Source organism: Chrysoperla carnea, chromosome 5, assembly GCF_905475395.1.
Source record: "Chrysoperla carnea chromosome 5, inChrCarn1.1, whole genome shotgun sequence".
NCBI classification, from domain to species: Eukaryota; Metazoa; Arthropoda; class Insecta; order Neuroptera; family Chrysopidae; genus Chrysoperla; species Chrysoperla carnea.
Genome location: NC_058341.1, coordinates 13,373,670 through 13,662,027, shown reverse-complemented (window position 1 = coordinate 13,662,027; position 288,358 = coordinate 13,373,670). Strand labels below are relative to the sequence as shown.

General features: G+C 28.6%; 15 protein-coding genes across 20 annotated transcripts in view; 7 read left to right on the top strand and 8 right to left on the bottom strand.

Annotated features, from left to right (window-relative positions):
* The window catches only part of LOC123301871 (ATP-dependent zinc metalloprotease YME1L), a 7,950-nt gene extending 5,725 nt beyond the window's left edge, over positions 1-2,225 (top strand). The window contains exons 4-6 of the mRNA XM_044884814.1: positions 558-874; positions 1,012-1,904; positions 1,972-2,225. Of these exons, the coding sequence (XP_044740749.1) occupies positions 558-874; positions 1,012-1,904; positions 1,972-2,166 (1,405 nt within the window). The 3' untranslated portion in view covers positions 2,167-2,225. The remainder of the gene's footprint in view (positions 1-557; positions 875-1,011; positions 1,905-1,971) is intronic.
* A 153-nt stretch (positions 2,226-2,378) lies between these two features.
* Positions 2,379-5,007, bottom strand: LOC123300261 (glucose-6-phosphatase catalytic subunit 1). The gene is made up of 6 exons (XM_044882802.1): positions 4,809-5,007; positions 4,564-4,728; positions 3,270-3,571; positions 3,042-3,211; positions 2,654-2,772; positions 2,379-2,595 (listed from the first exon to the last, which is right to left on the bottom strand). Exons 1-6 carry the CDS (start codon positions 4,868-4,870, stop codon positions 2,382-2,384), a joined length of 1,032 nt encoding a protein of 343 aa, XP_044738737.1. The 5' UTR covers positions 4,871-5,007; the 3' UTR covers positions 2,379-2,381.
* Positions 5,008-13,668: 8,661 nt separating this feature from the next.
* LOC123300538 (segmentation protein even-skipped) lies at positions 13,669-19,907 on the top strand. The gene is made up of 3 exons (XM_044883122.1): positions 13,669-13,976; positions 16,759-16,985; positions 19,176-19,907. Exons 1-3 carry the CDS (start codon positions 13,790-13,792, stop codon positions 19,869-19,871), a joined length of 1,110 nt encoding a protein of 369 aa, XP_044739057.1. The 5' UTR covers positions 13,669-13,789; the 3' UTR covers positions 19,872-19,907.
* Positions 19,908-65,801: 45,894 nt separating this feature from the next.
* Positions 65,802-92,874, top strand: LOC123299808 (acyl-CoA-binding domain-containing protein 5). Of its 2 annotated transcripts, none has more exons than XM_044882174.1 (4): positions 65,802-66,051; positions 85,186-85,415; positions 89,093-89,323; positions 89,859-92,874. In XM_044882174.1, exons 1-4 carry the CDS (start codon positions 65,991-65,993, stop codon positions 90,315-90,317), a joined length of 981 nt encoding a protein of 326 aa, XP_044738109.1. In that variant the 5' UTR covers positions 65,802-65,990; the 3' UTR covers positions 90,318-92,874. The 2 variants fall into 2 exon arrangements, with proteins under 2 accessions (XP_044738109.1, XP_044738108.1); XM_044882173.1 differs by having other exon boundaries at positions 85,186-85,433.
* Positions 92,875-94,886: 2,012 nt separating this feature from the next.
* On the bottom strand, positions 94,887-95,594 carry LOC123300531 (uncharacterized protein DDB_G0274171-like). Its single transcript, XM_044883116.1, has one exon. The coding sequence runs from the start codon at positions 95,592-95,594 to the stop codon at positions 94,887-94,889; it is 708 nt and encodes a 235-aa protein (XP_044739051.1).
* Positions 95,595-97,367: 1,773 nt separating this feature from the next.
* Positions 97,368-101,619, bottom strand: LOC123300301 (uncharacterized protein DDB_G0274171-like). Its single transcript, XM_044882856.1, has 3 exons — positions 101,515-101,619; positions 101,256-101,478; positions 97,368-97,786 (listed from the first exon to the last, which is right to left on the bottom strand). Exons 2-3 carry the CDS (start codon positions 101,449-101,451, stop codon positions 97,494-97,496), a joined length of 489 nt encoding a protein of 162 aa, XP_044738791.1. The 5' UTR covers positions 101,452-101,478; positions 101,515-101,619; the 3' UTR covers positions 97,368-97,493.
* A 2,473-nt stretch (positions 101,620-104,092) lies between these two features.
* Positions 104,093-107,176, bottom strand: LOC123300422. The gene is made up of 4 exons (XM_044882995.1): positions 106,925-107,176; positions 105,484-105,717; positions 104,835-105,029; positions 104,093-104,384 (listed from the first exon to the last, which is right to left on the bottom strand). Exons 1-4 carry the CDS (start codon positions 107,130-107,132, stop codon positions 104,176-104,178), a joined length of 846 nt encoding a protein of 281 aa, XP_044738930.1. The 5' UTR covers positions 107,133-107,176; the 3' UTR covers positions 104,093-104,175.
* Positions 107,177-112,302: 5,126 nt separating this feature from the next.
* LOC123300719 (prion-like-(Q/N-rich) domain-bearing protein 25) lies at positions 112,303-114,174 on the bottom strand. The gene is made up of 5 exons (XM_044883346.1): positions 113,988-114,174; positions 113,697-113,918; positions 113,437-113,631; positions 112,528-112,734; positions 112,303-112,422 (listed from the first exon to the last, which is right to left on the bottom strand). Exons 1-5 carry the CDS (start codon positions 114,172-114,174, stop codon positions 112,325-112,327), a joined length of 909 nt encoding a protein of 302 aa, XP_044739281.1. The 3' UTR covers positions 112,303-112,324.
* A 6,379-nt stretch (positions 114,175-120,553) lies between these two features.
* LOC123300954 (protein lozenge-like) lies at positions 120,554-219,216 on the bottom strand. Its single transcript, XM_044883638.1, has 5 exons — positions 218,628-219,216; positions 184,237-184,350; positions 151,916-152,170; positions 121,582-121,767; positions 120,554-121,151 (listed from the first exon to the last, which is right to left on the bottom strand). Exons 1-5 carry the CDS (start codon positions 219,133-219,135, stop codon positions 120,604-120,606), a joined length of 1,611 nt encoding a protein of 536 aa, XP_044739573.1. The 5' UTR covers positions 219,136-219,216; the 3' UTR covers positions 120,554-120,603.
* On the bottom strand, positions 127,344-128,220 carry LOC123300956 (nucleoporin NUP42-like). Of its 2 annotated transcripts, none has more exons than XM_044883640.1 (2): positions 128,137-128,220; positions 127,344-128,064 (listed from the first exon to the last, which is right to left on the bottom strand). In XM_044883640.1, the coding sequence occupies exon 2, from the start codon at positions 128,058-128,060 to the stop codon at positions 127,392-127,394; it is 669 nt and encodes a 222-aa protein (XP_044739575.1). In that variant the 5' UTR covers positions 128,061-128,064; positions 128,137-128,220; the 3' UTR covers positions 127,344-127,391. The 2 variants fall into 2 exon arrangements, with proteins under 2 accessions (XP_044739575.1, XP_044739576.1); XM_044883641.1 differs by having other exon boundaries at positions 127,344-128,066; positions 128,144-128,176.
* Positions 129,108-129,909, top strand: LOC123300958 (nucleoporin NUP42-like). Its single transcript, XM_044883645.1, has 2 exons — positions 129,108-129,170; positions 129,234-129,909. Exon 2 carries the CDS (start codon positions 129,238-129,240, stop codon positions 129,826-129,828), a length of 591 nt encoding a protein of 196 aa, XP_044739580.1. The 5' UTR covers positions 129,108-129,170; positions 129,234-129,237; the 3' UTR covers positions 129,829-129,909.
* LOC123300957 lies at positions 146,995-147,845 on the top strand. Of its 2 annotated transcripts, none has more exons than XM_044883642.1 (2): positions 146,995-147,102; positions 147,211-147,845. In XM_044883642.1, exon 2 carries the CDS (start codon positions 147,215-147,217, stop codon positions 147,809-147,811), a length of 597 nt encoding a protein of 198 aa, XP_044739577.1. In that variant the 5' UTR covers positions 146,995-147,102; positions 147,211-147,214; the 3' UTR covers positions 147,812-147,845. The 2 variants fall into 2 exon arrangements, with proteins under 2 accessions (XP_044739577.1, XP_044739578.1); XM_044883643.1 differs by having other exon boundaries at positions 147,040-147,102; positions 147,205-147,845.
* LOC123300955 lies at positions 149,257-167,137 on the top strand. The gene is made up of 3 exons (XM_044883639.1): positions 149,257-149,354; positions 149,422-150,132; positions 167,125-167,137. The coding sequence occupies exon 2, from the start codon at positions 149,423-149,425 to the stop codon at positions 150,113-150,115; it is 693 nt and encodes a 230-aa protein (XP_044739574.1). The 5' UTR covers positions 149,257-149,354; position 149,422; the 3' UTR covers positions 150,116-150,132; positions 167,125-167,137.
* On the top strand, positions 172,942-173,850 carry LOC123300960. The gene is made up of 2 exons (XM_044883649.1): positions 172,942-172,971; positions 173,061-173,850. The coding sequence occupies exons 1-2, from the start codon at positions 172,967-172,969 to the stop codon at positions 173,578-173,580; spliced, it is 525 nt and encodes a 174-aa protein (XP_044739584.1). The 5' UTR covers positions 172,942-172,966; the 3' UTR covers positions 173,581-173,850.
* Positions 174,798-179,953, bottom strand: LOC123300959 (nucleoporin NUP49/NSP49-like). Of its 3 annotated transcripts, XM_044883647.1 has the most exons (4): positions 179,857-179,953; positions 179,358-179,792; positions 175,105-175,106; positions 174,798-174,957 (listed from the first exon to the last, which is right to left on the bottom strand). In XM_044883647.1, exons 2-4 carry the CDS (start codon positions 179,789-179,791, stop codon positions 174,827-174,829), a joined length of 567 nt encoding a protein of 188 aa, XP_044739582.1. In that variant the 5' UTR covers position 179,792; positions 179,857-179,953; the 3' UTR covers positions 174,798-174,826. The 3 variants fall into 3 exon arrangements, with proteins under 3 accessions (XP_044739582.1, XP_044739583.1, XP_044739581.1); XM_044883648.1 differs by lacking the exons at positions 175,105-175,106; positions 179,857-179,953 and having other exon boundaries at positions 174,798-174,972; positions 179,371-179,772; XM_044883646.1 differs by lacking the exons at positions 179,358-179,792; positions 179,857-179,953 and adding an exon at positions 175,459-175,540 and having other exon boundaries at positions 174,798-175,394.
* Positions 219,217-288,358: the final 69,142 nt, after the last annotated feature.

The window sequence follows — 288,358 nt, the reverse complement described above, 5'->3', positions numbered from 1 at the left end:
TCCCTTTAACGCCAGAGTGGTCCGGTACCCAGATCAGTCTGTTATTCAGTTCCAGGCGTTATATTTTATTTAGTAAATATTATGTATTACAATTATAAATTTTTTTTTAATATTAATTTATTTTTATTTTATAAATAGATGACACGATCCAGGGGCGGCCTTAGCAAGTTTTAAAGATGATGTGAGATTTCATTATGGAGCTCCCGTTCCATAATGTACACCGATTTATTCGTAATTATGCTTATTAGTTCTTGTTGTATTAACAGTAAGGCGCTATTGTTAATGACAACCAAAAAAATTGTTAAATACTTGCGGGACAATACTCGCATCATCCTAAGGCCGCCACTGCACATAATAGTTAGGCTACCTAACAATTTATGATGAAATATTTTATTATAAAGTGCTTAAAATAAAAAGATATTTGACTTTATCACAAATTTTGTTTTTAATTGTTACTAGCGAACATTAATCTGCCCCAAATATGTTTCATTTCCTCTTATCCGTTTGTTCTTCCTTACCGATAAAATTGAATATTCACTTTTTTTTCAATTTTAAAGCAGGATTCAATTAGGGAATCAAGTTGAAGTTGATCCTGAAGAAATTCATGTGACTTTTGATGATGTTAAAGGTGCCGATGAAGCGAAACAAGAATTGAGAGAAGTTGTTGAGTTTTTAAAAAATCCAGAAAAGTTTTCAAGTTTAGGTGGTAAATTACCAAAGGGTGTGTTATTAGTAGGACCACCTGGAACGGGTAAAACATTACTTGCTAGAGCGGTAGCTGGTGAAGCTGGTGTACCTTTTTTTCATGCTGCTGGGCCTGAATTTGATGAAATATTAGTTGGCCAAGGTGCTCGACGAGTTCGTGATCTGTTTAGTAAGTTCCAAAATTTCTATTGATAATGGTTTACAAATTAAAATTAGATTTTTACTTTGGCTTGATTAAAATAGTTATATTTTTGAATATATTAAAGCAAACTAAAATAATTAAACTTCACTTGTTTTTTTGAATAGAGGCGGCCAAAGAACGAGCCCCTTGTGTCGTATTTATCGATGAAATAGACAGTGTCGGTGCAAAACGTACCAACAGTGTACTCCATCCATACGCTAACCAAACAATTAATCAATTGCTAAGTGAAATGGATGGGTTTCATCAAAATGAAGGTGTCATAGTACTTGGTGCAACAAACAGACGTGATGATTTAGATCAAGCATTACTACGACCTGGTCGATTTGACGTTGAAGTATCAGTTCCTACACCTGATTATACTGGTCGTAAAGAAATTTTAGAGTTATATTTAGGAAAAATCTTGTGTAAAAATGTTGATATTGATTTATTAGCACGCGGTACGACCGGATTCACTGGTGCTGACTTAGAAAATATGGTGAACCAAGCAGCATTAAAGGCAGCGATTGATTGTTGTGATACAGTTTCCATGAAACACTTAGAAAATGCACGCGATAAAATTTTAATGGGACCTGAACGTAAATCAAGAATACCAGACGAAGAAACAAATTTAATAACGGCATACCATGAAGGTGGTCACGCAATTGTTGCTTACTACACAAAAGATTCTAATCCATTACATAAAGTAACAATAATACCTCGTGGACTCAGTCTGGGACATACAGCTTCTATACCAGCTAAAGAGAATTATCACATAACAAAGTCACAATTACTTGCTACAATCGATACAATGATGGGTGGCCGTGCCGCCGAGGAACTTATATTTGGTCCAGAAAAAATCACATCAGGTGCCAGTAGTGATTTAAAACAAGCAACATCAATTGCATCGCATATGGTGAAAGATTGGGGCATGAGTGAAAAAGTTGGTTTACGGACATTAAATGAAAGTTCAAAGTTTTTTGGAGAAAGAGAGGTTCTTTCTGCTACCACAACTGAGCAGGTGAAAAAAATTCCATCATGAGGGTGTTAATCAGAGAAATAATAAAATTTAATTTTTTTTATAACAGGTTGATTCCGAAATAAAGAAAATAATGTCTGAAAGTTATGAAAGGGCAAAAGCAATATTAAAAGCCCATGCTCGTGAACATAAAGCACTTGCCGAAGCATTATTAAAATATGAAACTTTAGATGCAGAAGATATTAAAGCTATTATGAATGATAAGTCAGCAACAAATTCCAACAGACCAGCATTCGAAACGTAGATTTAAAATCTTTTAATTGTGTTAACTAATTAAATTGGCTAATGTATATCTTTCAATTTCTAATTAATGTAATTAAAATAATTGATTTTTTAATTAAGAGAAAACTAAATTGATCCATTTTCAATTATTTATTCATAAAAATTATATAAATGCAAAATAACAGAATTTAAAATTTCATAAATTAAACTAAATTAAAAATTTAAATACGAACATCTTCACTGTCTCTTTGGTTTCTTAGATTTTACAGCGGCAACTTTTGGTATTAACGCTAATAAACATATTGGGTACATCATTGCAATCACAAAATGGCATACATAAAATTGTACAACCGATTGTGAGGGTATCAATTGTTCAATGTATCGTAAAACTCCACAACAGAAGAGTGTTACTGCAATACCAATTGTTGGTGAGATTCCTTCCGGGCGAATTCTAATAGAGGGTAATCCAAATTAATTGAAATACAATCTTTTCGGCCTTCTAAACTTACCGGATATTAATTGGTGATACCATTGCGATTCCATACGCTGAACCTAAGAGTCTTACCAGAGAATATATTGGTGTCGAACTAACATGAATATTTTCTGGTTTTTGGCACCATTTAAATGCCTAAAAATAAATTTTTACATTTGCACAATAAATCTATGTAATTCGATGCATGAAAAATATAAACGTCCGATCAAACAGAAAGCGATGGAATTACTACGCGAAGAAACTTTCTTGTCTTAAAAGAAGGGAATATATAACAGCTAAACATTCCAGATACAAGAGAGAAAACTAAAGAAGGAAAAAAATGTTATAAAACTCACAACGAGGTGTGGTTTTCTTTTACGTCGGTAGTTAGCTTTCTATTTGCACAGATCCTTTTAATGTCTTACCAATTTTACTGACCACTGTGGATCAAATCCTAATCCTTTTTGTGCCCAATAAACCCCAAAAGTAATTCCTAACATAGTACTTGTAATTGCTAACATTTTTATACGAGAACATTGTTTCCATTTTGAAAAATATCCACCACAATCTGACAATGACCGAGCAACTATGTAACCTAACAAACAATTGCATAATCAAATAGTTTTCTGAAACATTTTGCACGAATATTTTACCTAGAAATGCGCCAACTACACATTGATGTGGAAAATGTGCAGCCACAAACATTCTAGACAATGAAACCGCAATTAATGCAACTAAATATAAGGTCCATAGTATATAACTAAGTCGTGGTTTCTTTTTGGCTGAAAAAAGTGTTATTGCAAAAAGTACCGATGCTGTACTCATTAAATGTCCTGATGGAAAACCAGGACCTGTTTCACATGTTACTGATGTTTGTTTAATTTCTGGTCTTGTTAATTTACCGTAAACGTCTGTTTCATGTACCCACCAATATGGTCTATCTTCCATGAATATCCTAAAAATTGGTTAATTTGTAATAATTCTATAAAAAATTAAACAGTTTTGTCTAATTACCCAAAAATTTCCGGCAGAAACTTTTTGATAGATGTATTCCCTCTCAGTGGGGGATTTGTATTTTTCTAGGGAAAAATTATTTAAATGGGACAGTCCTCACATAAAATTACAAGAAATTTAATAAATATAATTTCTGTAAAATCAAAAGCTAAGTAGCGCAATTATTTGCATGCAAATTTTATTTCACTTTCATTCGATTACCACTTTAAAGAAGAAAAGAAGAAAGCAAGTACCATAGTTAAAAGAAAAAAACCCATTTTAACTTTAAATATAAAACGGCGTGGACAGTACCGGAAAATTATTAATATTTATTTTCCATTTTGAAATATCTAAAAATTTCTGCAAAATGAAAATGACTGTGCAGGGTTAGTTACATAATAAAGAAAGAAACCCCAATTTAACTTCCTAGACGATATGAGATTTAGATTTAGTTTCCAAGAGTACCTCGAAGATATTAATAGAAAATAGGAAAATGAAAAAAAAAATAACATATACGTACGGCCTTTGGAAATCCTCTTGAAAGAAAATAAATTAGGGAACATAAAATGAAGATGAAACTAATGATTCCTACGATATGAAATTTTTCCAAAAGTAAAAAAATATGAAATATGAAACTATAAAACAAAAAAATTATACAAAACATTCGAATAATTCTAAAAAACTGAATAATAGACTTGGAGAAATTGACTCAAAATTTCTAACCATTCGTTACAATACAGCGCTAGTCTTCCGGGCGTAAAAGAAGGAAACTTTTTTAAAAAATAATCATATCGAAGGCGGTATGAGAGCAATTCGAAACCGTTAGAAAAGTGTAGAATGATTAGTTTTGTGTCATCAGCATCTCCAAGTCTAGTATTTTCAATTTAAAAACAAATTGTTGGGATTCTATTAATTGATTTTTTTTTTAAATCCCTACAAGGATGATAAAAATACCATTTTAAAATTGCATTAATCCAATCGGCGACAATACCACTGAAGAAAACTTCTCCAGCTAACTTTGTATCAAATGCAGCTAAAATTGGAAAAAGTATACTCAAAGCATAATCGGGATGTCCAAGGTGTGAAGCGGAAAGTATAGATTCCTCATGATTTGCAAATCTAAAACAAGTTTTTTTGATTACTTTCGGGAAATAATATTTTTATGAGTTTCAGATTTTAAAATATTTTTGATTACTCACGTGGTTTGGACACTTTGTATAGCGGTTATCCCACTTTTAAGAAGGGTATTATGAAATTCCATTTTACATAGATTCAAAACTTTCGGTAGTTAATTTATTTTGGATACTGAGTTTGATTTAATTTAAAATAACAATGGTTTGAGCGTAGCCAGTTTTCAAAAATTGAAAACTGTCATAAAATTTATTAATAGATAATGGTATTCGGCATTACCAACATACAAAGTTTGATTTGAAAGTCACTAGAATTACGTGCGAGTGTGTGCCAGCTTCATGGACAATATGGAAAACACTACGTGTGCTTTAAGGATTTGGTTTTATCCTTTTGCAGTTCACTTAAACTGTAATAGATGTCTCGTAAATCGATCTTATGTTTTTAAATATAGGCAACTTGTATTTCATTACTGTAAATATATATAAATTGGATTAGAAACTTATTTGGATCCGACGAAAAGTATGGCATTGGACACAAATTGTTCTTGATATCTTAGAATGTGTAGAATGTATGTTAAAATAAACCTTATTTTCGTAAGTTTTTTTGTTAAAATTATCTTACGAAATGATCTTCATATAATTTTTTAGCTTAGGGAGATTTAAGTTTGAAACATTTTCTTGATTTATCAACATAATCGCCGCATTTGACTAGGCCGTAAATAGATTAATTACGGATTAACCAAAAAGTTGACTGGCTCTTCGTCTAATGACTCTGTACAGAGTCGAGCGAATGTTGATAGACAATTCTTCAAGTATTTTTTTTTTTAGTGTGATTTGTAACATTTCTTGGTTAATATCGATTTCGAATAAAGTATCATACTGATAGCAGGACTCCTAAATCAATGTACATATTTTGGTGTTGGCGCAAGGAAGCGACATTATTTATACAATCTAAACCATCATGAAAATTTATGGGCCTAAGTTCAGACAGTTTAAAAATGAATAGAACCTGCGTTACAAATCGTTAATAATAAAGAAACTACTTAATACTATTAAAACTGTATATCCACTAACGACTCACTCTGTCTACAAACAATATGATTCGCAAGTTGATAAAATGTAATATTCGTGATGTGTGAATATATTAATTAATTAATTTTGCTGGGAGGTTCTCTTATACACACGCGCGGATCCACCACCGCGGTTTAAAAGTGGGGAATTTTCAAGAGTCTGTTTTGAGCTGATTCTGATTTTTTTAAGTTTAATTTACGGCTATTCCTTATTCCATGACTGTTTTTTTGTGGATAAGGATTATTGATAATATGTTTAGAAATGATTCCTTTAGTTTTTAGAGGTGGAATTGTCCCAATTGCCCGCTATTGGATCCACGCTTGTCTTATCAGTGGCGGATTTACCAGCAGGCTGAGTAGGCTGGAGCCTAGGGCGGCAAATTTTAAGGGGCGGCAAATTTAGTTCATAAATTTTTTATTTCGATTGACAAAATTTAGAAAAAATTATAATACACACACAAAATACGAATTTCAAAAATTATAGAGGAATTAAAATATTCAACAAAAACCGAAATATAGTCCTATATACAGTGCTAAATAATAAATATCTCAAAATCTCTGCATAAAAAATTGTTCAGGTAAAAGAAGCTTCTCTTGCTTGAAGAGAGTAAAGAACTACCTCCGATCGACTTTAAGTCAAGAAAAGCTAAACGCTTTAGCTCTCTTGTGCATAGAGTCAGAGCTAATAAGCAAGATTTCGTACGACGATATAATAAATGATTTTGCGAATTCAAAGTGTCGCAAAATAGTATTGTAATGCTTTTATAATTTGACTTGAATTATAATACTAACAAATAATTAAGAAAGGATATATTTATTGTGTTGTTTTGTAACTGTAAGTGTAATAATAAATATTTATCAACGTTCGGTCGTTCGCCAAATCTAGATTTTTTGTGTAAGCTTTATTCCTATTACATAAGTATTGTATAGTTTTAACACATACTTTAACTTACTTTAAAATTGGTACATGTTTGAGATATTTTTTGCATAAAATATTGTTTTTTGATAATTCTTTGCTGTAAAAATAATCAAGGATCTAACACGGTACCATAGTTCTCGATGATACTAACCATACGGGAAAAGTTGATGTAATGAGGATAATGGAGCACAAATCATAAAGTTGCAATTTTATTGATAGATAATTGATATGATTGTGAAGTAAGATATCAAAATTTAGAGGCAGCAAAAATTGATTAGCCTACGGGCGGCAAATCTCTAAATCCGCCACTGTGTCTTATACTATAATAGCTATATAGTAGCTTACAGAGCTTTAATATTATCTACACCTTATGAGAACGAACATGAATTAAATGATAATAAGTTGACGTATCCATCTCTTTTTATTTATATAAGTTAAAATGAATAAAAAATAAAATAAAATATACAACAATCTGTATGCTTGCTATCTACTTCATTTCTTCTTTTATTATTAGTTCGTATAGTAGAGTAAATGAAAGTTTATAGGTCGATAAACTGTAAACAACTTTTGTACGATTCTATTTCGTTTTCCATGACTAGATGAGTAGTTCTCGAAATGACCGCAGGTTTGATATCTTTGGTCTATCGAAATATTTGATCAATCGTAAATTAAACTCGCTATTTTGTAGGTAGGTATACAGTGTTTCATCGAATTCTGGGACAATGAGTTGCTCATCAATTCAATTGAATTTTTCGATTTTTCACAGGGATAATATCATTTCCGAAAATTGCAGACTCTATAGAAAATTGTTTCTAATTTCATTTAAATATCATTCCATAAGACTTTGACCCAAAAAATACAAAAAATGGATCAACTTATTACTTGGTTGCATACATTTTGAACCGCCCAAAATTACAAACGAAGAACGATTTCGAGGATCGATTTTAGATATTACCTTAGAAAATATTATAAAATTACAGGAAAAATCGTATTCGAAGAACAATTTCCTTGAATTCCTTGAAAATATTTGCTAATGATCATCCATCCTTTTAATCTTTCTATCAATTCAATTCCTTTGGAATTAAAACAGAAGATTATATTTTAATAATAAATTTCTTAATTATTGGAAACTCAAGTTTTTCAAATGCATTTTCACTATTTGAATAATGTTCCAACATAATTATTCTAGAATCGTACAAAAACGGAACATATACCATGAACCCATATCAACGTGGAATGAAAAGGGTGTGACCAAAATAATAACAGGATTGGTCTACAACATCGCCAGCCTCTGATTGGTGTTGATTACAAATAGTTTGAACATGACCTGTATTGAATGTAGACATAAAGGTGAGAATCGTTGAACAAATGGTTATGAAATTCATTATCTAGTTAGTAGTGTAGACACAATTTACAATACATTCATATATACTGTTGTTCACACTTTAACATTATACAGTCTGTCTGTCAGTCAGTCAGTCAGTTTTAGATGTATTATTAGGTAGATTTAGTTCATGTTGTTGGCAACACTGATGGATAAAACCATAAGCAAGACAAAGCTATCTATATTATATAATTCTACCTTCTACCTTCTACCTTCTACCTAGAATATGATTATATGTATATTATAATAACATTGTTCATATAGTCTGTTAGGTCTGCTATAGTAGCCGTGTACGTCCCATCATCCAGATTCAAAATAATACATAATACTAATTTGATCTTTATGTGCTTATTGAATACGGATCATTTCATTTGAATATGTAATTATGAACTGTCAGTATTGTTAACTGTTATAGTGTTATAGAGCTTTAACAACAACACTATGAGCTTTATAATAATATATAAAGCCCTCAACATCATACACATAGCTTACAAACATACACAAACAAAGCTTTATATATTCATATGATCAAGCTCACTCTTCATTTAGTTGGTTGTGTATATGTTTAGGTATTTAAAGTTGGTAATATTGTTTTATAATGGTGGAAGTGTTGGGTAGGTACCCAGGCCCATAACTTATTGGAATGGGTCACAAACATGATATACCTATCTATAAAGTTCATGATATTTTGTTTTATTTAATAATTTATTTATTTACTGAGTGGCCAGATTTAACATTTCCTAGAGTATAATTAGGACTAAAAAATCATTCAAATCCAGTTGATTTCATTATAAGATATATATTTTCTAAAAAATGGTATCAAATCTATCCATAGAATCGTTCTTTGAGTGGCTATTTTGTACAATATCCCTAAAACAATGCACCTAGCCTTCAAATAAACTCGATTTTTCTATTTTTTGGGTCTAAATAACTATATGTACAGTGTTTTATCAAAATCTAAGACGAAAAATTTTTCTCGATTTTTCGCAATTTTATTTAGGGGTACCCCTTAGAAAAAATTGAAAAAAACCAACAAATTTTTTTCTTTTAGAGTTTGATAAAATTCAGTATATAGAGGAACTTTGACCCAGAAAAAACAAAAATCGAATTCATTTAACGATTAGTTGAGTATTTTTTTTGGGTATTGCCCAAAATCTTATACAAAGCTTGAATATTTTGTCGAAATTTTCGGCGGTATCCACAGAAGTACTTTTTTAATCATAAAATGAATTGTATTTTTGATTTTTATATATTTCTAACGATGGATATGTTCAAAAAAAATAGAAACATAAAAATTTTTGAATTTGTTGGATTATATTTGCACCAATAAAATCAAAAAGCCAAATATATTTACACCAAATTTCAATTCTCTTATTCCCGTTCAATGGTCATATTCCTTGATAATTCAATACTTGATCTCTACTCTTCCCTATATTTGAACAAATTCAATAGTGACTTGCTTATAAAAGTCATCTTAATAAATATGGTGGAAGTGCAAATAAATACATATACCATGAAGAATTAATATATCTTACATAGTTTAATTGCGCTTCCACCATTTATTTACTTATCAAAATTAAAAATCAAAATCTCGAATATTCTGAACGAATAATTTTATTAGGGAACTAACTAATAGATATTTTATAAAATTCTTCAGTACAAAAAAATTTTGTCGAATGGAAATTATTGATTTCCTAATTTCAATACGTAAATATATTTAAGTAATATAACTCTGATGAAATTAAAAATTTTACAAAAACTGTGGGAATCAAAGCCCCTTCTACATACATACTAGAAGTGAAATGGGAATTCAATAATAAAACAAGTGAAAACAAACAATTCACTGAGTTAATTGTTGAAATACCCTGTATAGAAAGCGTTTAATATCAGTGCTTGTATTATTTTTTTTATAAATTAAAAAAGTTTAAAATACCAACTCAATTTTGGTTGCCTTTCAACTCCCTAACCAATTGAGTGGCTCATTTACGAACTCAAACTCACTTTTTACGTCCTGAGCTCGTTATATAAACTTCAACCTGATATCTTTTTTCGTTTTTGAGTTAGCGTGTTCATAGACAGACGGATAACCGGACATAAATGGACTAATTAGGTGATTTTATGAACACCTATACCAAAATTTTGTCCGTAGCATCAATATTTTTAAGCGTTACAAACAAACTTGGGACTAAACTTAGTATACCTTGATATATATTACATATAGACAGGGTATAAAAATGCGTATATTTTATGTAATAAAATATATGAGTAAAATTTTTTAATGAAATAGGCAATTAAAATTTTAACCAACAAACTAAACAGACGCAAATAATATAAAAGCGAGCGTTATTAAACCGTTTATTCCACTTTATTACATTTAGTATAGATAGAGATATCCCATCTGATTCACCTGCGATGATGTTGTATAATATGCTTGATGTAGACAACCTCAAACCTAAGAGCTACCAACCTCATCACCCATCTCATTGTAGTTATCCAACGTGCTAAATAAATAAAACAAAATATCATGAACTTTATAGATAGGTATATCATGTTTGTGACCCATTCCAATAAGTTATGGGCCTGGATACCTACCCAACACTTCCACCATTATAAAACAATATTACCAACTTTAAATACCTAAACATATACACAACAAACTAAATGAACAGCGAGCTTGATCATATGAATATATAGAGCTTTGTTTGTGTATGTTTGTAAGCTATGTGTATGATGTTGAGGGCTTTATATATTATTATAAAGCTCATAGTGTTGTTGTTAAAGCTCTATAACACTAACAGTTAACAATACTGACAGTTCATAATTACATATTCAAATGAAATGATCCGTATTCAATAAGCACATAAAGATCAAATTAGTATTATGTATTATTTTGAATCTGGATGATGGGACGTACACTGCTACTATAGCAGACCTAACAGATTATATGAACAATGATATTATAATATACATATAATCATATTCTAGGTAGAAGGTAGAAGGTAGAATTATATAATATAGATAGCTTTGTCTTGCTTATGGTTTTATCCATCAGTGTTGCCAACAACATGAACTAAATCTACCTAATAATACATCTAAAACTGACTGACTGACTGACAGACAGACTGTATAATGTTTAAGTGTGAACAACAGTATGTATGAATGTATTGTAAATTGTGTCTACACTACTAACTAGATAATGAATTTCATAACCATTTGTTCAACGATTCTCACCTTTATGTCTACATTCAATACAGGCCATGTTCAAACTATTTGTAATCAACACCAATCAGAGGCTGGCGATGTTGTAGACCAATCCTGTTATTATTTTGGTCACACCCTTTTCATTCCATGTTATAACATAATATGTTATGTATACGGTTTTGTTCATGTTATGTTGTACGATTCATGTACGATTCTGAATATACAGAGAGACAATCAATCTGTTTGAATAATAAATAAATATCTTATTCAAAATGAAAATTTTCTAGCCTCGCTTCACTTTTCTTCTATTTGTCCACTTTTCCTTATTGTAGTCTTCATAAAGCTACTAGAAAGGTCCCTCCGCGAGGTCTGTAGTGTTTTCTATTCTTGCTACTCTTGAGAAGTGGCACTGTAATTTTAACATTTCTCTATTTCGTAGTTCTTATTATTTTGCAGCAATTTAATTTTGCGAAAGTGTATTTAACATTTATTACACAAAGTCGACGAAAAATTTTTGATAGGATAGGAATTACAAATTTGCGTGTATAATTTAGTAATTTGTCCAAAAATACTTACAAGATTTATTAATTAAGTCAATGACAAAGTCAAACTACTGAAACTGAATATTTCAAATCAAACAAACTATGGTTTTTCAATAAAGTCAGAGTAAAATATTAAATATTAATTAATAAAGCAAATATATGAATTAAAACAATTATTAATTTTTTAATTATAAAGAAAAAAAAAACAAATTGAATTCTTAAATGAATTTTTTAATTTTTAAGTTTCGAAAATATCATACCAAAATTTAACTATCATCAAAGCTAACAAATTTTTCATTAAAAAAATACTATTTTTTGAAGCTTTATATAGGTACGTATTACAATAACATAAATTATGAAAAATAAGCATAGCTTTTATAGCTTCTTTGGAAAGTTCCAAAAAGAAAAAATTATTCAAATTTGTAATAAGGAAATTCAATTTTTTATTTAGGAAATTTCCAAACATTTCTTATATTGGTCAAATTATCCATTTCACTCTTTTAATTGGCTCAGTAGATATACGTTTAAAATTGAATAGTAAGTAGATATTTGTAAAATCAAGTTTTTGAAATTTGTAAAGTTTATTAAAAACAACTCACAATTTATACAAAATCCAAAAAAAAGCCAAGGAATATCCTCCTTTCATGAAGTTTTTGGCTAAAAGTGTTATTGAAACATGCAAAATAAGAATTATTTCGTATTTTGATGAAATTCTCTTTGAAGTTTACTCTCCAAATATCTTTACGGATGCAAAAACGGTGTTTATACCGTTTCTGAGTTATTTGAATTTTCTCAGAATAAAAAGGTTTGGAAATTAGTATGAAAATCCGATTGATGTTCGAAAATTCTCATGAAAATTTATAATAAATGTACGAAATAGCACGTAATTAACGATAGTTCACATTATCACTTATTTTATAGTCTTCTTCCGCGAGACCATGAAAATCATTCATTTCGTAAATTGCGCAAAATTTTTACCATAAAATTTTAAATGTAGCCAAATTCTAATGTCCATTTTAAATTTACCGATTTTTTTAAATGTATTTTTGGAAAATAATAGAAACATCTGTGCTAGTAAATTAAGTCGTATATTTCTTTAAATTAAGTCATTATTTAAGTATAATTAAGTTTTAACTTAACAAGACACAAAGAAAACAATTTCGTATATACAGAAGCCCAGAAATGATTGAGAATTCTTTTGTAAACGAAATTTTATTCAATATTTTAATAATTAAGGCTACCGAAAATTTCAAAAAAAAAAAATTATATATCACCGTTGGTGGCACAAACAAAAAGTTAAAAAGCCTCTATCAACTAAGTGGAAAAAATCATTTTTGATAAAAAGAAATAAATTATTTCTCAAATACAGACACCTAATTGCCACAATAAAAAAATTTTGGATTCGGAGAATTCAATACATTTTTTGTTGGGAACGGTGCAACAAAATTTTTAGCTGTATATAGTTTAACATGTAATCATTGTTCCAAACCTGAAAAGAACAATTCCCTAATTTAATACCATCTCCCTCAAAATACGTACATCCAATAAGGATGAAAATAGTTTATATACCATGAAATATTTATACATAGCCTGTACTTTCTCTAAACGTATATGTTAAAGTGAAATAAAAAATAATCATTACACCCACAATAAAATTGGATTTTTTTTTCCTAGTCAAGGGAGGGGCTAGCTCTTTTGTTATAGAAATGGTTAATATTGCCAATAAGTGTTGTGGACATTCGCTAAGTATTTTCAGTAGCAAGTTATCACTTGTTTAGGACAGTTTAACTAAACTTTAATCATTATCAAAAAATATTTATCGATTTTTTTTTGCTTCCAAAATATTTGTGTTTACGAGAAAGTTTTTGTATCAAAAATTTTTAAGTGTTTTTCATTATTAAGAGTGTAACCGAAAAAAAAATTAAGTGAAAATCATGCAAGGTTATAGAAATTCATATTCAAATGTGGATCATCATGGATCTGGAACAAATGGATCAACAATTGTTGTGGATTTAGTTCCTCCAGGATATCATCCATTACAACATCATTCCCATCAAGAATCACCACCACGATCTCCGGAAAGTACGGGAATGATGTATGAAAAATCTGTTAATATTAAAGGTAAGGAAAAACAAATTTTTAAACAATTTTGGATGTCTAAAAAATTTTGAAATATTCATTTTATTATATTTGTGGGCGAATTATAGGTATTAGCCATCCAAAAGTAAGCCGTCGGGAATTCTTGTAATCAAAATATTTACTCCAAAGATAAACAAATTTTATGTAATCATTAAAATAATGTGTTTACAATAATTTGCTAAATTTATTTGTAAACAACTTTTTTGGAATAAAATTTAGTTTTGGAAGAATTTGGTTAATCTTATTAAAAATACAAAAAGGATTAATTTTAATTTAGTTCAAAATATATAAATTTTAAGGAGTTAAGCCTACTTTAAAGTTAAGCCCTCAAAGGACAAGAAATCTTACGGTACTTGGATCAAAAGAAAGTTTGACAATTTTGGGTTTTATAAGGGGGCCATATAAAATTTTTGAAAGATATGTTGTTTGATATGATACCTAATAAAATAATTTTAAGGGATTTTTTTCGTCAAAATCTCCTGCTGTTTTTAAAATTAAATTATTCTACCGACAAACGTAATTTCGATTTTAATGTTTTTATAACTTTTTACGGAGGTATCTATTCTAGTCTGCTGCTTCTAAAGTTAACAACAAATTTTTCTAGAAATTTGTATCAAACTGTAATTTTATAAAAAGTTGACTGATTATTTACTCTCATGTTTAGTCAAGACTGATTATCTCGGAAAGTCTTGGTGTTGATTGGTAGATTACCTATATCATAATTTCGCGTCTGGTTATTTGAGAAAATTTGTGAGAAAGATATTTAAGGTAGTTCCTCCGCGACCGTCCAGTCAAAAAGTTTTGGACTAATACTATCATTCAGCGCATTAACTGTGCTATGACTATTATACATATACCATATATTATTTTCAAAAGACTGTAGTTCCTCACTACTGATTCTAGTATACATATAAACACACACACTATGACATATGCCTTTAACATTAGTCTTCATATCTTTTCCACAAAAATTATCGCTAAAACGAGTTATTTATTTAAGTTTTTTATCGAAACTATATGGTAAATAATTTTTATTTTTATTTATATATTTTCTAAATATAGTATTCTACATTATATTAGTTTTTCATAGAGATGGTGGACGTCATTCATTGGTAAATAAATATAATATTTGTAAATTTGTGTATTTTTATACACTTCTCCCATGTACACGTACAAATTGCGTCACTTTTAATTGCTAATATCTCATGTATGGCATGGTAAATCACCTTCTAATTTTAACAGCAAGTGTATTATGAATTAAATATTTTATATTCTGAGTTTTGAGAAATTCTTGGAATATCACTTTCGTGTAGGTACTACCTTAAGAGAAAAACAAACATTTACCATATTACTAATTAATTTGTAGTAAATAGAACTAGGAGAATAAATGAATAAATTTAAATAAATTGAACGTTTCGTCATGTATTTATAACTTTCTCAGGAACCTTAATTTAAACCAATAACAACTAAGGCATAAAATTAGGATAAATTATACACCATATTATTCTTAGTCCTTATATTTCCTACGAATTACGGTCATCGCTGAATCATTTGTTCTACTTAGAATATCGACATTAGAATCAGAAAACTAACTAGCGAAATTTATAGTATTTAAAAAGAACCGATTTTGAGGATCATGGCCTATTTTTAGTTGTTTCAGGTACGGAACTCTAAACTCGCACTTGAAACGTAGCTATAATTACCTTTCAAACAAAAAAAAAAATCAAAATCGGTTCATAAGTTTAGGCGCTACAATGTCGCAGACAGGCACACAAATAGCGGTCAAATTTCCCTTGTTTTTGGTTTGGGGGTTAAAAACGGGACACTTGAACTCCATAATTAAAAGCATGATTACCGCCCATTAAAAATAAAAGTAAATTTTTTTATCATAAGTAATATTACATTTAAGTACGGTATAATTTAAGTAATAATACTTGATAATCAATTTTTAAAAGCTTTTCTTATTAGATACATCCGACAACGACGCCATAATAGTATATTTTAAAATTAGAGACACTGATTTAAATTAAATCACAGTATTTATAATAATAAAAGGGGACGAAGAACGCGCCCACACGCCGCCAATATACACGTACGATGTTAGAGAATCGTAAGAGGTTGTTTCTGGTTCCCTGATTTTGTGTGTATGTTATACCGACGAACTATTATACGGCGACGAGATAATTTCAATCTTTGTTTTACTAATTTGTACTTTTAATATTTTTGAAGTATTACGGAAATCACTTAGATGTGACATACTCACATACACACACAGGCAGACTTCTGGAATTAGAGAATTGTGATGTGTGATTTCAAAAAAAGACAATTTACAAGTGTTTTTGTCGCCAATAAATTTCCTGTCTAGACTTTCTTTCATTTGTACTTACGGGTTATTGTGTTAAATGTTTTTTTTATTCCCTTTTTTTCTGATTTTTAATCGGTTTTATTTAATTTCTTACAAAATTATCTAAAAATTTGTAATCTACCAAGAAAAGTAGGTACACGGGACAGCACCCTTACCAACATTTTCAAAAAATACATTCAAAGACAGCTTTGTTACATTTTGCAAAATGATTTGGGTTTAAGCTTGTGGCATAGTTAAAAATTTGCCAATCTTAACTTGTCGAGCCAATCTCAATTAAAGAGAATTGGCAAATAAACTCTCGAACTAGGATTCGAACCCGGGCCTTCTGCTGGCTTTATATCTATAACTTATAATTTACATTTACATTTAAAATTTAATAAAAATTTTCTTTTTTTCCAGGTGAAACATGCCTTAGTTCCGATTTATCATCGAACAACAGCGCTAACTCCAACAATAATAACAATAATAACGATGCCAATAATGCAGCAATCCGTCGGTATCGAACAGCTTTCACACGTGAACAACTTGCTCGCTTAGAGAAGGAATTCTTTAAAGAGAATTATGTAAGCCGTCCACGACGATGTGAACTTGCCGCACAACTTGGTTTACCAGAATCTACCATCAAGGTAATTATCACCCATAATAATATCTTTTTTCATGGTTATTAAAAAAAAATAATGCCCCTTTTTTGTGACTGACTACCGGTCATCATCAATATTATGTGTTTTTAAAATAAACAACTTCATTTATTTACGTAGTTAAGTTTTACAAAAAAACATCGGTTAAATGTGTAAAATGATTTTACGTTAAGGGTATCGTAGTATAGATAAAAAGTATCTTAATTGCTTAATTGTCCGATTAAATCTCAAAAAACTGTCTCTAGGTATGATTTTAATGCTTCAAACTTGAGGAATATTGGTAAAAGTTTTTTTATGTAAATGGTAAAATGTTTTTAAAAGCACTTATTGGCTAAAAAACCAACATTTATTACGACTTTTTCTGCCATTTTTCATTTATTTTATCCAATTCATAAATGATATAAAAATTGTATGCTCTGAAACAACGCTAAGCTATTTAAACTTAATTATCTTCTTAGCTTTTCATTTTCTGTTCAGTTTTCTAACATATTTTAAGTTTTCTTACTTAGTGAACATTTTGTTTTTGAACCCTTGTTTGAAAAAACAAAAAAACAAAGAGAAAATTTTATTTAACTAAATAATTAAAATTTGGTTGATAATTAATAAATTTTTTAACAAAATTTTAATTTGAATAATGATTATTGAAGGTTATTTTATTGTGATGATGAGTCGAGTTTTTTGACAAAAAAAAAACATACAAATGAATCTTAGACATGTCCGTTTGTATTTGAACAAAAAAAAACGAAAAATATAAATATTAATAGTTTGGAAAAAGATAGATAAATATATGTATCTTCTTATATTTTTAATATACATAATGGATACATTAAGCTGAGCAATTAGCACATTACTATTAAATAAAAAGATATACCGCCATATAACTGGTTAGTGCTAATGAAGTGATTGCTAACACTAATACTTCCTTCACTCTTTTTCTGTATATTTATCATGTATTATTTGTGTGTGGATTTAGAAAGAGAGATGAAAAACTATATCCAGAAGATACCACACCAAAAAATGCATTTTAATATGTTTTTGTGATCATTGAGTACTTTACTTAAAATCTAGAAAAGCTTGTTTCATTTTCTCAGATATCGCTTTCTTATCTGTCTATTTTTGCTTGTTTGTTCGGTAAAAATTATGTATTTTAAAGTCAAAATACTCTTCGATGAGATAGGCAGTTGAAAATCACTGCGTGGGTGACAAACTAGTGAAAAAACAATATTTTTTTTTCTTCTATGCGCTTCCACCATATGTCGATAATGTTTACGCGTTTTATAGTATTAAGTTATTTCGATACCAAAGAAAAGAGAATCTAAAATATTTGAAATTTTATTAATCAATTAATCATCCTTTTATACATCTTTTGGGGGCAATTCATATCGATTCTCTGTTCGGTTTAGGAGAAATTAACTGTCAAAGTCAATGTTTTTACCAAAAAAAGTTTTTCATTTTTATGCACAGTTCTTAATGTTTGTATGATTTTAAAGCATAAAACTTGAGGAATATTGATAAAAGTTTTCGTTTTGGTATCGAAACACCTTAATTAAAAATTGGAAGTAATATCTCATTACTATTATTACAGAAGACATTTTTCAAGCAGTGTTTTATCTGCTTTTGATTATTTGCAATTATTTATATCGTTTTTTCCGTAAATCACCAAAATTCGGGGCCTTTAGAATTTGTTAGAAAAGATTGGTTTTTCACCGTGTTAAATATCGCGTTAAAAATATACTCGAACACAACTTACATTTGATGATGACATAAGATACGTAATAAATCTTAAAGTAATATGATGTATGCTCACTCTATATTTAATTTTAAATATTCAAAGATTTATATTTAATATTTTCTAATATTAAAAGTACACACATTAAAAATAATTATCATATTATTCCGCATTGGAGATGGTCTATGTATGAGCACACTAAGTGCTTAATTATCATTCATCAAACTTAAATACAAATACATTAATTCATTTCAAATTTCATTCATTAATTTATTTTAATTTTAAATAATTGTATAGACTGGCCATTCTCTCGTGCTACATATATGAACATGAACATGAAAATAGGAACGACATTTCAATAGTTTATTTTGTCTTTTTCAAGCTCGTTCAAATTCCATTAAGAACTTTTTTGAACTATTAACTAAATTATTATTTCTTTTTAATTCCAGGTTTGGTTCCAAAACCGTCGTATGAAAGATAAGCGTCAACGCATGGCATTAGCATGGCCTTATGCAGCTGTATACACTGATCCAGCATTTGCAGCTTCATTATTACATGCTGCAGCCGCAGCTTTACCTCCTGCACCACATCCAGCTATGTATCATCCAGCAACGTATCCACGTTACACAACATATCCAGGTGCAGGCGCAACAGTACCTGGATTTGGCCCATCATCATATTTACCAGCATTCCCTGGTTTACATCAAGATGCAATGCATCCTGGATTCTTCCATAAAGATTCAGCGAATGCAGCTGCACAAAATCAACAAACAGCTAATTCAAATGCCGCTGTTCAAGCTATGTTACAACAACAGTTTAATTTACCATTAACACCAGGACATCATAAAACAATGAATGCATTTAGCTCCGCGTCGTCGGGTCAATTACCTGGTGCTGCTATGTTATTACATCATAATACAACAACACCTCCACCATATACCACGACCAGTTCACCTGACTTATCCGATTCAAATCCAAGTCCACCAGCACCTGGTGTAATGGCGCAACAACAATCTGCTGGACATCATCATCAAGGTTTATTAGTGCCTGCTACATCAATTTCACCTGCATCTCCTGTACATTGTACAAATTTATCACAAAGTGATAAACCGAAATTATTTAAACCGTATAAAACCGAAGTGTAAATAGAAAAATTTGCTCATTTCTTGTATTATTGTTGATTTTCGAATTCGAGTTATTCAAATAACAAAACTTTACCACAAAATTTTATTGAAAAAAAAGTATAAAGTTTTGCCTAATTTTTTTGGTGAATTTGCTCGAAATTCCCTACTAATATTCGAGCAAAGTTTTTTATTTTAAAAATTGTGAGTTTTTGATATTTTAATAATTCGATTTAATAGTTTTACAATTTTGATTATTCGATGCACAAATCAATAATTAGTTCATTTATATTTAAAATACCAAAAATTTTTGGATTAATTTTTTACCAAAGAAAAAATTTGACAAAGATGAGATACCTCGCAATTAATTCAATTATGTTTTTGTTATTTTAAATAATTAAATCTCGTGCGTTAATTAAGAAAATGTCGTACTTTAAAGCGGTTAAATAATTTTTTATATTGTATATAAATTTTAAAATTGTAAATTTTGAAAAAAAAATTGTAAAATATTTATTTAAAAAATTCTTTTTCGGGCATTATTAATGCTACATATAATTGTAAAAAGTTCAAAAAAAAAAAGTATTATTAATTAATTGTAAATAATTCTATTAAAAATTTGTTAATATTAGTTAATTTTTTTTTTTTGTAATTATTACTTAATCGATATTAATTATAATTGATTGTATGAATGTGGTATTTAAAAAATTGATTTAAGAAAAAAAATTAAAATAATTAATAAAAAAATTATATAAATAAATGAACTCGTATTATTCATTTGCTTAAAAAATTTTTATTACAGACTTATTTTCGTAAAAAGTGAGAAGTTACAGTAAAAACACTTCAGAAGGTAAGTGGATAAAGAAAATTTTAAACACTCATATGAATTGTTTATACCCTGTATATATATGATATATATCAAGGTATACTAAGTTTAGTCCCAAGTTTGTAACGCTTGAAAATATTGATGCTACGAACAAAAATTTGGTATAAGTGTTCATAAAATCACCTAAAGAGTCCATTTCCTGTTGTCTGTCTGATCACTCAAAAAAGAAAAGTGATATCAAATTGAATTCGTAAATGAGCAAACATAATTCTAGGTTAACTGGGTGTTTGGTCTCATGTAGGACCCATCTTATAAACCGTTCAAGATAGAACAAAAGTTTAAATGTAAAAAATGTTTCTTATAAAATAATTAACAACTTTTGTTTGAAACATTTTTCATAAACATCACTGGGTACCCGTGAGGATGCAAATTAGGACAAAACTTTGGTGTCTAGTTTCTCCAAAACTATAAAAGATAGACAGAGACTTTATTTTGAATTTTTTTGAATTTTGTGAAACCTGCTTTACGCTGGCAACTTAAATAATAGGTTTTCTTTTAACAATAAAACTTATGTAAGTTTACAATACCTTGTAAAATTGCAAAATACTTCATGTAATTTGCATATGAAATAAAATCTATTATATCAGTTAAGTAAAGATAGATTATTTAATTTTACAACTACTTAGATGACTTTTTTTTAACTTTTTTTTAATGTTAATTATTACCTCGCATTTATTAACCTGATTTCTTGTTTATCTGCCTGTCTCTTTGGTTGTTGAGTATCCAATTTTAAGTTGGGAAATTCGAACAGGTATTTTCTAATCAGATAGAGGGTGGAAAATCCCATGACATGTGTAAATCGGAATAACAGATGATAATTCAATATTATGTCATCAAAAATACTAAGAAATTTGCTGCAAGTGCTTGTAATACTACCAAATAAATTACGCTTTCTTCCCACTACCTTAAAGGCATTTAAGGTAGCTAAAAGTTATTAAATTCTTTATAGTTTTTAGGAAATTTTTGCGAAATTGAATAGGCGTTATTCAAGATCAACTCTTTAAAACAAAAAAAGAAAATTAGGGTTTCCACCTTTCCAGAATAAATTCTACAGGCATGTTCCGATTATTTGTTTCATATTGAGGTAAATTGGATAGTTTTGAGCTTTTTAATGTAATCAATTTCACTATCTTTCGATTTTCTTTTTTATCTCCCCACTTCCTGGAACTTTGAGGTGCTAACCATAGTGAGGATTGTAGTGATGAATCGGGGATTAATTCAATTTTTCCCCAAAAATAGTTTCAACAATTATTTTTTCGTAGCATGTCTTTTTGAGAACTGTATTTTGATTTATCAATAAAAGATGAAAAACGAAAATGGGGTTTCCTCAAACTACTCTGCGGAAAATTAGAGAGAATAAAGTAGAATTTCTGGTAGTAGGTAGTGTTTATATTTACTTATCCATCATCAGTAGTATTCAGTAAAGGTAATAATATAATAGGTGGTGTAATTATTAAAATTTTAAAAAAGTAACATATAACATTATAAAAACACAGTAGCAACTAATTTATTATGTAAATAACAAATATATAATATATAATAATTCTATCTTTATCTATATAATAGTTAATGGTGTCTTTGTATATGATAATGATATTTAAAAATTTTATTTTTATGATCGCTAAAATCATTTTTTAATCATAAATTTATAATTTCAATGTAAATATTTATTTAAAAAAAATAACAGGGCTCCGTTACTATCAGTACCGTGGTGCAGATCCCCATAGAGATTTATAGATACAAAGCATGTTTTTTAGAGGTTCACAGCCTTGAGTTCTGCTCCATAAACCTCCAAAAAAACCGCCCGTTATTATACATACCACCTTTAGAAATTCTCGTTCCCGATTATTTAGCTTTACAACTATTTCTTCTAAGATAATTTCTCTCTGGTGTGATTATTAAATTGAAAATTATAAATAGTGTGCTACAGAATGCACTCTCTTAAGTTTGAAATAGTGAAAATGGTGAATACAAAATAGTGATTTGTTACACTTTTCGGGAAAATTTTATTGTCTACTTTATAGATCATTGATGCGGATTAGAAACGTTGTAGGTACAAAGCATAAATGTGCTTTTTGAAAAACCATTTGGTACTTAGCATTTTTAAAGACTATTTTCCTAAGTTACCACCAAAATTTCACTTTTTACGATTTTACTTTTAAAAAACTATACAAATATGTTATTTTATATGACAACAAAAGCTAAACGGAACCTTTTAAGTAAAAGATACGTTCATAATTGACGATAGTGTTTAATAATTGTCACTAATGTTTTGTGAGAATCTTTTAATATTCTTGTAATTTTATTTGACTACTGAATTGTGAGATTTTTTTATAACCAGAACTCTAAAATCTGAACAACATCAACTCCTGCTTCTTTTAACAATAAGCTATTATTTCCAATAAAGGCTGTTCAACATTTTATAGCTGGTATTTGAGCCACTGAGAAATTTGGAAGAACAATTGATCAAGGTCGAATACATACTATCGGTGCCAAATTTCAAAAGTAATTAAAATTAATTTATTGATTATTGGTCATATATTTAAACCGCACAAAAGTGTCAAGAAACAATTTAAAAACCAAAATCAATTAAACATTTTGAAAAGTTAAAAATACCCCTAAAACTATATCAATTACAAATCAATAATATCCATATAGGTGATAAAATAATTACAATAATAATATTAATTGAGCCGAAATTAAATGGATGAACTGATTTAATAAATGAAATAAATACAGTCATTAATACTGGAAAACAGTCATACAACATACACAGTCAGTCAATATGCAGGTTCAAAATAACAGTAGAGAGAAGGGCATATGGTTTAAATTTCACTGTTACCATATAATACCAATAATCCAATTGACAGATGCGCACTTAATTGCGGCAACGTATTCAATACAACGGAATGATGGCATTGTAATTGTATAGATGAGATAGATGGACAAGGGAAACACCTCATATTAAACCTCGATATAGTGTGTATATTGATGATATATTGGATTCAATAATATTGACCATTGGTCACTATCATTTATTTATTATAGATGTGATACTCAAACAAAGCCGTTACCCATTCGTTTTTCCTTGTAAAGAAGAAATATATGGATGTAACTAACTATAAAACAAACTCCTTTTGGTTCTATATATTCCCATCTGACTTCCAGGGAGGTCTTGGAGCTAATTTATTGGAAATATAGTATGGTTATATACATATATAACTCCTTACTCCCAAAAATAAGGTCATAGGAATTGTCGACGAAAGTGAAAACTTAAATCTCGCATAAAGCTCTAATAAACACCTATTCACAATTCCTGAATAATAATAAATAATACCTCAAATACCATTCAAATACCTGTTCACAATTCTAGATAAATATGGTGGGAGCGCAAATAAATACATTTGAATAGTAAGATGTAATGTTATATATAATTTATATGCGTTTCCACCATTTATTTCATGGGTTTTATAAATATCTCCAAATATTTCGTTTCAAAGCATAAAGTTATATTCGTTTCTGAAATCCTAGACACCATTTAAAGAAAAAATGTTACAAAAAATTGTTTTGGTACTACTGTGTTATATTGAGTATTGGTTTCGTCCATTAGTTTTAGTTTAACATGTATGTAACGTGTTTAATATGTGTGGGCTATACATACATACATGTTATACTGCCAACACAAATAAAATACATGATGTTTACATAAAATTTTTCGAAATTCTTCGAGCTTACACAATATGTCTCGAATAAAAAAGAATTTTTTGAATTTATTTAGAGAGATGGTGATCGAATACTGAAATATTCATGTAATGGTTAAGGTTGTTGACGGAAAATATGATAAGAGCCCGTTTTAAAACAGGCTCTTTTTTCCTACTAAGCAATCTGGGCAAGTGCTCAAGGCCCCGTGATCGACAGGATCCAGGGGTGTCCTTAAAAAAAATCTTTCTTTGCAGCTGTCGTTTCATTCTAAGTAAATTAAATGACAAAATAATTGATTTGTGATGCGATTTTCGATGTTTCTGTTTCTGTATGAAAATTATTTTTCTTTTTATTGATTATTCAACTATCAAAATACTTATGTGCGTAGAGTTTCCAAAAGGCCGTTAAAGACCGTAATCTCGCAAATGTCGTTTCTAATTTTACACTTAAAAATGGAAGCCTTAATGAATTTATCAGTTTTTTCTTTTTATTAATTGGTTGAATCCTGAAAGGTATCAAATTCCGTCTCGATATTTGGCAATATTTGGAAATCCGAAACGTGAGAGTACATTCACATACAAATATTTCTTTACAATTCAAGTAATCCGAACAAATCTAGTAATTTGATAAATTCTGCTTTTTATTGAGTCCCGATCAAGATTCTACTGTTGTTGAAAATAATGCTAAATTTGCATATCTTTCTTTATATCATATCTTTAGCTTCGAGTCATCAGCAGTCAATTTGTTATTTTTTCTAAGAAAATTCATCAATATAAAGTCTGAGGTACGTATTTCGCCATTGAACAACTATTTTTTCAATAAACACACTGTATATTCTCTATACCTAATCAATAAGTATATATAAACACAAATACATCAAAAGGTGTAATTTAATTGCAAACCACAAATTTAGGTAATAAATAGTCAATATATATATCTATAAAAGCAAACAAAAGCAAGTTTAACTGATTCAGTTTAATGTTGTTGTATTGTATTGTATTGGTATAATGTTATTAACAATGTTTAAATTTATTAATCTAAATAAATAGTGTATTGATTTCTATATTAACTAGCTAACCAAACCATATATAGTTCTATATTACACGCAGTTTTAGTTAAATGTTTAATAACATTTAGTATAATTGTTATAATATAAATTATATGATTTTATCTAGCATGTTTATATCAAATTGTGTGGAAAACACAACATGTTCCAAAAAGAAAAGTCCTTGTTTTTCTTTTTGGGTTTCTGAAGTTGGTAAAAATCATTTTATAAGGTAATTTTGACCCAAAAATAACGAAAATCCGGTTTATTTAAACGTTCGGCCTTTTCCTATTAAGATATTAGGTTCCTAAGTTCTATATGTTTTATATATACGCTAAAATGAACTTTAATTTTAAGATCAAAATTGGTGTAGAATATGATTTAATTCAAATCGGATACAAACTTTTTAAGGTTTAACTTTCTTTGAGTTTTGAAGGTTTTTGTTGGAGGAAAGTAAGATTTAAGATGCGTCAAAACGTAAAAACTTCACACTTATTCTTCAATCTTTTTGGCTCTTTTAAAAGAATCATAAATATTTGATACAAGTTTGTTGTATCGAATTTTTGTGTAAACTTTATTCTAAGCAAATTTTAATCGAAAAAAAAAATGGATCTGGGCTCTTAATATTCGTTCAACTGTGTCAACTTAATATCTTTAGACTCTTAATATTCGCTCAACTGAGCAAAAATTTAATATCCATATGTTTTAACTTAGTATCTTTAAAAATGCACAAAGAAGTACATCCTTATTTGGAGACTCCGTGAACTTGTTTTCCAATTTAAGAAAATTGGTTAAATTTTACTATTAAATGAAATATAACAGTTTAAAATGAAATATACATTATATTGTCTGATATTAACAATATTGTCTATCTAAGCTTAATTACGAATAATATTATATTGGGTAGGGTCTGGGAACTCTAGAAAATGTCACACTAACCAAAAACTTCAGGATAATAAATTTGTAATTCGTATTGGCATAGTCCTACTATATTGCAGTAGGTATTTGGCAAAAACCGAACTATTATAGTGACAAATATTATCCTATTACACTCTGTAAAACAAAATATAATGTACTTGTATAATACAATTTATTTATTTATTACAATTTTATCAGATATTCATTCTATTTCAATTAATTTACAAATACCGCATAATTTTATTACTCATTATAATGGAAGTATGAGATTGTCTTTCTATTAATAGAGTCCGCCCACTAATTATTCAAGAAAACTCTATGAAATTTTGCTACATTACTTATCTCGCATGTCATATAGAAAAAAAATTGGTGGAAGCGACGGGAAGAAGGAAGAAAGAAATTATAGCACAAACTAACATAGTTATAGATTAAATTTTATTTACAATTAAAACGTTTAAAATATTCTAAAAAACTCTATGAAGTTAACTGTGTTAGTTCGTACTTTAATTGCTTTGTTCTTGTCGCTGCCAAGCGCAAGTAATCTAGAAACAGACATGGATAAACATACATGATAACGTTAGTACTATTTTCATCTATTTAGTAAAAACTTCTGAGCTATAAGCTGGTTTTAATTTTGTCATGAAAACTAATATTGTGTATAAATACTTTAAAATTCTAGCCCAATTAATCGACATTTCACTGCAAGACTCGATTTAAATTTAGTAATAAAGTTAAATAAAAGACGAAATACATACGTTACAAAATTAAATCAAATACATATAAAAACATTCGATTTAATGGTCAGTTTCAATTAGTTGTCGGCTTATAAATATACACAAATACAAAATAATAATCATTAATGTTAAATGATGTGCGAATAATTAAAATTAAATGATAATTTTTCAAACAAATTAATCATGTCTTAAATACACTACACTTAAAAACCAAATGTTAGTTATTTATAAATATATATTATGTATATCAATAAAAATATCACCACACGCATAGCCTTAACTTTGAAGCTATAAAATACTTCAGAATTGAATCTGTAATAAAATTTAGTACAGTTTATTATTAATTTAATTAAATTTATGTATTTAATTATTGTCAATAAATTGTAACATGTTTTTTAATTTTCACAAAGTTATTGAATAATTGTCGCCCTATTAGCTCGGTTGGTTAAGGCAAAACCAATTCCGCCCGCGGTATGCATAGGGTAGCGGGTTCGAATCCCGCCGTCGCAACAAAATTAATTTAATTAATAGTTGTGATGGGTTGGTGTAGTTCATGGTATATGCATGCAGGAGGTGCACTCAGCCTCTGAAATTGAGCAGCTGATAAATGAAATTATCAGCAGAAAGGTGATAAAACACATATATGGTACCACAATGGGCTCTATAAACTAAGTGTGCCCTTCGTGGAAAGCCAATATAACCTAACCAGAGTATCGATGGACTGTGGATGATTTTTTTGCAAAATACCATTATCAATATAAAAGCTTCATTGCCTTAAGCAGGAAAATCGCTAAATAATTATCAAAAATAAATTTTTATTTTTTGGATAAATCTACGAATTAACATTTCTTGAATCATTTTTTTTATATAACTATTTAAATTCTGTTCAAAGGGTAATATTTATCAGTTTTGCAAAATATTTTGATAATTGCTATCACATGGTTCACTCAAAAACATCACAATATCTTAAATTGTTTAATATAGCATTCTCCTTTCGACGACTGATAATTGTAAACCCATTATAATGTCGACCTTTAAAAACACATTAACCTTCCCGAAAATTACCTAAATGTGGTTAAATTTCTTATGAAAAATATGGTTACCTTATGGACAACCATATTTCTATCTAATAAAAATTTTGTAAAAGCGAAATATTTTACATTTTTACAAACATTTTTTGGTTAATAGTTTTACAATACTCCGTAATAAAATGATTTAGAAGTAAAAATTAGTGCAATTAGTACCAACTTTAGTGAAAAATTATTGCAGTTATAAAATCATCATATTTTTAAAATTCATATAATTTTTTTTTCTCGTAAAAGTTAACTGTTGTAGTCAAAAAAATTTTTATATGGCGGTATATTTATTTGTTGCAAAGTTGAAACTTAGGGGGGTAATACTTTGACTTTAACCGACTCAGTAGCTAAATAGAGTCTTTTTTTTCACTTTTATTTGGGTAGTTTATGTAAGGACCCATGATTTTTATAACTATATATATTGGTCTATGACGTATTTAAAGATAATTTAATTTTTGATAATAAAACTTTCTAAAGAAATGTTCAGTTTTTTTAAAAAGACATATTGTTTAGGTAATTGGAAAAGGGTTTTAAGAGACATTTTTGTTGCACGAAGTCGGCATAGTTTTTGTAGATTAAACACTTTGGGCTAGGATAAGTCGAAATGTTCGGTCAGGAGTCCAGAGTCTAAATACAATTATTTGAAATATCGGCGAAAAAATACCTTTTTCTTATCTTTATGGACGTAAATCCGGTTTATTCTAACGTCTCACCTTTTCCTGTTAAGATATTAGGATTTTAATTTCCCGAATTTTTTAATTTTCCCGATTTTTTTAAGGGGTACCCCTTTGAAAAAATTCGAAAAAACGAAAAAAAATTTGGGTTTCTGATGTTGGTAAAAATCAGTTTATAAGGTAATTTTGACCCAAAAATAACGAAAATCCGGTTTATTCTAACGTCCCACCTTTTCCTGTTAAGGTATTAGGAATTTAAACTCCATGAATTTTCAATTCTAGCGCTGTGGGGCCGGTATCTTGAGAATCATAATTCAGATCGTATTTTAAATCGTCAGATCGTTTTCGCGGTACCAAAATTAGTAAAAATTGATGTTTTTAACAAAATATGAGATAATTTAATTTTCTCGAATTTTTTCGATTTTTTTAAGGGGTACCCCTTTAAAAAAATTCGAAAAAACGAAAAAAATTTTGGGTGTCTGATGTTGGTGAAAATCATTTTATAAGGTAATTTTGACCCAAAAATAACGAAAATCCGGTTTATTTAAACGTTCGGTCTTTTCCTATTAAGATATTAGGATTTTAAGTTCCATGAATTTTCAATTCTAGCGCTGTGGGGCCGGTATCTTGAGAATCATAATTCAGATCGTATTTTAAATGGTCAGATCGTTTTCGCGGTACCAAAATTAGTAAAAATTGATGTTTTTAACAAAATATGAGAAAATTTAATTTTCTCGAATTTTTTCGATTTTTTTAAGGGGTACCCCTTTGAAAAATTTCGAAAAATCGAAAACAATTTTGGGTTTCTGATGTTGGTAAAAATCATTTTATAAGGTAATTTTGACCCAAAAATAACGAAAATCCGGTTTATTTAAACGTCCGGTCTTTTCCAATTAAGATATTAGGTTCCTAAGTTCTATATGAGTTTTTATTCTAGCGCTTTCTGTCATCAAAATTATATCAACAAATATCATGGAAAACCCAAGTGAAAATCTCCGCTCAGTAAAAATATATACATGACATGAAATTATAATCAGGTGAACTAAATTCGACCACTTTCCAATACAAATAACATGGATAAAAAAGAAACGAATTTATGACGGTTAACATATATAGACACAAAACGGAAAAATCCAGGTGAAAAAGTTGATCAGATTGTACCCAATACTCCTACGGGAATACAAATCCACCTGTGATCTTGGTGTGAATTGATGTGAAATCATTATAAAATAAAATACAATTAACGAAAAAAAAAACCTAACTTATTTTTTTCATGGTAATAAAAAATCCAACCGAATCGAACCTGAAAATCCTTGTATATATAAAACATAGTATCAATTTTAATTTTTATGGAGTTCAGATCAAATTTGTGAAAGAATGTATATGTGTGTGTGTGTATATGCCCAAGTAATAAAAATTGTAAGTTATTTAAATAATTAATTATATTATTTATAACTTGGATACACATTCAGTGACAATTTGACAGAGAAGACAAATTGTATCATTCTTAGGATTATACATATATCATAGATATACTAAGAATATAGAGCGAAAGGAAAATTGAATCGTTTTTGTGAAAATATGAATGCATATTCCTTCTGCTCCTGGCCAGGCTATTCGGTAGATCTCGCTTTTGCCTCGGAGAGGTAAAAGTATTTCAATGTTGTCTTAAGATGTTTCGTTACCAAAACGAAACATCTTAAGACAACATTGAAATAAAGTGTAAAACTGAAACTTTAAAGTAAAACTTTTCTGTGTCAATTAAAGAGCATTTAATTCGCCTTCTGTATAACTTTCATTATCTGTACGGTTCACGATAAATTAATTATTAAAAACAGCCTTTTTATATGATGGTATATCAAGAAGCTGTAAATTCGATCTGAATTATGATTCTCAAGATACCGGCCCCACAGCGCTAGAATTGAAAATATAAATGATGGTTTTTTTTAGTCAATAAGTGCTTTTAAAAATGTTTTACCATATTCATAAAATTTTTTTTATCAATATTCCTCAAATTTTAAGCTTTAAAATCATACCAAAATTAAGAACTGTGCATAAAAATGAAAGAATTTTTTGGGTAAAAACACTGACTTTGATAGATAAGTCTGAAATAAATACCTCTCACCAGGGTTTCTGGATCATATTCTTGAAAAATACCACCTAAGTAAAACGGGAAATTCGGTAAAAGATCGATAGAGTTGTAGTTTTATCCCTTTTTACATTCATAGTTATTATTCCAACAGTATTTTATTTATGAGTTTCTTTGTAGAACATGGAAGAAGTCTAGAAGACGTAGATTTTGACCAGTTTCAAACCATTGAAGATAGAAATTTGAATTTTTTAACCAATTTCTGAAGCAAATACAGTATATATTTTTGATACAGAATTAGTAATAGTTAAAATACTTAAAAAATTTTTTCTTTCCTATCATGGATACGCATGTTCTTCCTATTCATAACAATCAAATATTTCCAAATATACCCAAGTGGTGGGGGATCAAATAAAAGAGCATGACGTGTAGGTACATTACAGAACTGTTATCCCGACGAAAGAAAATATGGAGGAAGGGTCAAAGTAAGGAAAAATGACAGAATTTTTTCAAATATACCCGAGTCTGGTATAAAATAAAAAGGCATGATGTACATTTAAAAAATGTGAGTTACATGAAAATCCATTCAGTCGTTTAAAAGTTATGAACTCTATTTTCGGGGTTTTTTCAAATTTCATAAAATTTACTAGATACTTCTCAACTATTTCCATGCAACCAGTCCCACAGCCCACAGCGATGTGTGGCGGGATGTACCTATCATCTATAAATCTCTTAAATCTATGACTATTTAAAATATTACATGTTTGACTAAAAAAAAAACATCCATAGATATACTCTCTACAAAGTGGCACCATCTCAAGAGAATCTATAAACACATACTAACATACATACATTCGTATACATACACATGAACTGGTATCATAGTATTGTGACCATGATATGATGATTTCCCAAAGGCAGTGTAACTTGTATATGTGTTATATATTGTAAACTAATCCTTTATTCATGATTGAACGCTTATTATTCAACACTTAGCTTCTTTTTTTGGGAACAACGGGAATACAATATATGTGGAGACAATGTCAACACATAGGAATAAACAATAAAATTTATATTGCTTTAAAACTTACCTACCAAATCATAGGAGCGATAAAAATGATGTAATTTGATTTATTTTTAAGAAAATTTAGGTAGTTTCGAAAATATAGATAGTTTTGTGTTAAAAATTATAGTTTAATGATATAATGAAAAATTCAAAGCGTGGGGTGCTCTCTACATTATTTTTCTTTTTATTTAGCTAATTTGACAGATATCGACAAACCCACGATTTGAATTTTACATTTCCTTTCAATTTTCGTAAAATATTCCGGACTCTGGATATATGTAATTTTGGTATATTATTAAAATAAAAAATTAATTTTTAATTATCAAAATTTTAAAATCAATGGAATTATTAGATTTTTGAAATTAGATCTATCTTTGAAAGAATTAAAAAAAATATTTTCAAAATCCTAAAGTTAGTTTATTACAGAAAAGTTAAATATACAAAAATTATCTCTATAAAATTGAATATTATTTTTGACTTGAGAGTAATAATTAAAGTTATAATATTTAAAAAAAAAAATAAAAATTATTTTAGGACTTTAGGTACCAAATATTTTATTACTTATATTTATTATGGCAATAATTATATGTATTGAAGGCCTTATTGCACGATGATACCTTTAAAAATAGTCAAAAACTCAAAATCAAAACTATATTTGAAAGGTACAAATAAATTTAAAAATACCTAGGTACATATAAATATATTACTAACCCAAAAATTAACAGTTAGTCTAGGTAAACTTAAATTCAAAAAAATTGAAGTAACGTAGGTACTTGAAATAATTTGTTATCGTTCAGCTGATTAGTCTATAATTATGTATAAAAAATTGGTCATGACTGGAGACGAAAAATTCGATAAAAACCCATAACCTGCTTTCATTTTGCTTTGAATTTTGTTTTATAAAATTCCAACTCACAAGCCAAATAAAATTTATTATATGTGAAACATTCTCTTTTACGGGGCCCAAGAAATTTTTGATTCCACGAATAATCTTAAAATTGATATGGGTTTTTTTTTTTTAATAAAGTTTCTTCATTATATCCCTCTTCTGATGGATATGTCTTTTTTATTCTCTCAAAAAGATAGAAGAATATTTTGTACATTTTTATTAAATCTGAGTCGGCCAGTCTCATATTTATCACCTCGACTTTTTTTGGGTTTTGACTATCGAAATTGTTTTAGGATTTTATTTTGTCAGAAAGTCATTTTATTTAGGAAGTCTTAAAATTTGGTACGGTTGTGACTGAAAATGAAGTATTTTTGATCTCTCAAATTTTTATGTTTTTTTTTTTCAGTACACTGAAAAAAATCAGAAACAATATTTTTCATACTTTGTTCAATAATTTTTGTCGATACTGTACTTTAAGGTAGACTAGATAATATAATTTTTAACTTTAAAATATAATAAAACCTCCTTAAAAATATAATAATAATTATATTTTAATTTTTATTAACTTATTTAAAATTGTATACAATAAAATTATTTAATACAATATTATGGTAAAATATTATAGATATCGGTATTTTGTACCTTTGATGGGATTAAAAACTATGACCATATAGTTTTGTCAACAAAAAAAAAGAAATGTTGGTAATATTTTGTTTGCAAAAGGGGTGTAACTATTTGTGGATATATATGGATAATTTTAATTAATATTTTGGGATAAAGTTAATTTTAAAATTGGATTATCGAGAATTAGACTATTCAAAAAAATATTAATACTATTTCATCTTTTTTGGTTAATCCCAGTATTTATTTTTCTTGTAAAAAAGTCTTATGTTTGGAGTAGTTAAAACTTTATAAAATTCGAATAATAATTTAGTAAAACAACATAATGTACGAATGAACTATTAGTTATTTCACAACTAGTAGTTAAAGCTACCTTCAAAATTCTGTGTCTTTTTTGGAGAAAATGGACACCAAAGTGTTGTGCTAATTTGCCCCATCACGAGTAAACAAAGATGTTTACGAAAAAAAAATTGTTTCAAACAAAAATTGTTTTTTTTTTTTAAGGAATATTTTTTACATTTAAACTATTGTTCTATCTTTCAAACCGTTTATAAGATAGTCCCTACGAATCCAAGACCCAATTGACTTATGTTGCCCATTTACGAAGAACTCACTTTTCATGCCCAGAGCTCGAAATTAAAATTTCAGTTTGATATCTTTTTTCGTTTTTGAGTTATCGCGATGGCAGACTACCAGACAGACAGACAGAACATCTATACCAAAATTTTGTTCGTATCCACAATATTTCTAAGCGTTACAAACTTGGGACTCAAATTAGTATAACTTGATATATACAGGGTGTAAAAATAACTCACTCATTCCATTAATCCATTCCTTTAAGTCTTCTTATAACTGCCATATTGGCTGTTGGACTTTATTAGAGGTTTTTCCTCCATACGTAGGTTTTTACGAGTTTCTAAATGAAAAAATCTAAATGAATTTTTATAGAGATTCCAAATAATCCAGCTACGCGTATAGTTTCGGTTTAAGAGAAATATTGAATTAATATTTCAAATTCAATTTTCTTGTTTGTATAAAAAATTACACTAATTTTCATTTTGATAAAGTATTTTCTACTATATACAGTATATTGTATAAAACATATACGGTAAAATTAATAACCATAAAGTTTGTATGATTATGTAATAATCATATGAATTTATTTTTGGTAAAACTGTACTGATAAATATTAAATTAGTAAAATATACATTCATTTTACTTTTACACTGAAGTGGAGCTGGATAGAGGTGTGATGCAATGTTATTATATTATCTATGTTGAGTTGAAGAGAGCTAGAGCTCTTCTATACATTCGAGTTCTTCTAGCAACGATGTAGTATCATGTATAAAAGATACTAAACGGGCCCGAAATATAATTGATGTTCAAAATGAGATTCTGTACAGCTAGTAATATAACATTAATTCAATATATTTCGAATCGAATTCATTAAACAATTAGGTTAAAATTTTTTGATATATCACCTAAAATCCCTTACGAAACGGTTTTAGTTCGGAGCGGTATTGGAGCTATCTCAAAAAATATTCAAATAAGGTGGATTTATATGTTTTTTCTGACTTTTAGCCATATAAATCATAATTTGTTTGATTCTGTGACTAAGCAATCAATTTCTGGGCTATAAGGATAAAGAAATTGCTCCGGAATATGAATTCTTGTATACAATTGTCGTTAATATTTCAACAACTACTCAACGAATTATCAAAGTGATCCGATTTTTGTTTTTTATGGATTAAAATTATTCTGGTAAATGATTTGTATCCAAAGCGGATAGAAAACTGTTTATGATTTTTTGCAATTTTCTTAAGAACAAAATTTATTTTCGAAAAATCGTAAAACTTGGTTTGTAAAGAAAATTTTTTGCACTGCTCTATCTATGAACATCATTGTAAAACATAAATTTAATATTTCTGTAAAATTGGTGAACGAGATACAATTTATGGACATCTGCTCATTGAGGGTTTTCTGATGTACTCAATGCATAGCGACTATTTTATTTAAAAAAAAACAATCTGTGTAAAACAATCTCTATCGATATTTAGAGTATTATGGAAGAGGAATAAATGAGAGTAGGGGCACCAGCGAAGCGAGTAGATATCATGCTAGCAAACAAATAATCGTTAAATTATGTGCATTTCGCTGTTTTAATTACAACTTTCCACTGACACGAAAATTTGCGATTTCCGCGTTTGTGAAGGTTGTTGTATCTTATATTCCCATATGTTTTGAAGGGTTTCGTACATTTAACGCTAATAAAATTTGACTTCCAAATTCGGGTTGGGTTTGCTACAAACCGGTACAACATCGAACAAGGCGAAAGTATATAAAAGAGTTGATGTTAAACGTATATAAGAGAGTGTGTCTTTATATAATATACCTAATAACATGTATATATAACGTGAAGGAAGAAGGGTTCATGGTTCTCGTAATGATTTTGTTAGACCTTTGGGAAATCATTGTTTTGAATCATTATATGCGATGCAAAAGTAGATGATATGTTCACTCAGTGCGAGTTAATTCATTTGAATTGTTATTATGTATATTGAATACGTTATAATAGAAGTGTTTTGATCAACAAAATATCTACATAGAATCTAGAAACTTTTCTATCTTTATTATTATAAAAATATTATTTCGATTATGATTTGATTATTAAATTATATGTTATGTTGTTTGAAAACTTCCTTTCTAGATTATTTTTTTTTAGAGATTCACAACTTTAAATTAAAATAAAACAAAGGAAAATAGAGTGCAACCTTAATATAACGAACCTCAATATAACGAATTCCTCGATTTAACAAATTTTTCGTAATCCCCTTGAATTGTCCATAAGAGTCAATATAAAATATACCTCTACATTACGAATATTTTTTGCGAACAGTCTCTTTATAACGAATTTTCAACTATAATAAAATATTTAAATACCTCTAAATAACGAAATTCGTCAATTCAAAACCTTTATATAACGTATAAAGTCCCACCAATATATGACAGTTAGTATGCTCCATAGTATGTAATTCATGTCGCGAGAGGTTCCGACACTTTTTTCCTCTTTATAACGAATTTTAGACCAACTTAACCTCAATATTACAAACCTCGGTTTAATGAATTACTTGATATAACGATTATTTACTGGTTCCCTTCAGATTTGTTATATCGAGGTTGCACTGTATGTTTAATATCAATGAAAATGTTTCTTTTAGAAAAATAATTTTATGCAATTAATGTTTGAATATGATTTCAGTCATCTGACTTTAGGCTGGCCTTAGTCGCTTTCAGTCATCTGTCTTTAGTCGCTGTATTCTTTATTATCTTTTGTCTCACGATGTCTGTATTACTTACCTATTATTTCACTTGAAATGAACCTTTAAGGCCCCCTTTGTCGCATGAAAAATAGTTTTTCCAATAGTAAACTTTTATCTATTAAAATGCTTCAAGTTCGTTACATCGTTTTTTTTGGAAGGTCTAAACTTTTTGTTAAAAATTGTAATCATAAATCTTTATTTAATTTAATTTAAATTAAATAATGCCAATTATATCAATGGTATAAAGTTTATAACAGAGCTTTATTATCATCGAATTAAAAAAAAAAGGGTCAACATATACACTTGTTTAAATTTTCACCATTGATATTGAATAACATATGAAAGATCCATCAATTTATTTACACATAATAATTGTTTATATATATTAACATATATTATATACATGGGGCACCTTATATCATTTTTATACATAGGGTGTGAATTTAAGCGTTTTATAATCCCACTTGTCACAACATTATAAATTAAGATTACTTTTTATGTAATTTCATTTGAATCTATAAACTAGAAGCCAGATGTGCCAAATTGTGATCCGACGTTGAATCTGCATAGCTAAATTTTCCTTCAAAAAAGCATTCATTGTAGGTAATTATGACCCGAGTAAAAGTTGTTGATACTATTCTACGAAGGTAATAAATTTGAAAATCGAATGTAAAAATCACTCCAAATATGTTTTTGGGACCAACTACGGCCAACTTAAAATTAACAAATTAAAAATTTCTTTATTTTCAATTTTTTAATTTTTTTCATTTCATTTCTGCCAAATTTATTAGTTTTAGGAAACAATGTTTTTAACAAAATTTGCGTTTTGTTTTATAAATGATACAGCCACACTTTTCCATCAGCAATTCTGAATAAAGTAATATTTTAAAGGTCTAGCTCCTGGTTTAATCGTTTTAATTGAATCATGTAACTAGTTTTAAAGCATCGATGATTTATATGTAATTCATGCTGTAATCCCATGCTCTATCAAATAGTGTTGTCATAACAGATGCTAGTTTAAAGTTTGTAGGCTGAATTACAATGTATTTATAAAAATTAATAATAATTCGAGGATTATCTGTTGTTAATACTTTTTAACATTTGCAATTCAATGACAGAAAAAATACACCAGCTTAGTTAAATACTACACTTGTTATTTAATTGTTTAGTAAGAAGATTAAATTGAACGAGGGACCGAATAGTATTTAGAATTATATTGGGAGTCAGGTGATTATAACTGCGAAATGGTCACTGCTCTATCAAATATTTAAAAAATAGTTCTTTGTTTCTCTTTTAGAATTTCACAGTTAAAAAATAATAGTAGTTGCAAGAAAATATACACTTAACATATGGTGGCAAGAAAATAATTCCTTAGTTCAAGAAAACATTTACTTGTTATACTTTTTAAAGCAGTCAAATACTTGATTTCTTGAATTAAGTATTGAGATAATTAACTCAAAGAGTATTTACTTGTTATAGAACATCAATAGTTAAGAAAAAAAGGTTACTTCAATCCAGTAATTGTTTTTGCTGTCCAAAATTGATGCTAAAATCATTAGCGCCCAAAGAATACTTCCGCAATTTAGCGGATATAGAAATATATTTCTTAAAATGCTAAAATTGGGCTGTTAGCAGATTCTACAACCTCTGTAGGTGGTACCCTAGTATGGAAACGATAGAAATTATCGTTGTAATCAAAATCGTTCTATCAATACGATAAGAAAATGACCGAAGAAATATATTACATCTACATACATCACTGTATAACATATTATCACAAATTTAGCGAAGTTTATTGCCATAGCAAATTTTTCTTATCTATAATAAGTTCTATTTAAATAAAAACCATATAAATTTCTAATCAAAATATTTTATATCATTTAAAAAACAATAAAAATTTTGAGAACATTTCTAAGTAGAAAAATCCATCAGAAAATAAATTATGTATATATGTATGAATTGTGTACTACATCATATATGTATATAAACATAATATAATTTTGATAAAAATCTATTTAGAACACAATTTCTCGTATTTTGGGGGGATGGATACAATTATATTTGCTCGATGTGCTTAGGATTCAGTACACAAGTTTGAAGTTAATAGCTAAACGATAGCTTTTTTTTATAAAAATGTTTTAGGTATAGAAGAATCTCATTAAAACAAAAATATTTTTTTGGTAAACTGCCCGTCCCGAATGGAATATGTTTCAAATATAAAAATTTCGTGTCACTAAAGTCAGTTTTTTTGACGATATTCAAATATGTCGCTACGGATAAAATGATTCCCTTTATATACGTACGAATGATCCCTATTTTTTTTTGTTTTAAATTATAATAGGTAAAATGATCCCCCCCCCATTATGTGGCGGGTCTTGATATGTTTTGATTTAAATAATTTTACCAGTGATTTTTGTTTTCATACTAATCCTTGATGCTGTGTAAGGGAACAATTTCTATTTTATGTGAACTGTTTGGTAAAAAAATGCAATGGGATCATCTTACCCTCCTATTCTTACAAGGTCAGTAAAATGATCCTTTTTGAGAAATATTGAATAGTTCTAAATGTTTGAGCAAATCAAAAGAAATTGACATGGCAATATTTGAATAAAGAAACGAAAAATATTTCAACCCAATACATATTTCGAATAGTTTGGCTATAAATTACATTTTTTTTGAGGGATCATTATAGGATCTTCCTCTATGATTATCTGTGACCCGGACTACTGGGAGAAATTTACAGTCCATATAAAAATGTCTTTTGAAATAATTTAACAAAAATTTCCTATGAAATAAAATTATTTCTTTTTTTAGCAGGTGAAAAATTGCAAACTTTCCGGCTTTAATTTTTATAATAATTGCTCATAAAGTAAAGGGATCTCATATCACTTACACACTTAACTTGAAAACTTGAATTTTTTTTTTTTTTGCTCGTATAATAAATATATTTTTATTGTTTTGATACAAAGATGTGAACATTGTATATCCTTTACAAGGATGGATAGATATCATATCAAACATAACCCTGCGTACACAACTAAATCAAATTATAATGTTGATAAATGATGAATGTAAACTATGGTAAATAAAATAATATAAAGAGAGGAGCACAAAGTGTGTAATAAATAGTTAGGAGTATAAAGTAGGTAAACACAAAGACATGAAAAACTGAAGGGTGGCAAAGAATATCGAACCAATTTTATGGAAATTGAAGCGTGAACAAATTTGGTCATATTGGAGGATTTTGTACATTTTGGTATCCTAACCAAAATTTACATACGCACGCCTCCATATGAAAAGTTTACATACACGTGATGGACATATCTGATTACATTTTCTTTAGCCAACTATGGAAAAAGAGTTCTTTTGTGAATAGAAGAAGGTTCTTCAACTTAGTTGTTACAGCTCGAGAAACTTTCCGCGATTGAATAATATTTTTCTAAGAAGTTATTTCAGCGCAAGATACTTTTCATTCCAGTAAACTGAGCATAAATTTTTAATGAAAGTTTAAAAAAATATTGCACTTGTTTTATAATAATATAATATAAATATAGTAATAAATATGGTGGGAGCGCAAATAACTGTATGTACTATGATGATAAACGATATCCTATTTGATTTATTTGCGTTTCCACCATTAATTTACTGAACCTTTCTCATATATGATTAAGGAATTTGAACACCTTAAATATAGTAATAAATATGGTGGGAGCGCAAATAACTGTATGTACTATGATGATAAACGATATCCTATTTGATTTATTTGCGTTTCCACCATTAATTTACTGAACCTTTCTCATATATGATTAAGGAATTTGAACACCTTAAGCTCGAACTGTAATTATAGTTTTTCTTTCTGAAATTATAATAAGGCACAAATATAAGCAGCGGAGTCGCGGACAATAAAATAATCGAATAAACACTTGTAATTTGTGATTTAACTAAAAAATCTGTCAAGAAAGACTTTTTTTGAGGTTCTTTAGTTTCACTTTTTTATTTCTTAGGGGGCGTCCATAAATTACGTGAGATGATTAAGGGGGGGAGGGGGTCGAGTCAAATATCATCTAATCTCACGTTGGGGAGAGGGGGGGGGTCTCGACAAATATCACGCAATTTTTTTTTCTGATTGAAACAAAAAAATATTATACTATTTTGTTGAATTTAATCCAAATTTAAAATTTAATCTTAAGCGTTAACGTAATATGATTACGATTATTCACTAATTCTGAGTTACTGTGCGCAAGCGTCAACGGCTTGGAGTGGCTAAATCAGAACGAAGTTGAAGGAGCGGATGATTTTACTGAAAATCATATGGACATGTTGGTTTCAATAGTCTCTCTTGAGACCGCGCATAATTCTCCATGGACTGAATTAGAGTAATTCTTTTTTTTAATCACAGTAGACATAATTTAAGTATTCTATTCTTAACTTTTTATTACATTTATAACTCTCAGCAATATTGATTGGTAGTCTTAACTAGTCGTAAATAAAAGCACAAACCAAATTGTTTTTTTCTTTTTACAATAAACAATCTAACGCGTTTACGTAATAAACCCACATTCTGAAAAATCTCACGTGAGATTAGGGGACGGGGGAGGGGGTTGACTAAAACCTCACGACATCTCACCAAGGGGAGAGGGAGGGACAGAAAATTTAAAAAAACACCTCACGTAATTTATGGACGCCCCCTTAGAATCTGTAAAATCGCGTTGGCTTTTCGGGGAAGTTCTCTGGCTCAAGCTACCATTGTTAAATATGAACGTAGATACATTCATCAAAAAAAACACTTTTCTAAATCCTAAGAATTTGCTCTATTTTGACCATCTTCTGTGTTCTAATTGACCAAAATACTTTCTCTTTCGCATCCTCTTTGTGTTCTTTTTACATTCTTTGACAATTGAGAGTTCCAAGGCATGCAGTTCATTCTTATTAAGATATTCCCTTTCTACAAAAATTATATGAATTAGAGTGCCATTCATTAGAATAACCGTACAAATGTCAATACGGACTTAAGTTTCTGCATACTTACTTATACACAATTAATTCTATGTTTGCTTAAAAATTTTAAAATGCCGGCCTTTTTGTATCCTCGCGCCTGTAGGCACAAGCTCGATTTAACTATCGCTTGTAAAATTATGTGTAACTTGCAATCAAATGAACCTGGATTGAGTTGGTTGTTTTTCTCTTTGATTACTTTTAGAAATCATAATAAGCAATTTTTTTTATATCTTAACAACTTTAACATAGATAAAAGTAACTGATACCGACTTTTTGTTAGTATTCCCTCTCTAAATGCATACTTTTCATATGATACTTAATAGTTTTTTTTTTTGTGTACGCGTCTGTTTATGTTTATAATGTAATTGACTGTAGACAGATTTTCGGGATTTGCGTGGTATAATACAATAATACTATGTAACACATATTTTCCATACAGTGAATACATGTATATGTGTATAACACATACAATCAATGACTGACTGAGTTAAAATAATAATATAAGGGGAGATTATACGTTTGTTTTTGTATGTATATCCCAAAATATGTTATAACATTGTCCATTACTATCTATTATATAGACAAAACATACTGTATATGGATCTGATCTATGGATGTATCAATGCGTGTATTAGGATATATTTATATATAAATGCCGTGAAATTGAATGTTATATTTTATTATTATATTATACATGTATAAAAAATATATTATTATTTGATATTAATATACAGAATGATTATTAAAATAATTGCTGCGCGATTGCAATATATTAAGAAATTTATAAAACTTGGAAAATAGGTAATTAAATGTACAATACATACCATGTTATAATTTGAAAAGAATTTAAAATACCGCTTATGAGATAAAAAATTGATATATTTTACACGTACAGTATGAGAGAAGCGTTGGAAAATAAATATGGTTGTTTTTGCTCAGTCTAAATATCACCATCTTATCATCAATATATATAATATTATCATCAATATCAATACATAGTATAAAACAAAGTCGCTTTCTCTGTTCCTATGTCCCTATGTCCCTTTGTATGCTTAAATCTTTGAAACTATGCAACGGATTTTGATGCGGTTTTTTTAATAGATAGAGTGATTCAAGAGGAAGGTTTTTATGTATAATACATCCATATTATAGTAGAGTAAGGGGTTGAAATAGGGGTTGAAAGGGATATGCTTCAAAAACTAAAAAAGTTGTGCAACGATTAAGATCAAATATTGACACGATATACAACCAGCTTCAAAGATCTATTGTTTTTATCTACTTTTAACCTTCGGAGGGTAGAAAGGTGTAGCGAGAAAGTGGGAAGGAATTATCGAATATTTACAAATATACCTAAGTGGGGTATCAAATAAAAGAGCATGACGTGTACATTACAAAACTGTTATCCCACGCAAGGAAATGTGGAGGGAGGGGTGCAAGTGGGGATGTTGCCCAGCAAAGCGGGTAGTTCACAGCTAGTATAGTATAAAACAAAGTCACTTCTCACTATCTGTCTCTATATCCTTATGTACGCTTAGATCTTTAAAGCTACGCAACGGATTCTGATGCGGTTTTTCTAATAGATAGAGTGATTCAAAAGGAAGGTTTTTATGTGCAATACATGCATAATATAGTAGAAAAACACTGATAATTTCAGAGGTTAAACGAAATTGTGAACAAAAGGAGGATAATTGACAGCATATGAAGAGAAGGTTATAACACAATAATCTTTGTATTTAAAATTGAAGTTGCCCAGCGATGCGGGTAGTTCATAATATATTAAAATAATCCATCCTGTATAATTCATATTTATAAGTCATAATATAGTGTTTAGATCGATTACATTTATTCATTCATGTTGCCGGCATCAACATCAGCATATGAATGGATTTTATTGATATATTCATATAAATAAAAGATATGAAGAGATGATACATTATATAATTTATATATGGGATAACACATCTGACAAATTGTTTAACAATTATTCTTTATACACATCCTGAACTATTAGCGCCCCTCTATGTATTTATTCACGCTCTGCTATAGCAGTAAGTTCTACTGGTATCATCTAAAGCTATTTAAATGATATTATTTATTATTTATATATAAATTACTTTGATACTTTATATTTATAAACATTTCTTAGTTTTTTTCTAGATGTTCGAGTTGGTAAAAGTAATGAACTTTTAAATTGAGAAGTATAAAAAATTGTTTGAAAATATAATTGATATTAATTTTAGTTGTTTAAGTCTCTTATCATTATTCAATTTTTATTTTATTTGAGCGTTTATTTTAGACCGATTCAAGATTAGAGTAAATTTTTGTTGTTGTAGTTTCTCAAGAAACATTACTTTGAATAGTTTTGATTCCAAAATTATTAGGGAATATGAAAAAAAATCTACGACTGATTGAAAACCTAAATTAATGTGTTCAGTTTATTTAACTATTAGACAAGTATTTTTCAATGTAAGTTTCTGAAATCGACCCAGGAAATTGATGATTGTATGGAATTTTGGACGATATTTCAGAAACTACGTACTCCATGATCAAATAAACCCGATTTTTGTATTTTTTGGGTCAAAATTACTTCAATTTCTGAGTTTTATCGAATTTAGAAACAACAAATTTTTCTCGATTTTTTACAAAGATTTACCCCTTAAGAAAATTGAAAAAAAATCGAGAAAATTCTTGTATTTTCGATTTCAGTAAAAATCTGTTTAAAAGGTAATTTTGACCCAAAAAATTCAAAAATCGGATTTATTTGATCGTTGGGGGCATAATTTCTGAAATTTTGATCAAAATCTCATACGAAAAGTGATTTCTCATATCGATCTGAGGCACATTTCCTTAAAACAATACTTGTCTAAAGCCTAATAATCAAATAAACTGAACCGAGATAAGTTTACCGTTTACCATAAAAATCACATTGAAGGTAATTAGCACCCAAAAAATACTGTCAATTTTATTCTCGATTAACAAGTGGAGGAAACCAGTTTTATTGTTTTTATCTTCCTTGCGCCACCACCATCAAATTCTAATAAAAGAAATAACAACACCTTTCATGTAAAATCTCAATCAGCCATTTTTACTGTCTTCGTTCTAAAACTTCAATAAATCTTATAATTTATATATTTCTGTAGGTAAATATGCTAAATTTATGTTCCAATTTGATACAGCTAATATGATTATATATGACACCATATTGACAACTATTGTCATTCTTTGTCAAAAGTTTATATAACATAACAACTTTATTTACAAAATATTTTTCTTTAAACATCCAAATTTATTAAAATCGTAAAGCAATTAGTTCGTCATGCTGTATGAATTTATAAAGGTATATTGCTATACTTTGTCTATTTCCAAACAAAAATAGTAACGCCCTTATACCCAGTTCCACACAAATATACATCCATCACAGAAAAAATATATATATCTTTAAAAATTAAGGCATGAAGCAATATTTTGAAATGTTATGGACATAAATATAAAAACATTTATATTTCAAAGAATATATACTGAGACAGAATAAGTGCAAAGCATGTTTGTTTCATCACAAAAACTTAAAATATTGATTTATTTATCGGGTCACAGTAGGATTTGTGGTATATATCAAGCTATTCTTTTTTTTTCATCCAAGGACTTCTGTATATTTTGCCAGTTGAAGACAATTGATGTATCACAACATGAGAAAAATATTTTTGAATAAATTTTTATTCTATCAATTGTGTATGGTGGTTTTTGCCGGATAGCTACTTACAATATTATTTCGTATAATTTGTCACAGTTGTCCGATAATTGTAACATTATTTTTACATTAAAAAAAGTTGCTACCAGAAAAGTGAGTGTTGTTATTCAAATTTATTTTAAGAAGTAAAACGTTTCAGATTTTCGATACTTATCGGATTTTTTTTTGCAAGTAAATAGGAAGAAATCGACAAAACAAAGAATAATATTTTTAATATCAATGGAAAAATAAATTAATGCTGGAAGATAATATTACAGTAAAAGATGTTACAAAAATTGGTTAATATAGGAAAATCAAAGAAACCGTTCGCATTTTGCTAAAATCTCAAAGAATGTGTTTCTTAGGTGTCAAATATCATTAGTAACGCATGAGTAAGTGGCGCAAATGTTTCTATTTGTTAACAGACAATAAATTTTTGATTCAATGAAACAATGTTAAAGTTCACTTAAAAAATTAGTTATTTAATCAACTTGTATGACACAAATGTAAAGTGTTTGTCAAATAATCGAAAACTATTATACTTGTATAACGTATACGTAAATCGAGTTGCCTATTTATTAAATTTGTAAGTCAACTGTAACATTAACAGTTCCATTGAATTATCAATTTATTGTTTATTAACAAATAGAAACATTTGCGCCACTAACTCATGCGTTCCTAATGATATGTGACACCTAAGATTTTCCTTTATTTGTTTCCTTTTGTTCTTTAACTGTATTATAAAGCTTCATTGGAAAGATAAATTGATGCCATTCATGTTTGAATATGATTTCTGCCATGTGACCAAACTTTTGTGCAGTTTTTTGTTGCCTTTTTTGCAAATTTTTGATAAATCTAATGTTTTTTTAGAAATTCACAACTTTAAATCAAAATCAAAATATTTGAAAATGATTTCGGGCATGTGGACGTAGTGACTAACGCGGAAATTGCTCAATGTCCATTTTTTATACACTTTTCGCAGCAGTTGCACCGAATGTTACATTCCAAGTATCCAACCATCTCTGGTTTGTCAGCGTAGGCAAATGACTTTACGTATCCTCAAAGAAAATAATCTTAGATCACATGATTTTGGAGCTCAATTAACAGGTTCCTTACGACAAATTTGTATAATTATATCAAAAAATGAAACTCAAATTTAATTTAATTTCAAAATTTCAACAATTTGCAAGCTCTACTCTAGTGTGAGTTTATTCATATGAAATGGCAAACCAAACTGAACGCTAAGCAATGAGGTGCTGTCAAATCGGTTATCAAATAAAAGAGTTTTTCCTATTCAAAGAGATGTAAAGACTAAAAAAAACACTTTTAACGCCCTGATTGGGAACACTTGGACAATCAGAGAACGGGGTAGGTAATTCTATACATAATAAATTAAATTAAATTAAAAATGGTATTATCTATGTGTATATAACATTAAATTTATGTAATAAATAAATAAAACTAAAACAAAAATAAATAAAAAAAGAAAGATCTCTATACTACTATTAATTTTATATTCTCATAAGAAGTTAATTTATTACGAATTTAATATAAAACATACAACAGCCAGCAGTGAACATAGTGTTTATAAGAAATATTGATGTATTAAGACTTAATTAAGCTACAGGGATAATATGTTGTGTTACATAGAAGACGTGTAGTATAGTACATGGTTGTCGACGAATATAGCTTACTTACAGTCTTGGGATTCTAATATATAAACGTCGTTAATACCAACGGTTTATATACTATATTATATATAGTTTACTTTATATTATTATATGTGTTTTACCTGATTAGGGATGTTACGGATATACGTACTTATGATCCTCACTATAGCATAGAAATATACAGACCTGACTACTTAGCGGCGCTTTAAAACTCTCTTTGTTTCATGATCAATATACATACTTAATGAAACTTCGTGAATGGCTTCATTTTGGACTGTGTACCAAACGTTCTCTCACTATGATCACATTCGTGGTGGTAGACAAGCTCATCGGTGTAGTATTTCATTTGAAGCTGTTCAAACAGAAGAAATTTGACGTCGGCCGATTGAGCTCTAAGAGAACATAAAAAAATCTGAATGCTACTATCAATGATATTAAAACATTGTAAAGGGATAAAAATAGATCTTTCAGGTCGTAGTGTAAACATTTTTTGGTAAATTGAATTATCGTAGTAAATTAAGGAAATTTGTTAACCAATAACTTCAATAGTAATAATTTCTGACAAGGCTAAATACTTTATCGTATCCTATTGTATATGAAAGTATTGGGGACATTTTTATTACAACTAAATATCTAAAATCACAAAAATAGATTCGTCAACCGACGATTGTCTCAAAATCCCATGTCGCAGTTTTTTCTCAGTTGTTTTATAATGAGAATTAACTGAATTGGTAAGCAAGATAACGTAATAATTAGAAGGTTCTACTTTGGAACACAACTAAAGAAACGGTTAATAAACCTTATATTATTAATCTGACAGAGACAAGTCTCACCTTATTCTCCATAGTATTTAACTAATATAATTTCAGTGTTCCTCATATATATTTAACATCAATAAATATATATCACAGTTGTCAGTATCTTAATGCGAGAAATATTATTTGAAATGAATAAATTGTTTTGATTAAAACGAGAGCTAAATTAATTATATCATGATTTTTCAAATTGTCTTGTTAAAATTAAACATTTTATTCCAATTAGACGCAAAAACAAATTTTTTTATTCGGTAGATTTATCAAATAAAGGATGAACACAAGGCCGTGTGAGCGAACAAAACCATTTATTTTGTTTTAAAGTTCCAAAATTTGCAACCGTTGCTTTGTTTGTCTAAGTTTGTTTATTCATTACGAAATGGCAAACCAAACTAAGCACAAAGCAACTGTCTGCTGTCAAATCGGTTATCAAACAAAAGAACGTTGCTAGCTCAAAGATGTGAGCCTTTAAAACAAACAGTCCTTATTTATAATCCTTCGATATCTAACTAAAAATTTTGAATATAGCCAAAATTAATATGATTAATTGGTGGAAACGCAGGGAAATAAAGAGTTGTTCAATAAATCCATAACCGTAAAAAAGTGTTATACTTTTCAAAACTTTATACATTATACTTTTCATATTACAAAATCACATCTTGCTTTCAATATTAAAAGCAATAATTTTTTAAGAACTTCCGGATTATTTAAAATGAAAAATAAAATCAATATTAATCGTGAATGCTAAAAAAAATTACTATTGATACTTATTTTTGAAGTATACATAAAAAATACATTTAATAAAACTATGATTTTTGACAAACAGAAAAAAATATATTTCAAAAGAATTATAAAAATATTCATTTTTTCATTACACAATTTTTAAATATGTATATTAATTTTTTAATAGACTTTTTTGTTATAATTATTTTGTCAAAATTGTCACTTAAAATATAGAATAGATAATAAAATATTTTTATTAACAAGCTATTTTAATTTACAGCACTCCAATATAATATCTATGTATCTTTCTATATATCGGAGAATCGTAAAATATTAACAATATGGTGTGATGAATATGACTTGTATAGATCAGATTCATATATTTGTGATTGAGTAAATTATTGTATTTATTGACAAAAATCTTCTACTTTATGTAAATTCCAGACAAAATTATTTTCTACAGTTTTATATATCTTTTATTTATAGAGCGAGTAATTTGATATTGAGTTTATAAACTCTTAGAACGACGCCCTATGCGTATCAAAAAGAATATCTGTTATCAACCACGATTCCTATGCTATAACAGATTTCTTTTCAAAATTGTTTTTTATGTAAAAATGGGATTAATTTAATATCAATCACCTTTGGTTTGACCATTGAACTATAGTCGTCTTATAAAAGAAACCTTGGTTGAAATCTGAACGATATAATTTAAGATTCATTAACGGCATTGAATCATCTTTCAGTTTAAGTAAATTTAAAACTCAATATCAGATTCTATATCTTGAAAAGTGCACATCAGATCTAAATTTGGTAAAGAGCTTTTTCGTTCGCTTTGATGAGCTTAATTTCGTAGTATAGTTTTATAGGATCAATTAACGACCACCCTGTATACTTAACCATTTCAATATGTTTTAAGGATACCAAAAATAAAAAAGTCTATTGATCGTAGAAGCTTACTTATATAAAAAATGAATGGTTATTTTAATATTATTCTAAAAATGAGGAAGGTACATCCTTTTAAGTACAAAAAAGATACACTAATAAATTCAATTTTTTGTTACAACTTTTTTATCTTCTCTTTGCTGGGCCTGAATTCAACTGGAAATCCACTGGGTATTGAATCATTTTTTCATGAATTGAAGGGCTTTCAAGAAAAATATACTCATAATCAGACGCGCAGTTCCCACAAATATATACATCTACTAGTTTTTTAAAGCATATTAAAACTTTAAAGACACTTCTAAAGGTAAAAATACCAATGATATCGATTTTCAGGATGAAAACAATAACATTCTGTCATCCTGTCATTATTATTCACTCATAAAGTTACTAACTTTTTGAATATATATAAGAGCAATATAAAAATTTTTCTATGAAACTGTTAGGATAAATTGGTGTAACGTTTTTCAAAGATCCCAAAAAAAAAAAATTATTTTATTTATTTAGTAGCTACCAATATAAAAATTAAATTATTATATAGTTTTTAAAAGTCATAAAAAGAAAGTTGTAATAAAACACTAAAATATATTATTTCTATCTTTTTCTAAAACAAACATATAATATTCTATTCTATACAAGAAGTAGAAGGAACTTATTACCAATAATTTCCAACTATTACACAAAATTGCTACCGTTAAAATTATTGTTGAATATTATTCTTACTTGTTCTTTCAAATATTTATATTATTTTATTTGTTACTTCCAATTAAAGCTATCAAGAAGTTATGGCGTCGGCAAGAATCATTGCGTTAGAAGTATTTTATTTTGATTTATATTTCAATTATTCAATAGATCTTCATCAAATTTTCATCAAATATTGCTTAGAGTATCATCCCAAAAGTAACCTTTTCAAATAAAGAATATCACATACTCTTTAGGCAGAGAAACGCTTCATGCTTTTAGCTTTAGATTTTTTCCGGATTTCCAGCCACAGTTTAATCCCTAAACAACCCATAATTGGTTGATATTGAATACATAATCTGTCAGTTCTTCGACTACTTCGATTAGAAATGGAACATGAAGCTAACCCCATGAAAATGAAATGTCAGTGATGAAATGCCCATAACTGACAATATGTTTGTATATCTGTGAGCTTGGTAACACATAATTGATTCTGCTTTCGGTGTTGAAAGGTGACTTTAAATTCGACAAGAGCAAAACATTTTAAATCGTTAAGTTTCATTTAATTATTTATTTATTGATAGCCAACTAACCAAAAATTGAATCGATCTCCAAAAAAAAATTTCCAGAAAACCTAGCCCCTCAGCACTCGCGCTATGAGCATTTTGCTGATGCTTGATTTTAGATGCTTGACTTATTCTATCTTCATATAATTTTATCAATTTTCGAATAATGAATTTTTCTGTTTTTAAAATATAATTTTTTCAAGTTCTTCAGTAAAGATATAAGCAAGAAAATATTAGCTTCGAAAATTGTCGGATCTATTCGTGTCCTTTCGTTAGTTTAATATAAGTCGTACTCAGTAAATTAAAAAAACTTTGATGTAATTAGGGTGAAATTAGCTAAAATGAATTTAATTATTTAGATTATTTCTCTCATCTAGTATTTTCACTCTTAAAAATCATTCAATAATCACTCACTTTATATAAAATTATGTAGAGGTTATGATTTACAAAGTAAAAGTTATCTGACGCATGTGCATGCAAATACTGGCGGGTTGAAAAATGTAAAATATTCTTGGAAATTGGCAGCGATTTTAGAAATATTCAATTTATGTAGTCTTTTTATGTTCTAAAAGCTATATTTTTTTGTTTTTCCTGAACACTTACATTTCCATATAAAAAATTTACGTAAATTCCATGGTATATTTGATCATCAAATATAGAGTATATTGGAAGTAATGTATATTTAAATTACACCAATTTTGGAGCAAATAATAATACATTTATAACATATACATACATCTTTATATACATTATTTTATTTAAATAGGAAACATTAAATTTTCAACTTTCATCTCAGCAGAGTAAATCGTTTCTATACTTACTTCTTTTGCTCTTTCTTTTCTTTGCTCTCTGCTGCTGTAGTTTTAAACTTTTAAAATATATATCTTTCAAAATCATTATTATTTTATTATAGTGACGATTGCTACTATATAATTTAGTCCAATTAGTTACATTCTTCTTACATCATTTTTCCGAGTAAAGATTGATAAATATTATTTTATGACTTATACTGTTTTGTAATGAATTCGTTGTATTTTTTTCTGATCCATTGATGAAGTGTAGTGTTGATAAACTTGATCTTTTAAAGTTTTCGGGTGTTTAGACTTTAAGGCTGGACTTCATACACCCTTCAGAGCTCAAATTCAAAATCCAAGTAGCCTAAATCGACCAAATTTTTGTAATTTTTAATTCAAAAGTATCTTTGAAAATAATTTTCATTCAAATCTGGATCTGACTAGATTTTTTTTATCAGTTCAGGTGAAAATTTCTCACTGGACGTGCAGAAAAGTGCAGTTGGATTTAAAAATCTTTGCTAGTATGTAAGATATGAACGTTTAAAATTCCTAATTAAACAAAAAGAAAGATATCCACTAGTGACTTCATACTTGGGTATCGCCATAGAGATTACATATAAAACTTTGTTTTCCTAAAAGAAGATGGACAACCTTTGAATGTAATCTTTGAATGCTTATAACTTTCAAATTTTGTCAGGTTAACAAGTCTATTTTTACATTTTTATGGGTAATATGGGTAAAATTCTACATCAGAATTATCTTTTATTTGGCTACATTTTTTCAAAAGGGCTATGATTTGAAAAATCGTAATCACACAAATGTCCGGAAACTGAATTTTTTTGTCGAAACTAATTTGGACCAATCGAAAACGATGGCATAAGATACAAATTGATATGATTCACTATACATCATTCATTAAAACGGATACGATTATCTTAATTTAACGATCATTGGAAGTTTCATTTGCTCATAAAAATCCAAAGTCAAGAATGCTTTATTTTACGGAAATCAAGTGTAATTGACTTTCATATTAAATTATTCGAACTCGGATGAATATTGAATCAAATCTGAGAATATATTTTCGTGATTCAATGTTTTAAAATAAATATTAAACAATAAATTTTAAAAAGAAATAAACATTATATAGTATTGATGAAATATAATATTATAATACAAATAATAGACTAATCATAGTTTAATAGACAAATTTTAATAATATAAAATTGTAATATAGGGTGTCACACTAATATTCTAACCAAAAATATAGCAACAAACGTAAATATTGTTAAAAATGTATAATTATATATACTTATAAAGAAATATAAAATTTTTGGGATAACTCAAGTAGACTCACTTAAAATTGAATAAAGTATGAAAAAAAACTTATCTTATTAATCGCCATTAATCAAACTGCGAATTTTTTGTTGCAAATGGTGGAAACGATGGGAAGCCAAGAAAGTGTATGCTATCTTTACTTATTAAAATACTGGTTGAGAGAGAGTCTGTAGTGAAAATATCTTCTCAACACATTCAAGCCTTGAATTTGATAAAAAAAACTTGAATTTTAAAGAGCGAATTAACGTGTAAATAAAATACTTAATGATTCAAAGTAATTATTGAAACCAAATAAAAGTAATTTTGGAAAACTAGTTGGGACTTCCTATATTATTTACAACAAACATATAAAAACTGATATATCTAATGATATATTGTTGGCTCTAGAATAAATGAGAATTATATAGAAAACGTTTATTTTCCATATAAATATACTATTTATACATACAATAAGAAAAGAAAAGAAAATTTAATTGTAGATAAAAGAAGTTGATCTAAGTATTTTCATAATGTTTCCACAATATAATTCGTTTTATATACACCATTATGCAATGTCGAAATGGGAACCGACATCTTTTTCTTATACTATATTATACTTTCATATCATAATCTAAACTACAATGGCTTCAATTTAAGTTTGGAAATATTTTTAATAATTATTTATAAATGACAATTAAGATTTGTTTAAAACAAAAGTAATTAGTTTGATGGGAGTGTCTGACAAGATACTCACAATTAGGAATTTTAAACGTTCATATCTTGTATACTAGCAAAGATTTTTAAAAACCAACCTCTGAAGTAATAAAAACAATTTATTCCGATCCAATATTATAACAAGATTCGGAAAAGCATCTCTTAGAATTCACAATTTTGTGCTTAAAATTCTCTATATTCTTTTGTCATTGGTCGGCGAGGACCTATACCGATAGTGGGATCTTGGGAACTTTTCCACTGTGCAAAGCGGGAAAAAAAAAGCCTGATGATATTATATATTCAAAACAGAAGAAAATGAAAAATTTGATAAAACTTAAAAAGGATAGTAAATGTAAAGGACAGACTGTGTCTGGCTATACAAAAATTAATCCTATGAAGGATTAATGAAGGATTTTTGGAGCCATTTTTTTCGAATTTTTTAATTTCTTTGGTCTTCAGCACTTATCCCTTGGTGACACAAGACTATCGATCTCTTTCATCTCTTAGGAAAAGAGCTACTCTTGAATGAAACGAATCTAAGAAAAGCAAATATTATAAGTATAGAGAGAAATGTTATTGTAGTACCCTACTATAAGACAGAAATGGTTTAAGAATAGTCGAAGGCATTTCGAAGTCATGACTTTAGAGCCCATTTAGCTAACGGTGTGTCACGACTTCAGCAGGAAGTTCCACAATGAAGAATATACGTTGAACTATGCCACTGAGTAGCATTTGGTATGTGCAGACATTTGTTTTGTAAAAATCTTGCCTTGTTCTTGGCCTTCTGTGACAAAAATGGGTCTTACGACCAAGTGTGTCCTTTTGGACAACAATTGTAGGTTAACGTAGTCCATAGAGGTAAGATATCATTTTTACAAGAGTAAAATACTCCCAAATTGGTGTAAATATGCTCAAATGAAGACACAATACAAAAACGACTGGTGGATAAGTAAAGATAATAAAGATGAGATGAAGACATAGCAATATAAACTTGTATACTGTATATCTATGTATATATAATATGAATACTTCTCGGCTCTTCCCTTCCTATCCTCCCCATGTACCCCCCCCCTTTTTGTATAACAATTTTCTAGTTAAAATATGAATCTCATTTAAAACATGTAAGCATCTTGATATAACAATTGCCAATTTCTCATGATAATACTACACCACCCAGAATAACACAGTGAGTAGAAAAGGAAAATTATATTATTATCTGTGCTTGATCTTAATGTCATCTAAATAACAAAGACAGATAATATAATAATTCTATTTGAAGTATATTTCTGTCTTTATTTAAGACACAATATGATGTTATTATATAAGAGATTATATATATTTTTTTCTCTTATAGTATTTGTGTGCACAAATATGTTTATTCGCATGTAATCTGGTTGCGTATAAAATGAATAGCGGTAATAAATCGTTCTGCATGGAAATTCAACGCTTTTCTCTTCATCTGTGTGTTTATGTATACCGTTTTTATAAAAGTCTGGTCGGTTTTACTCGGTATAAATAAAAAATATTTCATTTCTTATGATCTAGAACTGAAAAACCTTCAGCTATTGTCCTTTTTTGTTGTTACGAGAGTGAAGACAAATCAGAAATTATCGGGAACATTATTATCTAGGAAAATCAGCGAAATCTAAGATGTATTATGTATTCTATTTTGGTGGATGATCCAAAAAACACAAATATCCATTTCATTTAACAACGTGAAGAGTACTTTTCGAGTTATAGCCGGAAATCTCTCCAAAATACATAGGATTTTAAGCGATATAATAGAAAATTTTCCACCAAACAACAAATAACCTCGATTTTCGTATTTTCTGGGTTAAAATTACTATGTATTCTGAATTTCATCGAAAACAATTATCTCGATTTTTTTAAATTTTTTATAAGGGATATACATACCCCTTGAGAAAATCGGGAAAATAAATTTATCCCCAATTTCGATAAAACTTTGTATATAAAGTAATTTTGGCCTAAATAATTCAAAAATCAGGTTCATTTGACGATAGGATTGATAGTTTCTGTGGTATTGTCTGAAATCTCGTGAGAGGCATGCTTTCTTGGATCGATTTACGATAGTTTCTTAGAAAACATTTTTGTAATAGTTGGATGTATTATAATTTCGTTATTTTTGTGTACTAATTACAAAAAAAAAATCCAAAACACACAAAAAATCAATTTCGTTGACTATTGGATGAGTAGTTCTCGAATTACCGGTGAAAACGTCTCCGAAATGTAAGGATTTTTAGAATTTTGAACGATATCATAGAAAATACTAGACCAATTGACAATTCAATCCGGTTTTTGTATTTTTTGGGTCCAAATTACTTTATGTACCGAGTTTCATCAAATTTTCAACAAAAAAATTGTTTTTGATTTTTTCCATTTTTTAAAGAAAAATCCGAAAAATCGAGGAAAATTTGTTGTCCCCAATTTAGATATAATTAATCATTCAAGGTAATTTTAACCCCAAAAATTTAAATACCGAGTTTATTTGATGGTTGGTTACTTAATTCTTGTGTGTCGTCCAAAATCCCATACGAATAAGAATTCCTCGAATCGATTTCAGACAATTTCTTAGGAAATATTTGTATCATAGTGGAATGAACTGAATTTTCTTGACTTTTGAGCCGTAATTACCTTTGAAAACCAAAAACCAATTTTGAGGTACCCAATCAAACGTGAATCAGGTGACTTGAATTTGATACGAAATACCATTGTTCATTCGATTAATCGAAAATTTTTCGAAAGAAAATTTTATCCAAAACATAATACAAAAAATGAAAAAGTAAAACAGAATTTATTTGCTATACGAAACAAAATATAAACGAGAGCATCTGCCTTGATTTGATTTTGTTTTTCCCTTCAAGCAATTTAAAGATAACCAATGAGCGTATAGCGTTTCATAGAGACGCGACCAATGAACGGTGGGTGATGATGCACACCGCACTCCGCTCCCGATAAAAATAGGGACCTTACTATTATTATCTACTATGATAGCCGTGTTACAATTCTGTAACGATATGCGATGTTATATTACTTAGACTGTGATAATATATTATTATATTATATTTATTTGATAGTTGCACAGTCTAAGATTTTTTGGTTGTATATATTTTGCGTTATATAACATACCATATAATCAACTTTGAAATGTATCTCTTATGAATATTTCATATGAAAATTGAGTTTCCCTTGTGTGTATGTCGACAATACATAGAAAACAACAAGAGACGAGGGAAACTGGAAAATGTGCAACTCATTGTCTTTTACATCAAAAGAAAGAGAGTCTCCTTACACAAGTAGGAAATGTCAACGAGGTTCGATGTAAACGAGGTTGAGTTAGCATTTTCCCAATACTTACACAAACTTTGACCAAGGTTAAAATTGAGGCTTTGGTTTGTCAACATTAGTAAATCCACTCTTACATTTTTCAATACCACGGCCAAAACAAATTAGTGAAAGATAAAAACCGGATCTACAATAAAAACACCACTAGATAAATTCCTTCAAAACTTCGATATACTTTAATGGTTGATGCGAAGGCACATTTATTATTCCACACAAAATTAATTAAAAATCTGGATTACCAAATATATTTACAACCATTAATATTTAACAATAATTCAACAACTATTCTCAGCATTGTGGTGTAGTACCCACATTGCACAATGACTGTCCGTAGGGAACTCTTCATTTAGATTGTTCATACTGATCTCTCCATGTCATGCTTTTATAAATAAGCGTTTGCATGGTAACCATGTATTATTCGCACCATTTTTATTCGCTCAAACACCTTAGATGTTAGATTTAACTGTAATTTTCTAGAAACGAGCTTGACAGCCCCCCCCCCACAATACTAGTCTCGTTACGATATCTACACACCCACTTTTACTTCATATAGCAACAAAATTTTCGAATTTGATCATGAATAACCTTGTCTTTTAAATTCAATATGACATACTTGATGGGACACCCATTACAAGAAAACGAGCAAGGTAAATATTGTGTCATGGAAAGTGTTCGTCGATAGAATGGATGCTTTTTATACTTGCAAGGTTTTTAAATTGATACTTCCAATATCAAGAAGATAAAATATACAAATTTTTAAACAAATGACTTTTGGGCTTAAAATCAGTGACATTAATCTGTATTTTGCTGATAGCATACTTTGAGCCAAAATTTCTACCATTATCAGTATCAATTTCAGGTTTTGTTATTTTTTACTTCCATTATTTCTTACACTTAGCCCCCCCCCCCCACCCCTTACTCCACTGCTTTACATCGTTTCTCAGATAATGAGGGGCTTCTAAAAACATTTCGTAGCTTCTCATAAGAAATAAATGTGTAAAGAATATATTTTGATATCACACCCCCTTTTCTACGCTTTCAAAATCTCTTCTCCTTCTATCAAGGAAGGCTTTGATTAGCCGTTCTTTTTTAATCTTCGTAAATCTACCTGGGGTCCCAAAGGGAGCTCTTTCACAAAAAATTTGTCTACTTCATTCCACTTTCTTTCTATTTGTCCACTTTTTCTTACTTTTTAGCCCTCTTAAATCTATCCGGGACCCGCACACATTAGCTCTTTCACCAAAAATTTTCTTTAATGTCTAAATTTAAAAAAGTGGTGGAGCCATTTTTTATAGGGGGCCGTTAATTAAAATAGCTCTTTTCCATCATATTCGTGAGCTGGTGCAGTAGAAAATTGAGAAGAAAATTCTAGTCGTCCGTGCAAATATTTTATTATATATCTTGCCATCTTATATAAATGATGCTTTAACCGTAGCACACTAATATCCGATTTATGGAAAGTGAGGTTTCCGTAATAGTATATCGGAAGTACTTATATAATCATATAATATCCAACTGTAATAAGTAGAAGATTTTATTATTGTATATCAAAATGAACTACTACTCAAACAATATTAAATATATTTGTGCAATGAAAAACACAGTGAATTTCAGGAATAGTGAACGAACAGAGTGACTAACTGTGACTGAATGAAAATAACATATACACAAATTTGTGGAACGAATCAGCGTGAATTAGATCTTTAATAATACATATCAGTTATATTATACGAGTCATATTATTTATATGAAAATTCATCACGTAGTAGCTGTGTAAACTAAGCAAATTCCATCTTAAAAATAACTAAAAATAAATCATTCAATCGATTATAATCGGTAGTACGAGCACCAAGGCAATTTTAGATTTGGGGTTGAAATTATTTGTACCTTATTTTCAACTTTGATGATGAATTTTGTTACATCCTTAAGCAAAACTCATGTCGGTAAATGTATACTCATATACCCAGTGTCACAAAAAATGCACGGATTACAAATAGTATTATAAGTAATCCGAGCATTTTTTGTTTTTCAGATGTTAAACGGCAATAAAATTTATAGTCCACACGTCCTGCATTTTAGAATAATTTGAATTTAACTTATATTGGGGCACTTATGCTTTTAATCCATTGATTGTAGCTAGTCTTGTGGTATGAACAAAGTTCTTGGCATACTCCCCCATCACTTTTCGTTCTTTTCTGGGGCTGGTAGATGATCGTGGTTCCCCGGAATGGCTCTTTTTGACATTCCTTCTTTCTCAAGTATAAATCGAATGCAATTAAGTTGCGTTGGTGAATAGCCCATCTTCCTTGAAGAGAAAATTCTCTAAAAGCATTTTCTGCTCATATCTTTTTACTTGAATATAATATCTACAATAATTTTATGATATGAAATCTTGTTTTATCTTTATCTAACAAATGTATAATGAACAAAGATAATAGATATTATATTTTTGTGATATAGGTATGATAATATATATTATTATATTTTATGTGATTTTAATATACGATAAATATATAATTTATTTATTATATATTTATGTATGATTATATACAGATTGGGGCAAGTTTTTTTATATACATTTCATTTTTAATTGGTACCACTTTTGGCTTACATGTACTCTGAAGCAAATCAAATGGAATTTACCCATACATGGGACCTGATTAAATCAAGAACCCGTGAACAAATCGTATTCCGAATTTTAGCTGTATATTTATTTTTATTATTTATTTTTAAAAACTCTTTTTTCCCAAAAGCCAGTGCTGTTAAGAAATGAAATGGCGAATAAAGTATTAGACAGTCCGAGATGTAACAGCTGAAGGAAAATGAAATAAAACCGTTCATGTTTTGCTAAAATCTGGTTGAATCTGTTTGATAGATGTCAAATATCATTCGTAAACCATGGGTTACTTGTGAAAATCATCCTATTTGCTTATAAACAATAAACAGTTAATTAAATGAAATGGTCCATGTTAAAATTGACTTAAAAAATTAATAAAAAGGCAACTTGTATTACGAATATGTTATACATGTATAAAATCTTTTCAATTATATAATAAACACTCACATATACGTAATACAAGTTGCCTATTTATTAATTTTTTAATCAAGGGCAATTTAAGTCTGTTTCTGTGTCAAATATAAGATTATCAGAAAATTTCCTTAGATCCGAGTCTCCAAGTTAAGAAAACGCCCTTTTCTTTTAAGGTTTTCCTTTATTCTGACAGCTCTTTTCTTTAGATCTTAGGGTGGAATCCGATGAAAACATTAATTTTAGCTTACATTATACATTGTATTACCAGATTCATTTTTTTCGTACATATGGGAGCAATCAAAATTTTGCTTCACATATTATATTAACACGAACATCTCATAAAAATAGTTATAAAACACTAAAATTTTATTGATTTTTCCTAATAATTTTATACCCCCTTAAAAAGGAGAACAATATAACAACTACTAAATACATATTTTTAAAATTGCATAAAAATAAAATTTACTTTTTGTCTTGTTCATATACATTTTAGGATAGGTATCTTCATACTAGTAGCAGGGTCATTTAGCTTAAAAAGGACCATAAAGTAATAAAGTCACAATATTTTTATACTGTCGGCATTTCATATACATGTATTCTATGTAAAAAGTGTCATAAACAAACCCTAGGAGAGTTTTACATATAAACCTGTCGTCAATGTTGTCAAAATATACAACCCATTGTGTTACATATATTTTTTTTTTCTGTACATTGTACGATGAAGCGTACTGTTGTAGCCTCAACAAGTAGTCCGTGACGAAATATCAATACGTTATCTCTGCGTGCGACTCAACTAACTGGACATGGAATAGGAGTCCCGGTCAAATTGAAATTTGTTTCACTTGTCGATAGCATAGAGTGCAAGAGACCCATGTTTTGAATAAATAGTTCAAAATATTATATAGAAATTTGAAACAAACAAAAAATTTTTATTTTTATGTAACATGTAACATTTTTCAAACGGTAGTCATAATATTAACTGCAAATTTTTTGGAATAATTTATGAGTGTAATTTTTTATGCATCCCCGGTGGGTCTTCAATCGATGTTCTGTTTTGAATACACGAGTTTGTTATGTTGGCAACTCGCTTGAAATATAAACATTTTTTGGAATCGTAGCCCACAAGACTTGTCTTCGTTATGGATCAATGCTAGATGAAGAAGGGCGGTGCTTAGAGAAAAAAGGGGAACTTCATCCGTCTCTCCATGGCCCACTTTGACTTAAACTTGAGTTTAGAAAAACATTCTTTACCTTTCAATCAAGTTGAGAATTATTATAGACTAGCTGTGAACTACCCGCTTTGCTTGGCAACATCCCCACTTGCACCCCTCCCTCCACATTTCCTTGCGTGGGGTAACAGTTTTGTAATGTACACGTCATGTTCTTTTATTTGATTCCCCACTTAGGTATATTTGTAAATATTCGATAATTCCTTCCCTCTTTCTCGCTTCACCTTTCTACCCTCCGAAGGTTAAAAGTAGACAAAAACAATATATCTTTGAAGCTGGTTGTATATCGTGTCAATATTTGAGCTTAATCGATGCACAACTTTTTTAGTTTTTGAAGCATATCCCTTTCAACCCCTATTTCAACCCCTTAATCTACTAAAATATGGATGTATTATACATAAAAACCTTCCTCTTGAATCACTCTATCTATTAAAAAAAACCGCATCAAAATCCGTTGCGTAGTTTCAAAGATTTAAGCGTACATAGGGACATAGGGACAGAAAAAGCGACTTTGTTTTATAATATGTAGTGATATACCGTTGTGTTTCAACCAGTTTCCTACATGTTTTTTCATTGGAAATATAGTGGTAACAAATATCCAAGACGCTTGGCGCATCGAAAACGCTCGGCGCAAGTATTGAAAGTCTTAAGTTATAAATGAAAAATTATTGTGAGAAGACTCGAGGTTTGCTAGCTTCGGAAGCTGAAGCATCCTTTTTGTTTTAATGCTTAGAAGGTTCTCTGAGCTTTAGGTTCCTAGTGCAGTACACACGTAGCCCTATGATAGCTTCGGTACTGGTCCGATTGTGCTCTAAGTAAAATTCTACTATTATACAAAATAATAGTAGAAAAATCGATTCTAAAATTTGAGATCCACTTTAGCACTCTGTATTATTTAGAGAACTGAATTAACCGATATTTTTCTCTGCTAATATTATATTTATGAAATACCTAAATAGAGTTTATTCCAAACTGAAACCTGGCTTTGAATGTAAGCTTTTAACTAAATCAGGGTTCGTCGAAAATTTTAAGAATTAACTGTTAACGGTAACCAGCTATGGGTACCGTCGCCAGAGGTTCTTTCAATATTTTTTTTAGGCAACTTGTTTAACTACATTTTTTATTAATTGCATATTAGTAATTATTTATTTTTAAAAAAGTATTTTCATTCTATTAAAATAAATTTCTCTTGTTTTAATTTAGCACATACTTTTACAAAATTGTATTTGAACCCTACGAAAAAAAAAACCATTTTTCAAATTAAATATCGAAATGATGAGTTGAAATAACAGTAAATTTCAAATTAAAACATTAGTGGCTTAAATGGATTTTACTAATTTAAATCACTTTAGAATTAGAAGGGTACATTTTGATCTAATTTTAAGCCATATTAAGATATAATTATTTGTACAACATATTTCTTTAATTCATGCGATAATATTTGTTAGATGGAATAAGTTTTATAATACTTCATTCTGGCGGATTTAACAGATGAGCAAAAGAGCATTTGGCCACTGATATCCCCCCCCCCCATAGGATTTAAAAAAATGTGAATATACTGGATATAAAAACAAATGAAACGGATAGTTAAATTCTTCAAACTTACCTTTTACTTTCGATAAAAACTAGTGAGTATAGCAAAAAAATTCGATGGGATCGGGGTTTGAAACTATAGTTTCTGGGCCCCTTGGATGATTTTGCACACTGGTCCTTTTTTCTTGAATCCGCCTAAAGAAGTCTTATGACTATTCTAGGAATTAATTAATACAAAAGGTGGCTCCGATAGAATCGATTAGACGTCCATATTTTGCTGTATTTATAAATTATGGCATTTCTTCAAATGTTTCCTCTATAATAAACTTATACACATCTTTTTATATTCTTGGAGGCATATTTTATTTATATTTTTGGAGTAGAAAAGCGTCCAGCAAAATCTGACATCATCCTACACACACCAGCGTATTGTCCATCTTAACTAGGAAACTTTACTATTAAAATCTTATTATAAAACAGCACGGATTAAACAAATCTACTAGAACTGAATTTGTTTTTTAAAAGACAACATCGTAAAAACAAGTCAATTTAAAAAAAACTGTCAAACATTTTATTGGAAGAGGAAATACATACATACAAACACAAAACACAAAGTAACCAAAATGATTTTTTAAAAGCTTTTCAGTTTATTAACAAAAAAAAATTAAGGAAGTATAAACAAACAAAACCATTTATAAAAATCATTAAGCCGCATAATAGATATGTGGTGATATATAACAAACAAAAACGGGAAGACTTCTTTTAACTTCCTAATCGTAAATTACTAAAACAATTATCATCAAATTCTATTTCTCACATTTAATATAACATCAATGCCTTTGAAGATGGGTTTTTATGTGTATCTTAAATCAATTGACTTTGAAGTACATAAATTAAGTCCAAATTAAAAACAAGTGAAAAAAAACAATTGACTGAGTAAATACCATGTATAGGCAGTGTTGATTACTCTTTCACATTACACATACATACATGTTTTTCGATTTTTTTAAAGGGGTACCCCTTAAAAATATTCCAAAAAATCGAAAAAAATTTATTGGTTCTGATTTGAATGAAACGTAGTATATAAGGTAATTTTGACCCAAAAAATTCAAAAATCGTATTCATTTGATGATTGGAAGCATAGTTTTTAAAATATCACCCATTATCCCATATTTTGGCTCGATATCTACGAAACTAGTTTGCTAATCGTTATATAAATACGATTTTTGTAAATTATGGGTCAAAATTACCTTATAAACAGTTTTAACGAAATCGGAGTCAACATTTTTTTTTCGATTTTTTCGATTTTTGTAAAGGGGTACCCCTTAAAAAAATTCCAAAAAATCGAAAAAAATTTATGGTTTCTGATTTGGATAAAACTTAGTATATAAGGTAATTTTGACCCAAAAAATTCAAAAATCGTATTTATTTGATGATTGGAAGCATAGTTTTTGAAATATCACCCATTATCCCATATTTTGGCTCGATATCTCCGAAACTAGTTTCCTAATCGTTATATAAATACGATTTTTGTAAATTATGGGTCAAAATTACCTTATAAACAGAGTTTTAACGAAATCGGAGTCAACATTTTTTTTTCGATTTTTTCGATTTTTGTAAAGGGGTACCCCTTAAAAAAATTCAAAAAAATCGAAAAAAATTTATGGTTTCTGATTTGGATAAAACTTAGTATATAAGGTAATTTTGACCCAAAAAATTCAAAAATCGTATTCATTTGATGATTGGAAGCATAGTTTTTGAAATATCACCCATTATCCCATATTTTGGCTCGATATCTCCGAAACTAGTTTCCTAATCGTTATATAAATACGATTTTTGTAAATTATGGGTCAAAATTACCTTATAAACAGAGTTTTATCGAAATCGGAGCCAACATTTTTTTTTCGATTTTCTCGATTTTTGTAAAGGGGTCCCTTAAAAAAATTCAAAAAAATCGAAAAAAATTTATGGTTTCTGATTTGGATAAAACTTAGTATATAAGGTAATTTTGACCCAAAAAATTCAAAAATCGTATTCATTTGATGATTGGAAGCATAGTTTTTGAAATATCACCCATTATCCCATATTTTGGCTCGATATCTCCGAAACTAGTTTCCTAATCGTTATATAAATACGATTTTTGTAAATTATGGGTCAAAATTACCTTATAAACAGAGTTTTATCGAAATCGGAGCCAACATTTTTTTTTCGATTTTGTATAAAGGGGTACCCCTTAAAAAAATTCCAAAAAATTGAAAAAATCAATACTTGTAATTTTTTAATAAGTAATAATTTTGAATGGAATACGCAAAGTTAATTTTTGATAAGGAACATTTTTTACATTTAAACTTTTGTTCTATCTCTATCGGTTTACAAGATGGGTCCTACGGACCCAAGACCCAATTGACCTATGATGCTCATTTACGAACTTGACCTCACTTTTTACGTCTTGAGTACGCTGTAAAAATTTCAGCTTGATATCTTTTTTCGTTTTTGAGTTATCGTGTCCACAGACGGACGGACGGCCGGGCGGACGGACGGCCGGACAACATTTAAGGGGGGGAAGTAGGGGTTCATGGGAATCGACTCCCACAAGAACCCAAAAAAACAAAAAAGCTGGAAAAATTTTAACTGGTGTAGTGACACCTTTTGGTAAGAAATACAAAAAACAAATGTATGGATAACACAGAACTGTACACACACAAAACATACAGCTAAGTAACAAACCAATTGAACATAGATTACAAAAAAAATAACTACGTCATAAAATGTCGCTAGCATAGCTTTCACACTGACAGTATATATTTAGTAAAAGTACTCGATAATAAACCTAATGGAAAAATTGTACAACTCGTTCTACATGAAGTAGACGATTCCAAATACAAAAACTGATGACTGGTGTTCAAAGTGCTGTCAAAAAATAATATATTGTGTGTTGTGTGATGTTTCAATACTGTTATGTTTAATTAACACTTGATTATTTTTTAACAAATATTTTTAGTATTTATTTATTTTAATTGAAAGTGAAAATGACAACAGAAGATAAATTCAATGCGGCTGTGAATGTGATACGCAGTCTACCAAAAAATGGTCAGTATTATTATATTCATTTAAACCCATCATCAAATATTTATTTTGAAATTACATCAAAAATATGTCGTAGTATCACAAAATTTTTTCTTCTTTCTTAGTTTATTGCAAAATATCATCATATTTACTACCTTTTCACTTTTTGTATGTGTTCAAGATGCTGATAGGCATATTAATTATGTTTTTGTTATTTTTTTGTTTGATATGTTCTGGAAACTTTCCATACTCAATTTCGCAAAAAAAAATTGAACTTGGGACAATAACATTGTCTTATTTTTTTTTATATAATAGAACTACTTTTATATTATATGGACATGAACTCCATGATAATTGTCTTTATTGAGCCAAGGACAGTAAATATAAGGTAAAAACAGTGTAATTATAACAGATTTTAATATAAATTATTCATTATTACTATTTTATAAATGTAATACAAAGTTCATGTTTAACCATACAAGTACTTAAGTAGTATAGTTTATTTCATATAACTTGGATCTACCAGAAAACCAGAAAAACATTTTAAAATATTTAGGGTAATTATGTTAATATGTTTACAAAGACGCATGCTTTATAAAATAAGTGCAAACTGCAAATAATTTGGATAAAACACACCCAATTTCGTTTTTAAAAGTATTTAAAATCTCTTAATTTGAAGGTTCCCGCATATTTTGAATGCAACTTGGAAAATAAACTAGAATAGGTTTTGTCAGTTAATCAATATTGTTATCTAGTAAAATTATTGCTTACATTGTAGCAATTAGTTTTGATATGAGCATAGAATTTTTGCACAATTTTTCGTGTTTTCAAGGTAAAATCGAGCTATTATGAGATATTAAAATTCTAAACTTCTGTTTACTTCATAAAATATCAGATTTTCTAGAAAATTAGGGAACAATTTTGTGTAAGAAAAATTGAGGGTCTAATTATTGGGAGGTATATATTCTATTTCCAAATAAATATAGAACGTCAATATGACAAAAAAGAAATCCTTTGATAATCTGCATTGAGCAGTCTAGGTTGAATAATATATCTTCATGATTAATGTGTCCTTATATTATTTAGGGTGCGTTCATGAAGATTACTTTATGAAATCTGATGACATTTTGCTCCTTATTAGAGAATTTATATCCCAAATAGGCATAGGGTTTTTATTACATTTGTAATTTTGAAACAATTTGTTAGGGCTATTCGACCACAAGAGCAAAGAATAGATAAAAATATGATTTTTTAATTACCCAATAGAGAAATCGTAAGATAGTGATAGATTTGACTGTTTTTTTGCCTTGCACATGCTTCGATGGCGACTGAAAAGTATTCTGATAAACTTTTCGAGGTTTTCATGAGAATAACATCGAAAAAATCGTTTAACGTTTTTAAGGCATTTAATCTTACATGACTTTAGCAGATCTAATGACAGTATTTGCTGTGGGCATTACAATTTCGATTGACAAATGATAAGATAAGATAAGTAGATTATTTTTTAGATAAATTTGACAGTTTTCAACTTCTTAGAGAGCATGCGCAACTTTTTGACAACCTATCTATTCAAAATCGAATACAAAATTTTACATGACCAAGTCCAATAAATTATTTATTAATTTACCAAAAAATACAACTTATTTGACGTAATTTGTACGGTACATGTAAAATTTATTGTAATAAATTATTCTATATAATTTGAACAATTTATGGTCTGATAAAACATAATAACGGAGGTATTAAAATCAATTAATTAATTTTAATTACGATTACAAAACCCTATCCTATTATTAAATTTATTGTTATGATTCGTTAAATTTAATGATGTTAATAAATAAATAATAATATAATTATTTATATTAATATAAAAATTTATTATTTATATTCTTTTGTTTATAATACGTCAATAAAATTAATTATTATTGATTACATATTTAATTAAACACTTTCAAAGTGTTTAAAATGTTTGTTCAGCTTATCTGAATTGAACTATTAAATAAATTTAAAAATAGTTTTTTTTTGTTTATTTATTTATTTTAAATAATATTTTTATTTATATTGCAATTCTTTTATTTGTTTTTTACGGACCTAATTGCTTAAACATTTTTTTTGATTTGATAAATTAAAAAAATTGCAAAAGATCCAAATTTGTGTCTCAGTTTTGTGAATTTTTTTAGGGTAATTAGAATCAAAATATTACGATAATTAGTTGCCATTTTTACGAATGTGAATCAACCTTACTTCACTAATTCGTATCGAGTATTCTTAACATTTTTATTTTCCTTAACAAATGACGTATTGTTGTTAAATTTATACCATTTTCCTACCGGTTTTGTTTTTATTAAAATTTTTCTTTGAAATACTACGTGCACGAATTTAACACCTACTTTTAAGGTCAAATACATTATTTATAGTTGAGTTGTCTGTAGGTGTTCGATTTTATAAAAAACAAATAGGTTTTCTGAATGCACAGAATTACTTTCATATATAGATTGGAAACAGGGCAGGATTTGATATTTTGATGCCCTAAATAATTTGATCAAAGTTTTCTGGCTGTGTGTTTTTAGTACTACCATAGAAATAAATAATATCATAGAGCCGCAATGTCGCCGCAAAACAGATAAAAAGTAAAGAGAGATGGATAAAGTAGACTCGTGTAAATGTAGAAAGACAGATATAGTAGGCGTATATATGTCTTCGTCTCTCTTATACGCTTGCAATTTTGGTCTCTTTCTACCTCTCTCAATGCATTCATAATTCCACTTCTTATGTTTCGTATGTGTATACAGCTCTATGGTATTATCTTGATGAGTAAGTAATTCTGATGTGAAATTAAAATGTTTTTATATTCTATACAATAATATACACAATTCAATTTAACCGATTATAATAAAATTTAATTTGATATTCAATTTCTGGTTTAAAATTGTTTATATTATTAACAATAATTAACATAAATATTGAATCATGTTGTGATTTTGCTTACTAGTGTTGAATGTTGATAATGAAAATTTAAATTAAAAAATTTGTATTTTAGATATTTTATTATAAAAGAAAGCATTTGCTACTTATTTTTATTTACTCAGTTACTCAAGATAATTTTGCATTCACAGATAATGATTGAATAGAAAAAAATATGTTAAAGAATACATTATTTAGTAATTGAAATTTTTGTAAAATTTGAAACTAGTTAATTTGCAAAATTAGAAAAAAAAAAACGAACGAACTCCCCCTCTTCCCCGTGATTTTCTAGAAACATAGTTAAGAACACTCTCGATCAAACTTATAACACCCCTCTTTTTGTGCCGGGGGTTGAACCGGTTTTGATAAAACATGTCTAAGAAGAACCATCGCTAGAAAACCTGCTTTCAAATTAAAAAAACCGCATTCAAATCGGCTCACCCGTTTAAGAGATACGGTGCCACGAACAGACAGACGCACATAGACAAAGCGGTCAAACTTATAACACCCCTTTTTGTGCCGGAGGTTAAAGAAAGACAAAAATGTAGTGCCCAAAGTCAGATTTCAATACTAATATCAATTTTTACTATCCCTACACCTCAAAGTTTTTTTTACTTCAGCCTAATTCACACCTTTAGAGAACGCCAACACTTTTTAGCGTAACTAATTCGTAATCATTAAAAATTACTAAATATTTCAACACCATAAATAATTATAAGCAAATTAGAAATGAAAATCCATTGACAAACATTTCATGATAAATGAAGAACGGATAAGAAAATGCCATTTTTATTACATATGTAATTTAATTTATTGTTTTTTCTTCATATTTGAAGCGTAAAATTTTTACATAATTCTTCCGTTTATATTTATTATAATATGTTTATTACATTATGTAGGAATTGAAGAATCTCAACATAGGGTGAAAATATAAACAATTAGGTAAATAATGTAAGGTAAAAAGTATTTCAAACTCAGTGATCTGGAATAATAATTACATATGCACATAGCAACGTAGTACATATGATATTTAAATTATTAATTTCAATATTAATACCATATAATTGATATCAATTAATGAACTGTTAATAATATATTAACTATTTGCCGTATACAAGTAGTTTATGAAATGTTGAGGGTAGGTTTACGTAAATGAAAAAGAGTAGATTGAATGAAGCGACCGCTACAAGGAATGATTTTTTTTAGAGCAGGTCGGGGTTTCTGTCAATAGCGGGACCTTAGGCATTTGCTCAGAGTGTCTAATAAAAAAGAGGGACCTGAAAGAAAGGAATCACAGAAACCATTCATAATTTTTTTTCGATATCTCGGGGTTTAGCCCCAAGTATTAAAGTCACAAACTTGTAATTTTTAAATCTTCCAATTCCAATTTTAAAGCAGAAAGTAATTAAAATCAAAAGTGAGATAATCAAAACGACCCTTGAATCGGGACTCTGATGCTGGCTCAATTAAAAAAGTTTCTTTCGCTCGTCCATCAATTTTGTTTCTGGTTTCTATTCATAGCTATTTAACAGTAGGTATTCAGATCCAATTTGCGAATAAAAAAATATTCGTTAAATTTCTAAACCTATTCTACAATTTAAAAAGTATGTAGCTTATCGGCTGTAGGTTGTTGAGCGCAAATGAAATCAAGAGTTTTCTATATAAAAAATTTACTTAAATGTCAAATATTGCTTACTAGCTCGATTCTTGCAGAATTCCGCAGTGCGGTTCTCGTGGCTAAAATCAGGCTGAAGATAAGTGATAAATGATGCCAAATGTCAATATCAATAGTAATTTTTTATTTATTTATAGGCAATTTTATTACAGATATGATATACAAATTATTAAATGAACAAAATTCAATGTTAATATTATTTGTCTAGTCTGCTTTTTCCTAAACGGTACATTTTTTGACCGTGAGTCTATTTTCGTCATTTTATCAGTAATTCAACTTTCAATATTTGCCTAACACTTTGTACATATGTTCATTTAAATTATAATTGAGAATTCATATTTAAAAATTTTTAAATATTATTTAATATGCATGCAATTTTAAATATAGGTAATCTGACTCGACTGTCAATATATTATAATACTACCTACAATGTGATATACTTTCTCTTGCGTTCTTATTATCCGCAAAAGGGCCTTCGTGATTTTACTGTTTTATATACGATAATTATGACCTGGTTCCATCAGGAACTATTAACTTACAGTTGCACGATATCTATACGATTTTTTCTCTTATTTTGCGAAGTAATTAAAAATTTTATTGGCCACTTGATAATAGAAATTTTCCTTCCTTTAAATCTTAGGTTGATGACCGGTCTATGAACTTCATTTACTCACTTCCATTTCGAAGGATAAGACCAAAGACACAGACAAAAGATGCCTTTGGTATTTGGCCCGTTAAATTCGAGCCTATTGCTAGACATTTCTGCTGTGTTAAACGTTGTTGAGTTGTCAACACTCTTTTATTTGACAAACAATTTGACTACAGACAGTTGCTTTATGTTTAGTTTGTTTTGTCATTTCATAATATAAAGACTCTGGCCAAACCAACGCTTGTAAATTGTTAAACCAGAGACGGCTGAAAAGAAGGAATACAACATTCGGTGAGTTATTGACCGAATATGACCGAAATGCTGCGAAAAAAGTGTGCAAATTTGACATAAGATTTTCCTGATTTACATAATAATTCTCGATCAATCATATTCCCTGTTAATTTCCGGTTTGTGGCCTCTCTGTTCAACAAAATTCTGAAGAATAATTATATTTTATTCCGTTGTTTTTACTTAGAATCCGAATAATTACAACCAACGTGGATTTTTTGTATCACCTGTATACATTTAAGATCATTATTAATACATAATTATAAATAAAATACCCCCTTTGGTAGATATTAATAATAAACAACTCTGACGTCATGATCCTATTTTAATATGTTCATTTTCTGTAATCAATTTAGGATATCATCAATTTTAATTTCATAGAAGTAGTATTTGATTGAAAAAATAATTTGCAATATAGTGTATAAATGTCACCGGATTATTTCAAGAATCGTTAAATTATAACTGACGATAAAATTTGCAGTCTAACGCCTTAATTTGGAGGGTAGAGCAGGCATGAGCAAACGGGACTTACAGAAGTACCTCAAACTTCTGTGACTAAAATACGAGTTAGACAGTGACAACCAAAAATACGAGTAAGACAGAGAGTTCATTTTTTTTTCTACCTATCTCATTACTATTAGAGAAACTGAGATAGATAGAAGAGTCGTATACCCGTCTTGCTTCCGCCTCTATGAGCAATGCGGACTTGGATAAAGAGACACACAATAAAGTTTATGGCACACAATAAAGTTATAACAATGGTGACTTTGACTTAAAATAATTCGCTCATGCCTGGCGTAGAGGTAAAGAGCTGTCTAAAATAACAGTTCTAAAATTGACCAGAATGGCGCCTGTGTAGCAAGAGGAGTCTCATGTGAACTTCTCGATCCTTTTCTAACAATTTGTCTAGATCAAGAACATATATATTAAGGATGCAAAACTAGCATGGAGATACGGAATTATAAATTGTTTAAAGGGATAGATTGTAAATTTTAATGTCCTCTCACAATCTAACGTCAGCATACAATCTTACTAGGTTTATTATAAACTAACGATGCTTATGATAAATCCGGTGACATAAATATCAATTTTCAATTTATTATCAGATTTAAATGTGGTTCAATAAATATGTCCTAATTTTCTTCATTTCAAATATAGTTTTAACATTTATATTTTATTAGTTGTGATAAAAATGTATTTTAGATAAATTGTGCTCTAAAATAGAATTGAAATCAGAAATGATTTTACGCTGGAAAAGATGCCTTATAAAGAAAATATTATTTTTGAGCAAAACTTATTCAAAATACATTTTTATCAAATCTAATAGAATACGTGCGACTAGTTACATATTTTCAGTAAAAATACTTTTAGTGTATAAAAATCGATTTGCACCTTGTATTAATAAAAAGAAACGTTCTAATCTCTTAATTCTTATCTAAATTTCTCATAAAAATATTTGTTTTGTTTCTAGTTATAACAATAGAAATTGAAATTTAATGACTACTGATAAAATATAAATATTCAAAATGTATCTGTTTTGTGATAATTGGAAAATTTCACGAAACTTCCATAATCTTATTCTCCAATTTGAACTAACTTTTTGTAGTTAATTTGAAATAACTTTGTGAAGTTTTGGAGCTCTTTACAGATTCTGTACTTACATAAACATATTATGATCAAAGAACCAATGATTTGCCGGACAGATCTGGTTTGCTTTACTCTACGCATTCGTTCTTTTACAACGAATATTATTGTTTGGCAAGACCTCTTTTACGAGGGTATAAAATGATAGAGAATCAAATGCAAAACTTTTAAATCACCCTAAAACTGTATATCGCAATATTTTCTAAGCGTGTAAATTACATGTTAATATTTTGTAACTCTGGGTATCAAATGTCAATAAGTCAATGAGGAAAAGTTGTTTCATATTATAGAATGTATCAGATACTCAACATTACTACTAACCAAACAAGTTGTTATTCTGAATTTAGAAATTTTATTTTTAATAAATAAACAAAAATGTTCATCCATGAAACAGATAAGAAAACAGTATTATTAATTTTACTATCATTTAATTCCAAACAGTTAATTTAGTTAAGCAAAACAAAAAAACACATCTTAAAATTGAATTATATACTGTTGTGATTAATAGTAATCTTGCTACTATTATCTACAATCTACATTTTAAACCTGTTCTGAAATTTCTCAGTCGGTTAAGTGGTGGTATTAAAACCATACCATACGCAACGTAGTAAAGGGTCCCATGAGGAGCGAAATGTTTTTACAGTTAACTAAAACCTGAAATATTTTGTATATACAGTACAATTTACTTTAAGCCGCCCACGCTTTTATATTTATCTTTTGGAACAATGTTCTTTATCGCACGTTTTCGTTCTGATTTGTTTCCATGTTGAAAGGTTAAACCAAAAAAAGTGTAACAAAAAAAGGACACCGAAAACCGACCATTTTCACTTAGGTCACCCAGAAAACTTAAAACTTTTCCACTCAATTCAGCTTGCCATAAATTTGGAGAATATGCAAAAATATGAGGAGTTGTTAAAGTGAGCTATCAGAAGTTAAAGATAATAGAGATAATTTAAACTAAGTACAAGGAAATTGTATGTTATATCATGATAAATATTCTGATCAAACCAAATGTAACTAAAAGTTATTATAAACTTTAATTCTTTAAAGAATAAAACAAGTATTTGACTTCTAAAATGAATACTTTAAATTTTCAGAAAAATATCTTGTAAATTAAATGTAGGCGCTACATTTATAATGTACGAAAGTACGAAATGAACATAGTTGATACCGGGTATCCCGCGACATCTAATTTTTTGTTTTTTTGATCCCAATTAATAATTATTCATCAAAATATGTACATCAAGATATCTATTTAAAGATAAAATATCTTGATTTTATTCTTTTCGAATTTCAACAATTTATTATCTTGGATTCATTTTTTTACTACGGAGAGGAAAAAAAAAATTTATTTATAAAAATTAACTAGGCCCCATTATACCGTTAATTTTTAATGCATTTTATTATTATATTAATAAAATTTTAAATACTGTTTAAGTTTAAATGTATATGAGAAAAAAATATATTTTTCGAATGGCGCCTTTTTATGCATCATAAAAAAAGAATTGCATTTTTTAATTACCTGTATGAATATTACCATTACATTCAGTTTTATTCCATTGGAATTGAATTAAAAAAAACAAGAAATTTTGGGAAAGTTCACTTATTTTAAAACCGAAAATTGGAGCGAACTTACACACCAATTATCACGCAATGAAATTTCAACTATCACACTAACGCCAAAAATATATTAAATAAAATAAATATTTAAAGAAAAAACCAAAAGCCCGATTCCGTTAAATAAATTCTGAAAGAAAGAAACAAGTACAGTCCTATATTTTTTTTGAAAGTCCTCTCGATTTCAGTAGTCATTATGTATGGAGTAATTGAGTGATGTTTTTATCAGATTGTTTTCTATATGATTGATTAATATCCCCAAGCTCATAAATAATTTCACTTATGATAGATATGACAATTATCAATTATATGCACAGTGGGAAAAATATTTAATCTCTAATGCTCTTGAGTGTTGTTTATACTTTGTACGTTGGAAAAAATGTTTCAAAAGAATGATACTCTAAAAGGTTTGAAAAGTTGTTATGTAGCCAAATTTCACCAAAAAATTTGTATAGTCCTATTTCATACTTTTTTTTTTGTCATCGTAATATTATGTTTTTTTGTAACGCTTATTGATGCTGCTATCGTAATATGTTTTTTTGTAACGCCAAGTTTGTAACGCTTATTGATGTTACCAACAAAATTTTGGTATATGTGTTCATAAAATAACCTAATTAGCCCATTTTCGGTTATCCGTCTGAATGACAACATATTAACTCAAAAACGAAAAGAGATATCAAGCTGAAATTTGTTTAGCGTGCTCAAGACGTAAAAAGTGAGACTTAGTTCGTAAATGAGGAACATAGGTCAATTGGGTCTTGGGTCCGTTAGAGATAGAACAAAAGTTCAAAAGTAAAAAATGTTCCTTATAAAAAATAAACAACTTTTGTTTGAAACATTTTTTCGTAAACATCACTGTTTACCTGTGAGAGCGCAAATTTTATAGTATGTATTATATGGGAATATCAGTTATAAATGTGTGGCTATTTAAGAGTGGGTATCTTTCTTTACTTACGTGACGTTAAAAAAACAAACCATTGCGACAGCAACACTGTCTATACATGATATTTTAACAATTAACTCAGTCAATTGTTTGTTTTCACTTGTTTTATTTACATTTATAGTTTTAAACTAAAAATTTGATATAAATGTATGCGAATGCCGATATAACCGTCCTTGGTGCTCAACTTCTGAGCTTATAGAAATTCAACTAAATTACTGATTACGAGGTGAAATATAGTGACCTTTAAAATGATGTACCGATGATTCTTCAACGAGTTTAGTTTAAAAGTTAAATAAATATATGAATAAAAACAATTGTATTTGTTTTCTTTGTTATTATTTTTCATATATTTGTTTTTAAAATGTACATAAATAATAAAAACTGTCATTGAAAACCGCAAACAATAACATTATAATGAAAGTTTTATTATAATAATAATAATGACAATTTTAAATTATGTATTTAATTTTAATTCTATTTATAAACGGTTTTTACATAGAAATTATTATATTTTTTAATTTATGGTTGACTTTTTTAATAGATTTATACAAAATTTTTGATAACATTAACAGTAAAATTTTGGAAATATATGATTTATTAAAATTGACATTTTCTTAGAATTGCCTTTTTGAAACCTGACTTTTTCTCAAAATGCATTTTTCATTTATGTTAGGAGTAACCATTTATTGTGCTTAAAATGTCAAAAAATATTTAAAAATGTCTTTGGAAATTAAGAAACTTTAGAAAATTGTGTTTAAAGCCTTACATTCAATTATAAAACACTGTCACTTCTGACATCTAGCGACGAAAACAAAAATCAGTATAAGTATACAATTTGAAACTCCTTACATTAAATTATAAAGCACAATAAGTTGTGACGATCTTGTGATGAAATTGAAAATCAGTATATGTATACAATTTGAAACTCAGAATCAACGGTAAATTAAAGTTCGAGTTACAGAGTCACTGGGAAGCTTCATAAGGACGAGACTAAGAAATTCCACGCACCATCATCATAAAGGTACCGAGGGGAGACAGGCAAAGATAGCTTACTTTATATTTTGTTGGCTAAGCAAGTGTTTAAACTATGTAAAATGTTGAATTTATAAAGTTTTTGACCAAAAATATGTTTAAGTCTCCCACCACTTTCAACGAAAAAGGGGGGGGGGTACACTGGTAACTCATATGCGTTCATATTTGACATTTTCAAATGATTGGTCCTATATCATATAACTCCTACACCTGCTCTACGCCTGTCATCAACTCGCGGAGTGTTGAAGCTTGAGCTCATAAGGCTTTTATGATATATAATCCATAAAATTTCATCATTCAAGGCCTAAACTAAATAAAAGGCCTCATATTACCGATTTTTAAGCTGTAAAAAAAACTCTTGATAATCGATAATTATGTGTTAATTGTTTTTTCTCAAGGTTATTAAAATAGCAGCTGATAAAATCAATAAAAAAAATTATTTAAAAAAAATATTAAGCAAATATAATTTTGCAATAAAATAATATTATTTTTATAAATTACTGTTTACATAAATTAATCATTTAATATTTACTTTTTTTATATTAATGAATACAATTGCATAATTTTTTTTTAAATTTAAATAAATAATTATTGTTAATTAAATTCGTTTTTAATATCATTTAATTATAAGGATATTTAATATTTATGTTTGAATCATTCATTATTTTTCATATCGGGCAATTTTATGATTGGAAATTGTCTCATTTTAAATAGCAAATAATTATTTTTTATTTTTCCTCGTGGGCTCCACGTGTCTGCTCGATGATCATTGGAGTTTCATAAAACCTCGAGCCAAAATTAATGTCTAAAGACAAATAATTCACGTTTAATGCTATAAACCGACTTGGAGAGAATTTTATGTTAGTTAAAAACTTTTACCACTATTACTATGTGCAAAAAATTTAACGAGTGATTCTTTGAATCATTTCATGGAAAGTTTCAAAAGGTTTTTTGTCGGAAATGGGAGAGATTGAATGTGTCTAAAAAACAACTATTTTCCGGCGATATACAGTCAAACCTGAGTAAGTGAGAACTGGATAAGTGAGAAAACTTTACAAGTGAGAGTAATAGCCAGGACCCGTCATTTTAAGCTCCCAAAACCTCTATTAGCGAGAAACTGAAACCTCTGTAAGAGAGAATCGTCTTTCCCTCATGGACCTCCGTAAGTGAGACTGCTACTTATCTATACCTCTATAAGCGACAGTCGAGCTTTATTTATTTATATTATTTATAGGAGGAAAAATAGCTACAATTTACTACATTCGTACTTGCTGTGACTTGTTATTGCTACGTACATGCACCTGCATTAGCGAGAAACTCGGGTTAGTGAGAAATCTCTATAAGAGAGAATGAGATTGTGCTCCCTTGAACTCTCGCTTTACCAGGTTTGACTGTATATATTAACGATGGTCATTTTTGACATCTAGTTGGTAAGATCGATGAAATTTGAAGAAATTTTTTCCAAAATTCTACCATTAGTACAAAAGCAATAGCTCCATTTCTTTCAGCAATTCGCTAAAAATTGATATTGATCTCATAAACTTTTTTTTTAATTCCAATTTAAAAATCTGACCACTCTTTATTTTATTATTTCAAAACTACTATTTGTGACGTCGTCTAATTTACCTTTTCACTTTGTCATCGGATTATTGATCAGAGCCCTCATCCTAACAGAACAAACTTTTCAAATCACCTGTAATTATAGAAGCAAACAGCAATATCATTTATTTTCAAAGTCAAATTTACAAATAAAATATTCATTTATTAAAATACGAAGTACAAAATAGTATCTATTTTATTGTATGCCAGGAATTTGACCTTATAAAAAAAAAAAATTAATTTTTTTATAATTTACTATAAAAAATAATAGTTAATGACAACTGCATGTTACTATGTAGCTTTTATTATTTCATAATTTTTGTTATGCATTTTACCTGTCGTCTCAAATCGCCGTATTTTTCTTTCGTAATTTAGAGCTTGAAAAAGTATCGAAGTTCACGAAACGTTTGTTAATTAATTAAATTTTAAGTTTCCCTTGACAACAGTTTCGTAAATGTATTACGTTATAGAATCATAGAATAATACCAAAAAGTATTGGTTTATCTAATTTTATTGTTTTAGAGTAACCGAAATTTATTAAGTTTTTTAATTGTTGATATTAAAAAATAAATTTAATTATATTTTTTTTTAAAATTAATTTCATAACTTTTAATATTAATATTTATAATTAACTTTGGTTAGCAAGCAATAAAATAGATAAGCCTAGACTATTTCGGTTTTATTCTTTCCTACGGTTCTATTATTTTATAAATCAATATTTCAAAAGCAATTTCCGAGTAAACTTCCAAACGATATTGTTACTTTTTTAGAGATCATAAACCCATTTATCCAGTTTGGCTATTTTGACTCGGAGAAGATTTAAATTTTCTTCTGGAAATGAATTTAAAATTGTTTCTTTATTGCTGTACTTGTAAGTTTAGTAGTCCTGCCGCCACCCATTTAACTTTGGTCGATTATGGTTTTTTAGGTCCCCTGTTATGTTTGGATTTATCATGTTCAGGACTTTCACCTGATCATTTAGTTTTGAACACAAAGTTAACCAGGGACCTATTAAAAAAAAACCGACCAAAGTTAAATGGATGGCGGCGGGGGTATAGAAACTGTTGAACGACCATGATTGAGCACATTGCTGATTTTTTATTGTGTTATAACAATTTATTTATGGTTTTTCCCTTGCAATTATTTTTATTAATACTACAACTTGTATAACAATTGTGTAATACAAGTTGTGAGACAAACAATGATGGAATAAAGCTTTTGAGTCACACCAATAACTTTCTAATTTATCGACCAATTTCAAAATGAGGTTTAAGCTTCATTAAAAAATATGACCTTCAGTTTTGTGTACTTAAAACCCTTGAGGATCCAAAAACAACATGTTTCTAAATTGGAAATTGCCTCAGTTATTCCTCATTCCTTTTTAGGAATAGTGTTTTACCCTTTCTACGAGGATTACTTATTATCAAATCTACCTAAAAACTTTTTATACATTTAATTTTTGTGACTACTCAAAACTTTGCTATACGCATCGCTTTGATTGCCAATCGGATCATGAAATCTAGATGCCTACGTTTTTCAAAATGTTATTTTCAACGGAGATGCTTTAAAAAGAAAAGAAAATATGGAATTTTCAATTTCGTTTTTCGAGACGACAACAATAACTTTATATCAAAGCATTACAAAGTAATTGTTTGATAAAATATAATTGTTGACATTCTCATACAACTGCATAACTCATACTTCGTGTTGGAATTTGTGATTCCATGTATTTCCCACTATTGTTTATTATGTAATTTGTTTGATTTCGGACAAAGATTTTCTATAAGGTAGTTTCGACGAAAATACATTGTTTGTAATTACTGTTTCGAATATTCGTTGCTGAATTCCATTAGAAATCGGCGAAATTACAACTCAATCAAGATTGGACTATAATAAGAAAAAAATTTAGACGATTTAAAAAAATGGTTGATGTTCAAAGACGGCGATCGTTGAAGAAATCGAAATTATCAAATTATGGAGAAATTGAATTAATTATAAAAAAATTACTTTGCAATAATTTGTTAAAAATGAAATAGATAAAATCACATTTATGCAAACCATCAGAATGCATATCACCGTTGAAAGTTTTACCACATAAACAATCCACGGATGTTTGTCGTAATATTAGGTATTTTATATCGGAAGTACTTGATTATATTAAATTTTATATGTATATCGTAATTGTTTTAAGATATTTGTCCATAAGATTTTAGGATTCCGTAACGTGTTTTTTTTAAAACACGCCAATAATGTTACTCTCTAGTGGATAAAAACAATATATTTTGTTCTGAATGCAAAAATTAGTGTACAAGGCTGTTTTGAGCTTAATTAAATTTTAGGTTTTGTTGTGTTACTATTACAAATGAAGGGAAAACTGTTTTTTTCTCTTAATAATTTTCTCTATGATTTTTAATTTATAAGAAAATAAAATTACAACTTTATAATTACTTCTACGGATTTTGTTAGGGCCTACACAAATGAAATCAACTTTTGGTTACACACTAGTTTTAAACTGGTTGTAAATTAATTTTAGACCATTAATTTGTCAATCAAACTGAAAAAATAATTGCAAATAACTACGCACATCGACTAATTGCTACCTATTCCCAAACTGGTTTTCAACTTAAATGTTTAAAATTATCCAAGCAATTTAGTAAATAGAAAATATTTAATTTTTCAACATGATTTTCCAGTCTTGAAACAGAAGTTTTAATGTTAAATATATAGCGAAATTTATTTGACCGCCACGGCTTTACTAATAATTAGATTGATGTTAAACGCACTTAATCATACTTTTATAATTATATTGTTAATTAATCTGTCATTTTGTAACTTAAATAACTATATAATTAGAACTTAATAGAAAATTTTCATATATCGATGAATTTTTATTATAAATAAATTATAATTATTATTGCAGTTAAATTTCCTATAACGCGAAATATGCATATACATATTATTATATTAATAATATAATTCAATTGCATAAATTTTACATTTCTTTTTAAGGTAGTAGGTCCATATATCCACTTTTCTGTAAAATGTATTAACGTTTTAGATAGATATTAAGAATAATTGTCCCTTAAGAGATATTCGCTATCAAAGTTGGAACTTTTTGTATGGGCTAAATGTACTATTTGACTTAGAGCATAAAGGTAAATTTTACATCATAACGATTTTTTTAAAAACAACTAATTAATAGGCGTAAACAACTTTGAGTCAAAGGGAAAACATAATTTTTTGCCTAGAGGGGAGCACATCAGAAATTTTAACCCTTAAAATACCGTCTCTAACCTGCCTTACTCTCGATAAGTTCATGAACTTATTGATACATGACGAGTTTTTTAGAATAAAAAAACGTGTCTTGCCCGATTTTTTGAAAAGATACTTCCAATATCTGGTTGTACTTATATGTGTCCATACAATGTCTCAATATTTAGTACACTATCACTACTTATATCACATATAATTTTACGTATATATGAACATATTTTTCTAGACTGGACTGTTACGGACTTACTACCTTAATAATGAAAAAAGAAATTGTTCAAGTGTGATGGGTGTTTCATGATATTATCCGGTTACAATAAAAGGTCTTATGGTAATTTATGCTAATTTCTCATAATGCATAAGTAATTAAGCGCAAAGATCGATTAATTATATAATTGTGCACTTTTTATACAATGTAAACAAAAAGGTTTTTTTCTATTCGTAAATTCAGAGGCTAGTCCATTCGCGAGGCTGGTGTTGAATTAGATAAGAACGCTTAAATTTATTTATCTAATGATAATAAGAGATGAAGTTTTATGCAATAACTGAAAGTATATTCATAGTTTAAAGAACTAAATTGCACAAATACAAATCATCTTTCATTTCCGTTCCAAATATGAATATAATATTTTTAACTATATCAACAAACACAATCAACTAAGATTAATTTTTTTTTTAGATTAATAATTTTTTTAAACTATTTAAATGTCGCTATACATTTTATGCTGTCAGGTATTATATCATTACAGTTACTTTCAAAAGTATGTAACTTATTTTGACGTATCTGAATAATTAAAAACTTGTATCATGGTTAGATCCAACGAGAAAATCGATTGCCTTGGAAGAGATCACCCATTTGCTCCGTCTTTGAAGATTTTTCGATGTGCCTCTCGCAAACGCTTAGAACAAAACTTAAAATAGCAAGAATATTACGATTCATTATTGCTTCGGGCAGACAGTAATAAGTTGGACAAAGATACTAGATATTTGTTTTTCATTTCATGACATTAGTTTTTTAACAAACTGTTCGAAACAAAAGGTAATCACTTTTTAAAATGAAAAGGTCTATTCAGTTGTATATTTTCAGTGGAAAAATCCAATTGTCAATAGAAAAATCCATTTTTATTATCTGCGAATCTCAGCAAATAGAAGTTTCATTTCATATTACTTATATGTATATAGATGAATGAGGTGACTTAGTATCAACGTCTCAGATGTGATAATTGAATTACTCAGACAGACAGACTACAATTTTTATAAGCTTTATATCTAAATAATAATAAAATTACACACGGTCGGTTACTAACAGTAACAGGTTAATAATGTGAAAGATAGTCTTTTATGTTCCTTATTATACACACTTAGTAATAGACCGGAAACCCAGAATGAAGCGATTTCTTTGAATATTTTTCTGCCATGTTGAGAACAGTAGAGAAGTAGGAAATGGCTAATAGGGGATAATCCTGATGTCGAATTAGCCATATTACCCATAAAAATGTAAAATTAGACTTGATACCATGACAAAATTTGAAAGTGAAATTACAATATTGATTAAAAAACGAAGAAGTTATAATCAATCAAAGATTCTATTCAAAAGTTGCCCATTAGCAAAACAAAGTTGTATATGTAATCTCTATAGCAATACAAACGCATGACGTCACTAGTGGGTATCTTCTTCTTTGTTAATAAGGAATTTTAAACGTTCATATCTTGCATACTTGTTAAGATTTTTAAAAACCAACTTCACTTTTCTGCAAATCCAGTGCAATTTCTGCAATTCTTCATCTGAAGTGATAAAAAAAATTTAGCCCAATTTCTCACCCATGGAATTTTCGTCCGTGAACCACATCTACTGTATGTTCACCGATTTCTTCGCCAATTTTGGACATATTTTGAAAAAATGTTTGTCTGCAAGGGTATACTCTACAGGTGATCTCGAAAAATGCACCAAAAATAAAAAATAATTTGAAGTCGACGACAATGCATCGATTTTTAGCTAAGGATATGTGTAGCGTCAGCTTCAAAGCATAAATGCTCACAATGTAGAGAAAGCGGAAAATCGAGAAATTTGATTGCTATAAATTCGAAAATCGAACCATGGCTTTCCAAATAAAAAGTAAAAAGTATCGTAACAATTTCGTTTTATCATGGACTCACGGTCTCTAAATAAATACATAAAAAAAATAATCAGTTTATGTAAATATTTATATAATTTGTAATTATATTACAATTAAGTATAGTATGCAATAACATAGCATGTATAATGTGAAATACTAATATTATTAAGGTTGATGTACTATTATCTTGTAATAAAACATTTTTATTGTATGAAAAAAGTATCTTGTAATTGTTAGCAAAGTTGGGTGAGGTTATGTGAAACTAACGTGTACAAAATAGGCTTGTGACGTCAAAAGTATCAATTACATAATTTAAATTTGATAGTCGTGTTATCTTACAATAATCTTATTCAGTACCAGCTTTAGGGAAGGGGCAATGGAGTGCCCCGAGGCAAGTTAAGGAGGCAGGCGCTATATATATTAACTAGGAGAGAAGGGGAATACCATCCATTGCTAACGAATTAAGCTCATGGTATTCATGAAATATAAGGACTATTCTTTAGAAATCCTTACTGATTTTTGTTTTTTTTTTTTTTTTTATTCTCCTTACTAAAGGGTAAAAAATCGAGAAAAGATTTTTATCTCTTAATTTCGATAAAACTCAGATCGTAAGATAATTTTGACCTAAAAAATACAAAAATTGGGTTCATTTAATAATTAAATGCATAGTTATTGAAATATCGTACAAAATCTCATTCGCAGGGCCGTTTTTTTGGATCAATTTGAGACAATTTCTTAGAAAGTGTACGTCTAACAATCAAATGAGTTTAATTTTCGAGAATTTCATCTTTTCTAGAATAAAATAGAACTAAAATTCACGAAAATCCAGTTCATTTGATTAATAGACAAATATGTTCTTAAATCGACCCGAAAAACGACCTTTCTGATGGGGTTTTGGTCGATATCTCTGAAACTATGCACCCAATCGTTAAATAAACACGATTTTTTTATTTTTTGTTTCAAAATTACCTTATATACTGAGTTTTATCTAATTCCAAAACTAAAAAGTTGTTTTTTATTTTTTCGATTTTTTTCTAAGAAAATTGCAAAAAATCGAAAAAAAGTTTTTGTCTTCAATTTCGATAAAAAACACTACATACAGTAATTTTGACCCAAAAAATACAAAAATCGTGTTTATTTAACCATTGGATGCATAATTTCTAAAATATCGTCCAAAATCCGATCAGAAGGGTTATTTTTCGGATCGATTTAAGACAATTTCTTAGAAAATATTAGTCAAATAAAATTTCTAATTACTCTAGGAAAGTTGAAGTTCTCGATAATCTAGTTCATTTAATTTTCAAACATTTTCTAAGAAATTATATTTATCTGGATTTAACAATCTTTTTTTGTTTTACAGGATCATATCAGCCAAGCAATGAGTTAATGTTACGCTTCTACGCATATTATAAACAAGCAACGGAGGGACCATGTTCGGAAGCCGGTAGTAAACCAGCATTTTGGGATGTAATTGGACGTGCAAAACATACAGCATGGGCTCGTTTAAAGAATATGCCAAGAGAGGAAGCAATGCAACGTTATGTGGACGAATTACACAGCATTGTTGAAACAATGAGTTATACAGACAATGTAGCTACTTTTATGCAGGTTATTGGTATCTCCCACACACATTTGTTTAACAAAACTAATAAACAATTTCATTTGTTTTGTTTTTCTTTAATTTTTATTTGCATTTTATTAAATTTTCATATGAACATTTCGGAAAACAGAAAAGTTTATGTGAAAATGTATATCATTTGTCTTCAATGTTAAAATAATTGAATTAAAAAACAATTGATAGTCACGGATGAGTTAGCTTCTTTTTTCTTTATATAAAAATGTCATAGATGTCGACACATATCAAGCAATGTGGTGAAAACTTGTGCCATCTATTGTTTCCAGAAGTAAATAGTCAATTAATAAAAAATACCAGTCCTTTACCAGAAAGGATAAACTGATTTTGTAATCAATGTTTCTACTTCTCCCGAAGAAATGTACAGTTCAAACCTGTTCCAAAATACTAACACAATTTATAAATTCTTACGAAGAATAGCTTGAATAGCTCGTGGATTGTGAAACGAGTTACACAGCTCGGGAATTTCTTGTGAAGACGTATGCAACTTATAATCCACTATCGAAGACTTAACACAGCTGGTAGATTTATTAAGAAGGCCTACAAAGTTCAACCGCGTAGCTCGTGATTATTTGATGAATGAAGATGCCCCTTTTAAGCTCAACATCGTTTGTTTGAAAACTTTTTCTGTATTTTAATTACTTCACAAAATTGTTCGAATTCGGTGTTCGACTTTTTTAGCTAAACATGGCCAAGAAAATTTTCAGCACAATCTTTATTATTGCCTAATATTATTTGAATTTATTCAAGTTAAATTTTTCGATTATTTTGACATTCAAGGACAAATTTTTATAAAATTATTGAACTATTTTCAATAAATTATCATTTAAATTAGCTTATTTTTGTTTTTAAGTTTTTCACTCGTCATTGCATGTATTTATTCAACAAAAGGGTAAATGTACTTTTAAGTGTAAATAAATGGGAAAAATATATTTTTGTTTAAAAAAAAAAAAGGGAAATTTGTCTTGTGAAAACAATAATAACGCTTGAAGTCTAGAATTTTCCATTTTACTATCAAAAACTCTGAATCTGAATCAGAATGATGGTACATTTTATTCATACACACACAAAATAGCAGGCACGCTACCAAAAATATCCCGTTATTTTCCAGTCGAAAAATTTTTGATCTATGCAAGCAAAAAAACACGTCTACTCAGGTTGCTTGATATAGTCCGGGTGACAGCGATAGATTTCAATTAATCATTTCAATTCGGCTGATATTAAAACCTCGTGAAGTATAACGAAGTCATCTGAATTGCTGTTAATAAATTAAAGCACGAAATTTTATGAAGGCAAACAAATTTCCAAGTGGTCATTCCATTTGAAGTTTCGAAAAAAAAAAACCTTTTAAAAGAAGCGTGGGAGAATCCCTCTACGCAACCGTTCAGAACCGTTCCCTTAATTTTTCGTTTTTTAACTTAAATGACAATTTGTCTATTACCAAAATCGTCCGTGGTGCTGCAACTGACGTTAACAAGGTTTTTCTTTACAACGTCATAAGATCTACCTAGCCGGGATGGTTTTGGTCACAAAAATCTATCGCTGGCTCTCAGGCTAATAGATGAAAAATTTTTTTACAACTTAATAAGTTGTGTGTTTAAAAAAATGTCTTCATATTTTTATGGTGCAAAATTTTTGGATTTTATGTGAGACATCTACTGGAATTATTAACTACTATCTTCACAGTTATTATAGAGCGTTCACAACGAGGTAACGTAAACATCAAAATACAAATTTTTTGTTGCCTTTTTTTATGTTTGTTAAAAACATTCTCAATAATATTGTGACACTTGCCCTCCAATTCCCCCGCCCCTCTGTTTCAACCTTAATACAATTTATTCATCCTAGCATGGAGTTTAATTTTGTTCTTTTTGGAATAATTATTCCAGAAAACTGCGAAGAATTTTGTGCATGTTTGTTCCCTTTACATTCATATTAACAAAAAAAAAAAAAAAAGAAGAAATGTTAGGTTAGGCTTAGGTTTCATGACTTTTTTGTGAACGTTCTATTAATGTACGGATTTTTTTTAAATATTCTATAAGCAATGATTTTCTTATATTTTAGAAACGATTTTTACCGGATCCATCTGTTATTGAAAAACTGATAATACATAAATCCGACAATTAAATGAATCTTTAATCTAAAATACAGTTAACTGTCACCTAAACGACGACAGATTGTACCATTGGAGGAAAGCTTGCCGAAATACACTACTTTTGAAAACTGCATCAGAATTTCTCGGAATAATGCCGAAAATCTCTCTAAAATATAGAGCTTCATATACGATTTCGTGTGATATCATAAAAAATACTCGATCAACTTTGGAATGAACTCATTTTGTGTATTCAATCGTGGATAATTTTTAGTCTCCAATTTCGGTAAAACTTAGTTAAATCTATGATATTGACCCAGAAAATTTAATTGTGTTCATTGAATGGTTGCGTTTTTGAACTGGCGTCCAAAATTTCATACGAACAATTATTTCAACAAATTTTTTAGAAAATATTGATCTAGTGATAAAAAAATTGAATTTTCGTGAATTAAAGTTTCTTATTATTCTCAAAAATCCAAAAATCGAAACAAAAATTTACAATCATGCATCTTTTAAGATTATCGATTAAATCACAAAAAAATTTTACAAGTAAAATCGTAGAAATTACAAAGTGGCACCCGAACACACCTAGATAATTTAGGAAAATCATTGCTTTAAGAATTTTGTTGCTTTTACCCCCAAACATTCAGTATAAGTCCTTAAATAGATGCTTTTATTGCCTATATTTGCCAATTTATTCCAGTATATAAATAGTTGGTTCTGAATTTCCTTTTTTCCAAATAAACTTATTTTTGGCTTTATATGGAGCACCATTTAACAATAAATTCCAGTAAAAAAAAAAAATTAAACAATTATTTGAGGCCTCCCAAAAACACACGCTTTTTCAATTGTGAATTGATCATTTGTATTATAAATGTTTTGGATTAATATTTACCGGGTGTGCCACGGAATTTGCTACCGATATTTATCTGAAGCACCAATGGTCTTATAAAAAAAATCATATGGAGTAAGTGCTAGAGCTAAAAGTTACAGAACAGCAGAAAGTTTCGGGAGTGTTTTTAGAAAGAAAAAAAAACTACGCAGAAAACGAATACAAAATAATTCATTTATTTATAAGATCAACGGTTTCTTAAGACGATCATCGGTAACATTTGATGTGACATTCACCCGGTACCAGTGATAATGTATTGTTATTTTTAATAAATTAATAATTTGAAATTTAAATTTGCTGATAATGCATGCGTAGGTTATTTTAAGTCGTTTTCTTTTGAAATAATTTATAAAAATTTACAAGTTAAATTAATAAAAATTTTAACTATTGAAAAATATTATTCTTATCACAATTTTTGATATTATTATTTTATAGGCTAATCATTTCAAATATTTGTTACTTTTGGAAGTTTTTATTTTAAAAGTAAAATAACGAATTTAATCTTCCCCCGTTTTTTCCAAATAATAAAAGGCACGCCATGAAGAAATATCACATTTATCATAAAAATAAACTTTTAATTATTTCTAATTTATTTCCAAAATATTTAGTAATAAAAATTATTGATTGAATTCAATATTGTTTGTTTGTAGGCGGGCGATCAAGAAATTTTAGATCAATTACCAATGGATGATCTTGAATTGATCGCTGGCGATTGTTTAAAGTATGTACGTAGTCAACCTGGTAGTCCACTTGCTTCACGTCCATCTACACCAGTTCCACGGGAAAATGGTGTTTCACGATCACCATCACCAACACCTAACAACGAATCATCAACAGCACAACCTGAATCCGATGATGAAGAGTTCATTGATACTATGGAGGTATTAGTTTTAATACGAATGCAACTTTTACGTCCTCCTATTATCTCTGAGTTAAAAAATTCAAAAAAAAAAAATTCATCGATATTTAACGCCCAGGAAGCAAGTGCGGATTGTTTTTAAGGAGACAATATATTCATATACATTTTATGCCATTACTTTTTTGTTTGTTTCGTTATCAACATACACTGGATCTCAGATATCGACATAACTTGCTTCGGAAAATCGCCCTTCGTATACAATTTTAGTCCATATCTCAGAAGCTACTCGCTTAATCGTTATAGGGACATTTTTCCGAAAAACTCCAAATTAGAGACTACAACCCACCCAGCTGTATTATGTAGTACGATTAAAGACTGGCTATTTTGACTTCCTTACTTTTTGAATTCCCGCTGATAAAGCGCTATACTCTTCTTTTTGCTGATTAGTTTTTAAAAGTTACTCGTCAAGCTACACAATGAACTTACAAAGTATACTAAAGAAACGCTCGAAAACAATTATTGTACCAAATTTAACTAAAACTTTAATAATTTTTCAGAACGACCCTGAAACGATAAAGAACGATACGGAAATTCCATCAAAACCGCTTGTAAATGGTGTCGCACCTGGTACAAAAATTATTGAATATCCAGCTCTAGCAGTTATTGCAAATCCCCAACAAACAACAATCCCAAATGGTGTTATAAACAATTGTGACATAAACAAATCAGATCATACAAAATTAAAATATACATCGATAGATATAAGTTCAGAAATCGCCCGTACAATCGCTGCATTACAAACAGATGTACGTGCATTAGATTCACGCATCACACAATTGGAACAAGCTGCGACAGCTAATGCACAAAAATCATCCAAGTCAACATCAGTTTCTGCAACACCACGTCAAAAAATTACTATTTATCATTTATCACCAACATTATTGGCATTTATATTAATATGGCCGTTTGTTGCGATACGTTTATCAAATCGATTTTTATCGTCACGTAATAAATAGTTAAATCAATTAATTGGAGAATGGTTGCATGCTGGCATGATAATAATTTTTTATTTCTCTCACTCTATATTGTGTTCATTTTTCCAGAGAGATCGATCTGGAAAACCTGGAAATATCAGAGAGTTTTGAGACAATGGAAAAGCTAGTGATTTTTAATATCGGTTAGGTAAAATATAATACAAGTCTCTGGAATAATTCTGAAGATAGTGATATCTCGGAATGTATATACTCTGCTTCAATTTTAACTCTTAATCTTTGTGTTTGGGTTCGATTTACCGTTATTGAATGTTTTTCGCTTGTAGTTCTCTTTAAACTAAACTGATTTTTTTAAAACATAGTTAAGAACATTTTTAATTAAATTACCTTTCAAACAGACTGACAGATAGAAGTCAACCTTAACACACCTCTCTTTTTTGCGCCGGGGGTTAAAAATAGTCAAGGAATTTTTGCTAGAATTGTATTCGTGGCATAATATGGCATTCAAGGACTATAATGAACGATGTTGTCTTGCTACAATATTGTCAAAAAGTTTTGAGTTATATCCGCGGTAAGAGTATATGAACCTATTGTTTTTTTGTTTGTTTTTTTTAATGCCTACGTGCATAATGATAATGGTATCTTCAGTCCCACTGACGGTGCCATTCCCTCTTGTAATCAAAAATACTCGTGAATAAGATATGCGCGTTTAGTGTTGTCGGTTGCTGTCAAAATAGGTGTTTTTCAATTAAACCACAAGCAATAATTTAGATCGAATGCATTTTATCGTTCAAAAGATGTCATGAAACGGAAATTATTATCAGTTTTTCAAAACTGTAAAACTCTGTGGGAGAACCGTGCAAAATTATTATCATCCTAGCAAGCGATTGGACACGGCGTAAATTAATATATTACTAATAAATTCAATTTATATGTATAGTTATTATTATATTTTTACAAATGCTTTGATGATAATGTTGATGAAAATGATAATATCCTTTAGAAACACCCCCCCCCCCTCTCTTATAGTTTTAAATTCCTTCAAATAGTTATTATCAACAATTTTAATATGTCTGACGAAATAGTAGGTTTTCTTTTGAAGTATAAGGTTTTTATAAAAATGATTTTGGGGCTACGAAATAATTCAAAGAGGTTAGAGATCTGAGAATAAACTGTGCATATTTTTAACCGACACCACTTTCGGCTCAATTGAAATGTCCTTTGTCACTTTTGTAAAGAAGGGGCAGTGTGGCCAGTATCCAAAGACCTAAAAAAAAGGAACATGCATAGCAAATGGTGTAGGAAGTTGAGGAACTTCTTGCACCTTTCACAACTACTTTGCAAATTTTTACTTTTAAAGTATGCACTTAAAATTTCTGCTATCCAAAGTTATTTTTTGAAAAACCAGTATGCTTTTTTGTTTTTAATTTTTAGTAATAATAAGATTTTATGGTGTTGTATAAAATATTGTTTTAAAACAAAATTTAATTGGGCAACTTTCGTGTAATGTGGACCCGGTCGACAGTAGTTTTACAGTTTAATATATCTGGATATTTTTAATATAAAACAATGACCAAAATAATTATTTTTCGATTACGAATGACTAAACGACAGAAGGCGTGACCTAAAACTAATGCGACCAATTTTGGTTATTCTTTGTTGTTTCAAGGCGGAAAGTCCCAGAAGTTCCAGTCTATTAACGAACTGTCAAATAAAAAACACGTATGTCATGAATCATAATCAAAATTGGCTGTCAATTAATATCGAAGTCCATAACTTCTATGGAAATTATTCCTAACAAGGTCAAATTATGGTCATACATAAAAGTATTTATTACGTGTAAAAAATAACTTGGTTGTGATGAAACCAAATTTTAAATGCCCTGCGCATTTTTATTAAAAAAGCGTACTAAAATATTGCAGTTTGTAGAATTTTTAAAATAAAAATTATCAAATACGGAAAGAATCCCAATATTAATGGGATGATAAAATATTTAAAAAAAATAGAAAATTTGTAAATAAAACCATTTTATGTGGATAAGTCAAAATTTATTTTTTGGAAGTGGAACTTCCAACAATAACAAAATAGTATTTTAAGAGAAAAATTAATACAACGATTAGTGCTTTAGACTAACAAAAAGCGATTAAAAATACTGGAATTCGGACCATGTGTAACCGGGAATAGAATAAACGCGGTTGCTTAGGGAGATATTTTGTATATATAGATTAGGTAAAGTTGAGTAATGAAATAAATCTAAGCTTTAGAGTCTCAAATGAAGTTTCACATTTATCGACCGTGTGTTTCAGAAAAAGATTTTTTCTTTTAATCACAATTTTTAAAATATTGATTCATAACTGAATCAGCAGTTTTTTGAAAGTTGTCCTATTTAAAAAAAAAGTTTAATCATACGGGATTTTAACGGACGCGGATCTATTAGTTTTTAAAAATTGGTTTAAGAAAAAAATACATATTTTCGCTTCATAATAATTCCAAATATTTTAGTTGCACAAAGAAAAAATGAATTAAAGACTGTTAAGCAAGCTTAGCAAAATTTTTCCCCTGCTTTAAACTTTAAATAATTGTGTACATAAAATTTCACATATTAATTGTTGTTAATTTTTGATGTAAAAAAATTTATAAAATAAAAAGTTTTTTGAAGAATTCCATCATTTTTGTGAAGAAATAGAATAAATATTTTTAAAATTCTCATTATAAAAATATGGTGCTTTAATTTAGGGTTAGTTTAAAGTAATTTTTAAATGGGTGTTTTTGAAAATACTTTCATGTGATAAATGAAAGTTAATGATTTTAATCAAATTTTAATGTATTTCCTTTATAAGTATCCTTTTAATGTGTTTCCTGATAACACAAAAACTTTCTTTGTCTACTTTCATCAAGATTAGATAATCTAAAGCTAAATATACATTTCTCATCATTTCTAGACGATAACTCTAGATTTTTTGTTTGAGACAAGACAAACGGGTTGTTTACCTGATAACACAAAATGTTTGTGTTATCTTGTTTCGCTGCGAGTAATTAACTTGCTTCGAAGTCTCTAAGGTGCAGTAAAGGGTTGTACGTTTCAGGAACAGTTCTATCGTAAAGGCAGTCTTTCGAATCAACCTATCAAACAAATCTTTTAGAAAGAAGACATTATCCAATACTTAGACACTAATGTTTCAATATTGATTAGATTTTTAAATGGTTTTAAGTAATCGGTGCTATTTTGGAATCAAGACAAATGAAATTTATACTACAAAAGCAGATACTTCTTTGAATGGAAATATTTTGAGACAAGCCAAAAAAGGGAGCAAAACACTTATTGCTAAACAAATATAGTCAGAATATAATAGGAAACAACGTAGTGGAAGTGTTTTAGTGGTTGCTAAAACAAGGACTCAGATGATTCATCTTCTGTGTAATTTCCTAACTACTGTGATGAGACTATTCAATATACTGATTTAAAAATTATTGAGATCAATATCTTTAATTCTTCTAGAACTCCAAATAGCTCAATGAATAGTGGCTAAAGTCGTGTCAGCCCTTTTAAGGTATCACAATATATGTTAACGTCTAATGGAAAAATAAATTTAGGTGTAGGTCTATAGGTTATTTTATTGGTTGTCCATCTTAGTTTCTCTATCATATTACGTCTAAAATGACTCCATGATTTTCTTTCCTAATATTTATGAAGCCTTATATCCATCCCCAAAACGAAAACAAACAAAAACTATATGTGGAACACTAATGCGCAAGTTCGAGTTCCTCTTCTCAGGCTTTTTTATGTTTATATTTAGGGCACTGTTCTCTTTCTATATGGAACGTTTTCATGGAAATATTTTAATATTTCAAACTTGATACAGAGAAAGTAATAAGTTTGTGGCCAGATTTGTATCAGGAAATTCCTTCTTTCTAAAGCAGATTTCAATATCCTATGAAGTTTTCCACTAAAATCACTTTTCTGCTTATAAATTTCATAACTTTTGAATGTACCCAAAATAAATATATGTATGTAAAATTTAGTTTATAGAATTTAATTCTTGTTCTTTATATTTTTTTTTGCTGTGGGTGATAAAATTGTTTGATATAATAAAATTAGGACAATTTATAAAATTTTTATTTTTGGTGAATTTGTGGTTAAAAGATAATTATAAAAAGCCCAAATACACTTTTTAATTTGTACATATAATAATTATATTATTACAATTTTTTATATGTAAGAAATATATGAAAATATATTGTTCGTAAAATTTATTATGTTCTTTTTTTAACCGACTTCAAACAAGAAAGGAGGAGGCTATCAATTCGACTGTATTTTTTTTTGTGTTTGTTACCTCAGAACTTTCGACTGGGTGAACCGATTTTGATAATTCTTTATCTATTTGAAAGCTAGTGCTTCCCGTGTGGTCCCATTTTATTTTGATCGAGTTCTAATAACGGTATCCATGTGAAAAATAATAATAAGTACGCTATTAAATTTGAAAATTAGTTTAATTAAAAATTATCTATGGCATACGTTATAATTAAATTAAATATCTTTCACATATTTGAAATGGCTTTAAATACAAGTCCACACTCTAAATGTTAAAATTTTTATCCAAATCTCGCAAATGAGTCTTCGTCTTCTTTGGGTTTGTCACAATAAGGACAACATGAAGTTAATCGGTCATATTTTAGATTTGATCCATTCTCACATTTTGGAGGAGTACATTGAATTTCTCCACAACCTTTGATACAACGGGGGCAACATCCATGTGTTTTATCGACAATTAATTCATCTCCATTCTCACATTTTGGTGGTGTACATTGGATTCCACCACAATCTAATGTATTTTCGATTTTATCACAAAATGGACAACATGCCATTTTTCGATTAAATTTTAAAATATATCCATCCGTACATTTTAATGGGGAACATTGAATTCCATCACAATTTAATAAATTTTCTGGTTTATCACAAAAAGGACAACATGCCAATTTTGTATCATATTTTTGTACTAATCCATTTTCACATTTCGGTGGTGAACATTGAATTCCATCACAATTTAATTCACGTTTACTTCGGCTATTTCCGACATTACCACAATACGGGCAACATGACTTTTTTCGATTAAATACTACATCATATCCAGCTGAACATTTTGGTATAGTACATCGAATTCCATCACAATTTAATTCACGTTTCCTGCGGCTATTTTCGACTTTTTCACAATAGGGGCAGCATGACCTTTTTCGATTGTATACTATTTTAGATCCATCTTGACATTTTGGTTTAGAACATCGAATTAATTTACAATTCATTTTAAACTCCTTACATGTTTGAGAATCAGGATCACAAATCGAATTTGGGCCACATTCCGAGGTTTCATTACATGTTTCATCCACACCTATTAGTAATTTAAAACAAATTATACGCTTTATTTATATAAGATATCATTTTAATCGTTTCAGACATTTTTCTTCTAAGGAGTGCATTCTTTTTAAATCCTAGAAATATCAGCAGAATTAAATCAGAATTTGTTGGTTTTATCATATTAACAAAATTCAAAAAATTAAAGCTGGTGAAAAAGTCTTTCAAGAAAAAACGAATGCGCTAAAAGAAATATGGGTTTGAGTTAGAAACATTAAACTGACCTTCATTTGAGAATTTAATTCTCTACAAAAAGTTGAACCGTTTTGAAATAGAGGTCGCTGAAGATGGAGCGCTCAGCTATAAGTACCTTAGTGCAGGGTCAATCATGAATCTTAGTTTATTATACTTCATCTATAAATTTCTTTCATTGTGTGACGTTTTCGGCTTGGAGAGCCTTTCGTATTGGAGATTTTGTTGGCTTTAAAAAATTGCTGTAGCAAAAGGTGGGATATTTTGCTCTAGAAGCAACCAAGTCATGCTCGTAGGATACCCGATCTTTCACAAGTACTCCCAAAATATCGTTTTGTTCTTCTGCTCTAATTCAAAAACGGTTCAACGTATAAAAAAGATTTCAGGCGAAACTTGTAGACAATTTTATTCTCTACAACTTTTATAAGTTAATGTAAATACGATTGAATGCAAAAGAAACGGAATACTTTCAAAAAAAAGCTTTTTGCAACCTTTGACCTTGAATATCTAGGGATGCTGACACGTGTCCATATGTGACTTTTCAGACAACATTTTTACAATCAAAATAAATTCTGATATCGGGAATGTATTCCATTTTTCCTTCTAAGTAACAAAACTTTTATACGAAATATTTTTTAAGAAAAGGGACCCATTATGATAAAAATGAAACCTGACGTGATTAAAATGAAACAGTTTGTATTAAACAGAGGTTACTTCTTAATCGTATCAAATGACCTGTGTTCGTTGCGTGCAGAACTTGAATTCCTTTTTAATAAACAATTTTCCATGATCTCTTATATTTAATTACTAGTTTAATATGTTGTGCAAAGGTGGTGATTCTTTATGTATCAAAGTGGTATTTTTTCTATATAATTTGGCGTCAAATATTTTGGACTTCGTGATTATTGGGGAAATAATAATACTAAATACTATCAACTCAAAATTCTTTATTTAATACAAAAAAATTGTTCAAAAAAGGATTCTGGGAAATAGGATAATAACGCTTATTTTGAAAATTAGTTCATTTAAAAAAAAATTAAAATAATTGTATCTGTGCCATAGTTGCGTAATTACATTTCAAATATCTATGGCATTGTTCAAATGGCTTATTTCAATGCAGCAAGGCCATACTTTAAATGTTAAAAGTTTTATCCCAACCCAAATCTGGAATTGAATTCTATGGGTTTGTCACAAAAAGGGCAACATGCCTTTTTTCGATTATATACTTTTACAAATCTATTTTCACATTTTGGTGGTGAACATTGAATTCCATCAAAGTCAATTTAAGCTCCTGACATGTTTGAGAATCGGAATCACAAACCAAATTTGGACCACATTGCGAAATGCCATTACATGTTTCATCCACGCCTATTATAGTAATTTAAAAATTTAACAAAAGAGAGCGAATTTCAAAAAAGGATTCTGGGAAATAGGATAAAAAGTACTAATATAAATTTGAAAATTAGTTTATTTAAAAAAAAAATTAAAAAGCAATATTTCTGTGTTGTAATTACATTTCAAATATGTGTGGCATTCAGTTCACTGCAGCAAGAGTTGCTGCACTAGAAAGTGGACCCATACATCAAATGTTAACATTTTTATCCCAATCTGGAAACGACTGAACCTGTATCGGGTACTTTTTCACAAGAAGGGCAACATTGCTTTTCCTTGTTAAATACTTCTACAAATCCATTTTCACATTTTACTGGTGAACACTGAACTCCATCACAATTTAATGCACGTTTTCTTCGGTTATTTGCGACTTTTTCACAATAAGGACAACATGCTTCTTTTCGATTCGGGTAGACTAACTTATACCCATCTCCACATTTTGGCATTGAACACTGAATTCCCTCACAATTCACTTCACGTTTCCTTCGGTTTTCCCCGCCTATTAATAATTTTAAAATAATTTAACAAAAAAAGCAATATACAATATTGAAATCTGAAAAAAGCGTCCAAAGTAGGGGAAAGGAAGGCAAATCGCCTCATTTAAGGAAAAAATCAAGTTTCAGAAACACATTCAACGTCCTTAAAAAGAACTTTTTGAACGACAATTAAATAAGCGGTGATTTTCCGAGGCCGCAAAACGCGATATAAAGCTGCTTTTTGTTATGTTATTTGCACCTCTTGGGAGAATGTGAAACTACATTTTGCAAGCAAAAAAAAGTTGTGCTACCTGCGTAATAAGTGCATAACTGCAAAATTTTTGTTCAATTCAAAAACTATGAGCTTTTGACATTAGTTGCTACTCTACCAAGGTTGCTACTATCATTTTGAAAGTATATTAAATTTGAAACAATTGAAGCCATCATGGTTGTCAGAAATGTTAAAATTTTGAGTTTTGCTTATACTAAACCGTTAGAGATAGAACAAAAGTTTAAATGCTCCTTTATAAAAAAAATAACCAACTTTTGTTTAAAACAAATTTTTCACCTATTACGCAGGTAGCACAACTTTTTTTTTTGGGTTTATGCCGGAAGAATATTCCGAAAAATATTTACCTAGCCGGTTGAAAAGTATAAAAAAATTATAGCTCGATATCTCTTTTCATTTTAGAGTAATTATCATGCTGACAGACAGACGGGAGGACGGACGGAAGTCGGAAATGGACTAATTGGTTGTTTTATGAATACCTATATCAAACTTTTTTTATTCGTACCATCAATATTTCTAGCGTTAGAAAATTGGAACTAAAATTTAATATACTTTGATATAGGTACTCAAAAAAATAAGTTTTATCGATGAAAATGCTTCAAGCCAAATGCTAGGAGTATCGACGCACATCTTATTCAGGCATTAAACTTGATCTAGGTTTTCAAGCTCAATGAAAAACTCACTCTACTGTATAACTGGTAATCGATAGATGAAAATTTTAAATTAGAAAGTTGTTATTGATTAAAACAGTAACATTTTTAGTTCAAAACATTTTTCCGCAAACCGTACAGTCTAGACAAAAACGGACTGACAAGTTTTACTCAAAATTGTTTTTTCCTATCAAAATTGTTATTTCGTATATTTCATATATACAGGGTATAAAAATGATACAATTAGGCAAAAGTAAATAATATGCAAAAAGAAGTAACCTCTGCAAAAAAAATTCAAAAACCTTGAAACAAAAAAAAAAAAAAGTTAGTATATTTTAATTTTATATGTAAAATGAATATGAATTTACCATCAAATTTCAAGCATGCATCACAACAACGTGTTAAACCATCACCTTGTAAAAAATATGTATTATTTGGACAAGTTGAAATAATTGGACATTCTTTTATTTGATTAGCGCAAGCATCTGATTCAACACAAATATTATTTTTACATTTTAACTCTTGTAAACATAGCTGTTTTTCATCACAATAATCGCCGTATATTGCATACGGTACACATTTTTCACAGCATGTATTTTGAGTATAATTATTTGGTATTAGAAAGGTATTTTTCGGGCAACTTTTATATGTTGGACAATATGTTAGATCGCAGATGTTTGGTAGAAAATTAGTTTCCCATGAATATGCGCAAACCGTTGAATTATATGAATCATTTTCGTATGAGCACATTAAATTTGGTAAACACAATGTTGTACCGGGATCTACACCACATTTTTCATCCAATTCTATAAAAATTTGTTAGTTTAATAATGACTCAGGATTCAGGAATTGATTCATATTAACGCTTTTACATAATTTAAAAAAAAAAAAAACTTTTTATTGTACAAAGTAGAAAAGGAAAATTTCCTACATAGGACCGCTGTTCGGTCAAATTTTGGGAAATGATAGTTAGGGTAGTGATAAGCCATTTTAAAGAAAAGTTCCTATACTCAAAAGTCATGAAAATGACAGGATTTCATATTATAGCTAAATTAAAGTTGGAAAATGTACTCATTTATGCTTATGTGTATATAGGCAAATACATATACAGATATGTATAACTACATGCCTACGTATGTTTTTTAATGAAAAGGTGTTGTTTTTTAATTCTTGTTGTAGCAAATTTTATCGAGGGCCTCTTGTTCTGCTGTAGGTTTTTAAGTATAAAGTGGTTAAAAAAAAGAATTCAACCTAAAATTCAATTTGACCGATTATGTAAATAAATAAATGACATCAAAAGTGGAAATATTTAACATTGATTTTATGGTAAAACGGTAGATGGATGATATGTTTTCACAGATTTCTCCAAAATTAGTCAGTGGAAATTAGAAAAAAAAAAAAAAACTATTTAAATTACAGTTAAAACCTTAGTTAATTCCCCACGGTAGTAGGGACACAAATTAAAAAATATATATATTTTAAATTTTGATGGTGAATTATAACTTGACAATATACTTAAGATGAAAAGTAAAAAAAGTATATTTTGTTTTAACTAAGGAAATTGGCTTAAAATATTCACAATAAAAACAACTTCGAAAAAATGATTTTATCATTATTCTATTTATATTTACAAGTTTTGATAACTATAAAAGGGTATCTCACAATGACCTTTTAGGCAAAACAGTGGAAAAAAAACTCAAAAACAAACATATCCTTGACTTGAAAGAGATATGAGAATTAATTATATGCTTATCAAAAGACCACGTCTACATTTCTACAGAAACTTCTTTGTGATAAGAAATGGGGGTATTTAGATAGTGATAACAAATGGGGGTATTTTTGCGTGCACTTTGTTTAGAAATGACACCAATTTGTCGAATTTGTGTTTTAAATGAGTCTAAAGTTTTATTGGGAAAATCACTAATGATATCAAGCAGTCAATATGGCAGTCATAACTAGGCTTAAGCAGTAGTGACAAAGTGAAATTTTTTTCAAATTAAAAAAATAATATTGTCCAAAATATAATTAATTCTACGGTATTTATAAATAAAAATCACTAAAACGACTAAAAAAGTAAAAAATAATCTCACTAATATAGGCACCATCTCACTAATATAGGCATGACATTTCGTTACTTTACAAAAATGGCAACGATTTTAGAACATTTTCTGTTGGAAAACCCATCCTCAGCACACCACTGGGCTTAAGTCCTTAAAAAACTGTAGTAGTTAATGCAATGATTAGCCCATTAAAATAGTCGGCCTTTTTTTAACACTTCATTGATAAATTTAAACAGTACTGTTTTAAGTTACTATGGCTTTATATCCATAGATTCATTCAACGCCTGCTGAAACCTAGTTTAAGCCTGTTATCGTTGTATGGCAAAATGATTTTTCCAATGACTGTTTCACCCTTAAATCTACCAGTGATAGCAATGATTTTATAAGCTTTATGAAAATGAATCAATTTTTGAATCTTTTTATTTATTCAGCTCAGCATTAATTTTTCTTTTTAATGAAAAATGCAAAAAAATGAACAAAAATTTTCACTTACTTGCAGCAGGCACACAAGTATTACAACAATGTCCCTCATCACGATTAGCTACTTGTAAATGTGTACCAATTGGGCAATTTGTAGCGCTAAAACAACGTACTAAATCACATGGATGTACTTTCGATGGAGCATCGTTCGATTGAATGCCATTAAAAAGTTGTATTGTTATAAAAATTATAACAATTGAATATTTCATTTTGAAATTTTATAGTATTCCAATATAATGATAATTATTGTTGTGACTGCGATTAATTAATGATTGTCGATTATTATTAATGAAATTTTTCTAATTACTGACCAATCCGGTTAATATTGATTATGTTTTTATATTCAAATTAATATTTAGTAAAAATTGTACAGCGAAATAATGTAATGACGTAAATTGGATTGAAACGACATATCAGTACATTGGTATTTATTTGATACTGCTACGATCATATTACACCACAGGACCGACTAAAGTTTCAATTGTGATGAAACTTCTTTATGTACAGGGTAGGGTAGAGAAGTGTATGATTTTGAAAATGCTGTAAAATGAAATACTATCAATTTTTCTAAATTATCTTTTTTAAGTACTGGAGAAAATTACTTGTTTTTACATACTAAATCTTAATAACCAAATCGGTGCGGAACGTTTTTAGATCGTTGGTTACCAATTAAATAAACACGTCATATATTTTGAATTTTGGATGAAATTTGATCAAATCGAAACCTCAGTTTTCGATTCATTTTTATTTAATTTAACAGGATGTCCATCTAGGTTTTTTTCGGCAAAAAAATCGAAATATGAAAATGGACATTTTTTCTTTATAAAATGTTTTATAAAGAAAGCTGCCGCCTCTTTTTCACGGTTCCACTTGAAGAGACATATTCAACAAAATAACGTGAATGCTAAGTTAATCACTCAAACTTTAAATATCGTATAATTTTTTCAGGTTTTCAATGAATAAATAATTCATTTGAGGCCTCACAGAGTTCAAATTTTAAATTCCAATTAAATCATAATGTCATTTATTTTTAATTTTGAATGCAATTCAATTGAATCGAAAACATCAGTCTTCGATTAATCCTCATTTATATTGTTAGGATGTCTATCGAGATTTTTTTAGAAATCATTTAATTGTCCTTCACAAATTCATGTTGCTTTATTGCTGAGTTAATTACTCAAATATTGTAAAAAATTTTTCAATAACATAATGTCATCTTGATAGTGTAAGACACAATTTTTTTATATGTTTATATTAAAAGATATATTCGGAGAATTCCCTCTAATATTTTTTTCTTCAAATAATATTTTTTTCGCCTTTTATTTGACTTATAATGTACTTTTGGTTTTACATGCATTGATACATACTTTTGGTTTTGCGCCTTAAATTCTGTAACATCCTAGTTACGACCCTGCCTGATAATGTGTATAGTCACCAGAGCTCCAATATTGGAAAAGATTTAATTTTCAAAGTAACCTGAATGAAGTATTTGACTGTAACTTTTTTGATAACTCAAGATAGTAGATAATTTCGAGTGAAATGGACGCGTTTGCTGAAGTTGTGATCGTTAAAATTAAGTACTATACTGATTTTACCTGGTGAATCAACATTAGAACATTATAAATAATAAATATTTTGTGATAATGCTTCCCGCACTATAAAATTATTTGTGACATATTTTGAAAATATATTTAAAGATTACTCATTGCCGTTTTGTTTACATATTCGAATCAAAATATACTTATACAGGGTGTCACAAGTTGTGACAGCAGGACTTCATCAAATGCTAGAGTTTTTTTTTTATTAATCTTATGTAGTAAAGAAATCATATTGTTTTTATACCATGTACATATGAAATATGTCAAGGTATATTAAGTTTAGTCCCACGTTTGAAACGCTTAAAAATATGGATGCTCCAAAAAAATTTTGTTATAGGTTTTCATAAAATTAAATTAGTCCATTTCTGGTATGTCCGTCTGTCAACACGATAACTAAAAAACGAAAAGAGATATAGAGCTGAAATAGCGTGTTCTGGACGTAAAAAGTGAGATCGAGTTCGTAAATGAGCAACTTAGGTCAACTGGGTCTTGGGTTCGTAAGACTCATCTTGTAAGCCGTTTGAAATAGAACAAAAGTATAAATTTAGAAGACTCGGTTCTCACTACTATTACTGGCTGAATTTTCAATATTTTTTTTTAAAGAAAATGTAGCAAAATATTTCTAGAATAACGCTTAATAATGTACAATAAGTTTAAAAGTAGGCATAAAGAAAAAAAAATGTACTCGCATGAAGTTCTGCTGTTATAACTTGGATCACTCTGTAGATTTGTCGTTTAGGATAGGAAATTATTTTTAAATAAATAAAACAATGACATACTTTATTATATTTACATATTTCTAGCAAAATTTATGTTAATTAATAAATTAAATAATAATTACGTAAGCTTTAAGTATTTATGTTAACAATTAGGTATCTTCCGTTCAATAAAAACCCGACACTAATTGATACCAAAAATCATCAACTTTTCTTTAGCTAACTGTGTACGTTTTCATGAAAAACGCACATTTTTAGAGTCGAAGTGATTTTAACAGATTTATGGAAGTCAACTATGAACCATGGATGTTTACTTGAAAAGTCAAAAAGCTGTATTTATTCGTTTTGGTTTTAGTAGCTTTTTTTCTTTTTGAGTTTTTGTTCAGCTTCCTATCTTTTATAGTTTTGGAGAAAATGGACGCCAAAGTTTTATCATAATTTGCGCCCTCACGGATAAACAGTGATGTTTATGAAAAAATGTTGTTGTAGGTTTTCAAATGAAAACATTATTAGGTTTTCAAGAATTAAAACTTCTGTTTGAATTTGTTATAAATACTTGTTTTTATTAACGAATTGTGACATGTTTCGTCTAATATAGACATTTTTAAGCTATTTAAAATCAATTATCTGCGTCAAGTTTACAATATCCACAACTGCAACTACCTGGTGCTTCGTTTGGTGGTATCCAAACGCCATTTAAACAATCTTTCTCAAACGCTGGAGCACAGCTACATGCAATTTGTGGTTTTGTACACGTATTCGAGTAGCTATCACAGTATGTATTTGTTTCACATCGCTTAGATTCAGGATCACATGCTTCGCCCAATTCTACATAATAAAATATTAAATTAAGTCAATAATACGTAAGACAAAACATGGAGTGTAGGCTAAGAAATTCGTGGAAAGCTGTGCTCGAAAATGTTTGCTGGTATCACAAGTCGAAAAGAGTCCGAAAATTATCCCTCTTCTCATTGAGAACAAATAGTAATTGGTCCAAAGAAATTAAAAGTACGAATTCATTAGCCTACAAAACATATTATTCCCGGCAAAATCCGTCATGGAGCATGCTCAATTTTTTCATGGAAAATTTTTGCAGGTTCCCGATAGGATATTGTTTAAACTAATTTATTTTAAACAAATAAGTAATATTTTACGTTCAAGAGCATGTATAAACGGAATCCTACAAAAATTTTTCTTAAGCATGCTCAATGACGGATTTTACCGGGACTAAATGCAGGTTCGGTCCAGATATAAGGTTTAGAGTTTTCATTAACTTACTTGCATATGATCCACAAGTGTCACAGCAACGATCTAAGCCATTGGGAGGTATTATGTATTCATCTGATCCACAATCTTTTGGAACAACACATAGTTGCTTTTCTTTATTACAGAAATCGGATTCGGTACAAACATTATTTGTACAATGTAATCCATCAAGGCACTGGACTGTATTGTCACAATATTCACCAAATTCTGAAAAAAAAAAAAACGTCTCATGAAATCAAGAGTAGCCAAATTTGTTGTCTTTTATATTTTTTTCTCACTGCCATTTAAAGAAGCGAAATTACTTTAGGTCCTGAGCTCGCTATAAAAATTTCAGCTTGATATCTCTTTTCGTTTTGTATGTGGACAGACGTACAACCGGAAATGGACTAATTAGGTGATTTTATGAACACCTATACCAAAATTTTGTTCGTAGTATCAATATTTTCAGGCGCTACAAACTTGCGACTAAACTTAGTATATCCTGATATAAGTATATAACATATATACAGGGTATAAAAATCTGTATGTGTAAATCAAATTATGGTGGAAGCGATGGTAATTAAAAAATCAATGTAGCTTTACAATGCTTTTGCTATAAAAATATTATTTTACAATAGAAACTTTTTTTACTTGAAAGATTCTAAATTTCCAATGTACTTACTAGCATGGTCGACACATTGATCACAACAGATATTAGCACCATTATGTTTTACTAAAGTGGTTCCATTTGGACAAGTTTCATACGTTGGGCAATATGTTGTATCACATTTTGGTTCCCGATTTTCCCATAAAAATGAACATACACTGTCCGGCGAGTATTCTCCATTTACTAATATTACTGGACATATTAAATTCGGGTGACACCAAACGGTTTCATTACAATAGGCTCCTAATTCTGAAAAATACAACGAAATTAATCAATATTTAATGTAATCGAAATGGTACGAGAGCTTGCAACGTTTTCGAGAGATAGCTTAAATTCGGATATTTATTTCCTTATGGGAACTTATGACGTACGAATAGTACCTGAGAGTGGTTCCGTTAACTAACGCTGGATCCGTGCTAGTAAAGCAATCGAATTTCTGTCTGAAAAATTAAAATACCATTTGTAGTACCAAGATGTATGTCGAAAAATTTCGAAGGTTTTTTTTTTTTGCAATTCTCACTAAAATAATCGGAGACTTTTAGAACATTTGGGAGATAAATCGATGTGATTGTACATCGCATCCAAAACATCATTTTTGGGCATCCTGTATTTAGTATGATGAGTAATTTTTGTACTAATTAGAAAATTGATGATTTTTAAAAGAAATTGTTCTATGATTTAATTATTATCATTTCAAAAGGGAAACCAAGCGTATTACTGACTTTCCAAGGTTTTTTTTTGTTCTTTTTTAAATTACAAATAAACATAGTTATAATTATTTTAATTCCAACGCCCTGACAGAAGAGTGATTAATGATTTAACAAGATGAGATAGATATATTTATGACTATTTTATTTCAAAAGAGATTAACAAAACTGCAATTTTTTTTGTAATTTCAAATTTTCTTTACAGAAATTGAGATATATTTCTGTCTTAGAATCGAAATGTATTTGTAAAAAAAAAATATTGGAAAATCAGTCACTCGCTTTGATCCACTATGAATGATAAGGGTTTCTAATGATTAAGTATGATGTGTATATAACACAAAATTATTTTTAATAAAAAATAAGGATTATTATTATTTTTAGAAATGAATTCTGTAAAGTTAGGCATTCAGTCACGTGACAGCAAACACTAATCAGAAAGTATTACGTCACGCCATGAAGCTCCACACCTGGAGCTTGATTTATTTCTCTTGAGTGACGATTTAAAATGAGTGGACGCTACTGTATATGAATTTGAAATTCTAGGTATTACTACTAAATGAAATCTGAGATGATTTACTTAAAAATAAAAACGCTTTTTAAATTTTAAATCTGTCTATATTTTCAACAAAGATAAAATTAAAAGTATACAAATCATAATAAATTTCATGAATTACACGTTAGGAGGTTTGCCTGTAAAAATTTGAAAATTCAAGAATTATAATTTAATATTTTTTAAGAGTTTCACTTACTTGCATATGACTCACATGTATCACAACAACGTCCTACTGATGGATCTTTCGGTACCAAATACAATCCTGGTGGACATGGTGTCTGGACCGCAGCACATAAAGATATCGAACAAATATCAAAATTTGGCATTTGATCCGAATGAACAAATGTAAATATTGTTGATATTAATACTATACAAATAATCAAGGATGTTGTTAATTTTGCCATTTTGTTTTGGATGCTGTACTTATTATGCACACTTAAAATTTACACAGATTATTAACACAGAATCTAATGTTTTGTAAATATTTATATAGTAAATGTGATTTGTTTAAAATTTTGTACAGTTAAATTTCGGAAGTATGTTATATTGTTGGTAATTCTTAATATTGTAAAAATTTTATATTTACGCAAGTGAGAAATTAGGAAAAAATTAATGAAATTTAAAAATATTTACCCCTTATTTTATGATTAATATAGTCAAATTGGATTCAATATGTAAAGTTAAACTAAAATTTTAAAAATAGGGTTCAAATTTGTTCGTAGCGCATCTGGAGGTCTGTTGAAATGCAAAACATCTCGCTATTATATTGAAATATATGGAATTTTAGTAGTTAGTTATCTTAAAGGGTCTTAAATCTTTAAACTTGATGATATTTAAAATTATAATCAGAACATATGGAAACTAGTATATATATATATATATACTAGTTTCCATATGTTCTGATTATAATTTTAAATATCATCAAGTTTAAAGATTTAAGACCCTTTAAGATAACTACTAACTAAACTAACTACTAAACTATATATTTGGCCGTTTTTCTCGATTTCCTCGAAAATGGCTGAGATATCACAATTTTTATTATACAGTTGATGGTTTCAGAGATATTGGCCAAAAATCGTTTTTTATGTATATTTAGCGTTAATTATCGTAACTCCAGCAACTGCGCGTTAGTAAGGTCTTAAATTAGATATCAAAACCGTCCTTTTTTTGTTTTTTTTTTGCCTTTGAATAAGTTAATGAAATCGCCTTTTTCAGTTATTTTGAGCGGCCTAAGTAAAAGTTGCGTGTGATAATAAAGCATTAATATTTTGTAAATTTGAATGGCGATCGATTTAAAAACATGAATCAAAATGTATAGAGGAAATATTTCCTGCCTCACAAAACCAAAAAGCTTGTATTTTGTGTGCAATGTCACGGACATTACCTAGTATAGAATGTAGTGGTAAGTAATAGTTAACACTCAGAGACTATATCACGATATATTCTCTGTTAACACTTTAGTTAATTGTATAAAGTGCAAAAAATTTATTGTGTTTTTAGACAGCCAAGGTTAAAAAAATCTGATCCATTCCATACAATTATAATAATTAATATTACTTTGTGTTTAGCTATTCATAAGAAGATAAATACAATATATTTATTATTTTGTACAATTATTGATTATATAAACAGTTTATTATTTGGGATTTTTATTTACCTAGTAAGCGTTAAAACTAGTACTTAAAAAATTTGTTCCAGCATCATATGACCTCCTTGTACGCTAATAAATAAAATTAGTCAAAATGCATTCAGAGAAAGTCAAAGGTTAGGGGTCATTCAAAAATTACCACCAGCTTTAGACCGAGATCTACATTTTTTTTAACCTTCAGGCAGGAACTTAATTGTGGCGCTCCATTTCATTGTGGGTGTCATTTATTATGGGAAAATAAAAACCCTTTAATAAGTTAGCATTCCTTATTATTTATTAGCTAATAATTTTAATTTGATTGACAATCAAGACATTTCCTTAATCTTAAGGAACCTTTTTCTTCCCTTGCTATAGAGCTTTACATGGAGTGCTTTCGTCTCTGCGAAAGAATCTACTAGCTCATTAAAGTCCGTCTCAAAGGTAATTTATGTTCAATGGCTAAGATTGCGAGGCCAGATAATGCTTTTATAATGTTAATACCGAGGGGGATAAAGTTTTTTGATTTCTGCGAGAGAATTTTCTCTGTAACTTTAAAATTATCATGAAAAAATACAAAAATAAAAACTCTTTTGCTATAAAACTTATGTATGATTTTTCCATTTTTGTAAAAAAAATTTGGTTCAAAATCTCAATTGATACAGAAATGCTCTAAGCTGTAGGTACAATCGATATAAAAAATTTTCACAAATGCAATACTCCCCTTTACTTTATAGTTAAGGAAGTAATTGCCTCTAATTTTAAACCTGTAAGATATTTTAAATAATTTTTTATCTCATACCTTGAATGAGAATTACTTATGTTGCTTAATTATAACTTTTTATCAATGAAAAAATAAACAATTGGAATTTCCAATTATACATTTTTTATCAATTTACAAAAAAAGAAATGTATTCTTAGAATTTAGAGATTTAATTGTATCTTATCAATTTTACAAACGTAAATTCTAATCAAATATGACGTTAAACATGGGTGTGGTAGAAAATCAAGAAAAAAGAAGAAGAAACAAAAAACCCGAATTGGATTTTCCAATTTTAGTTTTTTTGGATTTTGTCATTCAATAATTGAGGACTTGATATATCTAGATGTTTAATTCTAGAATTGCATTTTTTGCAAGACGTTGATCGTAAGATCATTTAAGCAACATATATACAAAGTGTCAATGGTGATGTAATTAGTATCTAAGTTTTTTGGGTGTTGGATTGCGGATTTGAGCCCTAGTTTAAGCCCTTGTTCTAGTTTAAAAATCTTGTTTATTTATTCAAATATCTCTATTAAAACTTGAGTTATTGCAACGCGAATTCGGATTCAGCGCGTAAAATTAGGTCGAAATACACTCCTTGTTTGATGGGATCTACAAATGCATACGAAACCAATTCACGGCTTATACTATGTAGTAAACGCCATGCATTTCTTACCGTCTAGAAATCACCATGGAATCAATACGTTACATTATATATATTAGAACATAACTAGCATATATTTAATTTGAGTTTAATTTTTACAGAAACGTTTTCTTTTAAACCAAGCCTAAATTTTAATATAGTCAAAGAAAGGAAGAAAAATCGAAATCAAGAGTTATTGAAACGGTAAGTAAAATTAAAGGTTTGACTTAAAATCGAACAGTTTGTCAAGGGCCATACCCGGTACAAATGCACAAATATTTATATTATTTTGTAAAAAATTCATTGTAAAATAAGTATACATAATTAATTAATGGTTGTTTGTTCAAGAGAGAAACGGTGCCGTGGTTAGCACAATTGCTTGCGGACACGTAGTTTCCCAGATCGTATCCTACTGATGTTTTAAATATTTTTTTTTATTAAATTTTTAAAATTTTGTTTAATTTATTCATTATGTTCTCCTAATACAAAGAAGCAAAATTTATGACTTTTTTATTGATTTTGTTGTTTGTTTATAAACAACTGTCAAATTCATTAAATTTTATAACATTTTGTAATAGGAGAATATGTTAAAAATCTAAATATGTCAGGTCGTCACAGAGTCATAAATCACTCCCTGGAAATAGTCATAAATCAATCTTCTGTCAGGGGGTGGGAATAATAAAAACAAAATAAAAAATAAAATTTTGAGCTCTATAATCTTAATTATTTTAAAATTTATTCAGAACCCCAGCAAGGTTCGAACCAACAGACATTCTCTCTAGAGTCGGATATGCTAGACACTGCTCTATATGGGTCATGATATAATTAGCATAAATTTAGTACTTATTTATCCTGTGGGTTTGTGTTTGTTCTAAAATATCATAAGGCGATTACAATGAAATCTCGAACGATTCCTAAAAACTCTCAAAGACCGTCTCTGGATAATCTATTAATGTAATTAAATTTTAAAAATAATAGATCTATTTTCTTAAGAATATTAATAGATCACGTTTTCCACATGTAAGTGTTTACATGTAGGATAGAAATAAATTAAAGTAGTAATTATAAAAACTATAAATTTAAATTAATCATTTCAAAATATATTTATAATCATTAAATTTTATCAATTAATTTAATCAAATTGTATTGTCTTATTTCTTTTTTCCTGTTAATTAATAGTTATGTATCAAACATTACGTCAACATAATACATTTCAATTAAGAAGGTAATTTATGTTTTGTAAACAAACTATAAATAAGAAAACGTCTTCATATTTCCTTCATACAAAACCGAATTTGCTGCCAAAATGTTTACATTTTAGTAAAAACAGTCATTGAGTTAAGTTGACACGGATTTATATATGTAGGTAATTTGAATGGGTAATATTTTCAAAATTTTTCCTTGTACCAGTTTCATGTTTTAAATTATATTCAAATATGGTTGGTTGAAACAAAAAAATATAACTATTCAACTTTTATTGGGAAAAACATTTCGAAATTATACAAAGCAAGTGAAAATAAACAATTGACTTAATTAATTGTTGAAATATTCTAAATAGACAGAAATATCTGTGAATATCTTTTAAATAATTTATTCTAAATTTTTAGTTTAATAATTTTTTATTTGTTAATAATGGTTCTGGTTCATGTAGTGTTCTGCACGGACAAAATTAATAAAATTTTGGTTAGCAATAAATTAATACGCAGTCCAAATTATACGACCTGGTTCCTGATATATAATTTACAAAATTTAACGGCAGTTTTTTTTATAAAAAAGACGAAAAAAGTAAATGTATTTTTTAGCTCATATAAAATAGATTTAATTTTCTTGGCACATATAGGCAAAATCATTACATATGTGTCTTACAAATAGCAAAATTACAAAGTTAATAATTAATTTATGATATCCTTTTCTCACAAAATAAATTTTGTTTTTCAAGCTTTTTCTGGACAAATACCGTTTAGGTAATGTTTCAATGTTAAGAAAAACAATTTTTTTATACAATTGAATTTTGAAGGTGAATGTGCGCCACTAAATTATTTTTTTTCTATTTCATTCAATTTTTTAGCGTATATAAAATAGATTTTTCTCAACACATATAGGCAAAATCATTACAAATGTGTCTTACAAATAGCAAAGTTAATAATAATTATTTTATGGTGTGATTACTCAGAAAATGAAATGTGTAAAGTTTTTTTTTATAAGCTTTTTCTGGAAAATGCAGTTTAGCTAACGTTTCGGTGTTAACAAAATCAATTTGACACAAATTTTTTTATCCAGTTGAACTTCAATACTTCGACATTATTATTATGGAATTTATTCAACATATAGAAAGACCGTGTGTTTATTGAAGTACCAGCAACGAACTTATTTCTGAATGGCGGGTAACCTATAGCCTAGAGTTGCCGATTCTATGAGAAACAAAATATGCCTTCGAGATAGTCAATGGTTTTTGTTCGTTGAATGGATTTTTACCTTGGTAATGATTTGGGATTTAAATATTTTAAAATACGTGACAGGTTTTAATAAAATTTATTTTTATAATTACAATTAAAATTAATTTATTTTAAATACAATTGCATTCATTAGTTAAATCACAGGTATTATTTTTACATACAAATTTTGATATGCAAGGTCTGTCTTCATTACAAAATTCTCCATAATCTGAAAACAAATTTTCGTAATTGAAGTTGATCTATTGCGTTTTCGAAATTTAAGGGTAATAACTATTAAAATAATCACCATGATTATTTGAAAATGGATACTCACTTGCATAAGGTTGACAATATGAACAGCAAACATCTTTACCATTTTTTGGTACCATGTAACTTTTGTTTTTATCACAATTTAATTCATTTTCTGGCGGACAATATGCACTTTCACAATTTACTTCTAATTTGATGCATTCATTTGGACCATAATCACAAAATAATTCTTTATCACAATAAACGCTATCATTACATTTTTCACCCAGTTCTACGAATTAAAATTGGAAAAAAATATAGTTTAACATAAACAGTTTTACCTAAAGATTAATTTGTTCAGCGAAGTAAAAAGTTCATCAAACTGGGCAATTAAATACCAATTAAAATAAGTAAAGAATTAGCATAAATTAACTGTTTATTTTAAAATAAGACCTAATTTAAAGCACATTCACCCTTTCTAAATACCAAGAGCCCATAAGACCGCAAGCCAGAGCCAGATTTAAGAGGGGGCAACAGGGGCTGAAACCCCAAGGCTTCTACAAGAGCTTATTAAAGTTATCTGTACTCAGCATTGAAAGTGACTTACTTCGGGAGCATGGACTTAACCGAAATCTTTAAAATGAAACTCAATTATGCTACCGATTTTTTTTCTCAAAACGGAGTGAAGGTACTATAACATTTTAACTTTATTTGGCATTTGATGAAGTCCTGAAAACCAGGAAAGGAGCACGCTGTATTTTGTATTTTTGGTATTACTTTTAGCCAGGGAGTCAGCACAATTTTTCTTAAATAATCACTACAAACTTGAAACTTCGTGAGTGGTTTACCTTTTGGTGAATCAACCAAACAATCTCTCTACGACTATTCTCTAGTGCTGCGTTTTCAAATGAGCATAATAACGTCATATTTAAACTATCGGTCTGAAAAAACGCAGATAACGAAAAATTACTTTGCTATCATGAAACTGACTTACTAGAATAAGTTTGGCAAACATCACAGCAACGATCTATACCATTAGCTTTAACAAGAAACGTATCACTTGGACAGTCTTTAATAACTTCACAGGTTTCTTTCTTTGAAGCACATTCTTCAGATTCCCAACAAATATTATTCAAACAATTTAATCCAGATTGGCATTGTTGTTTCTCATCACAGTATTCACCATATCCTGAAATAAAACATTCAAAGTATTGGAAAATCCTTTCTAAACTCGTGCAGATTTTGTTTACTCACTGGAATATGGGATACATTGATCACAACACCGTTTTTCACCATCGTTCTTAATTAAAAATGAATTTTTCGGACATTCTTTGTACGTTGGACACAGTGTTGTACCACAACCACGAGATTGAATAGTGTTTTCCCAAATATATGAACATACAGTCACGTTCCCAAAAAATGGACAATGTAATATTGGACTACAGTAATTGGTTCCATTACATGGCTCACCCAATTCTTTCCAGAAAAAATAAATGTTTTTTAAATGCATTTTTTTAGGGAAAATTTTTTTTTTATGTTACTTACTGGCGTATTCTCTACACGTATTACAACAGATTCCCAATTCTGGGCGAGAAAATGATAAAAAGGTTCCAATTGGACAATTTTCAATATTTTCACATTTTTTTGGATCACAGTCTACATTTGCTACATCTGATGAATGGATTTTATTAAATGTTATTGTTAAAATCAATATTGTGGAAAGTTTTAACATTTTAACAATGATTTGTTTACTTTTGTTTAGGAAATCTTGATGATCTTTTGAGAGTCTTTCTATGTGAATTTTGTTATTTATATACAATTTTTTACTAAATATTGTACAGTTAACAATTGTTATGTCTTCATTTTTACCTTATGATTTTTTTTTATATAACCTCGGCAGTAATTAACATGAAATGTAATTTATATGATTGTTAAGGTAGTAGGAGCGCCAAGTCAAGTTTAAACTTGTGGTTGACATTATTTGTACCTTATTTTCAACTTTTGATGAATTTTATTATAACTTGAATGAATATGTAGACGAAAAATAAGAATAAATATTCGCGATATCTAACTTGGTTTTCGAAATATCGAAAGCTAAATAATTAATTTAGAAATGTACTCCAGGTATCGAAAAACTTTTATTCTTACTTTTACGTCTAACGAAAGTTATCACATAATTCACCACCAGAATAGAAAAAAATTTATATTTTTTAAATTTTCATCGCCACTATCGTGCTCATACATTTTTAATTAGTCGGCACAACGGGTTTTTTTTGTTTTAAATAATGTTTTAAGATTTTAACTTTAATTTTAATAGTTTTTTATTTATTTCTACCGACTTGTTTTGGAGAAATCTCTGAAAACATATCATTCATTTATTGCTTTCCAATAAGACCTATGTGCCTACTTTTGGGGTTAATTATTTATTTAAATAATCGGACAATCCCTCCTAAAATTTTCAGAATTGATTTAGACTTAGTCCAACTTCAAGCCTTTTATGCAAAATTGTCCTGGCGCTTGTACATCCTTAACAAAGGTTATCATTATTAATATTTAGAGTTAACTGTACAATCTATAACCAAGTTGTTGCGTTTTAACGCGAAGGTTAGTTAAATCATCAAGTTTATTAAATAATGTTGACTTTGTTTATAAATAAATTATGATTATACTTTTTTTTATTATAATTATTTTTCTGGTTAACAATAATTTAATTTATCTAAATAATCTATTCGATCTTTAATTATTAATTTTTTTACTGTTTTTTTCATAACATTTTATTTTATTTTAAATGTTTATATTGTAGTAGCAAGAGGTGTTAAATGGTTCTAAGAATCGCGCGGAAAACTTGTTAATTATTAGCTGTTACAATTCTTAACATTTATACATTACTTGTATATTAAGTAATATGAACGTAATATTGAACTGTGTTTTTTTATTCGACTCTCCTCATCGATTGAACAAAAATCGTTTTATAAGCCCATTTGGACGCAAAATTACCTAATTACCTGAAACTAATTAATTTCAAGGTGTGAATGGGACGTGCTTAGGCTTAAGAGAAGTAAGAGCATGTGTGCATTTAAGAAGAATCTTCTCAAAAGAAGAATCTCTGTTTTGTTTTATGAAAATGTTCTTTTTTTTTGGTTATAAATAAAGAATACTCGTTATATATTTAAAATTTTTGATAAAAATGTAGGTTCTGTTTGATATTCCTGAAACCAATATAAAGGATAATAGATGAAGGTAGGTATAATATTGAAAAATAATTATAATAATTAAACCTGAAAAATTGATAAAAACTATATTTTATTTTATATATATTTGTACATATTTCACCTAAAATAAAAATGAATGTATAATAATGATTATTTTAAACAGTATATAAAATCAATTTTCTGGAAAACAACCTTTTCATTTTTTCTAAATTAATATAAATAAATAAAAATCTTTATAAAGTTCAAATTTTGTTTTATTTTTTTAATTTTCTATCCCATTTTTTCTTTCAGAACAAAATTATTGACTAATTAATTATTTAGTAAAGGTAAGTTATTATTAAATTATTTAAATTATTTGTATAACCTGAGTAGCTGTGTGGGTATAACACTTACATTTGAAACCAAGGGACGATGGTTCGTACCCTGGTGGAGATAACAATATCTAATTATAAATTTTTTATATTAAATGAATTTTTCGTAATGTTAAAAATTTTCCACTCTTTTTATAGTTAAAATTATCTATATAACCCGCCTTCCTACCATAAATGTCATAAATCATATTCTGTCAGGGGGTGGGAATTTAAATAATCATAAATAAAAGTTATTTTAATTCCCACCCCCTGACAGAAGAGTGATTTATGACATAGGTATAAATTTATTACTTACCTATAAATGAATAATTGTAGCAATATTTTGTTAAAAATGTAGGTTCTGTTTGATATTCCTGAAATCGATGCAAAGGATAAAAGATAAAGGTAGGTATAATATTGAATAATAAAAATTAAACCAGAAAAATTGATAAAAATAATATTTTATTTTATATATTTCACCTAGAATAAATAAATATTAATGAATAATGGTTATTTTATACAGTATTAAATCATTTTTCGGGATAACGATTGCATTTTTTCTAATTCTTTGTTAAGTTTTGTTTTGTATTTTGTTGAACAAGTTTTTCTAATGCATCTATTCAAAAAAATTCCTGGATATAAAGCTAACGTAATTTGGCCCTCACAAAAGAAGAATCTCTGTAAATTTGTTTCATGAAAATGTACATTTTTTTTTTGTTATGAATAAATAAAATCGTTATATTTTTTTAATTTTGTTTTATTTTTTAAATTTTCTATCCTATTTTTTCTTTCAGAAAAAAATTATCAATTAATTAATTATATAATAAAGGTAAGTATTAAAATAATTATATGTTAACAAATAAGCTGGGTGGCAAAATGGGTCTAGCACTTGCTTTTGAAACCATTGTAAAGTGGTTCGTGTCCTGGAGTAGTGAGATTTATTTTTTTAATTTTTGTTTTATTTTTTTATTTTCTATCCCATTTTTTCTTTCAGAACAAAATTATTAACTAATTAATTATTTAGTAAAGGTAAGTTATTATTAAATTATTTATAGTTTTGTATATAACCTGGGTAGCTGTGTGGGTATAACACTAGCCTATGAAAACAAGGGACGATGGTTCGTACCCTAGTGGGGATAACATTTTTACTTTTAAATTAAATGAATTTTTACTTATGTTTAAAATTTTCCACCATTTTTAAAGTTTAAATTATCTATATAACCCGCCTTACTGCCATAAATAATGTCAATTCAATATTCTGTCAGGGGGTGGGAATTTAAATAATCATAAATATAAGTAGTTATTTTAATTCCCACCCCCTGGCAGAAGAGTGATTTATGACATTTAAAGGAAAGTGGGACTAATATTTATTAATTTATTTTTGTGAAATAACATATTCTCCTATTACAAAATCTTAGATATAAATAATTGGTCAGTTTAATTTTATATTAAAAAAATAATATTTCGAAAAAATTTTCAATTTTTTCAACATTTGTACTAGGAGAACATAAGTGGGAATTAGTAGTTCCTGATAAGGAGAAAGGTGAGTAAGTGTTTTCACCCCGAAAGTCTAAAATTTTATTTTGGCAGAAAGTTATTGGTCTGCCCACTAGAGGTCACACTCACCAAACACGGGTGTGTAGACCACTAACTTTCTGACTTACGAGGTGACAACAATTACCTTGCTATCAGGTACTACTAATTCCGTCCGTCCATGATGTTCTCCTAGTAGAAATGTGAAAAAAATTGAAGTTTTTGAACGAACAAAAAACTAAAATTTTTCATCATTTGTACTAGGCAAACATGTTGTGGTGGAAATTTAAAAAAAAAATGAAAATAAAAATCCGAATTTGCTTAAAAAATTATTGAACTTTTATTTTATTATATGTCCTCTCCCAGTTTCGAACCAGGGGATTATTTATTCGAAGTCAGATACGCTAATCATTATACCATAAGGGCTCTGTGATTCTTATTATTAAATAATTATATTCATATATTTGACTTTCTTAAATTATAACAAAAAGTAAAACTCATTTTCGGAAAATTTTGAGTAGTTTTATTAGAAAAAAATGGCAAACGAAGTTTGAAATACTTACTTATCGTGAAGTTCGAAATACTTACCTATTTTTAATTGAAATAATAATGTAGAGAGATGGGGAAAAATAAAAGAAAAACAGGTTTTGAGTTTTCAACTTTATTTAAATAAAATCAAAATACATAAAAACTATTTACGAATTACTTGCACATAATTCCATATAATTATTATATAATTATAAAGTAAAAATATTATCCACACAGGGATAAGAACCAGCGTACCCCGATTTCATAGGCTAGTGCTATATCCACCCTGCCACCCGTCTCATTAATAAAAACATAATTAACTTTATTCCTAAATTTAAGCATCAGGAAAAATTCATTTAATCTAAAACTAAAAATGTTATCCCTACCAGGGTACGAATCATCGTACCTTGGTTTCATAGGCAAGTGTTATAACCACACAGCAACTCACGTTATATATATATAATGATATAATTAACTTAATACTTACCTTAACCAAATAATTATTTAATTGATAATTTTGTTCTGAAAGAAAAAATTGGATAGGAAATTTAAAAAATAAAACAGAATTTAAAATATATAACAATTTTTATTTATTTATAACATAAAGAAAAAAAAATACTTTGAATTTTTATGAAAATCATATGGTACATTTTCATAATACAACAGAGATTTACAGAGATTCTTCTTTTATTATTAAAATTTTTATACAAAATAAGTAAAATTCAATCACTTTTATATAATAATAAAAAAAAATGAAAGGTGTCCCAAGATTAACGTCTAATTCGAACTTTTTGCGTTAATTTTGGAACACTTCTTTATAGTGGAAATCAATAGTATGGGGGGCTAACTTAACAAAAAATTGTTTAGTACATAATAAATAAACAACGATCGAACAAATAATTTTAATGATCAAACAATGAAGAATAAACGACGAAAAATGGATTAAAAAATATTTCTAATTACGTTAGCTAAAACAACGAATACATATATATAATTATGTTATTATGTATTATGTATCTGTATTCTTTGGCTAAAATTTTCAAAGACGTTATCTTTGACTGAAACCTAAATACAGTGTACGCTTTGACAACTAGATGTCACATCGAAATATTTTTAAAACAAATATTAGTAGTGACATCTATTGCAATTCTCATTACTTACCAAGTTTAATTTCATAGATGGTTAATAATTATTACGAGAATAAGTGATACCATCTATGAGATTTCTTTTGAACTAAGCTTAGTAGTTGAAGAGAATGGCAATAGATGTCCCACCATACTACTAATATTTGTTTCCAAGATACTAATAATTATTATTAAGAGAATAAGTGGTACCATCTATAAGATATCTTTTAAACTTGGTAAGTGAAGAGAATTGCAATAGATGTCCCTACGTACTACTAATGTTTGTTTTAAAAATATTTTGATGTGACATCTAGTTAGTCAAAGCGTACACTATGTTTAGGTTTCAGTCAAAGATAAAGTCTTTGATAATTTTAGCCAATGAATACGAATACATAATACTTAATAACGTAATTATGTATATGTATTCTTTGTTTTAGCTAACGTAATTTGGCCCCCAAAAAATTATTTTGTGGGTTTATTAATTATATATATTTTTTAATCCATTGTTCGTTGTTTGTCCTTCATTCGTCTTGGGTCCGTAGGACCCATCTTGTAAACCGTTAGAGATAGAACGAAAGTTTAAATGTAAGAAATGTTCCTTATAAAAAAAATAAACAATTTTTGTTTGAAACATTTTTTCGTAAACATCACTGTTTACCCGTAAGGTCGAAAATGAGGCGTAAATTGTATAGTATGTATTATATGGGAATATCAGTTATGTATGTGTGACATGTATGTATGTGTAATGTGATAGAGTAATCCACACTGTCTATGCATGGTATTTCAACAATTAACTCTGTCAATTGTTTGTTTTCACTTGTTGAAAGTAGGTTTTATTTGGTAAATAATTCAATATTTAAATAGTAATAATGGAATTCATTAAAATTTATTATTTATTTACATTACAATTACATAAATTAAATATATATATTTATTATATAATTTTTCTTAATAAAAGTCTAAATTTTCATTTAATTTTCGTTCAAAATAAAATTAATGAACGAGAAAGGAATATATCTTGTCTTTTTTTCTTCAATTTTGAAATAATACAGACAAAACAAGAATTATTTTTATATTTTTCAGTTCCACAATTTTTCTTCTTAAATATTTACTTTTAAATAGTTTATAAGTCTGCTGGACCTATTCTAATATTTTTCTACTACAAAATAACTCAACTCTAAAGAGAGTTGAGAGTATAATCATTTTGGCGTAGAAAAAATATTAAAGCATTTTTTAACTAAAGTATACTTTTTAAAAGTAAAAATATTTCAACGTAGAATTATTTACAAGTATTTATATTTAAGTAGAAAAATTGTGAAGTGCAAATACTAAAAAGTAGAATTCTTTTTATGCCATAATAAATATACAAAATTTCTAAAAGTTCTTTTTTCTTTTATACATAATAATATTTTTGTCAGTACGGACGCCACACATCGTTCTGTTGAACGCACGACGTTTGATGCTGTTGCCCTCTATCCATATCTTGTAAAGATGTCTGCTCGTTTAAACTATGACCACTCGATGGTAATAAGCTCATCTCATTCACTCGCGCGGTTGTTGGACTAATTGGTAATGGTAAAGAATCATGTGCCGATGTTAAATATGCGGATGAATCTTGTTTATCCGCCGTGGATCCATGATAGTGTACATGAATTTGATTTTGATTGACGGTTGAATATACTTGAGGACAGACAAGAACAGTTTGGACGGCAGGACCCGTTCCATATTGATTTGGATTACTATTTGCAGGTGGATAATATGTATTGTAATTACTGGCATAGACGGCTGGAGTTTGATTCCAATTATTTTGATAGTATGCTGTTGAATCGTATCGTGGACTCGATGATAATGGATCGAATTCGGAACCCGTTGGTGTTATTGATTTGGCATTTGTAGGAAATATGTTGTGATGATTTGGTAATTGCGTTAAAGCGTAGTCATGGCCAGGCGGATCTGGAAGAACTAAAAATTAATATAATTAGTAGGTACGCAAATTTACTGCAACCACATTTTGTTAAAATCAGTTAAAGTTTAGATACGGCAGAGAAAAATCAATTTTCTTAGATTTTGATGACATTACTATAGGTATCAAATGGGTTTTTTGGATTTTGTAACCAAATTAGGCTCATTACATGTAGAATCCACAAAAAATTTAAAAGTAACTACCTAAATTGAGTAGAATTTTACAGTTGGATCGTTAAAATACGATAAAGCTTGAGATTAATAGACTAAAATAATTTTTTATATATTTTGATGACGTCACAAAGTACAAAAAATCGAATTTGCACTCAAATCTGATTGACTACCTAAAATATATCAAAAAATCATCAATTCAATCAATCATCTATTTCCTAAAATTGGGGGGGGGGGAAGTTGCTTGAATCAACAATACCTGTTGGTAAATGAAGGCTAGGATTATGTGATGCTGGAACGACTTCTTGTGGATGCGTTTCATAATAAGTACATCCACTATTTGTACTTTGCAATGGTGACCCATATGGTGAATATGTAGACGTATATCCACCGCTCCAGGTATCTACAGGTTGACTGGATAGTACACTGGAATTTCCACTAGAATCTGTAAATAAAATTTTTTTTATTGATATTAATGTTTCAATGATTTTAAACATTTAATGTACATTTATTAAAAAATAATAATTATTATTGTTTTTATTTGATCTTATAGGTCATTGAAAGAAAATTTCCATGAAAAATCATTAACCAAAGAAAATTTGTAGAATAAATTGAAACGAAAATTAATCTTTCAGTAATTTTTAACATGTATCAGAATATAAATAAATAAAATATAATAAGAAATTGATGGAGGTAATTTTAAAAAATATGCATGCTTTGATCATTAAAACTACGCAACGGATTTTGATGCAGTTTTTTCTAATAGATAGAGTAATTCAAGAGGAAGGCTTTATGTATAATATAGTAGAGTAAGAGGCTGAAATAGGGGTTGAAACAGATGTGCTCCAAAAACTTAAAAATTGTTTCATCGATTAAGCTCAAATATTGACAAGATATACATACAACCAGGGTAATGTGGCAGTGCGAATAGCCTTGGATTATTTGGAAGAGTGTAGATACGTTCCCAATTCTCTAACCACTGCGACGCCTATGTGTATATTCTCGTCAATCTTACTGAATTGTGTTTCTAATTAATTTCTAACACTAAAAATCATTTTATTACCGTCTTGTATAACAGTAAAACTAAAATATTGTTTTTTTGTTTTTATTTTATATATTGTTATTCTCACGAAAATTGAATTAAATGACTTAAATTTTATAATATGTGACTTAAGCGTGATGTTAAGCATAATTAGTAACATAAAAGAACTTAACATATTTATTTAGCCCTATTTACAATTATTAACAAGTGAAGACAACATAGAAAAAATGTATCTTTTATAATATAATATAAGTATCAAAAGAAACCGAAATAAAGGCCCACCCATATCGACAGCGCCATCAATTATTTAAGGAAATAACAGGAAAAAAATAATAGAAATTAACGAAACATATGTATAAAAACACTATTTTTATTCATAAATTTAAGGCCCTTTTATATTATAAGGTATTTGAACAAGGTATCGTAACACAGACAGGTAAAAACATGGTTAATTGTACTATTTTGTTGGTAATAGGTAAGTCTTGATAAAGTTTCAAAAGAAATTTTTATTTTTCTCGAAGTAGAAATTCAAGTTTATTTGAATATGCGTTGAAAAATGATCGATTATCATTACTCAAAGTAAAATTATAATAATAAGCAAAGTTTTAGCAAATACAATTAATTTTAATATATCATTTGAATATTTTTTTAGCCTTAATATTTACAAAAATATTTATTTCCAAAATATAAAATAAAACTAAAATGTACAATTTTTCCCGAATTTTGTATTAAAATAATCGAAGCACAGTGGATAAATATTATCTAATTCTAAAAAAAGTCATGTTTTTCGGTGTGAGGACGAACGGAGCAACGATTTAAATAGTACATTTATTCAAAAAGTCTTGAGTTTTTATTTCCATAAGAAATTAGCAACACTTTTTTTGTATCGCTATTTTGAAGTTCAATACTCGAAATTCGCATTCAGGACGTAAAGATAACCTAAATGGAGCAGGGTACCCCGAACGAAAAAGTTAAATTTGGAGATCCTCAATTTTTGAAGTGGTTACATTTTTTGTACTTTTTTGTTTATCTTTTTATCCGCCTTAATCAAAGCATTTCTAGATAACCCTTGCTGTGTCATTTTAATTAAATAATACAATTCAGATTTGATGAGTAATTCATTAATATTTCTGTATTGTGTTTTTTATTGATTTGAATATTATGAATCTTAAAGAAAATTCCCCTTTTTAAGATAAACAAAAACGGTAAAAGAAAATCCCCTTAAAATAAAGATAAGCTAGATTTTGATAAAAAATTTTGTATAAATATTTCTGCGATTCAAGAGATGACATCAGTTTGAGATCAGTCAATCACTGAAATACTTCAAGTGCGTGAAATATCAGCAATTTGTTATTGTGAACATAAAAATTTTGTAATTCTAAATTTTATTGAATTAAAAATGTTCGGAAAAACAACAATTTTCACTTTGGCTACATTAAGTATGGTACTTTGCCATACAAGACATGACAACGCCCTTTTCAAATTACTAACACGCGGTAAAAGATCATCATTTTTTGGAGCATGCACCAGATACAACAGTGGTGGTGGTGGTGGTGCATTTGGATCTGTAAGTCAATTTCCAGGAGGTGGTTTTTCACAAACAGCTGGAGTTCAAGGTGGACCATTTAGTGCTTCGGTTTCACAAAATTTCAATCAACGAGGTCAAGGTGGTCCACAAACATTTAGTGCCGGTGCTAATTTTGTTAATCCTGATACTGGAAGTGGTGTGAATTTTGGATTAAGTAAAACACCATCAGCTGGTTCAAGTGCTACAGCTGGCGCTTCAGTAAACTTACATCATACACCAACTAGTAATTTAAATGCTGTGGGACAACATACACAAGTTTATGATAAGAATGGGGTTAATCTTGGACAATCAAATTCTGTTGGACTTCAGTATCAAAATAAGGACACTAGTGTTGGTGTGAGTGCTACACGTGTTGATCCAGTGTTTGGGAAAAGTGAAACACAGGTTGGGGTTAATTTTGAGAAGCAATTTTAAAGTACTAATTTATTTTTTAAAAGACTGTCTTATTTATGTTAAATATGTGATGTTATTAAGTTTTACTGTATTTATAAAGAACAATAAATTTTTATACTAAATCTGATATTTGAAAATATCCTAAATTTTTTTGTATCTTCATCTAAAGACTGCTCCAGAAATCTACGCAAAAAGTTTTTTTAGATGGAAAACAAAGGGTTTTATTTAAAAGTTGTAAACAATATGGATTCATAAAGTATACAATGTAGGGCTCTGTATCGAATAGCTAAAATATAGAATATCGGATAAAACTCCATGGAATTGTTGCTTCAAATTGCCACAAGTTGCCACAAATTTTCCTTGATTATTTTATATAAATGTGAGTAAATTATTGAGTGGGTCAAGCAAAAGCTTCGTAACAAAAACGTTGCGGTAAGTGGATCGATGATTAAAGAAAAGGCACAAGATTTTACGCAAAGGCTCGGTATTCATAATGTTTGTAGCAGCAATGGTTGGTTGGAAGAGTTTAAAAAAAGAAACAGTATAGTTTTCAAAGAAATTTGTGGAGAAAGTAACGTAAATTAAAGGAACCTTCTGTAAATGAGACAGATATTTATTTATATCTGGATATCTGAGACACTGGATAAGAGACATACTTCTATAAGTGGGACAAATTTGCACGTCCCTTGATGCCTCCCTTAACAAGATTTCACTGTAATAGTAGACAACACATTCCTCTTAGAATCGTTGATTGTCCTGCGAAATTCTAAATCGTTCTACATTAACGGCTGTCTTTATGTATAAAACTTAATGTATGTTTTAGATACTATCTGTTCCAAAACAATAGTTAACTAAGCAGGCAAATAACAGCTAGTATTACAATAAGAGAGTGTTATGAAGATAAAAAATATTTTATTAAAATAAGTAAAAATCATTGTAATGAATTAATATACCTATAACTAAAGAAAACATATAATTGACTGACATGCATCCATATTATATGTTGATTGAGTAACATAATTTGATAGTATATAAAAATAAAATAATAAATAAATAATATTTATTAAGAAATTCAATAATTATTTATTCTTAAGTTACCTACTAAGTATCCTAGGTAGTATAGTATCTATCGTCTATAAAATATACTATTTTTTATGCTTAACAAATAAACAAGTTGAAATCAAGGGTTTTCCATTAAGAGTGAAAGACGAATAGAATCTAGTGTCTATAGAATTTAATTTACTATGAACAAGTGAAAACATACAATTGACTGAGTTCATTGTAGAAGTACCATGTATCGACTTTGTTGATTAGACAATTGTTTGGCTTTTTACGGCATGTAAGTTAAGAAAGATAGCCACTCTTACACACAAATTAAAAACAGTATCTTTCTTCTCACTTTTTCAGTGAATATATGATTTGCTATAAACAAACTCCTCCTTTACCCTCACGGGTAAACAGTGATGTTTACAAAAAAATGTTTCAAACAAAAGTTTTTTTTTTTTATAAGGAACATTTTTTATATTTAAATTTTTGTTCTATCTCTAACGGTTTACAAGATTGGTTCTACGGACCCAAGACCCAATTGATTTATGTTGCTCATTTACGAACTCGACCTGACTCTTTACGTTCTGAGCGCGCCTTAAAAATTTCAGCTTGATATCTTTTTTCGTTTTCCAGTTATCGTGTTGTCAGACAGACGGCTGGGTGGACGGATAACCATAAATGGACTAATTTAAGGTGATTTTATGAAAACTTATACCAAAATTATGTTCGTAGCATTAATTATTTTAGGGGTTACAAACATGGGACTAAACTTAGTATACCTTGATATATTTCATATATACATGGTATAAAAATTCTATTGCTACTCAGTAATTTTAACCCGAAACAGATATTGATGTTTATTAGACAGCATTCGTATTGAAATGAGTGTATCAGAATGCATATAGGCTGAATACTGGTTGTCAATGTGATTTTGTTTTCGAATAAACTAAAAAAAACATTATTTTGAGAAACAAGTAAACATTTTTGAATCTTCTGACTGTCTATTTAGAAGCAGACTATTGCAAATTGTTTTATAAATTATACTCAACAAAAATTATTGGTTATTGGTGAGCAAATTGTTATTCCATTGATATCAAACAAATTGTCAGAAAGCATTGTGTTTCAAATATAAATAAATTTCACAAACAAAAGTTCTATCACCTTTAATGGAAAACCTTTTATAAAAATATATTAAAAAAAACTTAATAAATAAAATAATATCGTTATATTAAGAAATTTAAAACGGCGTTGTTTGGATTTTGAAACATAAAATAATATATGTTGAGTTTCAATTACAGTATTCAATCAACTGACAAACTTTATACATAAATATTAATATGATATCTGAAAAATCTAATATTTTATATACTTATAGATATTATTTAATATCGTTATTATTGATTAATAAAAATCTATTGATTTTTTTTAAAAGAATAAAATTATTTTATATAAAATATCTTTTATAATATACGCAACTTCAGCCATGCATTAAATTGTAGTAGAGTAGCCTTGTCTTTTATATGCACAAGAATGTTTGTCTTCAAGCGTGGGTCCATAGAGGGGCAACTGCTGGAAAATATTTCCCATTGTGCAACTAGAAAATACCTATTCGTTGTATGCGTAGTCATGGTAGGGACAATAAAATCGATGCCAGCGCTTCCAGTGAAAAGTTTTGGCGATAAAGGACGCTGTTATGACTAATTTGCAGTTCTTTACATGTTAGTGTTATAGAAAATGTACAGAAAGGTAATATCTCAAAAACGATTAAAAGAAGAAAGCGATTTCTTTTTTGAAATAGTGCCTTAACGATCTTTTTGGACCAAAATTCCCATCTTATTGATTTATTGCACAGTAAAAAAAACCAGTTAGGTAGAAAATAGGTTCTATATTTTTTTTAGTTCATATTTATTAAAAATTAATTACAGTGAAAATTAAATAAATATATTTTAGACAAAAAAACTATATTACGAAATAAATAAGTAATCTTTGAAACAATAATTTAGAATTTCTTCTCTACATTGAGTCCATACTGTGTTTCACCTTTCCCAAAAACAGGTTCAATTCGTGTAGCACCCACACCAACACTTGTATCCTTATTTTGGAATTGAAGTCCAGCGAAATTTGATTGTCCAACACGATTCCAATCTTTATCGTAATGTTGAGTATGTTGTCCAACAGCATTTAAATTCCCATTTGGTGTATGGTGTAAATTAATTGAACCTCCAGCGGTAGCACTTCCACCAAAAGATGGTGTTTTACTTAAACCAAAATTCACACCACTTCCAGTATTTGGATTAGCAAAATTAGCTCCAGTATTAAATGTTTGTGGGCCACCAATACCACGATGATTAAAATCTTGTGAAACTGATGCAGAAAATGGACCTTGTCCAAATCCAGCTGTTTGTGAAAAACCACCAGTTGGGAAATTATTTCTTGATCCAAATGCACCGAAGGGTGATCTACGATTACGTGATAATTCTTGTAAATGTTTTAGTGGATGAGTTAAACTCGAAATATCATCAAGTGGAGATGCATTTTCTTGGGTTAATTCGTATGGACTCTCCTCGTAATAACTGTCTGGTTCCATTGCATATTCGAAATTCATTGGATAAGACCATACTGCTACACACAATGTAGCTACAGTGAATATAATTGTTTTTACGGACATTTTTCTATTTCAAAAAAAAAAAAAAATTGAATTAGAAAACTATTCGAAAATGTTTATTAAAAAAAAACTTTCTTACCTGCAGTGACAAATTATTGTAAGTATTTTTTAACAATCGAAATACATTAATTGAAGACTTGTTTTGAACTGATATCGAATCAGTAGAATGGCATAATATTTATACTAAATTATTACTTATGGTTCACCATGATACAACTGTCTTAATTTTAAGGGGATTTTATTTTACCGTTTCTTTATCTTAAAGTGGTTTTTCCAATTTCTTTTTATTTATTTATATTAAAAATAAATATATCACTTTAATTTAAGAATAAAATATAAATGTGATTTTTTCAACGACCCAGTCCAACGGGTTATCTTAAAATTTGTAAATATTATGAATTCATATTAATTATTCTTATTAATAAATTTTATTTATAATTGTAAGATGAATTTATCACACTTTAAATATTTTTAGACAATCCTTGTTAGATCTGCAAAACATTTTAAGTAACGGTAACAATTTGAGAAAAAATATTTTGGTCTAGGTTTAGTGTGGCAAATTTTTTTGACCCTCTTGGAGCTGGTGTATGTGAAAATAAGGTATCATTGCAAAGGTACGCCTTTAGATATTCTTGCTTAATAAAAAATTTTATTTCAGTTGTTCTCTTTTAATCTTCCTCGAAAGATTTTCTAAGATTTATTGAAGAAATCAGCGAGAAATTATTATGTAAAGGCTTGATTTTCTTTATACGAAGTTGGACTAACTCATTACACATTAAATAAATAACATATCAATTTCAGATAACTCTTGCTAGGTTCAGTGCAAATAAATTAAATAATTAAATACTGATTGACCGAATAATTAATATTGATTTCTAATATTATATAAAGTTGAATGAATTCAATTTCTTAAAATGAATCAAAAAATCCCCTGTTGTGATAAAGAAATGGAAAGATAAAATCCCCTTGAAATCAAAACAAACCGTGAAGACACACAATGTCTACAATTTTAGTATAAATATTTTGTGATTAAGATGTTTTGTCATCAGTTCAAGACTAAACATTCACTAAAACATTTCTTTTGTTTAAAAAAACAATTATTTATTACTACAGGTAAATAGGTTTTTCTTTAATTTTTTCGAATAGTTTTTTAATTTAATCTTTTTTCTTTTCTAGAAAAATGTTCGAAAAGACAATTATCTTCACTTTGGCTACAGTATGTGTGGTAGTTTCATCATACCCAATGAATTTCGAAGATGAAGCAGAACTATACAGCGATTACATAACAATCCCAGCCCAACGAGTACGTCGTTCACCTTTCGGTGCCTTCGGATCCAGAAACAATAATCCAGGTGGTGGTTTTTCAAATAATGCTGGATTCCAACATGGACCATTCAGTGCATCTGTTTCACAAGGTTTCAATCGTCATGGTATGGGTGGTCCACAAACATTTAGTGGTGGTGCTAATTTTGCTAATCCAAATACTGGAAGTGGTGTGAATTTTGGCGTGAATAAAACACCATCATTTGGCGGAAGTGCTACCGCAGGAGGTTCAATTAATTTACATCATACACCAAATGGTAACTTGAATGCTGTAGGACAACATACTCAACATTATGATAAAGATTGGAATCGTGTTGGACAATCAAATTTTGCTGGTCTACAATATCAAAATAAGGATACAAGTGTTGGTGTAGGTGCTACACATGTGGATCCTAAATGGGGAAAAGGTGAAACACAATATGGTGTGAATGTTGAAAAGAAATTCTAAAATGTTTACTCGAGGAATGATTATTTATTTTTTGTAATATTAGTTATATTTAAGCTAAATATACGTTTAATTTTCTCATAATATCTTGTACATAATTATGTTGAATGTCATCCTTTCTAATTCCTCTGTCTGGAAAACATTACTTGAAATTGAAGTACCGGAATTGAAATCGGAATAGGTCAGCGAAACGAGTGACAAACGGTCAGTCATTATTAAAGATTACCTTTGCTGGGTTCATTAATTAATTACTTAATACAGTTAAGAAAAAATTCGTAACGCAGAAGGTACGTTAACTAAGCAAGTTCCCTCAGAGATTGAAAAAAGAACACTTTGTTCCAAAAACGTAGCGTCTAGATAAAAAATCACAATAGTACTTTTTCAAAATTCCATCATCAAAAGCAAAAGCTCCATTTCCTTCGGAAATTCGCTAAAATTAAAACATTCCTATAGACTTGTTTACCATTTCCTAGATTTTTCAGGGTATTCCTAGAAATTACTACCATTTTCTAGACTTTTCTTTTAATCTGAATCGATTTTAAAATTATCTATTTAATTTATGAATCTATTCAATTCTAGCTTGGCTGTAAGTAGAGAAAACTGGCCATTTAGTTTATGCAGTACTATTTTTTATCGTGTGGACTCCCTTTTTGTAAATTTAGCATCTTCATACATTGATAATTTTTTGTGTGGAAAAAATACAGAACGGGTGCTAAAATAGAAAGAAAATCGCCTGCTCGTTTTCCTGTTGAAAACAATTGTTTTACATTTTCAACAACTTTGTCAGTGAATAAAAAATAAGCAGTATCAATCTTAAATTAATTATATCTATCATAAATTTTTTTCCACACTTCATCTTAAAATAATATTCTAAAATATTGATAGCCTATCAATAAAGTTACACACTCACTTAGATTATTTTACACAATATATTTTGATTAAATATATTCAACATAGTTTTAATTAATAGCTCACAAAATGTCATTTACAGACACTAAGAAATATTATTATTAAGTCTTTAACAATATTAAAACAACAGGGTGTCCAAACACTTATACACTCTAAAAATAAGCATAGCATGTATATATGTATTAAATATACCACCTCGTCACACCATTTGTGTCTTAATATATCATATACGAAAACTTTTAGACATTTCATTTCGACGCTTGTAAATAATTATAATGTAAAGTGTTGTACCATGTATATAATGCCTTGGAACAGAGGCGGATTACGAAACTATGCACTAGCTGGCAGTATCAAAAATTAGCGGTCCTCGTAATACAAAAGTTATCAATAAAAATCTTATTCTTAGTAATTTAGTTTTAAGTTCTTGTTGGTTTCTCAGGGGAGTTCTCCGACTCGACCTATCGTAGTTAAATAAGAACGCAGATGGATACATTAATCAAAAAAACACTTTTATAAATCAACAAAATACATTTTTGCTCTACTACTAACATTTTTGCTCTATTTAACTTCTTTAGTGTCCAAATTGATCAAATTGGTTAAAAATGAAAATGTACTGTAAAAATTGTTGAAAAATTCTTGCCTCTTTTGGATTTCAACCACAAGTGGGTCTGTTTATCGACCAGATAATGAAGAAGTCATGTCTTTTTAAAAAAAAAAAAGTACAATAAGTGATTCTTAAGGTACGACACTCTCTCCTAATATCTGTTTCTTATGTCGTAAACATTCTTGTAATTATTAGTTAACATATTATATAAGAGGCAATCAAATCTCGTGTTAAGGACTAATCTTAAGTCCTTGTTAATTCTGTAATTATTTTCGACAAAGAACTTATGTTACTTATTTATATAACAGCAAAAACATACCCTACAATACTGAAATGCTAAATTACGAAAAGCTATATGAATAAATAACTATAAATATAATTTCGGAAAAATTATTCTGAAAAAAGGTTTAAAAAATATGTTAAATTTTAAGAATACAGAGAAAATTTACAAATATATAAAAAAAATCCCCTTGTAGTGATTCAATGAAACGGTAAATTAAAAATCCATAAAAAAGAAAACAATACGTGATAATGCATGCATTAAAAATGTAGTATAAATATTCAGCGATTCAAATGGATTGATATAGTTCGAAACTAGCTATTTACTAAAGTAATTCAATTATTAAATATTATTAAGGTAAGAAATTTACTTTTGGCAGATCAAAGGTTCAAAATAAAGAGCGACTGTAAAATGAAAATCATTTTTCAATGCTTTTAGAGAAAAAAGTCGATCAAATAAACGAAAATAAAACAACTCCATAAATTCGATATTCGTGTATCATGATTACCAAACTTACTTTTATCAATACTCAAGAAGGTAGAGAAAAAAATCATGGAAATCTCGCTTCGTTATGTAATCCCGATATTTTATTGTTTGTGGTTTTAATTAGAAATTTTTATATTTTACTGTACCCCTGATATCCATATGTAGTGTATATAATAAAGATGTTTTACTGTATTTGAGTAATAATAAAAATTGTAAGTTATAAAAAAAGGGCTACATATTTTTTGTTTTTTAGTTGTTTTTTTATTTGGATTGATATTTGATTTTATACACTTGTTGAAGTCTGTAATACATGATGGAGGTAACATAATCTGTTAGCATACCTATCTATTTCTGCTTCCATGTAACGTAAGATATCTATATTTGCCGCTTCACTGATTAATTCCACTACCAAACAAATCAATCAAATTGCCTAACACTATATCAATTATACGGATTATTTATTTAATTTTTATGAATTTATGGTTTTATGGATTTAAAATTTGGTTATGGGTTTTTATCAAGAGCTACTGGTTTCTTAGTTATTGGGAAATTCATTTTGCCAAGCGACAATATTTGTAATTTACAATGATAGTAACTTAAAACAATATTGTTCAATAGTATTGTGAACGTTTCCGTTTTAAGTCTACAAACTTAAAGTTTTGATCGTAGTTTTTGGTATTTTTATAGTATTGGGCTGAATCTGATCCTCATAGCTGCTGATTGATCTGTTTTTAATAAGAAATGAATATGACATGATATTGGACGGAGTTTTAGGAATCATGTATGCATCAAATCATGAAATGAACCAAATTTTTGTATTTTTTGAATCGAAATTACCTTATGTATTGAGTTATATCGAAATTGAAGACTTAATAATATAAAGGCTAATTTTGACTCAAAAATATAAAAATTGCGTTCATTTGATGAGTATTTCTCGGTTTTTCTAAAATGGTTACGACCCAAAAGATACAAAAATCATTTATTTTGCCACTTTTGCAAGATTTTTCTGAAATCAATTCTCATTATGTGGAGACCAAAAATTCGCAATTTCTCCAAATTTAAAACTCGGATTTCGGATGAAACTCGGTATTTAGAAAAATTTTTAAAGATTGGTCGAATATTTTTCAAGGCATCTTCCAAAATCTATGGAAAGTTCTGTAACTATATTTAGATAATTTTGACATTGGTTTTTTACTTATTTTAGATAATGTAGTTAATTTTATGTTATAGAAGGGTTGCATATTATTATAAATTTTAACTAAATAATCCGCTACATATTAATTGTGTTATCATATTATTATTTTAAAGTGATACCGAGCGGAACGTAATACAAGTTGTCTATATATTGTAATAATATAATATTATTATATTATATTTATAATATAGGTACATAATATTATATTTATATTTATAAATTGAGACTATACTTTTTTCTTTGTTTTCATAAAAAAATCGTTGTATTATTATTATAATAAACATAAAAAAATATAAAACAATATTATTGATTATGGATTATAGACCTTTATGAGTAATACATCATATAATGGAAAACTGCTGTACCTTAGAATACAACTTATATTTGAATTTTTTAAAGCTATACAGATAAAAACTTGATTTATATCTTAATCTTAATTAATTTATGACTTGACGCACAAGACCATAATATATCTTGGGTTTACCTTGGAGCACTCTCATTGATTTAATTAGAACCGTCCTTTTCAATAGTCCATTTTTCTGAACAAAGTGCTATATGCCAAATGAATTGTAGCAAAGAACAAAATAATTTTAACATTTAGTATCACATGGCTTTGATCCAAGATGAATGATCTCAATTTTATTCACTTCCTAAAACCACAAAACATAATAGGCAAGTTTTTACTTTTTGCACTAGAAAACATCTAAAACAAAAGCATATGGACAACCATTCTTTCGGTTCGGCTTGCATTCTGGTATGTTAACTTGGTCTTCATATAGTTGCTGTCCCATACATAGCAGTATATCCTTAAAAAATGAATGTTGACTTCTGGTATATTACAATCAAGGTACAACATTCTACCCTTCATTTTAAAACAATACGATCAGTAAAAGAAATAAGTAGTATTATCTCATGTTTATAACGCCATGAGAATTATAATTATACTTGGATATTTAATTTTAATTTTTTGTTACATGATTTTTTTAGTAGAAAATTATTTCGTATTCGTAAACTTGACGAGAATGTTAAATAGAATATCATTGATAGTTTTTGAGATGTCAGTCACACAAAGCTTATTGTAAATCCAAAAAATTTTCAGTATATAGATCATACGTAAAAATTTAGCTTATTTTCGTTATTTTAAATCGAAATTTCATTCGAAAATGATTTTAAATACCTAAAAATTATTTTAAATTTTCAAGAATAGATTGATTTAAGGTAATTTGAACTAAAAATATTGTTTATGAAAACAATGCTGTTAAATTAAAAGCTGGTTAAAATAACAAATAAATTATTGTATACTTTTTTACTTATTGCATACAATTCAAGCTTTCGTTATTTTAAGTATAATACTTAGCTTGAAGAAACCAATTTGTGCCGATTTTTCAACAAGTAGCAAAAGATTTTGATCCAAAAATGATTTTGAATTTAATCTAATGAGAATGCAGTCTTTGTTTTTTCACCAGATTAATATAAAATTCAATTAATTGAACAATTGAAATTATTTATAAACCGTTGATCTGTAATTGATGAACAGAAAGATAGATAAATTGAAAAAGTAAATTTATTTATAATTATATAATTATCATCCCTATAATAATTAAAATGCATGAATTACATAATTCATGTATAATATCGGATTTCAACTTCCATAATATGTTTTCAGGATATCCTGAGACAATCTGATCTGTGGTTTTGTAAAATTTTAATTTTGTTTTTTTGCAATTTATGCGTAAAAAATTTACACATTCAGTTGCTATGTAAATTTAACGGGTAGCAACACATTATAGTTAACAGACCATCGATTTTTTTATATTTTATATAAACATAGCGATATATAACAACGTTATACGTTATAAGAGATGCCCTGTAAAAATAACATTTAGACGTTTATCTATAGAGAATATTTTATTAATGATCGTTTTTGATTTTTAAGTTTAAGTTTCAATCTTTCAAGCTATTCAATTTCTAAAGAAACAAAAAAGCAGTACCAATCTATAAATTTTTTATACATCGCTAAAATGACGTATTTTGGAAAAGTTAACTAAAAAATGCTCCAGAATCAAAGAACGTGACACAGAAAAAGGGTGTTAGACTATAGCTCTAATGAAGCCATTCAAGAATTTTCAAGAGAGTGTGTATACATGACATTTTTGCTGATGGGCATTCTAACTATTTAAAATGGTGGAAGCGTCGATAAAAATTAACAAATAATTTTAATACATAAAATTAAAAAAAAATTATTAATAAAAAATAGATGTTTGCTTTGGAAAGCGAATGTTTATTCGAACCAAATAGTTTTCTGTATCACATTTCCTTGAAAGCCCGACGTCTGATGTTGAAAAATGGTCAAATAGGTATTAACTTAAGCATATTCAAAAGCATATACTTTCTTTATGATCAGAAGCCTAGAAGTTATACAATACTCCTCTATGAACTTCACTAGTCAATGCAAAGTAATTAAAAGCTGAAATAACAGTCGTTTAAAATTATTTTCACATCACAGGAAATCAGAAGTTATCTTCCTACAAATCCTTAAATTAGTTAATATACAAAAAAATAATCCTATTTTTTGGTTGTTCAAAAAATCCTAAAAAATACTACCTTTCTTAAATATGTATTAGGTACTTTTAAACTAAATTACTTGAGTGGGGATATCTAGGTTTGCGATAGGATATGTATCTGTGTTGGTTTTTAAAGAAAACGATTAAAATTACTGAAAAAGTTGAATAGAAAGTGTCAATTTGGCTAAGACAAAGCATAACGATAAAAAAAATTGCGTACAAGGGTATTTTAATTAGAAATGAAACAGTTTTTACGTTCTGAATGATTTTGTTGAATTTCTTGTGAAAATATGTTTACATACTGTGTTTACTTTCAGACTTCATAAAAACTTCTTACTTTTACAATTAACAGAAATTACAAGCTTTGAAAATAACTATTGATGACTTTTACTCGCATATTTTCACAACGATAGACTTGGTAAGTTTCGAAAGAATTTAATTCCATCTAGTTCGAATTTTTTTTAACATGAATGTATTGATAAATAAAAGAAATTTTTTTAGGATTTTGGTTTAATATTCCATAAATATTACTTAAAATACATATATAAACGACTACATTAAAATTGTGATGAGAACTATATTGTAAAACCGCACGAAAATCGACCACCAAAACCAATGTTGTTTATTTATTTAATTACATTAATTAACGAAAACGTGGTGATGGTATATTAATATAAAAGCCATATGTTTTTCCATATATATATATCTATCTACATATAATAATTTAAAGTAATTCATTAAATTATCCTTATATTATTTGTAAAACAGCCATTTAATTTTAAAATAATTTTGTATAGTTTATTATTAAATATATTATTATTATATTAGATTCGTAAAATATCTATTTACTAAACGTATAGTCAATATATACAGACTTTGTCAGAATTGTAGGGCATTATTTGAAACAATAGACCAGTTCCTAGCTCGAAAAATGGATCGAAACTCCAATCTCGATTTACTCACATCAATATAGTTAAAATTATTTCCAAAAACATTTAAAAATATTGTTTGATAAATCGTACTTGAGTTATTTATCTAGATTTTCGCTTGCTTGTGTGTTTCATCCTAAAATATGTAAAAATAATGACGGCATTTATCAGATTTCCTCCTGCTTTGCACCTTTTATCGATAGTATAAACGATGTCAAGAATATATTGTTTCTTGTTTGGCAGACGTGATAAAAAGTTCAATATTTTATAAGCATAGAAGGTAGCATAAAGCTCAGTTTTACAGGACAAAACAGGCATAATTTTACCCTATGGGGGGTACAAAGGACAGAAGGGTACACGGTAAGAAGCTTATGGCGTTTAATACAATGCTGGTTTGATATAGAGACACATACATATAGTATCTATGTTAGCTTAAGTAATATTACAGTATTGAATATGGCTATCCACCAGAAGAATTGTGGGTATCGTTTAGTAGTATGAGCCTGACGCTGTAACTATTGCTAATGTTACTATTCCCTCAACGGTCAAATCAGTATAGCATTCAGATAGCATTGGTGATATCCACAAAAAATTTCTTACCGTGTACCAAGTCAAAACGTTTGAATTCATTGAAAAACGTTTTAGAAAATGTGGCAAGAACCTTTCATACGACCTTTGAATATTTTGTGCTGAAGAGCCAAGTATCTAAAATTGTTCTGTGCAATTATGAAACACCCCGTAAAATATGTACCATAAACCATTTTGGATGTAGATAATTATTTTAGTAATTTTATCGATTTTAAATGTTCAATAAAGTATCATGTAAAACAACTACTTAATTGCATTTTAGTTGATAATCAGATGTAAATTATGGACTAGGTTATAAAAGTGTAATGAATGTAATTAGGTTGAGGCAGCAGTGTCATTACTAACATAGAAATTGTGAATTTTATATTTGAGAATATTAAAATCGTACAAATTCTTGTAAATTTAATACTGGCAGAAAAAAAATATCTAGATTTAAAATTCTAGCGCAATTTATTGTGATCTATAATTTTATTTTCGAAGAATAAAACAATCGAGCCAAAGAAAAATAGTGGGAGCACACATTGGACTATTGAGGAATACAAAATTTTTTTTCTATATTTTTATTTTACATATAAAAAAAACATATTTAAATTAAATAAATAAGCAATTGTTAAAATACTCGTAATTTGAAAATTTAGATTTTCTTTTCTAGAGTAATTCCATACTGTGTTTCCCCTTTCCCATAAACAGGTTCAACACGTGTAGCACCTACACCAACACTTGTATCCTTATTTTGATATTGAAGTCCAGCAAAATTTGATTGTCCAACACGAGTCCAATCTTTATCGTAATGTTGAGTATGTTGAGCCACAGCATTTATATTACTAGTTGGTGTATGATGTAAGTTAATTGAACCTCCAGCGGTAGCGGTTCCAGCAAAAGATGGTGTTTTACTTAATCCAAAATTCACACCACTTAATGTATCTGGATTAGCAAAATTAGCTCCAGTATAAAATGTTTGAGGGCCACCGATACCACGACTATTAAAATCTTGTGAAACCGAAGCACTAAATGGTCCTTGTCCAAATCCAGCTGTTTGTGAGTAGCCACCAGTTGGGAAATTATTTCTAAATCCAAATGCACCGAAGGGTGATCTACGATTACGTGATAATTTTTCTAAACGTGGTTGTGTATGTTTACGAGGAGTTTGACGCTCAATTTCTTGGTATTGTTCATCGAAATTCATTGGATATGACCATACTGCTACACATAATGTAGCCAAAGTGAAGATAGCAGTTTTAACAAACATATTTCTAATGTTAAAAAAAAGAAAGAAATTAGAAAACTGTTCGAAAATATTAATTCAAAAATAATTACTTACTTGAAAGTTTTAAATTGTTGCTTTAAACAAATGAAGTGCTTTAGAACTGATGATTGGTTTTGAACTGATATCAAATCATTTGAGTCTCATAATATTTATACTAAATTTTACTACATTTTCTGCTAACTGCTTCAATTTGAAGGGGATTTCATTTTACCATTTCTTTATCTTATAGTGGATTTTCCAAATTCATTTTATACATATAATTTATTTAAATATCACTTTATTTTAAGAATAAAATAAGACAATATCAATTAATAACAGATTAATGTACTTTTTTTTATTGACCCAGCAAGGGGTTATCTTAAAATATTTGAAATAATTAATTAATATTGACGGAAATAAAATAATTGAAGGCTTGTATAATGTATGTGTTCGTTTTGGTGTTTAGTTATGGTAGGGGCAATCAAATCGACACCAGCGCTTCCAGTGGGTAGTTTTGCCGTTGGAAAGTGCTGTTACCATTAATTTTCAATTCTTTACATGTGATATAGTAAATTTCAAATTAAAATCATTGAAAAATTAACATTAAATTAACATAATGTCTTATTTAAATTTGTAAGAAAGTCACCATGGAAAACGTCTCCAATAAAACTCATCCACGGTGCGAATAACAATGTACACCATTAGTAAAGAAATTTTCTAGTTCTGAGCTAGACGGCTTGGATGTAAAAAGTTGTTTATAGACGGATTTGATCGGGATTTGACTTTACTATAATTTGATTACAATAATTTTCTAAACGAAAAGCTTATTGATGTAGAATCTAAGGGTCACATATACCACTTCTTATTTAACAAAATAAAAATATTTTTATACAAACTTAAAAATAATAATAATATTTCATATTTTTAGTTATTATTATTTAAAATATTTATTTTTTTATTTATAAAAAAACTAAATAAAAAATAGTAAATATAGTTATGTAAAATCATAGTTTAAATAAATATTAGTTTTTTTATTTTATTTTTTATTTCATCTTCTTCAAACGAATCATTTATAAAATTCATTAAATTCTTATTAAATTTAATATTTTTCGGCAACATGGCTTGATTATACGGTGGCTTGTCTACATTGACTAGACACAGAAGTCATTGTGCATTAAAATAATAATATAAGTATTTTAATATTACAAATTTTATTATTGTAGGTATAATTTTAATATGTATATCCCTTTGCGTTGTAAATTTTTTGAAAATGAAAATTACAAATATTGTCTCGATTTTTTTTTACTTAGATGATTAAACTTGAAAAATACCAATAATTGTCTAGGTTTTACTATTTTGCACAAAAAATCACGAAAATTCATTTCAATTGACTACTAGACAAACATTTTCCTCAATTACCTGAAATGGATCCGAGAAATGACTCATTAAAATTTTGTCTAATATCTTAAGCAGTACGCATTCAATCATTAAATGAACTGAACTTTTTGCAGGCTACCATAGGTATATACGGAAGAGAAAGTTTTCAACTTATTATAAACACTTCATTTTAATATATCAAACTAATCGAAGTATTGTAAATATAATTTCGAGATCGAGCAGATTTGGAAAATCTGTACACATTGTACCGCAATCTAAATCGAATCATCACTTTACCTATCAAATTTCACATAATAAAGATTATTTTGCGGGAAATTCTGAAGGGAAACGATTCAAATGACACTGCGATATAGCCAATATTTTATTAGGTGACTATACCCTAATAGGAGATCGAACTTTCTTTTTTATCAATTCAGATAAAGAATTCTCACTTCACGAATAGAAAAGTGAAGTTGATTATTAAAATTTTTTTACTAGTATGCAAGATATGAACGTTTAAAATTTCTAATTAAACAAAGAGGAAGAAACTCACTAATGACGTCATTCGTGGGTATCGCCATAGAAATACATATAGTAATTTGTTTTGCTATTAGGAGACGGGTAACCTTTGACTGTAATGTTTGACCGCTTACAACTTCTTCGTTTTTCAATCAATTTTAATCACTTTCAAATTTTGTTGTGGAATTATGTCTACTTTTACATTATTATGGGTAATATGGCCAATTTGACATCGAGATTATTCTCTATTGTATGTAAGACGTGTAAAGGGTATTGATTTTTGAAAATAACTCGAATAAAACAGTTGAAAATATAATGTTGTACGCGCGTTTATTTAAAAACATGTAATTATGTATAATTATTTATCTGTGTAACAAGAAGCAAGAGATTGGGTTGAATCTGAAGAAGATTGTAATATCAAAAAATTGTATATTTACATTTTTTTTTGTATGTTTCAAATGCTTTATTATAATTGAACAATTAGCTAACAAATTCTAAATTTAAGTTTGTTTTAGATATTACCTATTTTACGGCTGAAAATTCTAAATCTTAAAATAGAAAAAGAAATGAATTCAAATCACTTCTTTAGTCAACAATTTTAAGAATTTTATATTGCTTTATTTCAAAATATGACGATATCAGATAATTTAATTTAACATTTAAGTCCTTTGAAACTAATACCTCGAATATAAAAATTTAGAACGCATGTAGAGACATTTTTTTTATCTTTTGGCAAATTTATTAATAAACTTTGAATTCCAATTATTTTTTCAAAAACAAGTATATAAATAATTAAAAATTAATATTTGGCTGTCTCCTTTTGAAATAAAAATGATTATTTCACGGAAATGATTAACATTTCTGGGATTAAAAATTTTTTTTATTTCTTTTGTTTAAATTTACCTCTTTTTCCAAAAAAAAAGTTGTAGTTAGCCTTGAAAGTGTTAAAAACAATTAAATTAAAACATTTAATAGACTTTTAGCAAATTTGTTAATTGTTTTTTTTAGCAATTGTGTTTACATAATGAATGTCAATTTTTAAATGAACGGATTTTCATGTATTTAATCAAGACATAGTAATATAATGGAGTTTAACCTCCGTTACTCTGACTTATACGCCTATAACAGAGGCCACTCATATCATTATTTGTAAATCTTTACTTATTAAACAACATTCATATAGACAATTACATTTATGATGCGGGTGGAGTTGGTTACTTCGTTCTTATCCAAGCGAAGCGATGTGATCAATTCTACCGCGCATTAATTATAATTCCTCACACTTTTGCTGCCTGGATTCAAACCAGCAACCTAAGTCTAAGTAGACAAAAGGCTAAAGACTTTTCCTTTAGACCCTCGGCCACTTAGGTTTAATCAAAACAAAGTAAAAGTTAAACAACAGTTCGATTTCGACAAATCATGGCTATAGCGACCAATATTCACCTTTTTTTATATACCATGTATATGAAATATACCCAGGTATATTAAGTTTAGTCCCAAGTTTGTAACGCTTAAAAATATTGATGCTATGAACAAAATTTTGGTATAGGTGTTCATAAAATCACCTAATTAGTCCATTTCCAATGGTCTGTCATCAAGATTACTCAAAAACGAAAAGAAATATTAAGCTGAAATTTTTATAGCGTGCTTAAGACGTAAAAAGTGAGGTCGAAATCGTAAATGAGCAACATAGGTCAATTGGGTCTTTGCGTCCGTAGGACCCATCTGGTAAACCGTTAGAGATAGAACAAAAGTTTAAATGTAAAATGTTCCTTATAAAAAAATAAACAACTTTTGTTTGAAACATTTTTTCGTAAATATCACTGTTTACCCGTGAGAAATAACAATTTGCGCATATTATGCGCAAATTGTACAGTATGTATTATATGCGTATATTAGTTACATATGTGTGACATGTAAGAATGTGTAATGTGACAGAGTATCAACACAACTGTCTATACATGGTATTTCAACAATTAACTCAGTCAACTATTTGTTTTCACAATTGTTAATGTAATATTTTAATTAATTTAGAGTGTATTGTGATGGAAAACCCAAGCTATCCTAAGGTAAATAAACCATTATAACAAGAATCGATTTACTATTAAAAAATAAAACAAAAATCGTAAATTCACAGTCAAACATACCATTCAACAATAAAACAATAATCTCACACAATTTTTAATCAATTTTTTATTTCATTCAAGAAAAAAACTGATATTAGATATAATCCATTACAGTAGTATCTCGTATGTGGTTTTTAGATATACTTATAGGTATGAAAACAGTTTTTTAATCAGAATATTTATTTATAAGAAAGAAATAAAAATCATTTTTATGAATGAAATTTTTGTTTTTTTGATTACCTATACGATTCATCATCTTTACCTATGATGCATGCTTACACATAGGTAATAGTATTACGAAATATTATAGACTTATTATGAATATTATTCACATATCTATCTATCAAGAGCTACTTTTTAAATATATTACATCAAATTATTTTTATGTTTAAACCATTCATAGTAATTTTTTTCATACTATCATGTATCAAAGTAATTTACAGGTTGATTTAAGGTAGTTCACCAGTGAAATAAAGAGAAATAAGATTAATAAAAGTATTCTGTATTGAAACACTTTTAATAAAAGAATTTGTTCACCGTCTGTGGAATATATATACTTTTTTTTCTACATATCTCGAAAACACTTCTATTCTAACAACCTATTGAAGCCTTAATTTATGAATTTTTTGGTAAAAAGAAAGTAGATCTTCCTGGTTTGTAGAAAAGATATTCCAAAAAAGTCGACGTTCGCGGCTCAGTTGGCTACAGCGTAATCAACTTCGTACGGTGCACACATAGGGTAGCGGGTTAAATTTCCGACGCCACACTAAAAATTAATTTAATTAACAGTTGTGATGGGCTGGTGTAGTGCATAGTTTATGCATGGAGGAGGTATACCCAAGGTCTGAAAATAATTGAGAAGCTAATAAATGAAATTATCAGCGGAAAGGTGGCAAAACATAATGGGCCCTATGACCTAGGTTTGTCCCTCTTGAACAGCTAATAAAACCTAACCTAAGCAAAAAAAAAAAAAAACACTAATAAGTTTTCAGTTGTGTGTATGTATTGAGCATATGTATACATACAATGTCTTAGTATTCTACACTGTTGGTATTAATAATGCACGAATATATGAGCATGTTTTTATGTAGTTGGCTATATATACCAGTAAATTACCTTAATAGTTTTATGGAAATCTTTGACCTTTAAGTTCAAAACTATTTTTGTTAGTAAGAAGTAAGCATAGTAAGCGGTTTTGTTACGTATTTATCAATACGTTTCCATATAAAATGTTTCGTCACAATAAAAACATTATATATTTTTGCATTGTATCAATTATCAAATTTGTTTTACGAAAAGAGTTTTGCTATTACAAATATATTATACAGAAAAAAGTAAGCCGGCAACATTTTGATACCATGTTCTTATTTTAATCTATCACAGCCAACAGCCAATAAGCTCACTTTAATTTAATTTCTGATGAAAAATGAATGACCTTATTTGAAATCTTCCTACTTTGCTCATTTTTCTAACAAATCAATAATAGTATTTTATTTCTACCGGATTTTCAACAATTTTAATTTTTTTTAATAAAATGTACCAAACTTTCTATTTTAAAATTAAAATAAATTTTATAAATGTATTAAAATAATTTATTTTAACAAATTTAATAATAATTATATTAATTAAAAAATATATTTTTAATTTACAAAAAAAAGGAACACATGTTTCGATTTTTAATGTAATATTTAGATTGCTAATTTGTCAATGATTTCACGACTGCACGCTTGTTTAAATGTGTTTTATAAGCTAGGTCCATGGGAATAGTTCCCGGTTTGTATTTTGAATAAATAATGTTTGTTTGGTAGATGATTTTAGTGACCAGCGAAATCAATTTTAGACAATGTAGCTATTGGTTTTGTACTTAAATCATCTTTAATCGTTAAAATTAATGCACATGGATATAATAGAATCTTAATAATCGGCCACTATTACAAATCGGAGGGTGTTGGTTAAATAAATATTATCACAGGTACGAAAATAATCTTTTTTGTAATGAGATTATTCTGTGTCCATATACAAACGGGCTCGAGAGAAAAATTTCTCTGTAACCCAATTGCAGCTCCACTTACGGGACCCAATTTGTAATTCAAAACCATTCAGACCCCCAACTAAAATCCACACATAAAATTTCAAAACCGGTCCAGCCACTTAAGAGGATGTCAGTCATATACCCATGGACAGAAGAATTATTTATAATACCTAAACATTGGGCTTGAATTTTATATATATTATAAAAAATTCTCTTTCTCAGAAACTTCACTAAGACTATTCAGTTCCTACGTGCTGAATTTCAGTATTTTTATATTGATCTGCTCAAAATTTATTACCATTATTATTCTTTTAAATATAATCAAACTATTCGATATTTTCAATATGTGGTTTATTAAGGTATAAACAATGTAATACCTAATCAATTTGTAATATACATTACGTACACACTGAGAAAATTGGGAAGATTCAATTCAATATACAAATAACAATAAAATTTGTTTTTTTTTTTTATTGTACAAAGTGGTCTCTAAAAAATAATAATTGTAAAAAACTGTTTTTATATTCCTGACAGTATCTGAACCTGATATGAAGAAATAAACATAGCTGAATGGAAATCAAATGTATCACCTTTTTCATTCTTAATCCCCGAATTAAAAAAAATGGGTGTTATAAGTTTGACCGCTATGTGTGTCTGTCTGTCTGGAAGAACTGGACCAAAATGAAATGGGACCACACGGAAAGCACCAGCTTTCAAATAGATAAAGAGTCATCAAAATCGGTTCACCCAGTCGAAAGTTCTGAGGTAACACACATTAAAAAAAAAATACAGTCGAATTGATAACCTCCTCCCTTTTTTGTTTGAAGTCGGTTAAAATTTTAATGAACATTTTTATATCATCAATCAAAATCAGTGCAAGCAACAACGCATGGTATCGTATCCATTTCAGCCTCAGATTATAAATTCAGTAATATTACTAAGGTGAGCATGACAAGTTTTTGTGTCAAATATTACTTAGACTCTTGCTTCCTTTTTATGAAAGGAGGAACCAACAAATGTAGAAATAATGAAACTGACATTTAGAAATATTATGTGAGATTTAATGTAAAAAGAATATCAATTATTATCGGTGTAATCAATGATAATAACCACTTGGTTATAAAATTACATATTGAAATGATTATTTTATTTTCTATATCATTCACTACACAACTACTCTCTGGTCGATTTAACAGGTAGCAATATTGAAATTGGAATTCTGGCTTCTCACATTTGTCTGATTATAGGTTACAAAACCACGAACCAAACACTGGGGCAATATAAACCAGTCTACTACACTATGGCAGATAGTTACAACTTACTATACCATGGCTTTGGTTTTATACACATAAATATTATAAGGTGGAAACCTTGTTGAAAAATTAATTGGCATTCAAAGTTTTTGGTTTACGGTCTTGTAAGAATTATAAAACTAATGTTTTTTACGGTAGAATCATAGTGGTCCAAGGATCATTTTTCTTATAATAAACATTTTGGAATGTGGGCACGAGAAAACAAAATTTTTCCATGTCATGGTCATCAAAGTGCCATTTATTAATTTCTTTTCTGAGAAATTCCATCCTCCTAATTCATGAAGAATTAATTATTTAATATGTAAAAATTAATATTATTTTTTTTAATGAAAATAATTTGATAGAATATCGTTTTTTCCTTATTCGAATAATGTTACTTGGATCACTATGGTACCACAGTCCCGCCCCCAGATGTACTCAAAACTATGGAACATTTAAAACCATTCTAGAACTTCTTAAAACATTGTTGCAGATTCTAGAACCTTCCGGATAATTCTAATATGTGATTGTAACTCTATAACTCACTAAACGCTGCCCGAAATACTTTCTACTCAATTCATAGTAAATTGTGGTTATCAAAGTGAACCTAAGAGTTATTTGCTTTCATAACTACGACTGAATGGCGATGAAGAAAATTTAAGATCCCCAAAAAAATCCCTGTCGGTTGCTGGATCGAAAAAATAATTTTCTCGCTAAAAGTAAAAATATTCTTGAGATCATACACGTTTAACCCAAAATATAAACTCTTAAAACAATGTTTACAATGTTTTTAATTATAGATTTTATTGAAATATTATCAGAGTAATTTGAGATAACCCGATCTTGGTTCATTTAAAATAAATTACATTAATCTTTATTGACTAAATAATTGTTATTGCTTTGTTTTATTTTTAGCTGGCGAACACTATAATCAATTTATGTTAAAACAGTTGAAAATCCCCTTGATACAGACAATAAAACGGTAAAATAAAATCCCCTTAAAAATATCAAAGAAATTTAAGAAAAAATTTAGTATAAATATTCAGCGATTCAGATGCTAGGATATCAAATTACAACTAGTCATTTAACAAAGTAGTTCAACTGCTTAAAACAATAACAAGTAATTAAAGGTAAGCAAATATTTATTATTAATAATGTTTGATTAATAAGCAATTTTAAAAATATAAAATTAATCTTTTCGAATGATCTTCTAATAAAAAATTATTTCTCTTTCATAGAAAAATGTACGTAAAAACAATTATCTTCACTCTGGCAACATTATGCGTTGCAGTATGGACATACCCAATGAATTTCGAAGATGAAATAGGACCTGACAATTATTACGAAAAAACTCCATACGAATTGACACGAGTTCGTCGTTCTCCATTTGGAGCTTTTGGATTTAGAAATAATTTCCCAACTGGTGGCTATTCACAAACAGCTGGTTTTGGACAAGGACCATATAGTGCTTCAGTTTCACAAGATTTTAATAGTCGTGGTTTTGGTGGTCCACAAACATTCAATGCTGGAGCTAATTTTGCTAATCCAGATACATTAAGTGGTGTAAATTTTGGATTAAGTAAAACACCATCTTTTGCTGGAAGCGCTACCGCTGGAGGTTCAATTAACTTACATCATACACCAACTAGTAATATTAATGCTGTGGTACAACATACTCAACATTACGATAAAGATTGGACTCGTGTTGGACAATCAAATTTTGCTGGACTTCAATATCAAAATAAGGATACAAGTGTTGGTGTAGGTGCTACACGTGTTGAACCTGTTTATGGGAAAGGGGAAACACAATATGGAATCACTCTAGAAAAGAAAATCTAAATTTTCAAATTACCAATATTTATATTTAATTTATTAAACATGTTAAATATTGTTATTTAATTTTATTGTAATTAAATAAAAATTTTTTGTACACAATTATTCAAATTTTTATTTACATATCCAAGAAGATTCTAAATATAAAATGGGTGGAAAAATTTTTAAAGCTTCCTAAAATTATTTGACCCTTTAGCTAGATCCTCGACATTGCATTCAGAAGATTCTAGAAGAAGTATGTCTACACATTTTCACTGTGCTATAAACTTGAACAATAAAATTTTTAACAGTTCTTAGATTATGACATCGAACATCGGACAAAATACCAAATAGGTAATAAGCAATAATCTTAGCTCCAAATCGCTTGTTGTATAATATTGGTTGTTTTTATTATTATTTATTTATTTTTTGACACGTTATAATCTCATAAACACAAGAACAATGAAAAAAAAGAGATGGAAGTATGTAATCGAATTCAGTTTTTAATTTTTTTTTAAATCTGTATCTTATTGAGAAGGTTTAAAGGAAATATATTTTTTGTACATATAAATAGACAAATTGCGTTATTTAGAACATTGAATTATCACATGAACTTTTTATCTCGTTTAAATTGAGTAACAGAAGATACTTGTATAATATCAATTGGAGAATTGTCAATTTATAAGCTTTCATCCCCGTTTTAAAGTTGTCATGTTCTTCGCATTTGGAAATCTTTGTACACTTTTACTTACCTCTAAATTGAGCTAAAATGAGGATTTTTTTTAGAAATAGCCCAATTTCCAATTATTTTTTAATGAAGGCAAATGTAGGGTTAGTGATAGAGCTCTGCTATTGACTAGTTTCTGGTAACAATAGAAACCAAAAATGTTTTGTATAGAACTAATGAAAAGTTTTTTGATTAAAAAAAATTTTTTTTTCTGAAAATGCCACACTATAGTTACTCTCAAGTAGCAATTTGACACGAGAAAACTTTTCTTCCATTATAAATGGTTTTCAGCCAATGAACAAAAAGCAGTACGATTGCAAAAAGCAGTCTTTGGATGATTTCCGTTATTTTCTTAACAGTTGTTCATCCGAAAACGGTCTAGCTAGGTTTCTCTAAACAATCTAGCAATCGGGCGAAAATTACAATATTGAAAAATATAATTGTGATTTCAATAAGGATGTTGGATCAATTAACATCCAATATGAATCATTATTCTCAAAGCATTGTAATTTTGCAATTATTGCAATTAGTTAAGGTTAATTAAACAAATTTGACACATATTAAATTAAAAAAAAATAAAGACAAATTTAATTTTGAATTTTAATGGTAATAAATCGAAAGACTTAATATCCATATAACAACTTTCGTCAGAGTGTCATGCATTGTGATAGCTGGAAAATTGATCAATAGAAAACACGTCAAGAAGAATTTAAAGAAACTGAAGCGTTCAAAATTATTTTAGCATAAATACTACGATTTTACTGTTTTATAGACAGTCAAGAGAATTTGTGCTAACATAGCAAGCAATTGGTTTTACAGCCGAAAAAATAGTTCCACTCGAAGGTAATTTATAAGAGATTCAATTAAATAAACTTTTAAAATACGTTAATTTTCAACACTTTTCTTTTAGAATGATGAAAGTTATAATTCTGACCATCGCTGCATTATGCGTAGCTTGGGGTTATCCACGGGGGCAAACGGAACCAGGGAGACCACGCCCAGTGCCACTGTTAGCGACACCGGTGACATCCACATATTCAACGGAAGATAATAATTCACCAATATCTCCAGCAATTACTACTGCAAGTCCCGAACCGTCAGTTTCAACAGAAACTACAACTACTCCAAATTCAACGCCGAATCCGACAACAAATACAACCGAGCATCCTCGACATTCAAAAAGTGAACTCTTGTACGGTAATTTTGACATAGTAAAAGAACAAATTGAATTTAAATGTCATCCTGATTATCCATTTCGTATAACATACATTCCGAAAAAGTCAGAAAGCGAAAATACTCCAACTGTTAAGTATGAAACTTTGAATGATGAACTCTGTGTTATTGATTGGAAAACTGATTATATTACAAAACAAAATGCGTGCATAACGGGAAGGCATCCCCTTCATTTATCAGAGGAGGTCAAATTTGACACAATTAAAGAGCAATTGTGTTTCAAAGATTTTCTTAAGTTTCCATTTGAGTTAACTTATTACCCGAAATTCTTCGATGGTGGAAAAAATGATGCGTATGTTGAATATGTAATTAAGAATAAATCTGGAACTATTCGTAAATTAAGAAGGGAAACGTTACCAGATTTGAAATAACTTTTCAGATAAGATGCGTATCTGATAATTTTTGCGAATTGCTTTATCTTCAATCAATGTCGTCTACAAATAATCATTAACAAATGTAGAAAAAATTTATTGTAATTAATGAACACAAAATGTAACAATTTCTTTTTGCAATTAAATAAATTTTATTCTGATTCTCTGTAAAATTATTTATTTAAAAAAGTCAGACTATTTTCTTTAGAGCTTAAAAATATTGATAAAAAAATTGTTTAAAATATTTCTTTGTTAGTTTCTTGATATTAAAAACTTACAAATTTAATGCCTGCGAGGATCATTTTGCCAGTAACGATATATTTGAATATCGTCATAAAAACTGATCCCAAAAATTATTTATACAACAACAAGCCGGCGAAAACTACCTCAAAAAAAGAAATTTTACGTTGTTTGTCTTACCATAGATCATAAGCAGTAAAATTAATTTTTTTGCTACGAAACACAAAATAGCTTATACATCGCCATAGGTCTTTGTTGAACGGCTTTAATAGTTCACTTAAAACAATGAGGGATCATTTTACTCTGAGGGATCATTATATAGCACTTTCCCTTACCATAGGTTGTAGCCTTAAACTTAAAAATATATTTTCTTTACGTAATTGCAATAATATCAAAATGTAGGCCGTGCAAAAGAGGCCAAATAAATTTCCTAAGGATATTGTTCCGTTATTTATTTTCAAAGAAAATAGCTTGTAGGTATCAACTTAAATATAGCAACTTGTGTAGTATATAGTTTGACCCGAAATAAATTTTTATGAATGAAATTAAACTTTATAATAATTATGTCCCCCTTTTTCTTTAAACTAAAAAAATTTCATAATTTTTTTATTCAATGACATAATTATTTAATTTAAATGTATAATATAATAAGATTAAATTTTTATTTTAAATTTAATATTTAAATAAAAAAAAAATTGCTTTATACATTAATAAAATTATAATCACAGTAAAATTAAATCTGATTATTTTAATCGAATTAAAATTGAATTTGTATAACTACGACCATTTTATGATTCCTTGAAAACGTATTTTTTCGATATAGAAAATATATACTGTGAGATTATGAAATGTCATGCCTGATTCTCTGAGGTTTGAAAAACAGGATTCGATATTTTATTGGAACTAAGTTCCTTATCACATGTTATCGTTCTGATTTGTTTGCTGGTAGGGAGGTTAAACCAAAAAAAGGGCAACAAAAAAACAACACCAAAAATCGTCATGTAGGTTATCTAGGTAGGTTACCTAAAACTTTTCCAATCGATTCTCTTTTTCGTGAATTTTGAGAAAATGCAAAGAATTTTTATAACTGCCAATTTGTATTTTGTGTTAAAATTTTATGTTTTATCATTTTTAAAAAATTGATTCGTGAAAATTATCAGAAGTTAAAGAAAACAGAGATAATTAAAAGTAAGTAGAATGCAATTTTTATGTTATTTCATAATAAATATCCTGATCAAACCCGACGTAATGTAGGACATATTGGGTTGACTACTAAATCAGAAGTATGTCTTTTTCACACTAATACTACATATCTACGTATCGTACCAAAGTACGAAAGGAGTGTGGTTCCTAAAGCGTGTCCCACGACACCTCTCGTTGTTTTTATCCACTTAGAATGTTATATGCTTGATGAACTCAAAAATTTTTCCTCATTTTTATCAATAATTTCCAGGCCTTTTTTGAGGCCTTTCGATAAAATGAAGCACAAAAAGGTGGCAATATCATAAGGTTTAAAAGCTTGCCTAACAATAGTAAAAAAAAAACAAATTTTTGATTTACCTATTGGCTGTGATTTGTACAATGTATTTCCAGTATTGGAAGTTGAATTACTAATTGGCACTTCTGAACTTAAATTTGTTCCACTACTCGGATGTGATGATGTCATTTGTGATGATAATAAACTATGATGATGTGGATGGGGATGATATGATACACCTTTTCTTCGTAACACGTCCGTGTAGTGTGTTGAATATGGTGGATCCAACAATGCTGGACGTTGCCCTAAGCCGACTACACGATACGGTTGTTGACCAGCTGAAACAAAACGAACAAATGATAAAAATTAATTATCATTGAAAATTTCGAAGTCAAGAGGCAATCCCATATTACAAAATCGATGTTATAATAAATCAATCGATTTAGGCAATACACATTACATAATTGTATACTATTTGTAGAGAAAATCGTTTTGAGATATTGCAACTTGAAAATCAACTAATTGGTAAATGTGTCATTAATTTTTGTTGGGTTGATTTAAGTAAGTTTCATTAACAAGCAATTATAATGTAATTGTTATCAAGTTCTTAGCGAAGAAAAGAAGTAGGATGAGGATCGAAGACGAATATAAAACAACGTCCATGAAAGTCTCGTATAATTTCAAATTTCAAATGATTTGTTTTTTCAAAAATAATTTTCAATAAACAATTTGTTTTAAAAAATATACATTTGATTTATTTACTTCACGTGTACCTATAATAATAATCAATATAAATAATCAATGATGTATGTATATTGTATATCTATAATTAGACCGTGAGCTCAAAAAGAAATGCAATTTCCATGAATGTTTTTATCTGCATTTTTGAGGATTTCCAAAGTTTGGTAATAGAGGAGTTCAAAGTTTTAATTGTGACTCGAGTATTGAATTTATAGAGAGCACGAAACTCATAAAATTCATTAGTAAAGTTACCGATATCAATGAGAGAAAAAGAATAACGATAAATTTCAATTGATTGTGTTCTTACGGTCTGTGTAGATTATTATTTTATATTATTGGCTACTTGCATTCATATAATGGTTAAAAAAGAATAATTGTTAAATCAATTGCAACAAATGTAATGTATACACAACCAAATCAATAAGTCAGATCAAAATATTATTATTATTATATTTTCTATACTTTATCAAATGCTATTTGTTTTTTACGTCCTTAAAGAATTGTACAAGAAATTTGAATGAAAGAAGTTGTTCTTATTTGTCACTGTAATTCCAAAAGGTCTTATGGATAAATTTCAATTTTTATTTCATTTTTAGTTACCCTGGAGTTTTCAATTTTGAAATATAATCGACCAGTGATTTTTTGGTAAACGTCCTTTTGGAATTACAGCGATGATATTATAATTGAAATGGGGTGAATTTTCATTTTTTTATCAACAAATGAATGATAAAAACTTCACAAGGGCTTCAATAAGCCTTGTACTAAAGTTGAAAAATTAGAAAATGTCAATGGATGATGCATTCTGACAGATTCATTTAGTCTCGGGCTGTGATTGGAATTTTTGACATCTGGAAGCCAAGACAGTATGTAGGGAAATTAATATACCACACTCTTTGTTTCGGAGTGTTTAGCACTAGTTTTTTCAAGTAGGCAGTTTTAATGACATAAGTAACTTTAATCTTTTGATAAAGTACACAATAATATAAATTATATTACACATTACAGAAGAATCGTATTCAAAGTGATATTATTTAAGCCTCATTTTCACAATAGGAATATTTTCGTGCGAGACAAATCAATCTCACCGGAGTGTAAAAGTCAAATCCTCAAATAAAAATCAAAACACGTCAAAATTTTGGCGTGTTTAACTTAAAGGATGAGAGTTCTATTAATGAATAAGGTAGCAAAAACTTCATTGGCAAACTTCCTCTAAAAATCAAAGTGCGGTGATGGAGTCACCTATGGATACAGTAAAAAAAATCTCGTTTAGTATAATGCTGGTATGGTATTTGGGACAGATATTATTGTATCTATGTTAGCAAAATTACAGTATTGAATAGAGTCATCCATCAGAAGTATTGTGGGTATCACCAACCAGTATGGACCTGGCAGCTATACTGCAAAAGCTCGTTCGCCATAACTATGGTTAATGTTACTATTATTTCAATAAAGTACATAGTGTGACGTTCACACCGATACTGACATAGTGATATCCCCAAAAATTTCTTACCATACACAATTATTCCTTATATAAAAAGCTTGAAAATTAGTTATTATCTAGAACTGTTTTTCGCCTTTGGCATAAATTGTAAGAGGGCTTGGAAGGGGACTTGAAAATATTTCAGGTTTGAATAAAATGAGGAGAAATATGAAAGGAGGACAGATAAATTTACCAGTGTTCTGGATCTTTATCTCATCGACCCTTTATCTTTTTGATCATTTGCAGAATTAATCGCAATATATTTTGCTTGCCTTACGCTTAAGGTTACTACTTTTATACTTTGTTTCGAAAAACGGATGATGAATTTCTCAATATAATAGCTTCACAAAAAGCTTGGAAACTTGACTGACTTCTTGAGCTTTTAGCCATCTCTGTAATCTGGTCTACTACCACAACAGTAACTAAAATCGTGAAAACCAGGCTTTATTCTTATAAATAACCAAAGATGGAACAAAAATGATTGATGATCATTAGGTCAATTTAAATCGTGATCTATAGAGAGAGACGTTATTAAATAAAACAAAAAATTACAAAAAGGAAATAACACATTATAATCTTATATTCTCTCAATAATATTACTTCTTCTGTCTACAAAATAAAAAAAACAAAAAATATGTGTGTATAGATCAAATTATTATATTTTATAAGGCCAGTCAGTATGTCTAACTTAAAAACTTCTTATAAATCCATATATGAGCTGTCAAACCAGTAATTCATGTGATTGAATGCGAGTATAGATTTTTTTAAGCGTATCTGTATGGATTCAGATTATTTTTGATTTTTTTTTTTCATAATTATTAAAATCAGAAGTTATAAAAATAACAAGTGAAAACAAACAATTGACTGAGTTAATTGTTGAAATACCATGCATAGTCAGTGTTGATTTCTTTATCACATTACACATACAAACATGTGACACATACATAACTGATAATCAAGTATAGTACATATTATAAAATTTCCGCCTAATTGGCGCCCTCACGGGTCAACAGTGATGTTTACGAAAAAATGTTTCAAACAAAAGTTGTTTAATTTTTGATAAGAAACATTTTTTACATTTAAACTTTTGTTCTATCTCTAACGGTTTACAAGATGGGTCCTACGGACCCAAGACCCAGTTGACTTATGGTGCTCATTTACGAATTTGACCTCACTTTTTACGTCCTGAGTACGCTGTAAAAATTTCAGCTTGATATTTTTATTCGTTTTTGAGTTATCGTGTCCACAGACGGACGGACGGACGGACGGACAACCGGAAATGGACTAATTAGGTGAGTTAGTGAACACCTATGACAAAATTTTTTTCCTAGCATCATTATTTTTAAGCGTTACAAACTTGGGACTAAACTTAATATACTATGTATATTTCATATATACATGGTATAAAAATAAAAATTGATTATATAAATTTTGATATGAAAACCGTTGAAAAATATAACAAAAATTGCGTTCAAGTCAAAATTTTTAAATTCGAAAAACAGAAAATTATCCATTCAGCTGTTGTATAATAGTGTTTCGAACACAATATTATTTAACACACCATTCCAATTCCAACAGCTTCATCTTCCTAGAAACTATTATTACAGCAATAATAGCTAAATTCGTTATTAAGTCAATTAATTCGTAATTCAAAATAGCTACCTAATTTCTATTGCTTGCTGCATCTATGACAATAACAAATACAAACTAATATAACTTTAATACATACCTATATGGTATTTACAGGGTTATTAATCATTTTAAGTCTGTTTAAATTCACATTTTCACCGTTGATATCAGTTCTAAGGGAATAATAATATAAAAATCTTTTATATTGCTGTGTTATGTTTCTTGTAGGAATGCTTCTTGTAGGAAAATTTCAGACGATTCACATTTCGTGACTCCTTTGTCTTAGAAATTATTCACAAAATCCTCAAACCATTATTTTTTTGCTCTTTTAATCTGATTTACTTTGTACTACCAGTTTTAGCATATAGTAGTAATAGAAGTGAAAAAAGCTTGGCAAGTAGGTCTTTTATGCCTTTTCTTCAATTATGTTTGGCTTTCTCAGTCTTTTTCTCATTCCTGGCTCGTTTTATCCAGGTGTTAACTTTACGAAGGACAGAACATAAAAATTGTTTGATATCGAATTTTACAATGCTAATCGAGGAGGATTTTCTTACCAGGCGTTGTATCTACCTAGATACAATTTGAGCAGGTATTTTATCATGCAGGAATTCGTCATGATATTTCAAACACGGACTTTTTGCCTTTCTGTCTCTACCATTAGTTTAACTTGCCTATTCTATTTCCTGTTCATATCAAAAATCACTGAAAAGTCCCAATACTCATATCTAAGATCACATGTGATTCCGTGATTTGGAGAACCAATGGAGGCTTTAAGAGTTTGTAAGGTTAAATTAAAACATAAACATAATTAATTAATAATTATAAAATTTATCACACTGTATACAAACTGATTATTAGAATATTGAACGTAGACAGTAGACACACGTATACATGTAAACATATACATTTAATGTTAACAGTAAATATTACTTATCATAGATATAGAATGGTCGATTGTAGCTATATTGTAGTATTTTGTCTGTGCTGACTTCTACAATCATGGACAAGAGAAGGATTGAATTTCTAAGGTAATACTTCGTAAGATAGTGATAGATTTTGGTGATTTATATTCTACCTTCTATCTCAATGAAGGTTGAGAAGTAATTTTAGTATGAATGAAGTTGTTTTAGTCTTAACTAGAATGAAACAATAATCAAAGATTTTCGTGTGAATAACATATCGAAAAATTCAATTTCAATTATCAAGTGCTTAGTTTTACTTGATAATTTGCACACCTTATTCTAATATTTTTGTGGGAGTCATAGTTTTCACTTGATTGGCATAAAAATTCAGATCATCAGATCTTTTGTTACTTACAAATGAAGTTCATTTGTTAAATAATATCGTTAGTCATTTTTGTTATATGAAGTAAGAAGAGTTCTTACGGTCGTTTCTATGTATAAAACAAAGAGGGATTGTATATTTGTATACATGAACCCATCCGGTCAGACTCATCACTTGAAGTTGTACACATTCAATACCAATCAAGCACAGTATAACTGAACCATAACACATAGTACACATTATCTCTTTGTTTTATACGTTAGAACGTCCATAGAAACTCTAGTTCCTTCATGTATTTTATATGGCTAACAAGATAGTTTACAATCGGTTTAATAGTAGTAGAGAAAATGGTACGGAAGCTGGAACCTTTACAGAGAGTTTATTATAAAACGGCTGAATTTCGTGTATTTCTTTTCTTATTGAACTTAAGTAGAGTTCAGTAACGTCTCGCAACTGATACGAAGTAATAGCGCTCAAACTTATAATACCCTTTTTTTTATAGCTCGGGGGTTAAACAGCCATACAGACAGATACACACACATAGCGGTAAAACTTATAACACCCCTTTTTTATAACTCGGGGGTTGAAAAACATTATTTCGCAAATGAACTTCATTTTTTTTAACAACATGATTTCGGATCACCTTTTTTGCCAGCGATAATACTTACGTATACAGTATACACATATTACATGTATTTGTTAGTGCGGTTGGTCCATGTGGTAATTACTTTGTAGATAATGAGCCTATGATTGTAGGCAATTGTAGATTTGTTAATTGCTAATCTCTTACGTTATGCCAACAATATAATATCTATGCATAAAGTTTATGCAAAAAAAATAAAAATGTTTATTTCAATTAATAATTTTATTAAAAACTTTACTTCTGAATTATGAAAGTTTTTTTTTTTTTTATAAAACTTACGTTTAATAACAAAATGCCTTTTTTAATTTTTACATGCATGTCAGATTGTAAATAAAATACAGAGTTTATAAGTTTGATGTGAATTACAAAAAGTCTGCCTGTGCACATACTCTCAAGCAGATGGATTGATTTCGATGTGTTTTCTTTTATTTGAATCCTTCGTGATACCCTCACCGTTGAGATGTTTGTATGCGAGAATTTAAAACTATGTTTTTGCACAACTTTTCATAAACTTTTCCAATTCTAGTTCGTGGACGTTCTCTTTTACAAGGTTCTGGAATTTTATTCGGTCCAGCTTAAAAGAAAGATGATAGATCAAGAAATAGAAGAATCATTTTATCCAACATTCAATGAAACGAAATGTACAGTTATCCACACCTTGGAAAATTCAATTTTCTCAATATGCGTGGACTTCGTTTTATCGTAGGTCGGAATAAACGATTTTTCCAATTGATATTCGATAAACTTAGCGAAACAAAAAACAGAACGGTGATGTATTCACAAAGTTTTTTAAGTGTAGCCTCGAGGTCTATTACTCATATAAAAAATTATTAAATTTTTTGAAACCATTCAAAAGTTCAATAAATCGATTCGTATAGTTGAAAAAATGTTGTTTTTGTTTTTTATGAATTGTCACTCCAGTTCATAAATTGTTTAAACATTCTTTAGATGTAATATTAAAAATAATATTTTTTTTTCATCATTTTATGAATCAAAAAACCAGTATACCAATAATTTTTCTGATTTATTCATAAAATTCAAACCGTTGCGTTTGATTTCTTATAAGACTTCTTTAGTCTGTGTAATATTACATTTCTTATACATTATTAATATATGATGATGACTGGTCTCTTATTCATATACGAGATGTTTTATTTAAGTTCAACATTCCAAATTGTTTCATCAAGATGTCTTTTAATCGGTGTTACACTAGACGTAATATCTGACAGTCACTTCAAAACGGGTGGAAAATTGGAGAGGTTGTTTCAAATGTTATATCTAACTAAATTTTCATTCTGCTAATTTTTATAACCGGGGAATTATCTGAAAATTTTTTAATTATAAAATAGTTGGCGTTTCAAAGATCTCACTTAAAAGGGTCTCTAATAGAAAAATCGTTGCGACTATCAAGCAAGCTGAACAACTTGGTCTAGCATTGCAGCATGATTGATTTTGGAGCTGTCACAGTGGAGAGAAGAAGGAACGGATGAGTCATCTTTTATGTCACTGTTCAGCTCTTGTCATTAGAAGCTGAGCTCATTTTGAGTCAGCTTTTCTACGACGATTACTCCGATCTGAAGTCCATTGACGTCAATTGGTATCATACCCTAGGGTCTTGGTGTGCCACACCTCAGGACAGCCACTCTAACCTAATAAAGAGTGTTTGTCGCCTATTCAAAATTGAAATTTTAAAGTGTCGAAAAACGTACATCTAGTCCCTTGAGTGTCCCTTTTGAATAGCTCTTCTAACCCCTGAAAAAAGCTCCATCTATGCAAAATTTTCGTAAAAGAAACAGATTGTTACGCACTACATTAACAAGAATTCCTCAAATTTCCAGCCGTGTTTAAATGATGGTAAAGTACTTTTTCAACTTCTATCAGTTTATTAAACCTCCGTTTCAATAATAAATAAACTTTTGTGTAAAATTTATATTTCTATTCTCCACAATAAACTCACTTAAATATATTATGTCTAAAAGTTTGAAGCAAATATAAAATCAATTGCGACAATTTACATAAAACACCACTTATAATATATCCTTATGGTCATTAACGATCAAAGAATCATTATTAATAAAAATTATATCTGTATATTATCACTAACACCTCCCTTCTTATCCAAAAAAACGACACTCTCCCCAAAAACGTCCATGAAAACATGTATTTTGATATTTAATATGACCCAAGTATATAATTTTACATATTTTAATGAAATCATATCAGTTATTTATTTAATGCTTCTTATTATAACTTAGTATCCATACATAATCGAAAGTCTCTACCTTATTCTTACAAAAAAAAAAGTTTCACACAAAAGTGTAACGAATTGATTCATTCATTTCTCCTGACTCATTCAGTAAAATCAAACTGTATAAACTATGTAAATTCAAATTTAACATTTAATATAGATAATTGTGGTTATGATTCGAAATGGTACTAATTATTCAAGACAATACAAATCACAGTTCTACTACCAATAACATATTATTGCGAATGAATTCTGTATATATCTATTTTGTTTCATAAAATTTTTTGTACCCGATTTGAGCCCGTGATTCGAACTGATTCTATATGGTTTTAAATAGAAGTATAGAATTTACCATAAAAGTGATATAGATAAATTAGCGTTTAAATTTTGAATATATTTTATGTATTTTGATAAATAGTATAAAGCGGAAGTGAACCTATGGGAATAGTTATATAAAAATTAGTATAAATGGCGGAAAATTTAAGAACCCACTATATGATTATCATCTTTAAAAGTGGTACCTCAGATATTAGGGGCCTTAAGGGCCTATTGAGCTCAACAAATTTACTTGAAGCAGGCAAATGGTAATTTGAGTAAAGTAAGTTACTGCTGAAGGGGCATGCAATAGTTTCATCTTACCGGTAAAAATTAGTTTTAGAAGACATTACACATAACACGTCTTTTTTGCCTGTAAACAAGTTTCACTGTAGTATTATTCACGAGTCAAGATAATTGATAAAAAATTTGAGCGTTTGTCCAAACAATATAATTATTGCTAACAATTTACCAATAAACAGGAAATTATATATTATGATTGAACTCTATCGATTTATTAGTGAATTTAACAGCTATTAGACCGTCAGCTCATATGAAAGCGAAATTTCTATGAATAATTTTGTCTACCCTTTAGAGGTTTAATACAGATTGGTTTGATAATAAAGAAAATTGAGATTTTAAGCGGACTTCGTATATCGAATTTACAAATATCGAGCTACGAACATCGACAACACAAAACGACCAATAATGGTAGACAGTATGCAAATGGAGACGAAAATGTTGAAAAATGGAGTGAAATTGTAAAAAACTAAACCATTTTTCAATCGTTTCTTGTGTTGCACTCTCTGCTATCCTTTTAACGCATCGTGTTGTTGATAAATACCTTTAAACTTACAACAAACTTACCTCAAAAAGATAGACAGAACGAATAATGTAAATGTGACTTCATTATGGGCTTTCGGTCTTCTATATGGGCAAAACATATACACAATATATGCGGCCACCCAATTTCCGCGAATATTAATACTAAATTATTTGTAGTATTTTATGTTTTAGCCTCCCATTTTCATTTTGTTGTACATTTACATATATAACATAACCTCATACTACTCAATCGTTACCCTATGCGTGTGTCTACCTCAACATTCCTCATCCTATGTTTGTGTTAAATAAAGCTGACATCTGTAAATGATTTGTTCTCATTAATCTAAACATTTGTAAACCCAACTGAAAAACTATATTAATTACAGAATTATAAAATACTAAAATTTCTCTAAAATTTGTGAAAATCTTTTTAGCAAAATGTGTTTCCAGTCAGAATATTTTAGCGCCTTTGATTTGTTGTGATGTGTAATTTAATGATAATAAGTATAATTACAAGAAATTCGTAGCGTAGGAGCTGCGTTAGTTAAGCGAATTCCTTCAGAGATTGAAAAAATAACATATTCATCTAAAAATCAAATTTTGCATTTTTAGTTTTCCAAGAATTTTTATTCCGAAAACTACGCCTAGAGAAAAAATCACAAGATTACTTTTTTGCTTAAAACTGATCAAAAAATATTTCTTATTATAAAAAAATTGAAAATTTTGTACTTTACGCACACATACATACCCCCCACCCCTTGTTTATTTGTCGATTTCACACTTTAACGAAAATTACAATTAATGAACATGACCATTCAAATACCAAAACACTTCCTGATACCAAATTTTATTCAAATCGAAATAACGACCGTCAGAGAGTTTACAGACATCATCAGTACAAAAGCAGTAGCTCCATCTCCTTCAAATTATTGAAGTAGTTACGTTTCAGTTAGAACATTGTGCAGTCGTGAAAAGTAGAATTCTTTTTTTTGCCGTTATCGGCAGAAGTCTGAGGATTTTTCCTTTTCCTAAGTTTACCTCATACTCAGTTATTTGCGTTATCTCTGATTTCCCCCTTTGAGCCTTAATCGCTCCTTACAACTAGAATTAAATCTACACCATTCATTTCAATATTAACTGGAGTTCATTTTAAGGGATAAATATTTTATCTCTATGAAGTTACCTGTTAAATATATGAATCTATTCATAGCAGTTTATGTTTAGGGATGACAATTTTATAGGGAGACTGAGAATGATAATAGAAAATAGAATGAGGAGATAAAGGTAGAAACAGGAAATGATATCTAAATACATACATATTAGTGACATGCTGACTAGCCATATAGTACAAATGTAGTTCATACATAGGGAAAACAATCATATCTACACGTTGTATTGTAGTTACAATAGTATATTGTTGCACTCTGGTGATAGATATTCGTACCATATTTACGGATTTATAAATCGAAAAATCTATATAACGCTGTTCCCAAAAAAAATTAATGCATGCAAATATTTGAGACTTACGTTTCAAATTTTTAGTATTAATTTTGTCAGATTTTTCGATATAATAATAATAATAATAATAATGGGGTTTAACCTCCGTTTCTCTGACATATACGCCTATAACAGAGGCCATCCACATCATTATTTGTTACTCTTTATTTATTTAATTACAAACATATTTACAATTACATTTGGATGTGTGTGGAGTCAGTTACTTCGTTCTTATCCAACAATGTGATCAATTCTGCACTCCCATTAATTATAAATTGTTCACACTGCCGCTGCCTGGATTCGAACCCGCAACCTAAGTCTAACTGGACAAACAGACAAAGACAAACGCCTTAAACCGCTCGGCCATTTAGGCTAGATTTTTCGATATATACCATAGTTTTTGAAATATTGATGCCTAAAGATTCAGAGAAAATCACTTATAGAAGAAATAATACACAAATGCCATACATTTCACCACTTTCATTGTATTTCATGGAAAAACAAGTACCGCTTGCTATAATTTTTTTTATAGGAAAATATTGGTCATGATTTTCTAATGAATATTAGTTTTTCAAATTAATCTTAAGAAGGGCATGTTTATAAAGGGCATTAATGAGAATATACACCATATAAAGATGATCGAATTTGGCCATTTTGCTCCCATTGATAATAAGACAGTATCTTTAATAACAGAGGTAAATGGGTGGATTCATGCAGAGTTTTTTTTTTTTAATAAAATAGTGGAAACATTGGGAAGACTTCATATTTTCCCATTACATTGGTTCTTGTGACAATTCTTAATGCTTCGGGAGTATTTTAGAATACATTTATTCTCCGAAAAGCAAAGTAGATAGGCGGGTAGTGAAAATGTAGGAACTGAATATTCTAGAATGTTTTCGAACTTTTTGAATTCGATGATTTTGAGAATGCACCAGAAAACTGGAATATCAGAAAGCCAAAGTGATATAAATTTTTCGTGAACTCACTGTATTCACAGTTACCCCATACATTTCAACCATATGACTACTATACATTTAAATATGATTACATAAATATTATGAAAATAGGGTCTCTAATAATGTTTATCATTTCATATTTACAGTGTACAGGTGAAGTTTATAATTCGCTTTATATTAGCCATATTATATATTATATTATATAAAATTATATATAAAACAATAATAGTTTATTTTTCATATTCAGAGTATTCCATTTTTAAAAGAAACTCGCACACACATTATGAAAACTGAGTCTCGGTTAAACTTCAGTTCATTGAATATTCTTCCAAAAAAGGTATATTTCAACAAAACTCGCTCCCAGATGGTTTGAAAGATTGACTTTCGTTTGATATTAGCTGTCAAAGGAGCTGTTCTTAGGATTACATATCCAAAATGTAACCAATCGTATTCAAAAAAAAGTTAGTACAAATTCGAAAGATTTGTTTGTCTGTTTACATTTTAATATCGGATCAGTCGTTTGAAACCTGATCAGCCATTTCTTACATCCCTTGTAAGAGATAAAAATGTCGAAGAATCGGGAAGAGTTGAATTTCTATACTAGATATTATTATTATTATTTTTATATTATTTTTCCGGGAGTGTATTAGCTCAGAATTATAAACTCACGTGTCTATGAATATAAAAAATAAACTTTTTAATAATATTCATAGCATAACTGTATTATATGATCGGAAAAACCCGTTGAAATACTCGAATCATAAAAATATTGATGAAACAAATAGCGTACCGTTTATATGGTAAAAAAGTTGAAAATACGAATTTCGAAACATTATTATTTAACATTGAAATTGGTACTTTTTACATATTCATAAAATGTCAATACACTTGTCTGTTCCTAATCGATATGTATCCTTAGATTTTTAAAACTACGCAACGGATTTTGATGCGGTATTTCCTAATAGATAGAGTGATTTATGTGGAAGGTTTTAATGTATAATACCTGTATAATATAGTGGAGTAAGGGGTTGAAATAGGGATTGAAAATATATTTTTGACCTTCAAGAGGTGGAAAGGTGGAGCGAGAAAATGGGGATGAATAATCGAATATTTTCAAATATACTCAAGTGGGGTAACAAATAAAAGAGCATGACGTTTACATTACAAAACTCTAACCCCTACGCAAGGGGATTTAGGGGGAGAGGGTGAAAGTGGAGACGTTTCCCAGCAAAGCGGGTAATTCAGAGCTTATTCTTATATATAGTATTTATACATAAATTGCTATTCAAGCAAAAACGAAATGCTAATTGATATAATTCATCAAGCTTTGATAAGTGAGGAGGGATATTTAGTCACTGGATATGTTTTTGGGAATATTTTTTATTCGTAGCGCCTACCCCATCAATGTTTGATATGAAAGTGTACATCGGTCATCGGAGATTCATGGTTATAACATATAAATGATAACTATTATCATACAATATTGTATATAATACCATATTTCACATTATATTTTATTTTAAAAATAACTTTTTCATAATGTTTTTTTTTTATATTATATTATATTAATATATTTAGTAGTTTGCATATTTTTTTTTAGTATATTTTTTGGGGAAACATTTGGTTTAACACAACACAATGTTGAGCCAAAATTTATTTGCGACCCGAATTATAATATTAAAATAACCTACCCTTTTTTAATAATATGGTCATTATTATAATCACTAATTATATGATTATTTATTAATTTTGAAATTATAATATTTTTTAGATAATACTTTTTTTTTATGTTTTCATAATTAACATTATTTTTAATTGGTGTACGTGATTTAATGACTAGTAAAGTACTAGTAAATATTTAAAAAATTATGATAAGTTGTTTTTTATTATCTTATTTATTATATAATTTTTCATGATGCTTTTTTCTGTACTAAAACATTGTACTATGCCTGTTTGGCTGTTTGTTTGAGTAGCACGCAAAAAATGTTTGACCAATTTTGATGAAATTTATAGCGTTTAAAAGTTTCTGATAATCTTAAAAACTGGTGTATATTTTTTCTCACTACGATGACAGTGGCTGTGGTTAGATAATAAAATTACATTTTTCCATGAGCTATGTAAAACTAAATATGTTTACTAGGTATCAGACGAAGCATGGTTTTAGGAGAAAGGTTGATTAAGGTATTCGGAACCTACAATACCCGTAGTATTGTTGTAATTACGAGTTTGTTTGTTGACTATAGAGGAGTTGGTTGGATTTTGAAGTTTTTAGCTCTTGTGTTCGAACATGGGACACTATTACCGAATTTTTTTTCGCAAATATTTAAAGAAAATTTTTCCTTTTTCCATTTTTTCAAGTCAAGTAGGAAATTATGAAGGGGTGGAGGAGATAGGACTAAGGATATGACGTCCTGATATTTGTTGGAATTGTTGATCAATGCGAAAATGGGAGGGGTAGTGACCAGTGTATGTGTATGAAGTAGGCTGAATATTCACAAACATTCTGAAGTTTATTTATAGCACTAGCTGTGCCTCGCGGTGTTACCCGCAATTAAATAGGTTTTGAGAGTTTTTGTCGTTACTGTGTAAATTAATTAAGCCTTCTTGAGAAAATGAGCTAAAAATCGCATAGCAACCGTGCATTTTTCCAGGATTAAAATCAGTCTATGTCATTTTCTGACCCCTAAACTATCACTACCCATGCAACAAATCATGTCGATCCTTGCATGATTTTTTGCATGCTCTATAAATAAAATAGAACACAACTATCCCACATGAACCATACATGTTCTGGCGTGATTGGGCTACAAACATCCATCCATCCATCCATACAAACTTTCACGATTATTTAGTAGGAGGAAAGGGATAATCCTGGTTTATTTTTTATGAATATATTTAAATCAACCTATTCATAACTAACATACAAATTTCCGTATATCATAATTAACTAAATTTAGATAACTCTTAAAGGTATTCTAATAAACAGCAAGTGTTCATTTTCGATATTAATAATATCAAAGGAGCTTGAACCTTGTGTACATATTATATTTACAATTAATTAAGCCAATGAGATAGATCTCTGTAGGTACACTAAACGTATCTATAGCATCCTTAGCAATATATGTACATGTTACCGGCAATTAACATAATACGGTAGTCGATGGAATCTTTAGGTATACTATAGAATGCCAAACAAACAATCACGACAACTTAATTTTTGAAGGGACTTAAATTGAATGATTTTATTATAATAGTTTTTTTAGTGCGTGTTAAAAATTATAGTTTAGTGACGTCATCGTTATTAGAAGCGCGTGATATAAATTTGAAACCACGTTGAAAACATCGGTTCTCGTCCGATAACTGCAGTTAGGCATCATTGGGTTCAGTCAGCACTTGGATGAAAGAACGATTGAGAACATTGTGTGCTGTTCCTTTTTTTTTATTTATAATAGCATTTTATACCCATTTTATATTTTATAAACATTAAGTTTCCGTATGTTTATGGCCGGAAAACTTGGAAAGTAGTCACTGGATTGACTTTAAATTTTGACGGATCATTTATACCTAAGAGTATTTATACATACTTTACATCCCGAAGTTCTTACAGGAACAAATATTTAAAAATTATTGGAAAAAAGGATTGGAAGCCATATAAATATCAAATATGATTATAGAATATATTTTACTCCCCTAATAGTTAATGTCAGGCCAAGACACAGCAATAGAGCAGTTACTTTCGATTCAATGTAACTGTACTTTCTTATGCGAGAAAGGTCAACGTCAAATTGAAGTGTTTTAGGAGTGCGAAATTTGAAGACCTATACTATTATTTCAATCCATTTTAGGTAAAATATGAAATATTATAAAAATTATTTTATACTTTACCTAGAAGATGAGTACGGTATTGTATAGCCTGAGCTGATGCTTTATGCACTTTACTGGTAACGTTTATAGGTACAATAATTTAATCTACACCTGGAGCAAGGTAATACTAGAAGTCAATGTGCATACGTATATTTATATGAAAGCGCACATTCATGGAATGAATTGATGATAGTCAACCCTTATTCGACTTAATATTTGATTGACTAAACTAGATGAACATTCCATTCTAATACAAACTTCGAGAGATATGAATCTGTGATGTATTCGTAATTTAAAAGTGTATATTCCTTGTTTGAGAGGCTCCTATACAAATTATGAAAGTTATTTTGTCTCTATTATTACTATTATTTACTATCGTTAGATATTGAACCCAGATTGTAATTTGTATGGAATAATCCTCATAGGGTCTCGCCAAAATTTCCCTACATATGAAAATTCTACAATTACAAAATCTCAATTCAAATTTTGAATTTTTGGGGAAGAAATGTTATAATTGCTCTAATAATTATTGCTCTAAAATGGGATGTGTACCATAGACATCGTGAATGAAAAATAGAATAAAGATTAAGAGATTAAGTAACTTAAAACTCGAATACAATATTTTACAACAAACAATTGTCTATTTCCTTAATCATTTTTTTGAGGAGATCAAAAATCATCAAAACTTGAATTATCTGCCACCTTTCTTTTAATGCGTTTAATCTCTGAAGCGACCATGGTATATAAACAACTTTAAAAAGGGTTCTGTTGATTATTTTCCTCTATATACAGAATATTTTTAATTTCTGTAGAATTATTTTATCCGTAGCCTCTCTATATTATATACATTCGATAGACATTCAAGACAAATTCCTTAGTTATTAAATGAAATTCGAAATAAACTTTAAAACAAAGTTAAACTTAATAATATATTTTGAAAGTTCATAAATGAAATTTAATTAGTTTTGTACATATTAAAATTTCTTAAAAAATGTAGACATTAGTCGAAAAAGCTGCAATCATCACTTCTACTCTGCGTATCTAGAATGGGGTGAATGAGGTTTCCATATTCGGCACCGAAAAGTTGCTGAGACCGATCAGAAAATTCCAACTTTTTTTTATTTTAATGATATTAGACAACTTTTTTTAACCAAAAAGGGACCGATTTTCTAGGCAAAAGGAGGTGACAAGAAAATAAAAAATTTCGAAACATATCTTTCTATTATCGTTCTATATACGTTCTAAGATACAACTTATTAAAATAAATAAATGAAATAAAACTTTATAAAAGAAAAATAACTAGATATGTTTGTACTCTATACAATCCTAAACCAAAGATCAGATTGTGATGAAACTTTGGTAGGGTCTTTTGAGGACGCCCACGAATAGTTCCGGTCCAAAATGTTATTAAGTATCCATTGAAAACTAAAATTTGAAAAAAAATTTTCTTGTGTTCTTGCCGTTTTCGATGCGACTCGTATTTGTCACTATAAGTGTGTGTATTAAAACTTCGTCATCTATGAGTATTATTTCTCTACAAAGTTGAACGAGATACAATTCGTGGCCACCTGTTCTGATAAATTCAAAGAATCAAGCGCATATACCATTAAAAAAAAAATTGAAATCTGTACATATACTTTACCTGTGTAAAACAATCCTTATATCCCTATTTTGAGTGTTTTAGACTTTTACTTTTAAACCCAGCGAAGCGGGTGGGTATCAAGCTTGTACAATATAAAACAAACCTCTCTTTTACTTCAAAGTGCATTCCTACGCATGTCCTGTACAGCTAGTACTTAAGCTTTAAACTCCATACGAAGAGACAATAGAGCTTTACCCCAAAAAATATATATCTTGAAACTAAACATAGCTGATATTAGAGTCATCGTAGAGTTACTCACAAGGCATGATAACCTGAACAAGTTCCAACATCAGATTGGAAAAAGACAATCTCCCGCGTGTGACAGATGCGGAGAAAATTCAGAAGAAACATCGATCCACTTTCTCTATTACTGCCCGGCGCTCATACAGCAGCGAAGGAAATGGTTTGGTTCGGCCATAGTCGAACCAGAAGAAATTACTAAACTCAGACAGATCCTGGGTTTCAGTACATCAGTTGGTTATAATAGCCACTGAAAAGCGTAGCGAGGATAGAGTACAAGGGTCTATTTGGCTAGGTACTCGGAACCATTGCTTCGAGGCCCGATGCTCGAGCATGGCCCGCTAACCTCCATACCCATACCCATACCCCAAAATATTGATGAAATATTAAATTATTGAAAATATTTTTATTTCAGAAAAAAAAAACCATTTACGGAAATAATATTATATTCACTTATTTAATTATTAATTTTATGTTGCAAATAAATATATTTCTATACACACGTATTATATGTATATCTGTGTTGGATAGCTAAACAACAACAACAACAATGATCATTGTGTTTTAATTGTGGAAAACCAAAAAACATTTGTTGATGGAAAGTTTTAAATTAAATATAAATTGATATTTTTCATCCCCTTTCACTATTGTATTTCAAATACACAATATAATATACCTACATACATTTATATGGGGACATAACATATACCTACTACATACAATAAACACATATCAAAACGAATAAATTTTGTTAAACTAGTCAGGTGTGTACAGTAAAACTGTATAATCAACTTTTAAAATAATGTAATAGGTTTTCCTGCCATGGGAAAATGATATTTTAGTAAAGCTTTTGAGCTTAAATATGTGGATCACTAAAATTAATCGAAAGATGTTCGATGTTCAAATTATATAAAAATATAGTATCGACTCTAAATAATAAATAGAGATAATGTTGACAAAAATTATAATAAACGGTCCGAAACATCGGACAAGACTTTATTATATTATAAAATTGATATATTATTGTAAGAATTATTTAAAAAGAAGGAAAAGCTTTAGTTTCTTAACTTCACTAATTTGGATTAATTAAGTTTTTTTTCTCCAGCTCCTCGGCTCCAGGGGAAGGGGTCCCAGAGGGAAGTTATATCAAGTTTCACTCCCTAGAATATCCCAAAAAAAAGTTTTTTCCCAAGAGTGTTGGCCTTCTCGAATTTTTCAAGATATGTGGCTTATACCAATCCTAGGAACACCTTAAGGTCTAGCCTTGTGCCTAGTTTAATCGAAATCGTTTGAGCCGTTTTTGAGAAAACCCCAAAAATCCTGTTTTGGCCTAGAGGAAGTACCCTTAAAAAAAGGCCTAGGGAAAAAATGAAAAAATCATCTGAAATTGTGACCAAACTGAACCTATGTACTGAGTTTGAGAAAAATCGGTTGAAATATACATTTTACTTAAATTCCCAATTTATTGGCTTTACTGTATTTTAGAAAAAAAAAAGTACAACAAAATATATTCTAACAGCGAACAAGGGAGGGGGAGGTTATAAATAATATTTTTATTATTTCTATTTATTTATTAAAATATTTAATAACTTAGTGGTTTTAGGTCTGTAATACACCAATCATGACATGATTTTTTTTATTATTTATTCATAGGTTGTCTATCTGTATATCTGTAAACAATTTGTATATGGCATAGCATGGATTTCGATGTGTTGACGATTCGATATGTACCTATATTTTTTTTTTATACAAATTTGGATATAAAACCAAATATTTTTATTTTTAAACAAAAAATATTTATAACAAATAATATTTTCAGCAATTATTTTATTATATACAGTGAAACTTGTCCATACAGTTAATTAAAAAGGGGCCAATATTGGTTGGATAGACATTGGTGAGAATGTGTAAGTTTTGTATTAAGATCGTACACAGTAAAAAAAAAGGTCAATATTCAAGGTAGTAAGAGCGAAGACGTAAGTTTAGACTTGTGGTTGAATATATTTGTATCTTATCTTCTAATACTTTGATGAAGAATTTTGTTATAACTTCATGAATGTAAACGAAAAATTAAGATACAATTTTTCGATATCTGTTTTGGATTTTGAAATATCGAAAGCTAAATCATTAAACAAAGTATTCAATTTTCGATATTTTGAAAATTATCTCAGATATCGAAAAATTTTATTCTTACTTTTCGTCTTATATTGTCAAGTTACATAATTAACCATCAAAGTTGAAAATCCCACTACCGTGATTATACATCCTTAATAAGTCGGACACAGCGGATTTCTTTTCGTTTTCAATAATTTATTAACAAATTGGGCTTGGAGAAACATTGATCTACCAATCTTTGGTTTCCCACTTTGCGGCTAAGATTGATAAATAAAATCTTAGTTTTCCATCTTTAATTCAAACCATGGTTCGCATTATAAGCCTTGATTGTGGTTATAAATGGCTTGGCAAATAAATATTGTATCAGCCAAGGTTCCACCGACGCGACAAGCTTGGTATTGCCTTAAAGATAACTCATTTTTGGTAAATTATGGCGCATGGTTTTGATTGATTTCTTTGTTTTAATCTCAGTTACGCAATGAAGATGAATGTAAACGCTCAAATCATTTTAAATGTATTTCACTGTAATTGACATAAAAATTCTGTTTGTTTTGATTGATCAAAAATATTTTTATTGCTAAAATGACATTTATTTACATTTTAATTATTAAATAATAATCGTTGCTGATAACTGTTATGTTAAAATCCATATTTTTGCAAATTTTTATTTAAATGCCAATGTTATCAAATATTTTACAAAAAAATATATATATGTTTTAGCCCATTATATATCTAAACAGACTTTTTGAAAGTTTTTTCTATTACGAGTGATAGAGGCTTCTAAGGCTCTATAATTCTCAATAGAAAACGTTTTTCAAACTAAATTTATTTTTTAGGTGTACCTCTTAATTCAATAAACTTCTAATCATTAATCTTTCAGGTGTATACCAAGGTAATCTCATTAAAATGGTGAATTTTTAATGATTTTTCGGTTCATATTGGATTTTGCCACTATTTATCATTTTGGGCGTAGGAGGCAGGTGCGGGTAGCTTTTCTTCCCTGGGCCTTCATTTACAGTTTATTTAATTAGCTAAATATGTATGATACTTAAATTTATGGAATTTTTATCCTTAAAATTTCTTATTAGCTCCCTTTTAAAATTAAAAATCCCTGCCATCCATTGTATCAAAAAGCTGGGTACGCCTTTCTGTATGGCATTAAAAATCGAACATATACATGGAGGCTCTGTGGTGATTTCAACTAATCGTTTTTTTTTATGTTTATGAAACAATAACTGGTCGAGTTAATTATTAATCAAAAATAATTGAAAAAAATGATCAATTTTTGGTCACTTTGTAAATTCTTTGTTTATCGTTTGATAAACGAGCAAGTGTTAGTGGATACAGTTTTTGAAAACCAGATCAATAAATTTCTGATGAAATAAAATGTTGTATCCTTCATAGATAAATTTTAGTGGAGTTTATTTTCTACAATTTTGCTTATGATAAACACTTTCATTGTAGGTACTAATCAAAACAGAAATACATTTAAAATTTTACGTTGCATTTACAAGATACATAAAACACTTTTTCGGTTTTCAATGTAGAAACTAAAACTTTCTATTAGAAAGATAAAAATGGTATAAATAAAAGAAAATTTAAAAATTTAATTTTAATTGAATAAAATTCGTGTTGTTGGAAACATTGGAAGAAAAATGAGGTAAGATTTTTCATAAACTAAAAATTATTTATTTGTATTTATTATAATTTAAAAAATTAATTTTATTTCGATAATTTCTTTCTTTCTAGAATATTGGAAAAAAATATTTTTATCATATTAGTCACCGTATGTGTAACTGTGATACATCCATTGGCAGTTATTAGGCATGAAACTAGAGAAGAAAGTAAATACTTTCCAGAAGAAATACCAAAAATCGTAAAACGATTGCACCGATCTTCAAGATTAAACAAATATGGAGAAATTAATTATGTTCCTCCGTGTAAAAATTGTCCAACAACTGGAAACCAATTTATTGGACCGTTAAGTCCTAGTATCGCCGACTCATTTTTAAGTCGTGGTTATGGACCAGCACAAGAAGTTGAGAGTCATCTGTCTTTAATTAAACCAAATACTGGAACTGGTTTAACTGAATACTATTCCAAACCGACCGTTAAACCCAAACAAGAAAATAATTGGGCAGCTGCGCATTATCCTAATACGGATTTGAAAGATACCTATAGGACTCTTTCTGGACGCTTTCACTATCGAAATATTGGTAACTATAGGCAAGATCTACACGATAGACACGAAATTGCCAATAGATTCTAGAACAATGTACATTTGCTAGTGTGAAGACTTCGATTTCAAGATTTCAAGTTTGGCTCCCTGGTATTTCAGTGACTTACTCAAATACTTTCTTACACCTAACTTTTTCTTACCCGAATCTACAACTCAGAGGGACCAGCAAGACCTTCAACTGGTATTTTTAATGGCTCAGAAAGTGAAACTTATCTTTCTCAATTATATTTCGCTTGCCTATACTTGGTAGCCCATCAAAAACAAGAATATAATTCTTAAATTTAGTGCATACATACAACCATGCACCAGTGGTTCAAATTCAAATTCAATTAAAAACAAATTTCATAAATTTCAACAAATTTTTTGTTCAAAATTAAATTTTTGTTTTCTGTATACGTACACTTACACGAAACCAAATGGTCCGCTAAAAAAGTAATATTCAGAGATAAACTGTTTGAATATAAACCGGAGCACGCGATTTGAATTCATATTATATTATTTGCGTGCCGTAAATTGGATACATTGGATTGAATTGTTTTCAAAACAAAACAAAACAAAAAAAACTTATTGTTTGTGCTACCTTGTTACTTGAGGGGTGCTTTTTTTTACAAGAAACTGTGTAATTTTTTATTTTTTTGAAATATATATATTTATTTTTTTTTTAAATATGACTTCGTTCATATGTTCTGGCAGAAGTTAGAGACGACTTTTGTGTTCAAGAGAATGAAAAAAAAAAAGACACAATTGTAAAAAAAAAATTATTTTTTGTGTTACAAAAGGGCTGGTTTCAATAATTGGTACTTTATTCTTTATATTGTTGTAATATTATTAATTTTTATTATTATATTTAAAAAAAAATTTGAGCTCACATATGGCGAATGTAGAACAGATATGCTCTGATGGCTTTTAGCAAAAAAATTTACCAATTGTTATAATAAATAATATATATTTAATCTATTTTGCATAAAAATCAATCATTGATCTAAATTTTTAATCTGAAGTTCAAACTTATATTAGTATAAAAAAAAAACAATAAATTATCGACCTTTCAAATATCCGAAACAGTATGAGTGCTGGACAATGGCACTGTTTTGCAATCGTCAAATAAGCTAGATACCGGCGACTTGAGAGCTGTCACCAAAACACTTGTATAAAAGAAAAATAAAAAATATTATATATTTTTGAAATAATAATTTATTTGAAATCGTGAAAATTTAACAAATTAAAAATATAATTAAATAATACTATTGGAAATTGGAGATAATGTTTAATTTTCCTAAAATCTCTTCTCAAAATTCACACCATACTCTGTATTATGTTTACCATAAATTGGTGCATTACGTGTTGCACCAGCTCCAAAACTAGTATCTTTATTTTGATATTGAATTCCACCATAATTTGAATGCCCTAGACGATTCCAATTTTTATCATAATGTTGAGTATGTTGTCCTACAGCGTTCCAATTACCATTTGGAGTATGATGTAAATTTAATGAACCACCAGCTGTTGCAGAACCACCGAATGACGGTGTTTTACTTGCACCGAAGTTTACACCACTTCCAGTATTTGGATTAGCGAAATTAGCACCTGCACCAAAGGTTTGAGGACCTCCAATTCCTCGGTGATTAAAACCTTGTGAGACGGAAGCACTGAATGGCCCATGTTGGAAGCCGCCGGTTTGTGAGTGTCCACCACCTGGAAAGTTATTTCGGGATCCAAATGCCCCAAATGGAGAACGACGTTCACGTCTTAATTCGTGTATTTGTTGTTCTGGTTCCATTGGATATGACCAAACAATCACACATAGTGTTGCCAAAGTAAAGATGACGACTTTTTCGAACATTCTACTCAGAAAATATTTCCAATCAAAATAATTAGCAAGTTAAAAAAATTAGTAAAAGTACTTACTTCGTATAGTTTTGTTTGAATTGTTGAAGATGTTTCTAAGATCACTGATGTTTCTTAATTGATACCAAACTGTTTCAAATAATGCATATTTATAGTGCATTGACTTATCAGTCAATTAAGGAAATTTTGTTTTCTAATTTACTAAAATTAAAAGGGGCTTTTTTCTTATCATTAAAAAAGAGTATGCAAATGAATTTCTTTGAAAAGATGAGTTTGTTTACATAACATTTGATAACAGCTTCAATTTATGAATTAAATTTATCTTAAGATTAATTAAATGTTTGATCTTTCACCAAAACTTTTTACTATACTTAAGGACGTTAGTTAAAAATGAACTACACAAAATTTGCAAAATCGATGACCATATTTCCACCAACTTCCTTAACAACATAGTAAATTTAAATCAATTACAGTTATGTTTATAGTAAATAAATTACGTTCATCTTGGGAAATATTTTGATATCACTATATTTTATTTTTAATTTTTATTGTAGTGAAACAATGTTATAATTAATTAGATAAACAAAAACTGTGTTGAGTGTTTGTGATAAACCGAGTTACATAGGATTCGAATGTTTAAACCTGATACTCATACTCAAAGTGTTAATGTAAAATTTTACTCCAAGCTTTTGATTTCTGATGCCAGGTGTTAATAATTGCAAAGATAAATTCTCTTTGTAAACATTCATTCTTCACTTTTCTTAATTCTATCTCGCATTTCGAAAATTTTCAAAAGACAACAGCCTTTTCTTATTAAACAACAGTTCGAAGACTGAAAATAATGGCCTTTACAATTTCCTTTCAGATATATTTTTATTCTTTAGGATTACTAGAATAACTACCCTAAGATATAGGTCCATTTTCAAGCTTTAATAAACGTTAGAAAATTTGTTGGAAAGTACTGTAGCTTTAATATCCCATGACGCTTGTTAATTAAAAATTGTTAAGCTTAGACATTTGAAATACGCATATAAGCCTAAGGAGGACTTCAGAAATAATACATTTTTAATTAAAATTATTTGGTGTTCAATTCAGTACATAGGGTCCTTAATTTTGCCATTGTCGAACAAAAATGATAACTTCATTATTATATTTGACTTATTTTTTATTAATAAATCACATTAAAATTAGTTTGGGTGCTAAACGCATTTAAGTACTGAAAATGACTTACACATATTTCATTGCGGCTTCATCTTAAACTTTTCACAAAGTTTAAAAATTGGGGTAAGAAAACGCACAAAATATATGCTTTATATTATCCGGAAATATAAGTTGAAGATTGCTTGAGCTCATAAGTTTAGTAGTACATAAAAGTAGCCGATAGATTGACTTGAAAATTTGACAGGTCCTTGCAGATACACCCAAGAGTGTATACATACATTATGTCTCGAAGTTCTAACGCGAACGTATACTTAAAAATAACTTGAAAAGGAAATGAAAGTCATACCAATGTCAAATGTGTTTTTAGACTATTATTAACTCCCGAAACGTGGACGGGTTCAGATAGTTTGTTAATAATATTAATTTTCAAAATATGAAATTTTTATTATTCATACTAAAAAAAAAACACAGTTATTACAAAGTTTTATGTTTTCAGTCCTGTAGGTAGTCCCCATAATAACTTTTCATATTTTGTATCTAAGCTAATGATTTTAGATTAGGTTGGTTGAGTGACTTTTGTGAAATTCAAAAGTGTGTTCGGAGGATCTAAGATATCCAGCGTCAGGACTATATATTTTATTAACAGGCCTATATTATTTTATATATATTTTAATTTTTATCAATTTGTCACGAATATATATAAACACAAAAACAAATCAGAAAAAATTTATCATAATTCATAATGGAGAATTATCAGTTTGAATACTATAAAAAAAAATTATTTTTTGACGGAAATACAAAATAATAGTTCTCACACCGTCTTATTATGAGGCTCAAAATTATATGGTCATACTGATAACAGAATCAACTATTGTTGTTTTCGAAGAATGCGTCTAATTTTTGAATTTGTTCCCACCAATTTTATTTTTTTTGGAAAACATTTGATAACTTATAATCTTTTTTTTTTCGAAATAAAGACGGCGCCGTGGCGTGTATATGTATTCTTAATACATCCGTTTTAGATATGCGTTTCATTTCTATGTAATCTTGGTAATAGCTTTGGTCGATGAAAATAGAATTACGTCAGTTCTAATTACGATTCATATCCGTTTTGGAAACGTTCTGTATTCATTACTTTCCGTGAATGTTAAATGTAGACAAAAATGCCAAGGGGGTTAATTCATTAGACACTTCACTCATTCATTTGAACTTGTTGTAAATTACTATGGTTTAGAAATATTTTTTTATTTAACGTCCGCTGGAATCCAATTCAAACTTGCTCTCGTAGTGCTTTTAAAAGACCAGTTTTCGCATGGCAAAATAATTTTCCTAATAGCGATCCTTAATTGGTATATTATGACATTAATTAAAAGAAAATGATAGTCTAAGCGCTAGTTTTTGTGTCTTAAATAAGTTCGGTAAATTGTCCTTCCTTCCGGTAAATTGTCCTTAAATTGACAGGCACTGAGAGGATCATTTTCCTATCAAAAAAATTATGTTAATCGTTATCTTTCAAGATTGCCTTAACGGAAATGACTTGGTATTTCGTAGAAAAATCTCCGAGGATCTTCCAAATTAATCAACTTTTCAAATAAAAACTATAATGCACTTAATGGATTTAAAAAAGAAATTAAAAAATAACTTCATATGTATTTTCATACCAAAAAAGTCATAACGTAATTACGTTTGGATTATATTACGTGCAAAGACTTTAAATAACAACTATTTAAAAAATTATATTTTGAAAGAACAAAAAAAATGGGACACCAGACAGTTTTCATGCCAACAAGAACCTTTACAAGGTGTATTAAATACAATCAAAAATAATAATTAACTGACATTGACCCAATTAAAATAATTAGTATGTAATAAAAATATTTGTTTATTTATTAATTTATTTATTTATTAAATATATGGCTAATAAGATTTCAATTTCCGACCATTTTTAGTGAAATTAGTATCATTATTAAAATACATACTTAGATCGTCTCTTGTTTTATATGTATGCTTACGTAATCGTGTTTATGTGTCATACGGCAAATACATTCTTGTATTGAATCACAAAATATTATGTACTTTCACCATCTTTAATTTCTTGGAATTCTTATTTTATTTAAGTCGTTACTACTGAATCTTGTATAATTATCTCGACAACGCAGAGTCCTTCTTCGGAGAAGTCTAAGAAGTATATCAGTTTTGACAAAAATGATGAGGTTTCCGAATAGGTTAAGTTAGGTTCTATTGGCTGTCCATGAAGGACACACTTAGACTATAGAACCCATTGTGATATCATATATATGTGCAATGCAATTTGTGAAGCCTGTACAAAATACTGGTTTTTCACTTTCATTCGAGGGAAAAGCCAGAAAGAGAGTCAACAAAACCTTCGGTTGACTATTTATAAAAACAGGGCATAAAATAAAAACAATGCTCGCTTCAATTTGCATTTCGATTTAAAGATTGGTGAATATTCCAACTCTGGTTTCGGAGATTAATTTTCGTTTGATTCCACAAAAATTATCTTTTGTATGCCATTCAACATGCATCAGCCGTCGGACAATAACTAAATGAGTCATTTTCATTTCCCACAATGCTTTTTTGCTTTTCAGTGGAGCGATACACGTCCAACTGCAGTATAAGTATAATTACTTATGGATAATAAAGAATCTTTGCCTGTTTTGGATCATATTTTTGGCAGCTTAAATTGTACCGATATTCTTTCAAAAAACATTTGATTTGAAATGGAAAAACTAAAGACTTTTAAATTTTTTGAACATTTATATTTATTTAAATAAAACAGACGATTCCAATTTTTATCATAATGTTGAGTATGTTGTCCTACAGCGTTCCAATTACCATTTGGAGTATGATGTAAATTTAATGAACCACCAGCTGTTGCAGAACCACCGAATGACGGTGTTTTACTTGCACCGAAGTTTACACCACTTCCAGTATTTGGATTAGCGAAATTAGCACCTGCACCAAAGGTTTGAGGACCTCCAATTCCTCGATGATTGAAACCTTGTGAGACAGAAGCACTGAATGGCCCATGTTGGAAGCCTCCAGTTTGTGAATGTCCACCACCTGGAAAGTTATTTCGGGATCCAAATGCTCCAAATGGAGAACGACGTTCACGTCTTAATTCGTGTATTTGTTGTTCTGGTTCCATTGGGTATGACCAAACAATCACACATAGTGTTGCCAAAGTAAAGATGACGACTTTTTCGAACATTCTACTCAGAAAATATTTCCAATCAAAATAATTATCAAGTTAAAAAAATTAGTAAAAGTACTTATTTCGTATAGTTGTTTGAATTGTTGAAGATGTTTGTAAGATCACTGAAGTTTCTTAATTGATACCGAACTGTTTCAAATAATGCATATTTATAGTGCATTGACTTATCAGTTGATAAAGACAATTTTGTTTTATAATTTACTAAAATTAGAAGGGACTTTTTTCTTATCATTTAAAAAGAATATGCAAATAAATTTCTTTGAAAAGATGACTTAATAACGAAAATTTTGTATTTGAACTTTCCTAAGGTTGGAGGGGCTTTTTTTTGTTATCATTTTAATAAAGTAAATAAGTCATTTTCTTAAAAAAACTGATTCTGTTTACATAATAACTGATAACAATTTCATTTAGTAAAATAAATTTATCCTAAATTTAAATGAATCTTTTGAACTGTCAGAATAATAAAATAAATTCTTATTCGCTCAACTTTGTTGTTAATACTAATTGATCCAGACATTGGAGTGGTTTTTAAAGTTTGATCGTTAAGTTTTTCTTGAAGTTCTCGGTTTGAAGTTTTATTTGACAATTAAATGCGGGTGAGTTTTTTATAGTTTAATTTATTTCTTCTGAAAAAATTGCTCAAAATATTTTATCAATCATATTAGCCACGATTAAAACACCCATTTTGACCTATCAAAAATTGATTGATTGATAGAGTAATAATATGATTTTTATTCAAAAATTTTAATCTATACATAAGTTATGTAAATGGCTGGTACCGAGTTTAAAAATAGAAAAATAAGAAAAATTCCAAATGCAAGAATTTTATAGCAAAATTTTTATTTTTTTATTGATTTGACGTAAATGTGATGTAATAAAAATTTAATAAAATAATAATTTATGTACAATATGTATTAATTAATACCTTTGGAAAACTTTTAAACACGTGAAGAAATCTAAGAAATAAATTATTTATCGGAAAAAAAATGCTTCATTGGAATATAAGAAACATTTACAGAATTACAAAAATCAAAAAATTTTAAAACAAAATAGGAATTTTCCAAAATTTTCATTCCAACTCTATTTCTTTTTAAATATTAAAAAAACACACTCTATGCCTGTCAAAATTTTACGATCTGTGCTACAGTATCTTGGCTATGAGTTCAGTTATTATGCGTGAATGTGACTTAAAAATATTCATGAAACCTTAGCTTTTGTGCGTTTAAGGATAACCACTGTTTGTCGTATCTGCACCTTCTTGAAACTATTTTAGAATTGAATGAATTATTAATCAGAACAAGTACTGAATTGATGATGAATACCAGGTAATCGATTGGGTTTTCCAAGCTATTATTGAATATAGGAATCCATTCATGTATATCTTTTTAGTATGTTTATAAAACAATGACACGTTTACACTTTTACATTTGTAACATCTACTTACACGCTAGCGTGTAACTAATCAAGCGAAAATAATTTAAATATATTTTCTTAGAATTTGGACTCACTAATTACAAATTTTCGAGAACACATTGTCTAAAAGTAGTATCAATTGCTCGTTACAAATTTTAATAAACATATGAAAATAACTAACAAAAGAAACATCATTGCTCGAAAAAATATTTATATAAAGTTTTCAGACAGCTTTCTCAGAATTGTTCCAAAGTTGAGTGTTTGTTATTACTGGATATTGTAACGAGTCTAATATCGTGAGTGGTTGTCGAAGGGTTTTTCTACAAGAGGATCAGATATAGAGAGTTATCTACGGACAGTCATTGTGAACAGATGCTATTACAATCGAGTGCCAGGAGTAGTTGTTGTATTATTGTTAAATGTATTGAAAAATATATTTAGAAATCAAGGTCAAAAAATGATTTTGTGTGGAACAATTAATGCAGCTTTGTATTAAACATTAAAGTATAGCAAAGTTTTCAAAGAATTTCACCAAGTGACAATATGTATAGGCAGTAGGTAATCGAACGCCAATTATAGATGCAAACATGACAAATTACTTTAATGATAGCTTGTGATTAGACACGATAGCGATTTTTTAAATAACCGTCATATGTATATAAGTAAATAATAAGTCATGTACATTTAAGTAAAGAGTTACACATAATATGACTTATCCTCAGACAACATATGAACTAAACAGATGTACATTTTGCAGTCAAACAAACATACATTATTACTTAATAATACCTATACATTTTAATAATTAATAATATATTTATTTAAAACAAATGAATATACAGTGTGAGGCAAAAGTGGATATATAGCGTTAGAAAATATTAGATTCTTAATTGAGTTGTTTTTTTATCAAAGTGGTTTAACATACCGATATTGAGATATGAGCGATTAAAAGTTTCAACATACATTTAGAAGCTATACGAAAATTTATACGTGAGTGAAATATATGAGGTTAAGAATGTATGAAATTGTCGATTATTTTACTAAGGGATGTGATGAATGAAGATGAATGAATAATTTTCTGAGTTGTGATGGCATTGGGAACAAATGCAACAAAAATAAGTCGTTGATTTGTTAAGGAAATTGTCGTGCCATGGACATAGTGTCCGAAAATTCTGAATTCCTATATATTATAAATGTGAAACTAAGGATGTTTGATTGTTTGTTTGTTACGCTTTCACACAAAAACTAGCGAATGGATTTGAATGAAACTGTAAGAATAATATAGTTCATACAAAATTGTGCAAATATTTTAGCTTTGAGTGTCATAGAAGGGAAAAAGTGAGATCTAGAAAGGTGGAGGCTATAAAATGGTGATTTTTACTTTTACGCCCAATAAAGCGGGCGGGTATCAAGCTAGTTTTTATATACTTATTAAGGATATCATAACACAATTACCATAAACATTTTAAGTCGATTGACCGGCTCTAACTCGAGATAAACTTCGGATCCTTAATACGGAGAGCATTGGAAAGCGTTGTCAACAAATATTTAAATTCTAGAAGAAAACTTACTTAGAAATATAGAAAAACTAAAAAATGTATAATCTGACAAGTATAACAGAAACAACTTTTGAATCTTGTGTGTGTGAAGCTTTCGTCGGTTCAGACTAAGACAAAAATAATGGCTCAATTTCACTACAAGCTCATATAGGTATTCCTTTCCCCTTTTTTTTGAAAGTATTGTAGCACAACTACCTTAATCATGAAAATATTTATAACTTTGCATTGCAACTTGATTTTTTAAAGAAAATATTATTAAAAAAATAATGCTTTGCATAACTGTATATTAACTTTTGCTCCACTCAGTGCATATATTATTGTTTATTAATTTTTTTTAAATAATATGAACGGGATTTTTCTATCCCTCTAGGCATCAACTTCTTAATAATATAAATAAATAATGTATAAACTAATATGTACGTAATTAATTGAAAAATAACCTTCAAATATGTTAAGCGGTTTTAATATTATTATTATTATTATTATTAATTTTTATATATATTTTTTATTTATTGTTTTATTAAATATTGTATATTTACATTCTGTTGTTTTAATGTATTCAGATGACGTTTCGCTGATATATAGTGTGTGAGCTGTGAGTGCGCGCGAATGTGTCATCGAACTACTTTTGTTTTATATGTACTTGTAAAAAAAAAAATGTACATTGTTTTTTATTCTTAATTTGTACTTGTAATAAAAAGTGATAATTATGGTGTGTTTTGTTGTAAATTTATTGTAAGAACAAGGGCGTTGATTTATTTTGAAAAAATTTATCCGTTTCTATTCAAGTTTTTTACAAGCTTTTATTTAGTTTCACCTGCCCCGCTGCCTCTCTGTAATCAAATCTTTCATGTCGAATTTGATCCACTTCCCGGTTTACGATTGAGCTGAAATTTTGCATGCACATTTAGTTTTGATGACAATGCATGAAAAGGCAAAAAAACTGGATATTGTGATATACTTGTAAAAACTACTTTGCTGTTAACTTCCCAATGCTTCCTCAACATTTTAATGCACACTCGTTTTTTAGAAAATATGGTAACAGAAAACATGTTAGGCGAAGTTATCCATATACGGCTAAATGTAAAAGATCAAGGATCATTCAATCTGTAAGAAACCCAATAAAAAATACAATTCAATGCTTCTAGCTTTTAAATTTTTTGAATAACTAATGAATAATTCGAATTTCGGAAATTCCAAAATTGATTTGTTACAGAATAATGATTTCTTCTCTGATAAGTTTTCCATTAAGCAAGATAATTAATTAGAAATGATCAGTCTATTAGAATTTTTGAAAAATGAACCTGCATATTCCAAAAGAAAAATGAACCTGCGTATTCCATTTCTGAATGTCAAATTGCGTGTTTAAATTTTTAGCAAAAAAAGTTCAATTGCAATTTTATTTGGTTATAAATCAAAATATCAAATTAAAAAAAGTAAAACCAAACGATAATCGATAATCGTACTTACTTGTTTTCGATCTAGGTTCTCTAGGTCCATCTACCGTCACTTTAATTGCTTTTTTATAGGTGGCTACTTGTGGTGGAACTGTTGATATTGTGATTGTAATGGAAAATGATTTTCCTGGAAATTAAAAACATTTAAAGTGATTAAAAACATTCTACTCTATGGAGTAAAAGAACAAAAGTGAAAAGAAAATCTTAATTTTTGTAAAGTTTTTAAATTCTGAAAGGCTGATACCCCGATTTATACAAACATGAATAAAGTTGGTTAAAAAAAATCGTTTTTATTAAGTTTCGAGATGTCATCGAATGTAAAGGATTGTAAATTCTTATAAAGACAGATATGATTTGTGGCATCCAAATTTGTCGGCGAACTATATTTTATATCAAAAAATATTATTAAAAAACCTTTAAATTTTTACGATTGTATTTGCTACATTTACATTCAGGAGCGAAAATTAAAAATTAACTACATTTCTAATCTCTTTTCAATACGAAATAAAAATCTGTTTCGACAAAAGACATGAAATAGAGAAATACTTAATAAATCTCTTTGATTCACAAACGAATACATATATAGAGTCAGCTCAAATTGAAATTAGATAGACTAAGAGAGAGAGTAGATATTAAAAGAATGGATAAATATATGTTCTCAAATCTATATTCTCTCTCGATCGGTTTCATTTTAGTTTTAGCGGACAATGGAACAGGCCATCAAGCTGCACACATAATAACAATAACAATAACACATTATACAACATTAATAACTCATAATTTTTTTTTTTAACTTTTACAACATAAAGTAATAATATACATTTTTACGATGACATTATTAATATATAGATATATTTTATTATTATTTTGTAGTAATATTTTATTATGATCTGTGTGACTAACAGCTCTCTACATAGTAGAATATCTTACATTAGTACAATGTTGTTCAAAATTCTTTGGATTGTATCATATAGGGAGTGGAGATAAATGGAAATTTAAAGAATCCAATGCTTACTTTTTTGGTGAGAGATCACGACTATGTATTTTTATAACACGATAGTTTGTAGATTTTGTCTCAAAACAAAAAAACAAAAGCTAAATCTGTATAACTAGCAAATGAAGGAAAAAAGGATTCGACTTGAATATCAACAAGAGAAAATTCGAAAAAACCCTGGTTAATGCCCGCAATGAGAAACCATTAAGAATGGAACAAATCAGAAATAACATAGTCGCAGAATAAACGTAACAGATTTTTGAAACTCATGTCAACTCCGTTTGGAACTCATGCCAACTAAGGGAATCAAGACGTCATCTCCAATGGAAATCTTTGGTAGCGAAACCACTCAATACCTTTTGATTTCAAATAAAAAAAGTAGAGGGGCCTCGTTACTACCAGCAATAAAGCACTATAAAAATTGGAAGAAACCCAACTGAAACTATTAAAAAAATTGCAGAATACTCCGTTCGAAATTCACCTCAACCAAGAGAATCAAAACGTCATCTCCAACGAAAATCTCTGCAAGTGAAACCACTCAAAAACATATGACCCCCAAATAAAAAGGTGAAGATGGAATGAAAATGAAAAGATTTTCCATGGGATGAGACTCGGTATTGACAATATTATCCGACTGGCAATTGAGTGGAAACTACGAGATTCACGTGGTGGAAGGCTTCTAGTTGTTCCGGCAAGAAACAAAAACCACGGAAATGCCTTGAAATTATCTAAACAACTTTGCAGTAACCGAATTTATTGATGTCGCGCAATAAAAAAATGATTCAATTTTTAGGAGTATTTGAAACATTGCATAAAATAAGACTATAAAGCTTAACTTTTTCAGAAAAGGGAAGGAAAAAAATCTGTAAAGCGGATCAATTTGAAGAAAAGTATCGTCTTGAAATCTGAACACATTTGTATCGCATATATTCTCAGAGACCATCTAAGTTGAAAAAACGATATAATATGGTCATTTCATTTAAATAAAATCTATTTGCATTCAGTGCGAAAGAGATAAAAAAAGAAACACATCAGTTTGTAAAAGTTCGTAATAATATGTGTGGTGGTCACGGTCGTAAAAATATCATAATAAATGATTGTCATTTATGGTGAAATTTAAGTATTCCCGTATTGACATTATTAGTAGCAAATTTTATTTATGACCGAAAAATAGGTTTTTGATTAGATTGTTTTATGTTTTATGGTATGTGTTTGTGTGTGTGTGTGTGTTGTGATTTTGTATAAAAAAGATGATGTTTCTCACACATCAGGTATTTATGGTTCTTTGATTATTTTTGCCAATCAACCAGAAGAACTTCTTAGTGTTCATAAACATTATATTAGAATTTACTGCATATTATGTCATAGCGAAAATATATTTTGTTGATTAATTTGTAAAGTATTTGTAAAACTCAAATAACCGACATCTCGAAAAATTAAGCAAGGCTGGAAATTACTTGATACTCGAATTCAAAAAAAATTTTTGTCGAATATTTTCTAAATCATGAGTCTGGCGAACAACTGCATGCGATTTTTGTAATATTTTGGTCAAAATAGCCTTATAATATGATTTTCATGATAATTTGGAACATATTAAATTTTCTCGATTTTTCGAATTTTTCCAAAGGGGTACCCCTTAAAAAAATCGAAGAAATTCGAAAAATATATTTTGTCTCCTATTTTGATAAAAACTTGGATTTAGGCTAATTTTGACCCACCGAAAACAATGGCATGGGTTAAAATCCGGCAGGATTTATAGTTTTCAAAATATCAACCAAAAACACTTGAAACTCGAATCGAAAAAAAAATTTTGTCGAATATTTTCTAATTCAAGAGTCTGGCGAACAAATGCATGCGATTTTTGTAATATTTGGGTCAAAATAGCCTTATAATATGATTTTCATGATAATTTGGAACATATTAAATTTTCTCGATTTTTCGAATTTTTCCAAAGGGGTACCCCTTAAAAAAATCGAAGAAATTCGAAAAATATATTTTGTCTCCTATTTTGATAAAAACTTGGATTTAGGCTAATTTTGACCCACCGAAAACAATGGCATGGGTTAAAATCCGGCAGGATTTATAGTTTTCAAAATATCAACCAAAAACACTTGAAACTCGAATCGAAAAAAAAATTTTGTCGAATATTTTCTAATTCAAGAGTCTGGCGAACAAATGCATGCGATTTTTGTAATATTTGGGTCAAAATAGTCTTATAATATGATTTTCATGATAATTTGGAACATATTAAATTTTCTCGATTTTTCGAATTTTTCCAAAGGGGTACCCCTTAAAAAAATCGAAGAAATTCGAAAAATATATTTTGTCTCCTATTTTGATAAAAACTTGGATTTAGGCTAATTTTGACCCACCGAAAACAATGGCATGGGTTAAAATCCGGCAGGATTTATAGTTTTCAAAATATCAACCAAAAACACTTGAAACTCGAATCGAAAAAAAAATTTTGTCGAATATTTTCTAATTCAAGAGTCTGGCGAACAAATGCATGCGATTTTTGTTATATTTGGGTCAAAATAGCCTTATAATATGATTTTCATGATAATTTGGAACATATTAAATTTTCTCGATTTTTCGAATTTTTCCAAAGGGGTACCCCTTAAAAAAATCGAAGAAATTCGAAAAATATATTTTGTCTCCTATTTTGATAAAAACTTGGATTTAGGCTAATTTTGACCCACCGAAAACAATGGCATGGGTTAAAATCCGGCAGGATTTATAGTTTTCAAAATATCAACCAAAAACACTTGAAACTCGAATCGAAAAAAAAATTTTGTCGAATATTTTCTAATTCAAGAGTCTGGCGAACAAATGCATGCGATTTTTGTTATATTTGGGTCAAAATAGCCTTATAATATGATTTTCATGATAATTTGGAACATATTAAATTTTCTCGATTTTTCGAATTTTTCCAAAGGGGTACCCCTTAAAAAAATCGAAGAAATTCGAAAAATATATTTTGTCTCCTATTTTGATAAAAACTTGGATTTAGGCTAATTTTGACCCACCGAAAACAATGGCATGGGTTAAAATCCGGCAGGATTTATAGTTTTCAAAATATCAACCAAAAACACTTGAAACTCGAATCGAAAAAAAAATTTTGTCGAATATTTTCTAATTCAAGAGTCTGGCGAACAAATGCATGCGATTTTTGTAATATTTGGGTCAAAATAGCCTTATAATATGATTTTCATGATAATTTGGAACATATTAAATTTTCTCGATTTTTCGAATTTTTCCAAAGGGGTACCCCTTAAAAAAATCGAAGAAATTCGAAAAATATATTTTGTCTCCTATTTTGATAAAAACTTGGATTTAGGCTAATTTTGACCCACCGAAAACAATGGCATGGGTTAAAATCCGGCAGGATTTATAGTTTTCAAAATATCAACCAAAAACACTTGAAACTCGAATCAAAAAAAAAGTTTTGTCGAATATTTTCTAATTCAAGAGTCTGGCGAACAAATGCATGCGATTTTTGTAATATTTGGGTCAAAATAGCCTTATAATATGATTTTCATGATAATTTGGAACATATTAAATTTTCTCGATTTTTCGAATTTTTCCCCTTAAAACCCCTTAAAAAAATCGAAAAAATTCGAAAAATATATTTTGTCTCCTATTTTGATAAAAACTTGGATTTAGGCTAATTTTGACCAAGCAAAAACAATGGTGTCGGTTAAAAACCGCTAAGATTAATGGTTTTGAAAATATCAACCGTATACACTTGAAACTCGAATCCAAAAAAAATTTTTTTCGAATATTTTCTAATTCAATAGTCTGGTGAACAAATGGATGCGATTTTTGTAATATTTGGGTCCAAATAGCCTTAGAATGTGATTTTCATGATAATTTGGAACATATTATATTTTCTCGATGTTTCGAATTTTTCCAAAGGGGTACCCCTTAAAAAAATCGAAGAAATTCGAAAAATATATTTTATCTCCTATTTTGATAAAAACTTGGATTTAGGCTAATTTTGACCATGAGAAAAGAATGGTGTAGGTTAAAATCCGATAAGCTTTATGGTTTTCAAAATATCAGCCCCGTGTAAATCAAACTCGAATTCAGAAAAATAAGTCGTCGTATATTTTCATTCAAGAATTGTTTGGGGCATTTTACAAAAATTATCCATGAATCAAACTAATTGAAGAATTAAATTACAAACTAAAATTCCTAAAACAATCCATTTAATTTAAATGTCATTGCTACCATTAAAACATATTTAAGCTGCCCATAATCGATCATTATTCATTTAAAATGCAAATTATTATTAAATAATAACAACAAGGAATTAAAATAAACGATGTATGAATCTAAAATTACTTAGAAAAACATCCGCATTTCTAACGATGTCACACTTTTAAACATTGATTAAAACATAACAAATAGGCAGGACGCAGGAGACAGTTCATTTATATTGTAGGGTAGAATGTTGTACCTTGAAGATAAGTAAGCTTAAACTAACCTTCAGTTTCCAGAAATATTATTTTTGAAAGTACAGTCAAATTTTGGTAAGCCATCAAAGTCCCGCAATCTTTTTATAGTTTCGGAAACGAAGCACTGAAGTTCGAAAATTTGAACAGTAAGACAATTCTCCGTTTCCTCCAAAATGTCTGCTAGAGGGAATTAAGCATGTCAATAAACATAGGAAAGGAACCGCTTTCTAAAAGGATTTGGTAGTTTTTATACCTGACAGTTGGAGGGAACGTATATCTTGTACCACATTGATTGGTAGTTTTTTTTGATGCCTGATAGTTGGAGGGTAGTAACGGATATCTTGTACCACTTTGACAACTAAAGAAAGGACAATCCAATTTTTAAGTTTATAGGCTTCACTAAAAAGGTTTTTATAAACACAATGTATAATTTTACGAAGTCAGTGAACATTTAAAATTTCTTTTTCATCGAAAATGCGTATGGACTACAATTAATATCTCATTATACACATAATATTATTAAATAAATGAACAACAGTAGTTATTACATATATGGGAGGTATATTGTTACTTACATTAGCTCTGTAGCTAGGAGAATTGATAAAGGTCTAGCCAAATATGACTCAATTTATTATTATTATGATTATTATTATTATTATTGATGATTCATATTAATCTTACTACCAGGAATAAATTAATTTAAATGAAACAAATAAATTTAAAAAAATTATGTTATTTTATTCTTAGAGGTGTATATAATCATATTTTTAGTTGTATTTCATTTATTTTAATTAAAATACTACAAATTTATGTTAATTAATTAGGCTAGTTAAATATATCTCCTCATATGATGATTATTTATTAATACGGCCTTAGTTTAATATTGTTACCTAGAAAATTTGTTGTTTTAAAAATTAATTCTTTGTAAAATGATTATAATCGTTGAAAATGGTAATCTAAATATCTGATAAAGTTATAAAGTACAATCCAGGAATTATAACTTGTTGGATGTATTCCGAAATATACCCACGATCGAATAAGAATGATTTCAGAGTTTTTTAGTCAAATCAAAAAGTTTTTCCCATTGATAGTAATATAGAAAACTCAAAACTCATAATTTTCAATATTAACTATTCTATTAATTACTTGATTATGGAAAAAAATCTTTAAATTATCAATGGAAAAGTATACATATATTATGTACAAAAATTATTTTTCTCCGCTAACTTTCATGTACCTACAGAAGTTTTTCGAAAATGAGGTAGGAAAATAGCTTTCTGTGAAATTTTTTCTAACCCATCCATAATCAAAAGCTCCCACGGCAGCACGAATAGTTTTCGAGCTACGGGCAATCAAATCTATATATAAATTATAAATATACATAAATGTATGTGAAGCTTTAATCAGAACAATCCGAAGAAAATTTTTGGGGCGGTTTCAAAAAGTTTCATAGAAAGCCATTTTCCTAGCCATGTAGGTATTATAAATATAATCCTTGTGTAGCTTTGATCGCCCGTATCTTGAAAAAAACTCATGAAATATTTTTGTGGCCGTGAGAGCTTTTAACCAGAATAATCCAAAGAACATTTTGGGGTGTCTTAGAAAAATTTTCACAGAAAGCCATTTTCCTATCTAAAATTGAGGGCTCCTTTCTTTAAAAATAAAAAGTCACTTTTGAAAGTATAACAAAATCACCAATTACTTTCACCAACGTTATTTTTAATTTGTAATTATTTTTGTGATTAGTTTTTTTTTAAAAGGCTTTAAAATTTACTCGTAATCTTGATCATTTTTAAATGAAAATTAAAGATACTTGAACAGAAGGATTGATCTAGTATGCTTGTCAACTTTGCATGCGCACGTTTAATCCCCTTTAAGGTTTATTTCCTTTAAGAAAATTATTACGTGCCTAAGGCTTATAGATGAAAATTATACGTGGTTCATAGGCTTCTAGATGAAAATTACTTCAAATTTTATATGAAGTATCAGTTAATTTTTCCACACACATACATGAAAGTAAAATATTAAACGTATGATATAAACGGTTATTAAATTATCATTTTCCATAATATTACATAAAATGAAATGTATATTTATTATTGTATATATAAAATATTAAATATTATTAATAATAAATATAAAATATTACATAAATAATTGTAACGATTACATATATATATATTTATTATTTATTAATTGAAATATATTTATGATACATATAAATAATTGATTTGAAAAATACACACGTATATAAAGCTAATATAATCATAATATATACATCAAAATAGTTAAAATAATAATTAAGTTGAATATCCGATGATTCAAGTTGCAATGTTAGTTAGGGACTAAACTTAAATTCCAGAAAAATTGAAGGCCACAGCGAGAAATTTGATTACAGAGGGATTCGCGACAGAAAACTGCATGTTGCCGATTGGCATTTCTTTAAGGCAACGGTGATCGCTTTGTGCACACAGGTTGTGAATAATTTTTACTTCATTTATAATTACAGGAGGGTGAATTTAAAACTCCTACTTGGGCAAAGAAGAAGATACAACAGAACTCATAGATGTCATATCTATAAATCATCATAAAGACTTCAAAGCTGTTTGAAAGCTTATAATTTTTCATTTTTCAATCAAATTTAAGTTATTTTTAAGATTTGTGGCTCCTCCACTCTCTTGGGAAGGTGATGCTAGTGAGGTGGTACCGTAGTAGCTGTTTCCATTTCCGATCCGAATCTCCGCGAGATTGTGGAAGACGTGTTAGATAATAAGTCTAACCCATAGAATAATGTATAATAAACTGTGAATTATTTGTTTTTTTTTTTCATATTTTGCCCGATAAAAATTGACTTTAAGAAAATACTACAAAATGCAATAAAACAAATATCATCGTTGATTTTCAACGTGTTTTTCACGTATTACAATGCATGTACACATATAATAATGTATATTTGATAACAATATTTATCCGGTTTTGATACATTGTATATTTATGACAAATAAATATTTCATCTGTGTAATATAGCCATTCGATGCATTTAGCGTTTTTTTTTATTATTTTATATACAAAAACTACACGTATTTTTAAAAATATATAGTGTATTTCTTGTAAATATAACACTATTTGTTTATTAGACACATATTGCATTTTTTGACTAAATCTTATTTTTAAATAGATCCATTATTGAATTTCTTCATTGAATTCTAACCGAGAATTAAATCAATCTGAATCTAGAGATCGTTACAGGTGTAAAAATTCCTTGAAAAACATCTAAGAAATGATAGCAATTCTAGAAGTTAAACTACCTTCAACTTGACATAGAATTTATTCACAAAAATACAGTAAATTTATGTACAAATGCTGGAATCAAAAGCATTTTCCATTTTTTCTGAAGTAAAGGTTAATTAAAATGTAATGTACACTTGCTATGACGAAATTTTTACATTAATTACCTTTAATGTATGATTTTTCCAGGTATTTATTAACTTGTATGTAGCCTGGGTAAAGTTTGCAAGAAACTATGGTCGTGAACTTGTGTTTTTAACAAGGTATACAGTTTTCGAGGTATGCAAGTTTTCGCTTTAACACAATTTATAGTACCTACACCATTAAAACAAAAATCGTCCTTTCAGTATTGCTTAAGCTATCTGGTCAACCTCTGATCATCCAAAATTGACCCAATGTAATTTTTCTGTTCCTAAAGACAGGTATCTGGGGGTATTCATATCAAAAATATAACATTAAAATCAATTTAAATGAAAACTGACCCATCAAATAAATTTAAATAAAGCCCGTTCTCTCATATCATATTTAGAATATATTAAAATTAAAATGATAAATTATTACAAATAAATTAATACACAATAAATTATAAAATGAACAAAGTGAAAAATAAAAAAACAAAAATAAAAAAATTCAAAAAATAAATGATAATGTCCAATTAAGGCATGACATTACTTATAACAACGTTTTTGTATGTATATATGATTGGTCGGTCATTGCATTAATCATATAAGTACTATATTCATCCATCGTTATCCATCAATCCATCGCTTACATCAAATAATATCATTTTAAACAAAACAAAAAGTTGAAATAAATAATTTTAAATTCATTTCTAAGATCTTCAACTTTAGTGCGGTTGCTGAAGCAGTTGATGAAACTTGACGAATAAAAAATTGTAGAGCATTGAAAAATTCATAGTCTATGATGGGTACAAAATCTGAGTCCTTGGACCATTATCTATTTGGCGCATGGCAAACATTGCGGAAAGGGATTAATGATTCTGAATGAACCAGTAGATGTTAAGTGTCGAATCAAATATTGTTTTGCTTAGAATTTGTACATAACGCAATTAAAAATATGGTGAGGCCTAGATTTTCTTTAAAGAATAAGAAATAAAGGGAAAAATTAACAATTTTTACCTAATGGTGCAATTTTCCGGAATCCCCGAACTGAAAGTCTAGTTTTTTAAATAACGCATTTTCTCAATATTACTGGCATGCCTAAGGAGTACGTTCACACAATGTTTAACTTGCTACAAATATGTTTGCAAGCTTTAAAAGTACTAATTGTGAAAATTCAAATTTTCTTTTGGATAGGAGCAGAATCTTTTGAGTTTTTGTTGAGGGAACTGTACTATCTGTACATCCAAATGACTATTAATATAATAATTTCTATCCTTACATAAAAAACGAATACCTTTCATAAATGAGGTACAATTATTTTAACGCGGTGTAACAAATTACTATAAATGAGTAAATGCTTTTTTTTTAATGTTTTGTTAATGTTATTGAAATAGAAATATATGATATTTATTTTTGAATAATATGTTTTATTATTGTTCATTAGTTATTCTCTTTTGATGTAGGTTTTTTTTTTTTTTTTTGAATACCTATACTTTTGTTTCAAATTTTTGATTGAATAGTTTTTAGAGCTATTTATTTTAGTTGATATAAAAAACAAAAAAATTATTTAAGCTAGCCTTAATTGTTCTTCTTGTTCTTCAACATAAAATGTACAGAAACTGTTGAAACCGTAAATGTCGAGACACCTTAAGGTGTTTGTTTTCCTACAGTATTGTAAAAAAATTTTGGTTTATTATACGGTACATATAAACCAAATATATGCTTTGTAGTGAAGTAATGAGTTATGTTTGGCTTTACAATACCACGCAACTACAAAAATATATAATATATTGTGTGCAAGTGTTGCTTATAAATTTAATAATATAGATATCTCTCTTTTATCATCAACACTCTAACTATAGCCGTCTCTGTTCATCAAATGATGGATCTTCGATGAACTCATAATTAAATTAAAATTTTGTTTTTATATCAACCACAACCTTATATTTTTATGGTATTCTTACAAACTACAAGATTCTCTAAATATTTTAGATAGTTTTTTATCACACTAAATTTTTTGATATAGAAATATCCAATTGAAAACGATAAGCTATATGATTCATTATTTTTTCAGTCTACTTTGAACGATAAAATAATAATAAAAAGTCCGAGGACCTAGGAATTTTTTGTGGTTTTTGGAATCAAAAAAGGTATTTATAAAGTTTTATTGAAATCCCTAGACTTATTCAATCCTTGCATATCTACTTAACTATACACGAATAGAATCATACAATTCAATAAAAAATACTATCTAGGTATTTTTGCCTTGTAATGAGTCGGATGTCCGTAATTTTTGGATCAAAATTGTATAAAAATATACTTTGATTTTATCTAAACACATTTCGTCATGATTTCCAATCTATTATAGCTGATTTTGATTATATTTTCATTATTTATAATGTGTATATAATATTTGATTTAAATTATAAACTCAACAAAAAAATAATCAAACACGAATTTTCTCGAAGTGCTTTTCACAAGACAGTTTGCCAGAATTTATGTATACAATATTTTATACTTTATTAAACATGACAAACTAATTGAACTTTTTACGAGAAAAATAATTATTATACGATAAAAAAAATAATTGAAAATTTGTAAAAAATGTAGTAATTGAAATATAAAAAAAAAAAAATAGAAAAGTAATTGAAAATTTTTCGTAGTAAACAATAACAAATTATGTCGACTTCTCAAGCATATTATGATGCCAAAGTTAATGAATCTGTTTATGTATATATTTTATGTAGAATCTATTTGCCTACTCTATTTATATCTACATATGAGTATATATAAACGTATTATATAGTATGTTTTACATTTGCATTTGACGTGTAAGTTAATTACAAAATATTTTAGAGTAATTTTAAATCAAATATAAGTTTTATAATTACTTTTTAGAATATAAATACAAAAAAAAAAAAAAAAAAAAACAAATACACGAAAATTTATTTTATATACATTATACATGTATGAAGACATATGTTGACAAATAAAAAGTAATAAAGTTTAGTTTAAAAAACAGGGAAGTTATAAAGTAGAATAAATTGAAATTCGAATGATTTTCGACCTGACGCCCTTTCAGATGAGGAGGGGAAACCCTAGACATTACAAAAATTCATTGTGGAAATTATTACTTTTTATTTCAAGATAATCTTATTAAAGTAAGAAGAATAAGATTATCAATTATTTATCCTGGTGATCTTGGTCAGGATATTAGGATAAAGTTATACAGTATTGTCATCGGACCTTAATAATTGTGTTAATTTTGAAGTTAATCGAACAATTAGAAGTAGGTTAAATTTGAATTCTTGCATTTTATTATATTTTTTGTTATATAAGAAAATACAAGTAAAGCTAATATAAGCGCAATAAAAAGACTATAAATAGATAAAAAGTCTAGACGAGAAATATATGATTTGTTTAGTTAAATCTAAAATAGGATGAAAGTTTTGGGGAAATAATTTGATGAGATTTTTCAAATTTTTACTATCCACCCTCAAATACTGCAACCAAAAAGATACATATTTTTTAGGGTCATGTGCCTACTTGAGGATAAAACGCGTGCAAACTTGGTGGTACAAAAAGTTTCCTTTTCGAAGCTGGATCAGGTCCATAATTTATAAATAAAACTAGCAAACGTAACTCGAGTTCATTAATACCTATAATATGCATAGCCTGCCCGCTAAGCCCGTTAAGCTCACCGACTAGAACCTGAACCCATCCTGCTAAACTCATCTCAATTCGTTAAAATTCAAATTTTACGCCTATCTATTGCCTCGTATCCATCCCGCTAAACCCAAATACTTCTATTAATTCGACCGCAGTGGAGCTCGCTAAGCTCGCATATAGCTCTAATTAATACCTATTCGCAATACCTGAATACTAATGAATTATACCTCAAGACTATAAAATACATAGTACATAGTAAGTTGTAATATAATGTAATATATGATTTATATGCGCTCCCACCATTTAATGAATTTTAATTTTTTTGATGCGGAGCCCTCAAAAACTGTTGTAGTCTGTCAAAGTATTTTAAGCCTTGCAAACATCCACAGCTTGTATCAATAATGTTGAGGAATACATAAAAATACAAAAGACAGATACAAAATTATGTTAAATCAAAATTAAATAAAAATACCAAATGAACCACTACAATTTACTTGGCTACGTCTATGAATTGTTTGGCATAGGTGAAAATATTTAGTAAATCAAAACATGTACATGAAAAAGAATAATTTCATCAAAAGAATACAACTTACCATATATGTATGATATCTCTAAAATATACTGTAATATATAATAGAAATATTATTTTAGACCATTAGGTTAGTTATATGTCCTGATAATGTATGTTTAAATATATTATTTATGAACGAGTTGTAAACATTGTACGTTGATCAGTGATTCAGAACATTTTTCGTGTGTGGTTGTTTATAGGGGGGTGAAATCTGGAAAAACGATTTTTATAAACACTATTGAATACTCGATCATGGTGATATTTACTAACTTTGTGGTAATATATAAAAATATTTTTAATATCGATTTTAATCTAGTTGATTCTAGAACACTTTGGAAACAGTCTTGAACCTTCTAAAACCTTTTTAAGCCTTACTTCAGTTTCACTTTTTTTGCAACTGTATCTCTAAATTCTATCCCTGAAGTAATCCGAAAACTGTTATAGACGAGAGAAAGAAGCCTATCATACTATATACGCACGATGTAACCAAAGACATTTTTATCTTGATTTATTTCCTTGCTTTTGCCTCGAAAAAAGCTGACAAGAGTTTCAATGTTGGATGAAAAATTGTTGAATGGAAAAATTTTGGCAATAAATTTGCATACATAACATTCCACCTTAACAGTCAGTAGACAATAGTCGTTAATATTCTATTTGTGGACTCTTATTTCTTCCCTGAGGCTCTTTGCAGTTGCACCTATGCCTATCCTGTAAAAAGAATTTCTCGATATGTTACCCACGTGGAGGACAAGGAAATTTTCCTCCTTCAGAATTAATTTACTTTTCAGTCACATCTTAGGTAGACGTGAAAATTGTCAACGCAAGACGGTAAAAACTGACTATCACGAAGTGACTAAACAAACATTTTAATGAAATTTTGTTGACGACTCGATTAAGGAATCACTGATATTTAAACAACACTAGCAACAACCGTGCATGTGTGTTGTAAAGGGGCAACCGGATAGTGAGTGAGTCAGTCGAGATTACGTGACACCTGAATAAGGTATGAGGTTGAACTATGGAGGTTTGATGATGACCGGTTATCATGTTGACAAACATATAAACATCTCTACCCCACCTAAAACATCATAATCATAATACTATTACCTACATATGTATAACCATCACCACCCACATCATTGTTGTGTTATACTACTGTCTCATTTCAATATATAACATAAATAGGCCCAATAGAGACAATAGGGGGTCACTAATGAATACGTCAGCATTTACTATAACTACACCGTATACATATTATTACAGTGAATCTTCTATTGAATTTGTATTGTTCATAGGTAAGGAGTTTCAGCTCTAATTGACTTGTAATTGTCTTTTGATTGTACCTTAGTCAGCGGAATACTCGCGGAGTATTCTCGCCTAGTATATTCACTCAAAACTACCACAGTCTAATTTGATATTTCTATGAATATAAGATTTATTTCTGTTAGGGGTCAATATTTTATTCGCTTTAGCTTGAGGTTCTTTTTTCACTTAAGATCATTTAATCTTTGAAGGCCCGGATGTGTAAACAGGTAGAGTTTTATATAGCTATACGCCAGTCTGTCAGCCGTGGGCGATAGAAGACGAAGCCTTTTTTTTTTTCGAAAAACTTAAGTTTTCTGCGAAAATTCAATAGAGACCACTTATAAATTAGAACTTTCAATTAATTCCGGCTAAAACTTATGATTTTGCGTCATAAATAATAAGATTGATCAGGGAAGAATTTTTTTAATTTATTTTTGAAATTTGCATATAATTCAATAAGAATGAATCATGGCAGTGATTTAGCTGAGACATTTGTTTTAATTAAAAAATTCTAATTATAATGAAAACTTCGTTGGACTAATTTGAACCTGATGATGACAATGCCATACTTTGAAATTGACAAAGGATATTTTCAAATAATCCTAAAGTTCTTGTATCACAATAATTCATATAATTTGCATCTGTAAAATATCACACGGAGCTAGGTACAGAGTTATATTCGATATGTTGGACTCATTTATCTTGGAAACAATCCCTTGAGAGAAACTATGATCTCTTTGCGTTGCTTTGGTCTCGATATAATCTTGTAGAGGTGGCATCGCCGTTATCCGATGATGAGGTATTCTCCAAAAAGGTACAGAAGATCTTTCAAGTGCAGGTTCTTGCGATTATGAACCCATTGCGATCCTTAACTATTCAGTCACACACACACACATATATACATCTGTAAAATATCAGACGAAGCTGGGTACAGAGGTATATTCGCTTTTTAGGACTCATTTATCTTGGAAACAATTCCTTGAGAGAAACTATGATCTCTTTGCGTTGCTTTGGTCTCGATATAATCTTGTAGAGGTGGCATCGCCGTTATCCGATGATGAGGTATTCTCCAAAAAGGTACAGAAGATCTTTCAAGTGCAGGTTCTTGCGATTATGAACCCATTGCGATCCTTAACTATTCAGTCACACACACACACATATATACATCTGTAAAATATCAGACGAAGCTGGGTACAGAGGTATATTCGCTTTTTAGGACTCATTTATCTTGGAAACAATTCCTTGAGAGAAACTATGATCTCTTTGCGTTGCTTTGGTCTCGATATAATCTTGTAGAGGTGGCATCGTCGCTATCCGATGATAAGGTATTCTCCAAAAAGGTACAAAAGATCTTTAGGTGCAGGTTCTTGCGATTATGAACCCTTTGCGATCCTTAACTATCCAGTCACACACACACACACATATATACAAACCAATCCTTACTCATACCATTATAATTGATAGTCTCTAAAACTGTATCAACTATTCAGTTCCAACATGCAATTACACAATGTTACAATATTATTATTGTATTATGGTTTATATTGTACAATTGGTATTATTATTATTATTATTATCATTACTATTATGATTATTATGATTATTATTGTTATTATGTATGTATCGCATGTAATTATTATAAACAAATACTTGTTTACGCGTACGTAGTTCTACGAACGTACGTACTACGTATGTACCTTATCATAATAACACTGTATACAGGGTGAATCAAGTTATTCAGTGAGATAGTGTTTCCGTACAGTGAGAAGCGTGCCAACATCTGAGGTAATTGCTTAGGTCAGCTAGGGACATTTATCAAAAACATACATTTATTAAGGATGTATGAGCATGACAACAATGTTTGATTTAAAGGCTCAAAATTTGTTTGTAGGTAGTCTTTTACTCAAAGAATATGTGGTTAAAATTTCAGCTTAGGTAACCGTGCAAATTTTTAAGAAAAAAGTCATTAAAAATCGATATAAAATACATTGGCTCTTAAAATACATGGAGGAATCCCAAAAAACGACATATTTTGGAAGTTTTTGATAATTTTCATTTGGAATGAATGAAAACAAATTTAAAAAAAACTTTTTAATAGAAAGTAAACATATTAGCAATGAATTAGAAAAGAAAAAAACTAAGTGTCACTGTCCATATAAGGGATGTAAGAGCAGGGTAGATTAAGGGTTGAAATTATTTTTATCTTATTTTCAACTTTGATGATGAATTTTGTTATAACTTCATGAATGTAGACGAGAATAAAATTTTTCGATATGTGTCTTGGTTTTCGAAATATCGAAAGCTAAATAATTAAACAAAATTTTCAATTTTCGATATTTTGAAAATTAAGCTAGATAAAGAAAAATTTTATTCTTACTTTTCGTCTTATATCGTCAAGTAATAATATAAATTTATCATCAAAATTGAAAATATTTATTTTTAAATTGGTGCCCCCACTACCATGCTCATACATCCTTAAAAGAATACAGGGACATTTATTAAAAAAATATACATTGAATATAGCGACGCTTATAAAAAAAAACATTGAATGTCAAATTTTCATATCACAAACTGTTTTACATAAAACATCGTGATTTTACTGAACTTTTTCGCTTTTTGACTTCAAAAAAAATACTTATCACGTTCACTTTACATGATTTCTTACGAATCTATAATGGATTGCTGAACTGCCCTAACATCTGAAGCAATTATCTCAGATGTTGGCACGCTTAAAATCGTTTGACACTTAGTCAATGTAATGCAACGTCAATGAATAACGTAAATATGAGGGTGTTTTCATCTAAAAGGCGACATGCTATAGATAAGACAGACACAATGGTGAATATTGCTGAAATGGCTGCTTAGAAAAATTGAAAATTTGCATTCAATTTCTCAAGCACGGAGTAATGCATATTATTTTGAGTTCGATACGGGTCGATGACACACCTACATCACTCTATTTAGGTCTTTTATAGTCATAAAACTTGGCTTAGCTTATACTGTCAAATTTAGAATATTTTCCAGCAGTCGTTTGGCAATTCTTACAAAAATTTTCATCTTCTTTCAAAACAAACCCCTATATCAAGAATAGGAGGCTCTAAATAAAATGAGAAATTATCTTTATTTTAGCGTTATCCACTGCACCATTTGATGAACTTCTGCTGTTATATCTTGAACCACCCTGTGTGAGTGAGTGATATGGACAAACAATAGAGAACATTTCTAGCAAGAAAATTATCTATCTAATTGAAGATGAAAAAAATATGATACCAAAGACTCTGGTAGAAACTCTAAAGAAAATAACTAGAGAACTGAGTTTGATGCACTGAGTCTGAAGAACTGTCGTATACCGGAAATATAGGAAGACCCAGAGTGCTAAGGCGATAACTCGGCCAGAGACACATTGACACATAACTAGACAAGAATCTGGACAAGAAGATGGGGGAAAGCAAATCTATGGTAAATATAGAACAAGCCTGGCTGAAGCAGTGGAGATTATGCCGAGATTACAGTAGTATTTTTAACTTTAGAGGAGCTAAAATAATTCAAGGACAATAATGATAGCGATATAGCTGATTAAAAACTACGTTACTATTACTGTGTTACTAATTCTAATTTCACCGAATCCTTAATTGAACTTGTTTATTATATTTCATGAATTTTACGAATTCTATTAACATAATTTATTTAATTAATTAGTTTAATACCTTATGCTAGTACTTTATATTTAGTTTATTTACAAGTAGTTTTACAATTTAAAAGTTAGTTTAGAGCAATAAAATTTAAAACCACAATCTCGGTTTTATCGATTGATCTTATTTGCTGTTTATACTTTCAATTAATTTTAGATATTTTCTAATCTGAAATTTCTGTCGAATCTAACTTTCATGTAGATTAATTTCTATAGACAAATTTATATATTTCTATAGAATTTTCAATTAGAAAATTTTGTATTTAAGAAGTGGAAGCTTTTAAACCTGTACATACTAAAAGTAAAAATCATTTTCTATTTGCTTATTTTCTAAAAGAAACTTTAAAAATAATTGTTGATCAAGCTTTATTATTTGAATGCATACGATAATATTTCAGAAAAATAGCTATTATTAGTGTAGATTAGTTAACTTTAATTATTCCCCCAAGTTTTGTCCATTGAGCTCCTACATAGGTGCTTTAAATTAATTTTGAACTTCATTCATTCACACCACTTCCTTGCAAATATAATAACCAGGTCATTATTTTAATGGAACACAAAATATTAATGTTTAGAAAGATATATAATCTACCCGACATTGAAACACAAAAACCATGTATAATATAATTTAGGGAATCAAACAAGGTGATTCATTACCCCAAATATACTTCATTTTATACCAGCGAGGAAAAACTATTAAAACTAGGATTACAGACTTTAATTTATACCGTAGACGATTATAGTATACATATGTGTAATTTGTTCAAAAAACTCAATACCCTTGATTTAAAGCTAGCAAAAATTGTGTAACCTGAAAGAAATTGGGAGAGAGAAAGAAACGCTGTACAAATTAAATCTACTTTAGTTGATACATGTTAATCAGGAACTGCAAGAGAACAAACTATAGATTTCTAATCCTATAAAATAGAATTAGCTAGTAAGAAGTTAATGCCAATGGCATTAATAAACGACGGAAATTAGAGGTACTTTGATTATATAAACTTAAAGATCTAAGTGACATTTTAACACTTACAAAGTAAATTTTTATTTAAAACCAATCCTAAACAATGATTTTGTAGCCCACGCTGGGAAGCTGTGGACGCACGTATATAATTTAATTTATATTATTAATAATTCATATCATCAATATTTATAATTTAATGTAATCTAGTATTCGCCAAATGAATAGCATATTTAGCCTTTTGTAACAACTTATGGTCCTGTTTACTGACAAGAAACAATTAAGGCATCCAAATTTTTTTATTTCATGCATTGCTAAGAAAGAAAAAGTAGGTACGCTTTCTACTTTTAAAAATTTTCAGAAATTTTTCCGACTTATTTTGTATCGATTACATTTTCATAAAATTCCAACTTTGAGCTTTATCTTTTTCCTAATAGCCTCGACTTTCCGTTTGACAAGATAACACTTTGAGTCTTAGAGTATATAGTGAAGAATTAGCCTTAGCTTAGCCCAAAAGGATATAGTAATATGCCCACAAATATTTTAACGAATTGTTTTTTTTTTTTTGCGAAGTGCAGTTATGACAAAACCAATCATCTCTTTAAATTTATTTTATCAGTCGAATCGTTTTCACTTAGCCAAATTCTACGCACATGTAAATATCTATACATAATTAAATATATCCATACCAATATATATGTATTAATTCATTAATTTATATCGAATTATTAATATTAATTCGATTTTAGAGAGGTATACGACCCATATTCATATACACCTAATTCCAATATATCCCTCTGGGGTAACTAAGTGATATGTGGCTAAGGATAAATGATCCCCTTTAGAATATTGTTGATCATTTGACAATCTTCTTTTAGGAAGTAATCAAAGGAGAGTCTGCAAAGCCTTTACTTAAGATAAATAAACTAAGAATTGTTTGTAATTTCAAATTTGTGTAACTGCAATAGAAAGATCCACGTTAACACTGTCGGTCTGTAATACAACTGTCCAATGTTGAAAAATGCATACTTTAGTAGAATTGGGCTTAGCCTTTTTAAAGCCCTGCAAGAAGCAGCAGGAAAAGAAACATAAAAGATAATGAAGAACGGGAGATGGATTTTGTAACAGATATGAATAGCATCTGCTGGGGAGATTCATTTTATAGCAGTGAAGGGGAGATTTTCAAATGTACAGGGGAACCTCTATGAAGAAAAATTTGCAAAGCTTGAAACTGTGGAAAGTTTGGTCGGTTTTCCTGACTCTATTTCCTTTGAAATTCAATTTATTTGCAAAAGGTTTGTTAACATTCGAGCTAATATATTTTGTGTTGTAATATTAAAAAAAAAAACTTAACTAGGTATAAATTATAGATAAAATATTAGCTATTTCCGGTTAATCCATTCCAATCGATTTCATAACACACATTTCAATAAAACTCAACAGGTTTAAAGACAAATTTTATATCACAAAAAAAAGGATTAAAAATTATTCATTGTCATAATGCATCAAGGTCCCACAAAAGGTCAACTGATTTTCAAAATTATGTCTGTATTATCTAGTTGATTGTTCAGTTTTTTTTCGAGACCACCCGGTAATTTACATGGATGATTGTAAAATAGTCAAATTTAATAAATTAATGATTACTGAAGGTCGAATTATTGTTATTTTTTGTGTTTAGTTTTATTTTTTTAATAATCTATTTATAAATAATTTTTATTTACCCATTTACAAGAAGAAAGTTAGTAGATATATTAAGTTATAAATTATTTCTAGGAATTTGTGGAAGGTTGTTTATGTTTCATCCTTAATTATGCGTCATATATGACCTTTTTTATAAATCTTAATCAAAACAAGTGTAATAAATATATATATATATATATCTGATTTTTATTTAATCTATGTTACAGAATATTTAAATTAATTTCAGGAAAAAGTATCGAAAAAAGACGTACATTTTATACTTTGTGTTTTTTTAGAGGTTCGCATCTTTGAGTTGGAAACACTTTTTGTTTTGTATCCGATTTGACACAAGACAGTTACTTTGACATTAGTTTGTGAGACGGCGAACAGACAAAAATGGCAGCAAAGTGTTTACAGATTTTGAACTCACTGCTACAAATCATCAAACTATTATATAGGACTATGTCAGTGCTAAAGGAACGCCAAAAGTAAATATGAAAGAATTGGGATGATGGTTATCAAATCACAGTGACAGCTCGTTTGTGACCGAAAATTAGCGGTATAACAACGCCATTATTTAATTATCTGAAAAACCTAGAGTTCATGGTTGCATAGCGACAGGAGTCATTACAAGTAAATATACTGGGTGAAATCTTTTTAAAAAAGAGTGAGTCTCAAAGAAGAAAAACAGAAAATTTTCGCCAAGACACTAGACGATTGTGTATCTACAATATTGGGAAGAGTTTTTCTAAATGACTTGTAAGGGGCAGCAAAATTGAGCACGATATAATGTGCTTAGCTTAAATTTTAATACATCACGTAAGCCTGTAAAAGGATCCTGATGAAATTGCGTCGGGAGATTAGCATATAAGAAAAGTCCTAGCTGTAAGCTGTTAACAACAGCAATGTCTTCGGCATGTAAGGGTGATGAAATGAATTGCCGTCAAAGTTCAAAAACGAGTCAACAGTCATAATCGCGAATAATAGCTAGTTTTTAATAAATTGCAAGAAGTTTGTCCAAGAAAATGAAGGTTATTTATTGTTATTTAAAGTTTTTGCAGACAATATTTCATAATTAAAATGTATAAGGTCATTGAATAGACCCAGTAATTTGATATCAATTAATAAATTTGTAAAAATTTTTTTCTAATTTATAAAGCTAATTCCATTATCAACGAATAATGGAACGGCAGGTACTATCTATTTTTTTTCAACATTTCTAATAGATTTAAAATTCATTATTTATGTATTTATTTATTTAAAAAAATATGTGCAGGTAATTAACATTGCCTTTAAATCTCGACTGTTTATATACAAAAATATTCGTAGAATCAAAATTTTTTCATTAACAAAAACAAAATACCTTTTATAAAATATGGTTACTAAAATTTTTAAAAGAAAGAATAATTTTTTAGAAGAATTTGTCATAGGTCAAAACATCCATGTCGGAACTACACAATTACACAACATACCTACCGACTGGCGCCTATATAATACATACTACTACATACTTAAAACAATTATTTATATAAATGGGCAAATGGCATTACTAACTTTTTCTTTATACATTTTTTTTTGTTACTTTAGTGTTTTTTCTAGTCTTGAATTATTATTTACCAGCCGTCAGCACCCGCCAAGTATGAATGTTTTACCTAAATATTTAATAATAATCGGTGTCGCTTGTGTTTCTTTGCTATAAACACTGACTGCAAGGCTATTTGATTATACAAATAAAATATTCTTTTATTATTAAAATTATTATAATTATTTCAATTTTTATTGTAAATAATTGGCTTGAATGTGCAATGTGCAAGAGTTGTTATTCAAAGATTCTAAATAGGTACCGAAAGACTTTAATTTAGCATAAATAAAAATCTAAAAAAACACTCAATGGTTAGCAATTTAAAAAATAGTGGAATAGTTATTTTTGCCTTTATTTTTCCAAAATGTTTGATTATCATCTATTAAGCAAAATTCAGAAAAAGAAAAGAAAATTTAACAAAGGAAGCATTGTATGCGTATAACGGATATCAAGACGGTGATTTCTTAAGGGAAGACTGTTGCGAAATCTTGCAAAGGAAACTGAAGAATAATTTATGAAAAAACAAAACTCGATAGATAGTGGAACAGGGGATAGTGGAAGGGTGGTTTGTTAAACGATTGATACATACTTGAAACTACGAGAGTGACTTCCTATTGACGAGTCATAAATATCATGCCTATTTTGGATAGATACTTTTTCATTAGGGAAATGGATGTTGTTGGCGTTCAAATCTGAGTCCCAACCCATTTTACGAGCTAGAGACTGATCAAATAAACCGAATTTTGGATGAATGAGCCTCATAAATGAAAAAAAAAAAATTATTTCATACGATATAAATGTTTATGACTCGTAAACTTTTCTCTTTCTAGTCAATACTGCAATACTTATTAATTTTCTCCGAAGCAAGACAGAAAAAGAAGCACCCTAAAGCAATAGTATCTAAGTGTTGCTAAATGTATTGAGTTTCTTTCAATGGGTTTTTACCTCGTTCTAACATATTTTTGTCAATATTTATAGAAAAACTTTGAAAAAAATATGATGAATGAAAAAAAATGTTTTATGTTGTAATTGTTTGAAATTTTAATTTAACTTCTTAAATTTATATAATAATATATTTAAATAATTATTATTTTATACTTATATATAAATATTTTTTATTCTGTAATAATTTTAAATACTATCAAAATGTATTATAAAAATATTTTAAGAGATCTTTTTTCTCCTTTACTCAGTTTTTTTAAATATATTTATGTATAATTATTTATTCTATGGAATTTGGATAACTATATGTAAATACAAATATTTTTATAAAAATATTTTTCGGTAAGTACTTATTACAGGGTTCCGTGGTACTTTTGAAAAAGCTATCGATATCGATAATATAACCATTTCGATCCATTTGGATTTTTCTTTCCTCCATAAGGTGGAGAACCTAATTTTTTTGCGTCTGGACAAATTAAGATCAAATAGCAGTGTATTTTTGACACCATAGAAACAAAATAACAAAAAATAAAATAAAATAATAAATTAGAAAATTAAAAAAAAAGAAAATTTTAAAAGCGATACATTTTTGATTCCTTGGAAACAAAAAAATCAAAGTATCAAAATATTTCCGACGTGTACATGTTGCTATGAACAACAGGCTAGAGCTAGATAATAATAATTATAATAATGATACAAAAGAGAGATACCGCAAGTGGGTCCCAAGCACCTAGACCAAGAGTACTCTGTGCCCTCCTCGAGTACGACCTGCACCCGAAGACGAGGCGCCTTTTGTAGGAGGTGCTATTCAAATCAGATGAAACTAAAGGATTCTGTCGAGGCCAGGCGCCACACACAGAAAGCCCAATGCTTCTCCGCTGGGATCTCTCCCAGGATAGATGGATCTAAGGTTTTGGGGGCCGAATATTTTGAATCTAACGTTCTGCAGATTTCTGCAGTTGCAAATAACATGTATGGAAGTTTCGTCATGCAGGCTCTACAAGTGGGATTATTAGAAATACCATATTGTGAAGGTGATTGTTCTTGTCAAGAGTCCCACCACCCTTCTCAACTAAGCTCAAGTAAGTTTCAGGCGTGCACAATTAAATGGCGTAGCTGTGGTCATACGCAGTTTGGCCTGTCGAATGCCTTGCGCAGTAACCAAGAAGAGCTTGCCGTAGCCATTCTTTGATTCTGTAAATTACAAGCATCTTGCTATGGGAATAACGGGCTCAGGTGAACGAGGCGTTTGAGACTACACCTCTCGTGCCAACGAGTCTGCTGCTTCATTCCAACCCAAATCAGCCTGACTCTGTTGTTCTGTGCCAAGTGATTCAACTCATCGAAGCATTCATAGACTAGAGCTAGATAGACTATTTCTTAGCTGGAACACCCAATAATCATGACACGATTTTCCGTATGATACTGAATCGTAGTAGCTTGGAATTCTCCGACTTGACAGTTTTAAATACATATTTTATATGAAGAAAAGTACATTTTTAAAATTTTTAAGTTGATATGATTATATAATAGAGAAAGAGTTAAGATATTTTACTTTTATTCTGTGTAAAATTCTTTTGAATAAAAAAAAAAAAACAGACGGTGCTGTGCGGTTTGGGTTACAAATTTACATATACTCATAGAAGAATAACATATGAATGTGTGTGGTTGGTATATGTGTGTGTAAAATTATTAAAAATCTTCATTCATAGAAAACCGAGCCAAATTTTATTTGGTTTTACTATATTTAAACATTTTTTAATTATATAGCAATTAATGCAATTTTATAACAAATATATTAAATATCAAGAAGCAGATTAAGAAATGTTATGTCCATAAAATTTACCAAACCAAAAACAATAAGTAATGAGCTCTTATTTGCCATGCAATGAAATTTCAAAGAAATATTAAACTTTATAAAATATTTTTATACATTCTGTTATTTTTTTATAAATTTCTAATAAAAAGAAATCAGAATTCTTAAATTTCCGATTCATTCCAATTGGAATCTATTCAAAATAGTAGTTACACAATTTTTACACAAATTTTTTTGTTTTCGAAAACTGATCCAAAATTTTCGGAATGTTAATTTTGAAAGTTCTGTGAAGATGATATCTCGAGATCCGTATTTTGTATTTACAGGTTCAAATTTGTTGAAAATTTACATGAAAAATGGAGACAAATTCTTTTAGCAAATTTTTTCTTCAAATTTTCTTACCCTTGAATGTGTCAAATTAATTCATTTTGATATCGAGTCCTTATAATTTAAAATGTATCCAGATTTGTATAGATTTTAATAATTTGAATTTTTATATGAAGAAATGAAATTTCTATCAAAAGCTTTTTAGAATGCAAGGAATATCATTTCTATTAAAAATCTCTCATATAGTAAAATGGTTTGCTTTTATATTATTTATTCATTACAATGTCCACATGGACAATAAAACTATTATGCTGTACGAGTTTTTCTATTTTCTTTCTGTTTTTAAAACGAACAAAGGATTCACTGAAAAACAAAATGAATATGCCATCAACAGATAAAAATTAAAATATATCTGTATAATAAAAGCATTATAGATTATAAATATACAGTATTAGTAAAAAGTCGATTGCAGCCAATACTCGCTAATTTAAGTTTTTATATTGCTTACTATAGAGTATTCATTTCTCTAAAAGGGAAGAAGGAATATAAGGAATCAGGATATAAAAATTTTGTACCTATGGTTGAAGATTATTATTTAAAAACTACTGAATCTATCTGTTTTTGGATCGTAAGATTAACACTCACAGAAAGAAATTCATCGTGTAAATGATGGACAAAATTTCGTAAAACAGGAGAGTGTGGCACTTGCACGATAAACTAAAATGCGTAGGTAAGTACTCTGTCAATTTGGTTAAAAATATTTGAAAATTTTTCGTTCTCTCTGACATACTTTTGATTGCAGTAATAAGCTCTATATCTGCAATAAAAGTAGAGAACATAGACTATTATTCTTGAGTATTAAGCATTTCTTTGTAAATTCTTATTTGCTTTCTCAAAGTTTCCTTTTCGGAAATCGAAAAAAATCTAAGTAATTTCATCCGTCGGTTATCGAATATGAAGAAAAGCGATGCACATAGATTTTACCCTGCAGTTTCTATAAAACAGAGCACATATTTCTGTATACAATGTAAGGTATTATAAGTTTAGTTAAAAAAATATTGATTTTTTATGAAATATAGACTAGGAAATGTTATATAAGTGTCAAATTTTCTCGATCTTTCGGTCTTTCTATCTTGATTCTGAGCTCTCAAGCGTGTACACACGATTTTCTTATTTGAAGAACAACTAAGATGGAATGGTACTTCGGATTTAATGAAAATTGAAAATGGATGTGTTGGAAAATTTTGATTTTTTCCATCAGAATACTTTCTAACTCTAAAGGTTTACACGAACATACAAATCGTGGCTAAATAACTTACATCTTCTCTTTCAAACATGGTATCGAACAACAGGTTAAATAAGAAACTTTTAAAAAATAAATAAATCTTTATTTCGATCGATTTATTTGGCGTTGTGTTTTATAAAGTACTTAAATGAAATTTTATGAAGTACTTAATCTTAATCTAAATCTAAAAAGTTGTGTAATTCGTAAAAACTTCCTTTGCGATCTGTACTTTCGTCTGGCGTAAGAATATACTAAAATTAGGCAGTTCTGACCCTTCGTGTAAAAATGGTTAAAGAGAATTTCGTATTATTACTAATAGTTCAATCAAGAAACAATGAACAAGAACCAAATATTGAATTAATGCAAAACAATGCCGGTTTTGATAAAATTTTTATGAAAGTTTATTTTTTTTTGTATTTATTAGAATTAATTTTATTTAGAAGAATAGTTAAAATAATGAAAATATGCAAACACACTCATATCAAGTAGTTTCATGAAATTTCAAACAGGAAATTATTTTCATAAAGAACAAATTTAACAGTAAATGAATATTTTCTTAAATCTGTTTAAAAAAAGAAACCTAAGATATTTCAAAATAAAATAGTATTGACTTCTTATTAATTTATTCAACTGATCATATATATTTTATTGACTTCAAAACAAATATGTCATGAAATTCGATCACCTAAAAATCCAATCTAAATTAAAAACAGATCATGTTTTAGAAATAACAGTACATTATTATAAATCTATATAAAATTTAATCGAAGACGTGAACTAATTTCGAAAAAAAAAAACATTAAGTCTTACATTTCAAATACATATTCATTTGTTTTTTATCAATATTTTCCAAATCTAATTTATCAGTTGAATGAATTTTTATTTTTTTTCATAACTTTCAACCAAAGAAATATTATACAAAGTGACGCATAAGTTGAAATACATTTATAAAAAGTGTAGGCTTCATTAGTTTTAGTTGATTTGTTACGTGTTTTGATTTTATTGGATTTGTAAGCTATCTAAATAATGCCTTATAGAACAAGAGACGGAATTTTTAGTCGGTCGATTTTCACACATCTGATAACCAGATGAGACATTTTTTTAATGAAATTTTATTGATTTTTAAATACTACTATCAGAATTTTTCTATGGAAAAGTGTTCATGGCTATTTTTAATTAAATTAATTTTAATCACTTTTTTCCATGAATGGTTTTTTGCAGGTAAGCTTATACCATTATTTTCGTAATTAAATTATCTTTGTTCTTATACCAATTTCGATTAGTTAACAGATCGGTGTAGATCTGTTCATACCATATGAACAGATAAGTCAATATAGGTAACTATACCGATCTATTAACCAATCGAAATTAGTATTAGAAGAAAGATAATTTAATTACGAAAATAATGGTAAAGGCTTTATTTAAAAAATTTATTTAATTAATAAAAACCATGAACATTTTTCGATAGAAAAACTGCAATAAGATTGTTTAAAAATCAATAAAATTTCATTAAAAATGGTCTCATAGTACAAAGTATTTTCTTGAAGAGTTAACACCAAAAATATCAATTATTTCTACTGATTCACGACTAATAAAAGAAAATAATACTTTCTATAACTGTGTATCTATTTAAGTCCCACTCTGTATTAGAGAATGCAATCATTTTCTATTTATTCTTCTGTTTATGTATTTTTTTTTTTTTTAAATATGAATTGAAAATATTTTCACAGAATATTCATAACCGTGTCGTCGATTTAACAATTTATTGCTAATATTAAAATTAATACTAAATTATATTTGTTTCATCTTCACTTTACGGTTATTGAACAAACAATTGAATTTTTATATAAAAATGCAAAAATTATTTGTTTTATTATTTTTTTTACTGTACCATGTACTTAAAAAATTATTAACCCAAGAGTTGGACCTGCCAATTTTTGATCGAATGCTGGACTTGTTGCGTTAGAATGTGCATAGCGAAGCGGGCATAATTTACGTATAAGTTTACACGAAATTACAAATCGGGGCTTGATAATCTTTTTACATTATTCTTAAAAACATTTAGGATATCGAACAAAAAAATTATTAACAAAATTTTCGAAAAAACACATTTTTTCAATTCTCCAAGCCCACCGCTGGAAATTTCTTGGAGATCATGAGCTTTATTTAAAAGAATGAAAAGTTCTGAAATATGCGCTTCCACCATTTTAACATTAAGAGTCGTATAGGATTTTTTAAACTTACTGTTCGATTTAAAAATCTAGAGTTATTTATTTTAATTTACAATATTGATTGAAATTATTTGTAAAAATGTGTAAAAATAACCTTAAAAAATATAATTTTAATCATAAAAATAAATTATTTTATCATGCACTAATAAATTTTTCTATAATTTTGGAGTTTTTATAAATCTTTATTTGTTTTATTTATAATCTGAATTAGTTTTTTTTTTTTTTTTTTAAATTTACAAATGGAAGAATATAGGTGAAGTGTTGTTACGAAAAAAAAAACTTGATTTAGTAACTTTGGCCGCAATAAGTTAGTTCAGGCCTCTTTACATACGATATAAAGAAATAGATAATTTTATCCCATTTCGAATTAGAAGGAGTTAACTTTGATATTAAAAAATTTCAGAAACATTTGAGTTTTACACGAAATTCTTTTTGCTACAAAAGCCTATCAATTTCATCAAACAAATCACTTTTTTTAATGAAGAAAAATCGATTATTTTTATCGAAAATGATAGGGAATCTATGCCTCTCATGGTATGTGAAAAAATAATTGATATCCAAAATATTATCGTTAAAAATGCTTTTTTACCCATGATTTTTTCTTCAGGAATACACTTGGATGTTGAAATTTCTGTAAATTACGTCAGTTTTATGAGATCTGGATGTTGATTTTCAGGTTTTTAATTGATTGTGAGTTATTCGTTTACACTTTTCAGAAATTGCACAAAATTTTGTTAATAAAAAATCAATTATGTTGAAAAAATTTCGCGTGGAAACTTTTAAAACGGCCGTCGTTAACATTCGAACGAGTTTATTTCTTTTGCTAAATGGCTACCTTTTCTGTTTCAATGAGGATTTTTCATTTTCTCTCGAAATGTTATGTGATTTACAGAATTTTTTCACAAACTGAAACAAATTTTAAAGCGTGTGTCAAAGGATTTGTTTATCTGAAAATTGTTTATTTAAATTTAGGAAACTTCCAGCCAAACCCACCGATTACATTTTTATTCAAAAAAATTAAAGTTTGATATTTTTATTTTTAAACAATTTCTTCGATGTATTTTTTTACACGATTAACAAATAGTATTGCAAATTTTTCAAAAAATCAAAGTCAAATTTACGAATTTATACAATAAATAAATTTTATTTTTGCGTTTTTCAATATCTGATAACTGGAATTTCAAAAGATTTTTAAGAGCCTCTTAAATACGTAGAAGTACCGACGAAAATTGTTTATACTGCTTCGAAATAGTAACTTTTTCAGTACTGAAGAAATTTCTAGAATACATTTGTAGACCTTTTTCCATGGTTTATAGGAGTTTTAGTTCAGATAGTAAGGGATAGTGTTATTGACGAGCCACACAATTATCCTTTCCTCTTCAAACTAAGCGAATTAATATAAATTTTTGAATATTATTTAATAGCATTATCAATTTACAATAGTTTCGCGATTAATTAAATAATTTCCCTACTTAATGAATACAACATAGAAACAAAAATATGTAAATAACAATTAATTTAATTTCCACGAACTAATGATGCTACTACTTTCAATGTTTTTACTGTAAATCAGCATAAAGGAAAATTGAAAATAATTTTCAAGTAAGTTTTTCCATGAAAAATATCATTTACAATTTTCCGGTACTTTACCAGAAAACTTGATTCAAAATTTAAATTTTAATGTGTAAAATCAAACTTACAAAATTAATCAGTAAAATAATTTCTATAATGAATGTGAATGACCCCTTATTTTACAATCATAGATGTATTTCTAGGAATAAATCTATGTCAGAGATTTATATAATACAAATTGTGTCAATTCCAAGAAAATATGATTCTGGGTATGTAATATTTTGGAAAGAGAATTGTGATAAAAATTATTTATTATTCAAGTGCATATTTCAAGTGCATTGTCATTTAATCATTTTTGTGTATGTCCATTGTATTTTTTTTAAAACAATTCTCTATTCAAAAAGTTACAGATTGTAACCCTAGATTAATTTGAAAGTGTTTTTATTCGGGATTTCCATATTGCTGTTTTAATAAATTCTTTAGAATTTTCTGCATAATTTATTAGGAAAACGTGCTGTCATACTTTCATTCATAGATGAAATAACAAAAAAAAAATCGTGCAGTTAAAGGAATGAAAAAATAGATTCAAATTTAGTTTTTAGAAAAGCTAAAAATGCAATATTCGATTTAATCTGACAGAATTTACTTTGATAACGCAGCTCCTGTGCTACGAACATTTATTGGAGAGCTTGATGAAGATTCATCGAAACGTTGTTCATTTAATGTAAGTTAAAAGTAACAAGAAAATAACTATTACAGGAGTTTCAAATGAAATGATAAAAATAAATAAATATTTGAAATAATTGAATGAAAAAAAAAAGCATATAGGAACCTTTCAAATGATTCTCTCAAACCACATAAATAAATCAATTGATCGCATCTCTCACATACTAAGTAATAATTTAATTTGATTAGTTTAATATTTATATATATTATTAATGTATGTTAAATTAAAACTATTTAAAATTAAATTAATAATAATGATATATTTATTTAAATAAAATTTTATTGATTTACTGTCATAAATAACATTATTTATTGAGAGTTTAAACATTTATGAGTTGGAAAACTTGTTGGGAAATTATACTATACAGTTTGTTTGTACCAAAATTTCTGTACTTTCAGAAGAGAAATATGCCTTTCTTGACAGATAAAATACATATTTCTTTCTCGAATATTTTTCGCCTAAGGCTTTGGATTAGAGAAGCTTACACTAGTAAGATAATCAACACCCGTGGGGTGTACAATGTTAGAAAATATTGACAGTAAAGATGAATAAGGTTAAATTTTGACTATAAACGACAAAAATAATTCTAATTTTCAATGAAAAATTTTCATTTATATCTTGTTTAACAAGGCTCTCGTGTAGAACCGAATTATTTCCTTGCAAGTACATTTATTGGTCTATATGAAATAATATATTTCATCAAGCCGTTATAGCGAAATGCTTTTGAATTGTTTCTAAGTAGATTTCTTATTTTGAATAAACATAGGGGGTCATCTTAAAATTTATAAAATAATATACAAAAGTGGTGGAAGTGCTGGGAAAAAAAGGGAAATTTTTTTTAAATGATATTTGTATTTTGGACGTTTGTTCATACACGGTTACAACACTTGGGCATATTCAAGAATTATATTTTCTATCTTTTCTACCGTTAAAGTAGTTTATATATTTTCTCAATAATAAAAGTTTTAATTAAACTTTTTTCTATCGTACATTTATTGTATATTTATGTACAGCTAACAACTGAAAAAGATTCAGTTTTGTTACCAGAAGGTATTTTCATAGACAGTAAAGGCAGCTTTATTTATGTAAAGCAATCTTCCCAAGATATCTGTACTATACAAATAATATAATAAGCTATCAGATTTTAATATCTATATACGCAAAAACCATCAGAGGAGTTAATTCAGGTTCGAAATAAGCATACGCACAAATCTTGAAGTTCTGAAAAGACTTCGGAGCCTTACAAAAACGTCAGAACTTTCAATGATTTATTTCTTATTTTCTTCTTGCAATATATATTTTGCTTAGCTTATGCCTATACACATAATCACGATATTGAATGTCGTTAAATAAAGCTTCTGAATATTTAGTACCAATTAAACAAAATTGTTAAAGACTGTTTTTATACCATGTATATATGAAATATACATAGTATATTAAGTTTCGTCCCAAGTTTGTAACGCTTAAAAATATTGATGCTACGAAAAAAATTTTGGTATAGGTGTTCATAGAATCATCTAAATAGTCCATTTCCGGTTGTCCGTCCGTCCGTCCGACCGTCTGTGGACACGATAACTCAAAAACGAAAAAAGATATCGAGCTCAAATTTTTACAGCGTTCTCAGGACGTAAAAAGTGAGGTCGAGTTCGAAAATAAGTATCATAGGTCAATTTGTAAACCGTTAGAGATAGAACAAAAGTTTAAATATAAAAAATGTTCCTCATAAAAAAATAAACAACTTTTGTTTGAAACATTTTTTCGTAAACATCACTGTTTATCCGTGTGGGGGCCAATTAGGTGGAAATTTTATAGTATGCACTCACTATACTTGAATATCAGTTTTGTGTGTGTCACATGTATGTATGTGGTAAGTGATAAAGAAATCAACACTGACTATACATGGTATTTCAACAATTAACTCAGTCAATTGTTTGTTTTCACTGGTTCATTTTAGAAGCAGATTTTACAGACAATTGGAAATTTTTTTAATATCTGTAGTGTACAAATAAAATTATTATTTTTTATAGTGATAAATCAGAACAATAAACTTTGTTTAAAAAAAATAAATAAATAAATAAATTATAATAAAATAAATTATAAAAAAAAGAAAAAACTCTGGAAATAGAAACTTTTCCAGTTTTCTATATTTATAATATCTCTTCACCATAACATACTGTAACCGTGTGCGATTTTATAAAGATAGATAGGTCTACTTTGGAAATCATAATATCTTATTTTCATTTGTATTCTATAGTTGTTTGATTGGAAATACTTGTTTTTCAACATTTTTCTTTTTAATAATTATAATTTATGTTAAATTATTAAACTGGGGTACGAAGGAAAGCTTTTTATTTGATGCATAGAATGGATAAAGAATATTTTTTTGAATTTTATTTCTTTTAAAATGCAAACTATTAGTGATTTAAAAAAAATATTATTTGTGACAAGAAAACCTTTTTTTGGTTGTGTTTCATTACTACAGAGTCCATAGAAAATTGATCATTTTCAAAATATTTTCGTTAGAACAAGTGAGAAGCCGTAAATAGGTACGCCTTCTTCGTTATAGAGAATTCTATACAGTTCCTCTTTGAGTTCCCAAAAGTTCCATAGAGATTCTTTAAATAAAGATAATGTTTATGCAATGTTCAGCATTTTCAATTCCGGGGCATTTTCAGCATTAATTTATAATCTGGATGTTACCGTTTACATCAAAAAGTTATTGTGTGCTCACCATGAAATTGTTTGTCTCCACAAACTATCATGTTTCAAGTAAGCTTAAAATTTCCAATTTAGTAGCAAACTTATATTTATTTATTCCCTTTTTTGTTCCTCAAATAAGGTGATTGAAATAACAAGTGCAAAAATCCTTATCTGATGTATTTTAGACGAAAAGCATTAGATTTACGTTTATAATTCTTCTTATATTGGTCACAATATGGATGTCCAGACTTTTTACATTAATACTCTTTTGAAGAATTAGCCCTGCAATATCTTAAGCCAAGTTTCTTGCATCCCGAAAATCGATACTTCCAACAAAATTTCATAACCAGTTGAGAACGTTTATACTCTACTATCCCAAAAGAAGCTACCTGAATTCTTTTGTGAGAGTAGAGTAAAAAGCAGCAGGCAATAAGAATTTTTTTATAAAGTAAATAGAAGAAAAATATTACAGAATTACGCTTACCACGACCACTACGTCCAACAAAACGTAAATCATTAAATTTTGCTACTTGTCCTTTCATCACAGCTGTATAATTCCGTAATTCAGCACAATAATTTTCATCATTACCCGCCCGTACAGTCACTAACGTATTATCATGTATATCACCTAATGCAACCACTTTAAATGCAATCGGTAAAGTTTTATTTGAGCGCCAATGATTTGGTAACGCTGTACATAAAAAGTATGGACTATCGGTATTCACTAATTCACGTGGATGATCTTGATGTGCTTGATGGACATAACGTTCAATCCACCATAAATTTTCATTGATTTGTGTTTGTTGTGAACTATTATTTGCTGATGATGCTGACGTTGTTGAGGAATTTGTTGGAGACGATTCGGACATAATTGTTGTTTCTTTTTTTACCCAAATTTGTTGATTATGATTGTTTTGGTGTAAATGATGCGGTAGGTGATGATCTTCACCAGTTTGTATACTTGATGTCGATATTGACGCTGGTAAATGCATTTGTACAAATTTTTATCACAATTACACTGATTCTTTTTATTAATTAATTTGCAACTAACTTCATTTTTAATTGTTAAATATCATATAACATATTTTTTTCTTATTTATTTTAACTGCATGTTATTGAAATGTCAAATTAGCACGATTATTTGCAAAAAGTGTCAAATTTCACAAATTTTCAAGATTAACTTCATGTTATATAAAATGTCAAATAAAATGATTTTCTTTTGTTTTTTGTTTAATTGTAACGAACTTCATTGTAATTAAGTGTCAACTTCAATGTGTCCACCGACGGAGTTTACTTATTTCAATTGAATTAAGCCTACTTAAAAATTCTATATGTAAATATTTTAGTGAAATTCTTAGTAAACAACTACGCGCACATGTGAGCTAAACCACGTTACTCAGTATTAATATGGCATGTATATAATTGAGTGAGTCATTTTTCTTTTCTTTAAGACACTACATCGAGTCAAGTACACGCGCCCTGCACAACTGACCTAAGTTAAAGAGAAATAATTTTTTTTGTTGGGTTTTTACGCGACTTATTTGTTTGACACTTTTTTCCATTGATTTAAAAAAAAAAAATTCACTTAAAAATTTTCACTTCACTTAAAGGTGGGGGTCAAAGTTTTCGCTGTTGGTGAAGTTTAAACAATACAAATTCGAAAACTATGCCGCCGTCGTGTTGTTGTTGTTATTGTTGATTAGTCGTGCTGCGGTGATGGTGATTATTAGTTAGTTAGTTAGATCTCGCAGTCTCCACGGTATGATCAGTACTAATACTATAGTTTCCATAACATGTTGATCCATCCACTCCACAACTTTGTTGTTGTTGTTGTTGTTTTAATGTTATGCCATGGACAATACATATACAAGAACATATGATGACGTTTTACGGCGTTGTTGTATTGCTTTGCTGCCTCTGTGTGTGATGAAGTCAATTATTTGTGTATATATCTGTATGTTTATAGCATACGTTGTATTTGTGTGTGTATGTCAATGATGTATAGATAATATGAACAATATGTTAAACAGAGATGACAAGAGTAGCTGCTGGCTGCTATAGGAGTAGTAGTTCATTATTATTGTTATACTCTATTGTTTTATGTTTTATAAATATGAATATAGAGTGTTTATTTCTATAGATACAAAAGTCAAAATTTTGTCTTTTCAGTGCAAATATCCAGCTTGAAAATTAAGATACTTCCTGATGAGAGAGGAAAGTGAAAGTCGCAGGATACATGTAAATCGAATGACAATACATTATTGTACCACAAAAGTAATAAAAGTATGGTGGAAGCGTTGTAAAATTTAATTGGTTTTTCCTTCCCATCGCTTCAACATTATTTGATATACATTCGCGTTTAAGTTATAAACTGTGAAGCATATGGCTCAAATATATCTGTCTTAAACGAGCAATTATTGTATATATTATATATTTGAAATCTCTTTTCCCGAATTTTAATGTGCAGGGGGTTTCAGGGGTCGAAAAATCGATGTAGTGAGGTTTCATTTTTATAAAACGTCGTTTTATCTCGGAAACAGTAATCTCGAAAATGGCTGCAACGATTTTTATGAAATTTAGTATGCAAATCTCGGTCATCCATGTACTTAAATTTAAGTACATACAGAAAGACTTCGATGGTTCTCGAAAAGGGGCTTTTTAACACCCATATTTGGTAAGGTGTAGGCGTTAGAACTTTTTCCTCCTTTTCTTTCATTCAAAAATTATAAGTTCATTGGATTACCTTTCATTCTATAAATTCTTAATTATTTCTAGTCCTCTAATTTTTTCGGCTACTTAGCAAACATGGATGGATTCCCAGGTCTGTTGCTTGCCCTATAGCTATCGAGGCATGTCAGTTATTTAGTTGTCATCTTGACGTATTTTCCACGGGGATTAGTAAATCCACCCCTTCCGTGCTGCCTTTATCTATTCCTAGATAAGCCATTCGTGTTGGGCTTTTGTGCACTACGTTGCCTGACTATTCATGATATTTTCTATTCTTAAATACACAATTTTTTAGACAAATATCCCTGTAACTAAATAATGTTAACGAATTGGACTGACTCCATGACTGATACGTCAGTAATCAGTCTTACATGGTTGCTTATAAGACTTACACTGCTGATTTACACCTACTAGAAACTTAGCTCAGCCATTTTTGTAAGTTTTTCTGATCGAATTCTTATAAACATCTTATTCTTATAAAGCAGTGTTTTAAATTATATTCCTTTCATAAGATACAAACTTTTATTTAGACAAGAAGGCACATTGCTGAGGTTATGTAGATTTTTAAAAAGCAATGACTTTACAGAACAGTTAAATACTTTGTCGTCTCGTTGGACTCCAAGTGTAAGTGATAAAATCTCACAGGTCGGTATTCTCAACCATATATTTCCATCGCAATCTGCATGTTATATATTCGCATCCAACATACACCCCGTATACATTTTGTATAATATAAATATATGTTTGAGTATATGATGGCAACACATTTTGTGGTTTAACAAGCTTATTAGTGTATAAATGTATCAGACAAGGATAAAATCTATTCATATTATAATATTGTTGTATATTATATATATTTATAGTTGTGTATCTGTTAAACAGAGATAATTATACCTATTATTGTTGCGTTGTTTGTATGTCCTTTTTATTTTGTTCTTGCTTTTATATTTTATTTGTTTCAACTATTTATTTGTATATTACCTACATTGAGTATTGTTGTCAAATAAAATGTTACATTTTCTATTTGAAAAAGAATGAAAAGTACTAGTTTTTATTGTTGTAAATCATCGGAAAAATTAATCATCAAAACTCAAATATCTAGGTATAAAATATGATGTCAAATTCCAACGCAGTTCTATTTAAGATTGCTCTGAAATTCATTCAACTGATAGTGATAATAAATTTTCACTAAAAATGGAGATTTGAACATGTTGATAATTGCAAATGTTGGATAAATGCATACATGTTCGATGATAATGTTGCTTTATCTCCTATAGATCCATATATATTATAAAGATAAAAGTGAGTTTGCTTGTTACGCTTTCACGCAAAAACTACTGAATGGATTTGAATAAAACTTTACAATAATATAGCTCCTTCATCAGAATATCACATGAGATATAATTTTTTATTAATAAATATTTTCATAAAATTAAATTTATTTTTTTGACATATCTCAGCGCCGTCTATTAATTTTACTGTAAATGGCCATCTGTTCAACCATTTCCGTACGATGTATGCATTTAAGCTACTCAAAGCTTTTAAACGACTTGACCGATCGATTTGAGTTTCGGGGCGTTCTTAAAGGTCCTAAAAAAATGGGGCCCTAAAAAGAGGTCCTAAAAAAGGTCCTAAAAAAACTACTTTACTAATCATATGTATATATACACAAAGTAGTTTAAATGTTTAATTGCGCATAATCGACTTACATAAATCAGAAGATATTTTTTCAGGTTTTTCCGCTTTGGTATTGTTTGCCAGTTTTATATGTTCTGTGTCACAGGGTTGTCAAATTGAGGGTTACTAGCTAAGAGAAACTTTGAGGTTGGAGGAAAATCTTGGGAATCGAAATGTTTACAAAACTTTGAGATTATGCACTGGTTTGTATGAGGGCTTACGAACTACTCCTGGTAGAAGTTTCCATGAAAATACTCATACGGTAACCTTTGATCTACTTGAACCTACTCCCTTTATATAACAAACAAGAGTCCTGTCGGATTTGCAGTCTTCGGTATCGGAACTAACTTAAGTTCGAATTAAAATAATATTGTCGCTTGACCAGGCGCTTGGCTCCAGAAATCGCTTTAGTGGAAAGATAACTTTTTGCTATTATTTTTTTGGAAAGAACATTTTTTGCTAGTTCTTAATAAAAAAAAAAAACGAATTGGAAAATTTTGAAGTGAAACATTTTGTATTAGACACAGTCACATGACTGTTGTCATAAATAGTACGATCATGTTTTTATGAACCTAACTATAATAGCCGAACTTCACTGAGTGAGTAAAAAGTTTTAAAAATTGAAACAAAAAGGATTTTTAGAAAAAGTTGTGATAATAAATTGTGCCACAAAAGTCGCACCAAAATGGCTTGTAAAATTTGATTATCACACTGTTATATATTATACAATCTCAAACCAGTTATATATAAAAAAAATCAATTAAATTAGCTCCTGAATTCAAAGTCTTAAAAAAAAGTAATCTTCACAATATTTGTGAATATAGTGTTTTGTTGCAAGCCAACCAGAAGTATCTCTTCTACCACAAAATTTCAATTCAATTTGTTATTGAATACCACAAACAAATTACCACTCACTTTCAATAATATAAACGATCTTGATGATGATATACCTTTAGCAGAGATCTGATGAATTCGATGGAGCTCCATGCATGGTAGTATAAAAAAAATAACAAAAAACGGAAGTTATTATAATTGAAAAAAACAAAATCTCTATAGTTGAGAATGAAAAATACCAATATTTTTGTTAAGCAGGTAGAATCATTTTTTTTATGATTGATATTAAAATATGGATTGCATTGCATTATGGGTATTGAATAAACTAATTTTTGAAGGTATTGTGAAGATTTTTTGGTTAACCTATTATTAGTTTATAGCCGATTCTTCCATCATTGGTTATTCATCTCTTTTACCAGGTGATTCAGCTGAAAGGTAAAAGTTTTTTTTAATTCATTTTGTGATAAAATGGTATTATAATGAAATTATAATGAAAAATGTATTATAATCAAAAGCACTTTCTAGATTAAGTCTAAAAGGTCCACACGGATTGAAGAATGGGTTGAGCAGAAAAAAGGCCAATCACTCAAGCATCATATTTTAATAATCATGGACACCCCATAATCTTAAGTTGGCCAAACTGCCTATTAACTTAAAAACGGCTCTGATTATAATGGGTTGTAGTTGGAAAAATTAATCCATTTTAGTGAAAACTGTGATATTTCCACAGTTTGGAAATATTATATTTTCTCGTCTGAAAATACTAGATTTAGAATTCTTATAAAAACTTAATTTTAATTAACATCAGTTTCAAAGGAAGGGGATTCTGATTTGTTCAATCGAAATTATTATGATTCGTTTTGTTTGCTCCTTGAAGGAATGTTTTGATAAAAATGGGTTTGGTTCTCCAATTCAAGTTATTCAATTTTCCTGTTTCTTCGATGTTTTTCTGCCCTCCGTGTATTTTAAAAGATGACATTGGTAACTATGTATAAAATACATAGGAAAATATAAATATACCTAATATTTCAATCGAATTACCCTGTACCTTGTCCATTAAAAAAAGGTGAATGATTATCAAATTGTGAACCCATAAGTATCACATCCTATACAAAATATGATTGTCTACTTCACCAATTATCGATTTTAGTAAATTATTTTTGTATAAATTATTATATTTGCCGATTAATGTCTTCTCACTTTATTATTCGCTGCTAGAAGGTTCTAATTTTCGTAAAAATGTACCCGCAGATATGAAAAGCGAAACATAGCATAGGAAAAATGGACACGATTTGTAGATGAAACAGCTCGAGTGTAGATTAAGTTTCATCCCCGATTTCATAAGCAATTGCAAGAAATACATTCAGTGATATCCTATGTTTTTGGAGGTTTAACCTAATAGAATATTTTTTTGTGATACCAGCGGCTATGAAAGCTATGCATTTTTCTAGCACTTGCTATTTTAATATCTGACACGGAAAAAAAGGTTTTTAGAACGAATTCTTAATGGTTTAGAAGCTACGTTGAAAATCTAGAAAATTGTACGGTAAAAGTTAGACATGTTTTAAAGCGAAGGTTTTTTGTTTTGTTTTGCTTTTTTTTATACAGGACCTGAGATTTCCATGTGTGGATACTGCCAACCAACTCCTTGGACAATCTTATCTAAAGCAAGAAATTTTTCTATTTCAAGATTATCGTCTTTTTCAAATATAAAAACAGTTTTTATATTTTGTCATATACAACGTTAAAACCGCGTATAGTTAAACCCCCACATCTAATCATTTGGAGACCACGAATTCAATTTATTTTTAATATAATACAAAAAAAATTAACAATTATTACCGCAATCAATGATTTATTTGATCATTGATCTATATTAATAAATAAAAATATTATTTTTTGATTGATATCCTTAAATTAAATTGTTATTCCGTGAGTATTAATGAATTGTTATTTTATTTTTACAGTAAGTTGTATGTTGAATGTGGTAAAGTTTGTGGTTATTTTTGTATTTTTTATACCAAATATTTATTTTATTTTTCATTTTAAATTTCAATAATATCTAATTTGAGAAAAAAATCACAAAAAAATTGACAAATAACTTGATACGTAGGATAAGATGTCATGCCTTAGCAAGTATTATTATTTTTTGAAAAGTATTGAAATGTGAAATGAGGGTATTTTATGAGAATCGAAGTAGGCTTAAGGCTAGTTGTCAATGTGGTTTTGTATTTGAATAACGAAAGGAATAACGAAAGAGTAAAATTTTTTTGAAATGCAAGATAAACCATTGCTTATTCATTAGTAAGTTGTTATACAATATTCCAATTTTAAACATAACGTTAAATATTGAGGAGGTACAAAGTCGGGTACTTTGAATCAAACAACATTATGTACCATTGATAACTGTATTAGCAATACGTAAGTAATTTTTTCCTTGTGCTTCATAAGCTGCTTCATATGCGAAGTGTAAGAGGGAAAAGAAAGATGTATCATTCATCCCATGTTATTAAAAGTAGCAGTTGAAGCGGTTTCTGGACGCTCTTAGTTGTTGAAACCTGTAAGAGACACGTGTAGGCTTATCAATGTATCAGCCACATAAATTGTATACATTGTTTTTAGAACAAACATTCGGTACATGTGGTAACTGTCATGGAAATGTTTCAAGTGAACTGCTATAAACTAAATTCCAGCTTTATTTTTCATTTATTTGACATAAAAATCAATCTATTTACATTTGAAAATTACAAAAATAAACAAATAACAATAATAATACTTTTAAATATCTGCTAAACATAAGAAGGTGTCTCAGGGAAATCTTTTTGGACCAACTTTGCATTTATTGTATACGTCTGAATTACGCACCAATAAACAAGACTCTATCTATACATAATAATTTGGTCATTGATTTATATAAATAACATAGTATTTATTGATTGATATCCTTAAATTAATCGTGTAGTAATGAATTATTATTATATTTTTACAGTTGTGTTTAAGTTGGTGATGAATGCGGTAAAGTTTGCGGTTATTTTTAATTTTTTTTATAGATTATTAATTTTAATATTGAATTTTAAATTCAATAATATCTAATTTAAAAGAAAATGTCACAAAATATAGATAAATAAATTGGTATTAAATTTTTGTCAAAAAAACTACAATATAAACAATTCGGTAACTAATCAAGTAAAGATAATCAAAGTAAATCAAGTGTTCTTGAAGGAATAATTATTGGCCTCACTTTATATTTGAGTATAATGTTGGTTAGAGTTTCTAGATCTCATACTTTCTGACCCTCTCGTTCTACAGCTTTTTTGAAGTCAACCTGTTTTTACAAGTTTTTTTCACATGGGATTTCAAGAGGCACCTTAGAAAATAATCGACTGATCCTCAAAGAAACTATTTTTTGGGTCAAAATCTGTGGGCCAAGTTTTATCAAATTCCAAAATAAAAAGTTCATTCTACTTTTGAATGTACAAAGGGATATCGCTTTAAAAATCGTCGAAAAAATCGCGAAAAATTATTTGTATCCAATTTCGATAAAATCTGTATAACTTTGACCCAAACAACAAAATCATGGATCCATTTTACGATTGGAGAGCTAGTTTTTAAAATATTGTTTAAAATCATAAACCTTTATGTGATATCTTGGAAACTGTAAGCCTCATCGTAAAATGTACCCAATTTTTGTGATTTTAATAAAATTGCAAACAATCGAAAAAATTTTTAGTATTTAAGAACAACGGTAATTTTAACCCAAAAATTAAACAAGTTGGGTTAGTTTTGTGATCGAATGCACAGTTTCTGAGATTATATCCAATATCTCTTAAGAAAAACATTCCTCGGATCGAATTCAGACAATTCTTAAAAAATATTTCTTTAAGTGAATAAATAGAATTTTATTGTTTTTGGGATCTTCAAAACTTAATATATACAACTTTGATTTTTCACTAAAACACAAGTCAAGGTAAATCAAGAAAATTACAAAAAATAAATTTAATTTCACTAATTAATAGTTTGAACAATTTGGATACGATAAAGTTTAATAGCATTTGTGATTTATATAACTAAATTATGGTGGAAGTGCAGATAAATGTAACTTTACATTATATCAACATATCGATCGTTTACTTCCCGACGCTTCTTTTTCAACATTCAACATATTCTTATACATATTCTAATGATTATACAAAAAATGAAATATTCTTAAGAGTGAATTCAAGCGGAAAGGTTCTAAAGCACGTAAATAAATAGTGTTTCGCAGATATTATTTGAAACGGAACACTAAATCCGTGTATCAAATCAACAGTTAGTTGTACTATTACGTATATAACAACATATCTCTTATCTACAAAAGTTTTTTTTTCCTGTAATGTTTTTAGCGCGCAGCTACAAATGAAAACTGATTGGAAAAGTGGTAATATCACATACACACATACACACACGTAGATAAAACTGTGTTTGTAATAAAATGAGAGCTCTGTGTACATATTTGATAAAATTAATGATTATAAAAAAAATATGTTTTAAAAATAATATTATTTTTTTTATAAAAAGAACTGGCTACAATGTAACCTAACCTGAACCACAAGTTAAGTTTGAGGTTATAATCGCGTGCTACGGGCGTGAAGGAGGCGTGGTAACAGAGGCGGAGCTAATCAATGGTGGCGTACCTCATATTAATACCACAGAAACATTATAATATTCTGTGTATAAAATATAATAATATGTATGGTTATAATATTTGAAAAATATGAATTTTTAAGTGAAATAAGTATGTCTTCTTCTTCGCAGAGCGATTTTTCGCTTGCAAAGTTTTTTGTATGGAAAATTTTGCAATTTTTTTTGGCTGTTAGACTGTGAACTCATAATAAAACTTTTTACAAATTTTTTTTAAGAAAGAAAAATGAATCTTTAACCATTACTCGAGTGAAAACTTTTTTTCAGTTTCGAAGATTTTTTATTTTTTGTTCGCCTGGAAAATTGTTTTCAGTAAATTCGACTAAAAACTTTTAACTAAAGAACTAGGAACGCAGAAAAAGAATCTAAATACTACCAAAGATAATAAGATGTGACCATAAGATATTTCGATTTGCCCCAATTTCTCTCAGCAATGTAAAACTGCTTTTTTGGTATGGTATTTGGATCCCTTAGGCAAGCAAAACAGAAGTTTTATTACCTGCTTTATACGTGAAAAACTGCAAAATTTTCGAACTTTCTTCAGTTTATGCAGTTCAATTCGAACTTTTTTTTTCAAAAATTTTTCAAATAGCTATATTTTTGGAGAAAATTGACACCAAAGCTTTACCTTTATTAGCTCTCTCATAAAATTATTTAAGATAACTTTAAATTAAATTTGTTGAGTTAGAAATTGTGAAAATAAGAGACGAAACTACATAGAAATAATATTTTTTAAATGTAAATTAATATATTTTATTATTTAAAAGAAAATATTATTAAATTTTCAATGTAAACCGTATATATACAAACCATAGAATTGTATACCCATCCATACAATTATATCAATAAAAAAGTATATCGTTACCATGCAAAAAACCTGAAATAAAACTCATGCACGATGTCAATACCTTATCATTCTACACAACAAAGTTTAAAAATAAGATTGATGCTCAGATTTTTCAAAGAAAAGGGGTATGATTATGGCCACTTTTCCCTAAACTGGCTTTAACTCTTTTTCATTATTTTTGGTATGTTTGTTATGAAATATTCGAAAGTGGCATCGAATATATTTTACATGGTAGTCAATAAAATCTATACACGTGTTTTATTTCGTGGCTTTTGAGGTTAAATATCTGGAAAGCCATCGGTCACCAAGATACACATACTAATTAACCTAATTATAGAAATGCATCCTATATTTTAATCATCAAGATAAAATATTCACAAAATTTTTTTTTACTGATAAAGCGAAACCAAATTCCAATTAATTAATTTATGGTGAAGAAATAGCAAAACTTTCCGTAGAAATGTAAAAAATATAAAAAATAAAAATTTTTAATGATAATTATTTATATTTTTTTGATAATTACATATATTATGCGGTTGACTTTGTATATTTTGTAAAATGGCTGATTAATATTAATAATTTATATATACAGACTGTTGCCTTTAATAATTGCTATTTGTCTGAGCCTCGTAAAGACAAAATTCGAATAATATGATCATAATAATATAGAAAATCAATTTTTAAGTAGATATTCTTCGATTAAAACGATCGTAAAGCGTGATAAAAAGTATTCTTTTCAATAAGTAATCATTACTAGCTCATATAACAACATATTATTTCTTTCTGTATTTACTAGGAGCTATAACTACCGAATTTTCGAATATAGAGGAACCATATCATTTTATTGTTTGCCCGACACAATTTTACACTTCACCTAAGGTATCTTTACGAAATTTTCTATATTTTCCTTTGAAGTCTTCTTTCCATTTTTTATCTCTTCAAAATATCATTAGTCACATTATTCTAAACAGTTAAGAGGCTCATGCTCAGTTTTCAAAAAAGGAACTTTTTGCGAAAAGTTTTTGTCTTATAAAACTTCGTCTAATCCCTTGCAACTATTTGATTATCAAGGCGGCTTAAAAGAATATTGCAAATGATTTCTTAAACATGCAAGCAGTTCGATTAAATTTCGTGGGGTTGTTTTTTAGTAAAGGATTTGACAACAGATAGTCTTTATGTTTAGTTCGATTTGCTATTTCATGTTAAACAAAATCACGCCAGAGGAACGCTTGCAAATTTTTTATTTTGATGAAATATTTTTATAAGAATTTATGAAATTTTTTAATCATTTCACTTTATGGACATGTCAATTGATCTCCAAGATTGTGTGACCGTATCCTATTCGATTATTTTCTTTAGGGGATATGTAAAGTGATGTGTTTTCACCGATAAACCAGAGACGGTTCAATCCTTGGAATAAAACATTCGGTGAGCTATTGGATATTCTGATTGAGCCATCTAAGTGCGTGCCACTGAGGCGTGTTACCAAAATCTCATTGAAACTTTAAAGGCATAAAATTATCTTTCCATATAAAGCCAGTTTTATTTTAATTTAAAACTGTGAACCCTCTAAAAAAACACCCCTTACATATCATCTTTCTAATCGATAAAAAAAAAAATGGATGTTTAGTTAAGATTTCAGCCTTGAATCTAATGTTGAATTTCTTGTTTATCTTCCAATGAATTTTCCTCTAATGTAAAGAAAAATTTGCTTTTTTCAAAATAGCAATCCCCTCTAAAGTTGAACTTCTTACCATTTTTGTTACTGTGCTGTCAATTACTTTCTTCTATCATATACGAAATGTTAGAAAAACGACCAAGACACGAAAACTACCTAAAAAACTCAAAATTTCATTCAAGCTTCCTCGTAAACTCACGTCAAGCTCTTGGAAATTTCAACTAACTTTTGGTTGCCACTGTATATAAAAATTATCTGAATGTTGAATTCATCACATTGTTATTTTTAAGTTATTTTATTCACAAAATATGAATTAAAATTTTTACCACAATTTTCTAGATTATTCACGGTGATAAACAAAAATAATTAGAATATTGTATGATATGTAAGTAATAATAACTATTTATATTTAAATATTTTGTGTATTATTTATTAAAATATATGTGTTAAAATTTACGCAGGATGTAAACTTGCTTATTCATTTTTACCTACTGGAATTGAAAATTCTTGCAATTGATAATTTTTTGATTCAAGAAAAGTTTAAACAAAAACAAATTTGATAGAAATATTAACACTTGCGTTGGAATACCATGATTTAATAGAATCCATTACGAAGAATTTGATCTCCAGATCGTTTCTCTAGGACATTCCAATTCTGGGCAATGGCCGATTTAAAAAAAAAAGCCCTTTTTCTGAAAATTCTCTATAAAGGGTGCAATTTTCGATTTTCTTTCTACTCGACAGTTAAATGTTTTACACCGAAAACAAAAAACGACGATTTTCATGAAATTTTGCTATTTTCTAGGGAAATAACCAACAAAATCGTATACTGCTTATGTCATTCGATAGGTTTTTTTCTCTACAACTTTCTCATTTTGCCATTTTTTTTTGTGGAATGCTTTGTTTTTTCATAAATGCGAAATATATTCTGATTATGTTTTGCACCTACAAGCAAAATGTAAAATCATTTCTTTTCCTTTTAATTTTTATCTTCTACCCGACCAAGATTTTCAGTTCTCGATATCATGCTTTAGAGCTTTATTATTAGGTCATTCATAGACACCCTGGATTATTTGACTCGACCTATTTTTCGTGCTTTTGGTTTATTCAGAATGATTTGATTTTCTTTTTGATGCATGGAACAGTAAGTAAATCGTATATTGATCAGCATACGTGTATTCTGAGTGTACTTAAACAACTTGAGAAACAAGATTGTTTGATCAAGTTAACTCGATAAAATAAATGACTATTAATATCTACGATTAAAATAATAAATATCGTTCATGTATCGTACATATCGAGGTTAAACTCTATATAAATAATTATAATTACTATTATTATGATAATTTACCAGAAACTTTTACACCAGAACCGCACACAACTACCACTACTGCTAGTAGGAATTATACATATTCAAAGTTATATACCTCCATACAGGGTGTAACAAAATTATACACATGTCAAATGAAGTGTGAAGTACAAGTTTCATCAATCATCAAATCAAAATTGACCTGAAAAATTAGTACAAAAATATATTGTAAATTCTACAAAGATAACAGCGCTGCGGTCCATTCAGCTGTTCCCTCCATCTACAAGGCTCCCGGCTAATAACTCATACTACGGAGTCTTCTACTGTCAAATGCAACCATAGCTCTATGCTATATGCAAAACTCTGTTTCGCTAGGAAGTGATAAAAACAAATCTTTGATGGCTTTTATCTTAGCTATTTTTAAATTTAATCGCTGAAGTAATACTTTGCTATAATTAAACGACATTCTATATAACTATGAGAAAAGCTTTGGTGCTTCTTTTGGGAGAAACATCACTTTCTTTGTTTGAAGCTGTAATGGCAAACTCTAGAGAGATACAGCGACAAGAATAAAGCATATATCTAAGATTAGGAAACATAATTTTGTAAGACTCTGTAGTTAGATACCTACAACCTTAAAAACCATCTGATTTACCACTGACTTTGGTTTTCAAAATATTTTAAACATTTTCAAATCATAATTATTATATAAAAAAAATTATTTTGTATTTAGTAATTACAATTATGATTATAATTTTTAATAAAATTAACAAATTTTTGGTTGTAATTTAGATAAAATTTGGCGTTCAAAATTGCGACAGAATAAAATTACTCGCAAAGTCATTATAAGAATTTGAAAAAGAGTTCGCAACTTTCAGTTCTATAAGGTTGATATCTTGAAAACCATGAATCTGATCGTATTTTAACCGATGCCATCGCTTTCGCTGGATCAAAATTAGTTTAAGTCCATGGTTAAATATTTGTCAACTTTTTTCCTTCTCTAAAGAAAAATTGAAAAGTACGCGAACAAATTTATACCGCCAATTTCCATGATAATCGCTTTGTTAGGCATGTTTGACCCAAAATTTATGAATTTTTTATTTACTTTGTTTTTTTCGACAGTTTTTAGCATATTAGATACTCATTTTTGAATCAAAGCTCTGATGATCCATTATTTTATTGTTTCAAAAACTCGAATTCACTTTTAAAATATAAGAAAACTATTTTATGAAAAACTGGAAGAAATTAAACTTATTATAACCTCTTATATATAGAATAATAATTATGTATGACACAAAAAGTGAAATTGTACTTTGAATAAGTTTTATTTGAAAAGCAAAAAAAAAAGGCAACATATTGATGGATATTTTGTGGTAATTTGGTTTTAGTAGTTATTTTCGAAAAAATTTAAATAATATGTTTGTGACTGCATTTACTGAGTGAGGCTATAAGTTGATATACAGTTATAAAAAAATAAGTAAATAAAATTTGATTTGAAGAAAATTATCAGATCATCAGGAAAATTAATATTTGTAAATTCAAATAGTTTAAAAAACCATTTCAGAATTCGGGACCAATAATTTTTCAAATCGACAACTAACAATAAAAAAATTGTCCGAAAGCCCACGACTTTTAACTGATTACATCGTTTGCTATTTTTAAGGTGGTAAACTCGTTATATTGAATGACGGACCTCCCCAACAAATGCGGAGGTATATCCATCATTTTGAAGTTATGGGTAGCAAAATTTTCCCAATCCTCGTAAAATTGAACATTTCACCCAATTGAACATAAAGAACATCATATGCGGAATCTCAATGGTGATATAAAAAGTAAAGTTTTGCTTTTGAACCTGCGGATAAGACTTAATGCATTTGATAACTGTATATCCTTTTATGCCCCAATCAGTAGAAATATGAAGACTTTGTATGAGGATATTTATTTGATGATCACAGCCAGATATCACTGCAAGCTCCCAAGTCAACCACCAAACAACAACACATAAACCAAACTTTTTCACGTTCTTTGACTGATTTTATACATTTAACACCTCAGTGTGGTTGCTTGTTTGGTTGATCGTAAAATTTACAGTGAATGACATATATAACGTCGTTTGAAGATACTATACAGTAGTGGAATTCCATAAATCCTTCACTACAGACTTGGTTATTGCTCATCTTAACGTTATCAGTTTTAATTCAGACATTGATCTTTATTAATAATTATTACCGCCTTAACTAAGGTTCTATGGATAATGGCATCGAAATCGTCGTTGGTTACAATGCAAGGATACTTAGGATCATATGTTGGCCCATTGCAATTTTTTAATTTTTCTGTTAGTTTTCGTAAAACTAGAATGTTAATTTTTTTCAAATGGCATCGAACACGTTGTTTGGAAAATTTATACGGAAAGTGTTTTTAAAGTTTTCCATTTTTGTATAAAAGTAAGCTAGAAACTTTAAATCGGAATGGTAAGTATTGTGAATGTATTTATAGGGTTCATGAATATACAGGGTGGAAAATTTTAATGTTTCCACCTAAATATTTTTGTTTTTTTGTTAGCCAATCAAAAAATAACTTTGACAAAAGTTGCAGAGTTTGATAAACTATAAGAAAAAGAATAACACTTTAAATTTGAAAGTATATTCTCATGAAAGTTGACCAACATTTTTCATCTTAACCATTTTTGCCGTTTTTGGAAGAAATGCGACTTCAAATATGTTATTATTGCATTAAATCGAAAGAAAACACGCTAGCTCAGAATACTATGGTTAAGAATATTCTATTTGACTTTCACTGGATGCAGAATTATATACTACAGTGTAGTTGAACAAAGTAAGCGGTTATGATTTGACCATATATTTCAGAAAATCAATTAGCGGTTTTAAATAGGTGTATATCAACCACCATAACATAACCTGTAAATAGCTACCACAAGATGACACGACACTGCGACTACACATACAATGGTTACATATCAAATCTAACACTGGATACATCTATTGTCATCTGGATATCTATAGCTGGTATTTTGGGTGGGTATTCAAATTCTTCGATTTCTCTGGCACACAATTTAGTTTCCTTAACACCTATATGATTACTAAGACGATTTACATTACTCCAATTTAGTGACCTTTTGAATTTTGTTAAAAAAACAAATTTTCTTCAACAAATTTTCTGTTGCAATGTTGATATTCACCAATTTTTTTTTAAGTAATTCACTAGCCTTCAGACGTAGATGGCATTTGGTTTTGTTGGATTTCCTTTACTCGAAGCACTTTCACACGTTTATGACTTTTCCCTTTGTGTGTACAATAACGTTTTGCTTGGGCGAAGGCCACATTTAGACTGCAAGTAAGGAGAACTAGGGTACGGGATGTTGTGTGAGCAGTTTTCATTTCTTTTAGGATATCTGTAGCAAACTTAATGATGAAAAAGCCTTATCTAGAATTTTTCGGCCCTACTGTAGCGATATTTGAAAATCCATTATTGAGAATCAATAATAAATGAAAAATCTTCCAAACCCTCCAAAGCCAGACAACTTTTATTGAAGTACAAATGAAAGCTATAAACGCAAGGAAACGTGGCCATGTCAATGGATTAATATATTATGCATATTAAAAATATATGCGGTTAAAAGGAATAAAATATAGGTATATATCATTTATGTATTATAATATTTTAATATTTAATAATTTCACACCTATTTCATTTCCAATAAATATAAAGTTGCAATATTTTTATTAATTTAAAAAACAGCAAACTTTATTTTTAAGACGTTTTTAAAATTATTACCAAAGGCAATATAAATATTTAATATTAAGTCAGAAGAACAGAAAGTGGATTTTTATAAAAGGGAAGTGATTTTTGAAGTTTCGCAGATTGTGCTTTCTATTCGATTTTTTTGAGAATATAGTAAACGTTTTAAGGACAATTTCTCTCATGTGCCAAACATATTTCATCTCTAACTAATTATAATAAGAAAATAAGTATCCAAAATCATGACGTCTTGAAATCAATTTTTTCTTGATCATGTTTCTTCAAAATTTATTTATTTTTTATTAAAAATGTAATAGCTTCGAAGTGAAAAAATTACATTTCCCATGAGAATCGAGTGATTTTTTTTAGACCTTTTTTTTTGCGGTAGGCATTTTCCCATTTGATTACGGATGAGAACAGTGGTCAATATAGGCTCCCATTCTCTACACATGATTGTTACACTTAAGGTACTTCACTCGTTGTAGTCAAGTTCATAAAAACATGCTCTCAAATTCGTAAAGTATTTGTGACAACAATGTTCAATACTAAGACATTGTCTCTATTTATTTTTTTAGACAAAATCACTACATATTACAAAACAAAGTCGCTTTTTCTGTCCCTATGTCCCTATGTACGCTTAAATCTTTGAAACTACGCAACGGATTTTGATGCGGTTTTTTCTAATAGATAGAGTGTTTCAAGAGGAAGGTTTTTATGTATAATACATCCATATTATAGTAGAGTAAGGGGTTGAAATAGGGGTTGAAAGGGATATGCTTCAAAAACTAAAAAAGTTGTGCATCGATTAAGCTCAAATATTGACACGATATACAACCAGCTTCAAAGATCTATTGTTTTTATCTACTTTTAACCTTCGGAGGGTAGAAAGGTGTAGCGAGAAAGTGGGAAGGAATTATCGAATATTTACAAATATACCTAAGTGGGGTATCAAATAAAAGAGCATGACGTATACATTACAAAACTGTTATCCCACGCAAGGAAATGTGGAGGGAGGGGTGCAAGTGGGGATGTTGCCCAGCAAAGCGGGTAGTTCACGGCTAGTACAGAATATTTTCTTGCAACTCCACATATTTTCTTGTAACTAGTAGGTACTTTGCTTACTGAGTATATTTAATTTATTTTGAATGAAAAAATATATTTATTATATAAAAAATATGTAAATTTTTATAACTTAAAATGAATTTGGAAATTTTGTTTAAATAATATTTTTGAATTTATCTATTTATTTATATATTTTTTTTTTTTTTTGAAATAATCATTTATTAACGGAAATACATTCCGCTGCTGATATATATTATTTTAATTAACGTACATAATACGGTTAATAATAACTACGCCAATGATTAATATACTAATAAAATAATATTTCTTATCAATAAACTATATCTGACCGGATATAATTGTATGATAAGCGTTAAAAAAAAGACATTAAGGAAACTTTTTAGGTTTGAAATCCCAGAGACGTGTAATTTCCTATTAAGAAATATATATATATATATATAACTCTATAATATTGATAACCAAAACTTTTAAGAAAATTATGTCTACGTTAATCAGTAAATTTGTTTCGTTATCAGAATTTTTCTAATTCGTGATATTTCCGTGATTTAACGAACTTTTAATAAATTTATAACCCGATTGCATAATTATTGCGTTGGGAATGGCAGGTCACAGATCCATCCTTGTAATTGACAACCTTTTGGTTAAGTTAAATGAAAATTTTCCGAATAATAGTAGAAGTGCTGGGTAGCTAAATCGTATAAGAAATTCTTCTTGTGCTTCTTAAAACTTTTTTAACCAAATTCCAATAATTTTCCAATAGTAAGAAGACTTTTTCTTGGGGTTAAAAGAAGTCTAAGTCAACACTCCAAGTAAAATACCAAAAAATGGTCAAAGTTTTTTGCCAGTAGCTTTAAATTAACCCATTTTCTTTCTACAAAAATCTAGTTCATTTTAAGTTAGGTCGATCAATTTAAAATTAAGTGTTAAACAATTAAGACAATTAATAAGGATATCATAAGTACTTTTTGTGATTCGAAAATTGTCTTCTATAAGTACATAGTTTGGCTATATTTGTTTATTTTTGTAAATCTTTTAGAAATATTCCTAGCAGAACTCCACTTTAAGAAATCGAGGTTTTTATAAATGGATTTTGGTATCTTCAATTGTATTTTGGCATTGTTTTCTTAGGATTATTTTATCAAAATTATTCTTCTTTTATTTTTAGAACAAAAAATAATATTTTAACATGTCATATATTGAAGATAATCTGAAATATTTATCAGTACTATTAAATTTAATCTTAATAAACATATGATCTGGATTAGTTACTAAAATCCTCTTTTTTAAAATCACTGTGAAAACAAAAATATCAAACACAAAATATATTAACTTTTACTTTAAACTTCCGAGAGACAAGGAAATCGGAAGTTGTTGCAGTTGTTAGATGAATAAATATAAAATTTTAAATAAATAAGACCTTTTAAAGAGACGTCAGTAGAAAATATGCCTATAAAATATTCTAGGATAAGACACGCAAGAAAATCTATGAACCCTTACTTTCGGCCGCGTGGTAAATAAACTCCTGAGTTGATGTGGATCCTTTTCTTTTGTAGAAATATCTATAGGAGAGCGACCATTTTCTACAAAGAAGGAAGGGGAAAATAAAGTGAGTAAAAATTGAAAAAGATTTCTGCTCCTTTCCAAATAAGTTCCCCAACGACCGCACAAGTGTTACGTCATCCTGACATATCCGTCCTTCCTTTAAGATTAATATCAATCAAATTATGCTACCCTTTTTTGGGCGTTTGAAAGAAGAGAGGGGGAAAATGTCTGCCAACATTATCTAACGTTTGTGCGATCTTTAGGGAGCTTATTGGGTAAAGGATAGGAACTGTTCTCTATGCTTGTGTGTTTGTTTAGTTTTTCTGAAACTATAATTTATTTCTGAAGATTCCGAAAACAAAATGATTATAGCTCTTTATTAATTACTTTTATTAAAAACTGCATCTTAAGATTATACAAGTTTGATCGATTACCGTTGTCTATGGTACGAAACCTTAAAAAATAGTAAGAAATTCTCCAGCATATTTTTTAATATTTTTTAACATGTTGCATATCATTGGTTGACAGTCTAAAAAAATATGTGAGTTATTTAAAAAAATAATTCGTTTTTATAAATTTAAAGTATTAAAATTATTGTAAAAAAGTTTTCATCATCATCGTTCTCAGTTCGTTATTTATACCTAAAACGTTTAATAAACTTCACAGGACAACAATTTATTTTGTATAGATATTTTAAATAAAACAAAATACCTGTTAGTATTTAATATAAATACAAGGTATACAAAAATTACAACTTCAAATGTATTTAATGCATAGTTTGAAAATATGAAAAGATTGCAATTATATGATATAAATATGAAATGATTGTAATTAGCCGATTCGAAGGTGAAAAAATTAGGAAAATATAACTTTACATTGAAAATTTTGTCGTAAGTAAATAAAGTAAGTTCGATTTTGTTCCACATAGCAGAGCTTTCGTCGCACATGTAACTGCTTACTTTTTAAATACGACAGACTTTCAATGTGGTTTTCACTGAGAGACGATTACAGCGAGTATCTCTTCAAATTTCCTTTTAACTAGATTACAATTGCTATCTTCACTTAGATATAATTAGGTTAGTTTTTTAACAAACCAAATCACTATATACTTGGATATCTGTGGCAAGACTTTTATGGCTTTTTAACCCCGACACAAAAAGAGGGGTGTTATAAGTTTGACGTGTGTATCTGTGTATCTAAGTATCTGTGGATTTGTGTATCCTTGTGTATCTGTTCATGGCATCGTAGATCTTTTGAACAAATGAACCGATTTTGGTTCGGGTTTGTTTGTTTGTTTGAAAGGTGACTTGAACGAGAATGTTCTAAGCTATGTTTCAAACTAATCATTTTAGGTTGGAGAGAGCTACAAGAAAAAACACGCATTTGTCGCATCTGTCTGAAAGCTGATAATGTCTACTAATTCTGACGGTTCTATGCAATCAGAATTACTAGTTGATTACTTTTTAAGACCTACGTCTTTTAAAAAAATTGCAAAAAGATTACAACAAATTTTGTATCGAATTTGAGGTAAAAATAATTTCGAAAATCTGGTTTATCTTATGTAGAATTAGAATTGATCATGCAAGTTTTATGGGTGAGATATTCTTTCCGACGAGTTGAGTTTTAGATGGAATGAATATTTTTGTAACACTCGGCATCTATATTTAATAAATAGACAAATGTTGAAATACAATGAGATTATATTTATATTTTATCAAAATGAACTAACTTATTTTAATCATCATTGAATAAGTAGTTTCTCTGAGAGTCAGTCAGAGAGAGAGTTCATTAAGCCTTTGAGAGGATTACAGGACCAAACGGTCAGTTATTTTATGTTGTTATAGCATTATAATATAAAATATATATATATCATATGATAGGTATATCATAAAACAAATACTGTTCACTGTTTTAGAGTAATAGGTATTAAAATATATTATTTAAAAGCGACGGCACTTCTCTAGATTCAATTTTCTTTATTTTAATATGTTCGTCATGCGCTTGCATTTTTTAACGACGAAAAAGCAGAAAGGTTCTCAATTCAACCTGCATATTTCTGTTAAGGACGTACGAGCACCAGGGCAGGGCAATTTTAATGTGTAGAAATAATATGTAAGTATGTACTTAAAAATTATGTGAATTTAGCTATTTTTCTTCTAATATGATTCTTCTATTTTTTTCTCGTGGGATAATAAAATTTGGTCAATTATTCATAACAGGAACTCGTTTCAGGTTTTGATTAAAAAAAAACTCAACGTTTCGTACAAACTTCCGTTTAATTTTGAAGGAAAGTGCCTGTCGTAACATGTCTATACTTGTTTTTTTTTTTTTTGGATACGGAATTCGGCGTATTAGAGGAGAGTGGCCTATTGCTAACAAATCTATACTCGTTTTATAGTTTAATTTAAAAAAAATTACATAAAAGTAAACTGTGATTGATTGATGCACGGGCTCTTTAAAGTTAAGGGGTACGATTTAAGCTACTCTCACCTATAGCTTTTAGTTAAATTAGTTCTAATTTACCAGTCTCTATTTAACGTATGTCCATATATATTTAAGATAGTTCACTCGTAAAAACATTTATATTCGTTCTTTATTTGTAACAACAGCGAACAATACTAAGGCATTTTACGTATACATCTACTCAATATACTCACATATCCGCAAGTTTATAAGTTGGTTTTCATCTTTTCAACAAATCACACAAGAACCGCTTCTTAGAACAAAAAAATTCCTTATAAAGTAATGTTTCATGTGCGTTTGTTTTTGAAAAAAGATGATAAGGTCAGCCCATTATGGCATTATGTCCATTATTAGTCCATTATGGCAGAACCTTCGTTATTTACGATTAAATGACATGATTTGCATTCTTATACTATACTTATTAGATGAATGCTTTGTAAGTTACCTACACAGGTACAGTGTAGTAAAATAGTAAAGTAGTATTAATAATTCAAAGTATTCATTCAAGACATTTTTTTTTGTTTTTTTCTAGAAAAAAACTTAATAATTCTTGACTACTACATTTTAAATTGTGATAGTTTTAATTGCTTTTTTCCAAGTTAATTACATTATGGACAATTTTTTTTTTAATGAAAAAAAAGTAAATTAAAGAAATATTATGAATGAATGAAACTCCTTGATGAACCAAAATTTAAAAATTATTATACTAAAAGACTGACATTATTTTTTATACCATGTTTATGAAATATATCACATAGTATATTAAGTTTAGTCCCAAGTTTTTAACGCTTGAAAATATTGATGCTCACAACAAAATTTTGGTACAGTTGTTTATAAAGTCACCTAATTAGTCCCTTTTCGCTTGTATGTCCGTCTGTTCGTTTGTCTACCAACGCGATAACTTCAAAACGTAAAGATATATCAAGTTGAAATTTTTATGGTGTGCTTAGGACGTAAAAAGAAAGATTGAGTTCGTAAATGAGCAACATAGGTCAATTGGGTCTTGGGTCCGTAGGACCCATCTTGTAGACCGTTAGAGATAGAACAAAAATTCACTGTTTACCCGTGAGGGCTGAAATTAGGTTTTATATAGTATGTTATGTATACCTACATTTACTGTATATTATGTGTTAAAAAAACAAACGATTGGATCATCAACACTGTCTATACATGGTATTTAAACAATTAACTCAGTCAATTGTTTGTTTTCACTTGTTTTAAGTATATTTATTCAGTTTAAAAAATAATCTATTTCCGCATTCTTGATTATATTATTAAAATATATATGTATTATTTTTTTGAGTGAATATTATATATATTATATAAATTCTGTCTTTAATACCTTATTAAAATGACTTCAAAAGTATAATATTATAAAAAACTAGTTAAGTTTTTGTGGTTTTCATATTTATATTTTTTGAGTTTTTTTTTTTTTCCTTAAAATATGTATCATAAAAGAAACAGTTATCTTATTATTAAATATAACATACATATATTTATTATTAAAAAAATATTCATTTTCTAAAGCAATAAAATAAATATTCTTTCATAAATAATACTTGAAAACTCATTACGAATATCCTTTTCACAAATTCACGAATTATTAATTCTTAACTTCATGACATCGGTATAAATGAAAAGTATGCCTCTGAAGCTAAACAAAATTTTGTTAAAAAAACAAAAGCACTAAAAAAATTCTCTTATGATAATATATTAAAGCTTTAAAGCCTGCAAAAATGAGGCATACATTTATTCGGGGTGAAAAATTCAAAGGAAAATCATTTAAATCATCAGATTTAAAAGTTTTATATTATATTTTTTTATATATAGACATGGAATTCATTTTAAAATGACGTATTTGTGTAAATTTTCGAACACGACTATACTTTCTACGTTTTCTATCCATTTATTTTATATACATATAATATTATATTATTACAATAATAATCATTAATAATATCAAAGGCATTTTATCATCATTTTGTTTGGAATAAAAAAAATATGTAAAAACAAGAATATTATTCGTAAACAAAACATTTATCATCATAACAGTATTAAAAGTTTTTTTTTTTATTCAACAGATTTATAACATAAAGCTCATATTTACACAGGATGTCTACGAAAAACGGTAGACAATAATCAAGAGCGTGGATACCCACCAGAAACAGGTATTCTGGTATGAGAAAAATGTGTGCGAAAATACTTTCCTTCAACTATAGCGATCAGAAACTATGAACACTTAAGACAATTTATAAGACAAACTATTTTCTTTAAATTTCCCAATAGAATTATGGTATAAGAAAATGTGTTCGAAAACATTCCTCTTTAGCTGTAGAGATCAGAAACCTTGGGCAACGTTTCGAGTTTGTGTAAGAATGATAATTTGAATCAGAAATACTCTTGTTATTTAAAGTGTCCGGTACAAGTTTTCCCACAAGTCCCTCTTCAGTTAAAGAAATTAGAAACCTTGAAAACCGTCGACTTTTGTTGAATTCTCTGGGTCTTCGCGAAAAGTTGTCGTTATTTTTATAAGAAGTATTCTTGTTAGTTAAATTTTCGGTCTATCTTTAACCAAATGTTAACGATTTTCAAGAAAATTTATCATTATTTCAACATGTTTTTTCGAAGACACGACGAATACGGCAGAGATCATTAACAGTACGCTAAGTTTTGTTACCTCCTATTCCTATTACACTCGTGATTATTGACCAATAATTCGTGTACAATCTGTAAACACAGAAAAATTAGCATTGGATAATTTTTTTTTTCTTCAATTTTTTAGAATAAAAATCTGATACTTTTACAAAAACCGATTAGTTTTACCTCATTTGAGAAAATTTAAATTTATAACTCTTCCCTCTTAACCTGCTTTTAGGTATATACCAAGAAAAGGGTGTATTTTATATAGGTGTATGAAGAGAAAGCCAATTCATTTATTAAGTTTGTTGAATAAGAGGAAAATTTCAGATTAATTTAATCGTTAAAACAAAATTTTGATATTTATAACATATGAATATATCAGGCGTATTTTTCCTCAATAAATCCGCTAAAAATTAAAACAGCAAAACCGAAAACTGAAAGTTGACATATTTTGGATATATAAACTGTTTTTGGGTGTTTTACGCTGAAATTATTTTTTTATTAAACGCATTTTTAACAAACACACTCTAATTTCACATTTAAATCGGTTTTTTTTTCTGTTTTGAAACCGTCGCGTCATTCTGAAAGGAAAGCGTGGTTCCTTCTCGTCGCTTCCACCAAATATTTGTTATTTTTTAATTAAATGAAATCGATAGCAATTGAAAATAATGGACTTGATTTCAAAAATGGTTAATATGAAACAGAAATTCGAACTTGAATGGATAATTTTTGATTATTGTTGACTGTTAACAGGGAATAATTTACAGTACAACCATCTATTATAGAAACTTTGAACTACATTTATAAATCGAGATATAGACATCGTACCATTTAATAAAGTATCATACTATAATATACAAGATTTAAAGTACAGCAGAACTACAATAGATGGCTGCAATACTGAATGTAACATAAAATAACAGTTAACTGAGATAATTGTTGAAAAACTATGTATAAGTAGAGTTGTGTTGAGTATGAGTTACTCATAGCAAAATATTTATAAAAAACAACAATATTTTGGCTTTCGAAAATTAATCAAGGGGTTTTTCTGAAAATTTTTTCTGTTTTAAATAAAACGAAGTCAAAATTTGTTGAAAAAAAAAAGAAACTCTTCTGTAACATATTTCGAGAAATATACGTTCAAATTTTTTATGTATATTATCAAATATAATTAATCAGCGATTTCTGGACCATATACGGAGCGAAATAATTTATAAAGGCAATATATCGTATATGGACCATATACGAAGCTAAATAATTCATAAGCGTCTTCCTGTTCCGTAAGTTGCTGCTTTTAAATAGCTCGCAAAAAATTGGTATTTCGTGTTTGATTCGCTTTGCCATTAAAAATTTTTAAGGCTCCTTGAAATAGAAGCCCTTGGCTATGAAAATTTTCGTAGTGGAAATGCTGAAAAGTTGATTATTAGCTTGAAAATATGCTTAGTAATAACACAGTTGATTTTTGTTGCCTTTTCCAGATATCATGCTCACGGAAATCTCAAGCCATTCTGAGAAAACCAATAAAATAAAAATTTGATTGTAAATCATATTTATTGCATTATATATTTCATCTTGTTCCTCCAAGCCCGTATAAAACGATCACTTTAATAAAAAACGTAAATATAAATACATTTTTTTTGTTGACGATCTAGATTCTAGATAATTACATCAGATAACATTCGTTTCATTGACAAACCTTTTTTAATTTTTTCAAATAAAATATTAAAAATGCCCATATATTCAAAAACCTGAAATGATGAAATCTGATAAGTACATAAATGTATAAATAATTGAATACTAAAAGTACTACTTAAAACAGGAACATAATGTTATCACACAGGATATCTTTGAATTTTTAAGTACTTAATTTTGTAGTCTTCCTTTTATACCATAGATTTTTTAAAATATTTGTTAGCGAAATATAATGGTTTATGCATGGGTTTTCTTTTTGGTATAAATATAGGTTTTTTTATTCTTTTTATAAAAAAAAAAACGTTTTGTCAATTTTTTTAACGCCAGTATAAAACGATCTCAAAGAAGAGAAGATATTTTTTATGAGATTTTTATCTACTAAGTAAAAATATACATCTTAATGGCTTTATTAAGCCAGGTGAAGATTATATGTGAATACTTCTACGATAAAAGTTTTTTTAAATGTAGATTAGTGAAATTGATACTTCCTTCTCAAGGTCAGTGTTGGTAATGCTTTGAGAGAAAAATTTAAAAAATAAAATTATTGCATCATGAAGATCTGTTTTTTATTCAATGATTTTTCAATTATTCGAGATATCAAATTGATCATAAGCACTATTACCTTTTTCTAGAATTTCAATTCAATTCCTTCATCTTTCGAAAAGTTATGAGAGAAAGTTGAAAAGTAGAGGGTACAACGGTTTTCCTGAGATTTTGAGGTTATTTTACAATGTTCAGGATTCGATAGCAAATAAAGTCGAAGCAGAAATTCTTAATAAACAATTCCTTTTTTTTTTATTCGTTTCAATCCGATCAATAGAAGCAGAGATATTCAAGAAAACGCCACCAAAGTAATCAATGTTGAGATAAAACCGCGTATAGAAGTTTACGCGGATCGTTATGAAACCGGAAAACTCCTGTTCTATATTTTATCGAATTCTTTATCAAGAAATCCGGTAGATTTATTTTAGCTATTAAATGTTTTTTGCTATCGACAACAGTAAGAGAAAGGTTTTACGTGATTTTTTTTCCAGTTTTCGTATTATTTAGCATCTTCGGATTAAAATTTTCACCACTAGTTTTGAACCATCCAAAACTGACGTTGATTTCGATTAACTAAAAACTTGCATTATTTTTAAAACGATTCATTAAAAAATTGACACTTCGAAGCACTCCGTGCAAAACAGCCTCTTCAATTCCATTCAACCAATGTTTATTGTGGTACTCCATAACGAATCGACTACCTACTGTGCATGATATCAAAGCAAAAAGGTATACACAAAAAAAAAATCGTAATGGCTTAATTTTTTTTAACGAGGATTACTACATGTCATGAATAAATCAATTCATTCAACAGCGATTTGACGAGTTTTATAGTTACTTAAACACATAGCTTCTGTTTAATACAAATATTTTATATGAGCAAGAAAAACGGTTCTGTTATTTTATTTGTAACAAAAAAGACATTTTATAAGAAAAGGGTTTTTTATTTTATTCATTGAGAGTACAAAACATTTATATGTTTCTTATTTGAAAGAAAAAAAAGGGAATGAGATCCCTGTGGCCACGACATCCATAACTGAGGTAAATGGATTAACCAAGAGGCGTTTTTAATACAGCTACTTTATATTTGTGTTTGTTATATACGTTCGTGCTATTGTTGATAAATTTTTATATTATTTTTTGTGTTCATTGAAAACAAACATTTGTGTTGATTAAAAAAATATTTATATTAAGAAGGTGCTCTATTGAAAAAAACACGATTCTCAAACAATCTGACAGAAGAGGAGAGTCTTTTAAATTCTAATAAAATTGTTACATTTTTTTTTTTATTTCTTTAAGATGATAAGATTACTCAGTTTCTTTAATAAAACTAAGTTTAGAGTTTCCATTCTTTGATTTCCTGTTATTGTAACTCTAAAACTAGCGAATGTTTTCAGCATTTCTCACGTAAGCTCCATAATTTTGTAGAGCATACTGATATGCTTTGAAAAATGACCGTATTCGCACCATGCATGAGTTTTATTTCAAGAGTTACCATGGTAATGACACACTACTTTATTATAATATAATTTAATGCATTAACACATAAGTCTATGATTATATATATATGGTTTACATTGAAAATTTGATAGTATTTATTAATAAATTTAAAAAAGTTATTATGTTAATTTATATTTACTATGTCAATTACATGCAAACAATTGAAAAATGGATATATTTGAAATATAACATGTGATTTATTGTAAATTCCATAAGAGAGTAGCGCTACGATCGATTCAGTCGTCCCCTCTACTTAATTTGCACATAAAGAATACGCAGAAAAAAAGTACTAACATCAACAGCTTAGTAAAGCCTGTAATTTGTTTACTGTGTTGTTACACCAAGTAACCAAGTTCAAAGATGTACATTTTTATACCAGTCTATAAGTTTTGTCATGTTTTAAACCTTATTTAAATGCTTAGTCCCAGTTTTTGGCTGACTAAAATCTATTTCCTTGCAAAAGAAGATGGATGATCCGAATTTCTTCCAGTACAATTAATTGACGCCACCCAAATGTTTCGCTTAGAAGCAGAAAATTCGATAAATATACTTTCGCTATTGTTTGGCATAATTTAGAGATTCAAAGAAACTGATAGAAGAAACGATTTTCCGATTATACTTAAACGATAAAAGGCATGAAATTTCGAGCTATAATAGAACGGAGCACGGTACGCATTACACAAGAGTTAGCTTTTACCTCAATGCTCAATTAATTACCAAAAATGGAAATGGAGAGAACGTCCAAAAAGATGAAAAATTTCTTTTGAATTAATTTGTTGTCAGAAAATGGATAAAAGTTGTAGCGATGAACAGTGGTAAATATTTCGATTAAAGACATCGTATTCTAGTTCGAAGTAGGTAGCTCGATTATTTACGCCCAAAGGTGAATACATTTCATTCATAAATAGAAATGAGAGTTTTCATGTATGATTAAATTTCAAACTGTCAAATGTCTGTCAGGTATGAAATAAAAAAAATTACACTTTTTATTAAAATTATCCTTTCTTCACGGACCAATTTTCAACTTTACAGGGGGAACTCTTTTATTAAAAAAAACCATACAGTCATCACATACCGCACACAAGAATCATTGTTTAAATTTTCACTTAATGATAGTTCGTATATATAGAGTTTTATTGATTTTTATCCCGTGTGCTATAAAACCGTACAATATCCCAAAAAATTATTAATAATATACCCAAACATTTCTCGAGTCGAACAAACATTTGTTGTCACATATTATTATTATTAATAAAAACCCACCCTAAAATTTTTGTTCATCCAGATGTGAATATGTTTTGTACATACGAGTTATTGTTTATTGTATTTCAAAACCAGGGGGCAAATAATCTTATATATTGCAGAGAGGGTGCACATTTCAGCTTTTATAATATATATAATACAAAACATAACCCTATTTTGTCGGTTCATTAGAATACAATAATATATGATAGGTACATCACTTCAAACAATGTTAGACCGTAAGCCCATACCAATAAAAACGCCACTATCTTAACTTTTTGAAAACTTTGGTATAGTTTAATGCTTAATGCAAAGGTAAATTAATTATTTCACTCATCATCTATTTAAAATTTTAATCTAATAAATTTATTAGTAATTCAATAACTTTTTTTTAGCCCTATACTATGATTTCCACCATCCATATTGACTGTCCGTAGGGAACTGAACTGTTATTTCCACAGCTCTCATAACTACTTAATTACATTTTTCCTACAAATAACTTTCACAGCCACTCTCGATACTAGACTCGTTGCAATATGCAGAAACAAAGATCGGAATGTTTGAGTAATATCGAACGTTTGAACTACTTTGACTTCGAAACCCGAATGCAACCATTTTGGCACTTGTAGGCATAGTCATCTTTGTTTCTACTTACTATACTGCCAATGGCAGCCAAAAAAAGGTATGGGAGGCAAGAAAATCAACAAATTCTATTTTCATAAAATCGATACTCGAGCCATGGTTAAAAGTTTTTCTTTAACTTTTTATATTACTTCCAAAGATTTCTATTAGCAAAATTGTTGTTGCTACTTCAGTACACTGGCTAGGTGGCAGGCACGCTGGGTGCCTGGGCTTGACAGTGCATCATGATTACTGCAGGAGCTGTCATAGTGAGGAGGAGGAAGAAACGATGTCTTATCTTGTCCGTCACTGCCCAGCTCTTGCGACGAGGAGGTGAACTTACTTAAATCACCCTTAAAGCACTCCTGCTCTTCTTAAACAGCTCCAAATGGTTAAGGATCAGTGGCAGAGGATGGGCCAACCATTTTTCGGTATCATAACGGAGCCTACGGTCTAAGTCTGTCCCACACCAGGTCAGCAGCAAAAAGAATCATGAAAAATTACTATTATTATGGGCTCTCGGTCTATAATGTGTACAGAGGAAAAAAAAGTACGTATATGTATGGATATAAAAATGTAAATATAAATTTAAATTTTTTAGTATTAGGTATACCATAATGTGTATTTCCCGTTGGGCATGCAAAAAATCCGTTTAATTTTATTCTATATCAGCCTAATTTCCATTGTAACCGATTATTTAAGGATGATTTTATATTGTGACATTTTAATTTCATTATTTTATTGGATCCATGTTGTTGGGATTTTATCATATTTTTAAAGCTTCAGGCCACTTTGCTATCGAAAAATATAATAGCTTGCACTTCCAACTTAACATATGCTTGCACCATTGCATGGAACACTGAGCAGGGAAGTAAAAGGCTAGCTGCAACAAAAATTAAAGCACGAAAGTGAGGCATGTTACTATATTTGGTTCATCAATTTATAAAGTAAGGGAGTAATCGATAATCTAGACACAAAATTGCAGTTAAATGAAAAAATAAAGGCGTCAAAAAATCAGCAATATTTGTTGGAATTCCATACTGATATTTTTCAAAAAACAAATTAATTATAAAGGTCATTTAGTTTTAGTGTTTCAATTGTTTTTGATTCCTAAATGGTACCAATACAAAATTGCTGGTTTAAATTTCAATACTAAACTCAAAAATTATGTTAAGTTTTTAAACATTTTTTAAAATTTACTTGATTTTATTAGGAACAAGACAAACTTTGATTTTGGGGATCAATTTATATATTCTAAAAATGTTAAGTGGGATTTTTGTATGCATCAAAAACTCAAAAAGTTCGGCATCGATTGAGCTCAATTTGACACAACAGTAAACCCGCTTCAAAAGTTATTTTTATTTATTTTTAACCCCATCGTAAAGGAGTTGAGGGTGGAAGTGGAGATGAACAGTCGAATGTTTTCAAATATATCCAAGTGGGGTATCAAATAAAAGGGCATGACGTTTGCATTGCAAAAATGTATCCCCAAATGTAGGGCAAGAGGGTATGGAGGGGGTGAGGTTGAAGTGGGGATGAACAATCAAATATTTTCCATTATACCCCAGTGGAGTATCAAGTAAAAGGGTAAGTGTACAGAATAGTGTGTACTGACTCTATGAAATTACAAAAAGTACAAATATAGCATCCCTATTGTCTCTTTCAAATTTAGATTTAAAAATATTCATAATATGTACCGGTAAATTAAAAATCTCAATTTTTCTTATTCTTAAACTTTATTCAATGAATTTTAACGTTGACAGTTGTTACAAAAAAAAAAAGTAAAAAAGCTGTTTATTATTATGTGAAAGTCATTATGAACGTTTAATTTCACATAAATAACAACACCATTTTATTATTCCTTTCTTTATTTCTTTTATTTTTCACATCAAATAAAAATTAAAACTGGTTTTGGTAGTTTTTTTTTTTATTTGGTAGCATTTATATAAATGTCACCATATAATTAGCATAATAACACATACCATGTTAAATATAGAGTTATAAGGTACCTTTTATATGGTATTTAGATTAAGATGTCACCTGGTGGAATGATGAAAAGATATATTACCTACGTTTGTAGTCATTTTATACGGAGGCGATTGTATATTACACAGTGTACGAATTTAATTTCTCTATATATCGGATATTTTATATTAAGGATGTTCCAGCATGGTATTTGCAGTTTCTATGTTAAAGCAATGGTACAATTTTTTTTTCGACAGAATTTAACGAAAAATTAAATTTAAGAATTTAATAATGCTTACTATTAATTCCCAAAGTTTCAGAAATTTTGACCGTTTAAAATGGGAAATAATTATGCCAACGTCCCAATTTCGATCAATTTACGTCAAAATTAATATCTCGAAAGTGAAAATTAATTTCTAAATTTTTTTTTTAGAATTGTATTGTATAAACATTTTTTTCTACTTTTTCTTCAAAATATAATAATATCATAAAAAATAGTTGGAGAGACCGGACATTTTACATGCTTTAAATGGGACATGAACCTCAAAATCGCGAACTTTGTCTTTAAATATCTCGCGATCTAAACGGTCAAAAATTATGAATTTTTAGGAATTCATAAATAAAGCTATTATAAACCCGAGAAAAAAAATTCGGCCAAATCTGTCGAAAAGTGATTTCATGCTGGTACTACCTTAAGCTTGATGACGATAGTACTACAGTACTGAAACTGATAGTCATAATTTTCCAATACGATTAGTGACACTTTTCGTAACGTTTTTAGAAACTGTCAATTAAAGCCACCCTGAATAATTTCTTTCCTAACAAATTTGATTTTTCAAACTTGATTTTTCAATTTTTTCGACTTTTCAGTTTTCAGTTTTGTCCACTGTTATTAAGACCCAAAAGTTCGTTTATCTAACATATTCCTTGAAATCGATCCGAGAAACCGATTTTGGATTCAATTTTAACTGATATAACCAAATTTATGGAGTTTATTACAAAATAAGCTCCATTTTTGTAATTTTTTTTTTTTTTTGAATGTCTGAGAAAATGTTCAATCAATGATCAAATGGCAATGATCTTATTTTTTTTTTTACGAAATTGAATTTCAAAATTAAAATTTGATTATTTCGACTTCTTCCAAGGAGTACTTTTAAAAAAATTACTTTAGATAATCCAAAAATGAGGTAAAAATTTTTCTATTGCTAATGTACAGGATTGATAATATCTTCTGAAATTACAAAAACCAAGGTTGTCTCGGCAAATTCATCCTGTATTTATGGTAACACTGTTTCTGACACATCTTGTAGAAAATAATATTATGCGTATACGCACAATAAACTTGTATATACTATGTTTTAAATCTCGAGATGTTTTAGCTTATTTAATATGAAGAAAGTATTTTGTAGAAATTCTATTTGATCGGACATAGTGACCTCTAAGTGGTAACGACAACTGGTCATACTGGTGTGTTGTTGGTTTACCCTAGTGGCCAAGCTTTAGGGTAGCTACCTCTCTAACTACCTCTCTCTATATTGTTACTCTAATATTCTCTTTAATGTTAAACTAGTGACTATGTTGTATACAATACACAAAACTTTCCAAACATTATGTAAATATCAATAAAACCCTGTTTTTCAAAATACAATCTATTTTATTAGGTGTGACATTTTTATCCTTTTTAAGGACAGTAGTCGTTTATAAAAATTTACTATTTTACAACCCTCCCCCCTTTAAAATTTGAAATTGAAATGATTTAATTGAAATTATTTTTGGTTTGAATTACTTTTTACATTTTTCATCAAAATCTGACAAAATTAGGACATTATAACAACAAAGGTATAATGCTATCTTACTAATTAATTAATTTTACTAATAATGTCCTAATTTTGTCAGATTTTATAAACTATAACCCAATAATCTCAACCAAATTAATTTCCATACGAAACTAGTGTAATTCTCTTTGGAAAACCCTGTAATAATGTGTCACATTACAAGCAAATTAAAATTACGCTTTGTATGTATCGAAAAAAAAAACATGCCGGTCTATAAACAAGACCCTTAAATGATATTCACTTTTTTATGAATAATGATTTTTATAATAAATAATAAATAATGCAATTAGAGTTTTGTTACAAACGATACAAACAAGTAGAGTCATTATTGAATGTATGAGGGTAAAAAAAATTAAATCAATTTAAAAATCTTATAATTGATTACATATATTAACCACCACTTTGAAACTAAATACATTTTAAAATTGGGGTTTAAAATAGGTATTCATTAAAAGTATTTAAAAATAAATTTTTTAAACACAAAATTTTCTTTAAATGTCTAACAAGCTGTATCTCTGTGAAAAATTTGGAACTTAATCGAATTTGGAACGGAAAGAGATCATTTGAAAACTTATACTTTCTAATTTTGGAAAAAATTGCTTAACCATCCCTTGTGTATTATTCCAAATTTTAAATGAATTAATTCCTTTTTTAATACCCTTGTCGCCTAACGCAAATTTGCCATTACCCACAAAATGTAAAACTAGACTGGATACCATTACAAAACTTGAAAGAGGAATTAAAATTGAATAAAAAACGAAGAAGTTATAAGCATTCAAAGATTGCTGTCCATTACTTTTTAGCAAGACAAAGTTTTATATGAAATCTCTATGGTGATACCGTGCAATAACGTCACTCAAATAAATTTCGTCAACATCCCTTTTAAAAATTCATCAATTATGGCGAAACAACATAGTTCCAACCGGGTGTTCCACAGCACCCCTCGCTTTTTTTGGCAATTCTTATAAGTAAATTAACTAAACTGGCTCTTGAGTAACGAATTTTTATTTTATTTTATGCAGTCCTAGGCACTTAAAACGACTGAGGATAGAATGGGTATACTCCGTTTCCTAAAATGTATAGGGTACACAGATATACTTACTACCGTGATGACTATACAATTTTTTTTCGATAATAAATTATAAAAATCGATCAATATAATATAGAGAGGTAATAATTGTTGAAAAATGAAATCAAATATATCAACACAACTTTTGTATGTGATAATTGTTCAAAAGGATATAATAAATTTATGTCAATCATTAAATATAGGTGTATAAGGATCACAATATATTAAGATGGATAACAGCAGCTAGCTACTCTATAGGTAGCAAACAACCTTAAAAGTTAAATTTACCTGCAGTCTATATTTATTTTCATGATCTACTTTCAATAAATATATATATAGGAAGAACTCAGAGTACGGAACACAGACTTACAAGGTACATTGTTCATCAAATGATATTTCTATAGTCGGGGCCAAAATACATGGATTGAAATAAAATTGTTAAACTAAAGTTTAAAAGAATATTGAAACGATATAAAGGTTTTTTTTCTTTTAATTCACTTCTTTGAGTTTGCAACACTCTTTTTATTGATAATGGTAGAAAATTATCTTTCAAAAAAGACAGTTTCTTTGATATTAAAAAAATTTTTTCTTGGTTTAATTTTAATTTAGATTTGTTAACCTCTAAAAAAAACACTCTCATTACTTAATAAAGGTTTCCAAATAAAAAATATGTTTCCAAGTAGCCTCTGAATATGAAACTATTAAGGCCAGAGAATTACGTGTTTGGACGCCTTGAACCAATTACTTGTGGTTAATGTTGGATTTGTTTAAAACTGTATAAAAAAGAACAGGATTTAGTCGTCTTACGATAGAAAAATTTTTTTAGCCAGTTTTAATCAAATATCCACCACAAAAGAGGAAAAACAAAGCAACGTTCTAGTAGAACAGACAGACGTAAAGAAATCTTGCATTTGAATTGTAAAGAAACTATTTTCAACCGATGACTATAATTTTGAAAACACGTTTAGTTTGGATGACAACTCATGCTGTTGTTAAGTGACGTCATTTTAAATTCAATATGACAGATCGTCCACTGCAGATTCCGGAGAAGAAATGGAAGTGGTTAGGGCACGCTTTGAGAAAGCCGGAACCAGTATTGTCAAGGAGGGCCCTAGATTTAAATCTGCAAGGAGCCAGTGGTCTTTCCCAATTAAGAGAGAAGCAACGGAAGTGAACAAGACTTGGGCGAGTCGAAGGTGCTTGCTGGAGACAGGGACGGCTGAAGAGCTCTTTTGGGTGGCCTATTTTTCCATAGGAGATCAAGGAAATAAGTCAAGTATGTCATAGCAGATCGTTCACGATAGCAGACTTATATTTTTTATGAACTCCCATGGTATGAGTATGAAATGAAAGGAGTAATCATGATCTGATTTTCCCATCGCTTCCACCATATTTAATAAACATATCTTTTTTAGCTTAAAATTATTTTAAAGAACATTTTTTATTGTAAAAAAAGGTGCAAAATAATGATTTTTATGAGTCTCAAACACGACTAACTGTGAAAGTTTGGGTTGATACGAATCGTCCTTGATTTTGCCAATTGTGTGCGTACACTTTTTCCAAATAGCCATTTATGAGTGACTCATCGAAATTATTTTCTACTGAAAAATACAATAAAAGCTTGTCCTTTAAATAGCTTTATTTATTTCAATTTTTGTTCAACTGCTCAAAGCTTTTGGCTTCAAATAAAATATCACAATAAGCGAACCATAGCGTAATATATTTATATAATAAGCACATAACTCGTATGAGCAGTACATACTAAAGAATATGATTGAAATGTAAATAATATTTCACACAAAATAATATTATGAATGTAAAAAAAAAGCATATAATATTTATAAAAAAAAATTTTATAATCTTCATGTTATGATGAAACCGGATATATTTACTTAAAAGCTATTATAATGTATATGAATAAGTAGTTTTTTTATATATAATATAAAAATTATATATCAAAAACTTTTTTCTTTTTTTTTTTAGTATAACATACATCGATAAGACAGGTAATATAAAAAAATTATTCAATAAAAGGTATTGTTATGAAGTTTCCGAAAAAGTATATTGTCCAAAAATTATGGTTATGCATTTGGTTTTATATTTGTGGGAAATATTTATTTTGGTTTAAAAAAATTGTTTTCTTTGTCACGCTATTTCTGAGTGGTTAAAACATTAATTTTCACGACATTGACATTGATGAATTTTCACTGATATCTATAATAATATTCCTTTGAAGTATTTGAATTTCATGAGATATTATCTCGTTGTGATCTGCTCAAATTAATCAAGAAATTCTCAAAATTGAAAGGTATAATAATATCAAGGGGCTACCTAAATGGGTCCTTAGCACCTGAAATTAAAAGCCCCCTTGTGACATCCCTCAGAAAAATTCGTACACAGAAGTCAAAGTGCCTTCAAATTGATGGTGCTAATTTAAATGAATCTACAAAAGTCTGTAGGGGAAAAGGTAGCGCAGGAAGCCCACTGTCGAAATCTTTTCAGAGGATACCTACTCGAAGACCTATCTCCTTAGTTTTATACTATTTCAAAAATCGTGAATTAACTTTTTTTCTTAGAAAGTCTTACACCACTTAATTCTTAGACAGTCAAAGTAATATTGAAGCCTATCTTTTTCGATATCGAATTTAAAAAGTATAATTTGAAGAAATAGGAAAGGTTACAGTCTCCCGGTCATAAGTTGTGGAATAATGTGTTGATATAGCAAAAGCTATTAAAATTATCATGTATGAGACACTTTGACATATATAAAGTACCTTCACACAAAAATTTGAAATTAATGTGAAAAATTTGATGTCATAATAAAAATTTAAATCTTTTGGACCATTTTGGAATCTAAGTTGTATTTATTTGACAATTTCGCAAAAATACGGTGCTAGGAGCACAAAATGATTGCCTTTATAACTCAAGTAGGTAAAAGGCAATCCAAGAATACGAGAATAGAGCTGTGAAATGTTTTCTTGCACGATTTTCCTTGAAATGACAAATAAATAATTATCCATTGATTACGCAAAAAAGGAGAAAGAGAATGTATCGGTATGAGTAAAGGAAACGTTTTTCTATATACAAGTATTCAAACTTCAAGTAAAATTATCAATAAATTTGTTTATCTCTGATCTGATTAAAACCAAATTTTATTCTTCTTTTTTGGATGTCCATAAATTTTTCAAAATATCAAATATCATATTATTTTATACTTTCGGAATAACATAATAAAATAATATATATAAAATGTCAGATTAAAATCTAAAAGTAAATCGTATATTTATGAATATGTGAGTGGAATACATTTTTGAGTGGTATATATGAGTATGACTCGACTACTCAATTGTCCACACAAAAACATAGACTAGAGAAGGATATGTATAATATAATAGAAATGGACAAAACAAAAATGTAATTCAAAAGATTTACTGCCCAATTGTGCACAAAATCTGATTATACAATTCAAATATATATAAAATATAAATGTGTAACAGAAAACTAAGTGGATATGAGTATATAGTATGTATTCACATAGGCATGAAACGATATCGTCCCTTAAACCAATATAAATGATTCTTCTGCTTTAGCAATTCTACAAGATTAAACGACACCAGTATTGAATACGGTAGTTGTCTGATGTCGAATTTGCCATGTTACGCATAAAAATGGAAAACTAGACTTGATATCATAACAAAATTTGAAAGTGAAATTAAAATTGATTAAAAAAGATGAAGTTATACGCATTCAAAGATTGATTGCCCATCTTCTTTTAGCAAAACAAAGTTTTATGTATATTTTATATGTATCTCTTTGGTGATATGGAACAATGACGCCATTAACCCATATCTTCCTCTTTGTTTATTAAGAAATTTTAAACGTTCATATTTTGCGTACGTCTAAAGATTTTCAAAATCCAACTTTTCTGCTCGTGCAGTGAAAATTTTTCTCCTGAAGTGATAAAAAAATTTAGTCAAGAAGCCTATTGGTAAATATATTAAAGCTTTTAACATTGACAGATCAAACCATAAAAACATTCATTAGAGATCATATTCCATTTTTAGAGGAAACAGGATGCACCCTTCGTATAAAAACACCAGGGTTTAGAAAATTTGTCATTTCAGATAACATAGTATATTTCCACTTAAGAAATATTAATTTTTCATTTCAAATTGGAATTATCGTATTTTACGTTTGCAACAATTTCGAAAAAAAAACTTGAATATTAACGTTGTGCATTTTTGATATTTTGGAATGGCCAGGGAATAATTTTGCACGAATTGCTTTAATTATCAGTATAAAAGTACTATCATTTATGTGGTAGAATACAATATTTATTTATTGCGCTATATCGTACACAAACATGACAATTTCATGAACGAACATTTTTTACCCATTACAAAAAAAGTGTATAACGCCGCTAAAGAAGCCTTCACTTAAAAAAAAAACCAAAACCAAAAAAAATTTTATTTTTAATAAAAAGGCAACCGCACACAGTGTTCCCAAGCGGTCACCCATCCAAGTACTGACTGTACCCAATGTTGCTTAACTTCAGTGATCGGTCGAGAGCCGGTGTACTGACTGTGACATAGTCTTACGCTTTTTCGATCAGGCCACGTGTCCTGACGCGAGTTTAACATTTTTTACCCATTACAAAAAAAGTGTACAACGCCGCTAAAGAAGTTTTCACTTCAAAAAATTTTCGTCTCTATGTGATTACTTATTAAATGGTTATATTATACACACATATGTATTTAAAACTATAATATAATATAAATAATATAATATAATATGATACTCTCATTACATTTCAACATTTCAATGTATGGACACAAAATCCCATTATAATTTCTTTATCCGTATGGTATAAAATTTTTCAATCAATAAATTGATTCCTTATCAGTATGTATATGTTTTGATTTCATTAATCTGTTTGTTCAGTTTTCAGTAATAAATATAAGAGTTTAAAAAAATTGAACGTGGAATTTCATTTAAAATTAAATTTTACTTTTTTGTTTGTTAGTCAGTTTAATGTCCATCAGTAATGTCATCTCAAAATATATGAGCTTTGAGATAAAATTAACGTAACTAAAATATATAATAACACGGCAACTTACATACCACTATATTATAAAACTATTTAACTGCTAATACACTATATTCTCTCAATGTAAGCAGAAGACCATCATAGTCTTATAACACTGGTATCAGGAATTTTCTTGTTACAGTGGTGTAGGTACTACAACGAGGTAAAAATTAAAATTTGCGTATTAATCCTAGCTGAGAACTTATCGAAAACGAAGTTCTTTAAAAACGAACAATACTTAAAACAGAAAATTGTAATTCAGAGCCAATAAACATCAGCTTGACTCCAAATTTTTAACAGTGGAATGGTAATTGACTTCCTGTTGTCTTTCACTTGTTCCACCTATTCACCATAAATATTTCCACCTTCAATATTTTCGTAAAACATTGTATACTTGTTTTAATGAATAATAATATATATATAATATTTTTTTGTAAATGTATATTTTAATGTTTTTATATTATATTTTTGAAATTAAACCGATTTTACGGGTAATTTCATATATTATGTCATGTCGGTATTTTTATATTGAGCTTTGTTTGGTGTTTTTTTTGTTGTTCATGTAATTTTTTTATTATTCCATGTTGTTTTTGTAATATAATGGTTATTTGATACTTAATAAATATTTATTGGTAATATATTTTTGTCTATTATTTTTCATTATTAGCTTTTTATTCGTGTAGGGCTGACCAAAAATCTATATGCTCCTATTATAGTAACTTTTAGACTAATTGAAAGTAAATGCCTGCAATGGATCCGAGAAAAACGATTTTCCCATACGACTATGGACGATATTTGAGAAACTGTACAACCGATCATCAAATACATCCAATTTTATGGGTCAAAATTGTCTTGTGAAAAACTGGCAAAACCGCATATATCAGAGTATTTTAAAAATACAAAAATTGTAAGCAAGTCTTTCTTTTTTGGAGAATATATGCCTCCATTGGAATGGAAATGACTCGGGAATTTTCAAATAATTGATAAATACAAATAAATTTGAGAGTTGCGTAACATTATAATAATTTTTAGAAAACTTCATGTTAAAGATACAGAAAATAGAAAACAAATTTTTCAGTCTCTAAAGCGCCTCAAGTTCTTCTATTTGTGAATCTAATTTTGTATCTAATTTTTTAATAGACAATTTTTTGTACAAAACCCTGGAACGAAAAGCTATATATTTGTAGTTATTTATAGTGTTTCATTATAAATAATATACTCTCCAAATAGTGAAAAAATGAAATAATTATAACATCCAAAATAAAAATATGATATTTTTTATATTAAAAAAAATGTTTTATTTAAAAATGGTCGCGCATATTAAATTATTTCAAAAATTCTCTCCAAAATTGAATAGTTTTTCGATTTGAAGACATAGATCGTAAAAAAAATCTGAAAGTGAAATTTAAAGATACCAAAAATATATTGAACATATACTTTTTTCCACTTCAGGAACTTTTCATACCGTTAAAAAGCCTTTGGAGCAAACAAGTTTAGACACGTATTTCCTAAATGTCCGTTTCTAACAGGCGTCATTCGAATGATTAATCTATGTAAAACATTTCACTGTAATAAGCATAATATCATGTTACGTCAAAAAATTTCTTACAACTTAACAATATCGCCCAGCGTGAATTTTTGGTAGTTAAAAAAATCACTGTAATTATTTTAACAATACTCAAACCATTTATTATTCAACAAATACACACAATTCCAGAAAACATATGTTAACCATTAATAATTGTTTAGGAAATAATAGATACAAAATAGTTAAAGTATGGAAAAGTTGTCTAGGTTGGTCATATTTACGACTTTGTGCATAACATTTTATTGAAGAAAAAACGGGAAAAATTAAAGTTATTTGATGTTATCCAAGCACTTTATCATCACTGAAAATCGGTATGCATTTATCGATACTTTCAGCAATTTATTTTAGTTTATTTTTGTTTGATTATGCGTTATTTGAAAACTTATGGCTTATTTTTGACCACACTTAATTCCTTAGTATTTCCTCAAACCACAATCCTCTTGACATATTTTCTGATACGAGCCCCCTATATATTACTATAAATTCACAGTATTTGCCGTGATGGTTTCATGTTTTTGATTCATAAAAATATACACGAACTGATAACTTCAATACTACAACAAGAGTTTATTATCGCTAGAAAAATTAAGAATAAAAGTTTCATAGCATTCAATAGAAGGACTAAAAGACTACTAAAAGAATCTACCTAGACAACTTTCTCTAATATCCTTACAACCTAATCACAAGGTTAAACTCATTTTATGTAATGATTAAGTAATAATCCTAAATAAATACCGGAACAAATTGTTAGGTTTATTCTTAATTTTTTTATTTTGTTATATGGGACCTAAGAATAGTTTGGGGTAATTTATTAGTTAGTGGTTTGAATAAACACCCACAATGTGGTCAAAATTTGAACTAGACCTACGTAACTTGTGTGTTGTGTAATATGTAGAATATGGCATATGTTATCCGTTACTAAATGTTAATGGGTAAGGAAGTGAACGACCACACTAGTATTAGAAATTAGAAATATGTCCATACTTTAATTTTCTGATTATTTGAATTTCTTTGTTTGTTTTTTAACTTAAAATTTACTTTTAACGTTAAAATTGTCCAATGTGATATCTAATTCAAAGAAGTTTAAAACTTCAAAGAATATGCACTATTTATTCAAAATGTAAGCGAAAAAGAAATTCCATGAAGTGTTATACGAAATATAAGATATCTTACGCAGACATTAAATAAGATCTAGGTTTTAGAGCTCAATGAAAAGCTCATTCTACTCCATAACTGGTAATCCATAGATGGACACTTTAAATTAGAAAGTTGTTATTGATTAAATCAGTAATATTTTTGTTCGAATTATTTTTTCGCAAACGGTACAGTTTAGGCAAAAGCGAACTGAAAAGTTGTACCCAAAATTGTTGTTTCGTGTCAAAATTGTTATTTCGTATATTTGTTTGTACGAAATCTAGGCACTCTTCGAAGACAAAAAAATATCAGTTTTCCGAAAGTGAATTCATTCTGAAAAAGTTCTCTATATATGATGCTAAAATCATAAGTTATATTAGTGCATTATATTAAAAATTAGTTTATACTTATTAAAACAACTTTGTTCAATTTATAGAAGATCTTTTCTAAGATATATTCGATGTCTATTTATAAAAATAAAAGAAATAAATTAAAAATAAAATATTTTTTAAACTGTTAACATTCTAAATACTCAATTTAATTTCAATTATCCAAAACATAGCCATAAAAATTACATCAGATCAGTCAGTCTAAACAGTTTAAAACAATTAATGTATAAAAAAAAGTCTGTGTAAATTAAGATATATAACTTCTTTTTTTTTCAACAAATTCATTATCATATTATAAATATAACATGGGTATTATATTATATTATATTATATATGTCGTATGTTCATAAATTACATGGGTATTTTAACGACGATCATTATAATGTCATTAAATTAAACAAGGCATTATACACATTTTGTTCAATTTTTAAGTATTCTACGAGTGTAGGTACAGAGTATTTCTAAAGACTTGTGGGCGAAAATACTTGTGGTACTCCAAGACAGATATGGTTTGAGTACAATCGCAGGCGTTCCGAAGTTCCAAGGGCCTCTGTTCGCAAAGTTGCTGCGACTATCACAGGACACTGGCTGGGCGGCAAACATGCTGAACGCTTAGGCCTGGCAGTGTATCACGACTACTGCACGAGCTATCACAGTGACGAGGAGGAGACAATGTCTCATCTTGTCTGTCACTGCGCAGCTCTTGTCATGAGGAGATGGACTTACTTGAGCCAGTCTCTCTTTGACGACCTCTCCGACCTAAAGTCAGTCGACGTCAAAGCCCTCCTGCTTTTCTTAAACAGCTCCAAATGGTTCATGGAGTAGTGGCTGGGGATGGCCCAACCCATTTACGGTATCACAACGGACCCTAGGGTCTTAGTGTGTCCCACCCCAGGACAGCCACTCTAACCTAACCTAACCTTTGGGCGAAAATAAAGACGCTCACTTGTTAATATGTTGATTTTATACTATAATATAACCGCATGAAACTGGATATTACATTTATAAGTCTTATTTTCCGCAAAATGGGGCTTGAATTTTAAGATATAACATTTTATGCTTAGAAGCTAGTGTAAAAGCTAGCTCAAGTGCCTTAAAGCATGAAGTGACTAAGTCAATGAATAAATTACTATATCTTGATGATCTATAATATATATTTCCTTTATACTAGGATTCTCGTGCTACTGTTAGGCCTTACTTTTACGGTATATAGTTCTACCATAGAATTCAGTAATTAAAGAAAATAGAGCCGATAAAGTCGTAGAGCTTTCTTCGAAAACGATTTCTTCAATTTGTTAAAAGTCAAAACTGATGTACTTTGCAGACCCCTTTGAAGAAGAAGCGAAAAAAGGAGACTTTGACCTATCATCATTTGTCTTTTACTATTTAGAATCTAAATTGACTATTAAAGCAACCTGGAGATCGAGATCCAATATGATGTCAGAACACGATGGCAACCTCTTCCCCCCATCGAAATCTGCAACATTTGTTTAAGTTATTGTTTGATTAGTTAAATACAATAGCCATAAAATTATATTTAAATGGTCCACCTTGTATAAGTTTAGAGTGATACCACCTTCAAAACTTTAGAAACTTTCATTAATAAAAAATAACGTATTGCAGTAAGCTGCGTTATTTACATTTTTTTTAAACTCTCATTTAAAACGTGTGTTTTAAAAACCAAAATAAATATACAAAAAAAAAAATGTGTAAAGTCAATTCAAATAAAACTGTCAGCAAATGAACGATTATCTTAAAAGCTTTTTATAAAAATATATTATGCGATGTTGATGATGAGAGAAAGATAGAAAGCTATTTAGTATAAATAATGCAAACAAATAAATAGTTTTATTTTTGTCTTTTTCTTTCTTCTGAAATTGTAGTAGGAGAAGATTTAAAAATATTGTTGACAGAAATGTTTAGAATTTTATTATAATCTTACTTAAGTAGTTTCGATTGGATAAGTATGCTTCTACTTTATGGAAGGTGAAAGAGGTTTTGATCCAGAACAAACGTAGGGCACATATCTTTGATTACGCTACCATCAATAAGGTTTTCATTGACTTCAGAGAATTCTAATCAAGAAAAATGTTCTAAACTATGAAGGGAGTACCATTCTAGAAGTACCTGTGCGCTTGTGATTATTTATAATTTATCATCTGGTCTGAAGGTAGTATTGAGACAACTTATTTTTATTAAGAATATAAATTTGAGAGGATTTAAATTCATTTGATCATGTATATTGTCGATGCCACTTTCTCAATCGTTAGTCTTATTTCTAATTTGAAGGATCGAGTTTCGAGTGTAACGGTTGATCATATTACCAGTTTCACAGACTTTTTTGCCATAATGACTAACGCTGGAGATTATTGTTCCGCATAAGCAAACAAGTTTGTTTCCCTCAATATTCTCTTCACTTCGAGTAAACACTGTTTATTCACCAAATTAATGGATTGTTTTACCACAATTTTCGTGGTTTTTCGATGAGACGTAATAAACGTATTACCGAGACTTTTGAAAAATTACAATGTCTGGTGTTTCTGTAATATGAATGTTAAACGACTTAGAATGCAAGAAATTTCGGTCATGAATGGAATTAGGACTTGTGCACCGGAAAACTGCTTTTAAAATCTGAAATTATTTTAACAGTTATATAAAATTTAACATTTTATGTATCATATTTTTCCTAGGTTTAGTAATTTTAGTTAATGAAATGCTTTCAAAGCAATTAGTTCAAAAAATTTAGATTATTTGAGAGAAGGATAGTATTTCATGGACAATACAGTTTATATTATATTGTCTCATTTCAATAGTGAAATAATTTTGGGCATAAAATTATATCTATTGCGTGAACCAGAATTATTTTTCTTGAGTGAACCGGTTATGGTTAATCAATTATGAAACCTTCTCTACGGGGGAAACATTCTTTAAATATTACGATTTAATAATAATTCGGAAAAATAAAACACGAAAATGGAAAAGTATAAATAAAGAATAAAATAAATAAAGATCAGTAATAAAGATATTAGAATTTTATCGAAATTGGAAACCAATAAATTTTCTCGATTTTTCACAATTTTTTAAGGGTTTTCTCGGTTTTTTTCCCTTTGAAATAAATCGAAAAAACCGAAAAATTTATTTTCTTACAGAATTTGATGAAACTTGATTTAAAGGGTAATTATGATCCAAAAAGTTCAAAAATCCAATTAAACTGACGATAAGGTGGATCGTTTTCAAGATATGAACCAAAATCGATTTAATTATAGCTCTATCTCCGGAGTCATTCTCCAAATCGTCAAATGAATACGATTTTTGTAATTTTTGGGTCAAAATTACCTTATATAAGGAGTTTTATCGAAATTGGAAACCGATAAATTTTCTCGATTTTTCACAATTTTTTAAGGGGTACCCCTTTGAAAAAAATCGAAAAAATCGAAAAAAACGAAAAATTTAATTTCTTTCAGAATTTGATGAAACTTGATTTATAGGGTAATTATGATCCAAAAAGTTCAAAAATCCAATTAAACTGACGATAAGGTGGATCGTTTTCAAGATATGAACCAAAATCGATTTAATTATAGCTCTATCTCCGGAGTCATTCTCCAAATCGTCAAATGAATACGATTTTTGTAATTTTTGGGTCAAAATTACCTTATATACGGAGTTTTATCGAAATTGAAAACCGATAAATTTTCTCGATTTTTCACAATTTTTTTAAGGGGTACCCCTTTGAAAAAAATCGAAAAAATCGAAAAAAACGAAAAATTTATTTTCTTTCAGAATTTGATGAAACTTGATTTATAGGGTAATTATGATCCAAAAAGTTCAAAAATCCAATTAAACTGACGATAAGGTGGATCGTTTTCAAGATATGAACCAAAATCGATTTAATTATAGCTCTATCTCCGGAGTCATTCTCCAAATCGTCAAATGAATACGATTTTTGTAATTTTTGGGTCAAAATTACCTTATATAAGGAGTTTTATCGAAATTGGAAACCGATAAATTTTCTCGATTTTTCACAATTTTTTTAAGGGGTACCCCTTTGAAAAAAATCGAAAAAATCGAAAAAAACGAAAAATTTAATTTCTTTCAGAATTTGATGAAACTTGATTTATAGGGTAATTATGATCCAAAAAGTTCAAAAATCCAATTAAACTGACGATAAGGTGGATCGTTTTCAAGATATGAACCAAAATCAGTTTAATTATAGCTCTATCTCCGGAGTCATTCTCCAAATCGTCAAATGAATACGATTTTTGTAATTTTTGGGTCAAAATTACTTTATATACGGAGTTTTATCGAAATTGGAAACCGATAAATTTTCTCGATTTTTCACAATTTTTTTAAGGGGTACCCCTTTGAAAAAAATCGAAAAAATCGAAAAAATCGAAAAATTTATTTTCTTTCAGAATTTGATGAAACTTGATTTATAGGGTAATTATGATCCAAAAAGTTCAAAAATCCAGTTAAATTGACGACTAGATGGATTGTTTTCATGATATGAACCAAAATCGGTTTACTTATAGCTCTATCTCCGGAGTCATTCTCGAGTCAAAACATTCTAATAACGGTTGTAAAATCTGCGCAACCCGAACCAAACAAAACCAAACTCAATTTTTTCATGGTACACCCTATATACAAAATAAATCCATAATCCATAGATACAGATGTTGGCATATTAGAACCAAAAATAGACATTTCAGTAATTTACAACTGTCAATGAATAAAAATGATTTTTTGAATAGATTTTTTTGTATAGTCAGACTGATGGTAGAAATAGAGAGACCTTCAGTTAACCTAAATTATAGCATAGTTTGTTATACTTTCAATGTTCTTGGAACAGAAAAATGTTTTTAAAAACCAATGGGGGGTGAACAACTAAGTGTTAGCACGCGACACTAAAAATATCATTAGACAAAAATCATTATTAAGAGAAGGAAAAAAAAAGGACGTTGAAAAAATATACGTTCTAGAAAATTGGATAATGATAAATGATGATGTTTTATTATGAATTCTATGAAGTTGATAACGACCCAAAGTTTATTTTTAAGCTTTTGATGATTTGGTCAAAGTAGATTTATTATGATACAAAAATGTAAAGCTTGGCAGAGCTTTGGTATCATAATTGATTTAGATGAATTTCTGTAATAAGTTTGACAAAAAATGATTAGAAAATCTGAATTCATTTGCCAATAAGCTGAAATTCTACTTCACCTTTGATTGTCTAGGACTATACGATATTCCAATTTGTTCTTCCTAACTTTAATTTAAAAAAAAAAAAGATAACTCACATAGACGCAAAATATATTATTTCTTAGTTATATTTTTATTAATAGAATATTAAGCCGAATGGCCACCTACTTCAGCAGTTTTATACGTTCGAGATAATTTTATGACTCTTCGTGAGTTTTTGGATTTTTTTTTCTGCTATAACTTGGCAAATGTTACCTTTTAGGTGCTCCAACGTGGCAGGTTTGTTGATATAGACGCGAATCCTCAGAAAATCCCACAAAAATAAACCCAAAAGCGTTTTCAAGGCTAAAAGCATGCTAAAATGATACACGCCCCTTACTCTATTTTCAATATCGCTTCCTAAGAAGGTTAAATTGGCCATAATCTTCCAGTAAAAATCGATATCAGTTCTTACTGAATAGGGGATAATCTAATTGATATCGAATTGGCCATATTAGCCATAAAAATATATACCTAGACTTGATACCATGACAAAATAGGAAAGTGAAATTAAAATTGATTAAAAAACGAAGAAATTATAAGCAATCAAAGATTGTATTCAAAGTTTGCCCATCTCCTTTTAGCAAAGCACAGTTTTATATGTAATCTCAACGGCGATACCCACGTATGACGTCACTAGTAGGTATCTTTCTCTTTGTTTAATTAGGAATTTTAAACGTTCATAATTTGCATATTAGTAGAGATTTTTAAAAACCAACTTCACCTTAAAAGTATTCACAGCATTATAATTTACAGAGTTGCAAAACTACGAAATTGAACCTGAATCACCGTTTACTTTGTTATGCGTAGATCCTGGCTTCCTTGCAGCTTCCAGGCCAAGATTTGGCCAGTTCCACCTTGGAGAAAAACTATACAAAATTACGTTTTCACCATTGGTGCATTCAAAGACAAAACAAGGTCGTTCTAATCAATAAAATACCGATTTGGATCATTAAAATCTTGAAATCTTTTCCCTAATATGTGTGGCCAAAAAAAAAAAAAAGAATATTACCAACTAATAAATTTCTATTGACTTTTCATAACAACTGATTCAAGTCTGTAGGTTCGCCGCAACGTATTTTAATACATTTGTTGTTAAATACCGGAAACAGATACTCACATACACACCAATTAAAAAACATAATAATAAAATGAATTATTGTTACATTTTGACAACTTGGTGGACACCTCCTCTCACTCTCTGAACTCTTAGTTCAAACAGTTTCAAACTGTCGTCAGCTGTTAAATAACAATTACACATACAAATAAAATAAAAGCCTATAAAAACAGGATATATAATGTAAGCGTGCTCTTAAATGTAATACGTGATATATAATTATTTCAGATGATATCGATTTAAAAAAATATATGTATATATGTATGTACAAAACAAATGTGTTTGAATGGTGACGGTGGTACTGTGATTTAACCATATATTTATGGGTACAGTTAAACCTCGTTATTATTTATACAGAATAAGTCATGTTTTAGTATGCGACGGTTGATCCCTAAGATCAAGGAAATTCCAAAGTTGATGGTTTTCCATATCTGTTCATATGGTTGGAAGTTACGATGCTACAGGCACGCTGCTACACACACAAGTAAGCATGGCAACATATAAAACCACTCTCTTGTTGAGTCGGGGGTTAAAAAAATTGATTAAGATATCGGGGCGAAGTTTTATTTCAAACATTAAAAGTTTCTTATAATTAAATAAGATTGTAGTTTGAGGCATGCGCAAATAAAAATAACAATAAAATTTTCACCTCATTATGTTTCTTTTTTCCACTTATATATACGTTAAAAAGCTCACAGTCAAATTAAGCTTGAAATTAACAAAATCTTAGTAAATTATGCCATCTTTGTTACGTAACCATTAATCGGAAATTTCGTTTTCAAAAAAAGTCCAATGATTTGCCTGAAATGTACGAGCTGATGAAATTTTTCAGAAAAATTCGTTTTTCTCAAAATTCAGGTTATGTATAGGGCTAATTTACTACACTTTTTTATGATCATATCTTTTTCCAGAATTTCAACTCAATTTCTTCATTTTTTGAAAAGTTATCTGAGAAAGTTGAAAAGTTATCTGAGAAAGTTGAGGTTATTGCGATTTTCTTGAGATTTTGAGCTTATTTTGAGGTTCAGGGTTCGATAGCAGACAAGGTTGATGTCAAATTGTCCCAAAACCACGTCCAGAAGGTCGTTTGGATCGTTGTGGACTCGAAAAACTCCTTTTCTGTAGTTTCTACAACAAAAGAAGCCTATTAAAAGAAAAATTCGGCTTTTACCAATATTTTCCGAATGAATAATCAAAATCCGGAAGATTTACTCAACTGCATGTATATAAAACATGGTGGAAGCGATGGGAAATTCAGGTAATGCCATAAAAATGCATTGTGATTCGATTTTCATATACATTCAAAATTTCAGCTCAATCGGTTGATCGGTATCTGCTTCAAAATTGAGTTGCAAGATTCCACCCGGCAAACATAAGCAAGTAAAGTAAAAGCAAGGTATTTACATACGTTGCAAGTTAAATTTGAGGTTTTAAAATAACGAAAATTCAAAAATTTATGATATGGGCAATGATATTAGAGAAAATATCATTCAAGAGTTCAAATCAAAGACATTCCGTAGCATTCTTTCACTCTCAAATACTTCAAAACCTATGATAGAACATTAAAAATGTCGTTAAAACAAATGACTCCCCCAAAATTATCAACCTAAATATTAAACTAAATAAGAAATAAAAATATTTCATGTTTGTAAAGGAAACATTAACTACCCAAAAATAATTTTCAAGTTGTTTTTACCACCGATGACATTTTTAAATTATCTTGTCTGATATAGATACAAAAAATTGATAATGATTCTGTAATGTCTGACGTCGTCTCCAACACAGTTGTGTACAGAACACGTTTTAAGTGAATTGTCTACAATTTTTTGGGGGCACATAAATTCTTTATTATGTGACAGTTTTGGTCACCTGAATTTGTATTTGTTAATCACTGACCATACAGATTTAGATAATCTATAGGTAGGAACACAAACAAGCCGCCGTTCTTTTTTTTGGCACTAGCTATTTTTTATGTTTAATTGTCAATACGTAATATTTTTACCTCAAAATTTTAATTTCAGTGTACAATATGTTTTTTACAGACCTTTTTTTATTTATTTCTGGTAGAAAATGTACCATCTACTTATTCCAATACTTGTTTTCATCAAATTCAAAATAAAATTTGTCATGGTTGTCACATTGATTTGCCAGTGAAATTTTTTAATTTTTGATACCGAAATCCGGCCTTGAAAGACCGGCTTTTTTGGGTGGGTTTTTTCACAGCAAAAATGGTAGAGCTCTGAAACTTGCACGCGTTACTGATAAATACTTTCATTACTTCAAAAGAAATTTGTAACTGTTATCTGTCGTGAAACGACGGCTATGATCTCGTTAAAATCGAGTGTTTCTGAAAATTAAAAAAATTCACTTCCTGCTAAAATATCATATTAAAAAAAGTCTAGGCGAAGAGACACCGAAAAACTGCTCTACTATAAGACGAAAAGGAAAGTTTTTACGAAAGGTGTTTTTTTTTTTCGAAAAAATGCAATATTTTGAAAATATTCAAAATGTTTTGCTAAAAAAAACTTAAAAAAAGGTTTTTGGACCTATAACTCATAACTTCACGCCTATTTTCGCTCATTTTTTATCCATAACATTAATGCAAAACCAACTCTCTATCATAAAACTGGATTCCTCAAAAAAAATCACCGTGCCTTTTTTTTGACATTACGTCATACGATTTATCTGATACTTTTTATTGTAAATACAGAAAAAACTGATAAGGTGTATTTTGAAAAATTTATGTAGCACTTTCTACTGCATTTTCTTTAAAGTTAATTACGTTTTTAACTAATAAATTTATCTAATGAATTCAAAATAAAAGAACAAAAAATTTAGAAAGTTTCTTTAAGAATAAATACATGTTTAGTTCTGAAATCAATTGGGTCCTATATCTATTCAAAATGTAAAACATAATTTCAATAATTCATATTTTTATTACTTTTCTGATATTTATTAAAATTTTAAACAAACAAAAAATAATTCTAAATTTCTAAACGATTTTTAGTGTTGACATAAATCTATTATCATAAATAACATCGCCACGAGACTTACAAATTCCGTTAGAAAAACCTTGAAAAACGTAATTTAAAAAGATATTTAAACTTAATAAGAGAAGTGTGGCCAAAATGATATTGCACTGACTTCTTGTAATTGGTTTATTCACATTATTGAAAGTGAAGATTTATTACTAACAAAAAAATTTTTTTTTGCTTAAGTTTGGCCTAAATTTCTTAGGATAAGAAGAAAGTAAAGGGTTGTATGTTTATATAACGGTATTGTAAAATGTATGTTAAATCCATTTACGGTATAATTTTTACGACAACCCTTTTTCTGTTTTGCTTCTATCAATTTTTATAATCTGCATAATTATTTTTTGGAATAAATAAAGGATTGACTTTTTCTTTGTGTAGAGAAGAACGTAGTTTTATTGTTAAGAGAAAGATAAAATATATTATTGAAAAAGGATAGATAGAATCTAAATGTTGTTTAAAATTTATGAGATTTAAAAATTTTTTGTTGATAAACAGATTTTCCATTTGGAAAAAGTTAACTACTTTATTGATAAAATTCCAAACGATTCCGCAGAAAATTTGCAAATATTTAGAAAAGAATTAAAATTGTCTGCGACAGTTATCTGACTTTTTTCTATCACCATTTTAAGAAAAATTTTCCGATCACTTATTAAATTGTGTCAGACAAAGTTCATATTCTCAAAGTAAGAATTATTTAATTTGGAAAACAATTGTTTGTTAGTACAATTATGTTTTCCAATTCCACGAGCGTAAACCTAATAAATTCTTAGGAGGGCGCAATATGAATTTTTCGTTACCCTTTTTTGAAGAATCAATAATATCTTATCATGTTTTAGTTTTACTTAAACCAGAATCTTGGCATATTTCTAAAGTAACTGAAAAAACTGGTCTAGGGTATCAATATTTCAAAAACAACTCGTTCAAACGTTCAAATTTTTCGGAAATTTTCAAATGAGTCATACACCAAAAAAAAAATGGGTGAGTTGTTTTTAAGCTATCGCCTAAAATCGATATCGTCTTTTCGCCCGTCATCTGAGCTTAATTTTCATATTGCTAGACACATTTGCCTTCTTTATTACTTGAGATAGTAACTAGACTTTCATATTTTTTGGAAGAGGCAATTGCCCTTCACTTGATCCGCGCTTGGAATTTGTTTTCTTGTTATTAATGACAAATTTTTTGACAATTTTTCCAAAAAACTTGAATAAATCTGAGTCGAATAAAGTTCAAGTACCCATTCATTTATATAGAAAATAGTTTTTCTAAAAAATAATTTTTTCAACTTTGAAAGACTGCTTAGAGATAAGACTGCGAAATTTGCTTAGTTAACGTAGCATCTAACCGGATTTTAGATAACTTTAGTATTTTTGTTGATAAATAAAATTTTCATATGGTAAATTTTAGATAAAAGGTCGATTAACTTCATTGATACAATTTTGAAAAGTTCACAACATATGGAAAATGTTGACAATAATAAATAATAATAATAATAATCAAAATTGAATTTTCAAAATTTTCAGATAGCTTTAATTTTATATCCGCCTGTTTCATGTCTCATCTTATTGGAATTAATAATAAATTTTAACCAAAATTTTCCAAATAAAAGAATGAACTATGTGAATCGTTTAAAGTCTATATTGCCAAACTAGATACTTATTAATTTTGAAAATAATTGTTTTCAATATGGAATTTTGGCTATTTTAATGAAATGTATTTTCCAATTAGTGTAGTTTGATTAGATACAGCTTAAGTAATATCTATTTTTAATGAGACTTAAAATAGCGCATGTTTATAGGATTAAGATTATAGGTACTTAAACTATTGATATTTTAAGTGAATATTTTTTTTTTTTTTTGCAATCAGGGTTTTTGTTGACGTCCAAGATTCTTATTATATAAATCCGATAAACAATAGGTAAAAATACGCAATATCTTAATTCTCATTTGTTTCATATTCGGAGACTTTTAATCGGCCTTTAAAAATAATGGCATTTTTACAGCAGAGTTTCAGAGTGGATTTCAATACACAACTTCAACTAAATGTTTCTTCTAAGACCATTGTAAAAAATAAAACCTGACGAAAACGTTCAAACCAACGAAAGAAGGCTCGGATCAGAGATCCTCGAAGAAATCAGCTTCACAGGGCTCAAATTTACACAAATATCCTCAACAAATCGTAAAAATTTATTGCATTATCTTCTCCAATTTCTTCAAAAACTTTGTCTTTATATACTGATTTTAACGTGGTGAAATGCTATTGGCAATTCCAAATTTGGTTTTGAAGATTAGATTTAAAATCCAATGTGCTGGCAGGTCACTTGAAAATGGCGTGATTTCAAGCTGTTATGGATCAAATTTACCTTCATAACTAATCTAGATGTGTTTTACCACCCTTTCCGCTGATAATTTCATTCATTTCAGCTCCTGAATTATTTTGGTTACGCATTAACAAACTGAGCTAATCTAAATTAAAGCAAGATATTTTTTTAATTTGTGAACGTTTTTACCTATTTTGCCAAGGGACTCATGAAAATTATGGCTAAAATATTGCAAATGAATGCAGAACAAATTTTTATTTGGTTTTGTTTTACACTCAAATCTACTTCAAACATTATTTCAGGAAAATTTAGGAAATGATTTCAAAAAAAAAAGAAACCAGAGTAAACAATTATTATATCAAAAGTAATTTGAAATTATAATTTCCCATACAGTCTATCAAAACCTATAAAATTAAATCACATGTTTATATAATTTTTTTTAAATAAATTGAATGAATAATCATTTATTTACAAATATTATATTAATCATTTGATAAGACAGCCAGTGGAAATCCGTACTTTGGAACTCCCACATAATATACAAACATGTGGAACGGTTATTGAACACCACATTCATTTATTATCTTTGAAATTATCATTGAACCGTATCATGTTTGAAATGAATGTGATCTGTCTGTTGGAATAATTTCGTACTGATAAAATATATTAATTGTTTTAATAAAAAAGTAGGAAGAATTTTTCAAGGATTACATGTACTTATTGTATGAGATTATTTCCTTGCAAAAAATGTGACTTTTTTTTATCTTGAATGATTTCGTAATTATTTAGTTTGATAAACAAATTTTGAATCAATTACGCCTTGTAGACTAAATCGCTACTCACACCAATTGTCAAAATTTTTGTAAAAAAAGATAAATAAAGATTGTTTTTGTTTTTGCGGCTGCTTATAAAAAGGAGCTTCAAAACTTTAAATTAAAATAAAACAAAGTAAAATATTTTTAATACCAATAAAAGGTAAGGTTCGCTCTAACGGTTAAATTGGCCATAATCTTCCAATAAAAATCGATACCAGTTCTTACAGAATAGAGGATAATCCTCATGTCAAATTGGCTATATTAGCCGTAAAAATATAAAACTAGTCTTGATACCATGACAAAATTTGAAAGTGAAATTAAAATTGATTAAAAAACGAAGAAGTTTTAAGCAATCAAAGATTAAATTCAAAGGTTATCCATCTCCTTTTAGCAAAAGAAAGTTTTGTATGTAATATCTATGGCGATATCCACGTATGACATCACTAGTGAGTATCTTCCTCTTTGCTTAATTAGGAATTTTAAACGTTCATAACCTGCATATGCATACAAGTAAAGATTTCTAAAAACCAACTTCACCTTTCAATTTGTCAAGTGAGAATTCTTTAACTGAAATGATAAAATTTAGTCCGATCCAAAAGACTGTTGTCAACTCAAAAATGAGAACCTCTAAAAGAAAACACCTTTTGCAATCGATAAAATATGGGTTTACATTATCGTCATGCTCTCTATTAGATTAAAATTTCTTGAATTATAGTTCTAGACATTTCGTCGACATGTTATCTTGGTTTCAACGATATCTTGATTTCTAAAAATAAACATGGTATAATATCGCATTCTAGTTAAACACTTCACATTGTGGTAATCTTTGAATGGGTGTTAATTTTTTGGTTTATTGAATTATTTATGCATTTTCCTCACCACAAAGTAATTACATAAACTATATAATGTGTCATACACTCGCTAATGTTTTTAATTTTTAACGAAATTTAACAATAGACAATAAAGATATGACATTGATTGATTAAGAAATCATCGACGTTTCACACTTTCCTCTCGTGATATTATTTTCTAAGAAATATGAATTAACAAAATTAATTTCCAATACTAAGCATTCAGGTAGCATTCACTTTTTCATTTGCAAAAAGTTCAAAGCTTGTGTTTATCAGGTAATCCAATAACAACCAAGGGCGTTATTGAGAGTGATGTGCTTTTTAAAGCGATAAATTTTGAATTAAAATGGATTAATATCACCTTTTTTTCTTATTCAAATAAACAGATAATTACAATAATATCTTCCTATTCTAATTCTAATTCTAAACGCTCGTTTTTTGTTCGACACTCAACAAAGATATACTATCCAAAATAAAGTTTCAAAACCCCTTAGTTCTATTCCTTCAGGTCAAAAACATAAATTTATGGTAAACCCCGTATAACTTCGTTTCCAATTCTAAAAAAAGATTTTGCTGATGCTATTCATAGAAAAATGAATTTCTTTGTGATCGAAATTTTTTCTTGAATGCAGAATTTTTTTATCTTTATAAGAAAGAAAACATATTTTTGGCATCTTTTTAAAATGCAAAAAAAAACTCTTGAGCCCTACATACCATTTTTTCTGAGTTTAAGGTACCTATCTACATAAAGTCTTGATATTTAAAGTCATGGTGTAGCTGGAATGTTCAAAAACCAGTATAGTTTGTTCGAAATCCAACTATTTTTAAGGTAGAAATCATTCTAAATGATAATCCATTATCGTCTTATTAAAATACAATATTAATTTTTCATTAAAAAAAAGTCATGTATAAATTTTTGTTGATAAGATAAGACAATTGAAATATTTTAAATTGTCTAGACTTAAAATTGACCCTTATAATTAACCCTTCATATTTGTGTCATTTTCATTACTGCGTTTTCAAAATTATACAAAAGTTATCGTCGGATTTTGGTACCGTACATTCATGGGTATACTAAGAGGAACTTGAGCTAGTATATACGATCTTGATATCGACTAATCGTACATGTAGCTAGTTAAATATGTCTTTATGCCCATATATTATCGAATTTTTAAATTTTTCAGTCAGAAATATCGAATTTACATCCTTTGTCATATGGTATTATTAGAATTTCCATGATTTTAGGAATTTAATTTAGATAAACACCTATAAAACCTTTCATTCGTTGCATCGTCACCGCAAAATATCAATTTTTATTACCTTACCAAGAAAAAAATAGAACTTCCAACTTATATTTTCTATGCATTTTACTTATTTTGACCATGATTTGTCAATAATCTTGTTTTACACGTCATATAAATTTCCAAGCAGAAAAAATTAAATGCTTCTTTCATGAATTAGTAAAATGAAAATAAGAACAAAAATATTTTACCAAAATACTGTCCGCTTGATATCGAAACAAGAGGATTGGATAAAAGTGAATCGATGAAAGCTTTATGTGAAAATAATTCTGGGTGCAATTGTAATTGTTTCAAAGCACGTACAAAATTATTGCTAAAGTTGACAACAAACTGTTATTATTTAATTAATAAATATCATTTTAATTTCTTGCCCTTCAAAGAAAAATCTATTTCATATACTAAATTCACAAAGTTTAGAAATTGCAAGTCAAAGTTTTTACGTTGAGGTGAAAAAAATGGGTTTTTGAACTTCAGTTTTTGTATTATTTAGGTTTATTGCAGTTTGATATTTACTAAAATATTAACAATTTCACAGTTTTTTGTAATCAATTTGTAAAACAAATTAGTAAAAATATTTAAATTAAATAATTCAACTAAATTGCAGGTGTTAAATAATTTGGCATCACTCCTACAAGATGATGAATGATGATCTATAGCATCATGACGTCATTCATAAATGTTTTACAATAAGTAAATATGTTTTTAATTTTGTTACTTTTGCTAATGCTAACAGAAGTGCTAAGTAATTAAATTTTCATCTTTTGTAAATAACATAAAAAATAAAAATATTTTTTTTTTTTTGCAATTATTTTATTGCAACATAAAAATTTTCACAAGTTAGTATAAATTAAAAATTATATTTGTATAATTTCGAAATCGAACTTAGAACTTACAAATATGAAAGGGAACTTTTTCCTTATAATAAATCACCGTAATGAATATGACCCTTAGACGACAGACCATCTAATATTTAGTTTATTTATTATTGAAGTTTAATTTTCTGACCTTGTTATTGAAGTTAAAAATTGTTTAAAAAAATTAGAAAAAAACTGTATGTGATGGTGAGATTATCACCATCAGACAGTCGCTTAAACGGCTCATCAATTGTTCTTCAATTCAGCTGTTCAATCTGGCCACAGAATGATCTAATACGGGTTATTCTTAGCCTACTTGTACTACCGTCGAGACGAATCAGAACTGTGCCATCAGTGCCCTTAGTAATGCGTTCCTCAGATAACCACTTCCAGATCATATATTGTGAATTGATTGAACAATTGAAAGTGACCGACTTGCATGAGCTTTGAGCCCTAAACCTATGGATTAGAAGTCTAACACTCTACCAAGTCTACCACAATCACCGTTGGAAATGGGAGCAAAAAAATATAATCTAAACTTGATTTTTTTCAATTGGTCTATAACTGACTCAGATTAGCGCTAAAATTGCACTACAATTGGGTTGGTTTTTTTAAAATTATGAAAAATTTTGCATAGTTGGTGTTTATGAATTTTTTTTAAAATTTACCAGAAACCCCGCTTTTGATACGAACTAGGGTACTTTGTATCCGTAGTCAGAAACGCAAACAATTAACACCTATCTGGCTCATTAACAGGCCATCTAAGTTTTTAAATTCTAAACAAAATACATACTCGTTTTGGGGCTGAAAATCTAAAGTTTTTATTGAAAATGAAAGGTAGTTCTATGTCATTTATGAATCCAATGTCATCAATATTACCAGCTTTTATTCGAATTACAGGCTTCGATTCGAAATCTATAGACGTAACGGTAAGATTATATAAAATATTATGTTTGGATTTTCGGGCTGGAATCAATTAATTTCCATCAAAAAGTAATATAAGATAAATATTAATATTATTAATATTTACCTGTGTAACTAATGTTGACGGTGAAGGTTTTTTAAGGTGATGAAATATCACTGAATTACATCAACGTTTTATTTGGGGTGTCCCATTACAACCCCACCAGAAAAGTAGATTATATGAGGAAAACAGTTAGAAGAACAAAGATCGTTTTGGATCTAGATTACCCTCCTTATTTACAAGGCTAAAGTTTAGCGTACATTGAAATTTTAAAATAAACTCTAAATTTTTTTAACAGAAATAAAAAATTATAATCTCTTAATTAATAAATTAAATTTAAATAGCATCTAACGTCCGGCTGGATGGATGGAAGATATTTACGAATCGCTTCAGAAATTTCCGATTAAATTTGATGATAATTCGATAAATACATGGACGTCATTTGGGTCCTCTACCTTAAATTTTATTTTTAGCATAATTAATAATCTTTTAATAATTGAATTATCATTAAATGTAATCTTATCAATATACATTTACCTACGTCTATCATATGAGTAATTCAACTATACAAAAACTTATGTAAGTAAATTGAGTTGGCCGCGTGCCACCTTTTTATATCTAATAAAGTTTTGGAAAAAATATTGGATTAAAAGATTATAATAAAGAATTCTTTTTGAAATATGTCACTAAAAGTTTCTCACACGCGTAACGCTAATGACATAATTACTATTAATAAAAATTCCTCATCGAGAATATGAAATTGAATACTGTGTAAAATAAGTATATATCTTCGAGAATTGGAAAAATGTGGAACCCTAATCTGATACGGTGTTACCATATTCCCAAATTTTGTAATTAATAATACTTCCTCCTCTTCTCAAATAAGGTCATGCTATATGTTTCAAGATTTTTCAAAGCTTTCCTCAATTTTCGAGATCAAAGAAACTTTTAGAAAGAAGGTACAAAGGAATCTTGATAATTCGAACGTCAAGGGAAATGCAAAAAAATCGAGTTAATGAGTTTTCGGCTTAACAATTTCCTTGAGATACAATGGATTTAATTGCTAAAATTTCGAGTTAGAAGTGCGTGATTATATTTTACTAATAATGACTTACGGAGTCTGTTTTTTTGATATTCGAGATACAGAGTATAAATATATGAACTTACTATCAATCTGTTCGAGTTACAAAGTCTATATAATTCGAGATATCGCAAAATTAGGGGTTCAGGCGAAGAGAATGGCTTTTCGAGTTTTAGCGATTCCACTGTATATGTCAAGATGCAGCTATAAATACAGTTATAAGCTTACTCAAGAGATGGGTTGCCTTATAGCTGTAATATTTTACTGGATTCATAATTAATCCAAAACTGATAATATTTGTTTATTAAAAATTAACACTAATTGTTTATAAAATAAAAATTAAAAACAATTTTTAATTGGTAATCTAAAGAATTTTGCATTTAGCAAGTAACATAAGTAATACAATCAATAACGATATCAGTATTTAATAAATATTGGCATGCGACCATTAATTATCTAAATACTTATTATCCGGTGTGTAATCAAAATATGAAGTGATAATAATATGTTTCAAAATTATTTGGAATAATTGCGTTTAATATATCTTATATGCAAAAAAAATATATAAAATAATTATGTAATAATTATAATAAGCAGTACCGATTTATTGACAAAATCGATATTTTTTAAAATAGTTTCCACAACTTTTTCGTACCATCAAAGGGTCTTGATTGAATACATAGGCCATAAAACGCTTAGTTTTTTTATTGCGAAGTTGTTCGAGAAAATTTGAAGTATTTTCAGCTTAGAGCTAAAAGCAAAGTAAAAATTTGAAATTTCTAGGTTCTTTCCTTGGGGAGTAATTTGATAAGCTCCACACACATGCATACATTAATAATAAAATTATTTTTTTATTATTTCAATTATTTATTATAATTTTTACCGACTATTTCCTTTTGAATTATTTAATAAAATAAAATTTTCAAAGCCATAAAAACCACTAAACCGAAAAACCATAACATTCATTTATTGAATGTTTTAGTCATGATACGTTGAAGTCATTGTGGTATTTTTCGATTTTTTTCGAAACTGAACTAAGTAAATATTTAGCAAATAAGGCGATAATTGTATATTTGGAAATATATTGTAAATAAATGCATTAGTACATTATTCATTGTGTATAATGTGCAATAATAAATCAAATTACTATATTAAACTATAATACAACCCGGTGAAACTTGTTGAAAAATTTACAGGTTAAAAATTTCGAAAAAGTATTTTAAGTCCAGTTAAGGATGAGAGATCTCCAATTTTCCAAACAGATCGATGGTTTTTGACAGTAAATCGTTATATTCGTCTTGAAAACCCGGGTGTCCTTACATAGGTTTTGAGAAAAAGACAAAACAGCATATTTTCGGCGTGAAATAGCAATACGTTATAAAAAAAATTAGCCAAACTTATCGAGTAAGGTATCAAAATGAAGGAAATTAAAAGGGGATTACAAAAATATATACAAGTTAAATGATTAAATTTAATTAAGAATAATAAATTGGCTTTAAAATTTTTAATATGGTAAAATATTGAGGATTTTTTGGGGCGGGACACTAAAGAGTCATAAATAAAATAAAAATTAAAAAACCCGACTGCGTTAAATAAAATCTGGCAAGAATGAAACAAATCCAGCAGTTTACATAGCGACTTTAACTATCGGCACCCATTAAAATCTAAACCTGCTCAAATCTTCCCAATAATGGGCACCGACTGTAAAAGTCGCTATGTAACTACTGGACTTGTTTCTTTCTTTTTAGATTAGTTTAACGCAGTCGTTTTTTTTAAAATTTATTTATTTCATACTTTAAACAGAAGAACACCGAACACCGCACATCGGACAAAATAAGCTTCTTTGTATAATCGTATTTAGATGTGATTAAGACAAGGAAAACATTATATACTTGTCTTTTTCAATACCCATTCGTTTATTGGTTTTAATACAAATTTATTACTAATTTAATCTATAATTTCGCGGAAAAAAACCTGTCAATATAATTGATAAAAAAAAACTACTAATTTTTATTTTTAGTAAAATTTTGTATATAAATGCGAATGAAAAGTGAATTTAGTTAACAGTTAGTTCGAATCGAAGCAGTTTACTTGTACACTTGTTCGTATTCGACTGGCTTTTGGGTAAACCATTTGCGCTTTAAACTTTATTTATTTACTTACAACACGTAATTCTCAACAATTTCACTTTGCGCACTTTGCTAATAACCCATATTGCCAGTCACATACCGAACTTTGAATTCTTTCGTTTGATCTTTTTTTTGTCTTTTTGTGTGTTAACTTCGAAAAACAAAAATCAAAATGGTTCTACATTCAATCTCAAAATACTCAGTTGCTAAAACAATTGTGAAACATTATAAAAATTATAGTTTTTGTGAAAATGAAAAGTAAGTTAAAAAAAATTTTTTTTTTAAATTTTGGGCTTTTGCACATAGAAACGTACGAAAATAATTGAAATTTTCGAGAGAAGAATCGAGACATATAGGACAAATAAATATTGCGAAGGTGGTCGAAAGCTATTGATATACTCATTGGGAGAATCCCCATTGTTTAAATAGAATCTTTTTAAAATTGTTTTTCGCTCAAGTCACAAGGACCCATCCGTCACTATTTCTAATGGTTTTACAATTTCATGTATCTGAGTCGTGAAATTATTTCTTCACATAACATAAATTCTGAAGAGAATATGCGATCCAATCGTGTCAAATATTCTGACACCGTTAGTAAAAACTCTATCTTATTGGCTAAAAGTCTTATTGTCTCTGTCTTATTTTTCGAAAGACCAAAATACTTTTATACTTAATTCTCAAGCTTATTCGGAAAAAAACAATTTCTGAACATTAGAAATTTTTTTTATGGTGTAAAAAAAATTTATTTTTTAAAAAAATATTCTTGAGCCCAGGAAATCAGTTTTTTGTTGTAGCTACAGTATCTTTAGTACTTTTAAAATAAACTATTCGAATTGATTCTAAATTTCTATTTAATTTTTTTACAGAAATGATGACAATCCACAAAGTCGTTTCAAATTCTTCACCGATTATAAATGGTTAACTTTGGAGCAAGCACATGACCTTAGTATCAATGTTAAATATTCAGAAGATCTTTTTGGATCGTATCATTAGAAATATTTTACTGTGATATTTTATATTATGGCTATACCCGTATATTATTGGAATTATTTATAATGGAGTATCAAGTTTTGGAAATGGAATTTCTTCTCTTGACTTCTTTCTTATTTAATATTTATTAAACCCTTCTTCAACCATAATTCTTTGACAATTTGTCTCATTTCTTGAAATAATGGAAATAAGATTAATATTGTTTAATTATGGTTTATAAAAATAATATTGTATTACTAATTTTTATGGTGTAATTATGGTACTAACATAATTTCATTTATATAACAAGAAAATTGCTTCTATTTGAATGTATTTATTAGTAGTAAAATTCTAGTGGCTATGTATAGATTTTTATATTTGTTAAATGTTTTTTGAATAAATTTTATTTATGTTATAAAAAATCTGTTCGTTTTTTCTCTATTCCTTATACTAAAAATCAAACCTTCCCGCTACTTAAAGCTATTGGTGACCCCACAGTTATACAGGTATTGTTCCCGCAACATTAGTTTCCGAAAAATGGCATAAAAAAGAAAATAATTTTCCAATTTTAAAATTTTTATGTTTTGACAACTTTTTGATTGTATTGTTCAACAATAAATGCACTGATCTGTGTATGAAAGCGCTTATTGAAATTTTCAACAACAATTGAACTGTCTAATATTGATAGTGTTTTCTATGTATAGCTTAATTATGGGAAATTTATTGTGTATGAGTGGTACAGTGCCACAAGCCTTACACGAACTCTGAAACTTGTAAAACTTGGGAGAAGAATGGCTCCCAGACAATAACAACTGTTTATTGGAGACAATTCATGACACCAAGGGTTCATTTTATGGCTCTGGAAAGTAAAAGAAAATTTAACGAGTGTAAACGTCTTTTGAAACTTCAAACGAGTTTTTTCGAAACAGTGTTTTCAAAATCGGTGAATAAGATTTCTCGAAAATGGCTGGACTGATCGGTTTAGAATTATAACACAATTTTTTTTGATATTTTCCCCAGGCATTAATCGAAGGAATAAGATTTCTGAAAATTATTTCGATATTTTAGACCACTTGAATTTTTTTTTTGGTACTCACCGCTGGACAACTTTTTATTAGGTCCTCTAGAAGATCCCCTACAGGAGCAGTACCATATAAAATTATTTTGTATTAGTACTCTATGGTCTATGATGAGTTTACAGATGAAGCTGATTCTAGCCAATGTCTCAGTAACTACCATCCAATTTTTTTCCCATAATTCAACCTCTCATCAAATAGATACAATCACAAGCACTTTATATCCATATAATATTTATAAATTATATAACAATAACAATAACAATGATATTTTGTTATAAAATGTAATGACCGTAAACACATTAAAATGTAGTCAGTAGTCAGTAGTCAGTAGTGTATACATATACAGTTCTTTCTACATCACCATTGTGTAATATCCTGATGATGTGAAATGATGCTGACACTAAAAAGATGGACGACGACAATAATATATATCTCTTTATTGTTATACAAGGATGATATGTCCTTTGAGTTTACTATTATAAATAAACCTTTGTAATAGACTATATTATCATAATATTAGTAGTAAAGTAATGAGCATTGAGAACTTGGATTAAATTAGTCAGCAAGCGTTTTGTTTTTGTTAAATTTTGCGGCGTTCCATTAGGTTTTTCAGGAAATTATGAATTGTAGATACTTAATTAATTCAAAAATAGTTTAAATGGATATTTATATTGAAATCAAAAAACCAAAATGAAAGGCTGTCATGGAGATAACCGATCGAAATATATGTTTTTAAATTAATTATAATATTTATAATTTGCATATTTTGAAACTATTATCATACTAGCTAAACCCCGACACGTTTCGCTGTGGCTTTGTCTGATTAATTATTAATTATTAGTAGAGTAACTAAAAACCACACACAGAAACACATTTGACATTTATATGACTTGCATCCTTATAGTTATTTTAAAAAATTCCTTTCCATATGTATAAACACTCTAGAAAATAAATACAACGACATGTCAAAATTTCTAGTCAATCTTTCGACTACTTTTGAAGTTTTCTGCCATAAACATACGGAAGCGCAATTTTTATAAGGTGTGATCATTTCAAAAGTATCCACCTTTAATAATTCTTGACCTGACATGATTATTGTTTTGAGTGGAAACACGTCGATTTAGATATTGAGCAGGAAGTTCAAAAATGGTACTAGAGAATCATAAGTTTCACCCATTCGCACCTAGCCATCCCAACTTTGAAATTTGAAATGGCATCCCTTTCTTTGTTGTACATCATTTGAAAGGGCATAAAATTATCTATTCAACATGATAGAAAAAATGAAATCGATCGATTGGTTCTCAAAATAGAAACCAACCAGAAGATGGAAGAAATCCACCCATAATAACTCTTGACTTGATGTGATTATTGTTTTGAGTGAAAACACTTTGAATTAGGTATCGACGAGAATGTTAAAAAATGATACCTACAAAATTTTTGGTTTAATTCCTTCAAATCTTTTTAAACTGATCACACTGTATATAAAATATACAGTGGCTGTATAAAAAACTATTATAAACAATAAAAAGACAACAGCACACATTGTTTTTAATCAGTCTCCCATCTAAGAACTATTTGTGAACAAAGTCGCTTACGTGGTAAGCATGTCGCTTTCAAAATGACGATGACGAGTCCAAGCTAAAATTTGTACATTCTACCAAAAAACTATTCTAATAAAATTGCTCAATGCGGCTAGAGAAGATTTCACTTCAACAATTATAAACTCTTGTATAAATAGTCAGTATCGCTTTTCCTAACAAACTTTCCGTCTTTTTCAATAATATTATGTAGATTTAATGTTGTATAATACAACATACACTTATTATTATCATAAAATGAGAATCCTGTTCAAAAAGTACTTGATAGTAAATTGTGTGTAAAGAAAGAATTACATAAAATTATTTATTTATTTACATAACATTTTGTATCAGATTATAATGAGATTTGTAATCATAAAGCTAAGAATGACATTGAGAGCTCTCTGCTCATATTATTTGATTATTATCGACAGGAAGCATTTTTAAATAATCTTATACCCATTTCGAAAAAAAGTTTTCATTCAATTCTTTTATAATTGTCTCAAACTATGAATTTAAATTGAATTGATTGTCACGAAAATATGTTCCTAAATATAGGTAATTTGTTTTTTTTCCATATTGGAAAGTACTCGACTATAAGAGAAAATAAAGGGGAGAGGGGTTTGTTTCCATTCATCCTTTAGTGCAAAACGGGTCTATTTCAGTTATAAGGTCTATTTCAGTTAAACCCAACGGAGCTTTAAGTGTAGTTCATAACTTAACCTCGATAAAACAGTTTTTGTCTTTAATCACTATTTTTTGGAGAAAAGAAATAATCTTGCCACAATGTATATATTTTTTTTTCTGTATACGTAAAGTAAAATTAAGTTTTGCACGTTATGATTCATAATATGACCAATTCCAATTCAAACCACAAATAATTCCCATTCTACTTAATAACGATCGAAATTTAGAATTATTTACACACAAAATGTTATCACAGTCAATACGCTATAAATTTTATAGTTTTTCTATTGACTCTTTGGTGTATAAAAAACCTTTCCCAAAGGTTTTTGTCCCCTTATTATACTACTCATATAAGTGTTAATTTTTTGGTTCAAAAAGCACAATAGTGTCTATAAAAATTGAAGATTAATATCTTTATGTATTTTCTAGATGAGAGAATGACCTTTTGTTTCACCGAATGATTTTCCTGTGGCAAAGTTAAGAGTGGCTTAACCCAGATAGGAATAAAGCTAACGTAAATATTTACTTATTTACAACCAATCAAAAACTTGAGTGTAATTTGTTAACTGTCCCACTGCTTTTTTATTATTCTTATAAAACATTGTCGGCTTTCCGAAACATTCGGTATTGTATCGATAGCTCAAAAATTTGAAAATTTTATAGTTTTGGATTACGGACGCATTGTCTAGAGAAAAGAAATTAGATATTCGTAGTTTTAAACTGGAGGTGCAATCAAAAAATTGAAAAGAATGTTAGGTAACACAATAACCATTGCTCAAAGTGCATAGACTTAAAAGGTACTCCCTTGAAAGCTACACCTATACAAATTTTCGACTCCCAAAATGAACGCTGTCTTTATACCTGAGACATATATTTGAAAAAAAATTAACTTAATTATCCAGAAGAGTACCACTTTTTTTGCTTTTATCAGAAATTCTTTTTTTTATCAAAATGTATAGAATTTAATAATTGAATTAAATAATTTATTTTCTGTGGTAAAACATGGAATAATATTTATGTATACAACAAATTTTGTAATACTATTCGTTGGTTGCATGTTGTAAAAAGCTTTGTACCTTGTAAATTTTTTTTTTTTTTTGGTAAATTTACACAAAAATGTAAATGAACGTGTTTGCAATGAAAATAAAATAATAAATACAATGAAATAAAAATAATAGTTAAAGTTTACAAGATGTACCAAATAACAAAAAGAATACTAATGCCCAGAACTGTCATGGCACACTCGGTATGAATTATGTTTTCTATATAAATTAAGTATTTTTTATTTAAAAAAATTTAATTTAAAAAACATTAAAGGTTGAAAAGAAAAAATCTATTAACTTGGATAGGATTCGACCATACGCATGAGAAGTGTGCTCCGGAAATACAAGACCTGTCCTCGTTGAATATACCTTTAATATTTCAAGATAATAAAGTAACGATAACATGTCAGTCCAACGCGCGATAACGAACAGAGTTCCAATAATATTTAATGAAATGCTCTTACAAAATCGCTTGTGGTGATAGTAAATCGTGAATTGGCTTTCAAGTGCTATTATCAGTCTTTTTGATAAAAATTTTGCAACCCCGATGGCTTTTAAAACTTTTAAATATTAAGGGCTCCTGAATGGAAGGACATTAAAGGCTCCTATGGCTTTTCCCTCTCTTTCAAATTTCGACCAAGAGTGATACGGGTTGAGAGATCTTCAGATTCAAATACCAGGCAGTTCAAGTAACCAAAGAAACTGTGGACTATTTAGATTAAGTCTTTTTTTGCGAAATATCGTTAATATTTGAAAAGCTCGAAAATGTTTCCCTGTAATTTGTGAGCCGTTTATACGGGAACGTCTTTGTACCATCCTGTACATTGAATAACCAAAGCATACACCTATACAATATAAATAAATAAATAACTTAATAAAAATATACATATACATAAAAAGTTTTGAGGTAAAAGCATGGTTTGAATACATTATGGTTTTTCTATTCACCAACCGACCAATACCAACCAATACCGCCAAGCCAATTTTGTATAATTCAATTTATAATACATGTTTCTGGTTAACATACACATATTTTTCTTTTTTAAACAAATTTTTCTATTTGTAAAAAAAAAAGTATAAATTTTTTATTCACTATTAGGTATTGTAAAATACATTAAGCAGGATTTTTGCACAGCCCAGTTCTTCATTAAGTTCTACGGTCTCCTAAGGATTCGACTGTTTATTATATGGAACCATTTGAGATATGCTTAATTTATGATTTCTTTAGTTCATATTTTGAAATATGTAACGATCAGTT

What these genes read in the sequence shown, in the direction of transcription:
- LOC123300261 (XM_044882802.1), bottom strand. Translation starts at nt 4,870, where the DNA reads ATGGAATTTCATAATACCCTTCTTAAAAGTGGGATAACCGCTATACAA. An exon ending in TGTAGTTGGCGCATTTCTAG is followed by an intron (nt 3,212 to 3,269) that starts GTAAAATATTCG and finishes ATTGTTTGTTAG; the next exon opens with GTTACATAGTTGCTCGGTCA. An exon ending in CACAGTGGTCAGTAAAATTG is followed by an intron (nt 2,773 to 3,041) that starts GTAAGACATTAA and finishes ATTTATTTTTAG; the next exon opens with GCATTTAAATGGTGCCAAAA.
- LOC123300538 (XM_044883122.1), top strand. Translation starts at nt 13,790, where the DNA reads ATGCAAGGTTATAGAAATTCATATTCAAATGTGGATCATCATGGATCT. An exon ending in AAAATCTGTTAATATTAAAG is followed by an intron (nt 13,977 to 16,758) that starts GTAAGGAAAAAC and finishes CTTTTTTTCCAG; the next exon opens with GTGAAACATGCCTTAGTTCC. An exon ending in TACCAGAATCTACCATCAAG is followed by an intron (nt 16,986 to 19,175) that starts GTAATTATCACC and finishes TTTTAATTCCAG; the next exon opens with GTTTGGTTCCAAAACCGTCG.
- LOC123299808 (XM_044882173.1), top strand. Translation starts at nt 65,991, where the DNA reads ATGACAACAGAAGATAAATTCAATGCGGCTGTGAATGTGATACGCAGT. An exon ending in ACGCAGTCTACCAAAAAATG is followed by an intron (nt 66,052 to 85,185) that starts GTCAGTATTATT and finishes TTTGTTTTACAG; the next exon opens with GATCATATCAGCCAAGCAAT. An exon ending in ATGTAGCTACTTTTATGCAG is followed by an intron (nt 85,434 to 89,092) that starts GTTATTGGTATC and finishes GTTTGTTTGTAG; the next exon opens with GCGGGCGATCAAGAAATTTT.
- LOC123300531 (XM_044883116.1), bottom strand. Translation starts at nt 95,594, where the DNA reads ATGAATTGTAAATTAATTCGATGTTCTAAACCAAAATGTCAAGATGGA.
- LOC123300301 (XM_044882856.1), bottom strand. Translation starts at nt 101,451, where the DNA reads ATGAAATATTCAATTGTTATAATTTTTATAACAATACAACTTTTTAAT. An exon ending in TACTTGTGTGCCTGCTGCAA is followed by an intron (nt 97,787 to 101,255) that starts GTAAGTGAAAAT and finishes AATTATTAATAG; the next exon opens with GCGGGGAAAACCGAAGGAAA.
- LOC123300422 (XM_044882995.1), bottom strand. Translation starts at nt 107,132, where the DNA reads ATGGCAAAATTAACAACATCCTTGATTATTTGTATAGTATTAATATCA. An exon ending in TACATGTGAGTCATATGCAA is followed by an intron (nt 105,718 to 106,924) that starts GTAAGTGAAACT and finishes TGTATTTTTCAG; the next exon opens with AATTAGGAGCCTATTGTAAT. An exon ending in TCAATGTGTCGACCATGCTA is followed by an intron (nt 105,030 to 105,483) that starts GTAAGTACATTG and finishes TTTTTTTTTCAG; the next exon opens with AATTTGGTGAATATTGTGAC.
- LOC123300719 (XM_044883346.1), bottom strand. Translation starts at nt 114,174, where the DNA reads ATGTTAAAACTTTCCACAATATTGATTTTAACAATAACATTTAATAAA. An exon ending in TACGTGTAGAGAATACGCCA is followed by an intron (nt 113,919 to 113,987) that starts GTAAGTAACATA and finishes TTTTCTGGAAAG; the next exon opens with AATTGGGTGAGCCATGTAAT. An exon ending in TGTTTGCCAAACTTATTCTA is followed by an intron (nt 112,735 to 113,436) that starts GTAAGTCAGTTT and finishes TTTAATTCGTAG; the next exon opens with AACTGGGTGAAAAATGTAAT.
- LOC123300956 (XM_044883640.1), bottom strand. Translation starts at nt 128,060, where the DNA reads ATGTCCGTAAAAACAATTATATTCACTGTAGCTACATTGTGTGTAGCA.
- LOC123300958 (XM_044883645.1), top strand. Translation starts at nt 129,238, where the DNA reads ATGTTCGAAAAGACAATTATCTTCACTTTGGCTACAGTATGTGTGGTA.
- LOC123300957 (XM_044883642.1), top strand. Translation starts at nt 147,215, where the DNA reads ATGTACGTAAAAACAATTATCTTCACTCTGGCAACATTATGCGTTGCA.
- LOC123300955 (XM_044883639.1), top strand. Translation starts at nt 149,423, where the DNA reads ATGATGAAAGTTATAATTCTGACCATCGCTGCATTATGCGTAGCTTGG.
- LOC123300959 (XM_044883647.1), bottom strand. Translation starts at nt 179,791, where the DNA reads ATGTTCGAAAAAGTCGTCATCTTTACTTTGGCAACACTATGTGTGATT.
- LOC123300954 (XM_044883638.1), bottom strand. Translation starts at nt 219,135, where the DNA reads ATGCATTTACCAGCGTCAATATCGACATCAAGTATACAAACTGGTGAA. An exon ending in AGAACCTAGATCGAAAACAA is followed by an intron (nt 152,171 to 184,236) that starts GTAAGTACGATT and finishes GTTTTGTTTCAG; the next exon opens with CTGGTCAACAACCGTATCGT. An exon ending in GTACAAATCACAGCCAATAG is followed by an intron (nt 121,768 to 151,915) that starts GTAAATCAAAAA and finishes TTTTATTTACAG; the next exon opens with ATTCTAGTGGAAATTCCAGT.